Source organism: Esox lucius, chromosome 12 (genome assembly GCF_011004845.1).
Source record: "Esox lucius isolate fEsoLuc1 chromosome 12, fEsoLuc1.pri, whole genome shotgun sequence".
NCBI lineage: Eukaryota > Metazoa > Chordata > Actinopteri > Esociformes > Esocidae > Esox > Esox lucius.
Window position 1 is genome coordinate 9377311 of NC_047580.1, and position 288358 is coordinate 9665668.

Below are 288358 nucleotides of genomic sequence, written 5' to 3' on the forward strand. Positions count from 1 at the left end.
AGCTACAAAATGTGTATAATACACAACACTAAATGAGTGGGGGGGGCATCTGAGTTTCATGAATTCTCATGTCGATTATAGATGTTTGTTGGAACAGTAACCATTTATAAGGCCTGTTATATAATGTTAATATAACCATTTATCGGATAAACTGGTCATTCAAATAGTCCTATATCCCAAGTACCTCCAGACTAGCCCAGACAAAGGGTAAAGTGCTAGAAATGGCAAACACCCGGATCGTGGCTGCGTACGGTTTTGCCAATCTTGCAATGAGAGAAAACCTTTCGGAAAAAGGCCATGAACTCCTGGCGGAACCTGGCCTGGGTGCAGGCGTAAAGGTACATATTGACGGAAGCATTCGTGAGTCTCAGCATGTTGCCGATGTCAGCCGCCACGTTGATCTGTCGACTGTAGTCATTCCGATCCAGGCCAAAGTAGACGATGCGCAGGATGATCTGGGTGATGGCGCGGGTGGCAGAGAGCAGCACAAAGCTCATGGACACGGTCACTAGGAGAACTATGGACTTCCTTTTCCTGGAGCGCACCAGGGGCATCACCCGGTAGGCCTCCGGGCTCAGGGCATTGGCCGCCACAATGTGGACCCGGTTGCTGAGGGAGATCTTCCGCAGGGTCAACCCGTTGAGGGTGAGGATGATTTGGAAAGGCAGGACGAAGGACACAAGCGTCTGTGCCCACACCATGGTGTGCACATAACCGTGGGGGGCGCTACGGTCATAAACACAGACCCATATGCTCTGGTTCTGATTGTAGACTGAGACGTTGAACCAGTAGTAGGGTATGGACAGGAGGTGGGCGACAAATAAGACTATGGCGATAGCCTTCAAGGCGTTGCGCGGCGTGCAGAATTTGGCCTTCATGGTCCACGTCTGGATGGATATGAAGCGCTCCGCGGTGAACACCACAACCAGCCAGGTGGACGTGTTGCAGGCCCCGTAGTTGAAGACGTCTCTCAGCTGGCACCACGGATCACGACTCCAATATGGCTCCTGAAATCAAATCAGTGTATTAACAAAGAAAAGCAACACTCAAATTACCAAAGATATGGCATGTCTATACGATGCTGTTGGCTGAAATGGAATAACGACAGCATTGCTATAAAAATGTCAAAATATTACTGACACAATTTAAAGAGCGATTCTTATTTCCGTAATAAATAATAAATGACCTCCTGGTAAAATTTGACTGTGATCTCTAGCACCACAATGAAGACGAGAACTGAGGTGTCCGCGACAGAGATGGACATCAGGTAGTAGGTGCTGGACTTGGACAGCATGCAGTTTCTCCGCCAGAAGATGAGGAAGGTAGCAACATTGGCTTGAGTGGAAATGTGTTTCATTAGCATTTCTCCATTGGCAATGTAGCAAAGAATAACTTGCACATGCACAGCCTACCTAGCCTTCCTGTGCTACATTAATTACTAAAGCAATAAAGTATACTTAAGTCACAGAAAGAGTCATCATGACCATAATATCTATAACACATCTGATTCATAAAATGCAGCAAGTTTGTGGAGAGAACAGCATATTCTTAAGCTTTCTAAAGAACATCTATGCACACCATTAACACTCTGAGTAAGTGAACTTATCCATCTGTATCCTACAAGCAGCTATAGATAGCTAGCAGTATCTATCAGTATACTCACAGGGGATGCCCACTATAGCCAAGGCTGGGTAGAACACACCCTGCAGAGTGACCATCCAGTGTTCCTCTTTGGGGTTCATGTTTTTCCCCAGCAGGTCGACAGCATTAGAAGACATCCAGAAGACCCTGGTCTCCTCTCACCATCACCAGCAGGCGTCTGCACCATGGTCAAGTCACTCAGCGTTAACACTTGCATGCTTCACACAGTCATGCAAACGTGCACACCCCCGTGACAGTATTTACCAATCATTAATGATTAGTCTGCCAGGTGGCTTGGACAAGATCATTGGAGGAAGGCTACTTGAGAAATAACACTCACCTCGTGTGCATTTAGAATCATCCCACGCTCGTCTGTCTGGTTTTTTTCATGCGAACAAAGTAGCCTTTTAAATTTTTTGGTAGATGTAACCGTTGGTTAAAGACAGTATTTTATTTCCTGCCTGCTCTCATTCAAACTATTGTGGTCCAATACATTGGTCTGTAACATTGAATGAACATCTCTCTGTAATATATGCTTGACTGTTCCATCTCCGCTGTGACAAGGCATTAAACACTATTGACTCTAGAGGCAAGGATAGAATATAGAAGAAACATCGAAAAGATACTGTGCAAGCAACTTTAATGTCACTACTAGATTATGGTAATATACTGTATGTATGCCTAAGCGTCTGTACTCAGTTCTCTGCTGTCTATCATTCAGACTTGTGTTTCATCACTGTTATATGCATCAGTTGACTGGGAGTCCAGAAGGGCCGGACATTGGTTTATGTTTTGACATGAGGCAGTCACGCAAGACCACCCTGACTATCTAACAGAGAACATTTGCTGGAAGGTCTGGAGTTGCAAAACACGCTCTCGATGCTGGATAGCACAGGAGATACAGTGGGCCTATTCAGAACTAAGACTGCTTTCTTATATTTTGCCCCAAACTCATATAATTCCATTCAGAGTGATCTCAGTTTAAATATTTTAAACTGTATAAGGCATTTAAAAATTCCTGATAAATTAGTCTTTTATTTTGAATCTTGATTTTTTTTTATATCCCCTTTTGTATGAGTTTTTCTTGTTGTAATACAAGGTCGATCAGACAAGAGTCCTTGGTCTCAGTAGATTTTTCTGTATAAATAAAAGTAAATAAAGAAATACTATATAGCATGCCATTAGGGCAGTAATTAATTAATGTAAGAGATCTGCCTGAACGGATTTCATATTTCTGCTGCTGAACGCTGTTGAGACTGTCTACACATCACTTGGTCTGAAGAGTTTTCTCTGTTCTCTTCTGAAGTAAAGAAAACACCATGTTCTGAGTAAGGCTTGATAAAGAAAATTGATTCAATGGACCGGTGAATTGTTTTCCAGTCACTCTGCATCTCTCAGACTTATTGTTTGTTTTTGAACACGTTGCCTGAGGCTAGAATATGCAAATCTCACCCTTTCTCTCTCGTCTCATGGCTAACTGAATGGGCACTGGACACATTCATCTGTGAATGTGTCCAGGGGTGCAGAATTAACCACGTTTACTCTGGCATAATAGCAGGGTTAGGGTACCCAAACCCCACATCTCAGGTGTCAAACCGGAGGGAAGAGTTTTTACCTTATACATTACTGATTAATTAGGTCGCCAAATTGATTAGGATCTCCCCTCACCTTGGGCGCCAATTGAAAAAGGAACAACAGAAAAATAAATGAGTATAGTATACATTAGGCCCCCCGTGGAGTTGGTTTGATACCTGTGCCCGATGGACTTCCCCTAGACCAGTCCATCATCTGCCAACGACCCAAGCTGAAGGCTACAATGTCTGTCTTGATGCGTTATAACGTATATCTGTTTTTACTATTTTGGCAGACTCATGAAAAACTGGTTGGCGCCATCTACAGCAGCACTGTGCTGACGTTGGCAGGAAATGACCGTCCAGGAAGTGGAAGATAGAGTGTTGTTTCCTGCTGACACCACAAGCCGTTTGAGATGGGCGGGATGAGGCTGCTGGAACCCACCCGTGACCCTGTTTCATTCAAATGATCAAGGGGTCTGTTAAGTTATCTGACTGATGCAGGCTTAACTTGACGTGAAAGTATAAGCGAAGCGTCTTTTCTATATAGTTATTTATTACATACATGTACAAGGCTCTGTTCATCCGTCCTCATCATTGCATAGAAGTGAACTCAACTGGCATACATTGCATACACACAGGTATGAGAGAACGTAATACCTCAAATATAGCAACCTACACTATTACCGTAATGTATTGATAAGAGCGTCATCCAAAAATTATATTTAACAGGATCAGAGATTAAGAAAAGTGCTTGATGGAAGTTTAACTGGTTTCCCCCTTCAAGAGATAAAGGAATGTTATTACGCTACTGTGAAATCGGTTGTAGGCTTGAGTTACATAACCGAAGTACTGAACATTTGTCCTAAAAATTGATGAGACAAATTCTTCCTGCTCCTATCTAATCGCATCATACACAGATGAACATAAAATCCTCCTGAGGAGTTTAGTGTTCTGCTGAATTCTGCCAACAGATGGCAGTGTGTCGGTATGCTTATTAATGTATTCCTTTCGACAGTTAGATCTTTTTTAAGCTCACATTTTCAATGCCGCAAGCAAAGAATATGTTATTCCGTTCTGCACCGCATTGCACAGCACTGCACAATATTACATGGCAATTATGTGGCCTAAAGAAATAACTGTGCAAAAGGTTCCACAACGAATATAATGTACAGCACCTACTAATGCAATGACTGAACCCTGGTCATGAGGGATGGCATTTTTGGCATTAAAGGAAACACAATGAGCTGAATGACAATTAGTATGACTACAGATAATAGTCCCCAGAGGTTTGATTTTATAACCTGACTCGATTATTTCTTTATTTTGGGATGCTATCCAGTTTGAACATTCTACAACACACAACAGCACACTAGTCGCAGTGACTTAGCGTAGTACACGGAAAGGAATTTCTGCTGGTCATAAAACATGTTGAAAGCAGAGGGGAATTCCTTGGAGGAGGAGTGAACAACACTGGCATGCCACAGATCCAAAAGACAGAATGAGAGTAGGGGTTGGCTGGAATTCGAAGACGAAGAGAAAAACCTGTTCTAACATGCTCTCTGGTTGCTATATAAGAAGAGGAGCCTTGTTGCCAAGGAAACCAGGATTCCACGATCAGTGCTCAGAGCAGTGGAGAGGAATTGCTGCGGAGGATTGGATGCTTCGGCTCACATCTAGGGGTCATCTTGTACTTCACACATCCCTGGGCTCCTCTGCTAAATCTGCCGTCCACCCCCACCACCTCAGCCCCATGGGACAGGGGATCCACCATAGCTCACCTCCCCCTCTATAGGAGATCCACCATACCTCACCTCCCCCTCTACAGGGGATCCACCATACCTCACCTCCCCATCTACAGGAGATCCACCATACCTCACCTCCCCATCTACAGGAGATCCACCATACCTCACCTCCCCCTCTACAGGGGATCCACCATACCTCACCTCCCCATCTACAGGAGATCCACCATACCTCACCTCCCCCTCTACAGGAGATCCACCATACCTCACCTCCCCCTCTACAGGGGATCCACCATACCTCACCTCCCCATCTACAGGAGATCCACCATACCTCACCTCCCCCTCTACAGGGGATCCACCATACCCCACCTCCCCCTCTACAGGAGATCCACCATACATTACCTCCCCCTCTACAGGGGATCCACTATACCTCACCTCCCCCTCTACAGGAGATCCACCATACCTCACCTCCCCATCTACAGGAGATCCACCATACCTCACCTCCCCCTCTACAGGGGATCCACCATACCTCACCTCCCCATCTACAGGAGATCCACCATACCTCACCTCCCCCTCTACAGGGGATCCACCATACCCCACCTCCCCCTCTACAGGAGATCCACCATACATTACCTCCCCCTCTACAGGGGATCCACTATACCTCACCTCCCCCTCTACAGGAGATCCACCATACCTCACCTCCCCATCTACAGGAGATCCACCATACCTCACCTCCCCCTCTACAGGGGATCCATGCTCTGTTGTAGTCTTCACAGAGAGATCAGTAGTGTATAGTTGGTCATTTTATTCAGTATCTATGTTCCATAATGGCAGTACAGCACAATTTGAGCCCAAGCCAGTATGCCTCCTTCCTGGCAAAAAACATAAACATGACCGTGAAAGCTTACCGCCCAAGGATGTTATGTAACCGTTTAAGCTGGGAGCTGGTTATTAAGAAATATGTTGTGAAAAATGTCTGGTTACTGTATTTGGCGTCCAATCAGTCCTGTTGAATAAATGGTGATGATACATTTTGAGGCTACTGTTGAGGAAGGTTTTAATCCCAATAGTCCCAAAGTTAATTTTGGCCCAAATTCCCCTGACCATCCCAGTCCAGAGGCTAGGTCTGCTAACTTGAACTTGTTGTGATCAGACAGGACTGTATAAAAATAAGATACGACAAAACTGGGGAAGGGAGGAAAGGAGTGCACACATTTAGTTTCGCATGCAGCCTTTTGTAAAAAGAAGACATGGCCTAAACTTTATTTATTTGTACTCCAGTCATTGTTGTAGTTTTTTTAGTAACATTTTACTCTCCTCTGAAAATTACAGTTTCAATAAACTGAAATCACACACATGTCTTTTGATATACTAATTCTAGATCGTAATTTTCTTCTAGGTCCTGTAAATCTTTCAGGTGAAGAATAATGCAGAAAAATTGCTGTACCAGTGGGTATGTTTTAAGGCCAGTGTACCAGTGCTACAGTATCTCACAAAAGTGAGTACACCCCTTATATTTTTGAAAATATTTGATATTATCTTTTCATGTGGCAACAATGAAGAAATGACACTTTGCTACAATGTATAACAGTGAGTGTACAGCTTGTATAACAGTGTCCCCTCAAAATAATTAATGTCTAAACCCCTGGCAACAAAAGTGAATACACCCCTAAGTGAACATTTCCAAATTGGGCCCAAAGTGTCAATATTTTGTGTGGCCACTATTATTTTCCAGCACTGGCTTAGCCCTCTTGGGCAAGGAGTTCACCAGAGCTTCACAGGTTGCCACTGGAATGACGACATCACAGAGCTGTTGGATGTTAGACCTTGTGCTCCTCCACCTCCCATTTGAGGATGCCTCACAGACGCTCAATAAGGTTTAGGTCTGGGGACATGCTTGGCCATTCCATCACCTTTACCCTCAGCTTCTTTAGCAAGACAGTGGTCATCTTGGAGGTGTGTTTGGGGTTGTTATCATGTTGGAATACTGCCCTGCAGCCCAGTCTCTGAAGGGAGGGAATCATGCTCTGCTTAAGTTTGGGGGGCCCGTTGCTGTCCCTGTCCTTGTCCACCTGGTCATACATCTGACCTAGTCTAAAATCAAATAGACTCTGGATTTAGCCCGGAGAAATGTATTTATTATTCCAATTGGACTCTTAATATCTCACCCGGCACAGCCAGAAGAGGACTGGTCACCCCTCTGAGCCTGGGTCCTCTCTAGGTTTCTTCCTAAAATTCCTAAAATTCGTTTTTCCTAGCCACTGAAATTCAACACAACTGTTGTTTGCTCCTTGGGGTTTAAGGCCGGGTGTCTCTGTAAAGCACTTTGTGACAACTGCGGTTGTAAAAGGGGCTTTATAAATACATTTGATTGATTGAAGTATGTCACAGTACATGTTGGCTTTCATGGTTCCCTCAATGAACTGTACCTCCCCAGTGCCGGCAGCACTCATGCAGCCCCAGACCATGACACTCCCACCCCCATGTTTGACTGTAGGCAAGACACACTTGTCTTTGTACTCCTCACCTGGTTGCTGCCACACACGCTTGACACCATCTGAACCAAATCATTTTACCTTGGTCTCATCAGACCACAGAACATGGTTCTAGTAATCCATGTCATTAATCTGCTTGTGTTCAGCAAACTGTTTGCGGGCTTTCTTGTGCATCATCTTTAGAAGAGGCTTTCTTCATGCAGACCAATTTGATGCCGTGTGGGGCGTATGGTCTGAGCACTGACAGGCTGACCCCCACCCCTTCAACCCCTGCAGCAATGCTGGCAGCACTCATAAGTCGATTTCCCAAAGACAACCTCTGGATATGATGCTGAGCATGGGCACTCAACTTCTTTGGTTGACCATGGCGAGGCCTGTTCTGAGTGGAACCTGTCCTGTTAAACCGCTGTATGGTCTTGGCCACCATGCTGCAGCACAGTTTCAGGGTCTTGGCAATCTTCTTATAGCCTAGGCCATCTTTAAGTAGAGCAACAATATTTTTTTTCAGATCTTCAGAGAGTTCTTTGCCATGAGAGTGTGAGAGCGATAATACCAAATTTAACACACCTGCTCCCCATTCACACCTGGGACCTTGTAACACTAATGAGTCACATGACAGTCCCCAGACCTAAACCTTATTGAGCATCTGTGAGGCATCCTCAAATGGGAGGTGGAGGAGCACAAGGTCTAACATCCAACAGCTCTGTGATGTCGTCATTCCAGTGGCAACCTGTGAAGCTCTGGTGAACTCCTTGCCCTAGAGGGTTAAGGCAGTGCTGGAAAATAATAGTGGCCACACAAAATATTGACACTTTGGGCCCAATTTGGAAATGTTCACTTAGGGGTGTACTCACTTTTGTTGCCAGCGGTTTAGACATTAATGGCTGTGTGTTGTGTTATTTTGAGGGGACACTGTTATACAAGCTGTACATTCACTACTTTACATTGTAGCAAAGTGTCATTTCTTCAGTGTTGTCACATGAAAAAATATAATCCAATATTTGCAAAAATGTGACGGATGTACTCACTTTTGTGAGATACTGTACAGGGCAGGTATATTTATCCTATACCAGAACCCCATGACGTGCATTATTACTATTATAATCCAGTTACCGATACAATTTGCAAATGAAACTTTCATGTCATACAGCTTCATGTATCAGCATCTAGGTCTCAAACTAAGTACCATTATGTGATATAAACAAGTGGTTGCCAACCAAAGGTACTAGGAACCCTGGGGGTACTTGACCTATTTACACAGGGTTAATGACACTCAGGAGACCATAAGCATACTGGTCAAGTGTGCATAAGGGGGTACATCACTGGAATTCAGGGCTGAGCTTAATTCTGTTATTGGTACGGTGACCAAAATGCTTTGGAACCACTGACTTAAAACCTAATCTTACCTCTTTATTGTGCTAGACGGTTGATTAAAGATGATGTGGATTAATTATAGTGGTCCCCAGAAAACAATAGGAAGTCAGATTTGAAGCTTTTATCGTAATCAGGTTATAACGTGTGAGTCTTTGTCGGTAGAACGTTGCTGCTTCTTCTTAACAAGCTACGCTTAGTAAATCTCATCAAATATCTTCCATGACTCAGACAAGGCTAGACAGGTCTTTACCGACCGCCAAGATAATGCCTTGTTTGAGTGGAACTGTTTAGGCGGAAAGGACTAGATCCATTACAGGCAGCATCGACCGCCAATGTCAGTTCTCATTCACACAACACACAGACCAAAAGGTCCCACTGGACTAAGGGTGGAAAGACACCTGTTAACAGAGACGTGTCTGCCTGTTACTGCCTTGAACACCAGTCTATTACCTTGACAATCAGACAGACAGGTGGCCTAGACATAACAATTTCGGATTGAAAAAGCATTTTGATGCTTTTGATTACAATGAAACCGCTGCAGTTGAATGCCTTCTAGCCAATCTCAACCAATGTCATAAGATTGTGATTGTCTTAGTGCCAAACTATTGACAGACAGATCACTTAAAAACCAACACACCCAGAAATAGATCTCACTGATACAGTCTTAAGCAAGCAACTGGCTTAAAGGGATCACACAACAGACAACCGTGTCTATGCATATGATGAGTCATTTTAGGGCCCCTGGTGTCAGGATAATTGGGTCCCAGGAGAGGTGCCTTGTTTTGGGATGCATGCTAGTGATGGTGGTGGTGGAGGGGGATTATATGGATTCTACCAGCCCTGGCATAGAGTTCTGGAATAATAATAACAATGATGATACTGCTGAAGAAAGCGAGAATACATAAGTGTGGTATATAAGCTGAACAGAACTTTCTGATCTGCAAAGGCAGTTTCTTATTATTTTCACTGACATCAATCTGTTCTCCACCAAGTTACTTTTAACCCCCATCCCCCGTTCTTGCTTTCTCTGTCTTTCTCAATCTCACTTTACATTTATCTCACTCTCTTGTCAAGCCCCTGTTTGTTTCAAAATTCTGGAGACGCTCTTCGTCACTGATCCATTGAACAGATTAGGTTGTCATGCTGAGCGGATTGAGCATCTAAAATGGATTAAAGTGTTTGACTTTTTTCCAACCAAAAACTGCTTAAGCGCTCGGATGAGAGAAAAAAATAAACATCTATGATGACGGAGTCAGATCATATTTTTGGGACCGATCCTGACCTCCTGGGATTGACGTGGTTGAGTTCCAGATAGAAAATGGGCATTTGAGAACAAAATGGACACTCGATAGCAGCATGCCTGCCACGATGCGTAATAAATGTGCGTGCAGTGAACTGACATCAACAACATGCTAGCCTCTCCTGTTCAAGGGCTGAGGAGAAAGTTTAATAGAAACACCCAATACAGGCATGCACACATCTGTTGCATTGTTTTTCTATTGTATTCATGCTTTATTGTTCAAGCTGTATTATTTGTATTCAATAATTGGATTTTAAAGCTGTCTGTAAGTGTTTGGATACTTTCTTCTTTTTGTGGAGTTCAGAAAGAATAACTGGTAAATAATGATAGGGATCTAAGTTCAAACTTTAGCAGGACACAAGTCAATTCCTTCCCTCTTTTCCATTATTTTATCTGTAATAATCTGAAAGCTGGCATTTCAGTTAGGTGTAGTGCATTTTAGTTTCACTTATCCTGTTTCAAGTGAAAAGAGAGAAACACACTCAGAAAAGTAAACAAGAAGAAGAGACCACTGCAGAGCAGTAAAGACAGCTCCTGTAGAGAGTACAGAATGTTTGCGGCGACTGAGAACAAGGCCTGTGCCTAGAATCTAAGCTGGGAGCCTACTACCTCGACAGACAATGGCTTTATGATGCAGCAGAAAAAACTGCCCTGGCCTATTCTCTGGCATCAAAACCCCTTTAAATCTCCTTGTTCCTGCAAGTCTAATTTCAGTTAGTAACCCGGTCCCTAATGGAGGCTTTATTGCTAAAATTGATTTAAAACCCGGATTACTTCATTTGGGTTCAGTTCCAACTTGATAGTGATGTCCTGAAAATACTTCAGTGACACAGAGTGGATAAGGGCAGGAAAACAGGAGGGGGGGGGGCACATGCATAGTGATTTGTGGATACCAGGTTTAAACTCTGTCTGCCCCTTCTTGACAGAGATATATGGCCCTTCATTACACCTAGACCAAACGTTGGTGTTCAAGAGATAACCTGGCTCTCATCGTTGAACACCAGCGATAAAAGCAATCCCAGCTGTCCAAGTCCAGCACTTTCTATCAAATGGTCAACTCCGTAGCTGCCGCAGAGACTCAGGAGACAACTGACTGAGTGAACTGGCCCCTGTCTCCTGCAGTCCACAGTTTGATAACTTCCAGAGTGTTAAGCTGTTGAAATGATTGAATCCATTCGGTAGAAGAACTGCAACATTCAACATCGGATTTACAGTATGGCCTTCAGATTCCATCACAGCATCTCCCTCCGACCTGTCAATGTCAGTTGTACCTATCTGGTGTAACACGCGATCAAGGCAGGCCAAACCAGCACCACCCGCCTGCAAAGTTGCCCACCTGCTGGACAGAAGAATATTGCAGATCAGACGTAGAATACATTACCCTCAGACAACTCCTGGGTTCTACAGGTGGTGTTGTCCAAAAGTAATGATGAGATTTGTGTGAACTAAAAACTTTGCGACTGACATAACCGTCAGGGACTCTACCTGCTCCCTCGTGTGGTTGACTCTTGACCTGATAGCAGAGCCCACATTACATTTTTAATTGGACCATCAAACCAGTTACTGGCAGGTTGCCATGGCTTCAGAGGACAAGAACAAGGCCTTCAAGACCATGTTTTTAAATGCTGGCTGGAAGTTGAGGATCCAGCTGCGCCCTAAAGAGTTTTGCCTGAAGGCCTCAAACATAGATGGACCAAGTCGCTGCAGCATAGTACTGAACAAAACCAAGAGATTGACCAAGTTAAGGTATTGTTGCACCTGGTCACATACTAGAGGTTTGTGGTCAACCTTTCAACAGATGCTGCACTTCTGAACGAGTTCCTAATGAAAGTGAATAACTTCCAGTGGAATCAAGATCAGATTACTGCCTTTATAGCCGTTAAAAGACCCTTTGCAATGCCCCATGTTAATTTCCTCAAACATTCAGAGACAGTACATCCTTGACGCTGTTGATTGAAAAGAAGCTAGTTAGAACCGCCCTTCAGAAGAGGTTTGTTGGCAGTTGGTCATCCCAGAGGTCCTGACAAAAGTTCCCCAGAGGTCCTCAGCCACAGACACTCTTGTGTCGGGTATTTTGATGTTATCTGCTCAACCAGGACAGGCCCTGAATGGTTAATCACATGCAACTCTGCAGCAAGATATATTTGTGAGCACCATTGACAGGGTAATCATGGATGTGCTTGGCACTTAAAAAATTGCTTGGTCATAATGGTGATTTTCTACATCACATGGAATGTGTCAGATACTCAGGACCCATGAAACCATAACCAAGCTTCTTCACCCTCAGAGTGATGAACCTGGTGTAGACATTCATGTACACAAAGGGAATGTACAGTGACAATGTGAGCACAGACCATGATCCCCCAGAGGACAGAGTTCTCTATCCCACAGAGACCATAGCTCATCATCCGCCAAAATGTCTGTTTCACTTCCGCAGTCAATATGCAGAAGGCCGAACCACTGTACCTGTGGTTCCCCAGCGGCATCAGAGCCACTGTGTTGGGGTGGTGACCCCCTAAGGCGCACTGGTACTTCCATCAAGCCCTGCCCGCATGCTTCCGAAACAGCTAGGTAGTTCAGACTAAGTTTTTTGTTTTGATTTAGCTTCTGGTTACTCCATGCGGAGTAACACTGAAAAGCCTTTTGGCATTAATCAAGAGTAATCGAGCTGTGCAAGGGACTTGTGCATGTTCTGCAGGTGCCAGAAGTTGCTTTTGCTGAGGATGATCCGGTACTTAACATGTAAAACGTAAAGAATATCTTTGTTTTTCAAGCCCAAATAGAATAATAACTTGGACTGATCCATGATATGGATGTACAGTCAAATCTAATGATTAGATGCAAGACATAATTAAAGACAATTGAGAGAATGAATAAAAAAAGTTTAAGAAATGAATACAAATTTAGGGAATGTATTATATAAGCTGAGATAATGTTTTTTTTTAAACTGCACTATGAAATTCATAGGCAAGCCTATTCTGATCTGTCACTGAAATTTAAATAATTTACACAAAGGACTTTCATTGTTATCAATCTGATTTTTTGTCCTTTCAGTCACAGTCTTTTAATTGTTGCTCGCAGCTACAGCATATGTTAAATTAGCTCCTGTTGCACAGACAAAATCATATGATACATTTATATCCTTAAATATTATTTGGCATTTTTCCCTGTAGCCTAGTGTGGAAATGCTAACATCTCCATCAGAATTCAGAGCAGCATGTAAAACTTTCCATTCCAGTCACAACAGCTTGCAGCAAACATCCATAATTCACTATTGTCACCATAATCAGGATTTCAAACAGCAGTATATCATGAAAGTGCAATTTGCAACAGCTAGCTCTAGCGTGAAATACATCTGAAAGCACAAAGGCAGAGACATACTTTATATACTGACCAACATTCATTTTAGCACATGCTGAGACAAATAGATGCACACACATGCACGCACACACTCTCTTTCAGTCTTTGTCTCTCCTAAGAATGTTACAATTCCTTATAATTTCCCTTTACAGTATATAGCAGGAATAGTGGTGTTTTTTTCACAGCCAGTTCTAGGTGTCTTTCTAAAGGTGAACCCCATTCATCATCAGCAACTTTACTTGAGTGGGAGCAATTACTTTCTAACGGCACACACTGACAAAAGACAAATGCATGCAACATAATGGCAGCACGTTCTAAACCTGTTAAATATTTTTAGAGGTTGTTCATTGAGAAATGGCTGAGGGATTCTCGGATCAATAAGCACGATCAGGATAGGCTAGCATGGTACAAAGAAGGTATAGACAAGGTTCAGTGCACCCAGAAGAGCTCTGCCCTGGATAGTAGATACTGTGGTGGAGAAAAGGAGAAGCAAGCAAAGCTGTGTCTCTGGCTTGAAAGACAATCACAACTGCCACTCTACTTCTGACGCTAATGTGAAAATTACATATTACATTGCTAGCAGAAATAAAAGGCTGGGGTAATAAAACAGTTAACTTCCACTAAACTAGCTGACCATAACTCCCAGTCCATTGGGGAAAATCTTTCCCCAGAGAGATAATCATCAGAGAGAGAATGAAGCTCTTCCCACCTGTTATTTGCCACAAAACTGATAGTTAGTCTGCTTCCAACCCCTTCTATTGCCGTTAGCCCATTAGCAATGCATCTGACCTGTGCCAGTCTGTGGTAGGGTTAATTCTTTTCCATTCTTTATTTGAATAACAGAAAAACACAATCACACCAACTTGAATTTCTTTTTTGGCATATATATATACTCACCTAAAGGATTATTAGGAACACCTGTTCAATTTCTCATTAATGCAATTATCTAATCAACCAATCACATGGCAGTTGCTTCAATGCATTTAGGGGTGTGGTCCTGGTCAAGACAATCTCCTGAACTCCAAACTGAATGTCAGAATGGGAAAGAAAGGTGATTTAAGCAATTTTGAGCGTGGCATGGTTGTTGGTGCCAGACGGGCCGGTCTGAGTATTTCACAATCTACTCAGTTACTGGGATTTTCATACACAACTATTTCTAGGATTTACAAAGAATGGTGTGAAAAGGGAAAAACATCCAGTATGCGGCAGTCCTGTGGGCGAAAATGCCTTGTTGATGCTAGAGGTCAGAGGAGAATGGGCCGACTGATTCAAGTTGATAGAAGAGCAACTATGACTGAAATAACCACTTGTTACAACCAAGGTATGCAGCAAAGCATTTGTGAAGCCACAAAACGCACAACCTTGAGGCGGATTGGGCATCGTTTAAATGCCACGGCCTACCTGAACATTGTTTCTGACCATGTCCATCCCTTTATGATCACCATGTACCCATCCTCTGATGGCTACTTCCAGCAGGATGATGCACCATGTCACAAAGCTCGAATCATTTCAAATTGGTTTCTTGAACATGATAATGAGTTCACTGTACTGAAATGGCCCCCACAGTCACCAGATCTCCACCCAATAGAGCATCTTTGGGATGTGGTGGAACGGGAGCTTCGTGCCCTGGATGTGCATCCCACAAATCTCCATCAACTGCAAGATGCTATCCTATCAATATGGGCCAACATTTCTAAAGAATGCTTTCAGCACCTTGTTGAATCAATGCCACGTAGAATTAAGGCAGTTCTGAAGGCGAAAGGGGGTCAAACACAGTATTAGTATCGTGTTCCTAATAATCCTTTAGGTGAGTGTATATATATACATTTGATTGTGTAAATAAACACTTTTAAAATATGTGAAGGTTAAAGAACATACTTAACCGGTTCACATGCTTTTGAAATAACAATAAATTTGTGGAACACTAAAACATCTGTATTTTTCCAATCCTTTTTTGTTTCTAGAAAAAAATATTTTCCAGCAGTTGGTTCTGTTACATGAACCAGTTCCAACCCCAGGTCTGTGTTGCATATGTTATTTAGGAAAGACATCTCTTGCACCCCTTTCATTCCCAGTCAAGTGCTGACTACAGTGATGTTCCATACAGGTTGGAATGAGCATGCATTTGTTCATTGTTTATGCAAGGTTTAAAGAAGGGTCAACAGCAGAAATAACAGATGTGTCCTCATAAAAAGAAGGCTAGTTTTCTAAGAAAGTCTGTGTTTCTAGAGGCATGAAAAGTACATTTTAATCTCAACGGGTGGAAATGAGTTATGAAGATATTACAGAGTTATTGTCCATTTCTACTGCCCAGAAAGTATTCCTCTCTCTTAGAAGGGGCAGGAGAAGGTTATTCCATCTTGCAGTGTGTGTAGACTGTCTAATAAAGAATGATATACCTCTCCACCTGACTACTGATTCAACTATGACTCAAGTCCAATATCCAACAGTAAAAACTGTACAAGAATATCTGAAAAACAATCTTCACTTATTAGAGAGTCAGGTAAAATGATGCAGTACTAGTGTGTAAAATAACAGATGAAGTCACTGGTACTGTAGACTTGTGTGTTGACTGTGACCTGGTGTTGTTAGCCCTCTACACTTGTGGCTATTGGCCTATATGAATAGGGTTGTATAGTACAGTGTATACGGTATCTAGTTCCAGTCAAATGTTTGGAAATACATACTCATTCAAATATATCATTAGTTTGACTATTTTCTACATTGTAAAATCATAGTGAAGACATCAAAACTATGAAATAGCACGTTAGATATAGCCAAACATTGTGTTTTGGAAAAGAAACTGCAATCAACCGTTGGTGAGGAGAATGAAATTCACTAGTGGTCTTGGTGCATATAGACACAGATTGTTGGGTCCTCAATCATAACTTAATCTCAACTCCCCATAGACATATTTTATATGCTCAGAGAACATGATTTGTTTTGGACTGTGCTTCACCTAGAGTGCAATACATCTTCCTATCAGTCTTTCACAGTTCTTTATGCCCTGCCCATATCATATAGTTCAAAAGGCTTAAAATTTGTGATCATACAATTCTCATTTGCGTTGTGTTAAATGCGTAATAAATCTAACTGGAAATCAACACACATATGGAATCATGCAGTAACCAAAGATGTTTTAATCAAATCCAAATATATTTTTATTTTACATTCTTCAAAGTAACCACCATTTGCCTTGTTCCTCTTTGCATCCTCATGGCATTCTCTCAACCAGCTTCATGAGGTAATCATGTAACTATTTTCCAACACTCTTTTGTCAGTTCCCATATATGCTGAGCACTTCCTGGCATCTTTTCCTCCACCCTAAGGTCCAACTAATCTCAAAACATCTCCATTAACTTGTGGTTGGGTGATCTTGGAGGCCAGGTCATCTGATGCAGCACTCCATCACTATCCTTCTTTGTTAAGTAGCCCTTACACAGCCTGAAAATGTATTTTGGGTCATTGTTATGAAAAACACATGATCCCACATAGCGCAAAACGGAGCTGATGGCAACGAGATTTTATGCCTTCACTGTTATCCTGCAATGTGGTAAATAGTAAAAACAAAGAGACACTCTTGAATGAGTAGTTTTGTCCAAACCTTTGAGAAGTACACTATATATAGTGTATGTTTAGACATTTGACAAATTAAAGGAAAAACCTACTTAGTGTTTCAGTAAATTAATGGGCCACCATTAGCCTCCAGAACAGCGTCAATGCCCCTTGTTGTGTTTCTAGGTAGAGGAGCCAGTCACAGGTGTGAAGACGAGTTTTATTACTCAAGTTCAAACATGTACTGCGAGTAAACAGGCACTGTGCAAAATACAGTCTTTAGAACACAAAATAATATCAACAGGCAAAGCCTGGGTACAGATCTAGAGCTAACAGCTGGTCTGAAGTCCAATACGTAACACACAAGAAGAGACAATAAAGCACAAGGGAAGCAGAATGGAACAGATATACACAAGCTGATTATGGAATAGGGAACAGGTGTGCGTGATGATGAGACAACAAAAGTCCAGGATGGAAAAAAGGGCGGTGGCTGCGAGTAGGCCGGTAATGGGCCAGAAGGGGGAGCTGGTACAGAGGGAGACCTTACACTTGTCAGATCCAACAAAAAGATGTTCCCTCATTTGATGTTTTGATGGCGGTTGTGGAGAGCACTGAACACTTAAATCCATTCCTCTTACCATCTTGACTCTGTGAAATACTCTGCCCTCATTTCAGGGTGGTTGTGGTTGGTGGGTGTTCTTTTGGTTGATGCTTGGCAATGTGGGTGGATTGACTACCTGCCTGTTGGGCCCTGTCCGGGACCTCCAACATGCTTCTGACCTGGATTAGGTTTATTAGACTCTGGACTCAGCCCACATGCATTATTCATTATTACAACTTGTACTCTTCAAATGTTCAACCAGCACAGCCAGAAGAGGATTGGTCACCCCTCTGAGCCTGGGTCCTCTCTAGGTTTCTTCCTAAATTTCAGCCTTCTTAGGGAGTTTTCCTAGCCACTGAAATTCAACACTGTTGTTGTTTGCTCCTTGGGGTTTCAGTCTGAGTGTTTTATAAATACATTTGATTGATCGATGTGATAGGGTGGTAACTGCTTAATTGTATCATGCAGTACACTTGTATGGTAGCATCATCATTCATTATGCACACTCATTTATTCAGGTATTTCTTTCAATTTGTCACCTGTCTTTGATTGTGCAAATTAACACTTATTTTTTTTATATTTTGGAAGGTTAAAATGTTGTTAATTGGTTCACATATAGAAACATTAGAGATAGAGTTTCTTTTCCAATTTTTGGTTCTGTTACTTGAAACACTTCCACACCCGGTCTGTATAGCATTATGTTAATTGTCTATTTCTTACTTCATTTCCAGTTAAGACCCGACTACAGTAATGAATCATACAGGTATGGACATAAATTATTGTCAGAAAATTCTCAGTTGAGTTTTGAAGCCATAGTGAAATGGAATGCCTATGGCACTACAGTATATGGGAACTTTATTCAGCAGTAGTTGTATCTGGAGGTTATATTAATATACAGTAAATTGTACATTGTTTCAATGACAATTGCACTGCTTTTCAGAATGACTTTTTGTGTAAATCACGGTATCCTTTCTATGTGAAATATATTTTGATTATTTTAGAAAAAAAGATAATCTGTTAAACTTTCATTGCTTGCAAATGTTCTAATTTATTTTTTTATTTTATAAAAATGCAGCAACGTTTCAGTCAAAAACCTTCATCATACATTAAAATGAATATTGACATCAAAATTATATAATTATAAATATGCTAGCATATGTACACAGTTTTATACTTCATCTGTAAACTTTAAGAAGGGCTCTGACATAAACATTACAGCATTTTTATTACATCAATAACACTAACAAGCAATGACAGTGTGCAAGAGTTTTACGTATACAACCTTTTTTTCTATGTACCATTACTTTATACAGGTATGTGATACAAATAATTCTGAAATGTAGATTAGAGTTTAAAGGCTGAAGGTCTGTTGTCCTGAGCATTCCAAAAAGTGTGTTGAAAGTAGTCAAATAATTAGCCCAGGTTAAAATTCAGCCAATAATGCATAACCTGATCTGATATAAAGGTGGCTTACCTATGGGACTCATCAAAAGGACTCAGAATGTCCAAGAGCAGTGCAGAGACAGCTATATACAGATATTCACATAAGTTTCAAGTCTAGGTCAAATGAGGCAGCCGATTTAATCATGATTTATTAACCAAGATTTCTGGTAACAGCGCTACCTGTAGAGTAATGGGTACCATTGTTTTAGATCAACTTACAAATAGTTTTTTGTTCCCAATTGTACAAAACGTACAATCTAAGTGTGGGTTGTTTGACCATGTCCAGGATTTTTTGGGATTACCAAAGAATAGCAATTGGATTCCCTGACTTGCTGCCGTCACTACAATATATAATGTAGCTGCTGGTATGAAGAATACGTGGCTTTTTCATCCCTTTTAAAATAAGTGGAATAGTTATCATCCATGACATGAAATCAATCATTTCAGTGAAGTTTTAGAGGTTTCGCTCAAAGTAGGTAAAAAACGTATTTGAGTACTGAAAGAAATGTATTTATACAAGGAACTCTTCTTCAATATACCTTACCATGGAAGGGGATGAATGCAAAATTAATTTCCAGCAAACCAGAATACATTTTGCTTGTAGCCCATTGCATTTTTCCAGGCTTTGCACTGAAATGTTTAGAAGAAATGTCATAAAGAACAGTGACACACTTTTCTACCTGTGGGCTTGCAGTGGCTCTCAAAAGTATTCAACCCCATTTGACTTTTGCACAATTTATTGCATTAAAATATGACATACAAATCTATTTAATCAGGATGCCAAAGTGTAGTTGGAAGAAACAGGGCAGATGCAGGGAAATAATATTCAATTTTTCCAGAGGAGTAGAGAACGTAGTCCATGAACACAATAGTCATTACAAGACTCTCCTAACAAAGTAGACTATGCAAAGATAGTTTAAGGAGTGGTAGCATAAAGTAGGAATGAGATTCTGTCACCCAACAGGTACAAAGCGCTAAGCGTGGCTATCAATAAACACAATTGATCGTGAAGGAGAGTAAATACAGACACAACTACATGATGACATATTGACAAAACTAGACAACAAACAGGGGAGCTGAGGGAACATATACACACATACTAATGGGGGAATAGGAATCAAGTGAGCGTGGTAGAAAGAGATAGTCCGCTACATTCAAGAGCTCCCTGTTGATAGGGAGCTTTTGAATGTAATTTAATTTAGAAAATCTGCAAATTTCAAAATTCTGTACAACAATACAATAAAACAGATAATAAGGTAGTGTACAAGTATTTACCCCATTTGCTTTGAAAAAGACACACTAATACACTAAGACCTAATGGAGGAAGATTCAGTGGTCAGATGAGTCCAAAATCAAGCTTATGGGAAAAGTTTTAACCTGGGGCCTTTTTACAGATTATCTAGCATGATGCTAGATAATTTACTGACATTTATCAAAATGTACCGGGCATATTGTGTTAATAAAATGAAATGTAGCAAATCTTTGCTGGACCGCGTAAGCGGAGCCGGCTAAGAAGAGCGAATGTCTCTTACTGAGTGAGTGAGTGAGTGACTGGCTGGCTGACCCTTGTTAAAAAACATAATGGTTAGAGAAGCGGACTTGTCAACTATAAGTCCCGAGTTCGTATCTCCTCGCAGGCAATGCGTAGTACACATTATGAATTATTCTGTATAGACAAAAACTTTGCTGGCTAAAACTGTTAGTATTTACATTATGGTAAGCCTGAAATAAAACAGCTTTCAGTTATATTGCAACTGCTTCTGGAGAATTTTCGAAGTACGCATCCGTGCATACGTTTTGGGTCAGGATAGACAAACATATTTGCTGGCTTAACAACGGACTTACGATATCTTAAGCCTTAACTGAAACTGTATAGGGTTATAGTGCGACTGTTTCTGACATGGAATAGCAATAGCTAAATTCTTATGATTATTCCTAGGAAGTTAGTAGATACTAATAAGCTTATTTAACAAAATCCTTAGTGGAGTCTTGTAATTAAACTTGTAATGCTGTGGCGTAGTGGTTAACAACAGTGTCTCTCATATGGAAGTCATTTTAATCTATTGAGAGCAACAACATTTATTTATTATTTCTTGTAGATATCTTTGCCTTTATTGATAGTTATTGTATAAATGTCATTCACAAATGAAAGAAAAAAGTAGGTTGTTTTGCTATGAAAGTAAAAAATACATTCCTATGCCATGAAATGAAATTGCTTTGGCAGACTCGCTAGCCATTGCTCAATTCTTATGACTATTAGTAAGTTAGTAGATACCGGTAAAGCTTATTACTGGCTTGTGGTACAGGTAAACTTAGTAAGAAACGTTAGTTAGTTTAACTGTATCAATTTAATTCACAAATGTCCAATTAACTACTATAACGGCCAATGATAAAAGAGGATCTGTTCAGGATAGAGACAAGAGGCTATACTGACACCCAGCAAAAGTACAGCTCTGTGGTGTAGTGGTTAATGATACAGCCTTTCATGTGGGTGACCAGGGTTCAAATCTAGAGATGCTAACACTTTTTATGTTGGGCTGGCTGCACTAGGCTTGCCTTGTTTAAAAGACAGACCGTCATTCCAGAATGTTATCAGGCAGGGAAAATGACATGGCCTTTCCCAACAGTGCCAATGCTCCGTAGTAGTAATAATTTCAGTACCACCCCATACTATTCATGCAGAACGAGACTTACGACAGAATTAGCCAAATATTGCATGCCTACTTACAGAAGTGAGAGTTGTCCGTTTGGTCCCTCTGGCCTCTGCCTCTTCTTCCAGTTTCTAGGGGAAGGGCAAGGTTTCCAAAACTGCCTGGTTGATAAGAGTTTGAAAGTCACCGCCATCTGTTTTACATGCTGGATCCAATCCAGCCTCATCCACGGACACATCAAGGTTCACTGAGCAGGCTAGATACTGAGCCATGGGAGCAGAAAATACCTACATAACAAGGTAATTGAACTTTATGAAGACGGAAAAGGATATAAAAAGATATCCAAAGCCTTTCAAATGTCTGTCAATACTGTTCAATCACCTGTTAAGAAGAGGACAATGTGGGCATCTCTTCATATCAAGCCAAGGTTAGGTAGACCAAGAAAGATTTCAGCCAAAACTGCCAGAATAATTGTTCGGGAGACAATGAAAAACCCACATTCATCTCCCGGCTATTGCCATCAATGGCCAGCTCCAGGACAGTGAGTGCCGGAAGAGAAAGAACACTGGAGTCGTCAGGGGCTGTGCCTGTTCTGTGGAGAAAAGGGGTGCTCCCATAACCCACGTGACTCGCCCTATCACGCTCACCATGAACGGCTGCCATCGGGAGAGACTGGAGTTGCTGGTGATGTCGTCATTCATATACCTCTGGTGTGGACCTCCGGAGCGCATACCACCTTGTGGTTATCCGGGAAAGTGACGAATGGAAGGCTGCGTTCAGCACGGCGTTGGGCCACTATGAATATCTCGTGATGCCTTACGGTTTGGTCGACGCACCAGCAGTGTTCCAGGGATTTCTAAATGAGGTGTTCTGGGATATGTTGGGGGGTACATAGTGGTTTACATTCCCTCCCCATCTTACCCCGAGCATGTGGCCATGTCCGTGCAGTTCTGCAATGTCTCCAAAAACACCACCTTTACGCAAAAAGGGAGAAATGCGTGTTCCACGCCCCTAACGTCTCCTTCCTAGGATACCACATTGCTCCAGAAGCAGTGTGGATGGAAGAGCTGAAGGTGGAGGAGGTGAGGTTGTGGCCAGACCCAAAGAACATCTAGGAACTCTAGAGCTTCATCGGGTTCGCCTAATTCAGCATCATCACAGCACCACTCACGTCGTTATTGAAAGGCCAACCTCAATATCTCCACTGGACCCCGGACACAGAGAAGGCGTCTCTGGACCTGAGGGAGCAGGTTCACCACAGCTCCTCTCTTCAAACACCCGGACCCCCTAAAGCCCTTCATGATCAAGGTAGATGCATCCGAGGTCAGGGTGGGGGCAGTCCTTTCCCAGCAGCATGGGAACACCCCATGCGCCTATTATTCAAAAAAACTGTCTGCTGCGGAGAGGAAATACAATGTTTGTGACCGGGAATTACTGGCGGTGTAGTTGGCCTTGGATGAGTGGATCCACTGGCTAGAGGGCGCCCGGGAGTGACCAACCACTGGAACCTCCAGTACATCAGGGCAGTGTGGCGCCTCAACCTCCACCAGGCCTGGTGGACCCTCTTCTTCAAGCAATTCCGGTTCACCCTTACGTACCAAGAACGACACGACAGGGGGGCCCAACACCCCAGAGACATGTCTATACTACATCCTACATCCTCTCCCGGTGCCTCAGCGGCCCTGGTCACATCTGGCCGTGGACTTCCTTACTGACTCACCGCCAGGAGAGGGGAAAACGACCATTGCTTGTGGTTGTGGATAGGCTCTCCAAAATGGTTACTGTAACGGCTGCATCGCGTGGGACGGCAGCTCACCTTCCTCTCCGACACTCCACCTCGCCATTGTTCTAACCATCGGCTGGAGACTGATGCCAGCAGCGCTCCCAGGGGACGCACCTGTTCCCCATCACGCATTAGTTGTGTGTATATTTGTGTTTCTCCACTGCACCCCCAATTGTTTCTGCCATTTTTGTTTTCCTTCCTTTTTTGCCTCAGCTTTGCACACTCGCACCATCATAACATTATCTTGGGAAAATCCATGCCTTATCCTGAAATAAACCCTTTTTAAGCCTGCAAGAGACTTGAGAGTTAAGAGAAGATTCATCTTCCAGTAGGACAATGAACCTAAACACACAGTCAAAGTCACACTGGAGTGGCTTAACAGAAAGATATATGTCCTGGAGTGGCCCACTCATTGCTCAGACCTTAATTCAATTGAGAATGTAGAAAGAGTTGAAAATCACTGTTCACATGTCCCCAACAAACTTTACAGCGATTGTGCAATCAGATTCCCATTCTGAACTCTCAGATTTCATAGCACCACATTGAGTTGGTGCTGCTCTTTATCTTTCTCTGTGTCTCTCTTTCAAGTCCAAACCACGTAAAAGCTTCTCTTAGTGCCCCCTCAAACTCCACCAACAGAGTGTTTTCCATTCAAAGGAAGTTTACATTTTTTATGTTGGCAAAAAGAGAATGGAGGGCAATGTGAAAAAGGCAGTAATGGCAACATAAATGTAGTGTGCTGGACAGATCCCCGCCTTTTTCTTCTGTCTCATGGGAGATCACATGTACACTTGAACATCTCTGTCTTTTGACCTCATTCTCTTTACCCCTTTATATTTTTTTCATCTCTCCCCTTTCTCTATTTATTCACACTCCCATTGTTGAATTAAAAAAATATATTCTGAGGAGCTCAAACTATTTCTTCTGCCGTTCAGTATATTTTCTTCTGCAGTTCATTTTTTTATTAAGCTATATTCCTTTTTGTATATGTATAAATAAAACAATAACAGCAAAAAATATTACATGAAAGTATCTATTTTGAGTTAAGAGACAAGTGTGTAGAAAGGGGAAGACAGAGAAAGCACACCAGTGATATACTAATCAATATGAGCTGGGAGCTCTTTAAAAACTTGATAACTATGTTTTCACTGTAAAATGAAGACACAGTTTTTCTTTAGCTACTAGGCTGCACATTTGGATCCATGCAATATTTACATGTAAAGCTGAATTTATCTCAGCTGCTTGATATTCAAATGTTTTTCTATGCTGCAGTGACAAAGAACATTTTGCAGCCTTCATTGAACAGAGCTTGTACATGTGTGTTTCTGTGGGTAGCTAGCTTGCAAGTGTGGTCATCAGCAGTGTCCTTAGAGAGAGATTCCCCGGTAAACGTGTCTTCCTCACATGCTAATGGGCTGATACTGCATAAGTGGGATGTGGACATAATTGTCATCCTGAATATCTCTCACAGTCTTTTGCATAATTTATCAACCAAGACTCATTCCCCCTCCCTTCACTGGGCTATTTTTAGACCTGCCTCACTCTTAATTCATTTACAGACTCATTCCCTCTATATAGGTTCACACAGCAAAACCACCCTTGTTATATTTTCCTCAAAAAGCTCTTTATGTAACACGCTCTCACTATCTCCATTTTTCATTGAGTCTTTCTCTCCATCCATCTTTTTCTCTATCTCCCTTTCCTCTGCGTTCAGTCTCTCCAATCCACATCCTTTAGGCCTAAGAAGAAAAAAGCGGGAATTCTGGTGTTCCTTGAGAGATTGAAGATTCAGATTTTCCTGTGAATGTGGCAGATTGTACCAGAATGTCACTTACAGTATGCTTGTTGATTACACTCATCCAATAGGCACTTGTCTGCAAAGTCTTGAAAATGACAGGATTCATTATTTATATAATTACAAGTATATTTAGGCCCCTTAAAAATGCAATAACATTCATGAGCATCTACTCTGCCACAATGACAAAGTCAAACTTAGCAACTGACATTTCTTCTCCAAACTGTCATGGCTGAGAAGTGTGAGATTTATCTTCAACATTTCTACAATGAAATTGAACAACCAATGACCAATTATGACTTAATTCATAATTAATTAAATGTACTTTTTTGTAAATGAGTACTCATACTCTTTGCCATGACACTAAAATTTGCCATGGGTCCTTTGATCATCCTTGAGATGTCTCTAGAACCTCACTGGAGTGCTCCTTTGGCAAATGTAATTGGTTGAGCATGATGTAGAAAGGCACACACCTGTCTTTATAAGGTCATGCACTTCACTGTGTTGGTGTGAGTGTAACAAGTGTGTAAAAGTGAGGCAAAAAGGGAAAAGAAACAAAACAGATGATGGCAGTCAATTAGTATTTTTGAAGTGCACGGCCACGACAGAGAAACAATAATCTGTGAGGTGCGGTGGTTGAACAACAGAATATAAACACAAATAAACAGTGATGGGGAACAGGTGCGTCCTCGGGGTGTGCTGCTGCCATCAGTCTCCAGCCGGTGGTTAGTACACTGGCGAGGTGGAGTGCCGGAGAGGAAGGGGAGCCATGGTGCCACGTGGAGCAGACGTTACACAATGTGCATGTCTGAGCTACAACCAAGCCAAGACGTCCAAGGAACTTTCTGTAGATCTCAGAGAATTGTGTCGTATAAAACCTCTATAGCATTGAAGTTGGGCACCATCATTGTGAAAGGGAAGAAGTTTGGAACCACTGAGACTTCTAGAGCTGGCCATCTAGCCAAACTAAATAACCAGGCAAGAAGGTCCTTGGTCCAGGAGGTAACCAAGAACCCAATGGCCACTCAAAGAGAGCTTCTCAGTGGCAGGAATTGGGAGACTGGTCAACATTGAGGAAAGGATGAACTGAGTAAACTACAGAGGTCCTTGAAGAAAATCTGATCCAGAATGCACAGGACCTCAAACTGGGGTGAAGATACATTTTTCAGCATGACAACGACCCGAAGCACATGACCAAGTAACTGTGATCGCTGTCAAATCCACTTGAACAAAGCACTGAATAAAGAATCTGAATACTTACTATAAATCAGATATTTGAGGTTTTTATTTTCAATAAATTGGCACACATTTCTAAAATTAGGTTTTTGCTTTGTCATTATGTTACATCATTCTTGTGTGTAGATTGATGTCAATAAATAAAGACATGTAATCAGTTATTAATTCTATGAAACAATTAATCTGGAGGAAGTGAAGGAGTCTGAATATCAGGCTTGATAGATATTGGGCATGAAAAGTAGCTGAATTACACAATGTATGAGAGTATTAATGATCTCTGTACGAAGGACATTTCTGATGCCCCATTTCTGATGGTTTCCACACATCCTGTTCATACCTCCTGATAGGGGTTTTCCATCTGACTGTCATAGACTCTATGAATAGACCCATGGACGGTAGGTTGGCACATACCATTGTGTCTTTACCTGATGATATGCATGTATTTTAGTTCTATTCTCTTGTTAGAAGAAGTGGTTCGTTATCTTGTGCCATATGAGGTACCGTATCACAAGCAGTTGGTATCTACTCTGAGGGGCCCCACACAACCTGATAAGCTGTGGAGCCAAGAAACTTAAGAGGGGACACTATTAGGCCATGTAAGGTTAGGATGTAGAATACACGTATGTGATTGGAAGACAGCCAGATATTGGAGGGGATGTGCTGGGGCATAAATACTGTGTCCACTTTGTAATCATTGGAGAGAGATTGAAATGAGAAATGGAAGGTCAACATCATAGTCTCATGCTGAATAAAGATGGCTCTCCCCTGACTTCCGGTTACATTTATTTGGTTCATGGATCAAACTTGGACAGAATCTAACAGGCTGCATATTTACTGCATATGACTTACCATGTCCAGTTTCAAAAACAGAGCCCCTGACTATTACTCCTCTCCATGTCTTTTTCATTATTCCCACATCAACTCATTACCACAGTCTTAATTTTACACCCTTTAATGGCATCAAGCTACTAATATCATGCTTGAACAAAATGCCTGTGTACTACGTGTGGATTTCCCCCACCCCCTTCTCACTAACTCTCTCTACACAGACCTAACTAATTTGTCTGGAAGGCATTGGAAGAATGTCCTGTCTTTTCTTATTCTCTGCTCATATAAATGCAGACAGCCAATTGAAGATATAAAAGGGCTTTGGAATGAGAGGTAAAATTGTGAAGGTAAAGAAATGTGCTAATGAGAGAGCAAGGCTCCTGTCAGAGATGTTCCTGTTCTTCGAAGGACTCGAATATGACTCAATATGGGGGCTTGGTGCTCCCACTGCTGCCCTCATGGTAGGAACGCAAAATCACACATTTCTATGATAATTAAGAACAATATGTACTGAGATTATTTAGCATTTCATAGTTATAATAAGCTAGTAAGCAACATGTTACATTAATTGTTGAAATCTGATGAGATTCAAGTCGGCCACAACACTAATAATGCAATGTTTTCTCTACCTCAATAGCTAGTTAGCCAGACGCACAGTGTGTACACACAATAAACCAAGTCAATATCACCATGTGAAGTTTTACAATTGTTTAAAATGATTGTCAAAAATCTATTAAACAAACATTATCAATTCAAGATTTAAAATCTTACCATGTTCAACTAATTTCAAGTTCGTACAGATTCTGTTTCTAATTAAAAACTGTCTGGATTAGGTTGTGGAACTCCTTGGCATCATAGAAGTCAGAACAGTCTGTATCTGATTGTGCTGTGTACAGACCTTTGAGTGAATGCTTTGATGATATACATAGATGGACGTATTCTCGAAAAATATGCCCTAACTACTAGCTGATTCTGGGATCTGGAATACTTTTATAAAAATAAAAAAATTGTGGCATTAAAATGATACCTTACTACCCAATTTTGTGAGTTCACAGACCGTCTACATAATATAACTTACGGGCAACATTTGTATTTTACCTACTTACTTTACAAAGGCTTTAACCAAATTAGCAGTAGTATCATGATAAGTGATTCTGTAGGTGATTCATCATCTTTACCCTCCTCTTTCACATTTAAGTAATTTTATAGACTTTTTAATCCAGAGTCTTATGAGTGCTTACATTTTAATACTTTTTCATACCAGCCCAATTCTAGTCAATTTAAAGTAAACCAAATTCCAATTAAAATTCGGATTGTATTTCATTTAAATACATAGCAGATTGTTAGAATTTTAGGAATCTAAATGTACGATCGGAACTGACTATTATTTAAATTGAATTTGAATTTGCCGCAGACAGGTCTCGAATGGTTTTACCCTTTTAAGCTATCTATTAAGTATGATACACAAAACTGACCTTAGATCAGAGAAGTTAATTCTACTAAACAGTCAGAAAAAGTATTATGAGATCACTCCTTTTTTGTTCTTTATTGTCATTTCCATATTTCATCCTTATTGATAGTGGCCATCAATCTTTCATTCAAGCGTAATTGCAGAAATAATGATTTTCCTGTAGGAAATATCCCAGGGCAGTGAGTCCATTGGGTTTCCATGAGATTTATGAGTATGTAGATGAAGGAAGAGTATGATTCATTTGTTGTCATGCATTCGTGAGGATTTATCAAGATAATATCAGCTAGTATAGAAATGTATCCATGTTAGTCTCCTCGGAGATGACATGATTTTATGGATATACAGCATTGGCATTTTAGAGATTAGATCTATTTAAAAGTTTGTTCTTTTTTTCTCTGTGTGCCTGATTTTCATATGTTCTTGCAGAATATGGCATTTTCTGCAGGACCATGAAAACTTCTGCAGGATTGGAACCTGATGGATGTGGCAGTTTGCATGATCTCTTCTACATCTGTGGGCCACTCCACCAGTATTAGTCCTCTGTGATGTATCGCCTAACCCCTACAATACCCCTGCATATTGTTAGCTGCTAAATATATCATATAACCATATAACATAACTTATACTTTGCCCATTGTCAGAGTCTTTTAGCAGGTCTTGTTGCTAGACGGTTTGGCTGGCCTAGAGGTTGAACACAGCAAGATAATCTACTGATTGCATCTTTTTTCTAATCAACTCTGAAAACCTTGGCTAGGCATGCGCTATAGGCAGACAGACTATAGCGCATATTGAAATATTGAATACTTGAATATTGAAAATGTCAGTGCGCTTGTGTCTCAGATTTTGTGGCCGTATATTGAGGAATGTAGTCGCAAGTCTGATGTTCAAATCTTTTATTATATTTTGCAAGCTTGTACATTTAGGTATGTGCTTGCAAACTTATGTTCGCAAGTTTGTACATTTAGTTTGTGCTAGCTATTTTGTCAAGCTTGTACAATAAAATGTATTCTGGGTCTGGTTGGAACCCACAATCTCAAATTTGTTAGGTTCTGTTTGGTTCCTTTTCGTTTTGTACTTCTGTTTTTGTATGTAGCCTGTTTTTTTTTGTTTTACATGCCTCAGTTCCCCCATTAAAATCTTTACAAATCCACGCTTGGGTCCTGCATTTCTGAAATTGTGACACAATTTTGTGTGAGGTCTGGAATGTGCCGTTTCCCTTCGTTGTCCTGAAGGCTATCCATTCCCCATTATCGTTTGCACCTGTGTCTCGTTCAAAAACAGCCTGTTTTGGTATCCTGATCCTCGCCTGCCTGTTGACCGCCTCTCTGGATTACCCCACTTCTGCCTCCTACCTACGTGCTTCGCCTGTTATCGACCCATCGCCTGCCCTTTGACTTCGCTACAGCCTGTTCCTTTTGCACTGCCGTGTTTTCTCCCTAATAAAGGAGTCCTGCGTTCTGCGCTTGGATCCATCCCTCCATCCGTCTGGTCTGTGTGCATTACATTTAGACTCATCAGACACTCTAATGGCCCCTTCCAGTGAGGGTGCAACGATCCATCTCCACATGCACCGTGGAATCCCATCCCATCGAAAAGCATCGCATTATTTTTCACCTTGCAAATGTTCACAGAAAAGCATGTATAGGCAATGCGAAATTATATGACACATGCATTTGCTTATGTCTGATTTTGAGACTTCACACACACAAATAGAAAGAAATAGAAATCCTAAATTAAATGTTCTTCTTAAATGCTAGGAGGGATTTGTAGATTTTATTTGCACATAGTCCACTTTATATTATTAAGTTGGTCCACTTTTTAACCACATTTTAATATTAAAGAGTGGACCATGACGTGCATCATTCAACTCACAAATGATGCGTTCATTAAACCTCTAGTCACTCTGTAGAAGTCACCCTTCGGGTTCCATCAGCAACATGTGACCATGGAGGGCACTCTGAGCAAGTACATTGGGAACAGTGGTTGGACAGTGTTAACTACCATGAGACAAGGCTGAGTATGGCCCACAGTGTTCTATCTCATCGCATGACCCCAGGGTTCACAAAACAGAAAGATCTAGTCATGAGTCAACCCACTGACACTGAGTATGACGAAAAGCCTGGCATGACGTGATGCACCCTCACAGGGTTGGCATGAGAAAGCAGGAGTAAGACAGTGACTCAGCCCCTTCAAAGGATTTCTCAAAGGATTTTTCTCACCTCCTGTTGCCTCTGTCCTGTCTGTCCTCCATTTGAAAAAATCGAAACAATGACATGCACAAAAATGTGCTTGAATAAAAAGAGAAAGTCACTCCCCACTCCTGTGTCAATACAAAATTTATATTTACAGTAGTGGATTTCTAAAGGCGTATCTCACTTTTATGTTAGAATCCTCAAGCTGGTAAAGAAGATGTGTGCTAGCCATGTGTGCTTTTTAAATAATTATATTTAATTGTGCTAGGTGGAATCCCTAAGAAACCAGAAAGAAGTATGGAACTTCCACTGTGGAGTCTTATCTCTAAAAGATACCAAGTTGTCATAGCTGTAGGGAGTTCCTGTAAAATGTTTGTTGAATGAAGCAGAGCTACATGATGAAGTCATTTGAGTAACCAGGTCTCAGGGGTGAATCATTTGCTGCTGTGACAGGCTTTGCTCCTATGATGTGCTGTTTTAATCAGTATATTAAGCATGTTCTTTTTTACTTTACGTCTAGAGAAAAACAAATTACTGTATATGTGCTTCATCAAGCCTAGATAATATGACTCAACCTTTTCTGTATGGTTAGCGCATAACTGTGTGTGTACGTGTGTGTCAGTCGTTTTAAGAGCACACTGGAGCTGGCAAACAGATGGTTTGGAGGTCAGGGCAGCGCAGCCCCAGAGCTCAGAAACCATCACTCCCCTTCCACGTCCTTGAACAGCCCTTGGAATGGATTCAGGACAGCTCAATCTCTCAAGCCTTTTTCACAGTGCTCTCAGAGTCCCATATCAGTCGTAAATCTCAAAACCCTATGGACTGCATTGTCAATAATGACAGAGTCGGCCCCATAGGCTTCAATTAATTCAGCACAATGCACTGAATCACTATACATTTTAGCACCGAACTGCTAGCATTACATTCTCTCTAGTATCCGGAAAAACCTTGAAAAGCAACCCACATAAAAATGCATAGTATTGGAACTTACATGCAGCATGCCATAAAGTTACATTACAGTCTGCCCGAAACTTTCACTGCAGTCCCCTCTGAACATAGACAATATTCTACTACAAACTTACACAGGGTATACGCAAACATACAGCAGTCTACCCTAAACATACACACAGTACAGTATATCCTAATCTTACACTGCGGTCTACCCTAAACATACATACATTATATGCTAAACCTAATTTACAGTTAAGTGCACATTAAACATACATTATGGTCTACACTAAACTTACATGCAATATATTCTAACTGTAAGTACAGTATATCCAAAAGTTACACCACAGTCTACCCTATACTTACAGTAGTCAACTCTCAACATGCAATACAGTCAACCCTAAACATACATACAGTTATGGATGGATTGTCATCTGGCAATTCTGGCAAATGCCAGATGGACCAGACCATTTTTAATGGGTGGGCTGTAAAAAAAAATAACATAACATTTCTATTATTTTCATCTAATTTAATTGTTCACAATATTTTTGTTGTTGTAATAATCTATTTTAGACGCCCATAACTGTTAGCTACGACTGGACCTCTAACTACAATGCGGCGGTCTGATTATCTGATGGCTGAGGATGTCGTTCAAATTCATATTCAAACAAGCATCAGAGTAGAAACAAATCCAAATGTTCGTTAAGCTACTTCTTCAGTGTTAGCATTACATTCTCTCTAGAATCCGGAAAAACCTTGAAAAGCATAAAAAGACAGTGGTGAAAGTGCCATTTTGTTTAAGACAGTGTTGAAAAAGGCCATTGCTATCTCTAGTGACACTGTTCATTTTGCTTAAGCAGCCAATAACCACTGCCACAATGTTTTTTGGGGTTATATTGTTTTAGGCTTAGGGTAATTAGAGAAGAGGATATGCAGGGGAACAAGTAGATGAAGCTTCTTGTAATACAACCTAACATGTCAACAACATAACACCTAAAGCAATAGCCATCTATAAACTAAGCATTTGTACAGTGCATTAAATCAAACATAAATCATTGTGCATTACAATACAATATTGCATGAATGCATACATTCCAAATAAGGTCTGACTGCGCCCAATGACTTTACCAAGCAGGTCACTTGTAGTCAGGGAAGATAAGTTGTTTTAGTCAACATCATCTGCCGCTAGTCTGGAGGAACCCTGATGGTCAGTCCATGTAGCTTTTCATGGTCTGACTTGCCGACCATGTGACCTCAAACCCGACTAGGAGAAACTGATCAGATCAGTCGGAAAGGCGATTAAAACATAACACTATTTGAAAGCACTGGGACATAGCCGTAGCCTGTGCCTGAGCAGGAAAAAGTCACACTGCATCAGCCTAGCCCAAGGCTCTATGGCAGAAATCTGGGATTAGGGCATCAGAAATGCTGCTGTGACTGTGTGAGAGTGTGTGTACGGACAAGCATGTGTGTATATTTGTGCATGTGGGCTTGTGTGTGAGGTTGTTTTGCGGCAGGGAGGTGCCCACGGGTTAAGAACTAAAGCCGCTTGGCCCAGATAAAGATGGCTCTCTGGCCCTCTGCCAATCAGACCGCAGCCAACAACCCACTCTCCCTGAGAGAAAGTGAGTTAGGAAACACCCACTCTGTCATGACTGGCAGACTGATGATAGATACTGAGTTATACACAGATAGTGAGATAGATCAGGGATACAGTAGATGTTTTCATATGTGTGCTCTAAGTAATTAATTTGCAATTTCTACTAAGTTAACAAATGGAATTGTTTTAAGGTTTATTTAATACTATGAGGTTCAAGTATAGATTTACAGTTTTTACAATACTTTTAATAGTCTGCTTTCAAGGCACGAAATATGTTGGGAAAATTGGGTTGATAGGTGTTTCTTGTTAGTCAGATGAGTTCAGTCACGTTATTTGTGCATGCATAAGATAGCATTCAATGTGTAGTCTTGATTCCAGTCATTGCATCTGCCTTTGGAACCTCCTGTTGGAGGCCTTAATTGTCCCTTTTCTTAAAGGACCTTTTTTCATACAATGTCTACTGCAGCTACCTACAGGTATATAAGCAGATAAAATAGCCCAGTAGGCTACGAGGACAGGTTAGGTTGGTTATTACTTAATAACTGCAGGGCAGCTCAAAAGTTACCTGTAAGAGGAAGGCAATATATCTGCACTTGCAACTTCTTTGTATAGTATTATTGATTTACAGTATCATAGCATTCATAACTGTATTGAAACATGGATTGTGGGCCTTGGAGAGGAAGGGCATGGAAAGGAGGGGCATGGAGAGGATAGGTATGGAGAGGAGTGGTATGAGAAGAGGGGCATGGAAAGGAGGGCCATGGAGAGGAGGGGCATGGAGAGGAGGGGTATGGAGAGGGGAGGTATGGAAAGGAGAGGTATGGAAAGGAGGGTCATGGAGAGGAGAGTTATGGAGAGGAGGCGTATGAGAGGAGTGGTATGAGAGGAGGGGCATGTAGAGGAGAGGTATGGAGAGGTGGGGTATGAGAGAAGAGGTAAGGAGAGGAGGGGAATGTAGAGGAGGGCCGTGGAAATGAGGGGCCTTGGAGAGGAGGGGCATGGAGAGGAGGGGTATGGAGAGGAGGGGTATGGAGAGGAGGAGCATGTAGAGGAGGGGCATGGAAAGGAGGAGCATGGAGAGGAGGAGCATGGAGAGGAGGGGTATGAGAGGAGGGCCATGGAGAGGAGGGGCCTTGGAAAGGAGGTGCATGGAGAGGAGGGGTATGAGAGGAGGGGCATGGAGAGGAGGGCCATGGAAAGGAGGGCCATTGAGAGGAGGGGCATGAACAGGAGGGGTATGAGAGGGGGGGAATGGAGAGGAGGGGTATGGCGAGTAGAGGCATGGAGGGGGGTTTGGAGAGGAGGGGCATGCAAATGAGGGTCCTTGGCGTGGAGGGGCATGAAGAGGAGGGCTATGAGAGGAGGGGCATGGAGAGGAGGGCCATGAAAAGGAGGGGCATGGAGAGGAGGGCCGTGGAAAGGAGGGGCATGGAGAGGAGGGGAAGCTATTTGAGAGGAATGTGTAATCTATCCCCAATGGCATTAATCATTAAAAAATCCTTTGTTTGTATTTGAGGATCATTAAAAAACACTTGCAAAACACTTGATTCCATTCCATTAATTACCTATAATTCCTTCCATATTTGGTATTTTTAGTTGTTCACTTTCAACGCATTCAACTATAGGTTTCAGGATACTATTCCTATATTGAACATCATATGAGTTTAGGAAGGGAAATCATCTATGTGGTCTAACATTTTAAGAAAAGTTGAATATAATATAAATAATTAAAATTTAAGAAACAACTGCAACTTTTTCTTTCCTTTCCAAAAACTCAAAAAGGCAGGTTTTGAGTGAGGAACAGAAGGGTTAAAATTAAGAGACCACTCCAAATTGAACACTTCAGTCCCTCACTCAAAACATTCCTTTTCAACTTTTTTGGAAAGGAAAGTAAAAGGTGTAGTGGTCTCTTAATTTTTTCCGGAGCTGTATATATCATAACACTCATCAGTCGACTATGTAAGTAAATGATTACCTGCCCTGCAGGTACTAAATGATAATTAACCTACCTTGCCTAAGTAGCCTATTTAGCAACACTACCTGGTTTAGTTTGTATAGGAAGTTACTTTTAGCATTTATGTAGGACAGTACACACATGTTCCTTGAAGTTCAGCACAACCTTTTGTCTCATATGGTTTGCTGCAAATGATCGATTAAGGAATGTTCTAGTATGGTGTATTTGTATGATAAATTGGTACTGTCCTGTATACAAGTTTTTGTTGCTAACTAGCTATTAACTAGCTACAAACTCACAACAAGCTAGTTCAATGTGCAGCAGACTTCAGGCAGTTACTGCACAGTGTGTAACAGTCAGGGCCTTCTACACCTTCAGAGAAGGCATAAGGATTGATACATTAATATTTTCGACATATATCATTTTCTATTATAAATTTGTAATTTTATCTGTTAATTCATTGTAATGATCTCCTTATTTAATTAATTTGGTTTGTATTGGAAAGAGGCGAGTAAATACAAAAGGAAAAGCAATATCTAAAAATAATATACTTTGGTCTCAAAATATACCTACCTTCAGGATTTGGAGAGAAAGCACTTATCATTCATCGGTAGTAGAGCAGCATTTTGGAATGTATAATCAACCAATCTCCGTTGAAATTGCAGTGGGTGTGGGAAAACTTTGACACGCTATGACTTCTAGAAGGTTGTCACGTCCTGGCCTATGCCCCTAGCCATCTCTGCACTGGGCAGCGGGCTGCAGTCAGGACCTGACAGAAAGAGATGCCTCTAGGCATCCCTACAGTTGTTTTTGTTCTCCCCAATTGGAGGCAGGTGTAAATGGTTGCCTCCAATTGGGGATTCAATGTAAGTTCAGTTCTTGTCCACACCCGGTGTGGAGTATTGTTTGTTTGTTTGTTTGCCTGCTTGCTTGCTTGTTTGTGTGCATGCACGCTGCTCAATGTCATTCGGTTGCTGCTTTAAAAAAAAAAAAAATTCAAACATGGATATTTACAACCAGATCTGTGTGCCTGTGTCCTGCCTCCACAGCCGTGACAAAGGCATACAGACACGTGATTAACTCAGTGCCTTTTGATTTGACAGACATTGGAGGCTTCTCCATATTTGCTCGATAGACACATCTACTGATGTTCACATCAGCTATTGGCACCGTCAGGGCTCAAACAAGGCATGTGGTGGTGGGCTTGGTGCTACTAAAGAAGAGCTTAGGCCGCTGCACAGCCACCTGGGAGGAAGGATCCATTTTTCTATTTAGATTATTCACATTTGGACAGGAAAGACCTGATCTTAGATCAGTAGTCCTATTCTGTGGATATACAGCGCTTAGAAAGGAAAGAATAAGAAGGAGGAAATGAAGCCACAATCAATTGTACTGAACAATATCCCTTGGGGTGTGAATCTATCTTAATGTGCACAGCTTAAAAGAGCAATTTAGCCATATCACGTTCTGTCATGCTGAAAATGATTTAGCATGTCTCCAGTAAGCAAGCTAAAGCTTGAGATAGAGAAAATTGCGTTCCCTTTTCCCTGACTCATTCTCTCCTCTTCCCCTATGAGAGAACACACAGGAAGGCTTGCTCTCAATTGCAGCGCCTAAAAATAGTCAACATTAAACTCTCAAAAACTCTTAGAAAGAAAACCCGTTTTTCTGTTACTGTTGCTGGGTAAACCCCACCGTGACCGTACCTCAGCATCCCCTACGGACAAGTGAAATGCGGTACCATCTTCCTCCATCTGCACCAAGATGAATGTCTCCTTAATTAAATGGTTTGTATCGGATCGGTCTCCCTGACAACATACCTGCTACACAATGTAAGCACAGGATTTTTCAGAGGGTCCAAAGCAATGGGTCACCCTTCCACATAGGATCAAAGAAGACAGAAGCATCTGGAGGTTTTCAAGATGTATGTTTGAAGCTTAATGGTCAGGACATTTCTCTGAGGTTGATTAAAGATGTTCCTCATTAGTGGTGCATTAAATTAGGCTTCCAGTGAATCTTCTGTAGCTCATCAGCACTGCCATTCAATTCACTGTCTGTATGACCCAGATTTCAATTCTTCCTCTGAGATCCTAGCGTTATGGATAGTGTTCAGTGTAAATCTGTCGTTGCTAAGAAGCCGGGTTGTTATTAAAAGGCTTCATGTGGTTTGTGGGTGTCGTATCTAAATCAAGATATCCTTCAATTGTACGTGGTTAGTGATAAAGAAATCCCAGCTGACAGGAAATTCAGAAAAGTATGGACTGTGAAGTTGAAAGTATGGACCGTGATGCTTTATTTCACAGCGGCAAAATGTTTTGCCCTAATTTGCTCTACAATCCCTTACTTTCTACACCCTCACTCAGGCTGTTTTTTTTATCTTTTGCTCTCCTTCACCCCATCAAAAACCCAACTCCACATCTTCCCCAGATATAGCCCTATCAACTCTCCAACCACAGCACCCCCCCAGCCCTCTTCACATGCCAGAAAAACAACAGCCCACAGTTCTCAATCCACCAGCGTCATCGCTTCTGGTGAAAACATTCCCCTCTCCCATCACCAGTATTTCCTTCTCTTTTGGTTGGAGGTCCTGGGAGATTGTCTTTCAGACACGAAGAGAAGTAATTGTATTCTGTTCCTTGCTAGGCCATTGTCCAACATTCACCTTTGTGTTTCTCTGACTGGGAGCTGTGTTGGAACTCAAAAGTAAATTTTTATCTTGCTTGTATTCAGCAATCTGTAATATTATACACATATAATACATGTACAGGTTTTGTAGTAAATATAGTAGAGAATAGTCCTTAACTCCAGAGACAACATTCCTGCCAATTCCCTTTTTAACTCACAGTCACAGTAAGATAATTAGATGCACTCAAGATAGCCACTGTTCTGCTGATTTCACTCCGAAGCGGTGAATGTATTTTTTGCGTAGAATCAACTGACATTCTACAATAATAATGAGCTGTTAAGGTGTGGTTTTGAAGGGACATGGGTTCATGTGCTTTCTGTGAGGATAATACACACCTGAATGCCTGCCAAGAAAAAGCCTTCCTCCTAGAGATGGTCACAAGGCACAGTGGCTACACCTATTGAGTAAGTACTAAAAGAATTGGTTAGTTCTCTCTCTCGATTGTCTCTGTTCCTTTTCCTCCTCCTCCTCCTCTCTCCACTGTTCACTCTCTCTATCTCCTTTTCTCTGCTCTCTCTACCCCCTCATCTCTCTGTGTCTCTGCTCTCTCTTTAACCTCTGTCTTTTACTCCCCCTATAAGTGTATTGTATCTCTCTCTCTCTCGTGCCTGGTCACATGTGTGGGCAGGAGACACAGCAGGGCTGTGGATTGGCTTTTTCTCCTCTCCACTGTACACTCACCATAACGTGGAGCCTATCTGAGAAGGATCTATAATCCATGAACACAGCGATGTTCACTGTCTTCACTTTTCTGCCCCTCTTGTCCTTCTCCTCAGTTTCTTTCCCTCCTCTCTCCTCCTCTCTCCTCTTCCTCTTTCTTTCTTCTCTCTCCTCCTGCTCTCCTCGTCCGGTTCTCAGTCGCTACTGTAAATTGCTCTGGATAAGAGTGTTTACAAAATTCCTCCCACTGAATCTCCTCTTTTGTTATTTCAATACTTACCCACCACTACTACCCCCTCTTAGCTACCTGCCTAATCCCAACCTTTTCTCACAGTCTCTTTTTCCTACTGATCTCCACATTTTTCTCCCCCCCCCCCCACATCTGGGCTGAGTGGCTTTACCTTTAACTGGCACTCAGGCTCTTTTCGGACTCCCATCCTTGCTCATTCAGGAGCACTCTCCATGTTCACCCCATCCCCGTGGTTTAAATTTAGAAGTCTGCTCACTCTCTCATGGGTGTTCTGTCTTAAAGAAATGAGGTCTAAAAGTTAACCCCGGAGTGGACATGATGTTTTAGTAAAAGCTTCAATGAGAGGCCACTGACATGACTTCTTAATGTGGAACTGACATTTCCAAACAAACAGAACCCAGAGACTGAGTTTGATCAAATATGTAGCAGGTGATGCTGAACAGCCAGGAGCTTCCTATCTCACTTCATTCTTTCAGTTCCTTTCCATTCAGGACACCCTGTTCTTCCCACTGAAGAGGTTATTTGGTATTCTGACGGTCAATTCATCATTCTAAAAGCAAATAAAAAATAAATAAGCTGGCAGTGCTTCTTTGGCGCTCATTTGATAATGATTCATTTTTTTCGGACTTTGTCACAACACCCCCAAAGGAAAAGTGGTGAATGTTTGACTGAATCTGTTTGTGAACTGAGGCAGTCCATCAGTCCGACCTTGACACTGCAGTGAATGTCGGTCCATTGTAACCAGTACTTGGAGACGGTGAACGCTTTACGTTTAAAATGATTAGGTTAAGCCTTAAAGCCCTACTGCAGAAAATCTGTATTTAACCATACAGGAGTTACATAAGAGAATGAAAAATGGGAAGAAAAGAGGATGAATAAGCAATAATGACATGGAGTATTGTCTTGCATCTGATAAGAACATCAGAAGAGATGTTTAATCTCAGAAGGCAGTACTCCATACTTCATTTGATGTGCATCCTCTCTCTTATTTCTCTCTCTCTTCCTCTCTCTCTCCTTTCCTTTCTCATAATGAGATGGTGAAGAGTGTGCGGGCGACCAAGCATGTGTGTGTGCGAGAGAGATAATGCCTTCTGAATGCAGGATGAATTCAGTCATCGGGCTCCGGCTGACTGGGGGTCGATCGGAGCGGCGCACGGAGCGGACGAACGAGCGTGCGTGAGAGTACGTAGAAGACCTCATCCTCCACTTTATACCTTGCAGCCTCTCTTGCTTTCCTTACCCCCCCCCATTGAATAGAGAGAGGGAGAGAGAGAAGTGAGGGAAAGAAGATAGACTGTTTCCTTCCTGCACTGCTTTTTGGCTGACCACAAGAGGATCAGGAAGGAGGAGTGAGGTAGCGAGTGGCAGAAATAAAACGGTCCTGCGTGTCGCCCGCGCCGCTTTTTGCCCCCCCCCCCCTCCCCGCCGTGGCTACAGCCCACAGAGAGCTGGTTGTCAGCCAGAGACGAGCGGAGCACCGCAACAGTAGCAGTTCTCCCCGTGGAAAGAGGCGCCGAGGAGGATGCTGAACAACATGACGGACACCGAGGAGGGAGAGGGGGGACCCAACAGCCAGGGTGAGTGATAACACGGGTCTCAGCGGGAGGTAATGCTGGGGGTGGGGGGGGGATGCGCTGGGGGATCAGGGAGGGGGAGTAAAAGTGTGCGTTCTGTGACTTTTTTTTGGGTGCTGGGGGGTACATGTACGCTTGCATGGGTGAGTACGGCGTGTGTCCTTTCAGGGGATTTTTTTATATGTATATAAATGGGAGTGTGCAAACATTTGTGTGTCCCTCATTCCAAGACACGCGCAAAGACACAGACAGACAGAGAGATGGAGGCAGACAGACAGACACAGAGATGGAGGCAGACAGACAGACAGAGGTATGGAGGCAGACAGACAGACAGAGGGACAGAGAAGACAGACAGACACAGAGATGGAGGCAGAAAGACAGACAGAGGGAAAGAGAAGACACAGACAGACACAGAGATGGAGGCAGACAGACAGATAGACATGGAGGCAGACAGACAGACAGACAGAGGGACAGAGAAAGAGACAGACAGAGATACAGACAGGCGGAGAAATAAAAAGAGAGACAGAGAGAGAGAGACATTGACGGAGGAATGTACAGTACACATATCTAGGCCAAAATCTTCCCTGTGTTCTTACATCCATCGTCCGTCGCCGTTACTGCAAGGCTGCTGTGACACGAATAATAATGCTATTCTGAAGGGGAAGGAGCAGCAAGGAGAGGGGAGGAGCGGCGAGGAGAGGGGAGGAGAGACCATACTGAATGTCTGTAGGCAGCGGACCATTCTGCTTCATGGCACTGTCACTTGGCACCTCAGCAGCTTCACATTTGGCCAAGGGGACCGCCTGGGAATGCATATGTCAGCCCCCGTCTGTCTGCCAGGCGGTCAGACCATAGCGTCATTCCTCTTGACTGTAGTCCTTACAAATGGTGGGGGGGGGGTCCCTGGACCCCTGCTGTGACGATGCCGTCCAATCAGAAGTGGGCCTGCGGTCGTTCCGTGTCCCCCGGTTGTGCATTCATGTCCATGTCCTAGCGCGTGGATCAGGCTTAGTGTGATCAGAGCAGAGTTCACCCCCCCCCCGGAGAGCGTCTGGGGGTGTATTGGGGGTGTATCGAAATCATTCATGCTGGTGCTTCGGCCCTTCAGGAGATCACCCTATGTGGGCCGACATGCACCATTCACAATTCAGTCAGTGTCTGTGTGTGTGTGTGTGTGTGTATGGGTCGACAATATACATTTGTGGAAAAACTAAATATCTTGCCATGACAGGAATCTCTTCAATCAGTTTGCGCTCATATGTGCATGCGCATGTGTTTGTGCGCGGACGTGTACGTGCCGCTGTGTGTTTGTGAGCCACATAGATTAATTCATTATGTCCACAAAAGACAAATTAATTTGGAATGACAGGGATTTTCCTAAAATGTTTTTTTATTCCTGCATACTCAAATTCTGCTTTTGAACTCCCCGACAATTCTGTGACGCAGTGCATTCCCAGCCACTGCAGTCTGACAAACTCCAAGCCTTGATGTGAGCATTAACACAGTTGCTGTCCGCGGTGGTGGAACGGGGCTGTTAGAATGCTGCTGTTCTCTGGCAATATGTCCCGTTCACTTCAGAGGTGCTGTGCACACAGCTGGGATTAGACCCTGTCCATGGTGCTGAAACCAGGCAGAGCGGATAGCTCTCTATTTCACCCAATTCATGTTCAATTGAGATAGTGTTTTAGGATCAGTGGTCAACTGGGATTTTAGGATTTAAGGTCAATAGGGGAAAAGTACAGTCACTGCCCTCCAGTCCTTCGTTACCTGTGTGCGTCTCTGTGTGTGCACGTGTTTCTGCTCGGTTGTGAGAGTGCGCTTGTTTTAAACTCAGCCAGAATTCCACAGAGTTTCTCAATGGGGCCGTTTGGATGTAGTGGTGATGGCAGGTGGGTGGCTCGTCATTGGTCACTGGTCATTGGTGGCTCGTCATTGGTCACTGTACCGGAGTTAAATGACCCGTTACTGCATGGAACAGGCAGAGTGTGTAACGTCACGTGGAATGAACAGACAAGGCGAATAAGACGGCTGCAGCAGCATGCCTAGAGCTAGAATAATACCTAGAGCTAAACAGCTGTTCCTCAGTCGGCCTGTCAATCCCAAACACGTTATAAACGTTGTGTGTTTGTCCTGCAGACATCTGGGCTGTACTGGGACAGAATTAGACAGATGAAATAACGGCAGACTGTAATGGGTCCAGGCCAAGCCATGTTTCTCTTCCACAGAAATGCTTCAAGTTTGAGCCGTACATCTGTGTTTAGAATGTATGGAACTAATAGACATCACAGGAAATACCAGGACACTGTGTCTATAATTGTGTCATAAGCTCATGTAGTTGCTGTCGCAAACTCTGAGCTCCACATGTTTGTCACTGACTAGCGAAATGTTTATTTAATTTACCATTCATTTGCTTATCATGATTATGGAAATGTAATTAGCTTTAGGAATTTTTTGGGGCTGACCAAAAAATGACATGCAACTGTTTATGACAAATTCTTCTGTGCCTGGTTGAACAAGGTACAAATCCTTGAATTTGAACCTAAATATATTTATCAAGCTGAAAAACTAAAATATGTCCAATAGCAGTTCATATGAGCTTTCTGCGTTATAAATGGATTATAAGAAGTTATTCATTTCTAAAGATTATTTTAAGTAACCATGCGTTACAGTGAATGTTTGATTGCTCAGCAATGCAGCCTAAAGACTGTTGTGACTTTTTATGACTGATTATTGCAAGTGTTATAATGCCCCATGTGTAATAGATGGTACTATCTATGTATTCATAATGCCTTAACAGGTGGTTGATAGAGACCTTTACTGACCAACACGTCCGTCTCATGTTCTTGTCAATAAAGAGTTGATCTACAATGTTTCAGCCTGACTGCCTGACATGGCATTCATCACAAGGACTGCAGTTTTACAGGATTCCTTTTCAAATTGGATTAACATGGAAGATACGCTGTACGTTTATTGACTTGAAATTCAGTGAGCATTGACTCTGCTGCGGTCTCTGGGAGGTGAGCTGAGAACAAGGGCACATTCACAGCACGGATCCACACACACACACACTGTTACTTCTGTTAAGTTCAGAGGTGATTGTTAAGTGTTAAACAAGTGTTACGTGAGTTATATGATGCAAATAAATGTATGTTCCAAGATAAGGTGCTAATCTGCAATGACGTCACACAAACCTCAAATGACAGATCAAAGTGTCATCATGCAATACTATTATTACATATAGGAAACGGCAATTACTTTATGCAGTAGGCTCTAACGTCTACTTACTGGTAATTGGTTGGAGGCTGTTTAAATTTAGAACTAGTCATTAGTTTGAATCCAACCTGTATTTATTCTATTTGTTGGAAATGGCAGATGCATGTGGGTCCTAGTGGAGGAGGAAATACATACAGTACCAGTCACTGAATGGGTAAGCATGTCCAAAATCTTACTGGTATTGTAGACAGAGGCGTTGCTGGATCACAATACATCACAATACATTCTGGGTTTGTATCTCTGCTAATGGAAGGTGACGGACTGGAAGTAGAGAATTCCAGATTGTATCTCAGTTAGCTTCAAAATGTTTCATATTATCTATGTTTCAAAGACAGATATGGAATGAAAAAGGAAAGAGAGAGAGAGAGAGAGAGAGAGAGAGAAAGAGAGAGCGAGCATAAGCACCAGGTGAAATCAGATGACACAGGGTTTAATTTTACACGATTGTGAAAATTGCTATCCAGTAAGTGGACAGCCAGAGTGGAGTGTGATGGCAAGACAAATGGAAAATGATCTGCTTGATGAATAAGCCTTGGCCTGCTGTCAGACCGGTGGACAGATCATTATCTCTGGGAGTAACAGATTACTCAGTCGTGTCTCCCCATGATTCAGGGTCCTGTGGAGAGACACACAAGGTTTGTTGGGTGACAAGCAGATAGGTTGTGGTAATGTGCTTGAAGAGATTGAAAAACATATAGTCATATCCACTTCAGATCGTTCAGCTAGATTTTAGCTTTTGATATTAGTTTTTATTACACTGAGTCCATGGAGTGAAATGTATTTACTACTACAGGGTTGTGTTGTTCACCTAACTGGAAGTCGCTCTGAATATGATTGTCACAGGACTAAAGTCTGTCAAATGACTAAAATGTAAGGGTAAATAAACTCACCTAAAGGATTATTAGGAACACCATACTAATACTGTGTTTGACCTCCTTTCGCCTTCAGAACTGCCTTAATTCTACGTGACATTGATTCAACAAGGTGCTGAAAGCATTCTTTAGAAATGTTGGCCCATATTGATAGGATAGCATCTTGCAGTTGATGGAGATTTGTGGGATGCACATCCAGGGCACGAAGCTCCAGTTCCACCACATCCCAAAGATGCTCTATTGGATTGAGATCTGGTGACTGTGGGGGCCATTTCAGTACAGTGAACTCATTGTCATGTTCAAGAAACCAATTTGAAATTATTCGAGCATTGTGACATGGTGCATTATCCTGCTGGAAGTAGCCATCAGAGGATGGGTACATGATGGTCATAAAGGGATGGACATGGTCAGAAACAATGCTCAGGTAGGCCATGGCATTTAAATGATGCCCAATTGGCACTAAGGGGCCTTAAGTGTGCCAAGAAAACATCCCCCACACCATTACACCACCACCACCAGCCTGCACAGTGGTAACAAGGCATGATGGATCCATGTTCTTATTCTGTTTACGCCAAATTCTGACTCTACCATCTGAATGTCTCAACAGAAATCGAGACTCATCAGACCAGGCAACATTCTTCCAGTCTTCGACTGTCCAATTTTGGTGAGCTCGTGCAAATTGTAGCCTCTTTTTCCTATTTGTAGTGGAGATGAGTGGTACCCGGTGGGGTCTTCTGCTGTTGTAGCCCATCCGCCTCAAGGTTGTGCGTGTTGTGGCTTCACAAATGCTTTGCTGCATACATCAGTTGTAACGAGTGGTTATTTCAGTCAAAGTTGCTCCTCTATCCGCTTGAATCAGTCGGCCCATTCTCCTCTGACCTCTAGCATCAACAAGGCATTTTTGCCCACAGGACTGCCGCATACTGGATGTTTTTCCCTTTTCACACCATTCTTTGTAAACCCTAGAAATGGTTGTGCGTGAAAATCCCAGTAACTGAGTAGATTGTGAAATACTCAGACCGGCCCGTCTGGCACCAACAACCATGCCACGCTCAAAATTGCTTAAATCACCTTTCTTTCCCATTCTGACATTCAGTTTGGAGTTCAGGAGATTGTCTTGACCAGGACCACACCCCTAAATGCATTGAAGCAACTGCCATGTGATTGGTTGATTAGATAATTGCATTAATGAGAAATTGAACAAGTGTTCCTAATAATCCTTTAGGTGAGTGTACATCTCCTCAAAGTGCAGTGTTTATAGGTGATGTTTATGAAGACAGGGTATGCACATGAGATCGAAAGACATACAGGCAAATGAAAGGGAATCCAGTCAGGAATGGGAGGAGAGGGAGTGTGGGAGATAACTGAGTCACTCCTTCCATCTCCCTCCTTCTCTTCTCTAATGTATTCATTGGTTATTTCTGACTGCCTGATGTTTCATATCTTCCCTGGAATTCCAGATAATGGCTTCTCTATTACTATTCTGTACATGGAGTCAGACACCTGTACTGAGGCAAGCACAGTTTGCAGGCAGATACAATCTAAAAGGGCAACTATGAAATTTAAAATATAAATATATAACAGTTGAGGGCATGTCTTCAAGGTCATAGTTTAATGTCTTAGCCCTCATGTCTTAACATTTGCAGTGCATTTGTCTGACAGTGGAGTGCTGAAGAAATATGAGCATCAGATACATCTGTCATAACAGTTAGTTCAGTACTCGTATCAATGGGATTTCCACCCAATAGGGCTTCACACCAGTATTAGCCAATGTTGACCGAGTACATAGGAGACTGAGAGATTAACTAGATTCGGATCGTATGGGATAAGACACAGCGCACGCATGGACAGTGGTCTTTTTGTTATCAGACTCATTTGAGATGAATCATTATGCATGCGACAACATGAAAATGAGCCAGTCTGAAGTTTTAACATATAAAACACACACACACAAACATCACATACAAACCAAGTAAACATCAGCCCCGTTGGGGCAGACAAAATGGGGCTGTACTAATGAAACAGGTCTCCTAAATCTACCCCCTAGAAAATTACATGCATCTACTCTGAACATGTTCAAAGAGAAACAACATAAAACATAAAAAAAACTGTAGGACTTGAAAAAACATATAATCCAATTAAATGTTGCGAGCCCTGGAGCCCTGGAGCAGATGTCCTGCCAAGCCCAGATGAAAATGGAACATTCAGTGTGAATCATTAGTGCCCAGATGGACACCTTGACGATGTGAGTAGAGAGGATCTCCGGTGAAACGGGCCTGAACATCAGAAACCCTTTAATTCACTCCATTTCTGTGGGGTGCATGTATCGACTGCCCTCATAAATGTTCTTCCCTCTCCCATCCGACACAGCGGAGTTCCAGTGAAGTGAGCTCTACGAGCCAACTGCTACGTCTATACTGTAACAACACTCCACCAACTGCTAATTAGTTAGCATTGTGTTTGAGCCGTGTGATACATGCATGTTACACATTTTAAGCTCTGAACTTAAAAGAGCATGCATAACTGATGAATCTGATGTATTATTTTGTACAGCCACGGCTCACCACAGAGCAAAACATCCAATCAGGATTTAAAGTACCCCCAATGACTTGCTCCAAAGAATAAATAATGAAAGTTCTGGCAAGTTGAAACCACCTGAAAGTGAATGTTTTGTGTTTATCATTCTAACTAGTAACCTCAGAGGTTTAAGTCCTTTACAAATCTATTGTTCACCAATTACGGACAGATGAAAGGTTTGCTCTCCTCCCTGCTGGCTAACATCCTTTCTCCTTCCCTTGTGCTCCACTTTTTGCTTTCGCTGTTATTCTCTCCTCAATATAAAAGGACATATTCATTGTATGTTCTTCACGGTATGCATCCTCATTCCATCTGCAGTGATCTAAATATTACAAACCACTGCATATGTTGCTTGGGGCTGTATTTTACCTTGTTAGCAAACACACACACAAAAACACATACACAGACTCAAACACAAACAGACACACACAGCCAGCCACACACACACACTCATACACAAACCACAGTTGGAGTGGTGTTAGTGCTTTTCTCTTGTTTTCATCTCTAACTGAAAGAGCCCTCATCCATTTATAATAAACACCTCTGCATTTCATTACCAAGAATTCAAGGAGTTGCCTGACCTGAAGATGCATTTCATTACCAAGAATTCAAGGAGTTGCCTGACCTGAAGATGCATTTCATTACCAAGAATTCAAGGAGTTGCCTGACCTGAAGATGCATTTCATCACCAAGAATTCAAGGAGTTGCCTGACCTGAAGATGCATTTCATCACCAAGAATTTAAGGAGTTGCCTGACCTGAAGATGCCGTATTTTAATGCTGCCTAGTTTGCTCTTAGTTTTGTACCAACCATCCTGATCTTGAGAGCTAAATTGCAAGGTAGGTTCGTACAAAGTGAGTTTGCTACTGCATGAAGTAATCCTGCAGCGATAGAAAGTCTGAAGTGTTAGATGGATATTTGTATAGGGATGAAAGAAATTGGTTAGGCACCAAGACATTTTAGAGTTGAAATGATAAAATTGAAATGTCTCTTTAATCCTAGTACCTGTCCTGCAACAACTAAATTTGCAGAGATACAACGTTTCCATGGTATACACTTGGAGATCTTCTTTTTTCCATTTCTATCTCTGACTATTGTGCCTCTGAAATGTCCCTCTATTTGTCAGTTTCTGTTGTGGATCCTCTATTCAGTCATGGGCATCTATTCATGGTAATACATTTTTTAATAAATGGTAATAAATTGGTAATACATTTTTTTTCCACTTAACTTATTTACCTTAAAAACAAGATTCTGATTGTGGTGGATCCAGAAGAACATCTAAGAGGCTTAACATCTAATAGCTGGATCACACGGCATGACACAAAAACGTTTTTCCACTGATTATGTTACAACAGCATGTAGTGACAGGGTGTTGGCACAGAGGTTTTAAACCCAGAGGCACAACATTCTGGGAACTTCCGGGACCACTTGCTAAGCAGCCTTGACAGTCCAGATTGTTGTTTGCATCCTTATGCATCCTTATTTGTTAATTTTCGGAGAATCTAAATATAATTTTTTTATTCAAGCCAATGTCTTTGGTAACTGAATTTGTTATAGCCTTAACTAAGTGACAAACTGATATTTTGTTTGAAATCTACTTCAACAGACGTTATACCCGATGAGGTTTGTCTGTGCAGGAGTTGTGCTAGCTAACATCGCCAACATATTTTCTAGATGTGTGATTGCTCTTTTCTATTGAAGAAGCTGTTTGTTGGCCTCTTTAATATTTGATGCTGGCATGTCCGATCATGACACACGTATAAAAAATATATAAAGATGTAAAAAATCTGCCAAAATTCTGAAAAGAACAGCTCTGCCAAATCAACCAAATATGCCCAAACATTTCTTTAAGCAGGCCATATACTGTATGACGTCAAAAGCTGTTTAAGGAAAATGTTGTTGATATAGGATGAATATTATAATCCAAAAATTATCCAGGAAATACATTGTCTTGGAAATGGAGATTTGATTTTCAAGTTTAGAGTTCAAAGCAGCAGCATTTCTGGTGGCGTATGATCGTTCACATTTTTTAATATGTTTATCTGATAGCGTCATATACCCTGTGTCTGTCTACAAATGTTTTGAGATAGCTCGTTTGAATAAAACCATTTGATCAAGTCCATTTATTAGTTATTGGTACCCCACAGTGGCACAGCAATAGTATTGGTACCTCTTTCGATATCCTTGCCTTGCAGTGTATTAATGCACTTAGAGCTATTCCTTTTGAAGCCTACATATGTCTACATCGTTTCCATTCCTGATGTTCATACATGGACTATGGTTACTTTTGAAAGAGCATATAGGTAACTGGAGACTAACAGACGTTATCTGTCTCCATGGTGTCGTCCAATAGTAACAAGAGGAGCAGAATGAGGACCAGGCAGAAGGTCCAAACCCATTGTTGGGTATATCTGAAGTGACAGAGATTAACCAGAGGCTGGTAGCATGGAACCACATGGAATGTAGAGAACACACTGTGGGCTAGCAGGGGCAGCACATTGCGTAGTTGTTAGAGCGCTGGCCTAAAAACCTGAAGACAGCTGGTTTGAACCCCTGACCTGACAAGTAGATGGAATTTGAAACTAAAAAGAAACAAAAATGTACCACTGTAATGTCAAGCATCTCTTTTGAGCACTGTGGAAATGGCATGTGTGTTGTTTAGCGCATTGATGAATATGTGCAGAACGACAAAATCAGTACTTCAGAATTCCATTAGTGTTTATTTTGCTTATTTACAATGTAGCTCATAACATCCCACAACATTCACATGGTTTTAGTGACCATGTACGATGTGGAGGGATGAGTAACATGGGGGACAAAATAACAGAAACAAGGACTGTTACTTTGAAGTAACTAAATCACAATTACAAATGCAGCTGCAGAGGTTGTATTAGGCTGATTGCCAATTAGCAGTACATACATGTCAGCCATAATATATGTATGACAATTAATACTATAGAAAGATTAGGCACAAAAACTAATAAATTATTCAGTGTGTCAAATGGAACACTCGGACAGGGAAAATTGAATCAGCAAAGAGGAACAGTGTTGGAAGTTGAATTTGACCAACAAGGACAGACGGATAATTAACAGGACAGTTTTTCAATGGCCCAAAAGTACAGCCTCAAGAACCACATAATTGAAGCACCTCTGTGACCCAGTTTTAACAAAAACTTCATATCGCCGACTTCCCAAAGCTGGAATTTATGGCAGTGTGGCCATTAGAAAACTGCATTTATCCAAGGCCTGACGCACAAAGATGAATAAGTTGGTGTAGGGACCACAAAACCTGGACACCAGAGAAATGGAGGAAAGTATTGTGAGCTGATGAGCTTTTTTTCCTATTTCCTATGGCCGGACAGGTTTATGTTTGGAGAAATCCAAAAAACACCTTTAGCCCAGAATGTTTGTTACCAACTGTTAAACATGGTGTGGAATCTGAAATGGTATGGGCGGCCATCTCTTGGGAGATATTGGGTCTGATGAATACTCTGCATGGTTGTACAACAGCCAAGGAATATGAGGCCCAGTTTACAGGTCCAGGTGGACCCTATGGTGCAAACACTTTTCCCCCATGATGGTCCAATATTCCAGGATGATAATGCCCCCATACACACTGCTAAACACATTCAAGAGTGTTTTTATGTATCCCAGGATTACATTAAATGCCTTTCATGGACTCCCAAGTCACTAGATCTGATACTCTTTGAACCTTTATGGGAAGTTCTGGAGGGCCGAGTGAAAGAACCGTAGGCTTTTCTTCTTGATAAATGGTGCAATATCCCACTACTAACTGTTCAGGTCTAGTATGACAGTATTTCAAGAAGGATTGGAGCTTTTCTGAAGGCAAAGGGAGGCTCTACTCCTTAGTAGGTCCTTAATATATTGTTAGGTTTCCCTTATTTTGTCCACCCACTGTACATCAGAAAGAGGCATGAGGTACATATCCTGTCTACAAAAGGCAGGGAGCACAGTTTTGTCCAATCGCTCCTTCAGAAAACACATCTCAATGCCCCTTGTCATTCATTGTGGCTTCATTGAAATTGATTACTTTCAAGAGGATTGCTATAACAAAATGGCTCCCCGACACATCACCTCTGCACACTCTGAGGTAAATGATGAACGGCAGCACCATTAGCTGTTAGAGCCGCATTGGCTAATGGAAATAAATGAAGCATTTCCATCCCAATGTTAGTGGGCCTGACCAGGTCCCTGTCTGTCTGCCTCTCTGTCTGTCTTTCTCTTCCCTCTCTCATCCCTTCTCTCTATGCCTCTTTCTTTCTCTTGTTTTCAGTCTCTTTCCTCCATCCCCACCCCCCACCACCTCTCCCTCTTTCTTTCTCCTTCTGAAATGGCCCAATCTGCTTGCCAGATGTTGCCAGCCCCTCCCACCAGTATTTTGGATCTGAATCAATTTGTGTGATTCCACACGAATACAGAATTACCCCATTGTAATTTAACTAAGAGAGCAGTGAAACTCTCCTTATCCTCATCTGCTCTGGCTGTCACTCTCTGCCGTCTTTGCACCTGTTTGTCTTTGCGAAGCAGCATCTGATTAGCACTCTCTGTCTTACCACTGCAATGCAGGCAGCATGCCATTGGCTATCAAACACTCTCCTTGGTTATCACAGCTTCACATCATTGACTCTCATTGGCCATCAAAGCAATTCATTGTCTATTGCAGTAACTCATTGGCCAGCTGGGAAGGTCATCTGTCAGGTCAGGTGCTCTCTGGATGGTCTACGGTCAACTTACTGCATCAAACCTTCACTTCAAACAGCCTTTATGGTGAAGCTTCATTTACGGCCAATTCCATTACCTTCATTCAGACGCAATGGGTTCTCTTAGTCTCTTCTTTGTGTGTTGTTTCCAAGGTGACCATCCAGAAGGGGTGTGTCGGGATGTCATGGAGAGTGGCATGATGTGATGTCCTTCAGATAACTACTTCTTAGTGGAGTCCAATGAAGAAGCAGAGAGAGGGAGTACAGTGCATGTAGTGGAGTGACATTAGTGAATCCACTGTCTCCACGTCCATTCATTTCCCTATCTATTCAACAGTATGTTCAACCATTCAATCATTTCTGTATTTAACAGCAGGTTGTCACGGTGACAACTGAGTGGTCATTACATAATTGCGGAATGTGATTGTTATGTCATTGGAAAAACATTTTTTTTTGCATTATTTGCATTATATAATGAATTCCACTCCTTAATAATAACATATACATAATTATTTTTTATATTGCTGCTGCTTCCTGGTAATTCCACTGATGTAGTCTCATTTCATTTATGGCTTTGCTAAATTGCAATTGCCAGCTGTTTCTGACTGCAGTGAAAGACTGGCCATTTGTCTGGGTGAAGATGACGGTGGCCGTTGGTGGCTGTTGTGCTATTGGTTTTGGTGGTGGTGGTGGTGGTGGTGTTTCTGTCTGTGTTTAAATATCTGACGACCACTGCATCATCCCAACAGTGGAAGGAGGGCCAATTGATCTGTTCGCTGAACAAATTGATGTGGAATATTGATAGGAAGGCTTGTCAGTAATCATGTGCTGTGCCTACTTAGCTTAGCCTACTCGCATACTCTCCTGTCAGAAGCTGTCGTTAATCTATAGCGAGTAAAAAGGTCAAAATGTCTTATTCGGATTCAACATGTTTCAACATCTTGTATTTATTAATGTGGATGCATTGATCTGATTTAAAAGGGTGATTGATGAAAACCAAAATGCTATTGCAATCTCTGTATTTGTAGTGTCATACTACATTGATTAGTATTCATACAGTATACTGCAGTGTCATATTACATATAGTATATAGCACCAGTGCTTAAAAAGAAGATATTCGCTCTGCGTAAACCACTAAACATCTAAACAAATTGCAGGCCTTATTTTGTACATTGCATTGACTGAAAAGTAACTGTTATCTGTCGATGCAATCAGCAGGCTGGTTGCCTTTTCTGCCACGGACTAGTGTTGCGTTGAGTCCTTGTTCTTTGAATAAGATCACAGGGATCATCGTGATGCCCGAAGTGCAGTGCTCAAGCTTTACGTAGGCTTTCATGTTCTTTGTTGAAAGAAACCTCTAACATGTCTTTTTAAAGCTTGGGCCTGTCTGACTAAATCATGGCTAGGAAAGCTCTGCTTCTGGACTCCAGTAGAAAGACCTGTAATCTTTAATGTTTAGTCCTATCTGTTGTTGACTGTACTTTGAGGGGAGGGAATGAAAGGATGCATGGGGAGAAAGAGAGAAAGTAAAAGAGAGACAGAGAGAAAGAAAGTAAGTGAGAGAAAGAGCCACACACCACACTAATCCTCTGATACTTCTCTCCCACCCTGTCTTCTCAGATTGGACATGATGAAATATAGCTCTCGCTCTAATCCGCTTCTCCTCCTCATTTTCGTCATTCCTTCTCCATCACAGCCGACTCACGCTGTACCAGTGTGTCACACCACGCTATCTATCCTCAGAGCAAGTGTGGAAATAGAGCTAGCTGCTTACCGACTCCCTCACACAAATGTACATCTGATTATTGACAAGGCTCTCACGCCACAGGTCCAATAGCTGCCCTGTTAATCTTGTTGGAGTTAGTCAATATATTCAGTGTAGCATCAGATTATAGAAGAATTCTCAGAACATTATTACCAGTTTCATGTTAGTTATTTCGTATTGGTTGGCACGTAGATCTCGCTTCATAGCCTACCAGTTGTATTCATAAAAAGAAATGCAACCAAGCATTGCAATATTGTTGGCATGCTGTTTAATGGGTAGTTGGCGAAAGTACATACTGTAGATCTGGTACCAGGATAAAGACAGCAGGCTTAATGCAAAAGGCTGAATAGAAGAGAATATAAAATTATTTCACTGCATTGGTAACTGAGAGCTCTGTAGCGAGAATCAAGGCCAAATTATGGTTTCATTGCATTGTGTGTAATGTCTGTTCATTAGCATTTTTGCATATTTTTTAGATATGAATGTTGTCAGATCTTCAAACAAAACCTTACATTAGATTAAAGGGAACCTGAGTGAACAAACAACACAAAATGTTATTTCCTTTATTTATTAATGATATATTTACAACACAAAATGTTATTTCCTTTATTTATAAAATATATATTTATAACACAGATTGTTATTTCCTTTATTTATTAATGATATATTTACAACATACAATGTAATTTCCTTTATTTATAAAATATATATTTACAACACACAATGTCCCCATTTGAAAAAGTATTTCACACCTTAGACTCAAAACCTTGTTACACCGCATCCACATTTTGTCCATTTTTATTGATCACAGTCTTTGACAATGTAATGGAGGAATTCTAAATCACTCCATCAAGAACCCCTTTAACAAAATGTCATTTGTGGGATTTGAACATAAGCATTCCTCCCACTCTGTCAGCTGAAGTGACACCCATTCCGGAGCCGGAACATTTGCATGTGTCCGCCTGTGAGTAAATCGGTCAGTCTCGCAGCTTACGGGAGTCCTAGTTGGACGAGGAACATCAAAGCGGTAGAACCACCCTCTAGTCCGGTCACAGTGGCGTGGCCTTATGGTGGTACTCCCTCCACAGTGGGTACGAGCAACACGAGACGTATCACTGATTAGCAGCGTATGTCAGCGGCACAGGTCGATGATGCACCAGCGTGGCGTGATCAAAGCTTCTGGATAAACATTTTCAGTGGGTAAGGAGTTGGCTGGAGATTTTTTGATCGCTAACATAGAGGGAGAAGTAGGGTGGCGTGAGGCAGCTGTGTAGAGGGGAGATAGCGGGAGTGTTTCGGATGAGTAGACATTGAACAGGAGAGAAGCTTTTTCCATTCTGCCCCCAGGATCACAATGCTGAAGATCCATAAAATGCTGCCTATGTGAAGTTTTAGTACTGGGAGGAAACACGACAGGAGGTGTTCTACATATATGCAGTATCTTCACAATAAAAAAAGTCCCGGTAGACCTAATGTTACTTGTAGATTACAGCATGGGACAGTACCAAATTTGATGACAGTACACAAATGTCCGTCCTGGTTCATGAGCACCATTTTCACAACTGCTGGCTGAAATTAGAATTCTCTGCAGTGCAACAAGAATGTACAAATGGGAAATGCTTACAAATCGGATCCATTTAAAAACATCATACAGAAGATTAGATGACGGCAGTATGTTTGAGTAATGGAAATGTTAGTGGATGTTGTTCCTAATTGAGGATTGTGAGTGAAGCCCCCTGGAGGGTCAGTCTGGGCAAACCAGGGTTGAATGATTGCATCATTGCATCAGGCTGGTGTGCTTATTGTGACTACAGATTTACTTGTTGCGCTCTCTCTCTCTCTCTCTCTCTGCATGTTTCCATCTGCATCTTTTTTTCTCTCTATCAGCATCTGTATATTTCTTACTGCATGTTTCTGTCTCTTTCTATCTCTCAATAAATTTTTTTAAGTTTTTGTTGGAAGGAGAAACATTTGTTTACACTGCCAAAGCAAGTGTAATATTAGCAAAATGTAATGCCCACAGATGTGAAAAGCAACGTCTTTTTAAATCATATAAAATCGTAAATAAACAGTACACACAACCTTTTCAAAAAGACGACGGCATTTCAAATGTTAAACTAGTACATCCACTGAACAAAATTCTGAACGTAGTGTTTCTGTTTGTCCTGAAATAAAAGATCCCATAAATCCCATAAAGCTTATTTCTCAAAAATGCGGTGTAAAAATATGTTTACATCCCTGATAGTAAGCACTTCTTATTCAAGTTAATCCCTCCATGTGTGTATTGATTAAACAGCATGATCATTACAAAAGTGCATTTTGTGGGGACAATAAAAGCCCCCTGTAAAATGAGCAGTTTTGTCAAGCAAAGCAAAGACACAGATCCAATTGGCATGCATGAATGTTCACGAGAGCTGTTGCCAGATAATTTAATATTGATTTCTCTACTATAAGCTCCCTTCAACATTGTTTTAGAGAATTTGGCATTATATCCAACCAGCCTCACATCTCCAGACCATGTTTAACCACACCAACTCAGGACCACAGTATCTCTAGACCAAGATCCCTGATATCTCATGAAACTGGGTTTTCATAACTGAAGAATTTCTGCTGTCGGAAACCTTGTCAGGAAAGTTCATCTGCATTTCCATAATCCTCACCAGATTCTTGACCTCACTGCAGTTTGGCATCATAACCAATTTCCGTGGACAAATGCTCACATTGTTGGCCACTGGTACAATGGAGAAGTGTCCTTTTTGTGGATGAATTCTGGTTTTAACTGTGCCAGCATTAACTTAGTAAAAATATGGAAATTGTTGCATTTGCATTTTTGTTGAGGGTATGCACGATACTGTAACAATGTTAATAATGGTATGGGGAAATTAATGAAGAAGTGAATTTCAGTTATGTTTACAATGTTGTTTGTGCTCCACTAGTTGCCCTTTTCTTATGGCAACATATCACAAATCTTGCTTCTGTAATTGCATTTTACAGAATTCCGTCTGACAGAAAGGGCTGTTTATCAATCTTTGATATGATTTCAAATTCTTTGTGGGTCTGTATGCTCTGGGGGAAATATGTGTCTCTAATGTGGTCTTACGTTTGGCTGGAGTTTGGGAAGTGCAGCTCTTTTTCCACCTTAATTTGTGGGCAGTGTGCAAATTGCCTGTCTTGTCTCGACAGCCAGGTCTGCCGGCAGCTGTCGAGACTCTTTTTCTTTCGCTCTCTCTTTCTGTTGCTATATCTGTATCAGTCTCTCTCTCTCTCTCTCTCTCTCTCTCCCACTCTCACTAATCCATGGCAAATCATTGAACCACACACCACAGGTAAATAGTTCAAACATGTTCTTAGATATGTCACACACCTCGGTAAACCTCAAGCGGTAGATGCACCCGAGCCAAGGTTGACAGGGCTATGGAGCGGAGGTAGTCGGAGTGCCGATGTTGTTTGCTTAATGCATTATGACATGTCTGGCCATGGGGTGCAACTTGTTTTCTTCCAAAAAAAAACAACTGACTCATCATCACACAGGCTTTGTTTGGTGCCTGGTAAAGGTCTCTTTCGTTGCACTCGTGCCAAATCAATCAAGGCACAATAATTGACAGCAGATAGGATGAAGCATTGTTTGTGGCTCTGAGGTCTGCCTTGAGGTTTGGGGTGATTCTGGTGTGCTTGGTATTGCCAACACTTCTCTCAGTGTCTCACCACCTATCTTCTTTCCCCTGTGCTCCCTGATACAGCTCTGGAACTCTTTGTTAGCAGTCAATGCATGGTTTGGGTATACTGCAATCCAACATCGGAGTCAGCCCTCAAGGCTGTAAATAAACACTTTAGAATGACCACTTTTATCTTCAGAATAGAGTAACTAGCTCTCAATTAGAGGTAAACCATAGTCAATTTGTTTCATGCTGAATTCTCTCTCTGCCTGCAGGTGAGCAAGACACTGAGATGTCTCTAAGCTCACTTAGGATGCCAGTTATTTGATGAGGAAAAAATATACTTGATAGCATTATAAAACTGCCTGTCTTGGAAACGGGCCATTTTTAAAAGGTGTGGTTTTGCAAATGATTGCATGCCTGCAAATCCGTCTCTCTTCATTTCACTTTAAATTCATTCATGCAGAAGCCTGGTCAACGCTGCCTCCACTACTTCCCCCTCTGACGATATCCCTCGTGCAGGCAGAAACTGGCCTTTGACCCTTAAGGGATTCAATCAGTAATTTAAGGTCTGCTGGTGTTTGGTGGCCAATTTTACACAGTGCTTCTGTCTCCTTCCTGCCTAGTGGAAAATGAAAATTGCCTCTCTCTGCAGAACAGTCTTGTTTTACAGAACAAACAGGCTGGTTATACCGTATACTGCTTTCCTGTGTAATGATGTTACAGACAGCGATGGCATTTTCACCTTGTGAACTCAGTCCATTGCATTTCATTACAGGGTGGACAAAACAAATATCCTCAAAAAATCAGGCCTGCTTATGAGATGGAATTTGTTACACATTACAAAGAAAAGTACTAGGCCAAGCTTTGTAGAAGTATTTGTCTTTGTTCCTAGTGTGAGCCTGTAAACACTACCTACTAAATGCTCAATAACATAACTTTGGTAGTTTTTTTAAATTACTGTTTAGTCTAATAGTTCCAGAATCACTGTGGAAGCCTCACAGTGGTTCTCCCTGATGCATTGGCCCAACACTGATACAAAAAACCTGACAATACTATAGCATTTCTAAAAGGCAATATACAGCTCCATTAAAAATTAAGAGACCACTGCACCTTTTTCTTTCCTTTAAAAGAAAGTTGAAAATGAAGGTTTTGAGTGAGGAACAGATGGGTTAAAATTGAAAGACCACAGCAAATTGAACGCTTCTGTTCCTCACTCAAAACGTTCCTTTTCAACTTTTTTGTAAAAGGTGCAGTGGTCTCTTAATTTTTCCCGGATTTGTAGATATTCCAATTGTTTAGAAGGTTAGGGGCTTTTCTACTGTGAGGGGATTTTTTTTTGATCCTCTGCTGATTTTATACGTTTGTCCAACTGACAAAGAAAACATCAGTCTATAATTTTAATGGTAGGTTTATTTGAACATTGAGAGAGAGAATAACAACAACAAAAATCCAGAAAAACGCATGTCAAAAATTTTATATTTGATTTGCATTTTAATGAGTGAAATAAGTATTTGACCCCTCTGCAAAACATGACTTAGTACTGGTGCCAAAACCTTTGCTGGCAATCAGAGGTCAGACGTTTCTTGTAGTTGGCCACCAGGTTTGCACACATCTCAGGAGGGATTTTGTCCCACTCCTCTTTGCAGATCTTCTCCTAGTCATTAAGGTTTTGAGGCTGACGTTTGGCAACTTGAACCTTCAGCTCCCTCCACGGAATTTTTATGGGATTAAGGTCTGGAGACTGGCTAGGCCACTCCAGGACCTTAATGTGCTTCTTCTTGAGCCACTACATTGTTGCCTTGGCTGTGTGTTTTGGGTCATTGTCATGCTGGAATACCCATCCACGACCCATTTTCAATGCCCTGGCTGAGGGAAGGAGGTTCTCACCCAAGATTTGACATTATATGGTCCCGTCCATCGTCCCTTTGATGCAGTGAAGTTGTCCTGTCTCCTTAGCAGAAAAACACCCCCAAAGCATAATGTGCTTTATATTTTTCAGGGATTCTGCAGACCCTCAGCTACATGAAGGATGTAGTGAAAACACATTTTTAATAATGTGAAATAGTCAGAAAGATTTAAAAATGCAAGTGCACATATTTTGGTTTATATTGAAAAGGATAAATAAAATATAATAGGTAGCCTGTTTTACATTACATTTGGATTCAGAAAAACTACAAGTTGAATAGTTTTGAATTTATAAAATTATAAAATGGACATGGCATTGGTTTTTACTCTCGTCCACATCCGTTTTTCTCTCAAAACTTTGAAAATCATTGAAAATGCCCATATGGGATCACTGAACTTATTGTCATATTGTACTTCCAAAAGCCACCACTAGATGGCAGTCCCATATTTTTTTTTAACTCAGAGGATAAAAAAAAATGTATGAGGTGTCTTGAATAGGGGGTGTCTTTATTTCCTTTGGAATTCCCTACATGTGCCATATCTGTAAGGGGTGGAGATTGGAACAGGGGTGAGTCCAGTCTTCCTTTTGATGGTTATATCCACAGGTGACCCTCTACACAACACAGCATAGGCGCATATTTGACCACTGGCTAATGTACCATTATTTCAAGTAATCATATAGGCCTAGTAAATCCACTAAAATAATGCAAAATAATAATAAACATTATCATAGAATAGCATTTAGGCTACACTTACCCTATTTTACAAATGGGTCGATTTCGTCCTGATACTTTTCATCGTCTGAATGTTCAGACCCATTTTCACTATCCTCGCTCTCCATAATCATTTATTCCACTTCTTTCACCATGGACATCCATTTGGCCATTTCTTTTTTCTCAAAACAATTGCTTGTAGCAGCTGAATGCGTCTTCAATGCAATCCAAGTGCATAATGACTTTATTGGGAGCACGGTAAATGCGACTGTCTCCCCCTGGCGCACTCGCTCGATCTTTCTCGCTCTTTTGGGGAAGGGGTGACATGGATGGACTTCAAATTGGTTGTTTTACCGCAGTCTGTGATTGGTTTATCCATTGTAGAGTTAAACAACAGATTAAACAACAGAATAAGATCAAGTATAATTAGTTAGGGCTGCTTCTGAAATCCTGAAGGACTATAGGTTTGTGATCACGATTGTGGGGCTTCTGGTTTCCGAAATTACACAAACGAGACGTTGTTATTTGGAGCGGAATGTTGTTGTTTCCCTGGAAAAGAAATTAAGCCTCTAACTTCTACCTTTCTGGAGCAATTAATAAAAATGTGTGAGCAGGACGCGCCGGCGCGTCAACTAGATGTTTTGTGATCACGATTGTGTGGGTTCTGGTTTTTGAAAGTACACAAACGAGACATTTTTATTTGCAGCAGAATAGCCCTTTTCACATGGAAGAAGAATGAAGCATCAAACTTCTATGGTTACGAAGCAGTGAATAAAAGAGAGGGTTTTAAGAGCGTGCTCCTAATCTCAGCTCGTTACCTGTATAAAAGACACCTGGGAGAAAATTTTTGACATGCGTTTTTCTGGATTTTTGTTTTGTTATTCTGTCTCTCACTGTTCAAATAAATGTACTATTAAAATTATAGACTGATCATTTCTTTGTCAGTGAGCAAACGTACAAAATCAGCAAAGGAACAAATACGTTTTTCCCTCCCTATATATCTAAAAGGTACAAAACTTCTCTTGACCCATGTTTGATCAGGAACTCCTTCAAAGCTTGTGTGCATCATAGAGAAATAGCATACAGTCAGAATATTTTTTTGTGGATAGTAATTACCGTTGAAAAGTAAACATACACAGTGTGATTAATGTTGCTAATACAAGCCATTAATCATCAAAGCTTAGGCCTGTCTCATATGGATTCTGAATAAAGTGACTGACTTTTATTTTTTATGATTAATTATGATATTAGACATTTGACTATTGATCATTAAAATATGTATTCTCATATTGGTTATTATGGTCTCTACTATATTAATACCCTGGAGATGATTGATCGGTGCTACCAGTGTGGTTGGCTCAGAATGCCAAACATCCAGAATGTTTAATAGTGCCTTTCTAATAGTTTTTTTTTAATATTAATATTTGTGATATTTTAGGGATAGAATGTTTATGGACTGAAACACAATACTATGGTGCTGGTGTGGGTTTTCTCTTGGTGGAGAACCCTTCATTCACACCAATGGTATAAAATCTTATTATCTTATTAATTAAATAAAAAAATTATATTACATTATTTAATATACTTATAAGGAATAAGGCTGAACTGAAAGCCAGCAATATTCAAAGAAAACTTTGATAATCTGAATTACCCAAAAAGATTGCTTGCTGTGATAGAGTACATTAAATATTTGAAAGACATACAGTAGTTGAATGATAATTTTTTTATGTTTTTGGCAATATTTGCTCCCTTTTAAACAAATGTCTTTCCGTCCTGCTTTGAGGCCAGACTAAGCCCAAACAGGAAGGACACTAATCTTTTTTTAACATAGTGCTTTGGGGTCTGCAGGGCTAGGATTAGGACTGGCAAACAGAGAATTACCATGAGCATAGTTAAAAAATAAATGGTACCCAGACAATTTTTTTGAAGAGCGTAAAGCCTGGACATTTTGTCGAACAACTAAATTGTTTTTTTTTAGATGTAAGTTTTCACCTTCAGTCAGAGGGGGCAGTCGTCCTAGCAGGGAGCGGAGGAGCTCTCTGTAATTTGGCTGACGTGAACACGTCCCATAGGGAAAGTGGAGCAATAACAGGAGGGTTTGAAATGATATTACTTTCGCATGTCTGCCTGTGTGAAGAGAAGGCCCATGTCATGTGGCCGTGTTGCGATGGACTGAGCAATTGGAAACGATCTGGCCAGAAGATTCAGACATATGCCCACCCCAGACCAGGCTGTTCTGGCTCACACAGCTATGGTGGGCATTTGACACAGAGGCCCACAGTAAACTGCAAGTCTGAAGGACTGCTCTCAGCTTAGTTTAGTGTGTGGGTATGTGTACATGCTTGTTAGTCAGGACAACTTTAATGACCTGTATTCTTCCCCTGTATTTCCCAAAGCACCTAACAAGAGACCTCATCGTCTCTCTGTGGAATGTCTTCTGTTTCAATGCAACAGTGCGGTTAAAAAGGATCCCAACACCCGACTGTTCGCCGCAGACCTGGATGTTTATCTTGGAGACAGCACAAAGGCCCATTCTGGAGTGTTTCTGTCCTCTGCAGTGTGAGCTCATTTGATAGTTTGGAGACACTCTGTGGCAGGGCAAACTGTGCAGCTGTCTCAACCATTGGACTCTCTCTCTTCACTCTCATCTATATAGGTCACACTACAGGCATGCAGGCTGAGGAAGAGAGATGAACAAAGAGAGGCAGGGAAATAGTGAGAGAGGACAGGGATTGCAGTGAAAGAGAGAGGGTGAGTGAAAATGTGTGACCGTAAGAGGTAGAGAAACGAGAGGGTTGAGAAACAAACAGAGAGGCACAGAATAAGACAGTGAGAAAGAGATGGTTAGACAGAGAGGGACAGAGGAGACAAGTTGAGAGAGAAAGAGACGCTGCAGTGAGAGGCAGAGAAAGGCAGCAGATACAGATAAACAGAGATAGCGTGTGTCTGTCTCCACAGATCCATTACTGTCGAGGTCTCTTCATCCCCTCATCCTCCCTGTTGGCTGTTAACTCACCGACCATCAGTGGGACAGAGCACTCTCATTATCACCTGTCCTCCACAGGCAAGCCATGTCCCTGAGGTATTGTCACCAGGACCTCAGCGACTCACAGCTACCCTCAGGGGACAGTCGTGTTTGCAAGCTGCAGCACCACAAGCATGCGAAAGTGAGAGGTCTTTTTTTTCACAAGATGATTACATGGCTGTGAAAGATGAGGCTGAGAGTATGCCTTGGCGGTGAGATAACGGTTTTAGGAGTGGAGCAAACCTGGAATTTTTTTATACCGTACAACTATAGACAGATACTTTGTTTCTCCTAAGACGCTGCTTTCAAAGCTCACGCTTGACAGACTCCTCAGACATCTCAGTTTCCTTTCACCGTCGAAGGCTCAGCCACGTGAAGGGCAGGTTAATGAGAACGACCAGTAGCCATGGTGGGTGAATGTACTGCTGATTTCAGGTCACCTGCAGGACGCAGGCGTGTGTTTTCAAACCGTCTGTATCCGGGCCGCATCACAACTCCCTCCGCACACACAAACATGGCAGCTGCTGCCGAGCACCAGTCGCCACTCTAGTCTCTCTCATACCAGGCGCACTTTGAAGACACCCTGCACATTTATTTATAACTCCACAGGCAGACAGCCGATACCTGGGCGGAGTGAGAATACATACACAGTTATATAACCGCCGATCGCCGAAATCATTTTCTCTGTAATTCTCTTGTTCTCTGAATCTCTTTTTCTTTAATTCAGAGGTAAGAGAGACTGCAGGTAGATTCATGAAGCAGCTTGGGCAAGGATGTAGTCACGCAAGACAGGTGAGGACGGATGAGGATGGATGAGGACGGTTGAGAACGGATAAGGTTGGATGAGGAAGGGGGAGGTCAGGTGAGGATGTATGATGAAGGTTGAGGTTGGGTGAGGACAGATAAGGTCGTTTGAGGAAAGATGAGGTCGGTTGAGGACGGATGTGTGACAGATGCGTGAATGGACATTTAAAGTGGTTCACGTGCAGGTTGATTTACGTTGAATGTTTTCAAGAATGGGAAGCAGACATGGAAATGCAGAGACAAAATGAGAGAGGGGATGAAAGAGAGAAATACATTTTAATTAAAGGAGAGAGTGAGTTTGAGAAAAAGAGAAAGAGAGAAAGAAAGGGAGTGAGCAAGTGATAGATATAAACATTATGAAATGTAAAGGAGGGTGAGAGAACTGGTGAGATTGAGAGAGAGGTAGTGATATACACTCACCTAAAGGATTATTAGGAACACCTGTTCAATTTCTCATTAATGCAATTATCTAATCAACCAATCACATGGCAGTTGCATCAATGCATTTAGGTGTGTGGTCCTGGTCAAGACAATCTCCTGAACTCCAAACTGAGTGTCAGAATGGGAAAGAAAGGTGATTTAAGCAATTTTGAGTGTGGCACGGTTGTTGGTGCCAGACGGGCCGGTCTGAGTATTTCACAATCTGTTCAGTTACTGGGATTTTCACGCACAACCATTTCTAGGGTTTACTAAGTATGGTGTGAAAAGGGAAAAACATCCAGTATGCGGCAGTCCTGTGGGCGAAAATGCCTTGTTGATGCTAAAGGTCAGAGGAGAATGGGCCGACTGATTCAAGCTGATAGAGGAGCAACTTTGACTGAAATAACCACTCGTTACAACTGAGGTATGCAGCAAAGCATTTGTGAAGCCACAACACGCACAACCTTGAGGGGGATGGGCTACAACAGCAGAAGACCTCACCAGGTACCACTCATCTCCACTACAAATAGGAAAAAAAGGCTACAATTTGCACGAGCTCACCAAAATTGGACATTTGAATACTGGAAGAATGTTGCCTGGTCTGATGAGTCTCGATTTCTGTTGAGACATTCAGATGGTAGAGTCAGAATTTGGCGTAAACAGAATGAGAACATGGATCCATCATGTCTTGTTACCACTGTGCAGGCTGGTGGTGGTGGTGTAATGGTGTGGGGGATGTTTTCTTGGCACACTTTGGGCCGCTTAGTGCCAATTGGGCATCGTTTAAATGCCACGGCCTACCTGAACATTGTTTCTGACCATGTCCATCCCTTTATGAACACCATGTACCCATCCTCTGATGGCTACTTCCAGCAGGATAATGCACCATATCACAAAGCTTGAATCATTTCAAATTGGTTTCTTAAACATGACAATGAATTCACTGTACTGAAATGGCCCCCACAGTCACCAGATCTCAACCCAATAGAGCATCTTTGGGATGTGGTGGAATGGGAGCTTCGTGCCCTGGATGTGCATCCCACAAATCTCCATCAACTGCAAGATGCTATCCTATCAATATGGGCCAACATTTCTAAAGAATGCTTTCAGCACCTTGTTGAATCAATGCCACATAGAATTAAGGCAGTTCTGAAGGCGAAAGGGGGTCAAACACAGTATTAGTATGGTGTTCCTAATAATCCTTTAGGTGAGTGTAGATACCAGGGAAAAAAGAGAGAGGTAGTGATATAGATACCAGGGAAAACAGAGAGGGAGAGGTAGTGATATAGATACCAGGGAAAACAGAGAGAGGTAGTGATATAGATACCAGGGAAAACAGAGAGAGAGAGGTAGTGATATAGATACCAGGGAAAACAGAGAGAGGTAGTGATATAGATACCAGGGAAAACAGAGAGAGAGAGGTAGTGATATAGATACCAGGGAAAACAGAGAGAGAGAGAGGTAGTGATATAGATACCAGGGAAAACAGAGAGAGGTAGTGATATAGATACCAGGGAAAACAGAGTGAGGTAGTAATATAGATACCAGGGAAAACAGAGAGAGGTAGTAATATAGATACCAGGGAAAACAGAGAAAGAGGTAGTGATATAGATACCAGGGAAAACAGAGAAAGAGGTAGTGATATAGATACCAGGGAAAACAGAGAGAGAGAGGTAGTGATATAGATACCAGGGAAAACAGAGAGAGAGAGGTAGTGATATAGATACCAGGGAAAACAGAGAGAGGTAGTGATATAGATACCAGGGAAAACAGAGAGAGGTAGTAATATAGATACCAGGGAAAACAGAGAGAGGTAGTAATATAGATACCAGGGAAAACAGAGAAAGAGGTAGTGATATAGATACCAGGGAAAACAGAGAGAGAGGTAGTAATATAGATACCAGGGAAAACAGAGAGAGAGGTAGTGATATAGATACCAGGGAAAACAGAGAGAGGTAGTGATATATACCAGGGAAAACAGAGAGAGGTAGTGATATATACCAGGGAAAACAGAGAGAGAGAGGTGGTGATATAGATACCAGGGAAAACAGAGTGAGGTAGTAATATAGATACCAGGGAAAACAGAGAGAGGTAGTAATATAGATACCAGGGAAAACAGAGAGAGAGAGGTAGTGATATAGATACCAGGGAAAACAGAGTGAGGTAGTAATATAGATACCAGGGAAAACAGAGAAAGAGGTAGTGATATAGATACCAGGGAAAACAGAGAGAGAGAGGTAGTGATATAGATACCAGGGAAAACAGAGTGAGGTAGTAATATAGATACCAGGGAAAACAGAGAAAGAGGTAGTGATATAGATACCAGGGAAAACAGAGAGAGAGGTAGTAATATAGATACCAGGGAAAACAGAGAGAGAGGTAGTGATATAGATACCAGGGAAAACAGAGAGAGGTAGTGATATATACCAGGGAAAACAGAGAGAGGTAGTGATATATACCAGGGAAAACAGAGAGAGAGAGGTAGTGATATAGATACCAGGGAAAACAGAGAGAGGTAGTGATATATACCAGGGAAAACAGAGAGAGAGAGGTAGTGATATAGATACCAGGGAAAACAGAGAGAGATCCTTCAATCAATCATATTTATTTTATAATGACCTTTTAACATCAGCAGTTGTCAGAAAGTGCTTTCCCCAAACACCCAGCCTGAAACCCCAAAGAGCAAGCAGATCCTTCCCTGCTCCCATCACAGCCCCGCCAGCCACAGCCAGCCTGCACACCAACCAGCCTCTCATTCCATTAATACCTGCACCCTTGTCAATGGCTGTAACTCAGACAGGAACAGGGATGTCATTTCATTTGGGACAGATTGGGTCGGCCCAACCCCTCCGTAGCTCACTCTCTCTTATCGCCCTTACACCATCTTATCTCTACCGCCCACAGCAGGCATTGCTGCTTCACCGAAGGGGGAGAGAAGAGGAAGGAGAGCAACGAAGGAGAGTAGAGAGAACCTGCCTATATGGCCCAATTCTAAATCAGCACTGAAACCTGGCACTCTAAGCAGTTGAGGAGGGTTTGCTAGGTCTAATCAATCTGGCTGTAGCTCCACCTTGCCCTCTGATTGACTTGGCGGAAGATTCCGGTATTGCTTACGCCAAACAGAGCTTCTTAGAACTCCACAATTCTATAGGGCGCAGAGTTTAGGAGATGATTTGGGATTGATCCAAAAAAATGTAAGTGCAGCTAAGTTGCAGATTCGTTATCTCACACAAACAATCTACTTTGCAATCTAACTTAACATTCTTCCGATGGGTGCTAATGTGGAGAGTACAATGTGTCCCTACAGTGATTCACAACACCTCAGGTGGCAGTTTCACCTGACAACCTCACTAGGCCCAGCAATGTAGCTGTCTGAGAGACAGATGAAAGCAATTACACACAGCACTTCATTAGAATATCAGCAGCTTTTATTGGAAACCCAATGATGCATGCATTTTAATTGCCTCATAGTAAGCAACATTCACCATTAAATGGTACGATTAAGAGTCTACCTCGCAAAGTTGTTCGGTGCTCCAGCTTCAGTGAAGGACACGGCGGAATTCGGCGCATTGTGCTGCCACAAGCAAGGAAGCAATATGGTGCCCTGTTCACTTCATTCAACTTGATCACGCCGTAATTGACCCACACGTTAGCTGTGTCTGCCAAGGGCAAAACTCAAAAAGTGTCCCCCAACCCCCAGCGTGGAAAATGCAGCGTCATTCCTCCATTCGGTATTCCCTCTGCGTCGCCGCCAGCGGTAGTTACTTTTCAAACAGCAATGAATCTATTTTGATGACAACTGGCAATGAGATGCACATTTTGACATTAAAGTGGGACACGTTGTTGGCAGACTGAGCTCCATTTCAGAGGGAACACTGACGGCTGTGGCTGAGAGCAGCACTGCGACATCACTGAGAAATGACAGACAGACTGGCAGTCAGGAGACAGGAAATGCTGTCAGTGCAAGAGGCAAAACAATACAAAAGAACAGCAACAGATGGCCTTAAAAACAAAGCCTTTACCTGCATGTGTGTAGGCCTGTTGGACCTGTGTGTACCGTACGTGTGTTAGACAGACGGGCAGCGCGGGACAGAGGGATCTCTCACATTCAGAGGTTAATTTCTTCCTGCCATCGTGGCCTCCAGCAGCTGTTGGATAATCCCTCCTGAGCTTGCCTTCTATTAAGCTTTTAAAAGCCGGTATAAACTGTTCATTTGGTAATAACCATGTCACATCAAGGGTACAATCTGCACCTCCAGCAGCTCTCACACTCTGCCGCAGCACAGGTTACCTTGGACACAGGCAGTCAGGGTCTCTGGTTGTCCCTGCGGCAGAACTTCATGATATCGGCTTAGAGCCACGTCCCTTGATCGTCTAGGACTGTTTGTTCGGTGGTGTAAAGCGTCACGCCGCTTCAAATCTCGTACTTCTGTAGCGACAATGTTGTCTTTGGCGCTTGGCTGGCCGTTAAGGTTCCTGCCATGAATGGTCGGGAATTTCATAGGGGCATTGGGAGATTTTCTTGATGTGTTGAACAGCATGGAAGACTAATCACATTATGAAATTTCGTCTTCGCGTTATGTAACTGTTAACCCATTTCTAAGCTACTCCAATGCATATGTGTATGCATGTGTATGTGAGGGAGAGAGATGGGAAAAAGGAGAGCAATAAGAGAGGCAGGAGAGTGATAAATGTGTCTGTGTGGAAAAAAAAAAATTGACAGTTTCTGCAACAACAGTAGACCCATACGGAACATAAATATATTTTTTCAATGCAAAATGCTTGTAGAATGTATGATGGATATATGTCATTGGATATAAATATTGGATTAAATATTAGGATATAAATACATTTATTTTTATTCAAAATACATTTCAGGTATGAAAATGTAGTTCACCTTTTATTCATGCATTTATGTATTTCAAAATGTATACATACATTTAACTTTATTCAAATTTAATTTCAGGTATCAAGGTATAAAGGTATTCACCTTTTATTTCCGAAATGTATGTCAAAATTTATAAATACATTTCAATTATGTCCAAATGTATTTCAAAAGAATTAATGTTCACAATCCAAAATGACATTCATGTAAGACTTGTTATATTTTTTTCCCTTCACAGCAGACTTGATAATGATTTTACCGTTATTTCAACAAGGAACACAAACTGATACCAAGATCTCTTTTACAACTAAACACAGGTGTAATTCCCTTAGAGGACTCAGGTTTTAGTGGATATTGGGCCTGGCAAGGACTGTGGGGTCCCTTAGGCGTAACCCTTTTTTTCTTTTTTTTTAAACAAATGCAGCGAACTTGTCTTCACACAGTGAATATACAAACAATACTTTGAAAATGTTCATCATTTGTGATGTATTGATTACATCACTTTTAGGTGTTGAAATACATACATACATCATACTTATATACACATTTACAAAATGCATTTAATCTTACCTTCACCAATATACTCCAATGTACTGTTGCAACCTTGATAAGACCACTTGCCCTCTTGAAACAAATATTTCAGTTTGGAGTAGTGGTTAGCACACTTGACATAAAAGCCAAACACCACTAGTCTGAGACACAGGCTGTGACAAAATGCAAAAATGTATTAATGGATTCCAAAATATATTTCCCAAATATATTGTAAAATGTATTTAGTATGTATTTTCCAATTCATTTTCAAACACATCTACATTTTTTGATACATTTTCTATGAATTTGGTAATATATTTATAAATGTATTGTAAATGTATTAATTACATTTCCTCATATGTTAATTGGCCATTTTTTTATTTTTTTTTAAATGTGTCCCAAATATATTTTACAAATATCTTCTATTTTGGCTTTTTTTTTTTTTTCTTTTGACAAGGCATGGTCACAAGACATAATAAACCTGTCCCCTCCAAAAAGTGGCACCGGCAAGTCAATTAGAAAATCGGGCTGCTGCAATTAGGCAGGATATAGAACAGCAGCTTATCTGCTATGCAGCACTCCTCAAACATAGTGGCTGGACTAAACCACAAAGGCTGGTAGTCTATCCCACCAGTAATGAACTCTGGGAACCGTGGGCCCACTTACCCCCGGGGGTTAACACAGTGCGCTCTGACAGGCCATGTACAATTTTAGATTCCCATTTTAAAAACCCTTTGTCTGCCTTTTTAAGCCCTTAACCTCCAGCCCTGCATAAGGAAATTTAGAAGCTGAGTCATTGAGCTCCTGGATTGGGACTTTTTTAGTCTCCCTCTTTTTTTTCTTTTTTTTTCTACCGCGGGGGATGTGCTAGTGCAGAAGGATTCGGGCTCCGATGGTGCTTGACACATTAAACGAGCATGCAATTCTTTTTTATTTCTGAGCCATAATTTATGTTTTTTTTTTAAATGAGATCGGGATCTAGGCGACATCGCTCGCCTTTGTGCGTAATGCCCTCCCGTCAGCAGCCTTTCGCCATGAGCTGGCCACATTTGGGTCAGATGAGTCGTGCTCCTCGTGATGTCTGACCTACAAAATAAGGGCAGAGTCCACAGGATAGCAGGGATTACGGTAGCTCTGTGTGCTCATACATTTCCAGATTACTCCCACGAACATGGCAGGCTCACTCAGCCAATGAAAGCTAATCCTCAGGTGAGACTTGTCCTACTGCATCGGCTCTGCACTGCCGTCCTTCTCTTTGGATGAGGACCGCTGGTGAATAGATTCAGTTGATTCATCACTATACTATTATGTAACAATTAGACTGTATGAATATACAGTGATTACATAATCAAGTGATTACATTATATTCTAGGGAAGGACAAATTTGGATATTTTTGGATGAAAATGATTAAAGCTGAAACATTTTTCCCTTTTTGGTTGATTTTCTAATTTTGTTTTACGCTTGGCAGTTTGTTTGTTTGTTATGCACATGTATTGCTTACCCAGACACATTTCTACTAGCAGAGGTTGCATTTGCTTTATCTTTGAAAATGACATGTGTTTGAAGATTTTGACAAGAGCTTTGGCGCTACTCATTCTGGAACAGCTCAGTATACAGTGTACAATGATTTTGACAGTTCCTCAATCTCACACAGGGCAAGTTACGCTCACTACTTCAGATCATCTGCCCAGTGAGTCTGTTCAACCAGTCAAGACTCGATGTACTGTACATACTGCAGTCCATGTGAAAATAGGCCCATTCATTCATAACCCCTTTCACCAGAACAAGAGTGAAACACGCAAGTAAAGAAGGTGATCAGACATTTCTCATCAGCGATTATTCAAAAAGCCTTATGATTGGTCAGCAGTAGTCCTATGTCCTCACCTGACATACATTCCACCTTGAGGCTTTGAAGCGAGGACGCGTAGGCTTAATAATTAATAGAATTAATCATTCATAGCCATTCAGCTAAAGTGATCAATTAGTCACTGTTTGCATTGGTGTTGTTGTCTCGGTAACTAATGCAGCCAAGTTAACAGGGGATTTCTTATGCTTCTGATTGGCTGAGTGTGATCCCTGGTCTGTGATTGTTTGCCAGCATTTCTGCACTGACCAAAAGCAGGGTTGGGTAGGTCACCCTCTAAATGTACACTAACATTCAAAAGTTTGAGGTCACTTAGAAATGTCCTTGTTTTGGAAAGAAAATCTAAGTTTTTGTCCATTAAAATAACATCAAATTGATCACAAATACAGTGTAGACATTGTTGATGTTATAAATTACTATTGTAGCTGGAAACGTCTGATTTTCAATGGAATATCCACATTGGCGTATGGTACAGAGGCCCATTATCAGCAACTATCACTCCTGTGTTCCAATGGGACTTTGTGTTTGCTAATCCCAATTAATCATTTTAAAAGGCTAATTGATTAGAAAAAACCTTTGTGCTATTATGTAGCACAGCTGAAAAATGTTGTGCTGATTAAAGAAGCAATAAAACTGGCCTTCTTTAGACCAGTTCAGTATCTTCAGCATCAGTGTTTGTGGGTTTGATTACAGGATCAAAATGGCCAGAAACAAAGGACTTTCTTCTGAAACCTGTCAGTCCATTCTTTTTCTGAGAAATAAAGGCTATTGTGAGAAATTGCCAAGAAACTGAAGATCTCACACAAAATTGCGCACTTCTCCCTTCACAGGACTGTGCAAACTGTCTCTAACCAGAATAGAAAGAGGAGTGGGAGGCCCCGGTACACAACTAAGCAAGAGGACAAATACATTAGAGTGTTTAGTTTGAGAAACAGATGCTTTACAAGTCCTCAACGGGTAGTGTTATTAAATAGTACCCGCAAAACACCAGTCTCAACATCAACAGTGAAGAGGTGACTCTGGGATCCTGGCCTTAGAGGTAATAACATAATTGCAAAAGGGTTTTCATGTGATCAATTAGCCTTTTAAAATTATTGGAATGTAACTCCTGCTTTTAACCCAACACATAATCGAAGTACAGGGGGCTGCCACAATCTAGAAACCTTTTAGTTACTGGTCATTATCTTTAAATGCTAGGCTACCCCTTGGTTGGTCTCTTGATCATCAGGAGGAATGCACCACACGTCATCAGTGGGCATGGCTGGTTGTCAACAGCATGTTCCTTCTGAATCATCGTAATAAATTCCCCACAATACATTGCATCTTAATCCCAGGGCTTTGGTTAATACCATCTGTATCCACCCAAACAAATATAAAAATGTAATATATAAAATAATACAGTATATCTATCAATGAAACCTTGAGGTAGCCTATAGCCAAATGTTACAGCAAACGTGGATTTATAGTAGATTAATATGCTGTACTTTCTAAAGGACAAAATATAAATAGGCATATTCTATTCAGTTTTTAGCACACTAAACTGGACCCATGGTGGATGAACCGTTTGGACTTTACAGCACATTTCACGCATAGTTCATGAATTTATAGGAGCCAAATGTATTTTGGACAGTATGTACAATAAAGTAATCATGGTTAGTTCCTGGTTGTGTGTTCTTTGCATACACATCTGCAACACATATAATGAATAACATGTAATCCGTTATCCCAACTCTGGTGTAAAGAAATTCAAAACACTGTTTCTTGTCTCACAGGCGAGGGAGAGTGAGAGAGTGAGGCTGAGATAGGGCAGCTGTTAGTTAGATACATTGCAGGCGAGAGACAGAAGAAATTACTGCTTTTCACACCGGATCCCCTCCTTAAATGAGCCACAGAGCAACAAGCAGAATTAACCTAAACCCTTTGGCCAGGTAGACCCACTGAGAGAAAAAAGACAGATCAAGTCTAATTGGGAGATACTTACTGGGAGAAATAAAGTTGGACATTGGAGAAGACTCTGAAGCTGACCTTGTAGCACTGAACTGTATGTTACATCACAAGTTCTTGCATTATTTATGGTTGTTCAGGGAGGCTTGCTGATATCGCAGCCTTCTATGTTATGGGGGCAGTTTTAACTGTGAGGCTAGTGCAGCTGTTTGATTAAAGCTTGAGGGAAAGGGAATACAAGCACAAACCTGAGGTAATGGCCCGAACAGCAATAAGCCTACTTGATGTAGAAGTGTCTTGTCCTACTATAGCATCTTGGGCAATTGAATGGATACCTTTTGCTTTAACTCTTTATTATTGTTGTCCTTGCACTTTATTCAAATAATGCACCATTTCTTCTAGAAAACTATTGAAATTCTAAAATATACACCTTCTACAAGTAGTTATGAATAATCAGTTTTCAAGCCGGTGAATTGCCTCAACTTTTGAAACTGGAACCCTAAAGATTCCTGTTTTGTGTCACTGTGCCACACTGAGTATAGAGAAAATAAAATAACATTTTTGGATTGTCTGAGAATGTCAGACAAATGAGGACTTGATGTTCATGTTTCCATAATGTAATAAAAATGTTTAAGGCCCATGTCACTGTAGCCAACTTCCCTGGTGATGGTCATGATGGAAGATCACAGTCAAGGATTGTTGCAATCGTGGAGAAATAACCTTGATGAACTGCTACACAGATACAAGCTGACCTTCAGACACAAGGTACAACAATTTCCACTCGCATCATCCATTGCCAACCAAATGAAAAGGAACGGTATAGTAGAAGATCACTGCTCAGAGAGACATAAGAAAGCCTGACTGCCATTTGCCAGAATACACAAGAGGTCTTTGGTTAAGTAAACCATCTATATGTTTACAAAGAATGAAGCCTTAAAAGAAAATGACACCTTTCCCACAGGCAAAGAGGGAGAAGGTTCATGTTTTGCTTTGCTGGTTGTCGTACCTTGTGGGTGGCTTGTCCATGGCATCATGGAATCTGAAGAATACAAATCAATTTTGGTGTGCAATGATGAACAGCGTCAGAAAACTGGGTTTCAAGCAGGACAATCACCCAAATCAAACTTCAAAAAGCACCCAGCAAAGATTTCAGATCTAAATCATCTTGAAAACCGAGTAGGAATTGAAAAGGAGATTATGGACAGCCCAGTTTACCTGGCACATATCTAAATCAAACATTACACTAAACAAACCAAATGCCAAGCGTTTGAATAAGCGGTGTCAGTGGTATATCCAGGTGATCACACACTTCTCCAAAGCATGCAAAGCTTGAAAGTAATTTAAATACAATTTTATGACTGGTTCAGCTTGGCACCATTTCAGAACATATTATTTAGCTAGCTACTGTTAAGATACTATGTTAGACTTTAGCATGCATTCTGGTGCATATTTGGCAGAATATCTTTTTCACATACCTATTCTTTACAGAAAAGAAATGGTAAGATGCCATCTTCATCTTGTTAATGTTATACACAATGACGATGGTCTTGTGGATATGCTGTGTTTATTATTATCTTCAAAATCACCAAAATACAAAATAAATCACTGAATTAACAGTATTGACCTGTATCATTCTACAAAATATTTACAAAAGTGTCCCAATTAGTGTGTGGGATGGGGTCAACTTTGTGTCACACGCATTGTTCAGAATATCTGTCAGTAAGGTCTCTGACCTTGTCCAGCTGGTCATGCTTCTGACCTGGATTAGGTTTTAAAGACTCTGGACACAGCCCAAATGCATTTATTAATTATTACAACTTGCACTCTTAAAATGTTCACCCGGCACAACCCAAAGAGGACTGGTCACCCCTCCAAGCCTGGTTCCTCACTAGGTTTCTTCTTACATTTTAGCCCCTCTAAGGGAGTTTTTCCACTGTGCTTCAATACTGTTGTTGCTTGCTCCTTGGGGTTTCAGGCTGGGTGTTTGTAAAAGCACTTTGAGTCAACTGCTGATGTAAAAAGGGCTTTATAAATACATTTAACAGACTTGATTGAGTGAAGTGGACAACTGAGGCTCAAATGTTACAAGCTGGGCAATTCAAGCCCTGAATACTGATTGGTTGAAAACAAATGTATAAACGCTTCTAGCTGTGGTATATTGGCAATGTTCCTACCTGCTTATTGTTTAAGTATAACATGTCACTGTACAACTTTCAAATCTGCTTAAGAATAGCATAATACTGTACATGCATATATCAGTGTTCAAATGTATAGATGTTTAACCTGTGCAGGGTTTTATGTGTAAAGGGCTACTTTCACGCTTTTGGTCGGACTTTCAAAAGTATAAGCTGCTGGCTTCAGAATCCATTAAAATCAATCAAAGGGACTGTTCTCATTGGATCATCCCTAACCCTCACCCATAACCCAAACCTCTATAACTTAACTCTTACTCCACCCTTGATCCATATCACAATCATTTTCAAGGACCCTGTTGAGACTTCACTCAGAAAGTGTAGAGAGGGCCAGTAAGAGTGATGTCATCACTAAGTCAAAGGTCAGGATCCATTGATAAAGGTTCTACAGTTATTTGAAAGATAGGATGAAGGCACAGTCTGTGGTATGTGAATGCTGCTAAAGCTCAGTGGATTACGTTGACGATAATACTTAATGCTCGACTCTGGTTTGTGATCGCTTGGCTTTATCCCTATTTAATCTTTATGAAAGAGAGGAGGTGATGGATGGAGCCACCTGCCAGTGGGGTTATTATTGATCATTTTCTGTCCATGAAACCAGTGTTGTTGCTAGGTAGTCTTCTTCATCTGAGGTGATGTGGATCCATCCACTTATGCCGATGTGCAGTGAATCCGCCTTTAAGACAGACCCTGAACCTGACCAAGAAATATGACCTATTTCAGCAGTGTTTACTAGATGTTCTACAGAGGATGGTCACAAGGTAATATACCACAAGTATACGTCACAGTCAATTTATTGATGCCAACAGGCCAGGTTATTAGGTGAGAAACAACAGCGTCAATATGGGTTGGGGGCCTTATATTGCGGAGGGGATGGATAGAAAGATATACAGTATCTCACAAAAGTGAGTACACCCCTCACATTTTTCTAAATATTTGATTATATCTTGCCATGTGACAACACTGAAGAAATGACAATTTGCTACAATGTAAAGTAGTGAGTGTACAGCTTGTATAACAGTGTGAATTTGCTGTCCCCTCAAAATAACACAACACACAGCCATTAACGTCTAAACTGCTGGCAACAAAAGTGAGTACACCCCTAAGTGAAATTGTCCAAATTGGGCCCAATTAGCCATTTTCCCTCCACGGTGTCATTTGACTTGTTAGTGTTACAAGGTCTCAGATGTGAACTGGGAGCAGGTGTGTTAAATTTGGTGTTATCGCTCTCATACTCCCTCATTCTTGTCACTGGAAGATCAACATGGCACCAGGAAAAAGAAATTTTTGCTCTACATAAAGATGGCCTATGCTGTAAGAAGACAGGACAGGCCACGCCATAGTCGACCAAAGAATTTGAGTGCACATGCTCAGCGTCATATCCAGAAGTTGTCTTCGCAAAATAGATAATCAAATATTTACAAAAATGTGAGAGGTGTGAGATACTTCTGTGAGATACTGTAGATGGGTAAGTGGGAGAGTGGAAGGGACAGAGAACAGCAGTTTTGAACTGTGTATTCAGTGTTTGAAAGCATATCGTTAAAAGGGTAAATCAGCTACCAGGCAGTGGGATGTTTGCCTGCCCGACCTCGGTGTTGGCTAATCCCCCTGGCTCTGCCATCCTATCAAAGATTAGACATTTCAGATACATGGCGCTTGAACGACTGGGGCCGAAAGTTCAGCACTGAAAGTGTAGAGGGGAAACCAATGCTTAGGAGAAGATGCAATAGAAAATAACTTACGTCCAACACTGAAACATATGACAGGTGGCAAAATAAAATGTGTATACCACAAGGATGGTAAATGGCTTTCTTTATATACTGTTCTTTTCTCGTCAGCAAAAGAATCAACTCAAATTCAAAGGGAACCGGTCTATACAACAAAACTAAAAACAAGAACAATAATGAATAATACAAGCATGTGGATTAATGAAAAGAAAACTACTCTGGCATCTTTACTCAAAGGCTATCGTTACTTCTTCAATGAGGTCACTGACTGAGACCCTAATATATTCATAGCTCACATAACAGGATGGCTCCAGCATACAGGAGCTTAAGAGTACATGAGAGAACACTGGATCCAGGTGCCTTAACAGTGTCACCATTTTTTATTTCACTTGTTGACTGACCAAAACACTGGTCTGTGGTGATATGGGAAGGCTAACATTAGCATACGGATCGTCCCTATTAGCATGGCCATTCTCCTCCGCAGCATCACCATCCAGCCAGAGCATCAGTTCATCCACTAGGTCATCATCAACCTATGCTATATAGAAGTATAAAAAATTATAGGAATTTGTTTGTTTTAAATGGTTAATTAATTTGAAAAATACAAGAATGTGTTTGTATTGAAGGTCTCATCATATGAAAGAAATAAATGTGAACAGCGCGTATTTGCATGTCTCTCCCGGGGGTTGTAGTGGGGCTATCGAGTTGATTTCTAATCTCCTGGATTATTGGCATATAAGATAGTTCTATAGGTGACATGAATACGTTATCGAAAAACCGAGAGGAGCTATTAGAAAAAGACAAGGTCTGAAATGAATAGGCTGTGTGTGCGATTTAGTTTCTCTTTCCCTACGTAAATAACGTAGATTTACATTTGTAGATTTACATTTGATGAAATAGCCTACACAATAAGCTGAATCTCCTATTTAAAAACAGTAAGCCATGTGATAAGTAGCCTATAAGTTTTGATAATAGCCTAATTACGTTTTCATTCTTCTGGGAGTGTAGCGCATTCATTCATTGATGTCATTCAGTTAGGGGCGATTAGTGCCATGGGTACCATTTTGGTACCAACGCTAAGTGGCGTGGGCTGTTGGCGGATTATGTCGAAAAACAAGGTAAAAAAAACAGGTAAATCGTCTCTAAATAGTTTTCTGTCCGTCAGTTTATAATTCCGACAACGGAACAATGTAATATACACCTATTTAGGAAAAGTCATGGAAGGAGGAGGGTATAGCTTTCAAAATGGCAGTTTTATTTTAATTACAAACTCACACACCAATTGGCATAGGCATTTGGCGGTTCTAGTGTTAATCTCTCCTCGCTGACTATCCAGCATCGCCTGGCTGAGGAACAAGTACTGTACATATCAATTTTACTTACTCAAACATCTTTCAGAAAGAAATGTGATTAGTTCAGAAGAAAGAAATGTGAAAAGAAATGTGATTAGTTCAGGCGAACTCCCAATCAAAATGGAGAGGAGGCGGTGCTCACCTTTCAAGCTGGAGCAAGTTATATAGACCAAAAATTCACCACTGAATGTAAGCTCAATTACATCACATTTGGCACGTAATCAAGTAATGTTCATTATAACTTGCTATTTCACAGACATTAGCAGAATTGCGTGCTTCTTGATGTAATTTTAAAGTGCTCATGTGCACCACCTCCTCTCTATTTTGATTGGGCATTCACCTGTACCAATCACATTTCCTTCTGCCCTCAGAAGATGTTTGAGTAAGTCAAACTGGTATGTGCGAGGAGCACGTGCAATAGCTGAGGACAGGTGTAGTCACTTGCTCTCTGCCATGCTTACCATCCAGGCTGGGTTTGTCCATAGGGTCTTACATTCGTAAGAAAGCACAGAAATGCGGGATAGGGTCTAGCATTCCCTCGGACAAGTCAAGTGAGTAGACATCGGCCTGCTCAAACAAAAGGGTTGTCAGGTGTCCTGCTATACAATGTGTCTCCTAGCAAACAATCAGGGCAGAGGTGGTCCGTACCATTAGTTAAGGTAGGCAGCCACCTATGGCCCCAGAAGACTTTGGGTACTGTGAAAATTCTAAATGAAATACAATTTAAAATATAATAATACATAATGTGTTTAGTAAAAAAAAAAATTCTTAAAATCTGATTGTGTTGCTCAAATCAAATTAATCATGCCTTCTAATACATCATTTGTTTCAGACCAAACCCCTGTCTTACTTAAATGGTCTGTCCCATATTGTTTCTCACCGAAGCAGCCCAAAAAATGTTAGGTGGGTAGCTTACTCAGTCAGCCTGAGCCTTCTACACAACAAGAAATGGACAGAAACTGTTTTTAAATATGAAACGCTTATATGTGAGTGGGGCAGAAAAATAAAGAAAGGAGAAAAATGTTGTGAATGTCCATGAAAGTGGTAGCTTTGTGACTGCAGCTACTACTGTCATAAACATTAATAGCTTAGCGGCTACAACTATTACTTACTGAATAAGACTGTGGCAGTCACATAAGAAAGCGCTGACCTGGACCATCACCAACAGCCACCAGACAGAGGTTAAGAAGACACTGATTCAATTCCATCATGTTGTTCTTCAAACATCACGCATGTTGATTATAATGACACGAATGTTGATTATGATGGTGATAGGGACAGTGCTACTGATCACAAATTAGCGATGTTGACATCTTCTGCAGTAATGCGGTCGATGTATCGGTCTGTCGTGGTGAAGAAAGAGCTGAGCCGCAAGGCGAAGCTCTCAATTTACCGGTCAATCTACGTTCCTACTCTCACCTATGGTCATGAGCTTTGGGTCATGACCGAAAGGACAAGATCCCGGATACAGGCGGCCGAAATGAGCTTTCTCCGCAGGGTGGCTGGGCGTTCCCTTAGAGATAGGGTGAGAAGCTCGGTCACCCGGGAGGAGCTCGGAGTAGAGCCGCTGCTCCTCCACATCGAGAGGGGTCAGCTGAGGTGGCTTGGGCATCTGTTTCGGATGCCTCCGGAACGCCTTCCAGGGAAGGTGTTCCGGTCCCGTCCCACCGGGAGGAGACCCCGGGGAAGACCTAGGACACGCTGGAGGGACTATGTCTCCCGGCTGGCCTGGGAACGCCTCGGTGTCCCCCCGGAAGAGCTGGAGGAAGTGTCTGGGGAGAGGGAAGTCTGGGCATCCCTGCTTAGACTGCTGCCCCCGCGACCCGGCCCCGGATGAAGCGGAAGAAGATGATGATGATGATGATGATGACATCTTGGCTCCCAAGAAAGCTCTGAGAGTGTATTTGTGGCCCTACCAGCTGACAAATAAGGAAAGGTGCAGGATAGTGAGAAAAGGAAGGTATATGAATGCACTATCATGATTAAGAAACTTTAAACTTGAACAAAATGGCTAAATGCTTTGTGCTTCACTGTAATCGTAGCTTATAAGGCAGTATGTACCCTTCAGATAATTTGTTTACTCTGCTTAAAGGGGCACCAATGCAAGTGTCTTTGGAAGTGGCAGATTAAAGGAAGAAAGAAGGTATGTTCAAAATGTTGCCAGTATGGCTTTGCTAAAGACAATAAGGTAAAAATAGATGTTGGGGCCTCAATCATTCTCTGCCTAGGGCCCCAAAATCACTAAAACCACCTCTGAATCAAGGCCCAGGTCACACAGGTCAGAGAATTCAAGAGGCCATTTTATGATTCCCTTTTGACTCTCAGGCTCCCGTTGTTGTAGATGGGGAGATTCAAAAGGTTCTGAAGCACTGATTACAGCCTCCGGCAGGGTTGTTATTTTTTAACAAAGAAGCCGGACAACAACAATGTTTCTGATGATTTAGCTCTCATTACACGGATGTGGAAGAGAGCACTTTATAAGCAGGTAAAGCATTGAGATCAAGGAGCATTGAGTTCAGAAATGGATGGACTGTACTATTGGTTCAACAATGCTGCTAAATGATATAATCCTCTTTGGAACCTCAAACTACATTAAACTGAAATGTTTGCTAATCCAATTTGACAGGTAATGCCTCTTTAGGGTAATGTTCCAAGTTGCAAAGGATTACCGCACTGTGTGAGAGCATTTGGCCACTATTTGACTTTTCCTCCCTACTTTAAGATTAGTGTATTGTAGAGGTTGACTGAAAACACAACTGACAGACTGAAAACACAACTGACAGACTGAAAAAACACCTGACGGGCTGAAAACACAACTGACAGACTGAAAACACACCTGATGGGCTGAAAACACAACTGACAGACTGAAAACACTGCTGACAGACTGAAAACACAGGTGACTGACAGTCAACAGAGCAATTGACGGTCTAAACGGTTACACTCAGCCTGTAGCTAATGCTACATGTTCATCGTCACAGTGCAGTCATGGGACCACCATTTTGGCAGTACCGTCAGTTATTTGGCTCAAGGCCTTTCTCGGCTCATTTCAGGAAGAAGTTAGAGGAAGTGTCAGACTGAAGAGGAAGTGCACATTGTCTCCGAATGTCCCTGCTGAGGGCACTGACTTGGCCTGAAGGACGCTTATTTATTTAGCTTATTTCCTGAATAGGAACTCCACTGCCAGACGTGTGAAGGGAAAAGGGTACAGAATGTTAGTGTTGGAATAAATTTGCATTGATGGGACTATAGCCCTCGGTGGCAGCATATCAACCTGCATCCCACTTGCCTCCGAAGCTGAGCAAGGTTGGTTCCTGGATAAGAGACCAAATGCTTTTGGAAGTGGTGTTGGACAGCCAGAAGGGGGGGTCTTTCTTTCGGGTTAAACATCAAATCGCCCCAGGATGATGAATTGAACATTCCCTTGAGTCGGGTTCTGTCATTTGTATGGGAGGTTAAACTGTGGTCACTAAAGATTGTGTGGCACTTGTGGTAAGATAAGGGGTGTTAACCCCAGTACCCTGGTTAAATGATGACTTTGGTGATCATCATGGTCACATATTAGAATCCCCAGCTTCTAATATGCCTAATTGAGAAGTACAACAGATGTACACAATCAATAAAGTATATATAAGTCACTCAGGGTTAACATCTCATCTAAATTACTAAAGTATAGAGACAAAACAAGATTTACAAGTGTGTTTTTACAAATCACTGATTCACATTAATGCATGCTTTGCACAAATTGTTGTGGTAATCTCTCAGTCTGGGCAGATTTATGCATGCTTCGCACAGCCTCACCTCAACCCAAACGTAGCTCATGGATATGGATGTGCTTCACTTAACCTCTATGGGTTATTCATTCAGCTACATAATGTCTAAGAACAAGCTGAATAAATGCTTCACCTCTTCTGCACATGAAAAATGATTTTGCAGCTGTCTGACCACATCAGTCTTTTCCACTGGTTTGACTGTTAAACAGCAAGGCAGCCTTTGGAAGTAAGAGATATAACCCTATACCGCATGCATTATGATAGATCTATTGAAAACTAATATTTGAATCTTCTCTTAGAATGGCTTAACTTGTGCTGTAAAAATTGTTCTAGAATGTTTTGTAATTGTAAAGTACTTTATGATATGTTGCCATACAGTAACAACATTCAATAGTTAAAATAACTTAGAATAAGTTTAAGTTTACTTATAGTTAATATTTTTCCTAAATTATTTTCTTTGTGCTGATTCAGTTGGTTCAATTATAAGCTATAACACTTTACTTACATACTACACCTTATACATACTTTCCAACAACTTTTATTTATTCCATACATTTTAGGGTATTCAAAACAATACAGTGTTTGTGTTGATAGATAAAATACAGTATGTCCAATACATATTATCACTAGTATTACATTATTATCACTAGTATTATTGTTATTATTTGAACAGCGTAACAGATTTCAGCTCCGATGCTAGCAAGCTAAACTATTGCAGTAATCTCATTCCACTTCTGCACAGTGTTGCCCTTAGCAATCGATTTACCAAAAACTAATTTAAGAAAAACTTTTTTGAGTGGGGAATATGACATCATTTTTTAGAGTTGGTGAAACGCATACCTAGCACCACAAGGGGGCAAGGGGGGGCCCCCTCGCCATTTTTAACTGGTTCCTTTGTCAGTTTGTCCTGGCGCTGGGCCTGGTGAAATGAGCTGGTACTTGTTTGTTACTGACATTTTAGTTAGCCTTCCGCCACTTCAACAAGAGTTGACAGGTGGTCAGAAATAGTGCTACAGAAAAAAACTGCATGTCATCTGACTTAACCAAAACACCTCATGGGCTAAACTAAGTTTTTATAATGTTTTGTTAAAGAGACAGTCGCATGGACATGAACACAAAGAGTATGTTGCCACAACATGCGGTAGAGGGTTAAATTAAGGTACTGAGCAGAATTCGTGATTCACATTTTAATAATTTCAAGGCAATTTTCATCCAGAGCAGTAAGTGGAAAGTGCATTGCTCAAGGGAAAAACAACATTGTTTATTTTACTTGACAGCTCTGAGATTCGAACCGATGTCCTTTTGGTTACTTGCCCTATTCTCTTGACCGCTGACACCCAAACAGTAACAATATGATAAACCCATCCTAGTTCTAAAGGTCTACAGTCAATCCTTCAGTGGCTAATGAATGACAATGATGCTATTTAGTTAACTGAGTTTTAGGTGTTAAAGTATATCACCACAAAGACCACCAGTGTACATTTATGACAGAGATAGATCATTTACAGCAGTTTTCTGGTCAAAGACGTATTCCCCATTTGATCAATTAAAGGGGTTTTCCTACTCTATAGCCTGGCTCTTTGCCCACAAGTGGTTTGGCTCAGCTCTTCAGGTGTCAGTGACTGTGTTTTTATACACCATGGGGACTAGGGCCTTGTGTGTTTTTTCCTGCTTATACTCATACTGATGTGAGGGTCGTCACCAGAGACATTACACAGATGAGAACAAACTGACAATAGCCATGATGCAGTATAACAGTTGTGAGCAGATAAGTGTTTGTTTTTCATTATCTCAAAATGAAAGGGTGTACTGTTCTGTTTTTTCAGTCTGAGTGTGTTTTGTTTAGAGAGTAATTGACCCAGATGTGAGAGAAAATTAGGTAGTGTCAGCAAGCTACTGAAGTAGCCCACAGCCACACTGGAGCCAGAGGCAGAGAGATGTATGAAGAACATGGAGCTTCATGTTTAATGAGCTTTACCCTTAATCACAAATGTATGTGGAACCAAGGACTCAGAGGATGCACTGTATGAGGGAACCTTCATCGGTAGCGCTCACACTGGGGTCTTAATTAAAGGAAATATAGAGATTATTTGTCAAATGCATGTGCACACACACATACAGACACACCCTTTCCATCTGTGTTGTGCCTGTCTCCTTCCCACCAGCATAATAGTGGAGGAAAAAATGTGGCTTCAGGGACAAAGTAAGTTAACAGGGTGCAATTGAGCTGAGGTTAAACCTGCATCTTAAAGGTGTCCTTAATCCTGGTCTTGTCCTGATATTGACCTGATCTTATCTATTTACACTCACAACATTTTTGCCTCCAAAGCCTCTCTACCACCAAGAAAATATTTCAGGACCCCTTTAAATGATGTATGAAATCTTTCTTTGTCTTTTTTTTTTTGCTAAAATGTGACAAAAGTGCATTTCTTTTATTGTGTTTATTCAAATAGCTTGTTGCCTGTGGCATCAATGCTTGATTAAATTATTTTTAACACAAAACATAAATTAATTGTCTTTTATCATTAAAAATCATAAAGGTTCTCACTCACTTAGAGGACAGCTGCTGGCTTCTGGAAATAACATGTAGAGAGATCTGGGATAAGGATGTCATGATATCCTCAAGGGGTTCATTTTCTGAGCTGTCCATTTGCTCAACTCGTCTATCCGAGATTGATAATTTGATTATGTAAAAGTGTTATGTGCTATCTGGATTATACATTTAGTAAATTACTTATGTCAAATTGTTACTTTGAACATGATTTTTCATTGTCATCTCAAGGCCACCCTGAGAGTTCTCTGTGTTGTCCTGGGGGGCCTTGTTCCCCATGTTGAAAACTCTGAGTTCTCCTTGGGGGCCTTGTTCCCCATGTTGAAAACTCTGAGTTCTCCTTGGGGGCCTTGTTCCCCATGTGGAAAACTCTGAGTTCTCCTTGGGGGCCTTGTTCCCCATGTGGAAAACTCTGAGTTCTCCTTGGGGGCCTTGTTCCCCATGTGGAAAACTGCTGATCTACACCATTCCGAAAAGGACAATCAGAATGTGGACTAGATTAGGACAAACGTTATAAACAAATGTAAACGGGGCCAGAGATAATCAATTCACAACTAAATGATGCCAATGTCCTTCCCTGTACAATCGATATGACAGGTAAAGGACGAAGAGTTCTGCATGTAGCTCTAAAACCCCCACCCCAATACAACACACAGACGGCACAGGCAGGCAGACTCTCTTACACCACACTTCTTGATTTCTCAACCAACAATCTATTTAATTTACAAAGTAATTACTAAAGTAACAGCAGTGAGTGAGCAATTTGAATGCCATACAGTGCATGCCTACACTTTAGAAGTGCTCTCACATTCTCAATTTCTCAACTGTTTAATTTACAGAATTATTAATGATTTCAGTAGCATGTTTAGTGAGCAAATCAAATGGAGGACAGAGCATACCTATACTCTACACAATATACTTAGTAAAAGACCATTTATAAATGGGGAGAAGAGCTATGTAGCTACATATATGTAATTCCTTCCATAAATTCCATAAATCCTAGGGGAAAGCATGCAGATGAGGAATAATACCATCTAATGAATCCTGAGCTAAAACATGTAGATGAGGACTAATTGTGTCTTCCAAATCCTGAGATAAAGCACGCAGATGAGGACAAATTCAAGACATGACAGATATGCACTTGCATAGGTCGAAACTTGAATCTCATAAAGCAGAATAAACTTCAGCACAAAAGCAATGGCTGCTGATTAAAACAGCTGGCCTATGGATAATGAGAAGAACCACTCTGTCTGACTCATTGCTCCCTACAGGGCATCTCCCATAGACACTGTCAACCAGCCAACAGTAAATGAAGAATCAATCATGGCTAATGTAATTTTAGATATAGGGCTACAGTACAGTAGGCATGTCTACGAGGAATGAGCTCAAGATGACCGTCAGGTTTGTATATATATATATATATATATATATATATGCTGCATAAAAAGCTGTCATGTTTTCTAATTCAGTGGTTTCCAAACTGTTATAGGGGTCTGCAGGTTTGAGCCTACTTTAGAAGTTTATATTAACGGAATGTCCAAGGAGCAATTTCCAAATTGGGTCGCGCATCAGCAGTTTTTCTCTCATCATGTCACTTATTGCAGACATTAGAGAGTTATTTATAACTTGTTAAATCTTCTAGCTAGCCCATGTCAGCTAATGTTTTCATTTATTTTTTATTTTTGTTAATGTAATGAAGCAGGATCTTTCCCAGCAATTGAAGTGGGGCTCCAGTGAAATCGGTTGGGAACCATAGATTTTGCTAGCAAGGTGCTACTCAGACTCAGTATAGGGTCAAACGTGTTTTACACATTTCCACGTCATGCTCTGTTAGAGATTGCCTTCCGATACTTTGATCTTGTATAATCTACACATAGCTGAATCAGTGAATTTGTTGTTATTCTTATGTAATGCAGCAACAACTGGTGTATGCTTCATGCTGGGAGGGAAGGCTGATTCTAGATCTGTGCCTATGTGCAACATAAAGTCCCTAAGGTGTTGCCATACCAACTGCATACTGTGTGCTGGTGTTGCTGTGCATGGCTGGTCTGTGCTGGTCTGTGCTGGTGTAGCTGTGCAGGGCCGGTCTGTGCTGGTCTGTGCTGCGTGTTCTAGCCTCGGCTGGTACGAACGGTCCTTGAGTGCTGCCTGGCTCTGATGCACTGCGGTTCATCTTTAGTATTCCACTCCTGCCGTCTGAGAAGGGTCCCCTCTGGGACTGGAGCAGAGGGGAAAATAGACGGAGAGTGCCCCTCTCCACCCCCACTCCCTCCCTTTCTTCACTCCCTCCATGCTATTATTACTGTAGGCTCTGTACGCAGCGTTGGTGGCAGGCAGGGGACTCAATCCGACCCCCTCGGTTCGGCTGTAGGGAGCAAGGCAGGCAATCCAAAAAGAATTGATTGGATGAATGGGTTTGTTGATGTGTGTCTCTGTGTGTCAAAAAGTAATAGTTGGATATTGCTGAATGCAGGATACACAGAGGATAACCATGAAGTAATGAAGGCAAGAAGTCTGTAGAGAAACAAACCCTTTCTGTTTGAACTGTTTTTCTATTTGTGTGTGTAAGAGTGCATTCGAGCATCATAGAGGCTCCTGGCCTTCATTTGTGCTGCTTAGAAGATTCTCTATATTTCCCTACAGGGAAATAACACCTGGTTCGTTAATATTAGCTTTTTTATGAGCTTCTCTGTTTTCTATGATAAATAGTTGCTAACATGATAAAGACACACAATTTGGAATATCAGTTCCATTTGTCATTACCAACACGAATCTTCTCCATGCAGAACCTGCGTACAGCCATCTAAATTGCATGCCTGGCTCCATGTGAGCTAACATAATTAAATCCTGAAGGATGGATAATATCTCAGGGCTAGTGTCATTTTTTTTGCAGACATCACTAATATTCATCTGAATCCAACCATTTCAGTCCTCTTGTTGAAACAACCAGTCTGTGGTTTAAAAAGTCTGTTAACAAAGCCCTCTTTCAGTGTGACCAATGCCTGTAAATATTTATATTAGAAGAAAAAGGAATGCGTAATGTTTTACTCCTATTTGAATCAACTTGTGTGTGTGCGTGCGCGTGTGTGTGTGTTTCTCTGTTAACTCTTGATGTGCTGTCTTTGCTGCAGGTGATGGGAACCCCAAGGAGAGCAGCCCCTTCATTAACAGCAGCAGTGCCAGCGACGTAGAGAAGAGCCAGCAGTATGATGGCAAAAACATGGCCCTGTTTGAGGTCTGTAACCCAAGGTCTCCCTCGCGTGCTCAGCTAATAATTACATTAGAATTACCTTGTTACTTTGTTCCATTCATTTCGATGAAACAAGCACTTACTCGCATACCATCTGGCACCAAGTGGGAAGAATTCTTTGAAAGAAATACTGGCTTAATCAAAGTTCCTCGGTTTGTCGATAGCTGCACAGCAGACAGTAAAATGAAATATCACCTCCATGTTCCTTAGTAAATCTCAGTCCTTTGGTAAACATGTGTCCTCCTGTCCCTTTGCCCCGCAGGAGGAGATGGACAACAGCCCCATGGTGTCCTCCATACTAAGCAGTCTGGCCAACTACTCCAACCTGCCGCAGGGCAGCAAAGAGCATGAGGAAGCAGAGAACGAGGAGGGGGCGGCACCATCCAAAAAGAAACCTGCCGTCAAGGTACATATAATCTACGCCGAAGTCCCCTGGACAGACACATCCGCCAGGGTTTGACTCAATCCGAGGCGGGAAAGAGTGTCCCTCCCGAACCTTCGTCTTCCGACTTGCCAGCTCCGACCCGATTAAGAATGGATGGTGGGGGGATTATTGATGACGCTGTCAGACATGTTTAGACCTTAACGGGGACTTTATTGATCGCCGTGCACGCCGACCTTTTCCTTTCCAGCCGTTACACAGCAGTCGGGTAATTTATCTGGCCTGAGCAGGGCCACATTAGGCCCGTTATCTGGCGTGTGTGCAGTGGAGCCTGACCCCCATACAACCAACCACTCTCCAGACCTGTCTTGCACCCTGGCCAGGTTATTGTATCGTTTCACTCCACTCCTTGTCATAAAGAAAACAAGTCCTCATCTTATTTTGACGTCTCCTTCAAGAGGACAAAGCAGGCCTCTGAGATCATTCGAAACGGGTGGTGGATATGAATTTCAGCGGTTGGGGGGATGTCTTAGGTTGAGGAGTAGCATCACAACAGCTTTGCTCTGCTCAACAAGGACAGGGTTTAGCTTCTACTCCTATGGGTGCAAGGCATGTTTGTACCCACAACGCCCCCCCCCCCATGTCAAATATACAGGCAGATAATATCAATATTAATTCTCAGAACAATTAGAGGCAGTTGCATCTACCATGACAATCAGAAGCTTGCTACAACAAGTTGTACCTACAAGGCCTCACTGCTGTTGTATCTGGTTCCTCATTGTCCCCCCTTCTCTCATGAAGCTGCAATGCTGCTATTACTGCTGACCTTGTAGCGTTGGGTCTATCAGTCTTCTCATGCTGCTGACCTTGTAGCGATGGGTGTATCAGTCTTCTCATGCTACTGACATTGTAGCGTTGGGTCTATCAGTCTTCTCATGCTGCTGACCTTGTAGCGTTGGGTCTATCAGTCTTCTCATGCTACTGACGTTGTAGCGTTGGATCTATCAGTCTTCTCATGCTGCTGACCTTGTAGCATTGGGTCTATCAGACTTCTCATGCTGCTGACCTTGTAGCGTTAGGTCTATCAGTCTTCTCATGCTGCTGACCTTATAGCGTTGGGTCTATCAGTCTTCTCATGCTACTGACATTGTAGCGTTGGGTCAATCAGTCTTCTCATGCTGCTGACATTGTAGGGTTGGGTCAATCAGTCTTCTCATGCTGCTGACATTGTAGCATTGGGTCTATCAGTCTTCTCATGCTGCTGACATTGTAGCGTTGGGTCTATCAGTCTTCTCATCCTGCTGACATTGTAGCGTTGGGGCTATCAGTCTTCTCATGCTACTGACATTGTAGAGTTAGGTCTATCAGTCTTTTCATCCTGCTGACATTGTAGCGTTGGGTCTATCAGTCTTCTCATGCTGCTGACCTTGTAGCGTTGGGTCTATCAGTCTTCTCATCCTGCTGACATTGTAGCGTTGGGTCTATCAGTCTTCTCATGCTGCTGACCTTGTAGAGTTGGGTCTATCAGTCTTCTCATGCTGCTGACCTTGTAGCATTGGGTCTATCAGACTTCTCATGCTGCTGACCTTGTAGCGTTAGGTCTATCAGTCTTCTCATGCTGCTGACCTTATAGAGTTGGGTCTATCAGTCTTCTCATGCTACTGACGTTGTAGCGTTGGATCTATCAGTCTTCTCATGCTGCTGACCTTGTAGCATTGGGTCTATCAGACTTCTCATGCTGCTGACCTTGTAGCGTTAGGTCTATCAGTCTTCTCATGCTGCTGACCTTATAGCGTTGGGTCTATCAGTCTTCTCATGCTACTGACATTGTAGCGTTGGGTCAATCAGTCTTCTCATGCTGCTGACATTGTAGGGTTGGGTCAATCAGTCTTCTCATGCTGCTGACATTGTAGCATTGGGTCTATCAGTCTTCTCATGCTACTGACATTGTAGCGTTGGGTCAATCAGTCTTCTCATGCTGCTGACATTGTAGGGTTGGGTCAATCAGTCTTCTCATGCTGCTGACATTGTAGCATTGGGTCTATCAGTCTTCTCATGCTGCTGACATTGTAGCGTTGGGTCTATCAGTCTTCTCATCCTGCTGACATTGTAGCGTTGGGGCTATCAGTCTTCTCATGCTACTGACATTGTAGAGTTAGGTCTATCAGTCTTTTCATCCTGCTGACATTGTAGCGTTGGGTCTATCAGTCTTCTCATGCTGCTGACCTTGTAGCGTTGGGTCTATCAGTCTTCTCATCCTGCTGACATTGTAGCGTTGGGTCTATCAGTCTTCTCATGCTGCTGACCTTGTAGAGTTGGGTCTATCAGTCTTCTCATGCTACTGACATTGTAGCGTTGGGTCTATCAGTCTTCTCATGCTGCTGACTTTGTAGAGTTGGGTCTATCAGTCTTCTCATGCTACTGACATTGTAGCGTTGGGTCTATCAGTCTTCTAATGCTGCTTCTGTTCAACCATGTTACTAAAGATGTTTATCAAGGGCACGTATCACATTACTGTAAGTTGTATCATTTAGTGTGTTTCTTTCCTCTTCTGAGTGGCAGACATATCTATCTTCCTTTTATATGTTTTGTTACTTTAGCTAGCCATCTTCCAATTCTCAGGGGCCGTATTCACAAAATATTTTATCTTACCTCTAGGAGGACTCCTAAACAGCACTAAAAGTTCATAGTTAACAGTTCCCTCTTAAAACCTATTCACAAAGCTGCTAAGACCAACTTTTTCTAGGGACTTTTTCTTAGTCTTAAGCTTAAAGAAAGGGCAGGGTTGACCCCACTGCTTTGGATGATGTCATTTTCTACTCCTAACTTTTGATGGTGCAATTATGTGCCCCACCACCAACTACACTTGGTGGTCAAGCTGTGGCCGTGAAGTCGGCTTTGTTTCTTTGTAGTTGGTGAACATCATGAGTAAACTGAATAATTTGTTGCACGATATGGGGTCTGGGGAGGACAATTATTGTTTGATGTAATGTTCTACTGACTGAGATATATGTTCGTCTGTGCTGCATAGCTGCATTTTCCTTGTGGCCAAGTAGCGTAGAGTTGTCACAACCTTGATGTTCGATGTTTTTAGGTTGTTTCTGTTTGATGAAGTGACTGCATCCCTGACTAGCTCTACTATGATTGCAATACCCTTGTGATTAAGGCGATACCTTGTTAAAAGCTCAGTATCATTAAATGTTTCTAAAACGTTGACCTGATTACGAGGTGGATTGCCAGCAGCAGCCCTTTTAGGATTGTTTGTGACTTAGTGACTTAGGAGTCTTCTTGATTTACCCCTACATTTTCCCAGATTTAGCGACTGGTTTGTGAAATGCTTTGTGAAATATTCTCAGACCAAAAATGCAGGAGTCCTAGAGTTAGGGCTGACACGCCCATATTTTTAAGAGTTAATCCTAAATATGCAAATTAGGAGCTACTTTTACTTTTAAGATGTTTTGTGAACACGGCCCCTGATCTTTTGCTAAAGAACCGCTGAGACCTGATTTTACGCCCCCACGGTCACAGATTGGTCGAGTTAAGAAGGCCCTATGAAATGATAAAACATACGCAGATGTCTTTCACTTTAGTGCCAAAATAAGTATTCAGTTAAATTAATTATAGCAAATCAACAAGAAACTTATTTTTTTTGTTTCTCAACCATAAGACAAGCATTCTTGTGGGCCCCTCTGATTGAGTCCCATTGTACCCAATAAAGCCCTGCCTCTGCAACTCACATAATGTGCTTTGATTTGGCCATTTCACGTCCTGTGTTCTCTACGGCAGTGGGAGGTTTTTGGCATTGTAGCATTTGGGTTTCACCCTAGAATTTATTTCAAGTAATTCATTGCGAATTATTGTTGTCAGTTGTGTAGTCTGGGACTAAAACGTGAACTCCCTAAAACCATGATAGAGGAACTTTGTTCTACAGTGAAAGAAACAGAAAACATGGAGCCATTCACTAAATGCTGAGTAATTGCTCCATTGTGTGGCAATCTCCCTATTGTAATAAAGTCACCTGAAGGACCTGTCATCCAAGGGCAAAACCTGAGCCAGAAGGCCTGTCAAGAATGGCCTTGCAGTCCTTCCTTGCTACCCTGCTGAATGCTCAGGGCTAGAACAACCCTCTCTCTATGTCCAGATTTTAATTTCCTGCTCATGTCTCATCTCCTCCCTGGAGGCCACAGAATTTAAACAAGGAGCTTCAAAGCACTTAATTGAAGTGTCAGGGAGACATGCTAACAGGACACATGATTGCTTGTTTCTATGGCTATTATTAGACCCCAGTGACGTTGCTGCTGGATGTGAAAAAAACTGGAATTAGAACTGATGTCTTATCCTGGAATTAGTTTCATTTAAAAGTAATTAATGTAGTCAAAGAAATGGTAAATCATACACTAACACAATGTGATATTCAGGTGACAGTATTTGCTACCAGAGGGCCGGAATGTAAGGTTAAACACTCTGGAAGATGGCAGACAGGTCTGTTCCAGAGGGAGATCCAATCCCGTAAAACTCAATTGTTACAAGTCACATCTAATCAAGGATGGAGTTTCAAAAGTTTACTCTTGGCTGACATTGTGTGGATAATTACATTTTCCCCTCCGTGCATAGCTAGACAAGGCAGGTCCACGTGAAGAAATTAATGAGAGGTTGGTTCTCCCTGGCAACAGGACAACTGTGCGAGTCATTAGCTAAATGAGCTGGTATAGACAGAGGACATTTGGTTTGGGTAGCCTCAGCCAACATACCAGTGCCACCCCCTCCTGCACCAACACAAGTGTGAAACTTTGTTTCTACTAAGAAACGATTATATATTGCAGATCTGGATTGTTTTTCTGAGACACAGAGGAATGCACGCAGCCCTAATTTCACCTTAATCGCCTCCAAAGTAAAACAGCTTTCCATAATAGACAACCACAAACGTATCGCCATCGCTAAATAATGAGAAAAACTGAGGATAAAGAGTTATCTCTCTACTGCCATTCAAATAGGTTAATGAGGGACATGATGTCCACGTTTTTGCAGAACAAAGAGCTTGTCATTCTCTCTTCATGTGATTACAGGGTCTTTGTGGTGGGGTGGAGAAGGTGCGATGAGTTTCTTGTGTGTCTGGACTGTATTCATCAAACTCAGAATTTTGGCAACAGAAGGATACGTTTTGTTTCCACTAACAATGTTGGTACACTACTGTACTTCTTAAAAGTTTGTAATGCAACAGCACACTTTAAAGACATTGATGAAGCTCATGAGTGGCGTGACGGTCTAAGTAATTAATTGCAGCCAGATTCCTGGTCACGGCAAACAGATGATGCCCGGCGTTGTAACAGAGAGCGACACGATAGTGTTTCAGCACTGCCGAAGGGTAGACTGGTGGAGGTCCTGTCACATCACGCTCCAGCTAATTCTTGTGGTAAACTCAGCGATCGTGAGCCCAATCATGGTTGTTGGCCGGAAAATGCATTCACCTCTGGCACACCTGTGTGGTAAAAAAAAACTCTTGGTTGAGTGCAGTGTGATAAGGTGCGTAATGGCTCCAGCTGTAGAGCTGTGGGCACAAGGCAAGGCCATAATCGCAAATTGGAAGGGGAGAAAAATGGGGCAAAATATAATATCCTTGGACACATACACACACACACCTGGGGTTCAATTACCAGTAGTGAATTGTGTTTGTTCTCCAGGCCCCATCACTGGGCACACTGATGGGGGTGTACCTGCCCTGCATCCAGAATATCTTTGGTGTGATCCTGTTTCTACGGATGACCTGGATGGTGGGCATCGGAGGGGTCTTTGGCTCCTTCTTCATCGTCTTCATGTGCTGCTCCACGGTGAGTCGCAGCACTGCACCACATCCTCACACACTCTTCCTCCTGATTTTCTCCCTCCTTTTCTTTTCCTTCATCTTCCCTGTTTTAGATTGCCGTATCTTTTCCCCCTCTACCTGTGTTTGCACTTCTATCTGCTATATTGCCACCGTTGCCCTTTTTCTCCCACTCGCATCCATGTCAGAATATGCACGGTGATAGCTAGAGAAGAAAGAGAATCCAGTTCACAGCTCATATGAGGATATAGTCAATTCAACTTCCTTTTGAATTCTGTTTGATGTCCAAAGCTCACCCAGTTGAGTAAATCCTAGATTAATCCTATTTTGACCTGAGGTAGCCCTAAAAGCTTTACAGAATGCATCCACTACTCAATCGTTCACTTGCAGACATAGCTAGTATCTTACAGTGTTGTATGCTCAAGTACAGTATATATTCTATCATACAACAGTTCACAGTAATTTTATCCTTCTCTAATGAAAATAATTCTAACTCAGAAGAATGCCATATTGCATTTACAACGTTCTTCCTTTTGATGAACTCATCAGGCTTTGCTCCACAAGGAACTTAAAGCTAGACATAGGTTTTCCAACCCCTTACCACCACCACAAGCCTATTCCAAAATGCTGGTTAACAGCCCCTTAACCTTATCCTGTCACTGATCCAGTGACAAAATGAAGGCTTGCTAGCACTCTAAGCATCTATCAGCTCAATCACTGCCAGTTGTCAGCAGCAGTAACTGACCCTAACGGTAGATCAAAGACACGTCAGATCCCAACAGCTCTGATTTAGCAGTGAGTTACGATGGACCAGCTACCTGGGGCAGTACACAGAAGTGGCTAGGACCTCTGTTCCGGTGCGTCCCCGGGAGAGGAAAGAGTTGTGTGTTATCTCACTAATGGACTACTTGGGCCTTGGAGCAGCAGTGTCCCCTTTGTTCTGCAGTCTGCCCACATTCACGTGGAGACCTTTCAGATGTGTTAGATACAAAAGACAGTGGGGGGTTTCACAGGAAAGGAATGGAAAATGGTGCCCGAGATGTTTCAGGATCCCAACCTGGCGCTGATTTCCTACTTGATGTGTTTCCTGTCTTCTTTGGCTTTGTACATGGGGATTAGTTCACATTGCTGTCAAATACACCTACAAACGTATTCACATATGACCTGTCTTCACTCGATGAAGGGTAAGTTGATCTCAGATCTGTGCTGAATGACAACTTCTTCCAGGAGCATGATTCCCAGTAGTGAAGCCCCAATATCCCTGGCAAGCAGTATCAGATAACATTAAACCAATTTGGGACTTATCTGTGCTCTTCAGAGAGCAGGGTCACTTTATTACCACTTGATTAGTAGTCACTTAGCAGCACTGGACACGCATACATACAGAGTATCAGGCCCCATGTGTGGAAACACAGAGTATCAGGCCCCCGTGTGTGGAAAGACAGAGTGTCAGGCTCCCATGTGGAAACAGAGTATCAGGCCCCCCTGTGTGGAAACACAGTATCAGGCCCCCATGAGTGGAAACAGAGTATCAAGCCCCCATGTCTGGAAACAGAGTATCAGGCCCCCATATTTGGAAACAGAGTATCAGGCCCCCATGTGTGGAAACAGAGTATCAGGCCCCCATATTTGGAAACAGAGTATCAGGCACCCATGTGTGGAAACACAGCATCAGGCACGCCAGTGTGTAGAAACACACAGAACATCAGGCACGTCTGTGTGTGGAAACAGAGTATCAGGCGCCCATGTGTGGAAACAGAGTATCAGGCGCCCATGTGTGGAAACAGAGTATCAGGCGCCCATGTGTGGAAACAGAGTATCAGGCGCCCATGTGTGGAAACACAGAGCATTAGGCACCCGTGTGTAGAAACACAAACGGAGGATGTATTGATTCAGGTCAATCATCGTTCTCTCACTCTCTATTTGGTTTCTTTATCTCACTGTGACTCTCCCCCTCTGTCCTAAGATTTAGACTTCCTGTTTCCTCTTTTCCAGATATAGTGTTCTTTTCTATCTAACCATCTCTAATTTCATGTACAGCACACTATCTCTCTCTGGCTCACTACCCATCTCTCAGAAACACCATCCCTAAATCGCTCCCTCCTTTATTTTCACTCTTCGCTCACCCTCTCCCAGATACGGCACAACTTTATCTCTCCTGTCCCTTTCATTTACTGTAACTATTCCTCTCTCATGGGCACCTGTCTTTCCCTCTCATTCTCTATCTCTCACACAACCATTATTACTGACTTTCACCATTCCATTTCCACCAACTCTATCCTCTCACGCTGTTTCAGTTCCTTATATTCTCTCTCCACTCATCACTGCCCCTCTCACCCCCCCTCTTGCCCTCTCCCTTCCCATCTCTTCCACCACTTTTACCCCCATTGCCATACTGCCTTGTGGTTTTGTGAAACGTCCTACATCACTGAGCTTTAGTGAAGTCTGCTTGCAAAGATGTATTCCCTATTAAACTTTTATTATGCCTCTCCTCTGGGACACAAAGCTTTCTGTGAGACAAAGGACGAACAAGTTTTTCGAACCACGGATCCAAAGTCAGTTAAATTTGTTTACCTGTTGAATGGCTAATGTTATTTGGACCTACATTGGCTGATCCTAGATCTGTGGCCCAGACAAAGTTTTTCCAGCCCAAGTCTGCAGAATCTTCTCGCCTTGGAGATTATAGATCATGTCAGTATTTATGCGTGGATGTTTTAGATGGAGGTGTCAGTTGAGTTTTTTCGTACGCCATCTTGACCGACCATCGGCAGGGTGAACTGAAGGAACTGTTTTGAACTGTCGTCACATCTGAAGTTCATATGGGAGTTCACATTTAAATAGGGCATAAGGATGGAGTATCATCAACAATGTAGCATTAAACATTGAGTCAGCGCTCTGCAGCTAATGGCCAATTAGGTAACTGTTTGGTAACTGTTCCATTTAAGTGTTCTCCCCTCTCTTTCTCAATTCAGACAATGCTGACAGCTATCTCTATGAGTGCCATCGCAACAAATGGTGTGGTGCCAGGTGAGTATATCACGGGTTGTTCCTTGGCGGGTGTGGAAGGCCTGGGAATCGAGGGTTAATCCTGTTTGTTCTTTTCAATCAATTAGGTTTTCTTGTCTTCCGCTGTTGCTAATGCTAGTGTGAATACATCAGAACAAGTGCCAAAACATCAGAAACATTTCCAAAATGAGAAGAATTTTAGTTTTTTTTTAACCTAAACACCTGCCCAGTACAGAACCTTTATGTGTGATGTTCTGGGGTCATATAAAGGTTATTGTCTTAATCTTCCCAATTCAACATTCATTCTGAATACAGGTTGTGGGTGGATTAGAGATTCCAAATGGTGGATATTCCTACTTTAGCTGGATTCCAGTAGCATTTACGCTTCACTTTGCAAACCAACAAAATGTGACTTGAAATATATGAGTTTCAGGCTTCTGTATAATTTATAGCATTGTCTTACAGAATGTAATTTTAATGACAACACATTTTAGAATGTAACTTATTTATGTACAACCACACAGGACAGAAAAAGAAAAAATGCGACAATCATGTCTCTGTCACTACCAGATTCAGTCATGCGTGGTACTGGTAACTCAAATTCACTAGAAATTAGGATTAAACCCCTACAGCAGCCCATTCTGTGTAGAGTTTTTGCATGGTTCTTTAAATAACAGTTCTATTTATGGCTCTTCAGAAAACCGAAAATGATTCCCATTGGCATTACTTTGAAGATTTGGTTCCAACCTTCTATTTCTGAGTGTGTCTCAGAAACATTCTTGTTAGAAGCAAATGTTGTGTGTCTATCGAGTGTCATGATATTACAAACATTTCTAAACCTTGTTGGTTCCAAGTTTATATTTGTGAGTATTTTTCTCGTTAGAAACTTAAGCCTTAGAAACAAATATTCTGTGTCCAACTAAATTCATAATAATGAGAAAGGTCTGTGGTCGGGAACACTTTTGACGACAATGTTTGTGTTGTGTGTCTCAGCCGGGGGTTCATACTACATGATCTCCCGTTCCCTTGGGCCCGAGTTCGGTGGAGCGGTCGGAATCTGCTTCTATCTGGGGACTACCTTTGCGGGTGCCATGTACATCTTGGGTGCCATTGAATTACTGCTGGTAAAGATACAGGCGATTGTTTTTATCTGTTCTGTACCCTTTAGTGCATTTTTGTTTCCGAGACCTTGTAAAACGTGTGTTCACATTATACCTGTTTTATTTGTGGTGAGATTGTGGCGCAAGAGATGATGTTGATGAAAGTTACCGATCCACAGCTATGGAAAAAATTAAGAGACCACTGCACCTTTTTCTTTTCTTTTCAAAAAAGTTGAAAAGGAAGGTTTTGAGTGAGGAACAGAAGGGTTAAAATTAAGAGACCACTGCAAATTGAATGCTTCTGTTCCTCACTCAAAACCTCTCTTTTCGACTTTTTTTAGAAAGGAAAGAAAAAGGTGCAGTGGTCTTTTAATTTCTTCCGGAGCTGTATTTTGCGTAGGTAGGTAGATATCTTTTGATTGCAGACACATATACATGTCCTTAATGACATACCAGCAAACAAAGAATGGTATGAGGGTGAATGGGAATTCATGACATGTTAATTGATAATAAAAATATTCATTCAACAATATGTGCATTAGAGTCATAATAAACAAATAATGAATAACTTGTATCCAATTTCAGGGATAAAGTCCAAGGTAATGTCTGAGATAATAAATGAGGTAATGTAGAAGGTAAAGTCCACGATAATGTCAAAGATAATATCGAAGATAATCTCTGAGATAGTCCTGTAAATGACAGATAAAGTCTGAGGTAATATCTGACTAAAAGTTCAAGGTAATGCGTAAAATAATGCCTAAGATAATGTCAGAGGTAATGCCTGTGATAATGTCTGAGGAAAAAGTCCAAGGTAATGTCTGAGGTAATGCCATAAATAATGTTTGAACTGTTCCCACACACTTGCAGATTTTCGCTTTTTTTTTTTAAGGCAAGCGTAAAGAGGCTGTGTCTCTACATGTAAGCTAGGTGAGAAGAGAGAGGGTATAGCATTTCCATTGATGAACAGAAGCTGGACTGAAATCGGAAATCTGCAGTTTATAATGCACTTTTTTACACACCCCCAATCATTTCTGTGTGAAAGGAATACTTTGAAACACTTTGCTCCACAATTACAGCAGATATATTATGGGCAATTTCAAATTACACATATGCCCCTTTAAATCTATCTACCCCTTCTACAGGTTTATATCCTGCCCCAGGCAGCCATTTTCAAAATGGAAGGTCTGGAAGGCGCTGAAATGGAGGCAGCGATGCTGAACAACATGCGGGTTTATGGCACCATTGTGCTCAGTTTCATGGCCACAGTGGTGTTTGTGGGGGTCAAGTACGTCAACAAGCTGGCTCTGGTCTTCCTGGCCTGCGTAATCCTGTCCATCTTGGCTGTCTATGCTGGGGTTATAAAGACAGCCATTGAACCCCCTGTTTTCCCGTAAGTTTGACCTGATTGAGCCTTACTCTCTTCATGTGTTGGTGTCCTTCATATGATCTTCTATTCCCATCCTTAACCGATTAAGGATTCCAGCTGTAAGTGTCAAAGCTTAAAGGGAAAAAAACGTGTCAGATTTTTTGGCTTCTTCAGCAATGAGCCCCAATTGACCAGTGGATTCTCATTTGTTCATTCAATGTTTATTACTTCATTCACTCAATCAAGCCGTGAGCCTTGCACATTTATGTCAATTTCTCGAATGCCTACTCTGAATAAACAAGAGGTGTCAGGTTGAGTCTCGTCTGTGTTCCCCCTGCAGAGTGTGTATCCTGGGGAACCGCACTCTGATCTCCAAGGGATTTGATGTGTGTGCCAAGGTCATTGAGCAGGACAACGGCACCATCACCACCAAGCTGTGGAGGATTTTCTGCGACTCAGAGTTCCTCAACGCCACCTGCGATGAATACTTTGCCAACAACAATGTTTCAGAGATCCAGGGTATCCCGGGGGTAACCAGCGGCATTCTGGCTGGTAAGAGAACATATCAAAATCAAAAGTATGCTCTGCTAGAGGGATGAACTAATACTTCACACCATGTATGTACAGTTAATGGTTGGATGTGTGCCTAACATGCATAATGTGTCTCCCTTTCACTCTCTTGTTTCTCTCTCTTGGTTTCTCTCTCCGTCTTTCTTGCTCTCTTTCTGTTTCCCACAGAGAACCTGTTTGGTTACTACCTGGAGAAGGGAGATTTCTTGGAGAAGAGGGGGCTCTCTGCTGTTCAGGACCAGGAGGTTCCCATCACCAACTCCAACCGATATGTCTTGGCTGACATCACCAGCTTTTTTACCCTGCTAGTGGGGATCTACTTCCCCTCTGTCACTGGTGAGTCACTTTTTGGGTCCCAGGTAATTCACTGGGTCAAGGGTAAGGGGTCAGTGCTGGGTACAGACCAGTACAAAGTAGGCCTGCGGGTTAATTTATTTAAATGTAAGCATTTTACCCTAAAAAGCACCACTTCTATAATTAACACTTTGCTTAAGAAAGGGCACCAGACCCCAGTAAACCAGGAGAAAATGCGCATAAAGATTTCTCACATGAGAAACATTCCTGTTGTTATATTTATTTCTTGGTGACGTGTTATGAGGCATGAGTCTCCCAGTCCCAAATGCAAAGGGCAGGAGAAATATATTCCAGATCTCATGAATCTACAGAGTTCTATTTGGGAAATGAGAGTGAGTGGAATTTCTGCCAAAGACCACGTCAGCAGAAATTCCGGGGAGTACATGAGTCATGTGTCATCCTCCAGGCATAATGGCTGAATAAAATGTCCATTATGTAAAAGACTTCAGTTTTTCTCTGTGACATGAAGTATTATTACAAGAATTATTAACAATATGTTACAGAATTTTGTTTAAGCCTCTTATCATCAAAATACTGTTCGTTTTTTGTTGGGTCTTCACTTTCTCTGCTAAAAATGTGTACCATTTTGTGTCAGAAAGCACCTGATAACACAGTATAATACAAGAAAAAAATATTGTAACGTGTAAAACAGAGGCTTTTACAAATCAGGTGTGAAAGAGGTGAAGTGATCCTGTTGAATATGTGCGTCTCCCTTTTCCTCCCAGGCATCATGGCCGGCTCCAACCGCTCTGGGGACCTGCGCAATGCCCAGAGGTCCATTCCCATAGGCACCATAGCTGCCATCACCACTACTTCCACCGTGTGTATCCTTTACAGTACTATCTGCCCCTGCCTTAATAGAGCAGAGTATTTTTCTAGTTACTCTCTTTAGGCTAAGTAGTTGGGACAAAAAAGTTGGGACACTGTGTAAAATGTAAATAATAACAGAATGCAATGATGCGTAATTTATTTAAACCCTATATTCAATAGAAAATAGTACAAAGACAACATATTAAATGTTGAAACTGAGAAATGTCATTGTTTTTGGAAAAAAATTATAGACTCAGTTTCTTACTGAGTGAGTGAGTGAGTGATCAACTGACACTTGTTAAATAGTGTAGTGGTTAGAGACGCAGACTTTCAAACAAGAGGGTCTTTGTTCGAATCTCAACATAGTCAAAACTAATTATGCATTAGGATTTGTTCTGGGTAGACAAAAACTTTCCTGGCTACAACCTTCAGTAGCTATGTCATAAACAAATGAAAGAAAAACAAATGTTGTTGTGCCATGAAATTAAATACATTTGGCAGTCATCTTCAGTCTCTCTAGCAATTGCTAAATTCTTATGACTATTCCAATTAGTAAGTAGATACTAGTAGGCCTATTACTGGCTAATAAGTTGTTAAAACGGCCAGTGGCAAAAGCCATAGAGTTCATATTTGTGGTGGATGTAACAATCTTAAGAAACGTTAGTCAGTTTAACACAATGCTCAATGGTGTCTAGCGAAATATTCAAACTTGGTGTGATGTTAATGCATGACAAAATGATCTAATGGCGAGAAGCTATAACAACGCTGTGTAGCGTAGTGGTTAAAGATACAGCCTTTCACACAGGAGACTTGGGTTTGAGCCCAGTGAGGGCAACAACCTTCGTTACTTCTAATTGCAGGCTGGCTGAACTAGGCTTGCCTGTGTTAGAAATCGTCTGTTTCATATAGTGGTTGAAATAATTATCGCAAACCTGTTTGTCAAGGGAGAGAGTAATTCAATTATTTATGGCAGCATTAGATAGTCTTGTTCATGAGGTTAAAGGCCTAGTCTTCCTTACACAACCTCAATCTCTTCTCACTGTAATGTTGGTTACAAGCTGATATATACATTGAAGGGTGTGTCTACTTAGCAAAGATCAGGTTTTCCAAACTGTCAATGTAAACATTCCTGTGGTTATCAGAGCGCAACCTACAGAGACAATCTAAACAGAGAGGTTTCTGTTGTTCTCATTATCTAGGCACATTCACTTCCAATGAAACATATTGTAATTGTTTATGCTCAGATTCCACACCTGGTTCCTTTTTCTGGTTTTTGCATTAGTTTATATTAAGCAATATACACTCACCTAAAGGATTATTAGGAACACCTGTTCAATTTCTCATTAATGCAATTATGTAATCAACCAATCACATGGCAGTTGCTTCAATGCATTTAGGGGTGCGGTCCTGGTCAAGACGATCTCCTGAACTCCAAACTGAATGTCAGAATGGGAAAGAAAGGTGATTTAAGCAATTTTGAGCGTGGCATGGTTGTTGGTGCCAGACGGGCCGGTCTGAGTATTTCACAATCTGTTCAGTTACTGAGATTTTCACGCACAACTATTTCTAGGGTTTACAAAGAATGGTGTGAAAAGGGAAAAACATCCAGTATGCGGCAGTCCTGTGGGCGAAAATGCCTTGTTGATGCCGGAGGTCAGGGGAGAATGGGCCAACTGATTCAAGCTGATAGAAGAGCAACTTTGAGTGAAATAACCACTCGTTACAACCGAGGTATGCAGCAAAGCATTTGTGAAGCCACAACACGCACAACCTTGAGGCGGATGGGCTACAACAGCAGAAGACCCCACCGGATACCACTCATCTCCACTACAAATGGGAAAAATATACTACAATTTGCACGAGCTCACCAAAATTGGACAGTTGAAGACTGGAAGAATGTTGCCTGGTCTGATGAGTCTCGATTTCTGTTGAGACATTCAGATGGTAGAGTCAGAATTTGGCGTAAACAGAATAAGAACATGGATCCATCATGCCTTGTTACCACTGTGCAGGCTGGTGGTGGTGGTGTAATGGTGTGGGGATGTTTTCTTGGCACACTTTAGGCCCCTTAGTGCCAATTGGGCATCGTTTAAATGCTTCGTGCCCTGGATGTGCATCCCACAAATCTCCATCAACTGCAAGATGCTATCCTATAAATATGGGCCAACATTTCTAAAGAATGCTTTCAGCACCTTGTTGAATCAATGCCACGTAGAATTAAGGCAGTTCTGAAGGCGAAAGGGGGTCAAACACAGTATTAGTATGGTGTTCCTAGTAATCCTTTAGGTGAGTGTAGGTCCAGTATGGTGTGTGGGAATTCTTTAACTACGGTTCTCAGACATGTCTGCTGTGGTCCTGTTTGGGGCCTGTATCGAAGGGGTAGTGTTGAGAGACAAGTGAGTCATTTCTGTTTCACTCCATCCACTGGCTTCAACCTAATTACTACTAGCTTTGCTGCTTCGTGAGTCGTGCCCATTTCAAAGTAAATGCTCTCCCACTAATTACCTTTGGAATAAGATACAACACACAGAATAAAAATATGACAGAGAAGACTCAAAAATTGCAAACAAAATTGGATAAAAACAAGTGTGTACAGAGACGTGGTGCATAATGAGTGGTGGACATGGCAAAATAGGCTCGGAAATGTGTCTCTCTAACCTCAGGTTCGGCGAAGGGGTGAACGGTAACCTAGTAATTGGTACGTTGGCTTGGCCATCCCCATGGGTCATCGTGATTGGCTCCTTCTTCTCCACCTGTGGGGCAGGACTTCAGAGTTTGACTGGAGCACCGCGTCTGCTGCAGGCTATTTCTCGTGACAGTGTCATACCTTTCCTTAAAGTAAGCAAAATGACGAGTGCACATAAAACACTTTGGCACACATACTTAGCAAATATACTTCTTGAAGCTGTCCACCTACTGACACAGTTGATATTTAGGTTGTGAAGACACTGAACAACATCGCTGTTACATTAGTTCCTCAAAGTAACGTAGGCCCACTCTTCTAAGGTATCTCTCCAGTGGGTAAAAGCTAGCAGTGATTACTGATGCGTGGCTGTACTGTAGTTTAGAATCAGGTTGGCTTCCCGTGACGGGGGCTGTCTTGCCCCTCCGATGATTAAACGGGGAATAGTGGCCCAGGCTGAACCGCAGACCTGTCTGCAATGTGTGGGACGATGATGATTAATCATCCAGGACCAGTGAGGCCTGAATGAGAGGAAGAGACTCTTGCAGTCTCCGCGGCGATACACAGCAATGTGCTGCGATTCAGGCTGAGGTAAATGCGCCCCTGCTGTATCTTACTTGTGGTGTTTTCTGTAGGTGTTCGGGCAAGGCAAGGCCAATGGGGAGCCTACGTGGGCCCTGCTCCTCACAGCCAGCATCTGCGAGATCGGCATCATCATTGCCTCTCTGGACGCTGTCGCCCCCATCCTCTCTATGTAAGACTGACCACACATCTAATGTGAAAACCGCTCCGCCGCAGACTTGTTGTGTAAGTTGGTCACATCTCGGTGGCAAGTTCACGTCTTCTCTCCCTCTGGGTAGGTTCTTCCTGATGTGCTACATGTTCGTCAACCTGGCCTGTGCCCTGCAGACACTACTGAGAACGCCCAACTGGAGGCCTCGCTTCAAGTTCTACCACTGGTGAGATGGACACCCGCACGCGGAAGATATGGATGTTAGCACTCGTATCACTGCCGAAGGGTGTCATTTAGCCGCTATTCTGAGGTGTTAAACCGTCTACTATAGTGTTTGTGTCTGGCACGGGATTGTTGGCCAGACCAGGTAGGTTTGTGTTAGCAAGCTGTTATTTACCTGAAATGTCTGCCAGTTTCACTGTGGGAATCTTGAGCCTGCCTTAGCCTATATTTATCTTCTGTTGGCACTAAAACAACATCAGCAGACAGTAAGACAGGATATCCTGTATCCAATATGTGGCCATTATTATGATTGGGGAGTGGTGTTACAATAGAAATAATAAGCACCATGGTTTTAACTTCCTGTCCCTCTCTCCCATAGGGCTCTCTCCTTTCTGGGCATGAGCTTGTGTCTTTCGCTCATGTTCATCTGTTCCTGGTACTATGCCATCGTTGCCATGGTGATCGCTACCTGCATCTACAAATACATTGAGTTTGCTGGGTGAGTGAGCTTCCAACCCTCAGAGAATAACCTTGGACCGCAAAGTATAAAAAGAATCGCAACTGAGAAATAATACAACTCTTGAAACAGTGGGTTTTCACAAAGCCAAGACCCGTGAATCATTAAGCTAATTCTCTAGGAAAATAAGTAATAGTTTTCCATTTTCTTTGCAATGTATCCTGATTCTCTTGGCAGAGTGTTATCAAGTTATATTAACTCGCTGGAATTGATCTACTGCCTGCTATTAGGGAAAAAATGATGGAATTGATGTTCCAGAACTATTCTTCACAGACCCGAGTTACAAAATCTTCTAATGAAATATAAATGGAACTTCCGATTTTCTTAAACAATGGTTAAACCCTTGCTGGGATCATATTCATTAGTTGCATTCACAGACTATTACACCCACAAGTATGACTGAACATTTCAGTTAATACCATAGATGCTTGATTGAATCTACGTCTGTGCTCGGTGGTGTGTGATAGGGCTGAGAAGGAGTGGGGAGATGGGATACGTGGCATCTCGCTCAGCGCAGCTCGTTACGCCCTCATGAGGCTTGAGGAAGGACCACCTCACACCAAGAACTGGAGGTCAGTGATTCGTAGAGAGGATAAATGCCTTGTGCTCACATCTATAAAATACACAACCTTAAGTCATGACCTGTACCATGCTGACCCATATTCAAGGTTCTGAAACAAATTGTATCAAGCCGTGTCTATGCCAGGTTTTCTTCCGGTTTCTAGCTTTAGCTGCTCTCTCTGTAAGTTTGAATGTGACTGAATGTTGATTTTCCCACTGATCAGGCCTCAGATCCTGGTCCTGTTGAGTATGGATGCAGAACAGAATGTGGAGCAGCCCCGTCTGCTGTCCCTGACCAATCAGCTGAAAGCAGGAAAAGGCCTAACCATCGTTGGCACCTCAGTGGTGGGCACATTCCTCAACAACCATGCAGAGGCCCAGAAAGCAGAGCAGGTCTGTAATGTCTGGCAAACTCTCTCTCTCACACACACACACACATAAAGTACACACACACACTCACACACTGACAAACAGAATCCTAACGTGTAGCCCCCCGGTCTCTCCCCACTGTGCGCTCCAGTCTCTCAGGAAGCTGATGGAGACAGAAAAGGTCAAAGGTTTCTCTCAGGTGGTGATCTCCTCCAACCTGAGGGACGGAACCTCCCACCTGATCCAGGTCGGGGGCCTGGGTGGCTTGAAGCACAACACGGTGCTGGTCAGCTGGCCACGCACCTGGAAACAGCCCGAGGACAACCTACGCTTCCGGAACTTCATCGGTGAGTTACAGAGACGGTCACAGACATTTTTCGATTTAGCTAAGTATGAAGCATCAAGCAGGTTTCTTGATTTCATCCCTAAGTGTTAGCTCTTGTTTGACCCCTTTATAGAGGTGGTTAGGGAGACGACTGCCGCCAATATGGCCCTGCTAGTCCCTAAGAACATTGCAGCTTACCCGTCCAACGGTGAACGCTTCACTGAAGGCCACATTGACGTGTGGTGGATTGTCCATGACGGAGGCATGCTGATGCTGCTCCCCTTCCTTCTGCGCCAGCACAAGGTGGGAAACAGCAACCCTGTGAAGGATAACACGTTTCAGTGTTTGTTACTAGATAACCGACTGTAGACATCCTTGTGTTGAGAAAGTGTAGATGTACAGATTATTGATGAACAAGCTACAAGGGTCTTCTTTTTCAACAGGTGTGGAGGAATGCAGATTACCTCATTACAAGTTAGAGATGAGCACGTTACAATGGCCTTTACCACAGGTTTTGAGGAGATGCAGATTCCAGTAATACAGGTTACAGATGAGCAGGTTACCATTGTCTTTTGTACTAACAGGTATGGAGGAAGTGCAAGATGCGCATCTTCACTGTAGCCCAGATGGACGACAACAGCATCCAGATGAAAAAAGACTTGATCACCTTTCTGTATCACCTGCGTATCGATGCCGAGGTTGAGGTGGTGGAAATGGTGAGGGACAGAAATCAGATAAAGAACGTATTCACAAGTATTTGCTCAGAGCAGTAATCAGTACAATAAAATATAGTGCCTTGATGCGTTTTTTTAAATATATGTCCATTTCTAGCACGACAGTGACATCTCAGCCTATACCTATGAGAAGACTCTGGTGATGGAACAACGCTCACAGATCCTGAAACAAATGCACCTCACCAAAAACGAAATGGAGAGAGAGGTAAGCCCTAGCGGATCCCATTTCTAATGCAGAACTCATGCAAAGATAACTAACTATGGTTGTGTATGTCACATTCTGAATAAGGATAGTTCACTTCAGCTTTTTTGACTGCAATATATCTAATTGCTTACAGTTACTGTAAACACTGTAGACATATTCTAACACTTGCAGTTCAAAGTGTTAGAAAAAGTGTTAGAAACCGTTCATACAGTGTTGAAATAATGATTGCGTACCCAGTCGTCAAGGGAGAGAGTAATTCAATTATTTGTTTCAGCATTAGAGTCTATTGTTCATGATATTACAGACTTGATCTTACAAACTCGATCTCAAAGAAACTTCTGGTCGTCTCTACTTTATAGACATCACTATCCAGAATAAACAACACAGTACTGTAAGCCCATTGATTACTGTTGCGCTTTGACTGAACGTGACTTCCTGTGTAAAGATAATTGTATGTTCTGTTGTAATCTAAACATAACAAACATACATTCATACAATTTTACAAAAGTGACTAAAGAAGTGTTGATTGACAAAGTATAAGCAAAGCCTTTCAAGTTATTAATTATCTGTCCACAATTTTTATGTATTTTAACTATTTGATTATTTTGATGTTAACTAATGACTTTAGATTGCTTTGCCATTAAGAGGCATAAATGGATCTGAAGGGATCTATTATAGACATTTGGTGTGTCATCGTAGTAGTCTTCTCTGACTTATGGTCAGTTTCACCAGAGTGGAACAAAAAATATGTTCAAATTAAAAGGTAGTTTTGAATTTAAGGCAATCAATTCAGAAAGTATGCTGACATTAATTAAAACATATTCCAAATAAACAAAATAGTTTAAATTATTTCTGAAGCGAGTGGCATGATTCCCAACCCTGGATTGAACAAACTTTTAATTTGAAGCATGCATGTGCTTTATGTGACAGAGACACTGGGGAGAGGTAGAAATACTTTTAGTTGAAACATCAGTGGGCCTGAATGGAACTGTTACAGCAAAATACAGTATATATGTGTACTGGATGTTGAGGCTAAGACCACTGGACCAATCAAGGCCACAACTTGTACAACTTTTCAATGCTGAATTGAATGTCACTGACAAAACGGAAAGGTGACAATATATTATTTATTGCATTCTTGCTGAATTTCAAGTAATCCTGGAAGTAATCATCTAGTGTCTGTAGTTGGATTACATCTACATTATTATATACAGACATTGTCATCCTTTAACCAACTATGCTTTCATATCGTTTGTAAGGTTGTGAATAATCATCAGCAACAAATGCATTGTTCAAAAGAATGCTCTTATGGTTTCTCCAACACCTTTATTACCACTTAAGTCGACTGAAAAAATGCCCTCATAGAAAATCTGAAAATGTTTCCCTTACTGCTTCCTTTAAACAAATTGCTGTTTGTGAATCAAGCCATTATCACTTGCTCAATTTGAAATGCCAGCAACAGGGAGGGCAAGGCAGCAGGGCAATGATTATAATTACTGAGCTAGTAATAAAAATGATATCTCTGGCTTTGCTCTTGCCTGCTTTGATGTCTCATTAATCAAGAAAACACATTGTACGACCTCAACGTTTATGGAAATCTACGATCAAGTGCGAAGATTTACATAACAGAATGTGGGATCTTACAATGACCTTCCTGTTTTTCCACAAACTTCGCATTACTCAAAAACAGTGTATTATTTAAAGTGTTCGCACAGTGTTTTACAGTGTGATCTTTTGTGCTCTGTTAAAACCCCTTGTTGCTTTGACCACCACAGATCCAGAGCATCACTGATTCATCCCGTGGGTCTATCCGGCGCAATAACCCATCTAACCTGTGTTCTCAGAAGAGCACTGACGAGCCTGCTGGAGTCAGTGTGGAGGAGAAACCAGAGGAGGAGGTACAGTAGTGTTCTCTTTCTGTACCTGTCTAATCAACCTGAGCATCCCACTTGGTCCATTCCGCTGGGTTCTACTATCATTCTGCTTGTTTCTACTTTAATTCTGTTGGATTCTACTGTGCTATCCTCTTTCTCACCTAGAAAACAGAATTACCTAATCCTTTTAAAATAAAGGTAAGATATGACACAGCACATAGAAGTGACATACAATAGCAATGTAAAACAGAACTACAATACCTAATTATACATAAAACAGGTTTGGGAGGCAATCAGAGCAAGCCAGAGGTCAAAACATTTTACAGCACCCAATTTCATTAATTACTGTAGATTTTATCAGCTTTTTTCTATGTTTTTTTAATGTAAATTATCTTGCTTTGACATTGCCCTTTGGTGTCTAGAATTGTAAGGGATCTGAAAAAGTAAAACAAAAACTAATGGTGGTCTCAAAAGAAGAGCCAGGACTTATTGCATGTTCTACTGTAGTTGGAAACATCCCAGAGTCTCAAAGGACATCCAAAGTCCTGGAGCAGAAAGGGAACCCATTTCATGACCACACATGAAATGGGAATAACAGACAGTGGAAGTGTTGATATCGATGTACATTGAAATAAGTTAGCCAACACTCTTATCCAGGGTACCTTACAGTAGTATTGACATTAATTTACATTCATTTTCTTAGTTACAGGATAAGGATAGTTGCTGACTTTCAAGTGAGGAAAAGTGTTTACAGAGATCAACACAAACTCGTCTCTTGGGGACTATCAAATGTTCTGGCTTTCTCAGAATGTTGGCTCAGATAATCTGTCTCAAACGCGGAGGTTTTCCTTTGGATTCATACTAGGATTCATGTGAGGACAATCTGCAATGCTCCGTCATCTGATCAATATCTCTGCATAAACAATTGGAGCTGTTTGAGTTGGTAAAAATCTAACTCACAAGATACAATTCTCACTGTTGCCCCTCAGGGACTGTGTTACAGTACAATGCAACCTCAAATGGGATAGGTTCAATCCACCGACATCTTTTCAGCACCAATCAGGCACACTCAATTTCTCTTGAACTGTTTAGGCACCCATCTTATTCAACCACATGTCTTTGAACAAAGCAAATAATTTATATATCATTTATCAATCACCTACTACAATTTTAGCCATTACTGTAGTATTGCGTTTGTCCACAATGGTATCTTTGTTAAACACCCTTTTATTTGTATCAAATTTCGTTATTTAACTCCAATAAGAGCTGGCCTATTTATGCAAACTGGCAGCTATACACTGGCTCAGAATTGAACTTAACACATCTGTTCACAATGCCTAGTCTTACTCTAAATACTCTTTCCTTAAAGTTCTTAACGAACATGACCTAATCAAGTCAGCCTTAAATCCCACTAAAGCCCCCTGGTGAATAGTCAGACCTAGTCTTCCGTAAACACCTGGTCCGGCACAAATCATTGGCCTTTAAAAGTCACTGTGATAGGCAGCTCTTCAGGGAAGAAAGGAATCAGTGCACTCAAGCAGTTAGGAAAGCAAAGGCAGGATTGCACAAACATCAATTTGCAATTTGTGACTTTGATCCTAAGAAGGGGACATTCTGGGACATTAAAATACATGGAAAATAAAAAAGAATCATCTCTGCCACGTACAGTACTCCAATACGAGTATGTCTACTGACAAAGCTATAATTGTTGAGAGCTTCAACAATCACAAGCTCTTGCACCCTGTTGAGTTCTTAAAGGTTCAAGTGTTTCTTTTTCCTTCAGCACAGGCGTGAAAGAAGTTGCTTAAACTAGACCTTACAAATCCCCTGGGGACGATGACTGGGCTACCTCTCTTTACAAACATCTGTAATCCCACAGGATTGGAAAGCTGCTGCCATCATTCCTCTTCTCAAGGAGGGTGGATAAGCTTGACCCTGATCTCAATCCTGCCCTGCCTGTGTAAAGTGTTTATGCCTGGTCCACTGCTAATCCACCGTCCCACTGTGTTCTCCCTGATGTTCAGCCAAGTTAGAACCTGGCCATGAGTGGATCTCAAGGTGCTAAATGACACCTACATTTTTCAAAAAGCAGTTTTTTGCTGCTGTTTATTGATTTGACTAAATACTTTTAATCTGTCAACCATCCCATATTTGTCAATTGATGACCCTGTTCTCTGAATAAATTTATTTGGACCTTGCTACTGGTGATCCCTTAATCTATCAGCTATCCCGTCACTGAATACTGTTTTGTCCACAGTACAATCATCCTGAATGGGTCAGAGTATGTCAACACTAATGTGTTTGTATATGGCTTGACTACTCATACTCATTCTATAGTAGTATAAAACACATTCAGTCTAAATTTAGACATGTTTTTTTGTTCTGAAAACTACACGCTGTCAAATATACCCTTTGTCACAGAAAGAACACAGGGAACAGACACAGCAGTATGTGTTAGGGCCCTGGAAGTCAAAACTTAAATGCCAAACCCACTGAGAAGACAAGGCTGCTCAGTCTTGGCCTTCTAACTTGAGGCGGGAGGTATTGCCGCAGGCAGTCATGGAATCGGCAGCCTCAGCACTCCTCTTCCTCTATTTCTGGTGTACCTGGGATTTAGAAGAAGCATCACAACATAGGCTTGTCACGACTCCTGGGACTCAGGACAGAGGTAGGATCCAGAAGCAGATACAGACACCGGGGTAAAAGCACAATGATGATGATTATTGTAGTAGTCTGAGATGATAGTGGAGATACGCAAGAAGTACGTAGGCGGGTATGAATGTATTGTTGGAGGGTGGATAGTGGGTAGCATTGGTACGAAGTCCGGGAGGCAAGAATGGTCAGAAGGTCAGGCAGGATTCGATCAACAGAGCGGGGAGTCAGTCCAGGCGAAGTTCGATAACGGGAAAGCAGGAAGGTGGTTGGGAGGGAGGTACAGGACGGGTCTCTGAACAAGGGTCTGGAAACGAACAGGGGGAAAAACACGGTGAGCAGAAGATAACAAAAATAGGATACTCGGGAAATAGGATAGCTTGCTTAATTAGGTAGAGAACACTGTAATAATTACGTGGCTGTACAATAATCCGGCAGGGACTGAAAGCAGAACTCTCCTATTTATAGGGAGAGTGGCAATCAGCCCCCCAGGTGTGTAGACTGGTGCAGGTGCTCAGGATCAGTGGTGATTATGGGTGCCTTCGTGGAGTTCTGGGAACAAGGAGACTGGTACTTGGGGAGATGTAATGACAGACACAGCTCAGGAGGGCTGAGTCCTGACAAGGCTGGCTTCAAAATCTCACTTCTCCTTTTTTTCTGCCCTGTTCTGTGCCTTTGGGGCACATTTTGCATGCCCTGATAGGACAGGAGTGGTTGCTGGTGTGCTTTTTCAGGGTTTGCCCAGTCACATCACACCTTGTGTATTATGGCAACATAATACAGTGGGGAGAACAAGTATTTGATACACTGCCGATTTTGTAGGTTTTCCCACTTCCCAGTCTGTAATTTTTATCATAGGTACTCTTCAACTCTGAGTGACGGAATCTAAAACAAAAATCCAGAAAATCACATTGTATGATTTTTAAGTAATTAATTTGCATTTTATTTCATGACATAAGTATTTGATCAGAAAAGCAGAACTTAATATTTGGTACAGAAACCTGTGTTTGCAATTACAGAGATCATACGTTTCCTGTAGTTCTTGACCAGGTTTGCACACACTGCAGCAGGGATTTTGGCCCACTCCTCCATACAGACTTTCTCCAGATATTTCAGGTTTAGGGGCTGTCGCTGGGCAATACGGACTTTCAACTCCCTCCAAAGATTTCCTATTGGGTTCAGGTATGGAGACTGGCTAGGCCACTCCAGGACCTTGAAATGCTTCTTACGGAGCCACTCCTTGGTTGCCCTGGCTGTGTGTTTCGGGTCGTTCGGATCATGCTGGAAGACCCAGCCACGACCCATCTTCAATGCTCTTACTGAGGGAAGGAGGTTGCCAAGATCTCGCAATACATGGCCCCATCCATCCTATCACTCAATACGGTGCAGTCGTCCTGTCCCCTTTGCAGAAAAGCATCCCCAAAGAATGATGTTTCCACCTCCATGCTTTACGGTTGGGATGGTGTTCTTGGGGTTGTACTCATCCTTCTTCCTCCTCCAAACACGGCAAGTGGAGTTTAGACCAAAAAGCTCTATTTTTGTCTCATTAGACCACATAACCTTCTCCCATTCCTCCTCTGGATCATCCAGATGGTCACTGGCAAACTTCAGACGGGCCTGGACATGTGCTGGCTTGAGCAGGGGGACCTTGCATGCGCTGCAGGATTTTAATCCATGACGGCGTAGTGTGTTACTAATGGTTTTCTTTGAGACTGTGGTCCCAGCTCTCTTCAGGTCATTGACCAGGTCCTGCCGTGTAGTTCTGGGCTGATCCCTCACCTTCCTCATGATCATTGATGCCCCACGAGGTGAGATCTTGCATGGAGCCTCAGACCGAGGGAGATTGACCGTCATCTTGAACTTCTTCCATTTTCTAATAATGGCGCCAACAGTTGTTGCCTTCTCACCAAGCTGCTTGCCTATTGTCCTGTAGCCCATCCCCGCCTTGTGCAGGTCTACAATTTTATCCCTGATGTCCTTACACAGCTCTCTGGTCTTGGCCATTGTGGAGAGGTTGGAGTATGTTTGAGTGTGTGGACAGGTGTCTTTTATACAGGTAATAAGTTCAAACAGGTGCAGTTAATACAGGTAATGAGTGGAGAACAGGAGGGCTTCTTAAAGAAAAACTAACAGGTCAGTGAGAGCCGGAATTCTTACTGGTTGGTAGGTGATCAAATACTTATGTCATGCAATAAAATGCAAATTAATTATTTAAAAATCAATGTTATTTTCTGGATTTTTGTTTTAGATTCCATCTCTCACAGTTGAAGTGTACCTTTGATAAGAATTACAGACCTCTACATGCTTTGTAAGTAGGAAAACCTGTAAAATCGGCAGTGTATCAAATACTTGTTCTCCCCACTGTTTATTGACTGCCCTACCAACCTATTGGTATGTGTCTCACTGCATTTGATGTAAATCTATTTGATTTTGTCTACATTTGTCTAAGTTGTCATAAAAGAAAATGATATTCATTATCATTCAACTAACTTGGTTCAAACAAATGGTACAGTCTGTGACTGGCCAACCTTTTCAATTCAATCTGTTCCCTGGCAACATGGGCTCTTACCAAAAAAGTTTTGAGAGGCCTTCTTAAAATGTATGAGCATCAACTACAATATTTATAATTAATATCAATATTTCGGAGGAGGCCAGGAAGGTAATCTCTGCTGTGCTGAACAGATTACCTCAAAGGTTTGTCCCTCTGTCTCCCAGGGCTAGAGAGAGGTTTAATCAAGCAGATTTTAAACAGGCGTTCAGGGGCTTCTGGAGAATGAATGTGACATGACAGCCTCTAACCTATTTGCTTTACACACAGTTCCCCAGTTGTGCTTTCAACTGACTGTCCAGTGGTGGTCTGGTTTTGTTTAATGCATCACCTCCAAACTGACAGGTGTCTTTCTCTTCCCTTCACCCTCTCACATTGTTGTGCGGTGCCCCTCTTTTAGTCTGTGGCTGTCTCCCGCCCTAAACAGGTTCAGCTGATCCAAAATAAGAACGCCACCCCCACCAGCCCCACATCCCCCACCACGCCTGCAGGGGGCGCTGCCACACCAGGACAGGAGATGCAGATGACCTGGACAGACAAGGCTGAGAACCAGGCGGCAGCAGCACACCCGGAGCAGGGCGGAGTCAAGGACATCTTCAACATGAAGCCGTGAGTCTGCCGTCACTTTCCCTTTCCATCAGATTGTGTCCAAAGGTCGGCGTGGATTTTTGCCCCTTCCAAAGTAAACAAGAACAATAAGGGCAGTGTATTCGTAGGCCATGGCTGTTGGAGGGTGCCAGTGGTTTTATAAGCTCGTTTCAGGAGTAAACCTGATCTCCTGAAAATAAAAGGCTTTAAGAATTGAATCCAAGGGACACAATTCCTCAATGTAAATTCTGTATTGTGACAAGTCATTTCTGTATTCTCTTCTTGCCATGCTGCAGAGAATGGGAGAGCTTGTAAGTATTACCTTTTTATTTCCTGGGATGTGGTTAAAAACAGTGATGACACAACGTCCTGACTACAGTGTAACCACTACCAACGTCTCTTTTGTCCTGTCAGGAACCAGTCCAACGTGAGGCGCATGCACACGGCGCTGCGGCTTAACGAGGTCATAATGAAGAAGTCCAAGGAAGCCAAGCTGGTTCTGCTGAACATGCCCGGACCACCCAAGAACCGAATGGGAGAGGACAACTGTATCCATCACTTCTTCAGGATTTGTTACAGTATATTATAGCCTGTCATATTTTAGGATATTTTTTAAAATATGATAATGATTATTATTAATATGACAATATGTGGCTTCCATGGGGCCCAATAGATTGACTAACACAAAAGGCTACAAAAGCCTTTGCATGTTCCTTGACTCTAACCCCCTGTCAGATATGGAGTTCCTTGAGGTCCTCACAGAGGGTCTCAACCGGGTGCTCCTGGTGCGTGGGGGTGGACGTGAGGTCATCACCATCTACTCCTGAGAAACCAAGCTCCAATCAGATCCACACCGCCTGCTCATCTTCACTCTTACTGGTCCCTGCTCCCACTATACCCCAGATACATCTCTCACATGCCCCTGACAACCCTCTAAATGCACACACACTCCAACAACATATCATCCCACTGTGCCCTGCGTTGTATGTAACCCCATGGCCCCAAAAGGCACCAACTAAATTCACCCCAGTCTCGGTCACCATTACCTACCAGCATTATGTCTGCTCCTCTCTTAATCTAGCAAGCTGTGGCACCACCCTATTTAGGTTCTTTAGTGGATGTCAGATCACTAGATATCAAATGGCACACAAGTTGCTTCTTGAACCGAGGAGTGGACCTATCCCAAAGACAAATTATTCACCCAACTAAAGTAATTCTTGTTTGGTAGACCAGTCATTTTTGTTTCGACTTGTTCCTGTGCTTTATTTGACTATTGCTTTTCTTCATTTTAAAAGGATCTGGGTTACTTGAGGGAGAGGGATGTAATATATTTTCATTGCTGGTCTATATTAATTTTGTTCTTTTATTTATTTATTTATTTGAAGAATATAGTATCTTCTCTTTTTGTTATGCATGTTATGTAAGATGTGATGCGATGAAGGCATTGGTGGAAAGGAATGGGTTGAGAATTCATCAGTCGTCATTAAAATGTCTTCCATGGATTGTCATCTTGGGGTCAAGGTCAATTTAGGACTCCTGAGAAGGAAGGAAACAGCAGTGATCCTGCACACAGAGATACGTGTCTAGGAAAGAATCTGTTATGAGGATGTTGTGATCAGGATTGTGGGTCAACTTCATTACCACTCAGTTTAAAGGTGAGGTTGAAATTCAATTAACCACTTCTATCTAAATAGGAATACCCAAGAGTAATATTTTTTTATTAGATGGCCATGAACAATAAATAGTAAGGATAGTTCTATATTGATCTTGGACACACCTTTCTGTTAAAAATAGAAAATGGTTAGAAATTGCAGGGGTGTACTCCTGTACATGGTGCAAATGTTATGAAAGTTTAGAAAAAATAAAAAATGTAATGTCATATATATAACAGAAGTGCAAAGTACAAAAAAGGCACAATTTCATATGAACCAAGGGAGATAATTCCTCACCTTTCTGCTTAACTTCCTGTCAGCAACTCACCTTATCTGGGTATCATATTTTAATTAATTGAATAAAAGTAATTCTCATTAATCAAAGTAATTATAATTGAGTTGGTGTTGACCTCAACCCTGAATATTATGCTGGGAAACAGTGCAATTAGATTTAGAAGTTGCAGAGGGACACATTATGACTTCAACCTTTGACCTCCCCACAGCTAATAACTGTAAATAGTGTGCTTTGTCCAATTATTTAATACAGTACATATTATTACCAGCCGTACCTGATTGTCCTATTGATAGGGACCTAGTGCTGACAAGACTTTTAGGTGAAATAAACTAGTGTTAATACAGTAATATAACTGTAAGGAGAAACCACGTAAAATGCATTGATATAAAGTAAACATCAATCACAAGACATTAAAGTGTTATAAACTAAAACAAAATTATTTGATACTATTGTACCAAATGTCAACAATTTCAATATAACCACAAGCCTACATTAGAATTGTCAATTGTCAATTGCTAAATTAGAGACAGACAGATATATATAATGTTTGTGATACACTGATATATTTTAGTAAATACATTTGTTTTTCTTAATCACCATTTGGTTTATACTAATTCCAGTCTAGGAATGTTCATTATATAATTCTTGCCAAATACAAAAATACAAATTGTGCCATATGACAAGAAAAAAAAGCTTTTTGATACAACCCTCTTTTTAGTACAAAGGCATTACTGTGCAGTATATTAATTATGTATTAGGTGGAAATAAGCTGTGAAATTACAGTTGGTTTGAATGAATAGTTTTACATCCAGCATCACTGCAAATCCTGAATACCTTGTACTAGGAAAGAAGCATAGTTTATTTTCAACATGGCACAGCTAAACATAATATGACTGTCAGTCCCTAAGGGCATGTCTAAAACATTAACCCTGGACTAATACATAATTCACATTATTTTTGTAATACAAATATAATATAGATACATATATGTACATACAGGTAGACCTCATATTTCAAAGTATTCCACATATTATTTTCCGTGCAATGGAGGGCACTCTTAAACATGTAGTAGAAACACGAAAAAAAGATTATATCTATATAAAGAAGTAAATTATTTTTTGTATTATATTGTTTTCAAAAGAAAATTATAGAATTTAGGTTATTGAAAAGTTTACGTAAAAACTGGATAATTTGTGTGTGATGTGCACTGTATTTCTGTGAAAGATATTGTTTATCAAACGTATTATCACATTATAGATGTTCTAGAATTTCATCAGCTGCTATACTGACTATGTAAATATTGAACCAAAAAGAAAAATGTAAAGAAATATATATATATATATATATATATATATATATATATATATATATATATATCAGACGTGGGCGTAGAGAGGGTGTACAGGGTTGGGGTTACTTGAATAGAAGAGCAGGGTTGTCCTTGAGGTTCATTAGTCAGCTACATTTTGCTGCAACAGATCACATGACTAATAGAGTTGTTGACTAACTATTGACGTGGACTTGGCATGACACAGTTGTCTTTGTGAAAATGTTATTCAAATGTGAATTTAGTTGGAGCAAATGCAGCCCACTTGAGGATCAACATTGACATATGATGCTCAATATGAGATTTATGCCCTGAATGAATGTGCTGAATTTATCAGAGAAAAGGTCTTAGAACAGATGAAAATGGATTCAATCATTCATTGAGTTTATATGAGATATTATACAATGTTTCGGTTTTCCCAAATAGATTTAAAAAAAATGCTGAAATATGACTTTTGAATTGACTGATCCAGACCCCAATAAGTCCAGCTTCTAGTTTAGTAAGAGGTGATAGGGTCTGGGGTCAACCTATTAGATAATGGTAAGTGTATTGCACAATCTGCACAGTTTTAAATGTCACCCAAATACTACCTACAATCAAAACAATATAATCCTAAAAATATTTAATTATATAGGTTATATATATATAGGTTATATATATATATATATATATATATATATATATATATATATATATATATATATATATATATATATAAGGAAAATATAAAACTGCTATAATGTATATACAGTAACTGGAAACATAAATATGACATAACTTGTCTAAAAGTTGATGTTGAAAACAATGTATTTATATTCCTGTTTGCATGGTGTTTGTAACAGTAGTTTCATATGGTATCCTTCTAGACAGGACTTGGTTAGTTGTGATGTAGGACAAGTTGTCATGAAGGACAAGGCATTTGGCACTTGCATAAAGTAAATGTGTCCCAAGTTCATCTTTTGAGCTGAAAACAGATAATTATTTAGTGTCAGAAAGTCAAGACCAAGGGCAACAGCTGGAACATTGTTTACATTGTGGGCGTCAGCCAGTCTGCCTGGGGAGAATGGTTTTTATTCAAATATGAGTTTGGCCTAAGTCATTATTTAACTAAAGTAAAATCATATGGCGATTTTGAATTGAGTGTTTAAACTTGGGGATCTATGCAACAAACCTACTGTAAACCTAAAACATAAGAAAATTCTTGGACATATATAAATATTCTGTGTAGACATATACAGTAATCAGAATATCAGATCAGCTGTTCATCCCTATATGAAAAGTGACAGGGATGAACAATGTTATCAGAGCTTGGGAGTGCACTGCTGAGCCTACTGCATGAGGTTAAAGTTTATTGCTGCAATCTTCTGAATCAAGTAGATCCGTAGATTTCTGTGTGTGGTGTTATTGGGTACATGAGATGGAGAGTGTTGGAGCCATAGAATCATACAGATACGTATATACCTATGGTCGGAGAATGGCTGTGTTGTATGGTGTGCCGAATAATGTGTATGTTTGGCTTACAGTATGAGTCTTAGATATGGTTTCTATAAACACATACGATCCCCCCTACCATAACCTACCATCTTACTGATTCACCAGCAGTATGATTGTGGTAGATTTTAATATGATCAAAAACGACAAAACCAGGGCTTCCACCATTGGCAGAGGTCAGAGAGACCTTTACAGTGTTATATTTACACATTCGATGACTTCGTCTACAGAAGTAAGAGGGAGGTCAGACAGAAAGGCTGCAGTTAGACTGCCATACTCTGGATGTTTTATAATGTCTCATTACACATAAGAATCCTTCTCTACAGCAAAAAAAAAAAAAAAAAAGATGTCAGATTATATACATTTATGAACAGGGTGCGAAAAGGGCTCTCGAATCCACAAATCATTACCCTGTGACATTGGACTTTGCCTTGCGCTGAAATGTTGAAGCTATCAAGTTTGAAAGTGCTCATCAGGAATGCACTTCTGTTTACAACCCTGTAAAATAACTTGAAAAAACTCGGCCAATTTGACAAGACCACCACTTAATTAATGTAGAATCCAACACGATATATTGCTGAGAGGCTATTTGTGTAAGTCCAAAGCAGGTAAACAGGCTTTTCACTGTGATAGTTCTAGCGCATATGTGCACAAGTGTGAATCATTTAGATTTGTTTAATGCATGCAAGTAATGTATAGCACAGTTTGTTTCTGCAATCACAATTGTTTTTCAACTTGCTTTATTAAAGTCATTAATTGATTATTTTACAATTTAGGTAAATAATTAGTCGAGAAACAAATCAAAATCGACAAATAACATACCTACTTTAAATACCGACAATTATGCATATTTTCTCCAAATACTAACTTATACATGTGGATTTTGATTTCAAATGTACATATTATTATGCTTTTTATAACCACAAACACTGGGTATTTGCCGCAAAAAAATATTATTTTATGTTGTATATATCCACCGCGTCCAGAAAAGACAACAGTCGCGAGGGGAAGAAACTCCAAACCTTTACACACTAAACCCTGGTAAATTGCTACTCAGTCCAAATAGATCAGGACTTCCTTCATATCTGTGTGTCAAATTACACCAATGATTTACAATGTTGTGAACTTATGGATTGGGTCAAAAGAAATCCCAAATATTGGGGTGTTATTTTAAATAAAACACACGCTCCCATTACGTGCTAGCTCCCACTGCCGTTCTGCACTTGCTATCATTCTATCACCCCATAGTCAACTAAATTAGCTCAGTTTTTTTCATACAGACTAATTTTTAACTAAGCCAGGAATTTATTTCTTCTTTTTTCCACTGAGGACAATGCATAGTGAGAAGGATTTTGTAGCTTTTACTAAGAATGGACAGTTTATTTACTGTTCTGGTTCCCACAGACTTTAGAACCTAGTATATGCATGTAAGTGTGTCATTTTCATTACAGAAAAGTCAAACTCATCACATTGTGTTAGCTAATGTTAAGCCTTCTTTTTTAGGAGGTCAGATTTTTTGTGCAACCCTCATGACTCCTTCATCTACTCGAGAAGTGTGAGCACAATGCCAGCAAGAAAAAAATATCAAGAGCTAGTGTTTCTAAATCTTCACTTATGATATTGTATTTATACTTGGTCCATAGGAGCATTGTAATGCATTTTTAAAGGTAGAAATTGATGTAGATCTGAGAGGATAGCTATCTTGATTAGTAGGTGTTTTATGTTCACAATTTTATGTTCTTTAGGAACAAGAGTGATGATGTAGAATGAACAAAGTAGTGGCATGTTCAGATATGTCTGTATGTGTGTGTGTGTGTGTGTGTGTGTGTGTGTGAGTGTGGGTGTTTGTGTGTATGCCTGTCCAAGTGTGTGCATGCCTGTGAGTGTTTACTGTGCGCATCTGTATGTGTTTGTTTGAGAGTATGTACCGGTAAAGAAAGGGTAAAGATGGGACATTTGTAAATACATCAATAATTATCAAAGTAGAGCTTAGATATTTCATTTGTGTGTCAATGCAAGTTTAATATTTTACAGATATAGAAATATGTATTCTCTATTGTGTTCAATAATGATATATAAACTGTTGTTTTACCAAGATGTTTAACCATGTCAAAGGCTTATACATCAATGGCTAATGGTTTTCTCAAACCATTTTATAGATTTGTCTGCACAAAATGCAATAAACGGAAGTCATTTTATTACAACTTTGCTTGATGCCGAGTTTTTTTGTTTAATATCAAAGTATAAAACTGTCAGACAGTTGAAAGTAGTCTAAGGTGTTTAATGACCACTGGACATGTCAGTAATGCATGCTGTACAGCAGTCCCCTCTCCCTTAATTGGTTTATTGAGCTTGTTTCAATTAAAATGTACTGTTTATTTATGCATGATAATAGAGCTTGAAAACCCGTTAGGTTGATTAGAGAAAGACTTGAAGCAGGGGCTACACTGCTGTATGGTACCCCCACATCAACCATTTGGCCTGTGAGAATACATATCAATTTATAATAACATTGTGTAGCAGTATTTTTTTTTGCACGTGCCTATAATTAGATGATTAATAATTATTTCCGCCCTTTTTCTGTTTCTTTCTGTTTGCCTGGAATGTTGTGATACAACCCCTCAGATATCCTTTAAGGGTTTTTCACAGAAAAGAAGGACAAGCATCAGCATTGGTATTGTTTCTATGAATATTTGGATTTTAGCTTTCAAGTATTCACATAATCCTGGTTCTGTGAAGATCTGAGGACTGAGCCTCCACATCCTCTTATTTGCTGTGATGTCACCCAATTTTAAGGAGGAGCTAAGAGGGCTGTAGACAGAGATGTTGTGGTAGACACCAATCTCCAAAATCAAGTGTTGCAATTTCATTTTTGTAATATTTTCTATGACTGCCACTAGACTCAACAAACAATTTGTTTCATCAGCATATTGAAAGCAAATTCTATCAAATTTGATTTTGTGGTCATTTGAGTAATTTGTCATTTGTTATTTAGAAAATGAAGATAGTTGAAAATAATCCAGAAAAGCATTTAAATAATTCATCTACACCAGTTTTAAGGTCAACAGTAATGAGGCAATTCCAGCATGCTGGTCTTCTAGCCACAGTTCTTTCTCAATTGGATGATTCAGCTGTCAGTAAAACAGGTGGGAGTGCTCATTGAGCCTGCGGCTACGATTGGATTCTCAAGAGAAGCTCTCCCACACACACACACATACGCACACACTCAAACACACACTAAGGGGACCTGCATTCACCTTAACCCATTTGTCACTCAGTGCTTAATTTTCTCAAAATATTTTTTGTGTCAATCAACATTATATCTACAACATACCCATCAAGCTAGTTATATTTTCCATTGACTTAGGTCGGTGCATGTTCTATGGACCAGTAGAAATTCTCCATTTTAGGATGTGCTTTTGTATGCATAAAAAATATTTCTGATGTGAGTGCAATTTAATTTGACATGCAAGAATTATAATGCGTAATAACTAGTAAATTATAAAGCCATGTATCAAAATGGTCTTAAAGATCATTATTAATTACAGAACAAAATGTATTTGCTAATTAGTGCCTGTGGGAGTAATGATTAATTAGAGATTAATAACTTTTTTATAAATGCTGTATTATGTGGAGTTATATCACTAGTTCAGCTCTTCTGTTGTGGCATGTTTTTCAGGTTACTATAACACTGTTTTGATATGACACTTGTGTCAACCTTAAAGTGTACCACAGTTTTTAGAGAATTTTAGAGCAGTTTCACTGTCAAGGATTTGTCATAGACATTTGTGACTTCTCCCAGAAAATTGAGCTCATCCACTTCCCCTTCCATGTCAGGTGCAGTAACCTCATTGACCACACGGGTGTGACAAACAACAACAGAATGTCCGGGCTTCCTGCCCCATTCAGCATTAGTAAATGCATATCTCCACTCTAGCATGTTCTTTACCACTTGCATGTCATGTTCACTTTGTGTCCTTTTTTGCCTCTTTGCTCTGTCCCTACAACTGTGTCTTTGTTTCTCATTGTGTAACACATTTCTTTTTTAATTTCTACATGTTCAGGGAACTGTGTACTGGTAGCATGTGCCTCTTTTCGCTAATGCTGCTTTGCTTGCTCTGACTTCCTTACAAGTGTTACAGCGTTGAGTGTCATAGTCAGTCCCTAATTTGCTCAACTTTTCAGCTTTCTACCATACTGAATACATTCTTGTACTTTTTGTTTAGCCTGTGGATATTCTTCTTATAAATTCTTATTATTACTTGAAACGCAATGCCCTTCTTATATTGCAATGCTATTATATAAAGCCCACAGATAATGAACACAATCCCCTGACACAGCATCCCCAACCCCTAACCCATAACCCCCCAAGCATCATGTTTTTGATATGACATTCAGTGGATGGCTGTGTCCATGGTCAGATCAATTTGGTTTGGTTTGGTTAAAAGTGAAAGTTGAAAAGGCATCTTTCCCAGGTCATTGTGAACCTGTTCATTTAGTTTTGGAATTGAAATTGAATTGAGATAAAGAGAGGTCCAAATAATTTGGAAGATTGAATGAACAAAATTAAAATAAGGGAAGTAAACTGTTATCACTTCGCACCCAACAAAACCTAAACATGAGCATGGGTAAATACACACAGACTAACTTCACACAACACTTTAGTCTTCAAGCCCATTTCCCCCCCAGACACTGTGTAATGCTCTGCAAGGCCTATATTGCAGCCATTTTCATTTTGTTTTTTCTTAAGATGCCTTAACACTCATCTTAAGAAACTAAGATTAACTTGGCTGGTCAAGATGTTTCTGTAGGAATACATTTTGCCAACATCATCAATAAAGTGAACCAATTTCACCTGCAGCAATATATGACCTGGCCATAAAATCTATTTCAGCATATTTCACAGACAAGGTGGTGTGTTGAGAAACTTTTGTCTCAACCGTCCACAATAGTTTTTCCTATTGTGGACAGAAGAGAAACTCTCTAGGCTCTTTTAGATTCTGACACCTGCCATCTTTTGTTTACCAACTGAAGTAGTGGATTGCACTTGGTAGTCCAGCATGTAGTTCTGGTGGTCCTTGATGGATGGCTAACACATCTACACCTACCCCATGAAGACGGTTCCTTATCTGTCATAAACCACATTTCCACCGCAGGAACGTCTCCCAGGAACAAGGAACCTTTCGAGGAACTCACTGCTTTTCCACCGCAGGAACGTCTCCCAGGAATAAGGAACCTTTTGAGGAATGCACTGCTTTTCCACCACCAGGGTCTAAATTAAGTTACAGTTGCTGTTGTTTCATTTCCAGTATGGTACACGTTCTTCGGTGATCCACTATGGACGTTTTTTTAGTTTACGATTACTACGCTGACCAGTGCTTTCTAAAGACGTTCCAATCTGTTGTTTTTGGTAAGCCTAAGGTCATGGATATTTTGGGAATAAGCCAAATGCCAAGCTTAGAATCAAGACTAGACATTGACAGTTCTCTTATGCCTGCAAAACTGATATGTAAAAAATCTCCTGACAAACCCATGCCAAGCCATTTATCCCATTTATAACTTTGGAGATCTGAAGTAGTGGAATGATCTATAGAAACTGTCCTTTCTGAATGGTGAAACCATCAGGTAAATAAGTACCCAGAAATACACCACATAAAAGAACATTTTGATTTTCCTCACTGTATCTAGAACAATAGTTTGTGCTTATTAGAATGCCTTCTTCTCTCCTCTTTGTACACAGTAGAAGGGAAAGGGAGTAGTGAACAGAGACACAAACCTCCTTAAGGTAAATTTTTTATCAATTTAAACAACAGAATAAATCATAAAAACAAGCCCAATGTGAATCGCAAACATTTTCATGAAAGAAATAATTTTAGCATCAAAAGGACACTAACTGTTTTAGTCGCAGTCGGCACCCTGTTCTAGATTAAACTTGCTTAAATAATGGTTAAATTATATTAATTTAACCATTATTTATCCATCAGGGTCAAAGCTAAGCCCCACCCCATTTTGGGTTGATTACAATAAATTGTGGCAGTTTTATCAGATTGTTTTTTTAATAAAGATAAGTGTTTTATAAAGCTAAGCTCAAAAGATTGTCACTGTATGCATTTTGTTTTTATGAAGAAAGTCCTTTTTTCTCCATAATTACATTTCAATTGTAGTAATTAAGCAGATGGTCTTAGTGCTCACCGTTTTCTTTTTTTTCTTTTCAATTGCATCATATGGGGACTTTCATTTTGCTCCCAGTAATGTCTGCACAGTACTCTAAATCTTTTTTCTTAACAAATTGATTATGATTATAAGAATTTTGATTATTAGTGGAGTCCTTCTGTGGAGTTTAAATTTTTGTAATTTAGCAAATGCCCTTATCCTGAGGGTTAATTTGGGTTAAATGCCTTGCTCAACAGCAGGAAAACGTACTTGCAGGCTGTGATTTGAACCACCAAACATTCGGTAACCAAACACCCTCACACCATTAGGCTATCTCCTAACAACCTTCTCGAACTGAGGTCTTTGTTCTCAGGTTACATCATTTTATTGGCACTTGCTTTGTGTTGTAAATTTGTAACAAAGATGCTGACTGTAAAGCAGTAAGTAATTCCATTACAATTTTGCAAGCAAGCCACTGCACAATCAAGGTTACTGATATAAAGTGACTAGTTAAATTATTATTAGAATTATGGGTAACACTCCATGCAATGCAACAAGTAATTTTAAAGTACACTACATTTTACAGTAATTCTAACAATAATTTAAATATCTATACATAAGGCATTTTGTAGATATTGGACAAGAAGGTCAAGAAAGGTAGAAAGTTTTCGCCAACATTCAAGTACATGTGTTTCGGAGGCATGGCTTAGACCTCTTTTCCAGTTATTAACATGCATTGAAGTAATTCATCAGTCTTTCGTATCCAGAGCCAATTACAGTAATAAGTGCATACTTCAAGTGGGAATTGAAGCAATAACTCTGAGACTGTAAGCAATATGCTCCACCGACATAGAACAAGGCAGGACTACTTTGAAGACTCTGGGTGGTAGTTCAACTAAGTTCAAAACTAAGTGATCATAATGCTGCATGTGTTCCCATGTGTTAATTTAATGTGGCATGAGATTAACTACAACCAGTTAATTAGCAAGTTGGAAAATACTAGTTTCCCAATTACAGCTAGTAATGTGAATATAACAAATGCTAACATACCACCTCTTTAGCTGTCACATTGATCTTCCTACATTGTTAACCCAAAACTCCTTGTTTGTTCTATCAGTCATCCTTCTTAACTTTGTATGACATAATCTTCAAGATATAGATATGATCATGTCTCATCAGTTAGTTGTGTTAAAGTGAACTACCTTTTCAGTGTATCTTCAGTGAAACTAACTATATGTCCCTTTACTAGGTCTAATTGTCAACTTAGTACTACTATACTCTACTACTCAGCCACTTTATAAAATAAAGCATAGTTCAGGGTCCCCAGACATTACCAGTGACAAGGCTTATTGTCAAGGCCAAAGTGCATTGGAAGCGCTTCTAGACATTTATTATCTAGTGGCAGATAATATAAAGTCAAGGAAAGGCAATGCTGGTCATTGGTCGGAAAGGGCTGTCAGCATGAAGAATCATTCCACTGGTCTGAGGGTGAGACTGCCTGTCCTGGTGCTGGTCCTGGAGGTGCTCCTCATAGCCCTCTACGCTGCCTATGTCACCTATGGCGACGATGCTAACGCTAACCTGCAGAACAATGAGACCAAACCCATGGACAACTCGCTTTACAAAAACTACCCGTTCTTTGCTGACATTCAGGTGATGATATTCATCGGTTTTGGGTGCCTGCTGGCCTTCTTCCGTCTCTACGGCTTTAGCGGTATGGTCTTTAACTTTCTGACGGCCACATTCGCCATCCAGTGGGCAATCTTGGTCCAAGGTTACTTCCAGTTCAGTAATGATGGGAAGATCCACCTCGGGGTCATCAATCTGATCAATGCTGAGTTTGCTTGCGCTGTGGTGCTGATCTCCTTTGGGGCTGTCTTGGGGAAGACCAGCCCTGTGCAGCTCTTAGTCATGGCCCTGCTGGAAGTCCCTGTGTTTGCAGTCACTGAATGGGCCGTGCTTAAGTACCTGAGGATCAACGATGCAGGGGGATCCATCCTCATCCATCTGTTCGCCTGCTACTTCGGCCTGGGGGTAACGTTTATCCTGTACAGGCCAGGTCTGAATGATGGCCATGCCAAGGAGAACACAAGCTACCAGTCAGACATCCTGTCAGTTATGGGCACCCTGTTCCTCTGGGTGTTTTGGCCCTCCTTCAACTCTGCTCTGACCCTGAAGGGAGACGACCAGCACAGGGCTGTCCTGCACACGTTCATCGGTCTCAGCTCCTCCACCCTAACCGCCTTCGCCCTCTCCGCCATGCTCAACAAGAACGGCAAGATCACCATGGCTGACATCCAGAACGTCACCCTGGCGGGCGGGGTGACTGTGGGGGCGTCCGTGGACATGATGATCACCCCTGCAGTGGCGTACGCTCTGGGAGTTATAGGCTGCACTGCCTGCATGCTGGGATACAAGTACCTCAGTCCCTTTCTGGCCCGCCGCCTCTGGATCCAGGACCAGTGTGGGATCCATAACCTGCATGGCCTCACAGGACTCATATCCTGCACTGCGGGTATATGTGCCATCCTGACAGCCTCTGAGGAGGTGTATGGACCAAGTATGTATGAGATATTTAGTCACAGGGCACCTGTGGATGGAGACCCCAGGCTCCTGGAGCTTCAGCAGTTGATCCCTGGACTGCAGCCAGGTCTGGGACGTAGCGCCAAGCAACAGGCCCTCTACCAGCTGGCAGCTGTGTTCTCCACCATCATAATTGCAGCACTAGGGGGCCTCTTGACAGGCTGTGTGTTGAAGCTCCCATTTCTCGCGTCACCTCCAGATGAACTCTGTTTCGACGATGAGCTATTTTTCAATGTTCCGCCCGATTGTCAGATGGGCCTAAATGGCCAAATCAGATCTGAAGATTTGGAGTCAAAGGCGACACAGCAGTCTAAGGAACCTTTTATTAATACAAACCTGACAACAACAGTCTAGGTTTGAGCTTTGACTGTGCTGCTAGCTGACGGGGGACTGGGAATCCCTATGGGAGATGCAAATTGGTCCCGGGGTCACAAAAATATAATACAAACTTTAACTGCCTAATAAGGTACTTAATATAACTTTTATTGTATAAATACATCTCATGTTCAATGACTATAAATAGTAAATTGAGTAAATAATCATTTTATATTTTTACAGAAGAAAACAATAGAAAGAAAACTCATGGATAATATAGTATGTGGCAAATATGGAGAGCGAACATATAGTAGATGTAGAGTGTATATCAAGTTGTTCTACTCTGATGGTATCTGTTTAAATGCATATAAATGCAGAGAGATTAACAGAATGCAAAAGCAAATTATTGCAATTATTTTGTGTACATTTCAGGATTGATGTGGTGTGTAGCATAGTGCACAGTGTTTTAGTCTCTATGGGCTTGATGGTAAGTTGCTGAGGGCTACAGTATGGGGGGGTGGGGTCATTTTATGAATCATGACACATGACTGTCATGTACATTTGTTGGTGCATTATAAGACTGTTTAATTTAAAAACATAATGAATTAAAGTAAATGACTGTTAAATGGTATGTCATTTTATGCAATACTAAATACAACTCAACGGTTAGCAAACAGTTTGAAGAAGCGGTCACTAAAACCACAGGAATGTAACATTCATACAATGCACCTTTACATAATGGCAAATATCGACTGCAATTTGGTGCATGACCATCAATAAAGTTTTTTTCATATAATTGTTCTCAGTCCTGATTTATTAGGGTGCATGCATACTCAGTAGATAAGGTTGTGGAGTGGTTAAAGGTACTTTACAGCCCCATAGAGTCACAAGTCTGATGGCCAACAAGCAGTTAGCTATTAGGAAACAACTAAGGTCTCAGCTCCTCTCAAATTACAAAATGACATTTTGGTTACCTTACCATGTCAGCAGTTTATGGACAAGGCATGATAGCTACAGGCAGCAGTTTCAAACTCAAAGTACAATTTTGGCATAAATCCAATTATAAGTAAATAATACATTATAGTACCTAATAGCAGACAATATTATCCATAATGACTTTACAGTAGTGAGCAATTTTTTTTTTTATATTGGCCCTCTTTGGGAACCCATAACACTACTGTTGCAAGCACCACTCTCTTATCAAATGAGCTACACTCTACGGCTCACAAATTATTGAATTAAATATTCACTGTGTCGTAATCCCCATAAAACCTTGTGACAAAACATGATATTGGTTCTTTTTGTTATTACATCACTCATTTGTTCTATATATATTTTTTTTAATCCACTTGAAGGTTTGTGTTTTTTTTAGGCTTACCCCAGATTGGGACTTTGATAACCGTGTAAATCTCTTCAGGACAAGGTGACGCTTGTCAACATATTTGCATCAATTTTACTACACCATCAAAAAGAACATAAAATACAACAACCATTTAACTTACAGTAACTGATGCATTCATTCTAAAAAATACAGTAGCCCCATTTGGGTATCCAAGCCAAGATCATATTCTTGTAAGCAGCTTGTTCTACCAAAGGTATAAACACATATGTGCAAACAGCACCTCATAGAATGCTGTGCTGACCAGCCTTCATTATAGCTTCGACTACCTAAAACATGCGTTTCTTGATTGAAAAGCATTCCTTTCTTTTTGAAACATGTGTGTAATGTTTACTTGAAATGTCATGTTTTTTTAATTAAATTTTCCCACAGATGATACAACCCAGACAGAATTTGAAAACAAATCAATCAATGATAACTGCCATATCGAAATATGGTAATTATGCTATCATAGCAGTACTACTTCAGAACATAAGGCAACAAACAATATTGTAAATATAACCAATGTTTTGTATCATTAATCATTTGTCATATACACGTTTCCCCAGTCAATAAAGCCCTTCAAATTTCAGTCAGACAGCAAGATCCGAGGAGCGCCTTCTTTTACCCTGTAATAAATTAATTCCGCAAAACGAAACGATTCAATGGTGAAACGTTTCAGCAAACATGAGTTTCTATTTGACACATTCAGGTAAGTCCCTCCCGATTTCCTTCGGTTTGACAAATTGACAAACCATTTGTCCAATAGAAACTGGCAAATTAAACGTTTTGTTTTGCAGAATGAATATACCCATAGACACCCCCCTCCTCTCGTGATGATAAGAGAGCGCCATTTTAGAGAAGCAAAGGAAGTTGTTTTGTGAAAGATAACTTCAGACGCTGAAAGGGGATAAAGATTATAGCTAATATAAAGCTAAATATATTACGACCTGCTACTAATCATTTATTTCGGTCAGAGTCCGGAAAGCGAGCATTCTGGAGATCAAACTCTTCACGCATTTGGAGAAGAACTGCAGCAGGCGAATCTGAGGTCAAATAGCTAGCTAGGGCCTATTTTAGCATAAGGTAGCTAGCTGACTAGCTAACGTTAGCTCCGAAGCTGTTTGGTTAGATTATTACTGAGCATTCTGTTCTGTGCATAGAAGAATAAACTATCTGAACCATCGCTGAGGTAAGTTATGATTGAACACCTACCCATATACTATACTTTTGCCCCTATATTTGTCGTTTACTTGGTTTGCTCGGTTACTTGTTACGTAAACACAGCCATGACTAAACCAGTCCTGTTGTTGCTAGCTATTATTAGCATACATGCCATATGTGATATTTAAACTAGCAAGTCAGGCCGGGAAGCAGTTGCTGGTCGAGGGGATAGGAATGTACCAGATAATCAGCGAGGAACGATTATCCTTTCCCCCTTCTTCGTTAATGTTAGTAACCTTGTTAGCTGGCCGTGGCGTAGGTAAAAAAAAAAAAAAACAGCTTCGTTACCTATTAACACGAGACAACGTTAAATTTGCTGGCTGAGGTTACCATTTGATTTCTACATCGAGGTTACCAACGATGTGGAAATCGTGGTCATTTCCTGGTTGCCAAAAATCTAGTTAGCTCCAACATGCACGTAATGTTGTAGGCTGCAGTTTTAGCGTGTATGTAGCTGTGAAATGTTTAGTAATACATTTAGTTGTGACACCTTTTTAAAACTAGTGTACAAAAACTAGAGGGGGAAAAAATCTTTTTTTGCATTAAGCGTACAGTATTGGTCTTACCTGGGCTAGAATTAAGAATTATACAAGAGTTAGGACGAGCTGGCCTTCTGTGCATTTTGTCTGCCTATCTTTTATTCTGCATAAGGTTTTGCTTTTCACTAATAGTCCGACATTCTTTTTTCAGGACCGGAGGCTCAACATGGCAGACGATTTTGACATTGAGGCAATGCTGGAGGCGCCATACAGAAAGGTGGGTAGGAGAATTGCCAGGTTTCTATGTTTGTTATTGTTTGCTGAGCTTGTATTATCTTGCTGCTCAGATGTGTAGCTGTTAATAATGGTTAAATGATTTTGTATGAATGTGGTGTGATGCATTCAGACATAATCTAAAATTCTGAATAAACGCCCATTTATCTCTCTTTGTAGACTTGCCTAATGATATCTCACCTCTACTCCCATGAATTCACCTATGATTCCAGTGTGAACTATGAAAAAAAGTAAGGTAGTAATTGCGCAATGTATTGATGTACTGTAATCCCCCTAGGACAAAAAGAGGCTCATCTTAGAACATCCTATCACCTGTTCGGTTGCAACAAGGTGAATGCCAATGGATGATAATCAGCGCATTTTACCTCACATACAAAGGAGACAGTATTCACATTTTCTGTTGACATGGCATTGTTCTGCCATGTTTACACCTAACGCTACAGGGGGATTGACTGTAGCAGAATAATAAATGTGATACCAGGTTTGGTACATATTTTATTTTATGCATTGTCCTTATGTTAAGCATCTGTATCAAGAGTGACCTGAAAAATACCTCACATACTGCTGCATATTTTACACTTGGATTTGAATTTTAAGTACTTTGCTTTTACGGATCTTATGACAAAATGAGTAATTTGGATTTTTGTCAATTTCAATCTAATCAAACTATCGATACCTTGATTAGGTATGCTCACATGACTCACTTTGGATAATGGAATCCGATAAATGGGATGATTTTAATAGTTTTTTTTGTTTGTTTTTTAAATATGAATACTGTCTCCCTGACCAGGCCTATTGTGATGGTTTCCGATTCGTAAATCAACATTCTGACTTTGCATGCCTTTTAACACCAGTAATATAAAAAATATATTTTAGTACTACTTGTAAGATTTTAATTTCAAGACTTAATTTCCATTATACGTTTCGTTAATGAATTTACCAGTAAGAATAGTTTTCCCCTCATGAAATACAAGCCAAAATGGATCACCTCCATTCAACTGGCACAAAAACATAGGGACATTTAACATGAGCCTGAACTAGTGGATTTTTTTCTTTTCAGTTTTTCTTGGGAGTTCATATTACTAAGCAGTGTGAATCCCTGTTTGCTTCAGGGCGAGATGTGTGACAGAGGTGGCATCGAACTCTTACAGTCCAAGAAGGAAAATGGGTGAAGATCACTGGACTGACACCAACCACAGGATCTCTTTTAGTGGCTGTGGGCCAAGCATGGCCTCAGTGGGCTTAGGAACAGATAGTGGTATTGGTACGACAAAGCAGGAGGGGTGGGGTTGAGCAAACCAAAGTGTTCCCATGGCTTACTGTAGCATGCCAAAAAAAATGTTAGCTACTTTTCCCATACACCTTGACTTTCTGGTTGGCTTGAGTTCAACATGTAGTTATAACGCCGGGGGGGTGGGGGCTGGGGGTGGAACTCTACAGGGCCTGTAGAAGGACCCCCTTAGATACCTGGCCAAACATCACAGTAATGTTAATGGAATTTTTACTAAATGAATATATTCTGTATTTTCTTGTTCCCTCCCCCCCCTTCCCCCTGACGACTTGCAATGTTTCCTCTACGTCCTCATGATGTTCTTCTATCGACCCTGCTTAGGATGAGATCAAGTCCTCTAGTGCTAATGGACATGAGGAGCGCAGTAGTAAGAAGTAAGTACTGATTTGAAATGTCTGCTCAGTGAGCTATTAGTGGTTATCGTTTTAGTCACACAACCTGTAGGAATCTACGTCAGTAATGGATATAGGGTGTTGTCTTGCGTATCCGACTGCACTCTGACAACATAACTCTGCATTCCAGGAAAAAGAGGAGCCACAGTCGGAGTAGTCGGAGCCCGAGCTCTGACAAGCGCCGAAGCAAGAGCAAAGACAGGAAGAAGAGCCGGGATCGGAAGAGGAGCAAGAGCCGGGAGAAGAAGCGCAGTCGCAGTAAAGAACGCCGTCGTAGCGGCTCCCGCAGCAGAGAACGTGCCGGGCGCTACAGAGGACACCGCAGCCCCTTGTATGTATAGACTTCTGTCCTCTGTCCCTGTGTTTGGCTTCCTTTTCCGTTTTCCACAATTAAGCAATGTGTGCTTTCCACTGTGGGGGGCGTACTGGCTGTACTTTTCACTCGTTCTTTGGATGAGTGATACTGACTTGTGGCTGGCGAAGTTGCATGAAGGAGTCTCCTCACTGGCGTATGCAAGGCTTATAAATCCAGTCAGGCGAGGTCGTTGAAAGCACAGTTGAACTGAATGCAACTTCATTACTATAAAAAAAAAGAGAATACAACCCCGTCTGGTTTATATCTATTATTAGGCATACATACTGAGCTGAACTTTGTTTTGAACCCTAGTTTGGGTCCGAAATTTAACGGTGGTCCGGGAGGGAAGATTGGCCCACCACATGCCAACAAACTAAGGTTTTTATGATTCAATTCTTTGTGATGTTGGTGATCGGATGTCTTGCCAATAAAGTCAGTCAATAGTATTAGAGGTCTGGGTAAGGAATAACCTAAGACTTAACTTTTTCAGTCGGCGCCGCTCAAGAAGTCGAAGCCCCTTCAAGAAAGAGAAGAGTCCAATAAGGTGAGAGACAGTTGGATGGTCAAGTTAGATTTCAGATAAGTTTTGTGAACTGTCCATGAGAAAATGCTTATCCCTTTTTTTTTTCTCTCTTCAAGGCAACCAATAGACAACCTAACGCCAGAAGAAAGGGATGCCCGTACGGTTTTCTGCATGCAGCTGGCAGCCAGAATTAGACCACGAGACTTGGAGGACTTCTTCTCCGCTGTGGGGAAGGTCAGTTTTCCCAGTTTACTGAGCATTTGAAAGTAAACTGTGTCATCTCTGAACGAATTGATTCCACATTACTTTGATGCAACCTTCATCTAATGATCTTCAGGAAGGCACCCACCCTCTTGACATTTTGTCATTTTTTGGTCCTCTACAGGTGAGAGATGTGCGGATGATCTCTGACCGAAACTCCAGGAGGTCGAAGGGCATTGCTTACATTGAGTTTCTGGAGGCAAATTCAGTCCCGCTGGCTATTGGGTTGACTGGACAGAGACTTCTAGGTGTTCCCATCATTGTCCAGGCCTCTCAGGTAGTTCATTTAACAACTGGCATTGATGGAATGAGTGACTTGGCAGGCGGTATAGACTCACCATTGTCTGCACTGTGCAGGCTGAGAAGAACCGAGCCGCAGCGATGGCCAACAACCTTCAGAAGGGGAACGCTGGCCCCATGCGGCTCTACGTGGGCTCCCTCCACTTCAACATCACAGAGGACATGCTGCGAGGCATCTTCGAACCTTTCGGAAGGGTAGGAAGGAATCCCTACTTCTCCTCAGTTACATGTTCACTTAGTTTGTCGTTGACCATGTGTAACTGGATTTTGTTTTCCTGGACAGATTGAGAGCATTCAACTAATGATGGACAGCGAAACCGGAAGATCGAAAGGATACGGCTTCATTTCAGTAAGTGGCATGGACATTTAAAATCATATGAAAGGCTGGTGGGTAAGCCGTTGTAGTGACTTACCACTGTCTTGAATGCATGTTATTGTAGTTTGCCGACGCAGAGTGTGCTAAGAAGGCCCTGGAGCAACTGAACGGCTTTGAGCTCGCCGGGCGACCCATGAAGGTGGGTCACGTGACGGAACGTACCGACTCCTCCACCGCCAGCTCCTTTCTGGACAACGACGAGCTAGAGAGGACGGGCATTGACCTGGGCACCACTGGGCGTCTCCAGCTCATGGCCAGGCTGGCAGAGGGTGAGAGATTAGTGTTTATTTTACTGGATCTGCAGTAAGTGAGGTTAGCATCCCTTGTTCTGCTGAAACGTCAACCTATTTAGTCTTCTATGGTGTTGTGGAACCCAGTTGACTTCTGTAATCGCTCTAGTATGCTTGCATGTTGCTATTGGTCGCATTGGACCAGCTGGCTGCTAATAAAGGTTTTGTTTCCCTTAGGCACTGGTCTTCAGATCCCTCCGGCTGCTCAGCAGGCTCTACAGCTGAGTGGTTCAATTCACTCCAATCAGATCCACTTTGGCAACATGACAACAGGTACAGGTTAGGGTTGTTATGCATGTGTAACTTCATACTGCACACTGGAATGAACTACTCACTTGCCTTATCGAAGAATACTGCAGCCTTGTACCATCAAAGGAGAAACTTCATGAGAGATTGTTGCATTTAATGTTCTGAGTTTATTAATACATTTCCTTCGTCATGTAGCTGACCCTCTTATCCTCAGGGTCTCACACTTAATACCTCATGCAAATGTGAAAGTACCCACAATTTGACTTACAATCATAACTCATTTCAAAGACTGACCTGCTTTGGCTGGATTTCACTTGGTCTGACATGTCATAACAATACAAAGAGGGTGACAATTATCTGCATCCATGACCGTGGTTGTTGGCCACTGAAGATGTCATGTGTTCTCGCTGTCATTGATTTGGTATTTGTTTATCTTATGGTTGAACTTTTAATGACTAAACGCCAATCTGGCATTGTCAACAACACGTGTCGATCTCTTCTGGCCACTTGGCAACAACCTGCAATGGCGTCATCAGCCTCTGGTCAAAGGGTTGGTCTGATGTGAAAGCAGTCTCTTTCACTCACCACAGCCAATGCTCGAAAAGAGCTCATTGAATACCATACTAGTGGGGATATTCAGAATGAGATTACACCTAGTTTGTCTAGGTGAAGGCCCACTTTCAAACATGCCACGTAACGCACTAAAACATGGCATTACCATGGTAAATGTGCACGTGAATGCTGGTGTTGAACTAACATGCAGAAACTGGTAGAATCTTTGCTCCAGTTGTGTTTTTGCCTTATGCGGTGGAGGTTTAACCGTCTAGCAGCTAGATCTTCTGGTTTAAAGTGCACTGCAGTACTGCCAGGCTATGCACCCATTGCTCATCGTTTCATCCTCAAAACCAAAATGGTTTCCCTTTTACGACTGAAGTGCAAGTCTTTAATCTCTCTTCTTCTAATCCTTTAGACATACAAGCCGAGGTGAACCCACCCACTGAAGGTGAATGTGAAAGATTGAAGTGCACAGCTTTTCAATTCTGCACATGGATCGAATTCATTTATAATAAGTCATTTTTCTTTTCAATTTCATGTTTCAAACCAGAGTTCTCCCATGGTCCGTGTTCGAATCATTGCTGTCACGCGTACCGAACTCCGTGTGCACATACATGCTTTTTTGTTTGTTTAAGCCAAGTTAGAGCATGTAAGCTCTTCATTTCTCTGGTTTTCTTGTGAATGCATTTTTGCCAAAGTGCACTGAGGAAGCCCCAAGGGAAGACCCGGTGACCTGTGGGTGTGGGCAGCTTGATGTTCTCAGATGCCGGGTTGGGTCGATTTTGTTTTGATTCCATCAAAATTTCAGTCAGCTCAGGATCTGCTGGTCAGTTCAACAGGCGGGAATGAAACTGCACTTGATCTCCCCATGTCCTGATGAGAAGACTGTTAATAACGCTGTCATCTGTTTTCACAGCTGCTTCCACCCCTGCACTGAACCAGGCCATGGTCCTCCCCACGCAACCCCTGGCCACACACTGCCTACAGCTCTCCAACATGTTCAACCCACAGTCGTAAGTCGCCTCTTTCTCCTCATTTAATTTTCCTGAATACCGGTCTTGTTTTACACTTCTTTTATCCATGCTCGGGCCTAAATTTGCAAATCATTCACCAAATGTGAGATTAGGATAGAAGGGGACAACAACCGTCAACTAGCTAAAATGTTGTTTTTAATGTACATGTAACTGGTCATTTCCTGTAATGACCTGGCTGTTTTATTACTTGATGATTTTTTTTGCAGGGAAAATGAACCCGGCTGGGACATTGAGATTCAGGATGACGTCATTGAGGAGTGCAACAAACATGGTGGCATTGTACACATATACGTGGACAAGAACTCACCTCAGGTAAAGTGCTTTTGAAAGGGTCTTTATAGAAGTGGGTTGTTCTTTGCACTTTTGAAGGTTGGGCTGTAACAGTACACATTTGTAACTATACAGTACAGAGGGCCTCTTCATGGGTTGCAAACCTCCAGCTTCATTTAAATTTCCAGTTTAGCAGCCTTTTGGCTTTCCAGTAGAATACGTCAGTGATGGACAGACTTGTTGATAAAACGTTGTCGCCACTGCTTGATGAACGTAGCCTATGCAACTGCTAACAAATCAATCATGTTGACACATCTATGCCGACATGACCCTGTATCAATATCACCAGAGCAACAAGGAGACGTGAAGGAACATGGGTCTCCCCTCAGCGTTCAAGCTGCCCATAGCAGTCTGTGCTCATTTATTTTTTTACAAGAGAGAGGGGTGTCTTAATAGCCATGGCCCTTTACTTTTTGGTTGAGAATTGAGGAGTACTGAACCTTCTAAAGGTGCTCGAGCCATGTTAAGAATGTCCCTCCCACCCATTTCAACAAACTGTAAGCCAATTGCTCATATAGCATGTGTACTACTTGAAGAGCCACACAGGATTTGCTTTTTATTTTGGATTATTTCAATTGTTTCATTAAGAAAATACACTGCTTGAGAAAATTATGGGAACACTTAAATCACACATCTAGTCTCAAATTAAGTATATTAAAGATCTAAATCTTTACTGTACATGGTTTGAATCGTTGAGCAAAATCACTTAACAATGGTCAATGGAAACCAAAATCACCAACAGATTGAGATTTCAAAGTAAACAATTGAAATCACAGGCTGTTCCAAGTTTTGTGAATTTCATCATGGCAGCTTATGACTCAGTATTGTTTATGGCCCCCTGTGCCTGTATGCACACCCGACAACGTCTGGCCATGCTCCTGATGAGATGGCGGATGGTGTCCTGGGGTATCTCCTCCCAGACTGGATCAGGGCATTGGTGATCTCCTGGGCAGTCTGTGGCGCTACTTGGTGGCATGGGATGCCCCAATACATAATGTCTCAGAGGTTCTCAATTGGATTCAGGTCTGGGGAAGATGAGGGCCAATCAGTGGCATCAACAACAGTCAGCTAGCACATGGAGATCTATGCGACCATCCAAAGATATGCCTCCCCTGATCACCACTGACCCAGTCATTCTGGATGATGTTGTAGGCAGCATAACGTTCACCATGGCGTCTCCAGACACTCAAGTCGGGCACGTGCTCTGTGTGAACCTGCTCTTATCTGTGAAGAGAACAGGGCGCCAAGGGCGGACCTGCCAATTCTGGTGTTCTCTGGCCAATGCCAATCGAGCTGCATGGTCCTGGGCTGTGAGCACAGGTCCCACACTAGAGGACGTCAGGCCCTCATGGAGTCCGTTTCTGACAGTTTGGTTAAACATGCACACCAGTAGCCTGCTAGAGGTAACAAAGGATCTGGTACCGGGGGAGGGGGGGCGGGGCTACGCCTTGTTTTGGGGGGTCTGGGCATACTCCCCTAAATATCTTCATGTATTTTTAGAGTAACAATGGATGTAAAATCTAGCAAAATAAGGTTATTTTTGGTCAAGGTTGGGTAAAAGTAAATCTGTCTGTCCTTTAGACACTGATCTAATATGACTTAAATTCTATCTAAATAAAGAAATTAAAGTCCACGCTGTCTTCATCCATCCAACACCAACAAAAGTCACAAACGGCTGTACTACAGTATTTAGCCAAAATAATTTTGTCAAACCCAAACAAACATGAATCTGTGAAACACGCACAGTTTTGCAACTGTTCCTGATGATTATTAGTGACATACAAATGTTAGCTAGCATGTCATTATTGGGACGTTTATTTTTTCAGTAGTTTGTCAGTGTTGTCGGTAAGAAATATGACCCCCTATTATGAGCCACAGTTTCCAATTATTGGCCAACTTATAATTTAATTGAACAAAATAGTAATTTATTTGAATTACAAATGACAGATCTTCGTCTTCTCCTGAAGTGTCTACTAGCTTTCTTGCCTTCCGGTAAAGAAAAAAGACTGAACCCTTTGATATTACATGGTCTGGTCTGTCATGCAAGTCGAATTTCCCAAACTGCAGCTTGTCTAAACAATTTCCATACATTACTTTTTTACTATCTCAAAATTATATTTTTTTTAACCTCTATACAATTCTATCAAAAATGGTGGTGGGCTAGCTAAAAGGTTATATTGATTAGCAAAACGTACCGTAACTTTCCAGTGCTGTTACATTTTGAACTTGAGGAATTACTACTTCGACCACTAGGAACGTTAGCTACTGTTTACAGAAAACGGCTCACTTTCAGATGAGCGAGTTACGTTCAAAGCATCAAACTCAACCAAACATGCTGCCAAATGAACACGATTCTATACAATTTGTTAGAAGTTTAGATGTGATGAAAATGTTGATGAAAAAAACCGTTACACCCCTATTTGCAAACTATGAATGGAGTCACTATTTGTTTTATTTTATGGTGTAACACATCTTTTATTTCCCTTTTCACATCTGTTTGTTGCGTCTTGCAAGTTGTATAATTTAATGGATTTGCTGCATTCTTTTCGCAGGGAAACGTGTATGTTAAATGCCCTACAATCCCAACAGCGATGGCTGCTGTGAATGCGCTACATGGACGGTGGTTTGCTGGTGTGTATATTTGTTTTAATAGATTTTATAGACCTACTTACCTGCCATTTAGATGACATTCCCGTGGGATAATGGGAAACAACTTTATTACAATTGTTCCATGGCGATTTAAAATCCACAGCTAGCATGTACCTTTTAGAATTAATCTTTCTATGTTTTTATACTCTTTTTGTATTAAACAGGATGATTTTTATTTTTCCTACCCTCATAGGTAAAATGATCACGGCAGCGTATGTACCCCTCCCAACGTACCACAACCTTTTCCCTGATTCGGTGACAGCCACCCAGCTATTGATGCCAGTGCGGCGATGAGTCTGCCAAGCTTGGAGTAGATCAGGGTTTCCGCATTCTCTTTGGGACCACCAGTTGTTTCACTTGTTTGTTGTGTAATTGAACTTGCACACTTGATTAAGTAAGTCAGTGGCTTGGTAATAATTAACTAATCAGTGTCAGTTCAAGGCTAATATGAAACTTCTTCTGGGCTCTGAGAAGTTTGGGAATTGGTGGAGCAGATGTCAGAATGCCTGTTGGCTTCCAGAATGTATATACTGTTTGCTAATATGTTGGATTTTGTTGAGGAGTAGCAAATTACACCACTCATCCACTAGCTTCATCCAGAATAAAGACAGAAATTGTTTTTTTGTTTGTTTTTTCACTCAGACAACTATCAGATACTAAGCTTGATCTGTAACTGCATATTTCTGTAGTGGCTTATATTGAAATTAGTTTCAGCCTGCAAAAAGACTACAGTTGGTGGTTTGTGCAGGGGTGGGGTTGTCACAAAAAACTGGGAAGTGGAAACACAGTGGGGGGGGTTTGGGACCACTCAACCTCCTTAATCCCAAATATGTAGTTCTGATTGCCATTTTCCTTATGTTGTCCTCATCCCATTAACACTTATTGTATATTTTCGGCTCTGTTCAATCATACCCGCACTGTCGTATTTGGTCAGACTGGTCTTGGATACTACGCTAAAACATACAACTGCTACCGGGCTGTGTTTACAAAGGGAGCTCAATTTTGATTATTTTTGTCTTTCATTTGACAAAGCGGCTTAACTCTGAACAAGATCACAATTGGTCTGGCTATGTAAACACAAACGGAGCAACACGGTGGGCAGTGTCGGCAGGTTTTCACCTTGTACTTGATTAATTTGGTCACTAATTGGTTAGTTTCTACCCTCACCTGGTTGTTTAGGTTTGAACTGGGAACCAATTTATAGGATAAGCCAAAAACCTGCACACAAGGCCCTCCGTGGAACCGATTTGACACCCTTGGTGTAGAGACTCAAAAATTTGACACGAATATTGTAAATAAAGACACGATGTAAACATAGCTATTGCCGGTTTGAATGAATCCCAGCCTTAGTCATTAAGTTGTGCTTTAGAGATTTCATTTGGCAAGTCTGTTTTTGTCAGTTAATGTGTTAAATTAAAGGAACAAACACCAAAAAAGCAGAATTTGATCCTTTTTTGTCAACTTCAAAGTATGTTGTGTTTGAGACTACGTTTTTAACTTTTTGTAATCAAGACTTGATTTTGTAAACTCTTGATTTTAAATAAAGTGATTTGGGTGAGTCAATGTGATGCATTTTTGTCTAAAGGACTATGGGTTGTTTCAGCTGAAATGGATGGCAATGTCATGTATTTGTAATAAAAGCCAGGTTTCCACCCGCTGGTCTTGTTGGTTTTTGTTTACAAACCGTATGTTATGATTCACCTTTTCATGTTTGTAGATAAAACGTCTCTAGCCACCTTGCCTACATTTTGCCTTTGCCAGTTATTCAGTTATACTGCGCCTTGTGTGTTTTTGAATTTGGAAATAATTTAGTAAAGACAGTTATTTGGTTGTGGCCAGTCATCTATCAGGAAAGCTACTGTTTGCATAAATGTAGGGGTTGTGACACCCTGCTCAAATTGGATGTTTGAAAAACACTCCCAAGTCCAGCACTGTCTATAGTTGGCAGTAAATTATATTGGGTTGGTCAAATCCTTAATGCTTGTTGGCTGATAGTCGTGATATATGACATCACTTTTAACTGCGGCATCTTCGTTTGCATCGCATATTCGTTTCTGGAGACAAAACCTGGAGAACCTCAAAACACTTTTGTTAGGTTACTTTTTCCTCAACTGCAGCTTGTCAAGCATACCTACCTACATAAAAAAAAAAAGCATTTTGGAATATTTCAAAATAAAAGTGGCCTACTCTGTGCTTTATCCAGGTAAACCATATTTTCCAGACCCCTCTATAGCCCCTAATGTGATACACTAACATAATGTACTTAACCTCATAGCTCAAAAACTATTTAATGTGGGGCAGTAAACAATGTAGGAAATACTTAGGAGAGTGTACCGTCATCATGAGGCACTGTTATTGCAAGTGTTGCTGGCTTTTTATGACTCCCTAGAATTGCCCACAATAGAAATGACTGCATATTCTGGAGGACCAAACCTACCAAAATTTGAAATTTGTAAATGTTTCAATAAATATATACATAAAAATATAAATGTATTGATTAATATTATTCCCCTATTTATTTCCTTGATCATTCATTTCTGTATTCATTTTCTTTCCGTATTCTTTCTTATTTCTGTATTTCCTTGTCCTTAAGCTAATGAGGGGGCGGGACTTTAACAGTCAGACGTAGCAATCAAGCCAAGGGAGGCAGATAGAATCAGACCGTGAAGATGGTGAGTGCTGTTTTAGATCCTTGGCGCGTCTCCACGTTGCGAATTACTATTCCTAGTTTAAGCACATGCATTATTTGTGAATAGGTGACATGTATAAGGCATTGAAAAGCCAAGAGGAGTTTTCGGAAAAACACAACATAATTTTCACCAAGTCTATGGCACATCCTTGCGGATCTGTCCCAAGAATTCTGGCATTGAAATGGGTTAATTTCAGTGCCAGTGCATAGGACCAGACTCATAATTTAAGCAATCATATTTTCCCATAGCTCCTCTCAGTTTGGGCCTATGCACTGGCATTGAAATCAACTTGTTATCCCCATCATAACCCCTGTGAGAGACCCTCAAAGATTATTTTTTTTCCTATTCACTTCGAGAAAGGGACCTTGTTATTTTCCAAAAACTGCTTTTGGTTTTTCTATAGGCTAACCGGCATACATTTGCACTGGTCAAGGTTGTACTTTGTCAAGGTAGTACAATCTGAGATTGTTATTTAATATTTTAATTGTAAATACAATGTAATATCTATCCATCAGTCTAGTGTAAGACGCAATCTGCATTTATCTCGAGAACAAGATTTAATCCAGTTAAGTATTTTAATTATAAATGTGACAGTTTATGGAGGAACGGCATCAGCTTTTGCTGAACCGTATAAGCAGAGCCGGCCATGAAGAGCGAATGTCTCTTATCCAGTGAGTGAGTGAGTAGGTGAGTGACTGACCGACTACTCATGGTTAAATAGTGTAGTGGTTAAAGACATGGACTGCCATGTGGGTGACTGGTGTTCAGTCCTCACCACAGACCAAACATATTATGCTTTAGGATTTGTTCAGGAAAGACAAAAACGTTGCAGGGTAAAAGCTTCCGTAGCTACGTTATAGTAAACTTAAAACAAAACTTTTGATGGTTATATTGTGACTATTTCTGGTGGATGCTTTTTGGGGTAATATAGACCACAACCCCTTGCACAGGAGAAGAGAAGGGGTTTCCACGATCCTCTTGTCTTTTAACTTAACGAAAAAGTCAGTTATCACCTATATTGATAGGTATTGTATCAATGGCATTCACGAATGAAAGAAAAATGTACATTGTGCCATGAAATGAATTAGCTTTGGCAGTGTAAAGTTCATCTTCAGTCTCACTAGCAATTGTTCAATTCTTGTGACTATTCCAAGTAGTAAGCAGATACTAGTAGGCCTATTAGACTTAAGGTGTCTAGCTAACTGTTCAAACATTGCATGATGTTAATGCGTAACAAAATGATCTAATGTCGAGACGCAACTTTATGACGTGGTAGTATGCAGTCAGTCCCAATACTGGCATACCAGCTTACATATACAAAATAGTACGTACTTCACCATCATCCGCTGAGTACATAATTATTGTATGTATGTAGTATGCGAAGTATGATTTAGACATGCTTTCGATTTACATAGTAGTTCATGTAGCGTAGTGCCTATTCAACTGTCATTGTTTTCTAAAGAAACAAACCAGCCATAGAGTGATTAGAGTCATTGTTTCATTAATGTATAGCTATCCATCAATAGTAATCTCTTTTTAATTTAACACGTTGAATGTAGTGTAGCAACACTGTTAAACCTGTTGTTGGTTTGGATTTGAATGTTGGGAACTATAGTTTCCGTGGAGTTTCACCAAATTGGTTTTTACAATGTAGAAGTAAACAAAAACCACATCAAATTGCTGCTATCCCAAGAAGCAATGATGTGTTGGCATTGGTTGTAAGAGTCGCGGTTGGAAATCCACTGTCTTTCCATCGTTGGCAATGATCGGTTGGCAGTATAAGTGTACCCAAGGCAAAGCCAACGGTGGAAGTGGTGTTGACTTTAATATAGGTAAACAAACATTGGTTAATTAATTGCATTATTATATTCTCATTGAAGTAATGGTGATCTTTAACATTTAACATTTCATTAAGTTTTATGCTTTTCAACAATCAATGGGCAAATATATATTTTGTCTTATAGCCATTTCCAAATGAAGTTACAATTAAATAAAATGTAGCACATTCCAGCTACATTAAAGCCTTGGTGCCACCATTGTCATATATTCAGTTTGGTTGAAAGCCACTGCTGAACCATCGTGGGCCCAACCAAGATGGTTGGTGACCTACGCATTTGACACAGTTAAAAAAAAAGAATTATAGAATCAGATGGAAAAGGTTTAGCATTATGTAATTATGTAAATTGCTTAGCAATGAGCACCCAGACATCATGGAATTATACAAAGACCACAAGTGTGCGTTCATATAATAATGGATACAGATCAAAAGGTCAGTTTAATTAGCTGAGGCTAGACGGCGCTGGCCCAGTGGGTGACGCCTTGTTACACCCTCCACCTGCAATTGGCAGTGGCATGACCTTACTCGAACCCAGTGGGACTCAGTGGCAGATGCTTTAAACCAGTGGCTCAGACTGTAAAATGTACGTCTACACTGGTGCTCCACTACTTGGAGCACCCATGGTCGTACACCATTTGACTAGAAAACCTAAAAGGGATTTCATATTTTGTATTGTAAAGTACAATAAAGCTGTAGAGCAGGGGTATTCAAATCTTACCCTACGAGGGCCGGAGGCTGCTGGTTTTCTGTTCTAACTCATCATTAATTGGACCTACCTGGTGTCTTAAGTCTGAATAGGTCCCTGATTAGAGGGTTGCAATGAAAAATGTTAGTGGAACAGGCTTCAAGGGCCAGCTTTGAATACCCCTGCTGTAGAGTAATACCTATACAGTGATTCTAAAGCAGACCTGGGCAAGAAAAGGCCCCCGGGCCGGATCCAGCCCTTTGAGTCATTCTATCCGGCCCGCGATTCATCCAAAACCTTTACAATAATACAAAATGGACAAGGTTCGCAGATTACGTTACTTTATTTACTGTTGCGTCTTTATTTATTTTTCAAATTAAAAGTCCCGTGGCACCACCAGTAATAAGTACAGCAGTATAATACTGTCTGTTTAAAATACCTTTAAGTTGAAACAATGTATTTGTGTTGCTATGATACGTAGGGACCAGCACAACAATCCACGCGCGGAAGTTATCATTTGTACGTACTATACGCAATTGATGGCTAGCGATCTCTGGAAATCTTCATTTAAAAAACGATTGAAAGGAAAATATTTATTTGCAGATGTCGCAGGTATAGCAACTTGCTTAATATGTTAAGCTAACGTCACAGTTTTTAAAGAGTACAATTTGCAGAGGCACTTACAGAGCAAGCATGCAGCGAAATACTAAAACTGTCACCCGATGCTACAATTCAACAAGTCGAAGGGCAGATGGAGCCTCACTGATGAACATCTTGCAACAGTACCGCACACTGCTTCAATAGAACCGCACACTTCTTCAGCAGAACCGCACTCTGCTTCAACAGAAATTACTCCCGACTTCACCTCACTTGTCAACGCCCATACGAGGCTCTCCTGTTCATATTGAGTGAGTAGTCCTAAGGTAGATTTCTTGGGTCTGGGCTGCTGGAATCGCTGTCGTTAAAAGCACGTAGTACCAACAAATATAGTGTATGAAGTTAGATGACGGCAATTATACCAACATTTGCTTTGAGTGAAAATCTTCAGAAGTGATTTCATTATGTCTGCCCTAATAACTGTTATACCTATATAACTGTTATACACTATACCTTATGTAATGTAGCTTACTCTGTTGAGTTGAAAGTTAAGTGTTAAGGCATTTCTGTTGAATAATAACCCTAATAAGGGATTTTTTTAGGCCTTTTGCTGCCATAATAACAGTTGTTAACAGAAAATAATAATAAAAAAACATTGTTAAAGTAAATAAAGTTAAATAATGAAAATGGTGTTGCATGGAAAATAATTATGCATAAATATAATATCCAATTTAACAGAGTTAGCTATGTTGTCTGTTTTTTAGGCATGTTGGTTAAAAAAGTTATCTGGCCCACGATGCTCACTGGCATTTTCCACCCCTGTTCTAAAGTCCATGTATTCACGGTGGCAAGGTGAGAATCAGCATCTTGAGGGCTCATATTGCTTTTGAGATTTCATAAACAATGTTATAATTGATCATTCAATTTGCAAAATAGGTTGTGTTTGCAACACAAAATTCCTAAATTAAATTAAATGCGTAAATAGACAGCATTAACAGCCTAACATACTATATACATGGTGATATACATGGTAATTCGATGCTCATAGATTATTTTTTTTGTTTCTCTGTCATGGTGGCTTTTAGATATCTTGATATTTTTGCTTGATCCGAGGTGGTACTTGGTCTGTAAAGTTTGAGAACTACTGCTTTAGACCACTGAGTGACGGGGGTTCCAGCGTTTTTCCCTTTTCACAGTCAATTGGACAGGAGATAATGAACTAGTTTAAAAGAGATAATCAACACTTAAGACAAAAATATATGAATACAATAGGTCTATACAGACTAGCTCAATTTAGGTTGATAATCTAAGATTGAGCACTAATGTCCAAAGCTTGGTCAATTTAAACAAATATTTGCATTTTAGCTGAGGTTTGGGGGTCAAAGAAGGAATTGTTGGATTAGGCCAAGCAGTTCATTATCCTGAGGTCTTTTTAGAACCAGCCCCTGGGAGGGTAAGGGGAGAGGCAGAAACATCAGCATTCACATTTCCTCTTGACTGACAATTGAGGAGAAAAAAGTGACTTTATGTTGTCTTAATCCCTCACTGTCCTCTCTGCCGTACCTTCACCCTTCAAGGAGAGGTGAGTGGGAGGACATTCTGTCATTCAGCAATAGACATTTTGTTTTCTGTATCTTGAAGTTTTCTGTTTTGTGAAGGGCTGTATTTTATTAATGAATGGGTTTGGGCCAAACATTTATTACAGATATTATCTACATACACTCACCTAAAGGATTATTAGGAACACCTGTTCAATTTCTCATTAATGCAATTATCTAATCAACCAATCACATGGCAGTTGCTTCAATCCATTTAGGGGTGTGGTCCTGGTCAAGACAATCTCCTGAACTCCAAACTGAATGTCAGAATGGGAAAGAAAGGTGCAATTTTGAGTGTGGCATGGTTGTTGGTGCCAGACGGGCCGGTCTGAGTATTTCACAATCTGCTCAGTTACTGGGATTTTCACACACAACTATTTCTAGGATTTACAAAGAATGGTGTGAAAAGGGAAAAACATCCAGTATGCGGCAGTCCTGTGGGCGAAAATGCCTTGTTGATGCTAGAGGTCAGAGGAGAATGGGCCGACTGATTCAAGCTGATAGAAGTACAACTATGACTGAAATAACCACTTGTTACAACCGAGGTATGCAGCAAAGCATTTGTGAAGCCACAACACGCACAACCTTGAGGCGGATGGGCTACAACAGCAGAAGACCCCACCTTGAACCACTCATTTCCACTACAAATAGGAAAAAAGAGGTTACAATTTGCACGAGCTCACCAAAATTGGACAGTTGAAGACTGGAAGAATGTTGCCTGGTCTGATGAGTCTCAATTTCTGTTGAGACATTCAGATGGTATAGTCAGAATTTGGCGTAAACAGAATGAGAACATGGATCTATCATGCCTTGTTACCACTGTGCAGGCTGGTGGTGGTGGTGTAATGGTGTGGGGGATGGTTTCTTGGCACACTTTAGGCCCCTTAGTGCCAATTGGGCATGGTTTAAATGCCACAGCCTACCTGAGCATTGTTTCTGACCATGTCCATCCCTTTATGACCACCATGTACCCATCCTCTGATGGCTACTTCCAGCAGCATAATGCACCATGTCACAAAGCTCGAATAATTTCAAATTGGTTTCTTGAACATGACAATGAGTTCACTGTACTGAAATGGCCCCCACAGTCACCAGATCTCAACCTAATAGAGCATCTTTGGGATGTGGTGGAACGGGAGCTTCGTGCCCTGGATGTGCATCCCACAAATCTCCATCAACTGCAAGATGCTATCCTATTAATATGGGCCAACATTTCTAAAGAATGCTTTCAGCACCTTGTTGAATCAATGCCACGTAGAATTAAGGCAGTTCTGAAGGCGAAAGGGGGTCAAACACAGTATTAGTATGGTGTTCCTAATAATCCATTAGGTGAGTGTATAAGGTTTATGGAAAGGAGTTTACCACTTCAGGTAGGTATTTTATAAATAAATATATGTGTAAGCATGATTAAATATATGTGTAAAATGCTTAACAGATGCCATGATCGGAATGCAACACAAACAATTGTTATCTGAAAGTAAGGGAAAAGATGAGTGTCCAGTTTTTTGCGCCAAAATCTTAGTTGGACTGGTTCAAAATAATATCTGAGGTTGAGATTATTTTAGTCAAATATTAATATGATTTTCTACAATATATTTTAACACAAATGCCAACTTGGCTGGTTTATATTCAATGCTACAATATAATAAAATGATCATATATTATAACACGTCATGCTTTTAACATTCCGTAACTGGATGTAAATTTTTTGTAAATTATTACCAGAGCATAAAATGTGCCAAATGCGGTATTACTCAGTATGCGCTTCTAGCCAGAGTAGATAGACAGGGTATTATACAGTGCACGTGTTTAACTCTATTGTTTGATGTTTAACGTTAGTTTAAAGGTGGTTTAAAGCCTAGTTTAGCTGGGCCGCAATAAAAAGTTTGATGCCCACCCTGGATGTCTTTAATCACTAAACCACAAAGCTACTTCAGAGTTGGTATAGCATTTTAACATTAGGTCATTAACATCACGCCAAGTTTCAATATGTCGCTATACACCATTGTGTTAAACTGACTAACGTTTCTTATTAGGTTTACCACCACAAATATCATGTATGAACAGTATGGTTTTTGCCACTGCCTATTTTAACAGCTTATTAGCCATTCGTGAATGACATTGATACAATAAATATCAATATAGGCGACAATAACTGACCTTTTCGTCAAGTGAAAAGACGAAAGATGTAGCCAATTAAGGTTTTTGTCTGTCCTGAACAAATCCTAATGCATAATTCAAAAATCCACCAGAAATAGTTGCAATATAACAGTAAACAGTTTTATTTTAGGCTTCCTATAATGTAGTTACTGAAGGCTGTAGCCAGATACGTTTTTGTCTATCCTGAACAGATACTCTTATGTCACTGGCCGTTTTAACAGCTAATTACCCATTAGTGAATGACATTGATACAGTATCTATCAATGTAGGTGACGATAAATTACTTTTTCGTCAAGTGAAAAGACGAGAGAATCGTGTAGCCAGCAAAGTGTTTGTCTATCCTGAAGAAATTCAAACATCCACCAGAACTGTTTTATTTTAGGCTTCCTATAAAATAGGTTGTACCCAGCAAAGAATTGTGTCTGTCCTGAACAAACCCTAAGGCATAATGTGTTTTGACTGTGGTGGTAGTCGAGTCACTCACTCAGTCCCTCGCTCAGTCAGTTAGAGACATTCTCTCTTCTAGACTGGCTCCGCTTACGCGGTCCGACAAAAAGAGACTTTGCTCTAGAAGGGACTAAATTCTAATTAAATGCCTTTGGATTTGTGTTGCAGTATATGTGCAATGTTAAGTATATCCTGTAATGTATTTCTCCCTTTCAGACGAACCAGCTGTCATCTATCGGAGGGATGAATAATAGTGACATGGTAAGGAGAATTCTTCATCATGTCATCTCTGATGAGCGCTCTGGGCTTCAACTGGGCTGGAAGAGGAAGAGTCCATTCTCTACCTTAAAAATCACTGCCGTGATGAAAGGTGAGACATATAATATTTAAGCAATAAAGCCAGAGAGGCCATGCTTTATAAGGCTTTTACATAATTTAAGCATTTCAAGTTATTTAGAAAACACTTGGATTTGACACTATTTAATAGGGTTGTGACTGTTTTTACATTTAAACGAATTTGGCACGCGGTCATTTATTCGTAGAGACAAAAATCACAAGTGTGTGTGCAACGTTAGACCTTTGGATATAAGGGAATCTAAATTTGTGGTAGCCTTTTTTGTAAAACTGTTTGTTGGGGATTCTCAGGGAATGTATGTAAACAAGTATTTTGCGTCCTCATTGCAGAAATGTTAAATAGTTTGGAGATTGGCTAGGGAAATAAGCATTCAAGTGAGACTGAGGGGTGGGCATAGACTAACCCAATGTCACCTCATGTCGCTCAGTCTTTCTTAAGGTGGTGAATGTAAACAAAAGTCACATGATCCCCTTATCATTTTAAGGTTAAACCAATAAGAAAATGGCTGTTTAAACATTAAAGAAAATTGTCTGTTTGTCAAATACCTACCATTTAGTTAGCAAAGTGGTCAGATAGTTTCTGTCATTGCTTATCTAGTTATTATGAATTTACAAACTACTTCTTTTGATTTTCACTGTCAGCTGCAGCCAGGAGACATAACATTACAGAATCAGAGGCAGAGACTTTAATCGAACAGTGGCTGAAATACAGTGCTGACAGAGGAGGAGGGAGAAGATGGAGGGAAAAGAAAAAGAGAGGTTGTGTATTTAAATGCAGTTCTTTTTTGGGGAGGTGGGGATTCCCCTTTGCCCTTTCCGACCATTAGAAATAGAAAGAAATCTCAAAATGGTGCCGCAGCCAGCTGGCGCCATTAATAGCACAAATATTATTGGCAACATTTGCTCGTTGTGTTAAATGTCCTAAAACAAATGACATAACCTAGAAGTAACCTAGAAGAAAACCTTTTATTCAATTGCTTTAAATAATGTGTACAACTCTGCTCAGTTGTGCCTACATTTGGTGTTTAAAACGCTTTGCGGCCTTGACTGCATGCATTGCGTAATATAGGCCTTACGCCCGATGTCCACCAGAATGCATACATAAATGCCTATAGTAAAGGTATTTTAAAAATAGATATAAAGTACTCTGCAAGCTTGCTGATATGCTGTTTATTCAAAGCGCGACAGTAAATAACCAATGGGCTAATGTGTATTCAGTTTGGGATGTCTATAAAGGTGAGGACAACCGGAAGTTTCTTTGATATTGAGTGAGATGAGATTGAGGTTGTGTAAGGAAGACCGGGTCCGTAACCTCATGAACAAGACTATCTAATGCTGCAATAAATAATTGAATTACATCTGTGAAAAAGGCATTGCCCTCCATATTCCATCAATCAAGAATGGATTAGGATGGAATGGATTATAGCCTCCTCCCTTTTCTCTCTCCAGCAGCAGCCAGTTGCAGGTGGTGATAACACAATTTTAGTTTCAATTGACTGAAAGGTTTATGATTAAACTGTTAACAGCTGCCTTTACATTAGAAATGTGTTATTTATATTTACTGCATAATGGATGGATCCAATCGTTCCAGTCAGTATATACAATATTACTGCAGATACCTCAAACCCGTCGCAATTACATCAGACCCAACCCAGATCCAAGGAAAAATTAAAAATGTTGGACCCAGACCCACACGAGTGGACTCGTCAAGACCTCTACTTTAGACCACTGAGCCACGGCCTGTCAAATAAAGTACTGATGTAGCTTTAATGGCCATGGTAATGTACTTGTCTTTGTAATGTAATTGTATCTGCTTTTACATAACTTCTGTATCCAGCCACACAGAAGCCAGCAGCAGCAGCCCTGGTGATGGAATCTGACTCTGATACAGGTATGTGGCGAAATCTGTCTCATACTCACTGCCTTTACTGTTGAGGGCTCTAGCTGAATGCATTTTATGGTATAACAAAACTGTGTCTATAAAAATACTCTTAGTAACAAGCAGGTAACTTTTACAGTATATTTCAACATTAAAACTTTATTGAGAATGACTTTGAAAGAATTTGAAAGTATGTCCTGTTATTTAGTAATAACATACGATTAGATCCAGAAATATTTTGACACAAACTTCATAATTTTGGCTCTGTACGCCACCACAATGGATTTGAAATGAAACAACTAAGATGCAATTGAAGTGCTGACCTTCAGCTTTAATTCAAGGGGTTGAACAAAAATATTGTTTGAAACGTATTGCAACCATTTTCATACACAGTCTGCATATTTCAGGGGTTCAGATGTAATTGGATAAATTAACATAGTCATAAATTAAATGTTCATTTTAAATTCTTTGTCAAGAATCCCTTTGCAGGCAATTACTGCTTGAACTCTGGAACGCATGGATATCACCAAACGCTGGGTTTTGTCCTTTGTGATGCTTTGCCAAAGCCTTCACTGCAGCTGTCTTCAGTTGTTGTTTGTTCATGGGTCTTTCTGCCTTAAGTTTTGTCTTCAGCAAGTAAAATGCATGCTCGATTGGGTTGAGATCAGGTGATTGACTCGGCCATTGCTGAATATTCCACTTCTCCTGGGGTTGTTTTCTCAGTATGTTTTGGGTCATTGTAAATCTGTAAAGTGAAGCGCCGTCCAATCAACTGCGCTGTATTTGGCTAAACCTGGGAACACAATATATTCCTATACACTTCAGAATTAATTTGTCTGCTTCTGTCTTCTGTCACATCATCAGCAAAAACTAGTGACCCTGTGCCATTGGAAGCCATGCTTGCCCATTCCATCACACTGCCTCCATCATATTTTACAGATGATTTGGTGTGCTTTGGATCATGAGCCGTTCCAAGCCTTCTCCATACTTTTTTCTTCCCATAATTCTGGTACAGGTTGATCTGAGTTTCATCCCCAGAACTGGGCTGTCTTTTTTTTTGAATTTTTTTGGTAAAGTCTAATCTGGCCTTTCTATTCTTGAGGTTTATGACGTGAACCGTGTATTTGCTCTCGGGAAGTCTTCTCTTTATGGTAGACTTGGATAATGATATGCCTACCTCCTGGAGAGTGTTTTTCACTTGGCTGGATGTGGTGAAGGGGTTTTCTTTACTGTTGTCTTCTGTGGACATCCAGGCCTTTTTGTGTTGCAGAGCTCACCAGGGCGTTCTTTTTTTCTCAGAATGTAACAAACCTGCTATCTCTTGTGATGGTAATTCCATTGATTGAGTAAGGACAGAGACAAAATTCTCTTGGCACAATTCAACAGTTTATTTGCAAATAGAGAGACGCGTCAAACGATTACAGGATAATCATCTGAGGAGTCTGAAGTAGATACATGAATAGTCCGTATTTATTACCAAAAACAACAAATGTGCCACACAGTCGCTTGAGGGAAGCATCGACAAATGTGTCATAACCCTCAAATTTGCATATGAACCGTAACCAAAATTAGCATTGTCACAGGCAAAGGCCAAACTACATTGTGACAACACAAACATCATGACTGAATTAACCTCCAAAAGTTTAAGGAACTTTTCCAACTGTGATGCATGTCTATGTTATTCCAAATAGTGGCGGTAAGCCAAAATCGCAACTTTCATGCTAATTTCATGCATCGACAGTGAGATTGTTCTAGTTATTAACAATGGGGGATGACTTCGGGTCTCTACCTTCACTACAAATTGGGTTAAAAACCAGAAATTTCAACATGAACGCTATTGAGAGGAAAATATATTTAGCTTGCACTTAACGTTCGATTAACCCAAAAGTGAATATACTCATGATGGGGAATTAACCACAGGTGAGACCAGTCAGAACTAAAATTTAACTCGTAGTAAAAGGCTACCTTTGTTTTAATGGGAAAGGTTGGTAGAGGCCATCTCAGGGGGTCTGCCCCCCTTCCGAAGCCCAGGACTTTTCCCACTTTTGGTAGACCATAAATGCCAAAACTTCCAGGTTAACGACAATCTCGATCAAATATACAAATATTCCACCAGGGAATACAAAATGCAGCCAATCGGAACCCTCGTGCACAGGGAATACCAAAAAGGAGAAATGAATTTACTAGGTCGACTACAACAAGATATTGACAAATGCCCGGGACTCTGTGTTATAACAGGTGAGAAAGGATCCAAAAGCGAAATGCAATAATGCAATGTCTTTAATAATGAAAGAGTAACAGTCCAGGTGAACAGAAATCCTCTTCTATAAATAACAAAAGGAACTGCCGTCGATACGGGCGTTAGACAAACTACAGAAATATTCCAGTAACAGAGGCAGGGTACAGCAAAAGGACCAGGTCTTGCGGCGTATAGTCTCGGGTCTCACAGGATACAGCAGATCCAGACAGGACTCAGGCAGGAAGGGAAACAAACAGGTGAAAGAGAGTGCCTCTTGCATGGAAAACTCATGGAATAATCTGGCAAAGAAGCAGGGAAAAGGAGAGCTAGAAGTAGCAAACACAATCAGGGGGGGAGAGAGAACAGGTGTGGGAGAATTAGCGCGATCGCTGGTTGCAACTAGGAACAGCTGAGGGTGAGTGAAGGTGTGTGTGGTTGTGTGTGTGCGCCATGGGGAGTGTGCGTGTGTGCGCGTGTGTGTGTGTGTGTAAGTGCGAGTGTGGCCAGAAGAGGGAGAAAGAAGGATACCAGAACCATGACACTCGGGCCACAATCTCATACAGAACAAGCACAATCGGCCCACGCTCATATACAACTTCATTAATTCTACTATTTGCCAAACCACAAGCTGACCAACAACTTTGCCGTTTTACAGGAGTAATCCCTACTCCATCCTAAAATCTCTTAAATTGGTGGACATAGAGCTTGACAAAATCTGCGAGGTCCTCTGAGAATAGCATGTGGTTGTACCCCACCACATAGATGCGCAACAGATATAGCCCCTAAGCCATCAGTGAGCATAGCATGTGGTTATACCCCACCAAATAGATGCCCAACAGATATAGCCCCTAAGCCATCAGTGCTCTTTCTACGTGGTTGGAAATCATCCAGAGGTCTGCACACCGCTAGCCCACAGGACCGAGTCTTCCCTACCTATAATACAGGTTGCACAAGGAGACATAGGGGCACAATTCCCCTACTGTCAAAAAACAAACGAGACATCTTTCTTGCATTTCGCACAGACAGCTGCACAGAAACCAATTCCACCAACAAAGAGCTGCTTAAAATCCTGCACGAATCGCCCTGGAAAACAGCATGGGAGCGTTACCAGTGCTAACAGGACATGGAACAACAATGGCCTTTTCTTCACTACATTTACAATAACTGAAATACTATTAAAAAAGTACTCCTACAAACTGAAATTTCTCAAAACCACCTATCAACTTCCACTAATCCATCAAACCTGACATACTAAACCCAACCACAAAATTTACTAAATCCTATGAAAGCTGTAACTCCTGTATCCTTAAAATATGTTAGAGAAAAACCAGGGTTGTGTTAAGAAAAGATTTCCCCCGGTTGATGCTCTCTGGTCTGTCTCCCCTGACCGTCAGCACCCTTCCCTCAGGCGGTTTAGCATTCCTGCGTGCTCCTGTTGGGTCGCTCGCGGCGAGGCCAGGGAGACAGCCGGAACTGTCTCTATTCTTGCAGGAACACTACATAAACCGCCATCGTCTTGATTCCCACGGGTATCTTCCCAAATCCAATGTCCAGTCGAATGTCTAGCGGCAGCTTCATGAATTAAAACGTAGCGGTTAGCGTAGTCTCTTCCTCAACCCGGGGTCTGTAGTCTTCTTTGGTCTTAGCCGCTGTAAACATCGGCTGGGCCAACAGAGTTTACATAACTGGCGAGGGTGGGGGCGGTCAGAGGGACGATCCATCCAACCTGAGCGAAAAGAACTACGACACAAAGATCAATAAACCCCACACAAACTTTCCTAAAGCTTCAAGCAGTCACCAATTTCTACATACTGTAGCCTACACCTTCCAAAAAAACTTCCCATCATGCTTTCTGCAACTCCCATACGTTACCTCGTCCATATTCCTCCAATCCGTCCGGTAGGCCATGCATCCATCACTGAATGAAAACGCCAATAACCAGAAAACCTAATAACTCCCAAAGATACATTTGTTCACATGACCAAACACCATAAACATCAACTTCCCCGCAAAATATTTACCACAACGCTTACCCATCATCAAATGCAGTAAAAACTTGCGTGGCAAGTTTTATCTCAATTCATGTGAGTGTGCCCCACACATCAGAACCATTTTAACTTAATGTGCCCTAACACATATACCCAGGCCCTAACGCATAGAAGAGCCCTTACACTCTCATCTCAATTAACGTGCCCTAACATCGTTAATAGACCCATCGGCCCGTAAGTGAGATGTTGAAGGTCCTAACCTTGTCTGCATATTTTAAATGTGCCCTAACACATATTACCAGAATGTGCCCTAACACATATACACGTGCCCAAACGCATATACCAGAACTTAATGTGCCCTAACACATATTACCAGAACCATATTAACTGCATTGTGCTCTTACCTACTGAGTTCAAAATTTCAGCCTGGGTACCTGTACTGATGAATCCCAAAAATCCCAAAAAGCCCTGACTCTCACCCCTTACGTAGCTAGCCCACAAGCGGGAAAGGATTTAGGCTCCAGAGACCCAGTCTCCGGCTGTGCACGGTTGACCCGCTAGGATATGATTTCGAGACACCAGGTTAAGTAACCAAGGACAAGCTCCCAAATTGTGATGGTAAAGGACAGAGACAAAATTCTCTTGGCACAATTCAACAGTTTATTTGAAAATAGAGAGACGCTTTAAACGCTTACAGGATAATCATCTGAGGAGTCTGAAGTAGATACATGAACAGTCCGTATTTATTACAGTTAAAAGGGGTGTGGTAAGTTGCTGCACAGCTGACCTAACTCAATAGAACACATTCCCTTTGTTCTATTATTACCTAGGGTTCACACAAGGGGCAGGCTAACCTCCCCCTCATAGGTAACCTTTATATAGACATGTGTGTCACAACCAAAGATCAGAGTTACATACAGAAAGACAGACATTTCTCAAATGTACCGTAATTCAAAAATTTCCACAACACTGATTTTTTTTTGCAGCATAAGCATGGCCTGTTTCACTTGCATTGAGCGCTCATTTGACTGCATGTTGGGGGTTCACAGCAACAACTCCAATTCTAGACCTTTCACCAGCTAAACTGATGAAAAAATAACAAAGGAATAGCCCACACCTGGGGCCTGTTGCACAAAAGTAGAATGAAGAAATCCAGGATAACTGAAAAAGCGCAACTTGACTTAGTGTGGTCTGCTCATCGCGGCTTAATCGGTTGCACGTTTGCCGAGCCAGGATGAGAAGGTGAAGATATGTCAAGCCAGGCGTAGATAGTTGGGATAAGTGCACGTCCACTGCTTTCTTAAATAGATCACGGTATCGATCACAGATTTACTGATGCAGAGATGGAGAAGATGTGTGCTGCATATTCTTCACCGCTGAGCAGCAACTAATTATGGAAAGTTATGAGGAGGTAAAGCATTTAATATGCAGAAAAGGAAATACGGCTGCTGTTATTAAACTGAATGCGTAAGGATTTAAAAAGATGTACTTACTAGCAAAGTTGTACACTCTGTTTTAATTGCTTTTAATATGCTTGTTTTATGTGTTGGTTTCAGTGCTGTATCTCGTTGTGTGCTAAATGTGATGATTGTACTGTAAGTGTCTTTGAGTAGCCTAACATGTAAAGCACAATATAAATAACATTTTATTATTTAGCCTACTTTGCCATAAAAGTGGCTTAATTTCAAACCCTTATTCACAATGCGAGAATATGTTTTACAACCATGTGCACAAACCTCTAGAAGCTATGTCTAATTCTAAATATCTTCCTACAATTAATGTTCATACAGAACAAATGTGACTGGGCAAAAAAGAACCTGGCAACAAGTCATGATCAAATATAAAAACGTTTTGCAGGCTGGTAAGTGCCTTAATTCTTAAGATTGCCTGCTCACATATTTTATCTAAACGGATTTTAGCTGTTAAGAAGAAGACTCATTTGTCTGGCACTGGGGGGGGGGGCGCTAGCTCCAGACTTCACCCCAGCTGAGGAAATGGCCCTTAATTTAAACCAAGGAAGGCCTGTGATGGAAGGGATTCAGGGTGGGACAGCTACAGGCTCTGTTCTATCTGCAGAAACTGCCCCCTTCATACAAGGTATATTTTCCAGGACTGCACATCAAACACAATCAACCAGTTATGGGCATATGTGGACTGTCTGACCTTGTTGTGTCTTGCAGTGTTCGGCGACACTCTCCTGCCACCAGATGATGATCCAGTTAGTATTATTTATTAAAAACATGGCTTGGCACATCCTGTCAATACACATTCTATTTTATATGGCAGGGGGAAGGGGCTGCTGCAGCTGATGATGAGGAGACTGTGTCAGTGGACTCCAGAAGGCCTGAGGTATCATGTCAATCTTATGGAAATGCATATTTAGCCCATAAAGGATGGGAAGTCAGTGATGTAGCACTCAGAATTGTATGTATGTAACAGGATCCAGACCCAGTACAGTATGACAGTCAGCCTGGCAACATAGTAAGTATGGGCTAATGGAAATTTTAATTATGCACAATTCCTGCTGTGCTAATCAATGGGTGGTTTACAGAATTCACAAACTGTAAGATGTCTGTATACACGACAACTGAACAAGCAAATAGAGCTGGCAGATGCACAGATTGCTGTAAGTAAAAGGACTCTCCAGGATCTGGACCTTGGTATAGAAATCTAGAAGAAAACACTGAGGAAACTGGATCTGGAGATACAGAAACTAGAAAAAGAAGTAAGTGACTTCAATCCACACTGTAAGCACATCTGTAAAAAAAAAAATATTAATCATGTTTTTCTTTCTCTCTCCCAAGCTCCAAACTGACAAGTGACAGCACTAAAATAAAAAGCTTAAGAAGCATTGTGGTGTTCCCTGTGTGATGAATCTACACTACACTATGCAAAGTTATTGGTTCAGTGAGTCAGTGGTTCAGTGAGTCAGATGAGACAAAAATTGAGGTTATGAAACCAAAGTAAGCTACTATAATATCGAATAAAACATTAGGCCTAATTAAGGAGTAACATAAACTATCCTTTATTAGAGAAGGACAAGACAATGAAATCACTCATCTGAGATAATGAATGGTCTCTGACCAGCCTGCCATTAATGTCATCTGGGAATATAGCTGCATTGTCCCACTCAATCTCCGGTGCCGCTGCTGGACCCCTTTCCTTCCTCAGACAGGCAATATTATGTAGGACCGTGCAGGCTACAGTCATGTCACAGGCCCTGTCTGGGGTGACCCTCAGGTGGTGGAGACACTGAAATGCCATGTCTGAGGGTATGCAAGGGGAGTGAGAAGGTATGTCTCACAGGCATAACCCTTGTCTCCCAGCAGAACACCAGAGAATTCACCTGAGAATACAAAATGTAATCATTACAACTACACAAGTAAAACCTTTGACGCAATTGTGTTTATCAGTGAAATGTGTGTGGCCTACCTTGTGATAGTTGCTGGGAAATGGTACTGGACCTAAAAACTCGGTCATGGACGGACCCAGGCCACTTTGCCTCCACATTGTTAATGATGCAGGCAGCATCACATATCATCTGAAACAATGCAATGTTTCCTATTCAGTATACATTTCATGCACAGAATACATTTGGGCTAGTTGACATTAACTAAATAATTTTTACCTGGACATTGATACTATGGAAGGATTTTCTGTTGACATGATCTCCCTCGTGGGCCCCTGAGGGGCGTTTAATGCGGATCTGTGTGCAGTCCAGCGCACCAATGACATTAGGGAAAGCTGTAACACAAAGTAGTCAGAGTATATCCTGTGACTGTTGTAATGTAACACGTTTTAGTAATCTGTAATTTTGTTACCTGCAATCTTTTAGAAATCCTCTTTTATGAAGCACATTCTTCTGTGGCCAGGGAAGGTAATAAAGATGTGTGCCAAGGATTTCAGTGCCAAACACACTTCTGACACAACGGCAAATAGTGCCTTTATTTAGAATTGTGGCAAAAAAACACAGTGCCACACAGACCATCTGTGGGATGGTGAGAGCATGGCTTCGCGCTGTGCGGTGCTGAATTTTGGGACCCAGCAGTCTGCACAAATAATGGGTTCCACCTCCAGTAAATCGATGCCTCTCATGCAGGTACTCGTCGGGAAAACCTAAAGGGTCTGATCTGTCCCGAAACACCCTCTCATGTCTGAAAGCACGTCTCAATATCAGCACTTCTTTATCCAAAACGTCATTCAGAAATGGGCATGCCATGGTGCAGGGAGAAACACAGGTGAATGGGACTTCATATATTGCCCTCATCACTGACTTCATTGAAATCCCCATTGCAAATTCATCAACCATTTCAAACCATCTAATCTGCAATAGTAGGATTTAAATCAAACTCGTCACAGCAATAGTGACAAGTAATGCGTGTTAATAACAATAAAGCAGAACACATTCAGAGGACAACGGAACGACTGTTAAACACTTTTATTTCGGATCAGAGCGGCAGATGATTTAACACATGAGACTCCAGGATTAATCTTAGTCTGGCTGTTAGCCTGCTCTGGAGCAGGCTAGCTGCAAAGAATAAATCTCCATGATTACTTTGCTGGGTTTAATTCAACCTGCTTTTGTGCAACCAAGTCAAAGCTAAATTCATCCAGGATAACTTGAATATCCCGGCTTAATCCCTTATCCTGGTTTTGTGTAACAGGCCAAGTAAATTGTCCAATTACTTTTGGTCCTTTGAAAAAGAGGGGGCTACATATTAAAGAGCTGTAATTCCTAAACCCTTATTCCACTTTGGATGTGAATACCCTTCAATTAAAGCTGAGAGCACTTTAAGCCCATATTCACAATTTAAATAATTTGAATATATCTTGGTACACCAGGCCAAAATAACAAAACTTGTGTCAGTGTCCAATAATTTCTGGACCGAACTGTATAGGTAAACTATCTAAAAAGTGTACCGTTAAGATAAAGAATTTATTGATTTTATTATTGAATTATTTTGTTCAATAATTTAATCATTTGTTTCCTTAAAGGATTAGAAGAAGAACCCGAAAGGCACTAGAAGTTAGGATAAATAAAGATTGACATGGATTTCAATATACAGTAGGTATAGAAAAGAATCACCCCCCTTTAAAATAATCACATTTTGTTTCTTTGCAGCCTGAAATGAAAACGGACAAAAACTATTTTTGTTTTATTCAGCTGTATTTACAACTTATAACATCAAAGTGAAAGATATAATACCAACTTTTTATTTATTTATTTAAAAACAGAATCACCCCCCTCTTAAAAATGACTTGTAAACCCAACCAGGTGTAGTTAATCACCTTCTCAATAGCACACAAAGCCAATTGACTTGACTGTGATCAGCTGTGGTCATTTTGATTAGCTCAGCATGAAACAAGCTTTTCTTGAAGCATTTCAGTCCTTGGTAGTGCAACTGAAGAAAACAATCAACTATGTGTGGAAAGGCATTGTCAAAAGATCTCTGGGATAAAGTTGTGGACAAGCACAAGTCAGGAGATGGATAAAAAAAAAATTCAAAGGCTTTATCAGTGCCTAGAAGCACAGTGAAATTTATTATTAAGAAGTGGAAGGTATTTGGTACAACACAGACCCTCCCTGGGTCAGGACGTTGCTCCAAACTGGATGAAAGAGCCAGGAGGAAACTGGTCAGAGAGGCTACCAAGACGCCTACAGCAACTCTGAAGCAGTTGCAAGTATTCATGACAAACAGTGGTCATTGTGTGCATGTGACAACAATATCACTAATTCTCCACAAATGTGGCTTGTATGGGAAGGTTGCAAGAAAAAAGACCCTCCTCAAGAAAGGCCACATGCAGTCACGACTGAGCTTTGCCAAAACGCACCTTGAAGATTCTAAGGCCACGTGGAAAAAGGTGTTATGATCAGATGAGACTAAAATTTAATTATTTGGCCTCAACGCCAAACGATATGTCTGGCGAAAATCCAATACAGCTCACCATCCAAATAACACCACTCCTACAGTAAAGCATGGAGGTGGTAATATCATGTTATGGGGTTGTTTCTCTGCAACAGGGACTGGAGGAAAAATGGATGGGGCATAATACTGTCAAATTCTTGAGGAAAATCTGCTGTTCTCTGCCAGAAAGTTGTCAATGGGAAGAAGATTTACCTTCCAACATGACAAAAGCACACCGCAAAACCGACCACACAGTGGTTGAAGGAGAAAAAGGTGAATGTCCTTGCATGGCCTAGTCAGAGCCCAGACTCAAACTCTGTTGAAAATCTGTGGAATGACTTGAAGACAGCAGTCCACAAACAGTCACCATCAAATGTAACTGAACTTGAGCAGTTCTGCAAAGAAGAGTGGTTCAAATATTGCAACGTCTAGATGTGCAAAGTTAGCAGAGACATATCCCAACAGACTAAAGGCTGTAATTAAAGCAAAAGGTGGTTCAACAAAATACTGACACAAGGGGGTGATCCTTTTTTTTTTTTTTTTTTTTTTTATGACATGTTGGTGTTAGATCTTTCTCTTGGATGTTATAAGTTGCACTGAGTAAATACAGTTGAATGAAACAAAAACTGTGTCTGTCTTCATTTCAGGCTGCAAAGCAACAACATGTGATTATTATAAAGGGGGGTGATTCTGTTCTAGAATTTTATCTTTATTTTCAATAAATACATTTTTTGGATTGTCAGTGAATACTGATCCCTGCAGTTATGTGCCAACGGTAAATTGGTTGGTTGGTAAAAGAGCACAATGCAAGTGCATTTTAATGTTGGCAGTCCATATTAGCCAACGTATAACCCACTGTGAATTGTTTGATAAAAGGGCACCAATACAACGCTATGCCAACGCCGACGAAACGCCTACATTGGGCAGCTAGACAAAACTTGATTGCCCCAACGTTGTTTGCCAACGTCACGCCAACTTATCGCAAGATGAAAGCCCAACGTTGGGCCAACAGATCATTGCTACCTGGAGAATTATGTATAATATTCAATACTGCTACCAACTTTGTTCATATTCCCCATTCTATTATTTTTTTAATTGCTGCTAGTTTACATTGTTATGTGTATTATTGCTATATTTTTATTAATTCTTACTACGTAGATGTCGTGTGCCATGTCACAAGAATTTTGTGCGGGATGACACTGTGTTATTTGGTGGACTTGATTAATAGACATTTGAACTTAAACTTGTAACACCACCCAGGTTACAGGGCTGATCGTTGTTGGCATCTGATAAGCCCTGAATGTATTGTGATCCTAGCAACACCACTGGTAACATAACTAAGCCGCTGAAAAACATTTGAAATCGCTTTCAAAAGTCGGTTAAGCCCAATGTGGTTATATATTATCCGCGGACACCAAGGATTACAGTGAATAGAAAAATATATTGAATGACCTCCAACAATTTTCTTGTAAATTGACAAGCTTTGAACTCAAAGTGGCAAATCAAAATAAACTAAATCTGGATGAACATGGTCACAGACCCTGTTTGAAAGACTGCAAAAAGTGTAAGAATAGAATTCTCACCCTGCTGTATAGAAGCAGACATAGCATAACTGGGCAATGTTCTGTTAGATTTAAGTGCATGCACTTTAGAACTCAACACCAACACATTTAAAACAGCCGACATAACCCCTCCATCCCAATTAAATGGTATAAATAATTGCATTATTAAATGCTGGCTATAATACCACGTGGACGGACTCAAGAGTACTGTACATAAGTACTGAACAGTTAAGCCTGAACAGTAACTTTTGTCTTACATTGTAGACTGCAAAAATGGTTAGAAAGCTTGGTAGGCTGCTGCTGTTTGACTTGACATTAGAAATAACTTTAATTTTGGTGCTGAACTAGTGTCTAACAGCTTAATTCATGTAGGTGTTTTAATGAAGCCACGTAGAAGGCATGAATAAAGTTCTAAACTATGAAAAGACCTCAGCCAAACTGCAGAAAATCAAAGGTTAAATCACTGAGCTGTGAAACAGGCATGAAGTTAGGGCAAACTCCGAATATAGATCTATATTTGTTGGAACATCCAAATCATACCATTGAAATGGAACACTCTTTTAGGCCTCCCCTTTAAAATAAGATCATCCTCAAGGTTGTGTGATGGATGGTTGATATTTGAGTCTGGATACAACTTTGACCAGTGCAAATGTATGCCAGTTAGCCTCTAGAAAAACTGAGTTTTTGGGAAATGAAGAGGTCCTTTTCTCCAAGTGAGTTGATTTTAATGCCAGTGCATAGGTTCAAACCATAGACTGCATATATAATGGACGACGCCCTTTCGCTCTTTTCCATTGGTGAAAAATTAAGCCACCAGTGTCCTGATACGGCGCTGACATCTTGGACTTGCGTCTGCGCAGATAGCGATCTTGGGACCAGTTCTGCGCAGTAGTTATGCGCAGTAGCGAGAAGGAAGTAAAGCCCTAAAGCCGCGAAATCAACGGCCCCACCCCTGTGCCCCGCCCTCACTCTCCCTCGCAGAATGCGCATACCGTAATCAATCGCAAGTCCAAGTACAGTACAACCTTTGCTTGTTAAACCTAGACGATATGTTATAGCCTAACTTACATCATGTTTAACCTTAATTTAGAATAGGCATAATACAAAAATAATTGGTAACTTCTAGCTAACGATCACCTGCTAGCTATTAACATGGCTATTAACGAGGCTTGTTGTCTTTTAGCTAACGTTAGCTAGCCCATTACATTTATTTACTAATTAAATAGCTTATAAATTTAACTTACCGAAAAAAATTCAAAGATCGATTGGAAATGCCAGATCGGTTAGCACAATGTACTGCAGAACAACCCATTATGTCCGTGTGAAATTATAGAAATTTAGAGATTAAATGTAAAGTTCCAATCTCCTCAGTCCTCCGAAGATTCAGTGGCTCCTTGGCTCAGATAGCTGTCAATCACAGCTGTGAATCACGACGTCACACCACCGTTTTTAGAGCATTAAATAACTAACTAAAAACAAACTTATTTTAAAAACAAACTCTTGAATTTACATTAGGGTGATACAAACTACAGTAAATGACAGAAACCAGCTTCGGAAAAAATATATTTGAAGGGTAATTTAATTGTTTAGTTGGTCTCGCATCCCATTGAATAACATGGGGAGGGCGGGATTTATGACCTATACTGGGACCACTCACCAGGGGGCGATCGAGACTTTTTGGCTTCACTTTTCAGGGCTTGTGCGGCACGCTTGGTTCAAACTCTGTTTTTCTAGAGGAGTTTTCGGGAAAATACAATCGCTTTAATTACGAGTCTGGTCCAGAAACTGGCACTGAAATTAACCCATTAACCCATATGGTTGTTGCAATACCATACCATACCATCTTCTTCCGCTTATCCGGGGCCGGGTCGCGGGGGCAGCAGTCTAAGCAGGGATGCCCGACTTCCCTCTTCCCAGACACTTCCTCCAGCTCTTCCGGGGGGACACAGAGGCGTTCCCAGGCCAGCCGGGAGACATAGTCCCTCCAGCGTGTCCTAGGTCTTCCCCAAGGGTTTCCTCCCAGGGTCTCGCGACCCGGCCCCCGGATAAGCGGAAGAAGATGGTATGGTATGGTATTGCAACAACCATTTCTACAATGGCAAGCTCTTGATCATTATTGAGGAGCTTTCCTCTTCCCCCAGAGGGTGGAAGACGTTGCATTCTGTAGAGAAAAATAAAAATATCAACATATGCATTACTGTATGACCTTATTGACATGTCAAATGAGAATAGAAACAAACCATGTAAAATGCAATACTTACCTGTTGGTTTGTTGAAAGATGCGAATAATGGAGGCAACCGTTGACCGACTCAAATTGGGTTGGACTCTTTCACCAGCCTCTCTTAGTGAGAGACCGTGGTTGATTACATGGTCAATGATAGTGGCACGAATTTCATCACTGACTACTGTTCTTGCAGCCCTTGGAATGCCACCACCACGCATTCTTACACCTCTACCTTGCCCTCTCCTTGGGCCTGCACCTGCACCTCTCACTGCTCCTCTCACTGCTCCTCTCACTGCACCTCTTACTGCTCCTCTCACTGCACCTCCACCTCTCACTGCACCTCTTACTGCTCCTCTCACTGCACCTCCACCTCTTACTGCTCCTCTCACTGCACCTCTTACTGCTCCTCTCACTGCACCTCTTACTGCACCTCCACCTCTCACTGCACCTCCTTCTGCATCTCTCACTGGACCTGGTCTTCTCCCTGGGCCCCTTGCTCTTCCTCTTCCTCGTCCAGACATTACAATGCTTGTCTTTTTCTGTTACTGTTTCCAAAAACATCACTCCTTAAAGTCCTCCTTTTATAGTAATAGAAAAAATAAGCCCCTGCCACTGAGTCTAAGCCAGACTGGAATCAGCTGTGGTTGGCCCAATTCACCAAACATAAATCAGCTGTGTCAATTATTCAATTGTTTGTTTATTATCAGCTGAGATATATTTTTTATATTTTGTTTTTGAACTGATATCATTTCAGAAGCAGAGGTTTTTATACTGTATTTAAGGTTTGGAATATGTCATGTCATCTGTCATGTCATGTCATGTCATCTTCTTCCGCTTATCCGGGGCCGGGTCGCGGGGGCAGCAGTCTAAGCAGGGATGCCCAGACTTCCCTCTCCCCAGACACTTCCTCTAGCTCTTCCGGGGGGACACCGAGGCGTTCCCAGGCCAGCCGGGAGACATAGTCCCTCCAGCGAGTCCTAGGTCTTCCCCGGGGTCTCCTCCCGGTGGGACGGGACCGGAACACCTTCCCAGGAAGGCGTTCCGGAGGCATCCGAAAAAGATGCCCAAGCCACCTCAGCTGACCCCTCTCGATGTGGAGGAGCAGCGGCTCTACTCTGAGCTCCTCCCGGGTGACCGAGCTTCTCACCCTATCTCTAAGGGATCGCCCGGCCACCCTGCGGAGAAAGCTAATTTCGGCCGCCTGTATCCGGGATCTTGTCCTTTCGGTCATGACCCAAAGCTCATGACCATAGGTGAGAGTAGGAACGTAGATTGACTGGTAAATCGAGAGCTTCGCCTTGCGGCTCAGCTCTTTCTTCACCACGACAGACCGATACATCGACTGCATTACTGCAGAAGCTGCAAATAATGCAATTAAACTGCATGAAATCTAAACTAGAATTGTGGAGGACCATGAGATATTTGCCAATATAGAAAGCATCAGCCTCACAACCATTACGCGGACATTGTCCAAACACCGAGTGCGGATGAAGCAGCTCTACACTGTTCCCTTTGAAAGGAACAGTGAGAGAGTCAAGGAGCTACGACGACAATATGTCCAGGTATAGTGTATATTCAATTCAATGTCCAGTTATATAACCTTTGCACTTTGCAAGTAGGTTACCTACACAGTAATAGGTTACAGTACAGTATGGTAGACACAGTAATGACATGACTTAAACTTTGTTTCAGAGAGTTATGGAATTGGAAGCCAACCAGGCCCCTCATGAATTCATTTACATCGATGAGGCAGGATTCAATCTGTCCAAAAGGCGTCGACGTGGACGAAATATAATTGGAAAAAGGGCCACAGTTGATGTGCCTGGACAGAGAGGGGCAAACATTACTATGTGTGCAGCAATGGCAAATACAGGATTACTGTCACGGTCGTGGGATGGAAAGGACACAGGCGCAGAGTAGAGGTAGGGAAGGTAATCCATTTTTAATCAAACAAAAGAAAGAAGGACTCCAACAAACAAAAAGGCAGCAACCAGTGACGTGGGTCTTCCTTACACAGGATACACAAAACCAAAATGAACCACGCCTTGGGGCCTAACAAACTAAACTTAAATAGGGTCCCCAATTGGAGGCAATAACTAACACCTGCCTCCAATTGGGGAAACCAAAAAAAGGAGTAGAGGTGGCTAAAGGCCACCTCCTGTCCTGTCCCGGCTATGCCCCGAGCCCAGCGCAGAGATGGCTAGGGGCACAGCCGGGACGTGACAGTACCCCCCCCCAAAGGCGCGGGCTCCCGACCGCAAGACCGGGACGACCACACCCGGACCGGCGGAGGCTCAGCGCCCGGAGCCGCCGGCACAGGCCGGGGAGGCGGAGCCGCAGGGACAGGCCGGGGAGGCAGAGGGTCAGTAGACGGGAGAGCCGGCGGAGGGACAGGAGCCGGCAGGAGAGCCGGCGGCGGGTCGACAGCCGGCGGAGGAGCAGGAGCCGGGGGAGCCGGCATAGGGTCGACAGCCGGCGGAGGAGCAGGAGCCGGGGGAGCCGGTGGAGGAATAGGAGACGGGGAAACCGGCGGAGGGTCAGGAGCCGGCGGAAGAGCCGGCGGAGGAGCAGGAGACGGGGGAGCCGGCGGGGGAATAGGAGCCGGCAGAGGAGCAGGAGCCGGCGGAAGAGCCGGCGGAGGAGCAGGAGACGGGGAAATCGGCGGAGGGTCAGGAGCCGGCGGAAGAGCCGGCGGAGGAGTAGGAGCCGGCGGAGGAGCAGGAGATGGGGGAGCCGGCGGGGGAATAGGAGCCGGTGGAGGAGCAGGAGCCGGGGGAGCCGGCGGAGGGTCTGGAGCCGGCGGAAGAGCCGGCGGAGGAGTAGGAGCCGGGGGAGCCGGCGGAGGAATAGGAGACGGGGGAGCCGGCGGAGGGTCAGGAGCCTGCGGAAGAGCCGGCGGAGGAGTAGGAGACGGGGGAGCCGGCGGAGGGTCCGGAGCCGGCGGAAGGGCCGGCGGTGGGTCCGGAGCCGGCGGAAGAGACGGCGGAGGAGCAGGAGCCGGGGGAGCCGGCGGAGGGTCCGGAGCCGGCGGAAGGGCCGGCAGTGGGTCCGGAGCCGGCGGAAGAGACGGCGGAGGAGCAGGAGCCGGGGGAGCCGGCGGAGGGTCCAGAGCCGGCGGAAGGGCCGGCGGTGGGTCCGGAGCCGGCGGAAGAGCCGGCGGAGGAGTAGGAGCCGGGGGAGCCGGCGGAGGAATAGGAGCCGGCAGAGGAATAGGAGACGGGGGAGCCGGCGGGGGAATAGGAGCCGGTGGAGGAGCAGGAGCCGGGGGAGCCGGCGGAGGGTCCGGAGCCGGCGGGAGAGCCGGCGGAGGAGCAGGAGCCGGTGGAGCCGGCGGAGGAATAGGAGACAGGGGAGCCGGTGGAGGAACAGGAGCCGGCAGAGGAATAGGAGACGGGGGAGCCGGCGGGGGAATAGGAGCCGGCGGCAGGTCGGCAGCCGGCGGAGGAACAGGAGCCGGGGGAGCCGGCGGAGGGTTGACGGCCGGCGGGGGAGCAGGAGACGGGGGAGCCGGGACAGGCGAGGGCGCCGCTGAGGCCGGGACAGGCGAGGGCGCCGCTGAGGCCGGGACAGGCGAGGGCGCCGCTGAGGCCGGGACAGGCGAGGGCGCCGCTGAGGCCGGGACAGGCGAGGGCGCCGCTGAGGCCGGGACAGGCGAGGGCTCCTGGGCAGGTGAAGGCGCTGCGGGACAAGGCGGCCAGTCATCCGCGGCCTCGGGCCGCAGCGGCCAGTCATCCGCGGCCTTGGGCGGCCAGTCATCCGCGGCCTTGGGCGGCCAGTCATCCGCGGGCCCGGGTGGCGGCGGCCAGTCATCCGCGGACCCGGGCGGCGGCGGCCAGTCATCCGCGGGCCCGGGCGGCGGCCAGTCCACGGCGGGTCCTGGCGGCGGCGAAAACAGGGCAGCGGGAGGAGCTGGCGGCTGAGGCCACTGGGCAGCGGGTGGAGCTGGCGGCTGAGGCCACTGGGCAGCGGGAGGAGCTGGCGGCTGAGGCCACTGGGCAGCGGGAGGAGCTGGCGGCTGCGGCCACTGGGCAGCGGGAGGAGCTGGCGGCTGCGGCCACTGGGCAGCGGGAGGAGCTGGCGGCTGCGGCCACTGGGCAGCGGGAGGAGCTGGCGGCTGAGGCCACTGGGCAGCGGGAGGAGCTGGCGGCTGAGGCCACTGGGCAGCGGGAGGAGCTGGCGGCTGCGGCCACTGGGCAGCGGGGGGCGCTGGCGGCTGCGGCCACTGGGCAGCGGGGGGCGCTGGCGGCTGCGGCCACTGGGCAGCGGGGGGCGCTGGTTGCGGCTCCCGGGCAGCAGGGGGCGCTGGCGGCGGCTCCCAGGCAGCGGGGGGCGCTGGCTGCGGCTCCCAAGCAGCAGGGGGTGCTGGTGGCGCTGGCTGCGGCTCCCAGGCAGCGGGGGGCGCTGGCTGCGGCTCCCCGGCAGCAGGGGGAGCTGGCTGCGGATCCCAAGCAGCAGGGGGTGCTGGTGGCGCTGGCTGCAGCTCCCAGGCAGCGGGGGGCGCTGGCTGCGGCTCCCAGGCAGCGTTGGGGCGCTGGCTGCGGCTCCCAGGCAGCGGGGGGCGCTGGCGGCGCTGGCTGCAGCGCTGGCGGCGGCTCCCAGGCAGCGGGGGGCGCTGGCTGCGGTTCCCAAGCAGCAGGGGGTGCTGGTGGCGCTGGCTGCGGCTCCCAGACAGCGGGGGGCGCTGGCGGCGCTGGCTGCAGCGCTGGCGGCGGCTCCCAGGCAGCGGGGGGCACTGGCTGCGGTTGCCAAGCAGCAGGGGGTGCTAGCGGCGCTGGCTGCGGCTCCCAGGCAGCAGGGGGCGCTGGCTGCGGCTCCCAGGCAGCAGGGGGCGCTGGCTGCGGCTCCCAGGCAGCAGGGGGCGCTGGCTGCGGCTCCCAGGCAGCAGGGGGCGCTGGCTGCGGCTCCCAGACTGCGGGGGGCGCTGGCGGCGCTGGCTGCAGCGCTGGCGGCGGCTCCCAGGCAGCGGGGGGCACTGGCTGCGGTTGCCAAGCAGCAGGGGGTGCTAGCGGCGCTGGCTGCGGCTCCCAGGCAGCAGGGGGCGCTGGCTGCGGCTCCCAGGCAGCAGGGGGCGCTGGCTGCGGCTCCCAGGCAGCAGGGGGCGCTGGCTGTGGCTCCCAGGCAGCAAGGGGCGCTGGCTGCGGCTCCCAGGCAGCAGGGGGCGCTGGCTGCGGCTCCCAGGCAGCAGGGGGCGCTGGCTGCGGCTCCCAGGCAGCAGGGGGCGCTGGCGACGCTGGCTGCGGCTCCCAGGCAGCGGGGGGCGCTGGCTGCGGCTCCTGGGCAGCGGGGGGCGCTGGCGGCGCTGGCTGCGGCTCCCAGGCAGCGAGGAGCGCTGGCTGCGGCTCCCGGGCAGCGTGGGGCGCTGGCGGCGCTGGCTGCGGCTCCCGGGCAGCGGGGGGCGCTGGCTGCGGCTCCTGGGCAGCGGGGGGCGCTGGCGGCGCTGGCTGCGGCTCCCAGGCAGCGAGGAGCGCTGGCTGCGGCTCCCGGGTACGGCGGGTCCCGATAGCCCCACCAGTCCTCACATCTCTCTACATCAGGGAAAGCCCTCATAGGCCCCCCCGGCGCTGTTGCCCGACGCCTAGGAGCTGGCACCGGGCAGGGCTGGGGCACCTGGACTACCCCACACGTGAGCACGGGTGGCACGGCCGCGTCCTTCCATTCCGCCTGCCCCCACAGCACCCCGCCAAGAAATTCTTGGGGCGGACACACGGAGGTTTGCTTACGTCGCCTCCGTCGACGTCTCCTCCGGGGTGGATGCTGTGGAGGTCCGGTGTGCCGCAGAGGACAGTAGGGGTTCTCCTCCTCCTCGGTGTCGCTGTCCGGCCAACCGAGGAGTTCCCCTACCGTCCATTTCTGCTGTGTCTCTTGGTGGTGGTTCATTCTGTCCTGGTCGTGGGATGGAAAGGACACAGGCGCAGAGTAGAGGTAGGGAAGGTAATCCATTTTTAATCAAACAAAAGAAAGAAGGACTCCAACAAACAAAAAGGCAGCAACCAGTGACGTGGGTCTTCCTTACACAGGATACACAAAACCAAAATGAACCACGCCTTGGGGCCTAACAAACTAAACTTAAATAGGGTCCCCAATTGGAGGCAATAACTAACACCTGCCTCCAATTGGGGAAACCAAAAAAAGGAGTAGAGGTGGCTAAAGGCCACCTCCTGTCCTGTCCCGGCTATGCCCCGAGCCCAGCGCAGAGATGGCTAGGGGCACAGCCGGGACGTGACAATTACTCCTTCACAGATGCCAGGTTGGACCTTATAATACTGAGCGCCTCCTTGCGTTTCTTAATGATCTCCACCAGCGCCTGGTACCAGAGCAGGGTCAGGAGGGTGAAAACATGAGGACCTTTGTAATTACCTGGGACAATGTTGCTTTCCATCATTCACAAGCAATAACAGCATGGTTTGAAGTCCACCCAGTACTGGTGAGTCTCTTCCTTCCACCCTATTCACCTTTCCTCAACCCCATAGAGGAGTTCTTTTCTGCATGGAGGTGGAAGGTTTATGACCATCAGCCACATGACCAGATGTCCCTTCTTGAAGCCATGGATGCTGGATGCAGGGATATCACAGTTCAAGATTGCCAAGGGTGGATCCGACATACCAAGCGGTTTTATCCCAGGTGCATCGCCTTAGATGATATCAGATGTGATGTTGACGAAAACATGTGGCCTAACCCTGAAGATCGCAGGGATTAGATACATACATTTTGTGCCATTTTTAGTTCCCCCCCTTTTTATTTGGGCTTTTTGCTGTTTTTTTTTGGTCAGAATGCTCTTGTGTTTCATGGATATTTTGTAAATAAACCTTGAAAATAAAATAAACCTTGTCTGTTCTACTGTACCTTCTTTGGTAAACAGTTACTGTAAGAAATAACTGATTTGCTTTTTACTGGAATGCGTTTGAATGTGAACATTACTGTACATGTGCACATACAGTTCCAAACCAATAAATTTAGTGTAAACGGTGGATTGCATGTTACCTGAAACATAAAAATCTATGCAGTTTTTATAATTTTAACAATAGCCAGAATTTTGAAACCTGGTGTACTTTGTTTGACTGCATGTACCTTGTGAAGTGAAAACAAATGTTACTCTTTGACAGAATTATTTCATTTTGAGTCAGATTTCCAGTGTTTTGGTAAAGTTAGTGTGTGTAGAGAAAAACATGTTCTGTTTTGAAATTAAGAGTTAGTATATATTTAACAAAATGTGTTTTTGAGAAGAAAATGAACAATTTGGCCAATTGTGTTTTGTAGGTGTGAGTCTGTGTTAAGAGTTTAGAAAAATTATCTAAAGTATGGGCAAACGCTTGTTAGCGATTGAAAAAAACTGTAATATATGTTATTCATGTCACCTATGCACCAACAATACATTGCAAAAATTAGGAATACTGATTTGGCAACATGGAGACGCTCCAGGGATCTAGGAAATACATAAATAAATAAATAGAAATAAAATAAATAAAATAATACATTAATAAATAAATACCGAAATAAAAGAATACGGAAATAAATAAATACAGAAATAAATATATACAGGAATTTAAGATTATGGAAATGAATATAAAAATGAATAAATACAGAAATGAATGATCAAGGAATTAAATAAGTAAATAATATTGATTAATACTTTTATTATTATATTTCTATGTATAAATATATTTATTGATACATTTATTTATGTAATAATTTATTTCTAATTTTGGCAGGTTTGGTCCTTCAGAGTATAAGGAAAATACACATCCAGCAATTTTAAGGGGCAGCAGTTTGTGGAACAACAAATTACTTACGCAAAAGTCACAATGTAAAACTTTAAGACACCCAAAATCCCACAAAGAGGGGGTAGAATGAATGATTGCTGTGCTGTGCCTACCTAACTAAAGTAATGTAATGTCCGAACGAAATAATCTAGCTAGCTAGCTTGTTAATCATTTATTTCTTGACTGGTTAGCAAGCTACGAAGCTATCGTGCCATTTTGAGCTGTTTAGGAAACCAGTCTCTGTATGTTTTCGTGTTTTGAACGCACTCTATTACGTGCTCTTTTATCAGTAAAGATCTGTTTGTTTCGCATTTACCATGACAATAATTGAACTTCTTCCAATTTTCTTATTAAAGTTACTAGAGGCGAGGTCTGTACACTTTTTTGGTCATCCACTTCACCATCATCCCAGGGAAACCACATGGCAGTTAAAAGCTCAAACCTTTTAATGATCTAACTTGAATTATCCGTATTTATGGTGATTTTAGTTTTTAATACAAATTCTTCTAAAATGTCAATGTCTTTTATGCATGAATAAGGACTGATTGCAAATTGTACAACTGTGCAAAGTTTTGTATGTATCAGCCAAAAGTTTGGTGTGTCCAAAGCAGAAGATTTTCACATTGAAGGGAGTAGTCTGAATTTGTATGTAATCAGTAAAATGTTTTCATTTTTGACACGATATACTCAATGGATTTTGGGGTCTTTTATAGACAGTTTTGTTTACTGTTTGGCAAATACATTCTAAGAATTGGCATTTTGAGTAGAAGAAATGAGAATTAAAATTTTTTAATTCTGATGTGCTCATTATGTTATAATGGAGATCCAGTTTTAGTGTCTTAGAAATTCTTAAAAACTGTTGTTAGGTAGACCCGCTTCATTGCACAAGTATGTGCAAACATGATATTCCTAATATTATGATTTCTGAAACCCCATCTTTTCACAGAGTAAGGCGTTCTTTCGGGGTTATTGTCCAGACAAGTTATTTTAAGATGAATAAACAGTGCATAGCTGTAGTCCAGTGCTAACACTCCGACTTCCATGGACATATGCAGCAGAGGCCACGTTTAAGTATCCTTCTCTGCATTTCACCTCTGTCTCCATTTCACCTGTCTCCCTGATTCCTTCTATTAATCAAAGCCTTCCAAACGGCCAGTTTTAATGAATGCAATAACTGGAAGGTACAATTACTAAATGACCAAAGAACTGGTCAAAAGTTTGAGAAGTTTTATTTTTGGAAACCTTCCTCCAACTCCCAGGGGGGCACGAGTAGGCTACAGGATGGGAGAAAAAAAAATAATAAGATTTTTTTTTTTTCACAAACATTCCCCCCATGTTGAAATGCAAGTGGTTGGACTATTATAACACACAAATCATCCTCCTGGTGACTTTTGTGTCAAAAGCGAATAGCGACAAATCTAGTGACATGTATATAGCATATTTGTCATAATTTAAACAAGTCTCCCGAAGAGAAACGGTATCTCTCTCTCCCTCACCTCTGCCTGCTGCGCTGTGGACGTGTGTGTGTGTGTATGTGTGAGAGACAGCCCGGTCAGCGAGGCTGTCAAGCCCGCAGGGCACTCTTTTGGAGTTTAACTCCGAAAAGACCAGTTAACCAAAGTTAACCACAGGTTCCTGTTGATCTTATGATGGACATGTGTTGTGATATAAACAAACGAACAGTCAACGTCAAAATAAAAGCCTCTTATTAACGAGAGCGGTCTGAGAGACCTCCAGCTTACAGTGAGGTCTCTGCGCAGGACTGTCCGACCGACGAGCTAGCGGCCAGGGCAGCACCTCACTTCATGGAGCTTCTCAACTCCGAAAACTTTGAAACAAATTGTCAATTCCTAAAACGTTGTCAGAAGTGAATTTAGTGATTAATAAGATGGCAAAAAATGTTTTGTGGTGTTTGGAGACTCGAAAGCACGTATCACTCTGCAGTTACTGTGCTCAACGAGCAGCGGGTGCTGCCGTTAGCCCCTCCCCCGTCCAAAAGCACTCACAGGCGATCAGTCTCTCAGTAGCCTCGCGCAGCAGTGAGGACACTCACACCACTCCGCGTCCAGGCTGCAAATGAATCGCGCATGTGCATGGTTTATAGAGCGGGGTGTAAATGTAAATGTTTCTTCACTCACTCTCACACAAAAATAAATCACTGCATTTGACCCACATAGTTGCATTCACTCCAGTCTAGTCTCTTGCCAAGTTTGCTTGTGCCATCTCTCGCTAGTCTAGTAATCCATCGATATAAATTTACTTCAAAACCCAAACAGACTTTTTAAAGACTAATCCCACAAACAGTCTTTTCAAAGATTATCCCCATCTCGGCCATAGCCAGTAATTGTTTCTTAGCTCTTAGCTATCTACCCCTCTGCCTTTTTCACCGTGTTGCAACACCCACGCGAGACACACACACACACACCCACCCACTCACTCACTCACTCACTCACTCACTGACTCACTGACAAAGAACTACAATCGTTAAGTCTTAAAATAAAATTTGCATTGCCCATAAAATCATTATTTTGTTCGTTGTATTAAAGATCTCAACATAGCCACACACGCACACATCTTTACATCATAGCCTAAACTTTATTGAAAACACAACCAATCCACATCCAAATTATTTCAAAACCAAACAAAAATGGAGAGATTTCTAGTGAGGACCAACAAGGCAACCGACGCAACACCAGCTGCAAAAAAGCTTCGAAGGTACGATGAAGCATACCTGCAGTTTGGGTTTACAGTCACGGCTGATCTGAGACCTCAGTGTGTTGTGTGTGCCGAGGTGCTGGCAAACAACAGCATGAAGCCCTGCAAACTAAAAAGGCACCTCGAAACAAAGCATGCTGGCATTAAGGATAAACCAGCTGAATATTTTAAAAGAATTCTTGATGGCCTCCATCAGCAACAGGCAACAATTTCAGTTCACAGCACTGTGTCTAAACAGTGTTTGGAGGCATCGTATGTAGTGGCCAAAAGAATAGCTAAACTGGGTAAACCGCATACAATTGCAGAGACTCTCATTTTGCCGGCCATGCAAAACATGTGCAGAATAATGATAGGGACAAGGCGATTGAGGAGGATGTCCTGTTTTGCCGGCCTCTTCATTTGCACACTACAGGAGAAGCCATCTTCAATGTCCTTGATATTTTTCTTTGTGAAAATGGTTTGACTTGCGTTGGCTTATGCGTTGGCTTATGCACGGATGGTGCGCGGGCAATGATGGGCCATGAGCGTGGCCTAGCTGCTCGCGTTCAGCATGTAGCTCCACTTGTGAAATTGACACATTGCATGGTCCATCGCGAAGCACTAGCTGCGAAAAAAATTCCAGTTCTCTTTGACTCTGTGCTGAACCAATCCGTGAAAATTATAAATCTCATCAAATCACGGCCGCTAAACTCTCGCTTGTTTGGGGTCCTCTGCCAGGAGATGGGGTCAGGGCACGAACAGCTGCTTCTGCACACTGAAGTTCGCTGGCTCTCCTGGGGGCGGGTGTTACAGCGGTTGTATGAGCTGCGAGAGGAGGTGAAGTATTTTTTGACAGAAATCAAATCAGATCTGGCGAAGTATCTGGATGATACTATGTGGCTTGCGTCTCTGTTCTACTTGGTTGATATACACTCACCTAAAGGATTATTAAGAACACCATACTAATACTGTGTTTGACCCCCTTTCGCCTTCAGAACTGCCTTAATTCTACGTGGCATTGATTTAACAAGGTGCTGAAAGCATTCTTTAGAAATGTTGGCCCATATTGATAGGATAGCATCTTGCAGTTGATGGAGATTTGTGGGATGCACATCCAGGGCACGAAGCTCCCGTTCCACCACATCCCAAAGATGCTCGATTGGGTTGAGATCTGGTAACTGTGGGGGCCATTTCAGTACAGTGAACTCATTGTCATGTTCAAGAAACCAATTTGAAATTATTCGAGCTTTGTGACATGGTTCATTATCCTGCTGGAAGTAGCCATCAAAGGATGGGTACACGGTGGTCATAAAGGGATGGACATGGTCAGAAACAATGCTCAGGTAGGCCGTGGCATTTAAACAATGCACAATTGGCACTAAGGGCCCTAAAGTGTGCCAAGAAAACATCCCCCACACCATTACACCGCCACCACCAGCCTGCACAGTGGTAACAAGGCAAGATGGATCCATGTTCTTATTCTGGTTACGCCAAATTCTGACTCTACCATCTGAATGTCTCAACAGAAATCAAGACTCATCAGACCAGGCAACATTCTTCCAGTCTTCAACTGTCCAATTTTGGTGAGCTCGTGCAAATTCTAGCCTCTTTTTCCTATTTGTAGTGGAGATGAGTGGTACCCTGTGGGGTCTTCTGCTGTTGTAGCCCATCCGCCTCAAGGTTGTGCGTGTTGTGGCTTCACAAATGCTTTGCTGCATACCTCGGTTGTAACGAGTGGTTATTTCAGTCAAAGTTGCTCTTCTATCAGCTTGAATCAGTCGGCCCATTCTCCTCTGACCTCACACCATTCTTTGTAAACCCTAGAAATGGTTGTGCGTGAAAATCCCAGTAACTGAGCAGATTGTTAAATACTCAGACCGGCCCGTCTGGCACCAACAACCATGCCACGCTCAAAATTGCTTAAATCACCTTTTTTTCCCATTCTGACATTCAGTTTGGAGTTCAGGAGATTGTCTTGACCAGGACCACACCCCTAAATGCATTGAAGCAACTGCCATGTGATTGGTTGATTAGATAATTGCATTAATGAGAAATTGAACAGGTGTTCCTAATAATCCTTTAGGGGAATATATTTGACCGCTTGAATGGCCTCAACCTGTCTTTGCAAGGCCGGGAAACTCATATTTTGCTCCTTGCAGACAGAGTGGACGCCTTCACATAAAAACCTGACCTCTGGCATGGCCGCATCATTCGAGGGAACTGCGACATGTTCCCCAGCCTTGCAGACTTTATCACTGATGCAGGCACGTCACACGATTTCTCCTCTCTATTTCAGTCAGCATCTGAGCACCTGTCAGCAATGAGAGAACAATTTGCGACGTACTTTAAAGAGGGTTATCGCTCTTTTGCGTGGGTTCGAGATCCATTTGTGTGCACAGCAAACGAGCTGTCAATTGATATGCAGGAACAGCTTATTGAGCTGAAGAGTGACAGTAGGCTGAAGGAACTCTTTACCTCCTGTCCTCTTTTGTCATTCTGGGCAACATTGATGCAGGAATACCCTCAACTCTGTGACGTCGCCTTGAAGATTCTCCTCCCTTTCACGTCGACATATTTGTGTGAGGCAGGATTCTCAAAAACTACTGCACTCAAAACGAAATACCGCAATTGGGCACAAATCAAGGATGATTTGAGGCTATGTTTATCAGACATTGCGCCAAGAATTGAGGATCTTTGCAAGGCAAAGCAGGCTCAGGTCTCACATTAACATTGCCTACCTGCAAGCTTCTGTAAAAAATGCAGATGATATGCCTACTATTAAGTCTAGTAATAATAACAATAATAGAGCATACATTCATATCAGAGGTCTGGTGCCAATTCCCAATTATAGCAATAGCCTAGTCATGATAATAGGCCTACTGATGATGATGATAATAATAATAATAATAATAATACCAACAATAAAGCATGTAACCTCTTAATTATATAGCAATAGCCTAGAAATGATAATAGGCCTACCTACCGCTACTGATGATAATAATAATAATAATAATGTGTGGGCCTAAAAATAATAGCCTAGGGGGCTATTTATCTATCTATCTATGCAAGGTGGTATAGTGGGGGTGGCGCCGGGAAGGGGGGCCCCAATTGCGATGAACCAGCTTTGGGGGAGCCCAGCTTGCAAAAGGTTGAGAACCCCTGCTCTAGACAGTACTAACTGCCTCAAATGCCACATATATATTCTGAAATTTGAATCAAATAATTCCTGACCATTGTCAACAACTTCTAATTAGATTTTCTTTATGACAACAATGTTTTCTGGTAATAACCTGTTTGAAGTCTTTTGGGGCTCAGTCCAAGGAGACTTGAAATGTCATCACATCCCCTAAGCGACCAGGATCAGATGTTTATCTCAAACTCTCCAAGTCCCATGTGAGCAATCTGCAAAAAGCAGATCATTGCAATAAACAAACACCTCTTACGGCAACATTGGTCCACTTCAAATACCCTGGGTCATGACATTAGGCTGGGACCCTTGAGTACTGTGTCATTGTTTGTGTCCCATGTTTTTCACCAGTGGGCAACTTTTTTTCACACCAATGACTATAATAAAGCCTTCTAGCACCTGCAAAGTGTAGAAAGACATATCATCCATTCAGTGGGACATTGAGTTCTATGTATACATTTTCAATGAACAGCAAATCATTCAAATTAGTCATGAGTCCTTTATCCTTTTCCTGATGAATTTAACTGCTGATCTTTGTATTTAATGCATCTTTTTTCTTTGATATTGTGTTTTGAAGAAAAAGTGCTATTGTTAGTGCCTCTCACTCCCTGATACGTAGCATTCCAGTCAGATTTATTGTCAGCAACAGGGATGAACAGCAACTTCTCCACACTCAACATGCGCCGAGACGTTTTTGAAGAGGCGTTGCTCAAAAACCTCACAGTCGTTCTTTTTGGCCTCATTATTAACTACATTAATGGAACCCTTTTATACACCTTCTTCACCAACGTGAATTTCCACAGTGACTCCAGGTACATCCTTTATATGCAGCTGATCATCAATGACAATGTCATGGTGTCTATTATGGTGAACTTGCATGTATTGTCCTATGTTTGCCCTAACTTAAATGTGTCTCTGTGTATAGTTCTGCTTCTGATTTGTGAGAACACTCATAAAAACACTCCTTTAAACTTGGCAGCCATGTCAATTGAACGCTTTATAGCCATCTGTCACCCTTTACAGCATCCTTTAATCTGTACAGTGAGTAGGACCTACATGCTCATCGCCTGTATTTGGGTTGTGGGGGCCATTCCCGGATTCATCAAAGTCATTATCACCTTTGTCTTCAAGCCTTTGTCATTTTTCTCTTCTGGTAGAATGTGCTATCCTATAAATATCTTTCAGTCAATTCACAACTATAACACAGACTATGCCACCAATATCCTTTATTTGTGCTTTGTGTGGATCACACTGATCTATACATACTTTAGAGTGGTGTTTTCAGCTAAAGCTGCCACCTCAGATCCAGTTTCATCCAGAAAGGCCCAGATGACTATACGTTTGCATGTTGTGCAGCTATTGTTCTCTATGCTGTCCTACATCACCCCTCTCATGGATGCTGTCCTTACTTCCCTCTTCCCAGACTTCCGCTCAGTAATAATGTTCTGCAATAACATTATAACTAATATTTTACCACGGCTGCTCAGCCCTCTCATCTACGGCCTTAGAGATCAGAAGTTTAAAAAGCACATGAAAAGGTCCCTTCTTTGCAGGAAAACAGTCAGAGGGATAAAACCAGTTAAAAGTGGCCACTTTTAAGCAATGCAATGGTGACCTGTCTTCACAGGTACTGTTTGATGTTTTTTAGAAGTGTTTGGGCACAGGATTAATATTGTAAATTATAAAACTGCATGAACATTGATGTGCTGGGTTGGAATGAATCACAGCTTTAACTCATAGTGTTGTTCTCCAGAAATGTTATAAAGGAAAAGTTTTTTTTTGTTGTTACATTTTTGTAATCATGACTTGAACTCCTGATTTAAGTGATGCGTTTGTTTCTTTAATTAATTTAGTCTGGTAAAAACATGTACAGACCTTCATGAATGTTTTTAGGTGCAGTGTTAAACTTTGTAGGTAATGAACACCTAAAAATGATAGAGGCAATATTGAAATAATCTATCTGACTTAGGAGTGTATAAGAGCTCTAGCTCTGCAACGTGGTATTGTACTTTACTCAAGCAAATAAGGTCCTGGTTATTGCTTGTATAAAGAGCATTGAAATTAATTATGTAACTTGCCAGTAATATACTATATTAATTTAATATTCATCATGAGCCTAGACATTTGATTGTCTTTTCCTTAGCCTGGTGGGCTTGCAGCACAGCCACCGCCTCCTCCACCTAGAGAACAGTGAAGATAGTGGAGAGAAAGACCACGGGGTTAAAACCAGTGTTTACTACAGGATTCTGTCTCAGCAGCTGCAACATTCATTGTCCTAGGAGGGGTCTGGGTGCAATTATTTTTGTAGAACTGCTGTCAGAGCGTTGCTTCTGGTGACATTTTTGACACATGCAAGATTGTTCAGCTTTTTTGACTTTACTGTGACAACAAATAAAGAATCTTCAAGGTTGGATTTTTTGTTAATGTGTGATTATGAATGTGGTTTCTATCTTATCCACATGATCTAAATGTTGATAGTGCAATCCAGGCAACAAATAGAAATGCATGTGAATTACAGTAAAGATGCTCTTAATAAGTATAGAAAACACCAAAACAATTGCTTAATTTGTCAAGTTTATAATTTTAAATCATTTTGTGTTGATTTAAGGTTGATTGAAATGTGATTGGTTTTCACTGCAAGGTTGTTTTTCCCATGACATCTTAAACTTGATTAAGATGAGCTTTTATAAGGTTGCAAACGTTTGTTCTGCTCAACCTGCCACTTTCCTGCAAAATTTCAAATTGCAAATTACAGATTTGTTTTGCTAAAGGGGCAAACTACTTAGCTTCTCTGCTGTTTATCTGTTGTTTGTTGCATCTCAAATGTACTGCACAAACAACGTAAAATCAAAATATCTACAGAAGCGAGTCACAGGTTGGGGCAGTGCACTACTAAACAGGGAAACCCATTTACTGAGGGGAGTACATCAAGGAGGGTTTACTCAGGTTTGGAGGCTTAACAGATTGTAGCATTAAAAATGCTCCTGTATGTGTGGCTCTTAATTAGAATGTGGATATAAATGACATTCCATGTCCATTTGTTGCAAGATCTCAATAAATCCAACTGATCAAGCGAATAACATCCATCACTCAAGACCAACATAGACCATTTCTACGCAACAAATTTAGGTATGCCTATTAAAGCTACTAAAACAGTGACTAAATGAAAGCTGGCAATGAGTGCATTAAATGCATTATTGTCCGATCTACACATATAGGGGCATGAAATAAAATACATGACAAAAAAGGTACAAATAATGAAGTAGCCTAAAGAAGAAACCATTTTTAAAAGTCTGTGCTGGATCCAAAATTTCAGAAGTTCCTTCATGAGCCTTTCTTCGTGCAGTGTAGATACATACTGGTCAAAAGTTTTAGACCACCCCCATTAAGCCTTGAAAGTTGATGCTAACAATTGCTACAAGTGTCCCAACTCTTGTAGATGTACTAACAAAGCCTCTGTATAAAAGCAGTGTTGGAACAGACTGTGTAACAGCACCCATTTCAGCATTATTTGGACAGTATTGTACTGCAGTAAGTAGTATCTTGCTATCATAAAATGGTGAGAAAAAGGCATTAACAAAGGCAGACAGATAAATACAACCCTTAAAAGTATTGATCTTTCCTTTTGAGCAATTGCAAAGAAAGGTGTCAATGAGAAAAGTTCCTACACCATCAAAAGGCACTTAGAAACTGGAGGAAACTCTGACAGGAAGAGGTCTGGCAGACCCAAAACCACAACAGAATCAGAAGATTTTTTTTGTCAACAGCTTGCATGATAGGTGGCTCACAGGATGGTTCCTCAGAGTGTGACACCAACTATCAAACATTGAGGAGGAAGCGTGATTGGCTGTTTTGCTGGATTCAGAGTTGCCGACTTGCACATAGTGAGTGGCACCCTGAACTAAAACGGATAGCATAGCATTTTGCAGCGCAATGCAATACCCTCTGGTGTATGCCTAGTTGGTCTGTGATTCTCCCTACAGCAAGTTAATGACCCAATATACACCTCCAAACTATGTCAGACCTACCATAGAAGAAAAGAACAAGACGGTAGGCTTCAAATAAAGGAATGGCCTGCACAGTCTCCTTACTTAAACCCCCCTGAGCTAGTTTGGAATTTACTGGGCACAAGGTGAAAGCAAAGCAACCTACAAGTAAAATATGTTTGTGAGAACGTCTGCAACAGTGTTGGGAAGAACATTCCAAACAATATGATTTCCAATGTAGAAAGAATGCCATGAGTGTGGTCGGCTGTTATATCTGCAAGGTAGATACTTTGTTGAGTCAAAGATGTAGAACTAAACAATTCCATGATTTATTTTTTGTCTCCAACTGTTCCTTTGTTCTATGTTTTAATTTCAGAGTACATTTCAGAGACATGTAGCTGTGTGAATTTCAATAAAAACTGGAACAATTGAGGTGTTCTTAAGCTTTTGACCGGAGGTGTATCACCCGTGGCCCAAACTAGACCCAGAAATCCATGCTTCCCCCATTCCAGTTCCACACCCAAATCTAACCCTGACCTATAACCTTTTACTCAAACCCAATCTAATGCAGGAACACCTAAACCAGGGCTGCCCAACCCTGTGCCTGGAAATCTAATGTTCTGTAGGTTTTCTACTCTCCTGTAGGTTGGGCAGCCCTGACTTAAACCCTAAAGTGACCCCAATGGGAACCTGCCGTCCCGTGTGGATTTGGATTTCCAGGTTTGATGTGGCTCTACACCCCACCTACACATAGCAAAATAATCTATTAAAACATAAGGTTATGAGTTATCTATTTAAACATAAAGTTGTAAACAAAGGTTATGCAACTAAATATTAGATGAGTACTGTTCAGTGAAGTTGGATCTTGAAGAATTTATTCAGTTTATACATTAATACATTTTTGGGTTTGAAGTAAACAATGTCCACACTGCAATTTTTTTTGAATAGCTTAAATTCCCTTCTTTTTGCTTCCTGTGAAAGAATAACGCTGATGTAATAAAATCTGTTAGTGCTTTGATTTGGGATTGGATGTGTAATGTTTCCACTACATTTAAAATATGGAACTGCTGCTACAAAATATTTGCACTTTGTCCACTGTTTTTCGCGCACTGCTATTTTTTTGAACATTATAGTATATCTCTGTCTTGCTGCGATGCTATATTAAATACCTGAACCTTTCCAGTCATAATATCTATTCTGATATACACTCACCTAAAGGATTATTAGGAACACCATACTAATACTGTGTTTGACCCCCTTTCGCCTTCAGAACTGCCTTAATTCTACGTGGCATTGATTCAACAAGGTGCTGAAAGCATTCTTTAGAAATGTTGGCCCATATTGATAGGATAGCATCTTGCAGTTGATGGAGATTTGTGGGATGCACATCCAGGGCACGTTGCTCCCGTTCCACCACATCCCAAAGATGCTCTATTGGGTTGAGATCTGGTAACTGTGGGGGCCATTTCAGTACAGTGAACTCATTGTCATGTTCAAGAAACCAATTTGAAATTATTCGAGGTTTGAGACATGGTTCATTATCCTGCTGGAAGTAGCCATCAGAGGATGGGTACATGGTGGTCATAAAGGGATGGACATGGTCAGAAACAATGCTCAGGTAGGCTGTGGCATTTAAACGATGCCCAATTGGCACTAAGGGCCCTAAAGTGTGCCAAGAAAACATCCCCCACACCATTACACCGCCACCACCAGCCTGCACAGTGGTAACAAGGCAAGATGGATCCCTGTTCTTATTCTGGTTACGCCAAATTCTGACTCTACCATCTGAATGTCTCCACAGAAATCAAGACTCATCAGACCAGGCAACATTCTTCCAGTCTTCAACTGTCCAATTTTGGTGAGCTCGTGCAAATTGTAGCCTCTTTTTCCTATTTGTAGTGGAGATGAGTGGTACCCGGTGGGGTCTTCTGCTGTTGTAGCCCATCCGCCTCAAGGTTGTGCGTGTTGTGGCTTCACAAATGCTTTGCTGCATACCTCGGTTGTAACGAGTGGTTATTTCAGTCAAAGTTGCTCTTCTATCAGCTTGAATCAGTCGGCCCATTCTCCACTGACCTCTAGCATTAACAAGGCATTTTCGCCTGCAGGACTGCCGCATACTGGATGTTTTTCCCTTTTCACACCATTCTTTGTAAACCCTAGAAATGGTTGTGCGTGAAAATCCCAGTAACTGAGCAGATTGTGAAATACTCAGACCGGCCCGTCTGGCACCAACAACCATGCCACACTCAAAATTGCACCTTTCTTTCCCATTCTGACATTCAGTTTGGAGTTCAGGAGATTGTCTTGACCAGGACCACACCCCTAAATTCATTGAAGCAACTGCATGGTCGTATCCCAAAAAACTGTAAAAAACCTTGGCGTTACCCTTGACCCTGACCTCTCCTTTGAAGAACATATAAAATATGTCTCAAGAGTTGCTTATTTTCATCTTCGAAACATCGCAAAAATTTGAAACTTTCTATCAAAAACTGATGCAGAAAAATTCATCCATGCTTTCGTTACTTCTAGATTAGATTACTGCAATGCTCTTCTCTCTGGTTATCCAGACAAATTAATAAATAAACTTCAATTAGTGCTGCACACAGCTGCTAGAATCCTAACTAGAACAAAAAAATTTGAACACATTACTCCTGTCCTGGCAACCTTACATTGGCTGCCTGTTAGGGTTAGGGCTGATTTTAAGGTTTTACTCTTAACCTATAAATCAATACATGGACTTGCTCCTACTTACCTTGCTGAAATGATCCAGCCATACATACCTACACGTAACCTTAGATCGCAAGACGCAGGCCTTTTAATTGTACCTAGAATTTCTAAACAAACAGTTGGCGGCAGGGCCTTTTCTCATAGAGCTCCACTCCTGTGGAATGATCTGCCAATTAAGGTTAGAAATGCAAACTCAGTGCAAACTTTCAAGTGTCTACTAAAAACTCATCTCTACAGCACGGTTTATAATTAGGTGTAGCCTGGCCCGGGGGCGTGAAGGTGACCAGTAGGCTTGATACTGTCCACCCTTGCTGTCTTGCCAGGTGGGCTCTCGTCGCCACTGGGATGCCCTCCCTCCAATGCCCTTCGGGGGAAGAGTCACTGGCTTGTTGTTGACTCTCTATTGCGCACTTGTGCAGTTGGGCTGTACACTGCTAGCAATACTGGGCCCTCATTCAGGGGGGTTGCGGTTGGTGGGTGTCCCTTTGGTTGATGCCTGGCAATGTGGTTGGATTGATTTCCTGCCTGTTGGGCCCTGTCCGGGGGCCTCCCCCGGGTAGGGCCACAGTGTCACCGGACCCCCCCGTCTCAGTTTCCAAGGTGTTACGCTGCTATATTATTGTGCTGGGGGACACGAGGGATGTACTACTAACTTTTCTCAGTTTCCTCCAATTTTAAATTTTAGAAGGAGATGAGGTCCTGGTCCACACCTGCGGATTACCTGGTTTGGGGGGACCGTTGCTGTTCCTGTCCTTGTCCACCTGGTCATACTTCTGACCTAGTCTAAAATCAAATATACTCTGGATTTAGCCAAGAGAAATGTATTTATTATTCCAATTGGACTCTTAATATCTCACCCGGCACAGCCAGAAGAGGACTGGTCACCCCTCTGAGCCTGGGTCCTCTCTAGGTTTCTTCCTAAAATTCAACCTTCTTAGGGAGTTTTTCCTAGCCACTGAAATTCAACACTACTGTTGTTTGCTCCTTGGGGTTTAAGGCCGGGTGTCTCTGTAAAGCACTTTGTGACAACTGCTGTTGTAAAAAGCGCTTTATAAATAAATTTTGATTTGATTTTGATTTGATTTGATTTGATTGGTTGATTAGATAATTGCATTAATGAGAAATTGAACAGGTGTTGCTAATAATCCTTTAGGTGAGTGTATCCATTAAAGATAAATGTTTATGCCAACAGAATCACCATATTTTTCATTCATTTACCGTGAATGTTTCAGATCACCAATCAATATTGTATGTATGTTCATCTCAGTAGAGATACCTAGACCCAAAAACCAACCCTGAATGATTAACCTGGTCAATGACCTGAAGAGAGCTGGGACCACAGTCTCAAAAAAAAACATTAGTAACACACTACACCGTCATGGATTAAAATCCTGCAGCACACGCAAGCCAGCGCATGTCCAGGCCCATAGGCACCGATACCGTGGGTGCTCCGGGGCTCGAGCACCCACAGAAAATAGCGAGCACCCACGAAAAAATATATATATATAAATGGCGTGCGCCTATGAGCACCCACGGAGGAAAACATAAATCGGCGCCTATGTCCAGGCCCATCTGAAGTTTGCCAATCACCATCTGGATGATCCAGAGGAGGAATGGGAGAAGGTCATGTGGTCTGATGAGACATAAATCGAGCTTTTTGGTCTAATCTCCTCTCGCCGTGTTTGGAGGAAGAAGAAGGATAAGTACAACCCCAAGAACACCATCCCAACTGTGAAGCATGGAGGTGGAAACATCATACTTTGGGAATGCTTTTTTGCAAAGGGGACAGGTCGACTGCACCGTATTGAGGGGAGGGTGGATGGGGCCATGTTTCGCAAGATCTTACTGGTTGGTAGGTGATCAAATACTTATGTCATGTCAATTTTATGTCAATAAAATGCTAATTAATTATTTTAGATTCCATCTCTCACAGTTGAAGTGTACCTATGATAAAAATGACAGACTTCTACATGCTTTGTAAGTAGAAAAACCTCCAAAATCGGCAGTATGTCAAATACTTGTTCTCCCCACTGTACTTGTTCTCCCCACTGTAATTCCATAGACCAGATGTCATGAAAGTGGGACATCAAGAATTTGTTCCCAACTATCCTGAATTCCACATGGTGTTGCAGTCGAACCTTTTAACCTAAATTGGAAAAGATACATGCTACGGTATATACTGGTCATTTTTAGCCAAGAATAGTTTTTAATAAGTGTCAGGCATTTTAAAATCTGTACTAGTTATGACTTTGACAAATATGCTACATTTGCTATAAATTTTTTCTATGAAAAATCGTAACATTAAGACGCGGAAGTATAGACTACTGTGCGATCGGAAAAACAGATGAATAGATCAGGTGCTATTATACTTTTTTGGTCCATTTGAAATCCGGGGCTATTCGTAAAAGATCAGGGGCTATAGCCCAAGATGCCCAGGGCTAACAATGCCAATGTGGTTATATATTATCAGAGGATACCAAGGATTACAGTGAATAGCCCAAAAATATATTGAATGACCTCCATCAATTTTCTTGTAATTAGACAAGCTTTGAACTCAAAGTGGCAAATCAAAATAAACTAAATCTGGATGAACATGGTCACAGACCCTGTTTGAAAGACTGCGAAAAGTATAAGAATAGAGTTATCGCCCTGCTGTAAAAGCTGACATAGCCTAACTGTGCAATGTTCTGTTTGTTTTAAGTGCAAACACTTAACAACTCAAAACTAACACATTTAAAACAGCCGACATAACCCCTCAATCCCGATTAAAAGGTATAAATAATTGCATTATTAAATGCTGGCTATAATACCACGTGGACTGACTCAAAAGTACTGTACACAAGGCAGTGTTCACCAGTAGTAGGGAGGACGCACTCCTGAACGGTAACCTTTGTCTTACATTGTAGACTGCAAAAATGGTTAGAAGGCTTGGTAGGCTGCTGCTGTTTGACTTGACATTAAAATAACTTTAATCTTGGTGTTGAACTAGTGTCTAACAGCTTAATTCATGTAGGTGTTTTAATGAAGCCATGTAGAAGGCATGACTAAAGTTCAAAACTATGAAAAGACTTCAGCCAAATTGCAGAAAATCACTGAGCTGTGAGACAGGCATGAAGTTAGGGCAAACTCCGAATATAGATCTATATTTGTTGGAACATCCAAATCACACCATTGAAATGGAACACTCTCTTAGGCCTCCACTTTAAAATAAGATCATCCTCAAGGTTCTGTGATGGATGGTTGATATTTGAGTCTGGATACAACTTTGACCAGTGCAAATGTATGCCAGTTAGCCTCTAGAAAATTTGTTTTGGGGAAATGAAGAGGTCCTTTTCTCCAAGTGAGTTGATTTCAATGCCAGTGAATAGGTTCAAACCAAGAGGATTTTTGGGAAAATACGATCAATTTAAATATAAGTCTGGTCTAATAAACTGGCACAGAAATTAACCCATTTTAATGCCAGGATTTCAAAAAGCACCTTGCTCGTAGGTAAAATAATACATTAATAAATAAATACGGAAATAAAAGAATAGCAAGCAAGCAAGGAATTAATTTATATAGCACAATTCATACATCGAAGCAATTCAATTTGCTTTACAAAAAATATATATTTGAAAACAATTACATAAAACAAATACTCAAATTAAAACATCAAAGCGGAAATATAGGGAAATAAATACCAAAATAAAAGAATACGGAAATCAATAAATACAGAAATAAATATATACAGGAATATAAGATTAAGGAAATTAATATAAAAATGAATAAATACAGAAATGAATAGAATAAAATAAATAAGGAAATAATGTTGATTAATATATGTATTCTTATATTTGTATGTATAAATATATTTATTGATACATTTATTTCTATGATTATTATTTTGGCAGGTTTGGTCTGGATGTGGAAAATCCAGAAATTATAAAGGGTGGGGTAGGGTGTAAGTGGTGAATAAAAGGGCTGCAGTTGGTGGAACATGTGGGTCAGAAATTACTTACGCGAAAGTCACAACGAAAAACTTAAAGACACCCATAATCCAGACAATGGGTTGTCCAGACAAGTTATTTTAAGATGAATGAACTGTGCATAGCTTTAGTCCGGTGCTAACACTCCGACTTCCATGGACATATGCAGCAGAGACCATGTTTAAATATCCGTCTCTACTTCACCTGTCTCCCTGATTTCTTCTATTAATCAAAGCCTTCCAAATGGCCAGTTTTAATGAATGCAATAACTGGGAGGTACAATTACTAAATGACCAAAGAACTGGTCAAATGTTTGAGAAGTTCTATGTTTGGAAATATTCCTCCAACTTGGCATTCCAATCCTTCTAGACAGTACTAACTGCCTCAAATGCCACATATATATTCAGAAATTTGAATCAAATAATTCCTGACCTTTGTTTACAACTTCTAATTAGAATTGCTTTATGACAACAATGTGTTCTAGTAATAACCTGTTAGGAGTCTTTTGGGCCTCAGTCCAAGGAGACATGAAATGTCATCATATTCCCTAAGATACCAGGATCAGATGTTTATCTCAAACTCTCCAAGTCCCATGTGAGCAATCTGCAAAAAGCAGATCAATGTAATAAATAAACACCTCTTATGGTCACATTGGTCCACTTCAAATACCCTGGGTCATGACATTAGGCTGGGACCCTTGAGTACTTGGTCATTGTTTGTGTCACATGTTTTTCACCAGTGGGCAACCTTTTTTCACACCAGTGACTATAATAAAGACTTCTAGCACCTGCAAAGTGTAGAAAGACATATCATCCATTCAGTGGGACACTGAGTTCTATGTATACATTTTCAATGAGCAGCAAATCATTCAAATTAGTCACGAGTCCTTTATCCTTTTCCTGATGAATTTAACTGCTGATCTTTGTATTTAATGCATCTTTTTTCTTTGATATTGTGTTTTGAAGAAAAAGTGCTATTGTTAGTGCCTCTCACTCCCTGATACGTAGCATTCCAGTAAGATTTATTGTCAGCAACAGGGATGAACAGCAACTTCTCCACACTCAACATGCGCCGAGACGTTTTTGAAGAGGCGTTGCTCAAAAACCTCACAGTCGTTCTTTTTGGCCTCATTATTAACTACATTAATGGAACCCTTTTGTATACCTTCTTCACCAACGTGAACTTCCAAAGTGACTCCAGGTACATCCTTTATATGCAGCTGATCATCAATGACAATGTCATGGTGTCTATGATGGTGAACTTGCACGTATTGTCCTATGTTTGCCCTAACTTAAATGTGTCTCTGTGTATAGTTCTGCTTCTGATTTGTGAGAACACTCATAAAAACACTCCTTTAAACTTGGCAGCCATGTCAATTGAACGCTTTATAGCCATCTGTCACCCTTTACAGCATCCTTTAATCTGTACAGTGAGTTGGACCTACATGCTCATTGCCTGTATTTGGGTTGTGGGGGCCATTCCCGGATTCATCAAAGTCATTATCACCTTTGTCTTCAAGCCTTTGTCATTTTTCTCTTCTGGTAGAATGTGCTATCCTATAAATATCTTTCAGTCAGTATACAACTATAACACATACTATGCCACCAATATCCTTTATTTGTGCTTTGTGTGGATCACACTGATCTACACATACTTTAGAGTGGTGTTTTCAGCTAAAGCTGCCACCTCAGATCCAGTTTCATCCAGAAAGGCCCAGATGACTATACGTTTGCATGTTGTGCAGCTATTGTTATCCATGCTGTCCTACATCGCCCCTGTCTTGGACACTGCCCTTACTGTCCTCTTCCCAGACTTTCGCTCGGCCGTTATGTTCTGCAATAACATTATAACTAATATTTTACCACGGCTGCTCAGCCCTCTCATCTACGGCCTTAGAGATCAGAAGTTTAAAAAGCACATGAAAAGGTCCCTTCTTTGCAGGAAAACAGTTATGAACGTGAAATCTGAGACCAAAACCACCTTGGGGCTAATTCAGAGGGATAAAACCAGTTAAAAGTGGCCACTTTTAAGCAATACAATGGTGACCTGTCTTCACAGGTACTGTTTGATGTTTTTTAGAAGTGTTTGGGCACAGGATTAATATTGTAAATAATAAAACTGCATAAATATTGAATTGCTGGGTTGGAATGAATCACAGCTTTAACTCATGGTGTTGTTCTTCAGAAATATTATATGGAAAGTAGTTTTTTGTTGTTACATTTTTGTAATCATGACTTGAACTCCTGATTTAAGTGATGCGTTTTTTTCTTTAATTAATTTAGTCTGGTAAAAACATAAAGTCCTTCATGAATGTTTTTAGGTGAATTGTTAAACTTTGTAGGTAATTAACACCTGAAAATGATAGAGGCAATATTGAAATAATCTATCTGACTTAGGAGTGTATATGAGCACTAGCTCTGCAATGTGGTATTGCACTTTACTCAAGCAAATAACGTCCTGGTTATTGCTTGTATAAAGAGCATTGAAATGAATTATGTAACTTGCCAGCATTATACTATATTAATTTAATATTAATTAGGAGCCTAGACATTTGATTGTCTTTTCGTTAGCCTGGTGGGCTTGCAGCACAGCCACCATCTCCTCAACCTAGAGAATAGTGAAGATAGTGGAGAGAAAGAACACGGGGTTAAAACCAGTGTTTACTACAGGATTCTGTCTTAGCAGCTGCAGCATTCATTGTCCTAGGAGGGGTCTGGGTGCAATTCTTTTTGTAGAACTGCTGTCAGAGCGTTGCTTCTGGTGACATTTTTGACACATGCAAGATTGTCCAGCTTTTTTGTATTTACTGTGAAAACAAATAAAGAATCTTCAAGGTTGGATTTTTTGTTAATGTGTGATTATGAATGTGTTTTCTAGCTCATCCACATGATCTAAATGTTGATAAAGCAATCCAGGCAACAAACAGAAATGCATGTGAATTTCAGTAAAGATGCTCTTAATAAGTATAGAGAACACCAAAACAATTGCTTAATTTGTCAAGTTTATTATTTTAAATCATTTTGTGTTTGTTTCATTTTGAATTATTTTTAAAGGTTGATTGAAATGTAATTGCTTTTCACTGCAAGGTTGTTTTTCCCATGACATTTTAAACTTGATTAAGATGAGCTTTTATAAGGTTGCAAACATTTGTTCTGCTCAACATGCCACATTCCTCCAAAATATAAAATTGCAAAATACAGATTTGTTTTACTAAAGGGGCAAACTACTTAGCTTCTCTGCTGTTTATCTGTTGTTTGTTGCATCTCAAATGTACTGCACAAACAACTTAAAATCAAAACATCCACAGAAGCGAGTCACAGGTTGGGGCAGTGCACTACTAAACAGGGAAACCCATTTACTGAGGGGAGTACATCAAGGAGGGTTTACTCAGGTTTGGAGGCTTAACAGATTGTAGCATTAAAAATGCTCCTGTATGTGTGGCTCTTAATTAGAATGTGGATATAAATGACATTCCATGTCCATTTGTTGCAAGATCTCAATAAATCCAACTGATCAAGTGAAAAACATCCATAACTCAAAACCAACATCGAGCATTTCTACGCAACAAATTCCGGTATGCCTATGAAAGCGACTAAAACAGTGACTAAATGAAAGCTGGCAATGTGTGCATTAAATGCATTATTGTCCGATCTACACATATAGGGGAATTAAATAAAATACATGACAACAAATGTAAAAATAAGGAAGTAGCATGAAGAAGAAACAATCTACACAATTTTTAAAAGTCTGTGCTGGATTCAAAATCTCAGAAATTCCTTCATGAGCCTTTCTTCATGCAGTGTAGATACCTACTGGTCAAAAGTTTTAGACCACCCCCATTAAGCCTTGAAAGTTGATGCTAACAATTCCCAACTTTTGTAGATTACTAACAAAGACTCTTTATAAAACCAGTGTTGGAACAGACTGTGTAACAGCACCCATTTCAGCATTATTTGGACAGTATTGTACTACAGTAAGTAGTACTTGCTATCATAATGGTGAGAAATAGGCATTAACAAAGGCAGACAGACAAATACAACCCATAAAAATGTTGATCTTTCCTTTTGAGCAATTGCAAAGAAAGGTGTCAATGAGAAAAGTTCCTACACCATCAAAAAGCATTTGGAAACTGGAGGAAACTCTGACAGGAAGAGGTCTGGCAGACCTGGCCGGCACAGTCTCCTTACTTAAACCCCCCTGAGCTGGTTTGGAATTAACTGAGCACAAGGGCGAAAGCAAAGCAACTTACAAGTGCAACGTTTGTGAGAACTTTTGCAACAGGGTTGGGAAGAACATTCCAAACAATATGATTTCCAATGTAGAAAGAATGCCATGAGTGTGGTGGGCTGTTATATCTGCAAGGTGGATACTTTGTTGAGTCAAAAATTTAGATTACATTTTGTTAAACAAAACAATTCCATGATTTATTTTTTGTCTCCCATTGTTCATTTGTCCTATGCTTTACATTTCAGAGACCTTCAGCTGTGTGAATTTCAATAAAAACTGGAACAATTGAGGTGTTCTTAAGGTTTTGACCTTACAACAACTAAACTAGACCCAGAAATCCATGCTTCCCACATTCCAGTTCAACACCCAAATCTAACCCTGACCTATAACCTTTTACTCAAACCCAATCTAATGCAGGAACACCTAAACCAGGACTGCCCAACCCTGTGCCTGGAGATCAACTGTCCTGTAGGTTTTCTACTCTCCTGTAGGTTGGGCAGCCCTGACTTAAACCCTAAAGTGACCCCAATGGGAACCTGCCGTCCCGTGTGGATTTGGATTTCCAGGTTTGATGTGGCTCTATACCCCACCTACAGATAGCAAAATAATCTATTTAAACATAAAGTTATGAGTTATCTATTTAAACAATAAGTTGTAAACAAAGGTTATGCAACTAAATATTAGATGAGTACTGTTCAGTGAAGTTGGATATTGAAGAATTTATTCAGTTTATTCATTAATACATTTTTGGGTTTGAAGTAAACAATGTCCACACTTCAATTTTTTTGAATAGCTTAAATTCCCTTTTCTTAGCTTCCTGTGAAAGAATAACGCAGATGTAATCAAATCTGTTAGTGCTTTGATTTGGGATTGGATGGGTAATGTTTTCATTTACATTTGACATATGGAACTGCTGTTACAAAATATTTGCACTTTGTCCACTGTTTTTCATGCACTGCAATTTTTTTGAACATAATGGTATATCTCTGTCTTGCTGGGATGCTATATTAAATACCTGAACATTTCCAGTCATAAAATCTATTCTGCTATATTCATTAAAGGAAAGTGTTGAAGCCAACAGAATCACCATATTTTTCATTCATTGACCGTTAATTTTTCAGATCACCAATCAATATACCAAGACCCAAAAACCAACCCTGAATTATTGACTCCAGAAGTCAATGGACAGTACCAGAACACATGATCCACAGATTTGATTACTTTGCGACACTGCACAGTTCAATTCCCCATATGAGTATTTCTTTGTAGCAATAATTTAATAGTTTAAACTGGAAGTAAAAGCTTGATGCATCAAAAGTTCTGTATATAATTCCATACACCAGATGTCATGAAAGTGGGACATCAAGAATTTCTTCCCAACTATCCTGAATTCCACATGGTGTTGGAGTCGAACCGTTTACCCTAAATTGGAAAAGATACATGCTACGGTTTAGCATAGTTTTTAATAAATGTCAGGGATTTTAAGATCTGTACTAGTTATGACTGACAAATATGCTACATTTGCTATAAATTTTTTCTATGAAAAATCCTAAAATTAAGACGCGGAAGTATAGACTACTGTGCGATTGGAAATACAGATGAATAGATCAGGTGCTATTATACTTTTTTGGTCCATTTGAGATCCGGGGCTATTCGTAAAAGATCAGGGGCTATAGCCCAAGATGCCCAGGGCTAACAATGCCAATGTGGTTATATATTATCAGAGGATACCAAGGATTACAGTGAATAGCCCAAAAATATATTGAATGACCTCCATCAATTTTCTTGTAATTAGACAAGCTTTGAACTCAAAGTGGCAAATCAAAATAAACTAAATCTGGATGAACGTGGTCACAGACCCTGTTTGAAAGACTGCGAAAAGTATAAGAATAGAGTTATCGCCCTGCTGTAAAAGCTGACATAGCCTAACTGTGCAATGTTCTGTTTGTTTTAAGTGCAAACACTTAACAACTCAAAACTAACACATTTAAAACAGCCGACATAACCCCTCAATCCCGATTAAAAGGTATAAATAATTGCATTATTAAATGCTGGCTATAATACCACGTGGACTGACTCAAAAGTACTGTACACAAGGCAGTGTTCACCAGTAGTAGGGAGGACGCACTCCTGAACAGTAACCTTTGTCTTACATTGTAGACTGCAAAAGTGGTTAGAAAGCTTGGTAGGCTGCTGCTGTTTGACTTGACATTAAAATAACTTTAATCTTGGTGTTGAACTAGTGTCTAACAGCTTAATTCATGTAGGTGTTTTAATGAAGCCATGTAGAAGGCATGACTAAAGTTCAAAACTATGAAAAGACCTCAGCCAAATTGCAGAAAATCACTGAATTGTGAGACAGGCATGAAGTTAGTGTCACGGTCGTGGGATGAAAAGGACACAGGCGCAGTGTAAAGGTAGGGAAGGTAATCCATATTTAATGAAAAAATAAAGAAGGACTCCAATAAAACAAAAGGCAGCAACCAGTGACGTGGGTATTCCTTACACAGGATAAACAAAACCAAAATGAACCACGCCTTGGGGCCTAACAAACTAAACTTAAATAGGGTCCCCAATTGGAGGCAATAACTAACACCTGCCTCCAATTGGGGAAACCAAAAAAAGGAGTAGAGGTGGCTAAAGGCCACCTCCTGTCCTGTCCTGGCTATGCCCCGAACCCAGCGCAGAGATGGCTAGGGGCACAGCCGGGACGTGACAGTACCCCCCCCCAAAGGCGCGGGCTCCCGACCGCAAGACCGGGACGACCACACCCGGACCGGCGGAGGCTCAGCGCCCGGAGCCGCCGGCACAGGCCGGGGAGGCGGAGCCGCAGGGACAGGCCGGGGAGGCAGAGGGTCAGGAGACGGGAGAGCCGGCGGAGGGACTGGAGCCGGCAGGAGAGCCGGCGGCGGGTCGACAGCCGGCGGAGGAGCAGGAGCCGGGGGAGCCGGCGGAGGGTCGACAGCCGGCGGAGGAGCAGGAGCCGGGGGAGCCGGCGGAGGGTCGACAGCCGGCGGAGGAGCAGGAGCCGGAGGAGCCGGCGGAGGGTCGACAGCCGGCGGAGGAGCAGGAGCCGGGGGAGCCGGCGGAGGGTCGACAGCCGGCGGAGGAGCAGGAGCCGGGGGAGCCGGTGGAGGAATAGGAGACGGGGAAACCGGCGGAGGGTCAGGAGCCGGCGGAAGAGCCGGCGGAGGAGCAGGAGACGGGGGAGCCGGCGGGGGAATAGGAGCCGGCGGAGGAGCAGGAGCCGGGGGAGCCGGCGGAGGAATAGGAGCCGGCAGAGGAATAGGAGACGATGGAGCCGGCGGGGGAATAGGAGCCGGTGGAGGAGTAGGAGCCGGGGGAGCCGGCGGAGGATTAGGAGACAGGGGAGCCGGTGGAGGAACAGGAGCCGGCGGAGGAGTAGGAGACGGGGAAACCGGTGGAGGGTCAGGAGCCGGCGGAAGAGCCGGCGGAGGAGTAGGAGCCGGCGGAGGGGCAGGAGCCGGTGGAGGAGCAGGAGCCGGGGGAGCCGGCGGAGGGTCCGGAGCCGGCGGAAGAGCCGGCGGAGGAGTAGGAGCCGGGGGAGCCGGCGGAAGAATAGGAGCCGGCAGAGGAATAGGAGACGGGGGAGCCGGCGGGGGAATAGGAGCCGGTGGAGGAGCAGGAGCCGGGGGAGCCGGCGGAGGGTCCGGAGCCGGCGGGAGAGCCGGCGGAGGAGTAGGAGCCGGGGGAGCCGGCAGAGGAATAGGAGACGGGGGAGCCGGCGGTCATCCGCGGGCCCGGGCGGCGGCGGCCAGTCATCCGCGGGCCCGGGCGGCGGCGGCCAGTCATCCGCGGACCCGGGCAGCGGCGGCCAGTCATCCGCGGGCCCGGGCGGCGGCCAGTCCACGGCGGGTCCTGGCGGCGGCGAAAACAGGGCAGCGGGAGGAGCTGGCGGCTGAGGCCACTGGGCAGCGGGTGGAGCTGGCGGCTGAGGCCACTGGGCAGCGGGAGGATCTGGCGGCTGAGGCCACTGGGCAGCGGGAGGATCTGGCGGCTGAGGCCACTGGGCAGCGGGAGGAGCTGGCGGCTGAGGCCACTGGGCAGCGGGTGGAGCTGGCGGCTGAGGCCACTGGGCAGCGGGAGGAGCTGGCGGCTGAGGCCACTGGGCAGCGGGAGGAGCTGGCGGCTGAGGCCACTGGGCAGCGGGAGGAGCTGGCGGCTGCGGCCACTGGGCAGCGGGAGGAGCTGGCGGCTGCGGCCACTGGGCAGCGGGAGGAGCTGGCGGCTGCGGCCACTGGGCAGCGGGGGGCGCTGGCGGCTGCGGCCACTGGGCAGCGGGGGGCGCTGGCGGCTGCGGCCACTGGGCAGCGGGAGGAGCTGGCGGCTATTACGTGCTCTTTTATCAGTAAATATCTGTTTGCTTTGCATTTACCATGAAAATAATTGAACTCCTCCCAACTTGTATTTGTTATAGAAATGTGCCTGTTTTACATTGTCTGGTAAACCATTTCAAATTCAAATATTTTTTTTACTTGACTTCCTGTAAAAAGTGCCCTGAATAAATAAGTGAACTGTGACATCACCAGAGAATTGACCAAGGCAACTTCACCATAAATAGATAAAGGTAGTAATTTGCCAATTTTCTTATTAAAGTTACTAGAGGCGAGGTCTGTACACTTCTTTGGACATCACTTCACCATCATCCCATTTGGCAGGGAAACCACATGGCAGTTTAATGTTCTAACTTGAATTATCTGTATTTATGGTGATTTTTGTTTTTAGCCCGTGGATTTCAAAAAATATTTCATTTCCTATAATATGTCAATGCCTTTAATGCATTAATAGGGACTGATTGTGGATTGTACAAGTGTGCAAAGTTTTCTATGTATCAGCCAAAAGTTTGGTGTGTCCAAACAGAAGACTTTCACATTCAAGGGAGTAGTCTGTATGTGTATATAATCAGTAAAATGTTACAATTACTATATGACCAAAGAACTGGTCAAATGTTTGAGAAGTTCTGTGTTTGGAAATATTCCTCCAACTTCGCATTCCAATCCCTCTGGACAGTACTAACCACCTCAAATGCCACATATATATTCAGAAATTTGAATCAAATAATTCCTGACCCTTGTTTACAACTTCTAATTAGAATTGTTTTATGACAACATTGTATTCTGGTAATAACCTGTTAGGAGTCTTTTGGGCCTCAGTCCAAGGAGACATGAAATGTCATCACATCCCCTAAGCTACCGGGATCAGATGTTTATCTCAAACTCTCCAAGTCCCATGTGAGCAATCTGCAAAAAGCAGATCATTGCAATAAACAAACACCTCTTACGGCAACATTGGTCCACTTCAAATACCCTGGGTCATGACATTAGGTTGGGACCCTTGAGTACTGTGTCATTGTTTGTGTCCCATGTTTTTCACCAGTGGGCAACTTTTTTTCACACCAATGACTATAATAAAGCCTTCTAGCACCTGCAAAGTGTAGAAAGACATATCATCCATTCAGTGGGACATTGAGTTCTATGTATACATTTTCAATGAACAGCAAATCATTCAAATTAGTCATGAGTCCTTTATCCTTTTCCTGATGAATTTAACTGCTGATCTTTGTATTTAATGCATCTTTTTTCTTTGATATTGTGTTTTGAAGAAAAAGTGCTATTGTTAGTGCCTCTCACTCCCTGATACGTAGCATTCCAGTCAGATTTATTGTCAGCAACAGGGATGAACAGCAACTTCTCCACACTCAACATGCGCCGAGACGTTTTTGAAGAGGCGTTGCTCAAAAACCTCACAGTCGTTCTTTTTGGCCTCATTATTAACTACATTAATGGAACCCTTTTGTACACCTTCTTCACCAATGTGAACTTCCAAAGTGACTCCAGGTACATCCTTTATATGCAGCTGATCATCAATGACAATGTCATGGTGTCTATGATGGTGAACTTGCATGTATTGTCCTATGTTTGCCCTAACTTAAATGTGTCTCTGTGTATAGTTCTGCTTCTGATTTGTGAGAACGCTCATAAAAACACTCCTTTAAACTTGGCAGCCATGTCAATTGAACGCTTTATAGCCATCTGTCACCCTTTACAGCATCCTTTAATCTGTACAGTGAGTAGGACCTACATGCTCATTGCCTGTATTTGGGTTGTGGGGGCCATTCCCGGATTCATCAAAGTCATTATTACCTTTGTCTTCAAGCCTTTGTCATTTTTCTCTTCTAGTTTAATGTGCTATTCTATAAATATCTTTCAGTCAGTATACAACTATAACACATACTATGCCACCAATATCCTTTATTTGTGCTTTGTGTGGATCACACTGATCTACACATACTTTAGAGTGGTGTTTTCAGCTAAAGCTGCCACCTCAGATCCAGTTTCATCCAGAAAGGCCCAGATGACTATACGTTTGCATGTTGTGCAGCTATTGTTATCCATGCTGTCCTACATCGCCCCTGTCTTGGACACTGCCCTTACTGTCCTCTTCCCAGACTTTCGCTCGGCCGTTATGTTCTGCAATAACATTATAACTAATATTTTACCACGGCTGCTCAGCCCTCTCATCTACGGCCTTAGAGATCAGAAGTTTAAAAAGCACATGAAAAGGTCCCTTCTTTGCAGGAAAACAGTTATGAAAGTGAAATCTGAGACCTAAAGCACCTGGGGGCTAATTCAGAGGGATAAAAGCAATACAATGGTGACCTGTCTTCACAGGTATTGTCTGATGTTTTTTAGAAGTGTTTGGGCACAGGATTAATATTGTAAATTATAAAACTGCATAAACATTGATGTGCTTGGTTGGAATGAATCACAGCTTTAACTCATGGTGTTGTTCTTCAGAAATATTATTTGGAAAGTAGTTTTTTGTTGTTACATTTTTGTAATCATGACTTGAACTCCTGATTTAAGTGATGCGTTTTTTTCTTTAATTAATTTAGTCTGGTAAAAACGTACAGTCTTTCATGAATGTTTTTAGGTGCAGTGTTAAAATTTGTAGGTAATGAACACCTGAAAAAGATAGAGGCAATATGGAAATAATCTATCTGACTTAGGAGTGTATAAGAGCACTAGCTCAGCAACGTGGTATTGTACTTTACTCAAGCAAATAAGGTCCTGGTTATTGCTTGTATAAAGAGCATTTAAATTAATTATGTAACTAGCCAGTAATATACTATATTAATTTAATATTAATTAGGGGCCTAGACATTTAATTGTCTTTTCCTTAGCCTGTTGGGCTTGCAGCATAACCACCGCCTCTTCCACCTAGAGAACAGTGAAGATCTTGGAGAGAAAGAACACGGGGTTAAAACCAGTGTTTACTACAGGATTCTGTCTCAGCAGCTGCAGCATTCATTGTCCTAGGAGGGGTCTGGGTGCAATTATTTTTGTAGAACTGCTGTCAGAGCGTTGCTTCTGGTGACATTTTTGACACATGCAAGATTGTTAAGCTTTTTTGACTTTACTGTGAAAACAAATAAAGAATCTTCAAGGTTGGATATTTTGTTAATGTGTGATTATGAATGTGTTTTCTAGCATTTTCACATGATCTAAATGTTGATAAAGCAATCCAGGCAACAAACAGAAATGCATGTGAATTACAGTAAATATGCTCTTGATAAGTATAGAAAACACCAAAACAATTGCTTAATATGTCAGGTTTATTATTTTAAATCATTTTGTGTTTGTTTTATTTTGAATTATTTTTAAAGGGTGATTGAAATGTAATTGGTTTTCACTGCAAGGTTGTTTTTCCCATGACATTTTAAACTTGATTAAGATGAGCTTTTATAAGGTTGCAAACATTTGTTCTGCTCAACCTGCCACTTTCCTGCCAAATTTAAAATTGCAAAATACAGATTTGTTTTACTAAAGGGGCAAACTACTTAGATTCTCTGCTGTTTATCTGTTGTTTGTTGCATCTCAAGTGTACTGCACAAACAACTTAAAATCAAAATATCTACAGAAGCGAGTCACAGGTTGGGGCAGTGCACTACTAAACAGGGAAACCCATTTACTGAGGGGAGTACATCAAGGAGGGTTTACTCAGGTTTGGAGGCTTAACAGATTGTAGCATTAAAAATGCTCCTGTATGTGTGGCTCTTAATTAGAATGTGGATATAAATGACATTCCATGTCCATTTGTTGCAAGATCTCAATAAAACCAACTGATCAAGCGAATAACATCCATAACTCAAAACCTACATCGAGCATTTCTACGCAACAAATTCAGGTATGCCTATTAAAGCTACTAAAACAGTGACTAAATGAAAGCTGGCAATGTGTGCATTAAATGCATTATTGTCCGATCTACACATATAGGGAAATTAAATACTGGTCAAAAGTTTTAGACCACCCCCATTAAGCCTTGAAAGTTGATGCTAACAATTCCTACAAGTGTCCCAACTTTTGTAGATAACTAACAAAGCCTCTTTATAAAACCAGTGTTGGAACAGACTGTGTAACAGCACCCATTTCAGCATTTTTTGGACAGTATTGTACTGCAGTAAGTAGTATCTTGCTATCATAAAATGGTGAGAAAAAGGCATTAACAAAGGCAGACAGACAAATACAACACTTAAAAATTTTGATCTTTCCTTTTGAGCAATTGCAAAGAAAGGTGTCAATGAGAAAAGTTCCTACACCATCAAAAGGCACTTGGAAACTGGAGGAAACTCTGACAGGAAAAGGTCTGGCAGACCTGGCCGGCACAGTCTCTTTATTTAAACCCCCCTGAGCTGGTTTGGAATTAACTGAGCACAAGGGTGAAAGCAAAGCAACTTACAAGTGCAACGTTTGTGAGAACTTTTGCAACAGTGTTGGGAAGAACATTCCAAACAATATGATTTCCAATGTAGAAAGAATGCCATGAGTGTGGTCGGCTGTTATATCTGCAAGGTAGATACTTTGTTGAGTCAAAAATGTAGATTACATTTTGTTAAACAAAACAATTCCATGATTTATTTTTTGTCTCCAACTGTTCATTTGTTCTATGCTTTAATTTCAGAGTACATTTCAAAGACATGTAGCTGTGTGATTTTCAATAAAAACTGGAACAATTGCGGTGTTCTTAAGCTTTTGACCGGAGGTGTATCACCCATGGCCCAAACTAGACCCAGAAATCCATGCTTCCCCCATTCCAGTTCCACACCCAAATCTAACCCTGACCTATAACCTTTTACTCGAACCCAATCTAATGCAGGAACACCTAAACCAGGGCTGCCCAACCCTGTGCCTGGAGATCTACTGTCCTGTAGGTTTTCTACTCTCCTGTAGGTTGGGCAGCCCTGACTTAAACCCTAAAGTGACCCCAATGGGAACTTGTCGTCCCGTGTGGATTTGGATTTCCATGTTTGACTTGGTTCTATACCCCACCTACACATAGCAAAATAATCTATTTAAACATAAAGTTATGAGTTATCTATTTAAACAATAAGTTGTAAACAAAGGTTATCCAACTAAATATTAGATGAGTACTGTTCAGTGAAGTTTGATCTTAAAGAATTTATTCAGTTTATACAATACATTTTTGGGTTTGAAGTAAACAATGTTCAAACTGCAATTTTTTTGAATAGCTTAAATTCCCTTCTCTTTGCTTCCTGTGAAAGAATAACGCAGATGTAATAAAATCTGTTAGTGCTTTGATTTGGGATTGGATGGGTAATGTTTTCATTTACATTTGACATATGGAACTGCTGTTACAAAATATTTGCACTTTGTCCACTGTTTTTTCATCCAACAGAATCACCATATTTTCCATTCATTGACCGTGAATGTCGTGACGTGGAATGTCACCTCGCTGGCGGGGAAGGAGCCTGAGTTAGTGCGTGAGGTTGAGAGGTTCCGATTAGAGGTAGTCGGGATCACCTCTACGCACGGCTTGGGCTCTGGAACCAAACTCCTTGAGAGAGGATGGACTCTTCACCACTCTGGAGTTGCCCATGGTGAGAGGCGGCGGGCTGGTGTGGGTTTGCTTATAGCTCCCCAGCTCTGCCGCCATGTGTTGGAGTTTACCCCGGTGAACGAGAGGGTCGTTTCCCTGCGCCTACGGGTCGGGGATAGGTCTCTCACTGTTGTTTGTGCCTACGGGCCGAACGGCAGTGCAGAGTACCCGACCTTCTTGGAGTCTCTGGGAGGGGTGCTGGAAAGTGCTCCGACTGGGGACTCTATTGTTCTACTGGGGGACTTCAACGCCCACGTGGGCAACGACAGTGACACCTGGAGGGGCGTGATTGGGAGGAACGGCCCCCCTGATCTGAACCCAAGTGGTGTTCAGTTATTGGACTTCTGTGCTAGTCACAGTTTGTCCATAACGAACACCATGTTCAAGCATAAGGGTGTCCATCAGTGCACGTGGCACCAGGACACCCTAGGCCGCAGGTCGATGATGGACTTTGTTGTCGTTTCATCTGACCTGCGGCCGTATGTCTTGGACACTCGGGTGAAGAGAGGGGCGGAGCTGTCAACTGATCACCACCTGGTTGTGAGTTGGATCCAATGGCGGGGGAGGAAGCTGGACAGACTCGGCAGGCCCAAGCGTGCTGTAAGGGTCTGCTGGGAACGTCTGGCCGAGTCTCCTGTCAGAGAGATCTTTAACCCCCAACCCCGGCAGAGCTTCGACTGGATCCCGAGGGAGGCTGGAGATATTGAGTCCGAGTGGACCATGTTCTCCACCGCCATTGTCGAAGCGGCCGCTCGGAGCTGTGGCCGTAAGGTCTCCGGTGCCTGTCGAGGCGGCAATCCCCGAACCCGGTGGTGGACACCGGAAGTAAGGGATGCCGTCAAGCTGAAGAAGGAGTCCTATCAGGCCTGGTTGGCTTGTGGGACTCCTGACGCAGCTGACGGGTACCGACAGGCCAAGCGGGCTGCAGCCCGGGTGGTTGTGGAGGCAAAAACTCGGGCCTGGGAGGAGTTCGGTGAGGCCATGGAGAAGGACTATCGGCTGGCCTCGAAGAGATTCTGGCAAACCATCCGGCGCCTCAGGAGAGGGAAACAGTGCCCTACCAACGCTGTTTACAGTAGAGGTGGGCAGCTGTTGACCTCAACTGAGGATGTCGTCGGGCGGTGGAAGGAATACTTCGAGGATCTCCTCAATCCCGCTGTCACTTCTTCCATTGAGGAAGCAGAGGATGAGGGCTCAGAGGTGGACTCGTCCATCACCCGGGCTGAAGTCACTGAGGTGGTCAAGAAACTCCTCGGTGGCAAGGCACCGGGGGTGGATGAGATCCGCCCTGAGTACCTCAAGTCTCTGGATGTTGTGGGGCTGTCTTGGTTGACACGCCTGTGCAACATCGCGTGGCGGTCGGGGACAGTGCCTCTGGGATGGCAGACCGGTGTGGTGGTCCCTCTTTTTAAGAAGGGGGACCGGAGGGTGTGTTCCAACTATAGGGGGATCACACTTCTCAGCCTCCCCGGGAAAGTCTATGCCAGGGTACTGGAGAGGAGAATACGGCCGATAGTAGAACCTCGGATTCAGGAGGAACAGTGTGGTTTTCGTCCGGGCCGTGGAACACTGGACCAGCTCTATACCCTCTACGGGGTGTTGGAGGGTTCATGGGAGTTTGCCCAACCAATCCACATGTGTTTTGTGGATTTGGAAAAGGCATTCGACTGTGTACCTCGCGGCATCTTGTGGAGGGTGCTTGGGGAATATGGGGTCCTGGGTCCTTTGCTAAGGGCTGTCAGGTCCCTGTACAACCGAAGCAGGAGCTTGGTCCGCATTGCCGGCAGTAAGTCAGACTTTTTCCCAGTGCATGTTGGACTCCGGCAGGGCTGCCCTTTGTCACCGGTTCTGTTCGTAATTTTTATGGACAGAATTTCTAGGCGCAGCCAGGGGCCGGAGGGTGTCAGGTTTGGGGACCACACAATTTCGTCTCTGCTTTTTGCAGATGATGTTGTCGTGTTGGCCCCTTCTAACCAGGACCTTCAGCATGCGCTGGGACGGTTTGCAGCCGAGTGTGAAGCGGTGGGGATGAGAATCAGTACCTCCAAATCAGAGGCCATGGTCCTCAGTCGGAAAAGGGTGGCTTGCCCGCTTCAGGTTGGTGGAGAGTGCCTGCCTCAAGTGGAGGAGTTTAAGTATCTAGGGGTCTTGTTCACGAGTGAGGGAAGGATGGAACGGGAGATTGACAGACGGATCGGTGCAGCTTCTGCAGTAATGCGGTCGATGTATCGGTCTGTCGTGGTGAAGACAGAGCTGAGCCGCAAGGCGAAGCTCTCGATTTACCAGTCAATCTACGTTCCTACTCTCACCTATGGTCATGAGCTTTGGGTCATTACCGAAAGGACAAGATCCCGGATACAGGCGGCCGAAATGAGCTTTCTCCGCAGGGTGGCCCGGGCGATCCCTTAGAGATAGGGTGAGAAGCTCGGTCACCCGGGAGGAGCTCAGAGTAGAGCCGCTGCTCCTCCACATCGAGAGGGGTCAGCTGAGGTGGCTTGGGCATCTTTTTCGGATGCCTCCGGAACGCCTTCCTGGGAAGGTGTTCCGGTCCCGTCCCACCGGGAGGAGACCCCGGGGAAGACCTAGGACTCGCTGGAGGGACTATGTCTCCCGGCTGGCCTGGGAACGCCTCGGTGTCCCCCCGGAAGAGCTAGAGGAAGTGTCTGGGGAGAGGGAAGTCTGGGCATCCCTGCTTAGACTGCTGCCCCCGCGACCCGGCCCCGGATAAGCGGAAGAAGATGACATGACAGTATTTCTTTGTAGCAATAAGTTAATAGTTTAAACTGAAAGGAACCGCTTGATGCATCAAAAGTTCTGAATATAATTCCATACACCAGATGTCATGAAAGTGCGACATCAAGACTTTCTTCCCAACTATCCTGAATTCCACATGGTGTTGCAGTCGAACCTTTTACCCTAAATTGGAAAAGATACATTGTGATGGTAATTTTTTCGATCAGAACTCTTTTAGAAAGAAATACAGAGACGAAATTCTGCCATCTGTCTCATGTCAATAAAACACATTCCCTTTGTTCTATCACACAAGTCAAATGCTATCCTCCCCCACCTTATCCTTCCTGCCATAATGTTTACTGTTGTGTTTACCTAAGCTTCACACAGAACAGCTCTCCTTCCTGTCATAAGTAACTTCTTCAATTCTAAGAGTTCCTACAGCATCTGGACAGACAATAGATGCCCCGATGAGTCATACAGATGCACAGATGAATGAGTACCTTTATAACCAGCCGACACCATTCAATGATGCCCCCTATGCAAATACCAGCTCCCCCTCTTCCACAGTCCTCAACTTATCTAAACAATGGGACTCAGTCCTTTAATCGGTGAGAATACAACAGGTCTCGGAAATTTCCCCAACATACATGCTACGGTTTATACTGGTCATTTTTAACCAAGCAGGGTTTTTAACAAGTGTCAGGCATTTTACCATCTGTACTAGTTATGACTTTGACAAATATGCTAAATTTGCTATACATTTAAGCCCAATGTGGTTATATATTATCAGCGGATACCAAGGATAACAGTGAATAGAAAAATATATTCAATGACCTCCATTACTTTTCTTGTAAACTGACAAGCTTTGAACTCACAGTGGCAAATCAAAATGAACTAAATCGAGATGAACATGGTCACAGACCCTGTTTGAAAAACTGCAAAAAGTATAAGAATAGAATTATCGCCCTGCTGTAAAAAAGCTGACATAGCCTAACTGTGCAATGTTCTGTTAGATTTAAGTGCATACACTTAACAACTCAAAACTAACACATTTAAAACAGCCTACATAACCCCTCCATCCCAATTGAAAGGTATAAATAATTGCATTATTAAATGCTTGCTATAATACCACATGGACTGACTCAAGAGTACTGTACACAAGGCAGTGTTTACCAGTAGTAGGGAGGAAGCACGCCTGAACAGTAACTTATGTCTTACATTGTAGACTGCAAAAATGGTTAGAAAGCTTGGTAGGCTGCTGCTGTTTGACTTGACATTAGAAATAACTTTAATCTTGGTGCTGAACTAGTGTCTAACAGCTTAATTCATGTAGGTGTTTTAATGAAGCCACGTAGAAGGCATGACTAAAGGTCAAAACTATGAAAAGACCTCAGCCAAATTGCAGAAAATCTCTGAGCTGTGAGACAGGCATGAAGTTAGGGCAAACTCCAAATATAGATCTATATTTGTTGGAACATCCAAATCACACCATTGAAATGGTGTGATTTGGCCACTTAGGCCTCCCCTTTAAAATAAGATGTAGGTGCTTGTCAGGACACAGCCCTCCGGAGCACTTCGGGCCATATTTTTCCCTTTCCTTTTGTGTCTCTCCCTGCCTCTGGTTCCTTATGTGTGCGTTTTGTTTGTTTATATGTTTGTCTGTCATTACATCTCCACGAGTACCAGTCTCCTTGTTCCCGGCACTCCATGAAGGCACCCCTGCACCAGAGCACCTGTAATCACCACTGATCCTGAGCACCAGTCTACACATCTGGGGGCTGATTGCTACTCTCCCTATAAATGGGAGAGGTCTGCTTTCAGTCCCTGCCGCATTATTGTACAGCCACACCCTTGTTCCGAGACCCTTTCTGCAAAAACTGCCACAGAAATTAACCCATTTCAATGCCAGGATTTCTGAGACAGACCCGCAAAAATGCACCATCCTCATAGCCTATTCACTTGGTGAAAACTCCTCTTGAAATACCTTATTCATATCACCTATGCACCAACGATGCATTGCATAAACTAGGAATAGGGATTTGGCAACATGGAGATGTGCCAAGGATCTAGGAAATACATAAATACATAAACAGAAAAAAATAAAAAATAATAATACATTAATGAATAAATAAATCTCATCTCTCTCATCTTCATCCGCTTATCCGGTATCGGGTCGCGGGGGTAGCAGCTTTAATAAATAAATACAAGAATAGGGAAATAAATACAGAAATAAATATATACAGGAATATAAGATTATGGAAATGAATATAAAAATGAATAAATACAGAAATGAATGATCAAGGAATTAAATAAATAAGGAAATAATATAATATTATTATTATATTATTATTATATTTTTATGTATATTTTTATGTACGAATATATTTATTGATACATTTATTTATTTTATTTTGGCAGGTTTCGTCCTCCAGAGTATAAGGAAAATCCACATCCAGCAATTACAAGGGGTGGGTCTAGGTGGTGAATAAAAGGGCAGCAGTTTGCAGAACATACATACATATATACATCTTCTTCCGCTTCATCCGGGGCCGGGTCGAGGGGGCAGCAGTCTAAGCAGAGATGCCCAGACTTCCCTCTCCCCAGACACTTCCTCCAGCTCTTCCGGGGGGACACCGAGGCGTTCCCAGGCCAGCCGGGAGACATAGTCCCTCCCGCGTGTCGTAGGTCGCCTGTATCCGGGATCTTGTCCTTTCGGTCATGAGAGTAGGAATGTAGATTGACCGGTAAATTGAGAGCTTCGCCTTGCGGCTCAGCTCTTTCTTCACCACGACAGACCAATACATCAATACAAGCTGCACCGATCCGTCTGTCAATCTCCCGTTCCATCCTTCCCTCACTCGGGAACAAGATCCCTAGATACTTAAACTCCTCCACTTGAGGCAGGCACTCTCCACCAACCTGAAGTTGGCAAGCCACCCTTTTCCGACTGAGGACCATGGCATCGGATTTGGAGGTACTGATTCTCATCCCCACCGCTTCACACTCGGCTGCAAACCGTCCCAGTGCATGCTGAAGGTCCTGGTTTGAAGGGGCCAACACGACAACATCATCTGCAAAGAGCAGAGACGAAATTGTGTGGTCCCCAAACCTGACACCCTCCGGCCCCTGGCTGCGCCTAGAAATTCTGTCCATAAAAATTACAAACAGAACCGGCGACAAAGGGCAGCCCTGCCGGAGTCCAACATGCACTGGGAACAAGTCTGACTTACTGCCGGCAATGCGGACCATAAGGGGTCCGCATTCAGTCAACTCACAACCATAACACAGACTATGCCACCAATATCCTTTATTTGTGCTTTGTGTGGATAACACTGATCTACACATATTTTAGAGTGGTGTTTTCAGCTAAAGCTGCCACCTCAGATCCAGTTTCATCCAGAAATGCCCAGATGACTATACTTTTGCATGTTGTGCAGCTATTGTTATCCATGCTGTCCTACATCACCCCTCTCATGGACACTGCCCTTACTGTCCTCTTCCCAGACTTCCACTCAGTCATAATGTTTTGCAATACCATTATAACTAATATTTAACCACGGCTGCTCAGCCCTCTCATCTACGGCCTTAGAGATCAGAAGTTTAAAAAGCACATGAAAAGGTCCCTTCTTTGCAGGAAAACAGTTATGAAAGTGAAATCTGAGACCAAAACCACCTTGGGGCTAATTCAGAGGGATAAAACCAGTTAAAAGTGGCCACTTTTAAGCAAGTGTTTGGGCACAGGATTAATATTGTAAATTATAAAACTGCGTAAACATTGATGTGGTGGGTTGGAATCAATCACAGCTTTAACTCATGGTGTTGTTTTTCAGAAATGTTATTTGGAAAGTTATTTTTTTACGTTTTTGTAATCATGACTTGAATTCCTGATTTAAGTGATTCTAAGTGATGTGTTGTTTCTTTAATGAATTTAGTCTGGTAAAAACATGTACAGTCCTCCATCAATGTTTTTAGGTGCTGTGTTAAACTTTATAGGTAATTAACACCTGAAAATGATAGAGGCAATATTGAAATAATCTATCTGACTTAGGAGTGTATAAGAGCACTAGCTCTGCAATGTGGTATTGCACTTTACTCAAGCAAATAACGTCCTGGTTATTGCTTGTATAAAGAGCATTGAAATGAATTATGTAACTTGCCAGCATTATACTATATTAATTTAATATTAATTAGGAGCCTAGACATTTGATTGTCTTTTCGTTAGCCTGGTGGGCTTGCAGCACAGCCACCATCTCCTCAACCTAGAGAATAGTGAAGATAGTGGAGAGAAAGAACACGGGGTTAAAACCAGTGTTTACAACAGGATTCTATCTTAGCAGCTGCAGCATTCAATGTCCTTGGAGGGATCTGGGTGCAATTTTTTTTTAACATGTGATTATGAATGTGGTTTCTAGCTTATCCACATGGCAAAAATTGGTTCTGCTCAACCTGCCACCTTACAGCAAAATTCAAAACTAAAAAATACAGATTTTACTAAAGGGGCAGGCTACTTACAGTGGGGATAACAGTGATACACTGCCGATTTTGCAGGTTTTCCCAATTACAAACCATGTAGAAGTCTGTAATTTTTATCATAGGTACTGTTGTGGAAATTCTTGAACTGATGTATTCTTGGTCTTCCTATACATGTATGAATGAGTTGCTAGTTAAGGATGCCGAGAGGGGTCTGGTGTTTGCCTGGGGAGGCATCCTTGACCAGCATCCTGGACCCGCACCATTGGATTAGATGGTAAATCAGTAAATCTGTATAACCCTTTAGTGTCTCTGTTGATTATCCAGACATTGTGTCTCCTCGGGAGTTGAGAAGGATAAGGTGGGGGGACAGCACACCTTTTGGGTAAATGTTACACAAGACAGATGGGCAACAACTTACCACACCCCTTTCTGTATGTGATATATACTGTTGAATGAGCTGTATTGAGTTAGAGACTCCTCAGACGATTATGTTTGTAAGCGGTTGACGCGTCTCTCTTATTTGCAAATTAATAATTAATAAACTGTTAATTGTGCCGAGAGTATTTCGTCTCTGTACTTCCTTCTTAAAGATTTCTGATCGATAAAATTACCATCACAGTACTCTTCTACTGTGAGTGACGGAATCTAAAACAGAAATCCAGAAAATCTCATTATATGATTTTTAAGTAATTAATTTGCATTTTATTGCATGACATAAGTATTTGATCAGAAAAGCAGAAATTAATATTTGGTACAGAAACCTTTGTTTGCAATTACAGAGATCATTTGTTTCCTGTAGTTCTTGACCAAGTTTGCACACACTGCAGCAGGTATTATGGCCCACTCCTCCATACAGACCTTCTCCAGATCCTTCAGGTTTCGGGGCTGTCTCTCGCCGTGTTTTGAGGAAAAAGAAGGATGAGTACAACCCCAAGAACACCATCCCAACCGTCAAGCATGGAGGTGGAAACATCATTCTTTGGGGATGCTTTTCTGCAAAGGAGACAGGATGACTGCACCGTATTGAGGGGAGGATGGATGGGGCCATGTATCGCGAGATCTTGGCCAACAACATCCTACCCTCAGTAAGAGCATTGAAGATGGGTCGTGTCTGGGTCTTCCAGCATGACAACGACCCGAAACACACAGCCAGGGCAACTAATGTAGTGGCTCTGTAAGAAGCTTCTCAAGGTCCTGGAGTGGCCTAGCCAGTCAAGAACTACAGGAAACGTATGATCTCTGTAAGTGCAAACAAAGGTTTCTGTACCAAATATTAAGTTCTGCTTTTCCGATGTATCAAATACTTATTTCATGCAATAAAATGCAATTGAATTACTTAAAAATCATACAATGAGATTTTCTGGATTTTTGTTTTAGATTCCGTCACTCACAGTTGAAGAGTACCTGTGATAAAATATTACAGACTTCTACATGCTTTGTAAGTAGGAAAACCTGCAAAATTGGCAGTGTATCAAATACTTGTTCTCCCCACTGTATTCAGCTGTTCAGAACTGTTTTTTTTGTTTGGAAATATTCCTCCAACTTTGCATTCCAATGCCTCTAGACAGTACAAACTGCCTCAAATGCCATATATATATATATATTCTGAAACAACGCTTTCTGGTAATAACCTGTTAGGAGTCTTTTGGGGCTCAGTCCAAGGAGACATAAAATGTCACCACATCCCCTAAGCTACCTAGATCAGATGTTTATCTCAAACTCTCCAAGTCCCAGATGAGCAATGATCTGCAAAAAGCAGATCAATGCAATAAACAAACACCTCTTATGGTAACATTGGTCCACTTCAAATACCCTGGGTCATGACATTAGGCTGGGACCCTTGAGTACTTGATCATTGTTTGTGTTCCATGTTTTTTACCAGTGGACTACTTGTTTTTCACACCAATAACTGTAATAAAGGCTTCTAGCCCCTGCAAAGAAGAGTAAGACATTTCATCCATTCAGTGCGACATTGCATTCTATGTATCAATTTTCAATGAACAGCAATGATTCACAGTATTCATGAGACTTTATCCTTTATATTTTTCCTGACAATTGTATAGCTTATCTTTGTATTTAATGCATCTTCTTTTATCTTTGATATTGTGTTTTAATAAAAAGTGCAATTTTTAGTGCTTCTTACTCACTGATACATAGCATTCCAGTCAGTTTTATTGTCAGCAACTGGGATGAACAGCAACTTCTCCATACTCAACATGCGCAGAGATGTTTTTGAAGAGGCGTTGTTCAAGAACCTCACAATCGTTCTTTTTGGTCTCATTATTAACTACATTAATGGAACCCTTTTATACACCTTCTTCACCAACGTGAACTTCCACAGTGACTCCAGGTACATCCTTTACATGCAGCTGATCATCAATGACAATGTCATGGTGTCTATTATGGTGATCTTACATGTCTTGGTCTATGTTTGTCCTACCCTAAATGTGTCGATGTGTATAGTTCTGCTTCTGATAGGTGAGAACACTCATAAAAACACTCCTTTAAACTTGGCAGCCATGTCAACTGAACGCTTTGTAGCCATCTGTCACCCTTTACAGCATCCTTTAATCTGTACAGTGAGTAGGACCTACATGCTCATCGCCTGTATTTGGGTTGTGGGGGCCATTCCCGGATTCATCAATGTCATTATTACCATTGTCTTTAAGCCTTTGTCATTTTTCTCTTCTGGTAGAATGTGCTTTCATATAAATATCTTTCAGTCAGTTCACCACTATTACACAGACTATGCCACCAATATTCTTTACATGTTCTTTGTGTGGATCACACTGATCTACACATAATTTAGAGTGGTGTTTTCGGCTAAAGCTGCTACCTCAGATCCAGTTTTGTCAAGGAAGGCTCAGATGACTATACGTTTGCATGTGGTACAGTTATTGCTCTGTATGTTGTCCTACATCACCCCTGTCATGGACACAACCCTTACCATGCTCTTCCCAGACTTTCGCTCGGTCATACTGTTCTGCAATGCCATTATAACTAATATTTTACCCCGGCTACTCAGCCCTCTCATCTACGGCCTTAGAGATCAGAAGTTTAAAAAGCACATGAAAAGATCCCTTCTTTGCAGGAAAAAGGTTTTGACAGTGTAAGAAATCGGTGGTTTCGTTTAGTGGTCAAATAATATAGAACCTGTATCAAATCGAGTGAGAAGTTCGCTCAAGTTTATTGAAAAATTGCAGCACAGATGTCATGCGGTGAACGTTTCATTATCTTCTCACTGTAATGTTAGTTGCTAGCTAGCCTATACATTAAGGGCGTTTCTACATAGCAAAGATCCGGTTTCCAAGACAGTAACCCCCATGCCAAATGGTAAATGTGAACAATCCTGGGGTTATCAGAGCGCAACCTACAGAGAGATAATCTAAACAGAGATGTTTCTGTTGTTCTCATTATCTAGTCACATTCACTTCCAATGAAATGTACATATTGTAATTGTTAATGCTCAGATTCCACAACAGTGAAACCTGAGACCTAAAGCACCAGGAGGCTAATTCAGAGAGGTAAAACCTGTGAAAAAGAAATACTTTAAAACCATGCCATGGTGAACCATCTTCACAGGTACAAGTTGACCTGTTTTAAAAGTGTGTCGACACATGAATAATACTGTAAATAATGGAACCATGGTAACGTTGATATGGTGGGTTGGATTTTATCACTCAATACACAATTCTGTTGTTCTTTAGAATTTTATGTAATTTTTTGTCTAAACTAATAAAACCATGTCAAAAACACCAAAAGAACTATCTCTTTTGTTCAAATTTACCAGTTCCTATTGCTTTTTTGTAATCAATAAATTTGTGAATCAAAGTGATTCTTTGTTTATGTAATGATTTCGGGTTGTAAAAATATTCTACTGCTAAATTAATGTTTTCAGGTGCCATGTTATGAAAATCTAAAAGAATATGGTGAAATAATTTATTTAGCTTAGAAGTGTACAGCAGGTTTTGTTACACCCTTATGTAATATATTGCTGCAACGTGGTTTTGCCCTTTACTCTACAAAACATTAAAGAATCATGCTATATTTCTTTTAAAATCATCATGACCCAAGATGTTTTAATTGTTTTCTTACTGGTGTCTTATATAATAAAAGATCAAAACACTACTTCCAACTCACTCGCTGCTAAATATGTTTGCAAATGAGAAATATCCCAATAGGACATTGGTCTATTATCAATATTGCCTGCAGTAAAAGTAAAAGAAAAATCTGTCCTTTCCGCAATTTCAATGTAACTCGAATGGATTTATTATGAAAACGTATGGAAATTAATGAACTGGCTGGATAAGAGCTGATCTGTAGCAACACAACAAAAAGGGATTTAATTATACATCCAGATCATTAACAAGGAATAAGAAACGTACATGTTTAATGCACAAAACTACCAATACTACCTCTTTATTTAAACAAAAGTACAATGATCATGACTCACTGCAAACAACATGGTGGTTTTATGTTTACATATACATCAATCAGAACAACAGAAAAACTGAGAAATAATAGCCAGGCTAGTAGATTATATTTTGCAAGGCAAAATGTGGCGTTCAGGAGTCTTGATGAAAGTAGCACATCTTTAAACAAAGGAAACTTTCATTAACTTGTTCAGGTTCTACCCAAATATGATTCCACCATCAAAATGCATTTTGATAATATCAATCACATTGATAATATCAGTCCCAACAGAAAATAAGACACATAATCAAGGTCCTTGCCACTTATGTCATTCCTCCAGAAGATTTGAGCAAAAGCTTTTTGTGACAACTGCTGATGTACAAAGGATTTTAAAGTTGGATATATTCAGGCTAGCCTGGATAGACAGTACACTACAATACCGAAAAACACAGAAAAACATCTGCTCAATTATTTCTCCAACCTGATTGAGATGAACAAAAACAATCCAAAATTTCTCTTTGATACAGGTGCAAAGTAAACCAAAAAGCAATGTTCAACAAGTGAAGTGGTTCTTCACTTTAGCTGTAATGAATACATTAACTTTTTGGATGAAAAGATCATCACCATTGGAAAACAAATAACTGACTCCTTAAATAGTTATAGTCCCCAAAATCTCAGTTGTCCTGAGAATGTTCTGAACCTCCCTGACCTGGGGTCAATGGCGACACTTGAATTTTTGTATCATGTATCGCTCGACATGTTCACTGAATTTGTAATGAGTTCTAAACCCACAAATTGTCAACTAGACCCGATTCCAACAAAATTACTTAAGGAGCTATTTCCGGTGCTAGGTCAGACAATGTTGAACATAATAAATTGCTCCCTTTCCTCCGGATATGTACCAAACTCACAAAAAAATTCGGAAATTTAAGCCTCTTCTAAAAAATCTAATCTGGATGCAGACATATTAAACAATTATAGGCCAATATCAAACACCCTGTTCCTCTCAAAAATCTTAGAAACATTTGTTTCCCAACAACTGAATGCCTTTCTGAAGACAAAGTAAGTTTATGAATTGCTCCAGTCTGGTTTCAGACCGCATCATAGCACTGAGACTGCACTCGTGAAGGTAACAAATGACCTTCTAATGGCCTCAGACAAAGGTTCCTCATCCGTCTTGTTGCTTCTTGATCTTAGTGCTGCCTTTGACACTACTGATCACTCCCTTCTCTTAGAGACTGGAAACCCATATTGGGCTATGTGACCATGTTCTAGCCTGGTTTAAATCTTATTTATCTGAAAGATATCAGTCCGTATGTGTTGGTGGAATATCCTATGACAAATCAAATGTTTTGGTGTTCTTCAAGGCTCAGTTTTGGGCCCATTATTGTTCTCACTATAAATGCTGTTCTCACTATATATGGGTGATGTAATCCAGAATCACAATGTCAAATTTCACTGTTATGCTGATGTATATTTCGATGGAGAAGCCCCAAAATTAGCTACTTTGGAAGCATGCGTTTTAGATATTAGGAAGTGGATGTCAGAGAACTTCTAGATTTTTAAACTCAAGAAAAATAGAAATGCTTGTTTTAGGTCCCAAGAAACTAAGAGCTTTGTTGGCAGAGCTCACTGTGAACCTCGACGGCTGCATGGTCGTATCCCAAAAAACTGTAAGCAACCTTGGTGTTAACCTCAATCCTGACCTCTCCTTTGATTAACATATAAAATATATCTCACAAGTTGCTTATTTTCATCTTCGAAACATGGCTAAAATCTGAAACTTTCTATCAAAAACTGATGCAGGAAAACAAATCCAAGCTTTTGTTACTTCTAGATTAAATTACTGCAATGCTCTTCTTTCCGGTTATCCTGATAAATCAATAAATAAACTTTAAATAGTGCTGCACACAGCTTCTAGAATCCTAACTAGAACTATCTCATAGAGCTCCACTACTGTGGAATGATTTGCCAATCAAGGTTAGAAATGCAGACTCAGTGCAAACTTTCAAGTGTCTACTAAAGACTAATCTCTTTAGCATGGTCTATGATTAAGTGTAGTCTGGCCCAGGGGTGTGTAGGTGACCAGTAAGGATTGATACTGTCCACCCTTGCTGTCTTGCCAGGTGGGCTCTCATCGCCACTGGGATGCCATCCCTCCAATGCCATTTGGGGGTGGAGTCACTGGCTTGTTTTTGTCTACCTGTTGTACACAATTGTGCTGAACTCTGCTGGCAATACTCAGCCCTCATTTCAGGGTGGTTGCGGTTGGTGGGTGTCCCTTTGGTTGATGCTTGGCAATGTGGGTGGATTGATTTTGAACTTGGTCTTGGTAGAGAGTGCCAATTCAATTTAGTTAAGATGCTATACTTTTTCATAGCCTCATCTACAAAGCATTTGTGAAAATGCAACAATATGTGTACCCTAGCCAGAGAGTCCATGAGCTGAAAAGGCTGTCCAACACACAATGGGCTTGCAGAGAAGATGCCCTCAGAATGCTGAAGAAGGTCCTTTCTGCCCTGCATCTTCAGGACATGGCTGAGAGTGATCCATCAGACTCTGCAGCAGGTGATGCCTGGATGCTGTTGTGGAAATTTCTTAATACAATGTATTCTCACTGATTAAAGGACTAAGTCCCACTGTTAAGATAGGTACAGGAATGTGTGGGATCTGGTATTTGCATAGGGGACATCTATTGTCTGTCCAGATGGAGATCAATGGGTTTTAGGACAGGATAGGAGAAGATACAACAGGGGGCAGTAAGGTCAGTTGGCCCCTTTGGGTAAACACTACAGTAAACATTATGGCAGGAAGGATAAGGTGGGGGAAGATAGCATTTGACTTGTGTGATAGAACAAAGGGAAAGGTGTTTAGACAGATGGCAGCATCTTACCACACCCCTTTTTCCTATGTGATATATACGGTTGAATGAGCTACATTAGTTAGAGGCTCCTCAGACGATTATGTTTGTGTAAGCGGTTGACGCGTCTCTCATAATAGTCTCTGTGCATAATAATTAATAAAATAATGTACAAAGAGAACTTTGTTTCTGTGTCCCTTACTCCGAGTGTCGATACATGGAATTACCATCACAATGCTCTTGCGTAGCATAGATTTTGAATTTATTCTGCGCATGGAGATCGCCACACCAGTCTTCACTGAGAATGCGATTGCTTCCTCTGTACTCCTGAGAAAGGACCTTAATATGTCAGTGTCACACACCACTGTGGAAGGGGTCATGGGAAGGGTAAAAGCAATGAGGAAAGATGAGGAATTCAAAGTTCTCTTTTCAAAAGCCAAAGAACATGCAGGGGCAGCTGGCATTGAGGTCCCTGATGAAATACCTGGACAAGCCAGACACAGAAAGGTACCTCAGAGGTACAAGTACAGCAACCAATCTTCTACAGAGGACCATCTAACCCAGAGCTTGGAGGAGCACTATTGGGGAAAGGTGTTCTTTAATTTCATTGACATCCTCTCCAAGGAGCCAGACTGGAGATTCAACGGGAAAGATGACACCCCAACTGGAGCAGTCTTATTGGGTCTTTACTGACTTACCATCTCAAGTCACTGGAAAGGCATAACAGATGACAGAGCTGTTTTACACATTAGAGATGTTTTATGACATGGAAGAAGGATATCTTGTCACTGAACTTTGTTATGGAAATTTTGAACTAAGGTGCATTTGAGAAATGTCTGTCTTTCCATTGGCTGGTATGTAAATCTTTACCTTGATTGCGACACACGTCTGTACAATATCAGAGGATTATTAGGTACTTTTGACCATGTTCTCCTGCCTAGACAAAGAAGGGTGTCAGTCCTTTTGTTCCTCAGGAATGTGGTCTTTGGGGGGAAGTAAGGTCAGTTGGCCCCTTTAGGTAAACACAACAGTAAACTTTATGGCAGGATGGATAAGGTGGGGGGACAGCCTGCCTTTTGGGTAAAATCCTATGTGACACGAGACAGATGGGTGATAGGAAATGGGCATGAGAAACTTAACACAACACAGATGTGCTGACTAACTCTGAAAGAAGGACCATAAACAGGACGTGTTGCCTGTTACTGATGGGCCCCACACATCCTGTCCATACATTCTGTCCATTCCTCCTGCTAGGAGTTGCCCATGTGACTGACAGGCTATATGGATAGGTCCATTGACCATAGGTTGGAACATACCATACAAGGGTCTGTTGTAGGATTAACCTTTCTTATTGGAGGGCATTGGAATGTGTAATGGTTGGTTATGACCACTGGCCACCTCCTATGTATTCTGGCATAAAGACAGTGTTGCCTCTGTAATTATGGAAGAGATTGAAATGAGAAATGGATTGACAACATCATAGACTCATGCTGAATAAAGATGGCTCTCCCCTGACTTCTGGTTGCATTTATTTTGTTCATGGATCAAACTTGGACAGAATCTAACATGGGCAACAACTTACCACACCCCTTTTTCCTCTGATAAATACAAACTATTCATGTGTTAAGTCAGAGACTCCTCGGACGATTATGTTTGTAAGCGTTTGACATGTCTCTCTTATTTGCAAATAATTAATAAACTGTTAAATTGTGCCAAGAGAATTTTGTCTCTGTTTCTGACTCCTTAAAGAGTGTCGATCGATGGAATTGCCATCACAACTCAAGGTGTTCTACTCATCCTATGCTCTTCCAACCAACAATGTGAAAGCTATGCTCAGGTGCCTTAAAGGTAACGATGTGGACACAGTATTCCCAACCCTGACTAAGCTTCTCAAAATATATGCCACATTGCCAGTGACAACCGCTTCATTTGAGCCGTTTTTCTCTAAATTGAAGCTGATCAAGACCCAGCTCAGGAACAGATGTGTGGAAGGCTATGGAGGACTAATGTGCCATAATATGAAATGAATAAATGTATATACAAATAAATATATAAATAATTGAATTTATTAATAAATATATAAAAATTATTATTAAATACTTAAATATATAAATAATAAATAAAATAAATTGTGTACACTTATGCATCATCCAAATTAAATAGAAATTTAATTTGGATGGTGTGAAGTTGTGCTTCATCCAAATGCAATGGGGCAGGACCTCACCCATTTGATAGAGCTGTCCACATTGGACTGTGTATTTTATGCTTGGAACACTGTGATTGGACACTTGAGAAAAAAACATCAGATGAGGGCTTTCAATCATGTACCACACAAACGAGTTTCAGTGCTCCCTTGTCCGTTATGGATACAAAATTGGGTCTGCTTGAGAACTATTTAGCCAGAGAATGTATGTTGTTAGCATGTGGCCTGTTTTCAGTTAGGCTACTTTCTTTGTGGCAAGTGCATAATCAGGTGGAGGACTGGAGAAGTGGGTGTGTTTTGTTTGTGACATGCTGCCAGCACCGATCTATTGCTTAATAGTAGGCATAAGCCTTTACAAGGTTTGAAAAATACAGATTTCACAATAGCAATGTTATTTAGTTGCCGATAGAATAAATAGACGCAAGGTGTTAAACAGAGGGAGCTGGTCCAGGTCGCGGCAGGCTGGACAAAACAGACAGAACTCAAGTCATTTCCACTTCCCTGTTATAATCGGATTTAACAATCATAACAAAACGTTACTCTCAACACCCATTCAAAAAATGTATCGGCCTGAATATATCAGGCAGACTAGGCATAGACATAAGCAGTCTGACATGTCTTATCCAGAGCGACCCTAATGAGATACTGAAATCGCGTTTTCATTTCTATTCTCTGTGAGTTGGGCTACTGGTATGTTGTTTGTTTCACAATTTTTGCAGGGAACAAAAGCCTGCAGGGTTGCCAAAATAAGTGCGGTGTGCAACTGAAAGATCGATAACATCTATTGCTAGGTTGCTACTGTTGGTCAATGGTCAATGTTGTCTCAATATCTTTCTCTAATTGTGTAGCCTCCTAGAAACTATACATTTGAATGGATTTACCAAAACTAGCCCAATTTACAACATTAATTTGTTTAGAAAAAGAGCATGATGTGCTTTGTGATTTACTGAGAATTTAATATCAATCAAATGTATCATGGCATAATATTGAGTAGGATGTAATTGAACAGCATTTAATATATTTCCATTCAAGTTTATGGTGCCTACAAATTGTACCTGTATCTGTTAACCAGCCAATACTTGCCAGATTCTTCTGGGTTAATACATGGTGTTCAAGGAGTGTAGTGTCAAGTTTCCAGTAACAGTGTTTTCAATGGAATGGGAACACCTCAATCATACTGAATGTCCCACTTGTATATTTCATTTGGATTGCGCAGACAAGCAAACAATATAATTTTTTAAAATTATAATTACATTATTATAAATATAAATAAATATATACACATTTCATTTGGATGGTGTGAAGGTTTTGCGTAGTCCAAATGCAATTAACCTTTATTTTAGAAGCTGTAAAATTGTGTTGTTCAAATGCAATAGTAATTTCATTTGGATGGTGTAACCTTGTGCGTTATCCAAATGCAATAGACATTTCATTTAAATGGTGTGAAGTTATGCGTCGTCCAAATGCAATAGACTTTACATTTGGATGGTGTGAAGTTGTACATTGTTCAAATGCAATGGGGCAGTACCTAACCCATTTGATAGAAGTGTCTTCATTGGACTGCAGTGTTTTATGCTTGGAACATTGTGGTTGGACACTTGAGTGCAAACTATCCGATGAACGCTGTCATTCGAGTAGCACAAGTTCCATTGTTTCCTTATCCGTTATGGATACAAAATAGGCTCTGTGCACCAGCGTAATGACGAACTTCCGCTTTTGTCTAGAAGTCGGCATTGCAGTTTCCGGTTTACTTACTAATACTCATCCGCATTAGTAAACACCTAAACTCACAACAAGATGAGTGTTGCTATTTTACGGGAAAAAAAATAAATATAATGTACGTGACTCATTTAAGTTTCAAGGTACAAGTGGGGCATCATTTAAATCAGGAGAATGTCCTCTTTTTAATAAAATATGCCTTGCGCCATTCAATGACTTCAAACGCTAGACTAGAAATAGTCAGAAAAGGGGATTTTTTATATACTTCCACGTAACGCAGGTTTAAGTGCAATTAATACCATATAGGACCAGATGTTTACTTCCTATGCCAGTTGTTATTTTTCAGTTTTGTTGTGAAATGAGGTTACAGTAGTAAAATAAAAGAGGAGGCCTGTTTTGGTGCTTTTTTGAGGCTATGGAATTTTAAGCTTCATTCAGGTTAGAAGAGGCTGAACGAAGGTTTGTTTCAATTCACTTGCTATGGGGACGCGCTAGCGTTCCAGCTCAGCCAGCGTTCCATCTCAGCCAGCGTTCTTTTGCCGTTTTTGAGGCTAGGTTGAATTTTTATGCGTTCTATTGTCCTGCCTAATACTACACTAAAAAGGAACACTTCGCTAACTAGCTTAGCCGATAGCCGGCCGGCACACCACAGTAAACTACTTACCCTTGTAGTTGTGCAGATAACTCCATACGTAGAGTTTGAATCCCTTGTTCCGCTTGCTTGTTGGAGTATGGGACCAGGGATCACCCGACGCCGGTGATCGCCTTAAGTAAACCGGAAACTGATATGCCGACATCTGGCTAAAGCGGAAGTTCATCTATACGCTTGTGCACAGAGCCTATTGGGTCGCTTTGAGAACTCTTTAACCAGAGAATTTATTTCATTTGCATATTGCCTGTTTTCAGTTACTTTCATCGTGGCAACTGCACGATCAAGTGGAGGACCAGAGAAGTGTCTGTGTCTTGGTTGTGCCATGCTGCCAGCACCGTTCTATAGCTCAATAGTTGGCGTAAGCCTTGACAAGTTATGTCTTAGAGTCGTTTAAACCTCCAGATAAGATAAAGATTTCACCGTAGCAATGTTTTTTAGTTGCCAATAAAATACAGATGCAAAAAAAAAGAAAAAAAAGATATAATCATAATTAAATAGGCCTTAATGTAGCAGGCAGACTACAAGTAGACATTGGCTTACGCAATCTGACATGCTGTATCCAGAGCAGCCGCTGACGAGATAGCCTACTGAAATCCCTTTTTGCCTTCTATTCTCCGCAAGCTGGGCTACGGGATTACTGCGTTTTAGTCACCATTTATGCAAGCAAAACAAGCACGCAGGGTGGCCAAAACTAATGCGTTGTGCAACTGAAATATCGTTATTATCTATTGACTGGTTGCTACTGTTGGTCAGTGGTCAATGTTGGAGGACAAGGCAAGATGCCTAACTGAACAGGCATGCTTGAACCTACAGTATTAGGTCCATATGCACACCTTCTCTAACTGTGGTGCCTCCTAGAAACTACACTTTTTAATGGGCTTAATATACCAAATATTCTCTTTCAACTCCAAAAACTAGCCCAATATATTAAGCTAATTTGTTGAGAACGAGAGCAAGATGTGCTTTGTGACTTTGGAAAAATGCCTTACATGTTTTCCGGAGAAAAGTCATATTCTTCATGGCATCATATCGAGTAATTTGAAACTGACCAGTATTTCATATCTTGTCATCTAAGTTTATTGTCCCTGCAAATGTTGTCTAGAACATCATCAATATCTGTATCTGTTAACATGGCAATCTCGCCAATACTACTAGTCAGATATTCCTCTCGGGCATTACAAGTTTTTCTAGTTCAAGTTCAAAGTTTATTTATCAAATGCACCGAACAACACAGCGTCCTCCTGCACAATGAAATTCTTGTGAATTCTGGGTATCCATTAACGTCATGCATTCAGCGAGGGGTGATTAGCGCCTGGCTACCATTTGGGTACCAACGCTGAGTGGTGTGGGCTGATGGCTGATGGCGGATTAAGTCGGAAAACAGGGTAAAAAAACTGGTAAATAGTCTCTAAATTGTTTTTTGTTCGTCAGTTTAGACGGAACTGAACAATGTAAGCTTATTTAGGAAAAGTCATGGACAGAGGAGGGTGTAGCTTTCAAAATGGCTGTTCTATCTAATGTGTTAGGTCCCGCCCCATTGCATTTGGACGATGTACAACTTCACACCATCCATATGAAATGTCTATTGCATTTGGATGAGGCATGAGTCAATACAATGCAATGTGTATACATTTATTTACATATTTAATTATACATTTTATTTTATTTATATATTTAATACTTTTTTGCTTATCTGCACAATCCAAATGCAATATGAGGGTGGGACTTTCAGGTTGAGGTGTTCCCATTAAATTACATTGGTGCACACTGAGAACAATGTGACTAGACACTTGTTGAACAACCTGTATAAACCCACAGGAATATCTGGCTTGTATTGGTGAGATTGCCAGGATAACAAATATAGATATTGATGATGTTTTAGATATAATTTGCAGGGACCATACACTTGAATGACAATATATGAAATACTAATCAATTTCATCCTACTAAATATTATGCCATGCATAATATTATGCCTTGAGTTGTGTGGGTTTTGTCCAACCTGCGAAACTTGGCCCAACTCCCTCTGTTTAACACCTTCCATCTATTTAATTTATCACCAACAAAAAAAAAATGCTACAGTAAATTCTATCGATCAATATTAGCTTAGTAAAACTATTGAGCTAATAGATCGGTGCTGACAGTCTGGCACAAACAAGACATACTCACTTCTCCAGTCCACCACCTGATCATGCACTTGCCCACAATGAAAGTAACCTTACTAAAAACAGGCCACATGCTAACGACATAAATTCTCTGGTTAAATAGTTCTCAAAGCGACCCAATTCTGTATCCATAACGATAAGGAAACACTGGAACTCCTTTGTGTGCTACATAGGGGTGTAACAATCCATCTACTACATCGATGTATCGATATATATTCTTATGATCCTACTACATGGATCTGTGCTCAGCAATTTGGCCTTCCGGACGACATATATCGATCTAACATCGTTTTAAAATGTAATCAATCGATTGTATCGATACTAGGAAATAACCCATTGGATTTAAGCACGTCAGACTTTATAGGAATGTTTTTTCTTAGCACTTTTAATGATAAAGGCAATAAACGTTACTCGATTCAGTCTGCCCATCCGTGACGTCATCGCCCCGGGCCAGCAGCAGCGCAAAGACAACAAAACATAGCATGGCAGATGGCAGAGGAGAAGCTGACGAGCGAGAAATTATCAAGGCACCATTGCGGTCCAGTGTGTGGAAAGTGTTGGTTGCACTTCATTTTTTACTCTATTTGTATTATTTCTATGTTGAAAAACAAAAGCAAAAGTAGCAGGTGAACCTACTGTTAATTCAACCTGAAGAGATGTTGGTTGCACTATATTTTTGATAGTAATATAGTAGTATTTTTATGTTGAAAAACAAAAGCACAAGTAGCAGGTAAACCTACTGTTGAAATGTTGGTTGCACTTACTGTACTTTTATTGAAAATGTATTGAATATTGAAAATGAGAGCAGAACATTTTAACTTCCTGTTAATTCAACCTAACCTAAAGCATTGGTTGCACTTTATTCAAATAAAATGTGAATGCATTTGCCATTAATTGTTATTTACTTGTTTGTTTATATCCATAATGAATTGATACCTGATTCCCTTACAAGAAACAACAGGAATCTAGGAAACTTCACCTGCACTGTCCAGTATCCAGGTATTTATTTCAGTCAAACGGGTTGAATTTTTGGCTGAAAAGATACTGAATCGATTTCAAGTCACTGAATCGTTTCGGATCGTATCGTTCTAAATGAACCATTATTGGCCTTGAATCGTATCGACAACCACGAATCGTGATACGAATCGAATCGTGGTTAAAATGAATCGTTACACCCCTAGTGCTACATGATTGACAGCCCTCATCTGTTGGTTTCTTCTCAAGTGTCCAATCACATTGTTCCAAGCATAAAACACAGTCCAATGTGGACAGCTCTATCAAATGGGTGAGGTCCCACCTCATTACATTTGGATGACGAACAACTTCTCACCAACAAAATTAAATGTCTATTTCATTTGGACGATGCATAAGTGTACACAATGCAATTGTGTATTTATTTATTTATATGTTTAATGATTTATATATTTACTTACATATATTTATTTATTTCATATTATGGCACATTTAGTCCTCCATAGAAGGCAGGCTCTCAGATCTTCTGCTGTTATCCATTGAGAAGGACATTCCAGTTTTCACAAACAAGGTCATTTATACAAACACAAGAATTCTACTCTGATTGCACCAGACTGACTATCTCCCTACCCTGACTAAGCTCCTCAATGTACAGCTCATTTTCAGTGATATCACTTGTGTGTGTTACTGTGGGTGAAATTAATGGTTAAATAGTTAATGTTTCCCTGTGTGTTTTTATAACAGAGGTCTAGTAGTTGTACTTAAAATCTGAGTCACATAATTAGACAATTTTAATCTTAACCAGGGTTTGGAACTGTTTCACCATAAATTCATCACAAATTTCTGCGCACTGGTGCCCCACCATATGCTGCTGGTGCCCTCTTTATTTTTTCACCCCTGCCCTCATACAACCTGAGTCAACCACTGCATACACCGATCAGCCATAATGACCACCTGCCTAATATTGTGTAGGTCCCCCTTTTGCTGCCAAAACAGCCCTGACCCATCGAGGCATGGACTCCACTAGACATCTAAAGTTGTGCTGAGTTATCTGGCACCAAGACGTTAGCATCAGATCCTTTTAAGTCCTGTAAGTTGCGAGTTGGGGCCTCCAAGGATCAGACTTGTTTGTCCAGCACATCTCACAGATGTCCCATTGTAGGCGCTTTCGGCAGTGGACAGGGGTCAGCATGGGCACCCCTCACTGGTCTGTGGCTACGCAGCTCCATACACAATATACTGCGATGGACAGTGTGCTGACACCTTTCTATCAGTACCAACATTAACTTTTTCAGTAATTTGAGCTACAGTAGCTTGTCTGTTGGATTGGACCACATAGGCCAGCCTTCACTCCTCACGTGCATCAATGAGCCTTGGCCACCCATGACCCTGTCACCGGTTCACTGCTATTCCTTCCTTGGACCACTTTTGATAGGGCTGCAGTTTTGGAGATGCTCTGACACAGTTGTTTCACCATCAAAATTTGGTCCTTGTCAAAGTTGCTCAGATCCTTACGCTTGCCCATGTTTCCTGCTTCTAACACATCAACTTTGAGGACATAATGTTCACTTGCTGCCTAATACATTTAACAAAGTTATAAATGCAACACATTTGTTTTTGCCCCTATTTATCATGAACTCAAAGATCTAAGACTTCCTTTATGTACACAAAAGGCCTACTTCTCCCAAATATTGTTCACAAATCTGTCTAAATCTGTGTTAGTGAGAACTTCTCCTTTGCCGAGATAATCCATCCACCTCACAGGTGTAGCATAACAAGATGCTGATTAGATAGCATGATTATTCCGCAGGTGTGCCTTATGCTGGCCACAATAAAAGGCCAGCAGGGCTTGTTTGGGATTCACAAGAGTACGCTTTCAATCCGTTAATTAACATTATGTAGCCCAAATTATATTTGTTTATAGGAGGTGTTAATAGTGGTCATCAATATAAGCAGAGAAACATTTTCTTTTGTCAACTATAGTTTAGTTACATGTTCTGTTTTTAATGCGATTTGTCGGAATCATTTCAAAAACAGATTTAGTAATTATTCACCTCTGAATAAAGTCATGAAACATTAATGGATTATGCACATTATTGCAAAGAGATCTAAAATGTCTTTTAGAGATGGTTTGTTTATCAGTGTACGACGCTACAGCTGTTTCTTAATGTTCACCACAATGGATCTATCCAATATTGAAGTCTGCACATATAATAACCCTTGCCTGAAAATGTGGAGGCATTTGTAATACAAACATAATTTATTGATTTAAGAGATTCTTGATTAAAGAACTAAATGCAAATATTTGGGATCATGGTATCTGATTACTTGAGATAATAGGATTGGTCACTCTTGCTGTATAATGATTGATAAGCTAATGTTATATGATGTTGAGTGACACGTAATTATACAAAGTCCCATTAAATCTGTGCCTTTTGGACATAAGTGGCCAACACATGCATATAGAATCAAAGGACTTATCTTAAAGTAACTATGTAACTTAATGCCTTACTTTCAACAGCAGGTAATGTAACTATTTACTTTATAGGAACTGTAACTAATAACTGTAATTAGTTACTTTGAAAAGTAACATTCCCCAACACTGGCGTGATAATGAGATTATCAGTGTTATTCACTTCACCTGTCAGTGGTTACAATGTTTTTTTCCTATTTCCTACATCCAGATGGGTATACCTTTTGAGAAACCCGAAGGGTGCTTTAGCTCACATCTGCTGCCATCTGTTAAACATGGTTGGGAGAACAGTAATGGTATAGGCAGCCATCTCGTGGGAGTCATGGAGTTTGATTTCTCTGCATGGTCATATAATTGCCAAAGAATATGAGGCCCTTTTACAGGACCAAACAACCTCTACGGGGCAAATACTGTTCCCTCATGATGTTCCAAAATTCCAGGATGATAATGCCCCCACACACACTGCCAAACAAATTCAAGTTTTATGAACACCAGGATGATGTCAATCGCCTTCCATGGCCATCTGAACATCACTGAATCTTTATGGGAAGTTATAAAACACAGACTGCAAAGTAGATTTCCACCTCCATCCCTCAAACAACTGGATGCTTTTCTTCTTGAAGAATGGTGCAATAATGCACTACATACAGTACAGGACTTGAATGACAACATTCCAAGAAGAATTGAAACTGTTCTGAAAGCAAAGGTTGGCCCTACTCCTTATTAGATCCTTGATATTGATATGTTTGCAGTTCCTGTTCCTGTTGTCCATCCCCTGTAAGTAATTACACCCTTTCCTAGAACATTCCAAATTGAGCTCAGATGCATCTTGTGTCATTTGGTCATCCTTGACATGTCACTAGAACTTGATTGGAGTCTGCTTGTGGCGCTTTAAATTGTTTGGAGATGATTAAATACATTATTTTTAAAAACAAACTTTTTGCTGTCTGCCCAAACTATGTAACCAGGCAAAAAGGGCCTTGTTCTGGAAGGCACCAACAACCTCCTGGACACTCAAACAGAACTTCAGGACTTTCCTGCAGAGTTGGGAGATCCTGCCAACAATCCAATCTGATAGAGTTCAAGAAGATCTGAAACAAGGAATTGAAGAAACTGTCCAAATCCTGGTGGTAGAGAAACACAAAAAGATGTGATCGCAGCCGAATGCACAGTGCTACAGTTCTACACAGTGCTGAATAAAGGGTGTGAATTTTTATTTGAGATTTGTATTTTCAATGAAGTAGCAGAATGGGGTAGTTCGGACTGATGGCAAAATGTTTTAAATGTTATCCATAATAAATCAATTATGAAGTCCCTAATCCCAAATGTGGAGGAGTCTGAAAACTTTCCTAAGGCACAGTGTAATAGGTTAGGATGAAAGATTTTTGTTTTGAAATCTATTGAGGCTCAAGTCAACTACTAAAAGAAATGCAACATCTCAGCATATACTGGTTGGTTAGGTACATTTATACACCAGTTTGTAAGTAGAGTCCTGTGAAAAAGTACACCACCTGCACTTTGCAATTCACTTCAACACTATTGACAGATAAAGGTACCCTACTGTAAATCAGCTAATACTGAAAGAGTTTCATATTGAACAGAATAGTTTGTGTCAACTGTGACCAAGAGTTTAATTTAACTGACTTAGTGTCTTCTGTAGACAAATATGTTCACAGTTTAGCAAAAATATGCTTAGCAATGGCATTGTGTGAAAGCAATGAACATTTTCAAAAACAAAATATGTCAATGTAAATGTCAACTTTAGTTTTCTAACAAATTTAAAACAACCATGGTTGACCAAAGTGCTGAACAGGATTTGTCTGTTTTCATTCCCTATGTTAATTAAAACCTCACAAAAAACAACCCTTGAGAAGATGATTGCACTAACTGGAAGGTCCTGAAGAACAACTAAATAACCAATATCACTTAATACATATTTAGATGTTCAGAACTGGTCAATAGTTTGAAAAGTTGTGTGTTTGGAAACATTCCTCCAACTTTGCATTCCAATCCCTCTAGACAGAACTAACTGCCTCAAATGCCACATATATATTCTGAAACTTGAATCAAATAATTCCTGACCATTGTCAACAACTTCTAATTAGATTTTCTTTATGACAACAATGTATTCTGGTAATAACCTGATAGGAGTCTTTTGGGGCTCAGTCCAAGGAGACATGAAATGTCATCACGTCCCCTAAGCTACCAGGATCAGATGTTTATCTCAAACTCTCCAAGTCCCAGGTGAGCAATGATCTGCAAAAAGCAGATCAATGCAATAAACAAACACCTCTTATGGTCACATTGGTCCACATCAAATACCCTGGGTCATGACATTAGGCTGGGACCCTTGAGTACTGGGTCATTGTTTGTGTCCCATGTTTTTTCACCAGTGGGCAACTTTTTTTCTTCTAACACCTGCAAAATGGAGAAAGACATCTCATTCATTCAGTGGGACATTGAGTTCTATGTATCAATTTTCAATGAACAGCAATCATTGAGATTAGTCATGAGTCCTTTATCATTTTCCTGATGAATTTTACAGCTGATCTTTGTATTTAATGCATCTTTTATCTTTGATATTGTGTTTTGAAGAAAAAGTGCTATTGTTAGTGCTTGTCACTCCCTGATAGGCAGCATTCCAGTCAGATTTATTGTCAGCAACTGGGATGAACAGCAACTTCTCCACACTCAACATGCGCAGAGACATTTCTGAAGAGGCGTTGTTCAAGAACCTCACAGTCGTTCTTTTTGGCCTCATTATTAACTACATTAATGGAACCCTTTTATACACTTTCTTCACCAACGTGAACTTCCACAGTGACTCCAGGTACATCCTTTACATGCAGCTGATCATCAATGACAATGTCATGGTGTCTATTATGGTGATCTTACATGTCTTGGTCTATGTTTGTCCTACGCTAAATGTGTCGGTGTGTATAGTTCAGCTTCTGATATGTGAGAACAATCAAAAACATTTCTTTAAACTTGGCAGCCATGTCAACTGAACGCTTTGTAGCCATCTGTCACCCTTTACAGCATCCTTTAATCTGTACAGTGAGTAGGACCTACATGCTCATTGCCTGTATTTGGGTTGTGGGGGCCATTCCCGGATTCATCAAAGTCATTATCACCTTTGTCTTCAAGCCTTTGTCATTTTTCTCTTCTGGTAGAATGTGCTATCCTATAAATATCTTTCAGTCAGTATACAACTATAACACATACTATGCCACCAATATCCTTTATTTGTGCTTTGTGTGGATCACACTGATCTATACATACTTTAGAGTGGTGTTTTCAGCTAAAGCTGCCACCTCAGATCCAGTTTCATCCAGAAAGGCCCAGATGACTATACGTTTGCATGTTGTGCAGCTATTGTTCTCTATGCTGTCCTACATCACCGCTGTCATGGACACTGTCCTTACTTCCCTCTTCCCAGACTTCCGCTCAGTAATAATGTTCTGCAATAACATTATAACTAATATTTTACCACGGCTGCTCAGCCCTCTCATCTACGGCCTTAGAGATCAGAAAAGCACATGAAAAGGTCCCTTCTTTGCAGGAAAACTGTTATGAACATGAAATCTGAGACCAAAACCACCTGGGGGCTAATTCAGACGGATATAAACCAGGTAAAAGTGGCCACTTTTAAGCAATGCAATGGTGACCTGTCTTCACAGGTACTATTTGATGTTTTTTAGAAGTGTTTGGGCACAGGATTAATATTGTAATTTATAAAACTGCATGAACATTGATGTGCTGGGTTGGAATGAATCACAGCTTTAACTCATAGTGTTTTTCTCCAGAAATTTTGTAAAGTGTTCCATTTTTGTAATCATGACTTGAACTCCTGATTTAAGTGATGCGTTTGATTCTTCAATGAATTTAGTCTGGTAAAAACATGTACAGACCTTCATGAATGTTTTTAGGTGCAGTGTTAAACTTTGTAGGTAATTAACACCTGAAAATGATAGAAGCAATCTTTAAATAATCTATCTGACTTAGGAGTGTATAAGAGCACTAGCTCTGCAACGTGGTATTGTACTTTACTCAAGCAAATAAGGTCCTGGTTATTGCTTGTATAAAGAGCATTGAAATTAATTATGTAACTTGCCAGTAATATACTATATTAATTTAATATTCATCATGAGCCTAGACATTTGATTGTCTTTTCCTTAGCCTGGTGGGCTTGCAGCACAGCCACCGCCTACTCCACCTAGAGAATAGTGAAGATAGTGGAGAGAAAGAACACAGGGTTAAAACCGGTTTCTGTCTTAGCAGCTGCAGCATTCATTGTCCTAGGAGGGGTCTGGGTGCAATTATTTTTGTTGAGCTGCTGTCAGAGCGTTGCTTCTGGTGACATTTTTGACACATGCAAGATTGTTCAGCTTTTTTGACTTTACTGTGACAACAAATAAAGATTTTTTGTTAATGTGTGATTATGAATGTGGTTTCTAGCTTATCCACATGATCTAAATGTTGATAGAGCAATCCAGGCAACAAATAGAAATGCATGTGAATTACAGTAAAGATGCTCTTAATAAGTATAGAAAACACCAAAACAATTGCTAAATTTTTCAAGTTTATAATTTTAAATAATTTTGTGTTGATTTAAGGTTGATTGAAATGTAATTGGTTTTCACTGCAAGGTTGTTTTTCCCATGACATTTTAAACTAGATTAAGATGAGCTTTTATAAGGTTGCAAACATTTGTTCTGCTCAACGTGCCACTTTCCTGCAAAATTTAAAATTGCAAAATACAGATTTGTTTTACTCAGGTTTGGAGGCTTAACAGATTGTAGCATTAAAACTGCTCCTGTATGTGTGGCTCTTAATTAGAATGTGGATATAAATGACATTCCATGTCCATTTGTTGCAAGATCTCAATAAATCCAACTGATCAAGCGAATAACATCCATAACTCAAAACCCACATCGAGCATTTCTACGCAACAAATTCAGGTATGCCTATTAAAGCTACTAAAACAGTGACTAAATGAAAGCTGGCAATGTGTGCATTAAATGCATTATTGTCCGATCTACACATATAGGGAAATTAAATAAAATACATGACAACAAATGTAAAAATAAGGAAGTAGCATGAAGAAGAAACAATCTACACAATTTTTAAAAGTCTGTGCTGGATTCAAAATCTCAGAAGTTCCTTCATGAGCCTTTCTTCGTGCAGTGTAGATACATACTGGTCAAAAGTTTTAGACCACCCCCATTAAGCCTTGAAAGTTGATGCTAACAATTCCTACAAGTGTCCCAACTTTTGTAGATAACTAACAAAGCCTCTTTATAAAACCAGTGTTGGAACAGACTGTGTAACAGCACCCATTTCAGCATTATTTGGACAGTATTGTACTGCAGTAAGTAGTATCTTGCTATCATAAAATGGTGAGAAAAAGGCATTAACAAAGGCAGACAGACAAATACAACCCTTATGAGCAATTGCAAAGAAAGGTGTCAATGAGAAAAGTTCCTACACCATCAAAAGGCACTTAGAAACTGGAGGAAACTCTGACAGGAAGAGGTCTGGCAGACCCAAAACCACAACAGAATCAGAAGATTTTTTTGTCAACAGCTTGCATGATAGGTGGCTCACAGGATGGTTCCTCAGAGTGTGACACCAACTATCAAACATTGAGGAGGAAGCGTGATTGTCTGGGGCTGGTTTGCTGGATTCAGAGTTGCCGACTTGCACATAGTGAGTGGCACCCTGAACTAAAACGGATAGCATAGCATTTTGCAGCGCCATGCAATACCCTCTGGTGTATGCCTAGTTGGTCTGTGATTCACCCTAAGGCAAGTTAATGACCCAATATACACTTCCAAACTATGTCAGACCTACCATAGAAGAAAAGAACAAGACGGTAGGCTTCAAATCAAGGAATGGCCGGCACAGTCTCCTTACTTAAACCCCCCTGAGCTAGTTTGGAATTTACTGGGCACAAGGGTGAAAGCAAAGCAACCTACAAGTGCAACATGTTTGTGAGAACGTCTGCAACAGTGTTGGGAACAACATTCCAAACAATAAGATTTCCAATGTAGAAAGAATGCCATGAGTGTGGTCGGCTGTTATATCTGCAAGGTAGATACTTTGTTGAGTCAAAGATGTAGATTACATTTTGTTAAACAAAACAACATGATTTATTTTTGTCTCCAACTGTTCATTTGTTCTATGCTTTAATTTCAGAGTACATTTCAGAGACATGTAGCTGTGTGAATATCAATAAAAACTGGGACAACTGAGGTGTTCTTAAGTTTTTGACCGGAGGTGTATCACCCGTGGCCCAAACTAGACCCAGAAATCCATGCTTCCCACATTCCAGTTCCACACCCAAATCTAACCCTGACCTATAACCTTTTACTCGAACACAATCTAATGCAGGAACAACTAAACCAGGACTGCCCAACCCTGTGCCTGGAGATCAACTGTCCTGTAGGTTTTCTACTCTCCTGTAGGTTGGGCAGCCCTGACTTAAACCCTAAAGTGACCCCAATGGGAACCTGCCGTCCCGTGTGGATTTGGATTTCCAGGTTTGATGTGGCTCTATACCCCACCTACACATAGCAAAATAATCTATTTAAACATAAGGTTATGAGTTATCTATTTAAACATAAAGTTGTAAACAAAGGTTATGCAACTAAATATTAGATGAGTACTGTTCAGTGAAGTTGGATCTTGAAGAATTTATTCAGTTTATACATTAATACATTTTTGGGTTTGAAGTAAATGATGTCCACACTACAATTTTTGAATAGCTTAAATTCCCTTCTCTTTGCTTCCTGTGAAAGAATAACGCTGATGTTATAATATCTGTTAGTGCTTTGATTTGGGATTGGATGTGTAATGTTTCCACTACATTTGACATATGGAACTGCTGCTACAAAATAATTGCACTTTGTCCACTGTTTTTCACGCACTGCTATTTTTTTGAACATAATGGTATATCTCTGTCTTGCTGTGATACTATATTAAATACCTGAACCTTTCCAGTCATAATATCTATTCTCATATACACTCACCTAAAGGATTATTAGGAACACCATACTAATACTGTGTTTGACCCCCTTTCGCCTTCAGAACTGCCTTAATTCTACGTGGCATTGATTCAACAAGGTGCTGAAAGCATTCTTTAGAAATGTTGGCCCATATTGATAGGATAGCATCTTGCAGTTGATGGAGATTTGTGGGATGCACATCCAGGGCACGAAGCTCCTGTTCCACCACATCCCAAAGATGCTCTATTGGGTTGAGATCTGGTGACTGTGGGGGCCATTTCAGTACAGTGAACTCATTGTCATGTTCAAGAAACCAATTTGAAATGATTCGAGCTTTGTGACATGGTGCATTATCCTGCTGGAAGTAGACATCAGAGGATGGGTACATGGTGGTCATAAAGGGATGGACATGGTCAGAAACAATGCTCAGGTAGGCCGTGGCATTTAAATGACGCCCAATTGGCACTAAGGGGCCTTAAGTGTGCCAAGAAAACATCCCCCACACCATTACACCACCACCAGCCTGCACAGTGGTAACAAGGCATGATGGATCCATGTTCTCATTCTGTTTACGCCAAATTCTGACTCTACCATCTGAATGTCTCAACAGAAATCGAGACTCATCAGACCAGGCAACATTCTTCCAGTCTTCAACTGTCCAATTTTGGTGAGCTCGTGCAAATTGTAACCTCTTTTTTCCTATTTGTAGTGGAAATGAGTGGTTCAAGGTGGGGTCTTCTGCTGTTGTAGCCCATCCGCCTCAAGGTTGTGCGTGTTGTGGCTTCACAAATGCTTTGCTGCATACCTCGGTTGTAACAAGTGGTTATTTCAGTCAAAGTTGCTCTTCTATCAGCTTGAATCAGTCGGCCCATTCTCCACTGACCTCTAGCATTAACAAGGCATTTTCGCCCACAGGACTGCCGCATACTGGATGTTTTTCCCTTTTCACACCATTCTTTGTAAACCCTAGAAATTTTTGTGCGTGAAAATCCCAGTAACTGAGCAGATTGTGAAATATTCAGACCGGCCCGTCTGGCACCAACAACCATGCCACGCTCAAAATTGCTTAATTCACCATACCATACCATCTTCTTCCGCTTATCCGGGGCCGGGTCGCGGGGGCAGCAGTCTAAGCAGGGATGCCCAGACTTCCCTCTCCCCAGACACTTCCTCCAGCTCTTCCGGGGGGACACCGAGGCGTTCCCAGGCCAGCCGGGAGACATAGTCCCTCCAGCGTGTCCTAGGTCTTCCCCAGGGTCTCCTACCGGTGGGACGGGACCTTAACACCTTCCCAGGAAGGCGTTCCGGAGGCATCCGAAACAGATGCCCAAGCCACCTCAGCTGACCCCTCTCGATGTGGAGGAGCAGCGGCTCTACTCTGAGCTCCTCCCGGGTGACCGAGCTTCTCACCCTATCTCTAAGGGATCGCCCAGCCACCCTGCGGAGAAAGCTCATTTCGGCCGCCTGTATCCGGGATCTTGTCCTTTCGGTCATGACCCAAAGCTCATGACCATAGGTGAGAGTAGGAACGTAGATTGACTGGTAAATCGAGAGCTTTGCCTTGCGGCTCAGCTCTTTCTTCACCACGACAGACAGATACATCGACTGCATTACTGCAGAAGCTGCACCGATCCGTCTGTCAATCTCCCGTTCCATCCTTCCCTCACTCGTGAACAAGACCCCTAGATACTTAAACTCCTCCACTTGAGGCAGGCACTCGCTTAATTCACCTTTCTTTCCCATTCTGACATTCAGTTTGGAGTTCAGGAGATTGTCTTGACCAGGACCACACTCCTAAATGCATTGAAGCAACTGCCATTTGATTGGTTGATTAGATAATTGCATTCATGAGAAATTGAACAGGTGTTGCTAATAATCCTTTAGGTGAGTGTATGCATTAAAGATAAATGTTTAAGCCAACAGAATCACCATATTTTTCATTCATTTACCATGATTAATGTTTCAGATCATCAATCAATATTGTATGTATGTTCATCTCAGTAGAGATACCTAGACCCAAAAACCAACCCTGAATGATTGACCTGGTCAATGAACTGAAGAGAGCTGGGACCACAGTCTCAAAGAAAACCATTAGTAACACACTACACCGTTATGGATTAAAATCCTGCAGCACACGTAAGCCAGCGCATGTCCAGGCCCGTCTGAAGTTTGCCAATCACCATCTGGATGATCCAGAGGAGGAATGGGAGAAGGTCACTCCACTCGCCGTGTTTGGAGGAAGAAGAAGGATAAGTACAACCCCAAGAACACCATCCCAACTGTGAAGCATGGAGGTGGAAACATCATTCTTTGGAGATGCTTTTTTGCAAAGGGGACAGGTCGACTGCACCGTATTGAGGGGAGGGTGGATGGGGCCATGTTTCGCAAGATCTTACTGGTTGGTAGGTGATCAAATACTTATGTCATGTCAATTTTATGTCAATAAAATGCTAATTAATTATTTTAGATTCCATCTCTCACAGTTGAAGTGTATCTATGATAAAAATTACAGACCTCTACATGCTTTGTAAGTAGAAAAACCTCCAAAATCGGCAGTATGTCAAATACTTGTTCTCCCCACTGTACTTGTTCTCCCCACTGTAATTCCATACACCAGATGTCATGAAAGTGGGACATCAAGAAATTGTTCCCAACTATCCTGAATTCCACATGGTGTTGCAGTCAAACCTTTTACCCTAAATTGGAAAAGATACATGCTACGGTTTATACTGGTCATTTTTAGCCAAGCATAGTTTTTAATAAGTGTCAGGCATTTTAAGATCTGTACTAGTTATGACTTTGACAAATATGCTACATTTGCTATACATTTTTTCTATGAAAAATCGTAACATTAAGACGCGGAAGTATAGACTACTGTGCGATCGGAAATACAGATGAATAGATCAGGTGCTATTATAATTTTTTGGTCCATTTGAGATCCGGGGCTATTCGTAAAAGATCAGGGGCGATAGCCCAGGACGCCCAGGGCTAACAATGCCAATGTGGTTATATATTATCAGAGGATACCAAGGATTACAGTGAATATCCCAAAAATATATTTAATGACCTCCATCAATTTTCTTGTATATTGACATTGAATTTTGTGCGGGATGACACTGTGTTATTTGGTGGACTTGATTAATAGACATTTGAACTTAAACTTGTAACACCACCCAGGTTACAGGGCTGATCGTTGTTGGCATCTGATAAGCCCTGAATGTATTGTGATCCTAGCAACACCACTGGTAACATAACTAAGCCGCTGAAAAACATTTGAAATCGCTTTCAAAAGTCGGTTAAGCCCAATGTGGTGTTAGATTCTGTCCAAGTTTGATCCATGAACAAAATAAATGCAACCAGAAGTCAGGGGAGAGCCATCTTTATTCAGCATGAGTCTATGATGTTTTCCTTCCATTTCTCATTTCTCTCTCTCCAAAATTACAGAGGCAACACTGTTTTTATGCCAGAATACATAGGACGTGACCAGTGGTCATTACCAACCATTACACATTCCAATACCCTCCAATAAGAAAGGTTTATCCTACAACAGACCCTTGTATGATATGTTCCAACCTATGGTCAATGGACCTATCCATATAGCCTATGTCAGTCACATGGGCAACTCCTAGCAGGAGGAATGGACAGAATGTATGGACAGGATGTGTGGGGCCCATCAGTAACAGGCAACACGTCCTGTCTATGGTCCTTCTTTCAGAGTTAGTCAGCACATCTGTGTTGTGTTAAGTTTCTCATGCCAATTTCCCATCAGTCCCCCCTTCAAACATGTGATAACTAATCATTACATGTTGATTAAATTAACAAAATAAAGGTACAATCCAATTCCTAATGAACTGAAAAGGTCCAAACACTTCTGTTAAAAAAACAATAAAGAAAAATAATAAAAAGGATTATCTGGCCTATAAGGCTTTATTATTCCTTAAATGAAATGAAAATAAGATGCAATGGACACAGCTTGCCCTGACACATAGCACTGTATGGTACTGCAATCGTACTGACCATCATGATCAATCTTTACCATACATATCAAGTCCCAGGCTACTATCAGTCTAACCAGTGTCCAACAGAAACAGACCTAACCTGACATATTAATGAAATGCATAATTAATTCCCAATGAACCCTTTAAACAATCAAAGTCCCCCCTTGTCCATATCATGAGTCATGCATCAACATCATAGCAACAACCCAACATATCCTGAACGTAACACAACACTCAACTCCAATGAATGTACTAGTGACAGTTTCTACCTTTGAAACGGAATATGGCACTATTAAACATATCAGGATAGTTGTTGTAATTATGACTATTAAGCAACTTCACAAAAAAACAAGTATCAATGACAAATGTTTGGGTATTGATCATATGTAGTCCTCTACCTGCCTTGTGAGGAATGAACATTCATAAAAGATCAAAATACCAGTTACTTTAGGAAAACTATTGATTGTTAGGAATGACCCTAGATTCTCATCAAATGTCCTTTAGATCTTGTCTTCAGTCTTCTCTGTCTTGCATCAGTGATATAAAGTTCCAATATCAGTTATTGCAGTCAGTGTGATGTGGACCCAGCAAATTGCCTGGTTGTCCTAACAAGTCAGTGTAGGTGTATAATGGAACAGTGAGTCTCCAAAACTTCACTAATTCAAGATAAACACCACAACAGTGTCTTCCACTGTGTTGGGACCATGTGACCTTTCCAGTCAACTAGCCCGTGGTACTCTGACCTGTAGTATGTGGAGTCCCTCAGGACTCTCCTCTCATCTTGCTGTCGACAATTCATCTGGAAATGCAATGTGAAGCCAAGTGATCTGACCCTGGCATCGTTCTGACATTCAGTTGTCTGTGTCCAGTCAGTGACATGATGTATCATCAGAAAAGGGTTTGTGATGTCCTGATCTGTTGAAAGTATAACTACAAAACAACGATTAGTGTGGTTCAACAGTCCATCAGACTTTCATCCACTGGTTATGGTTCTGTCAACTCCCAACAAAGTTCCATCATCAGAGTGAAGCATACACCCTATTCAGACAAGTTTCCATAAAAGTCTATGTCAAATTTCCTTTTCCATCCAGAACTGGCTTGGTTGATGTTTCATTCAATGTGCTATATTTATGCTCGAATAGCACCTGGCAGTGGAATGAGATTCCGTTGTCTGATCAGACTTGACTTTGCTTAGCCAAATCAAAAATGGTTACATCTATGCCATTCCACCATTAAAATGTTAGACCTTACGTCAAACAAACAGTTTCCAAATAAACAATTAAAACAAATGCTTAGAATAGAATATGTTAAACATAGCAGATTCCAATGCACCATTATAACTATGCAAACAGAAAAAAAGCAAATGTTCATGTAACTCCTTTTAAGTACCAATTTGATTTGCTTTGAGCCCTAAGCTCAACTCTTTCCAATCATAATCAATTATCAGATCATACATCCCCCCTGCTTTCACTTCATTAAGCCAACGGAAAGCGACACCATGAGTGAAAGCAGAATCACGGCGAATATGGCCACAGGAGGCGCCATCCTGAGCCCACACTGGCCATCATTTTGGGATGGACATGTAAAAATAGAGAACTGGTAACAGGGATGGTTCTAGAATCCATTCAATATGGAGTTGCATACTGTATATTCATAATAAACAACAAAGTGAAAATGTTAAAAACACAAACATTCACTAACATAATCAAAGACATCAATGTGCATCAGTCTTGTGCAAAGGAATTATTAACCATATAACCCAGTGATACATTTGTCTTACAGAGCTAAACAGCTCTCACATTCTTTAAATGGCTATCATGAATTGAGAATACCCTGAAGTTTCTTTGCACATGCCTAACTAAATTGGTTTGCCCACTAGGGGATAAGCTGCGCACCTAAGTTGTAGGACAAAAAACTCCAGCACATGTTCCAGTGGTATACCTACTGCAACCACCAGGGCGATTGTATTAGTGTATCTACAGCACCCTAATTTAGCCTTTTCAAAGGCAACGACCAAACTACCTTGTGACAAACAATGTCTTGATTAACCTTCTGCATTTAAGTAAAATTCTCCACCTTTGATTCATTTTTTATTCCAAATAGTTGCATTCAGCCAAACACTAAATCACAACTTATATTTTGACCATGTCTGTGGTTCTATTGACATCAAAATTACTCTGTCATCAACAATGGAGGATGACTTTTGGTCAAAAGTCATGCATTTCAATGTTAAAGCTATTGAGTAGAAAATTTCTCTAACCTCTACTCAATGTTTGATCATCCCAAAACTGAATTTGCTTACATTGAGGAAATTACCACAGTTGAGACCAGTCTGAACATTCAACTTTAACCCCTAGAAATAGGCTACCTTGATTTAATGGGAGAGGTCGTTTGGGGTCATCCTAGGGGTCTGCCCCCCTTCCTGGAGCCCTTGGCTTCACCCACTCATGGCTAGCCATAAATAAAGGCCAAATGGATTATTTAAAATGTATATAAAATTTAGGTTTCCACATATTAAAAATCCGTACATGGTCCTCAGACTGTCTGTAGCAACATATGTTATTCTTTCAACTTAGCCGATATCCTTTGTTAAGTGAAGGTTCAAATTGACTGTCCTACCCATCTCTAGTTTTGTGTGCAGTTTGTAAAAATATGCTTGTCATATCTATACAATAGCTTAACATTCTGGTGGACATTCCAAACATTGGTGAAAATTATGACTAAACCAAAAACAGACATGACCAACCAAGTGAGCCTATGTTACTCTCGCTATCCCAGGGTGTGGGAGTTTGTGGGGGTGTTGGCTCAAGCACTCCTCCCCCCTGTGCTGCTCTCTGAACCAAGGGACCATTTTAGTCAGTCAACTCTTTAGTATCTAACTTGTTCTATAAAACACAAATGTCATCTTAGTTGTAAGAGAAACACAAAAACTGACAAATTAAAATGTTCCTAATTAACCAAAGCCAATTCAACATTCAAAATAAAATATAAAATGTTATTGTAGGGGATAAACTCCCTTTTGGCAGTTTTCACCCATTTTGTCATAATTTGAGACTTTAATCTCAATCTTTTGTCTAAAACCAATGTATAACATATATTAGAATCAAATTCAGTGCACATGGAAATCCATGTGTCTACTTAAAAAATGATTACCCTATGTGTATTGTTTCCCTCTCACCAGTTGTCCTGTGACAAGGCACAGAGAGAGAGAGAACACACACACATTCCAACTTGGGGGAAACCCTCTGTAAAGGCTTATGGCTGTTTTGGATTCACATTCAGTCCTCATGGGACACAGCGTGTCTTCTTAACGTTAAAGATTATCACCATGTGGATTCTTCATTCTATCACTGATATAATATATAAGGAAAGAGAACACACAATATTTTAACCTTTTTTAAGAAAACCATGAGACTATTTTACCAGATTACAAAATCATCATTGTACCAATTTCTAATTTATCACTAGCGTTAGATGTACCCACGTGTTAAAGCCTGTAGTGAGACCCTCCTTGAGGCCTTACGGTTTTAAACATTATCATCAATGCAATAAATACGTTTGATTTAAATTTACATAGTGAACATGACAAAGCACAACAAATCAGGCTATTCCTTGAATACCTATTAAAACATGTTCAAGCATGACAGAACAAAACAGGCTATTTCAAATGCTTTTTAAAACATGCTATATAACATCAAAGTGCTATCGAATTAATATTCACTTGAATAAGCATGGTCATTATCAAGGGAAGTGATCAGGTTTCCTTGATAAGTTCCAGCTCTACTCAATATTTAGGTTCAATACATTTTTGTAAACATATTTAAAACTCTTAATCAATGATTATAAGCTCACGTCAGTTCCCGGTATCACCAGGAAATCCTCTGTCTTTGATTCCTGAATTCCATACATGGGAGATCTTTCCTTGCTGCTTATCGGAATGTGGGTAGAATGTCCCATGTTCCAACTGTCTGTGCATCCTGTCCTTTTCCTTTGGTTCTTCTTCTTCTTCTTGTGACACTCATCCTGCCAATGTCCAATGATTTCACAATAGTGACATGATCCTGGTTTCTTTTTCAATGGGCTTTGAGTGTCTTTAGATGTTGTTCCTGCTTTCAACGTTTCCAGTTCCTTTTTCCATCTTATCCATTTCAGCCATTTGTTCAGCCGACGCCCGAACACATTCTTTCTCATTCTATCTTTGAGGAATTTATCATTTCATTTTTCAATTTCTAAAAACACAATCAACGACCAATGTGTTTTTTGTAATTCATCAGGCATTCTTTGAATTTCTTCCCATATTTTCTGTACATAAAAAAAACTCCAAAAATCTTCTTCTGGAACAATGGCTTATTCTTGAATTATCTCTTGGTGACAGTCATCTATTTTCAAACTCTTTTTGATCTCATAGGCCAAGGATTTCACCATTTTCTAAATTACAACGGGAGGGCTGCAGTCCCTGTATTTACCACGTTGTTTAAAGACGTATTTTTCTTCCCCTTACTTGTACAAGATTTAAATTATTACTACATACGCGTCAACCTGCTATCCAAATAACAAGGACTTCTAGATGAAGACCGAAGCTTTGCACTAAACAGTGGCCAATATTAGGACTTTACACGTGTCACTTACTACTCAGTCTAGTAAGTACTTCCCATCACAACAAGGAAGATTTAGCAAGGACTTCTAGATGACTTAACAAAGATTTATCTTCTTCTGTGGAATCTCTGGACTAAGACTAAGAACACATCTTTCAGTGTCAACGTAAGTCTTGTATGTCCTCACCACAGGTTTCCATTGCCTAAAAAATGACATTTCTAGGTCTTCTTATTGTTCCAGATGTGTTCATCTGGATACTCATGCTGATTGAACTGACTTGTTCTTTTAGAGTGGTTTGACTCACCATTCAGAGTGCAAATCCATCTATCCGGGTCACGGCACCATGCTGTTAGATTCTGTCCAAGTTTGATCCATGAACAAAATAAATGCAACCAGAAGTCAGGGGAGAGCCATCTTTATTCAGCATGAGTCTATGATGTTTTCCTTCCATTTCTCATTTCTCTCTCTCCAAAATTACAGAGGCAACACTGTTTTTATGCCAGAATACATAGGAGGTGACCAGTGGTCATTACCAACCATTACACATTCCAATACCCTCCAATAAGAAAGGTTTATCCTACAACAGACCCTTGTATGATATGTTCCAACCTATGGTCAATGGACCTATCCATATAGCCTATGTCAGTCACATGGGCAACTCCTAGCAGGAGGAATGGACAGAATGTATGGACAGGATGTGTGGGGCCCATCAGTAGCAGGCAACACGTCCTGTCTATGGTCCTTCTTTCAGAGTTAGTCAGCACATCTGTGTTGTGTTAAGTTTCTCATGCCAATTTCCCATCAGTGGTTATATATTATCCGCGGATACCAAGGATTACAGTGAATAGAAAAATATATTGAATGACCTCCAACAATTTTCTTGTAAATTGACAAGCTTTGAACTCAAAGTGGCAAATCAAAATAAACTTAATCTGGATGAACATGGTCACAGACCCTGTTTGAAAGAGTGCGAAAAGTATAAGAATAGAATTATCGCCCTGCTGTATAAAAGCTGACATAGCCTAACTGTGCAATGTTCTTATAGATTTAAGTGCATACACTTAACAACTCAACACCAACACATTTAAATCAGCTGACATAACCCCTCCATCCCGATTAAAAGGTATAAATAATTGCATTATTAAATGCTGGCTATAATACCACGTGGACTGACTCAAGTGTACTGTACACAAGGCAGTGTTTACCAGTAGTAGGGAGGAAGCACACCTGAACAGTAACTTATGTCTTACATTGTAGACTGTTAGGAGTCTTTTGGACCTCAGTCCAAGGAGACATGAAATGTCATCACGTCCCCTAAGCTACCAGGATCAGATGTTTATCTCAAACTCTCCAAGTCCCAGGTGAGCAATGATCTGCAAAAAGCAGATCAATGCAATAAACAAACACCTCTTATGGTAACATTGGTCGACTTCAAATACCCTGGGTCATGACATTAGGCTGGGACCCTTGAGTACTTGGTCATTGTTTGTGTTCCATGTTTTTTACCAGTGGACTACTTTTTTCACACCAATGACTATAATAAAGGCTTCTAGCCCCTGCAAAGAAGAGTAAGACATCTTATCCATTCAGTGCGACTTTGCATTCTGTGTATCAATTTTCAATATGCAGCAATCGTTCAAATCAGTCATGAGTCCTTTATCCTTTTCCTGATGAATTTTACAGCTGATCTTTTTATTTAATGCATCTTTTTTCTTCGATATTGTTTTTGAAGAAAAAGTGCTATTGTTAGTGCTTCTCACTCCTTGATACATAGCATTCCAGTCAGATTTATTGTCAGCAACAGGGATGAACAGCAACTTCTCCACACTCAACATGCGCAAAGATGTTTTAGAAGAAGCGTTGTTCAAGAACCTCACAATCGTTCTTTTTGGCCTCATTATTAACTACATTAATGGAACCCTTTTGTACACTTTCTTAACCAACGTGAACTTCCACAGTGACTCCAGGTACATCCTTTATATGCAGTTGATCATCAATGACAATGTCATGGTGTCTATGTTGGTGAACTTGCATGTATTGTCCTATGTTTGCCCTAACTTAAATGTGTCTCTGTGTATAGTTCTGCTTCTGATTTGTGAGAACACTCATAAAAACACTCCTTTAAACTTGGCAGCCATGTCAATTGAACGCTTTGTAGCCATCTGTCACCCTTTACAGCATCCTTTAATCTGTACAGTGAGTAGGACCTACATGCTCATTGCCTGTATTTGGGTTGTGGGGGCCATTCCCGGATTCATCAAAGTCATTATTACCTTAGTCTTCAAGCCTTTGTCATTTTTCTCTTCTGGTAGAATGTGCTATCCTATAAATATCTTTCAGTCAGTATACAACTATAACACATACTATGCCACCAATATACTTTATTTGTGCTTTGTGTGGATCACACTGATCTATACATACTTTAGAGTGGTGTTTTCAGCTAAAGCTGCCACCTCAGATCCAGTTTCATCCAGAAAGGCCCAGATGACTATACGTTTGCATGTTGTGCAGCTATTGTTCTCTATGTTGTCCTACATCACCCCTGTCATGGACACTGTCCTTACTTCCCTCTTCCCAGACTTCCGCTCAGTAATAATGTTCTGCAATAACATTATAACTAATATTTTACCACGGCTGCTCAGCCCTCTCATCTACGGCCTTAGAGATCAGAAAAGCACATGAAAAGGTCCCTTCTTTGCAGGAAAACAGTTATGAACGTGAAACCTGAGACCTAAAGCACCTGGGGGCTAATTCAGAGGGATAAAACCAGTTAAAAATGTCCACTTTTAAGCAATGCAATGGTGACCTGTCTTCACAGGTACTATTTGATGTTTTTTTTAGAAGTGTTTGGGCACAGGATTAATATTGTAAATTATAAAACTGCGTAAAAATTCATGTGCTGGGTTTAACTCATGGTGTTGTTTTTCAGAAATGTTATTTGGAAAGTTGTGTTTTGTTGTTACATTTTTGTAATCATGAACTCCTGATTTAAGTGATTCAAAGTGGTGCCTTTTTTCTTTAATGAATTTAGTCTGGTAAAAACGTACAGTCCTTCATGAATGGGTGCTGTGTTAAACTTTATAGGTAATTAACACCTGAAAATGATAGAGGCGACAGTGAAATAATCTATGACTTGTATAAGAGCGTATAAGAGCACTAGCTCTGCAACGTGGTATTGTACTTTACTCAAGCAAATAAGGTCCTGGTTATTGCTTGTATAAAGAGCATTAAAATGAATTATGTAACTTGCCAGCAATATACTATATTAATTTAATATTAATTAGGAGCCTAGACATTTAATTGTCTTTTCCTTAGCCTGGTGGGCTTGCAGCACAGCCACCGCCTCCTCCACCTAGAGAACAGTGAAGATAGTGGAGAGAAAGAACACGGGGTTAAAACCAGTGTTTACTACAGGATTCTGTCTCAGCAGCTGCAGCATTCATTGTCCTAGGAGGGGTCTGGGTGCAATTCTTTTTGTTGAGCTGCTGTCAGAGCGTTGCTTCTGGTGATATTTTTGACACATGCAAGATTGTTCAGCTTTTTTGACTTTACTGTGACAACAAATAAAGATTTTTTGTTAATGTGTGATTATGAATGTGGTTTCTAGCTTATCCACATGGTCTAAATGTTGATAGAGCAATCCAGGCAACAAACAGAAATGCATGTGAATTACAGTAAAGATGCACTTAATAAAACAAACAAAAAAAATTATAATAATAAAATAAAATAAAGTTTATTATTTGAAATAATTTTGTGTGTTTGTTTTATTTTGAATTATTTTTACAGGTTGATAGAAATGTAATTGATTTTCACTGCAAGGTTGTAGTTCCCATGATATTTTAAACTTGATTAAGATTAGCTTTCTATAATGTTGCAAAAATGTGTTCTGCTCAACCTGCCACACTCCTGCAAAATTCAAAACTGCAAAATACAGATTTGTTTTACTAAAGTGGCAGACTACTTAGCTTCTCTGCTGTTTATCTGTTGTTTGTTGCATCTCAAGTGTACTGCACAAACAAAACTTAAAATCAAAACATCTACAGAAGGGAGTCAGGTTGGGGCAGTGATCTACTAAACAGAGTACATCAAGGATTTGGAGGCTTAACAGGTTATCTGAAACACAATCATCTCAAACAAATTGTAGCATTAAAAATGCTCCTCTATGTATGGCTCTTGATTAGAATGAGGATATACAGTGGGGACAAGCTTTGAAGTATTTGAAGTACCGTATTTTCCGCACTATACGGCGCACCAGATTATAAGGCGCACCTTCATTGAATGGCCTATTTTAGAACTGTTTTCATATAAAGGGCGCACCGGATTATAAGGCACATAGAAGCACCAAGAAGGACCTCCTCGACATTCATCGATGTTCATGTCCCCTGCTAGCGCTGTTGCCATCATTCGAATAGTGACTGTAGAGACGCTTCTACTTGCTGCTCTCTGTTCAACAACCCACTGTTCGAGTTTGTCCTCTAACTGTGGCCATCTCGCTTTGTTCCCTCGGAAACTCTGTTTACTTGGCGCAGGTCATCTTCTTGCTTCCTGCACTTCCGTACCATTGATTCATTCATGTTGAATTCGCTCGCTGCTGCTCTATTCCTTTATTCTACTGCTTGACCGACAGCCTTGAGCTTGAACTCTGCGTCGCAAGCGTGTCTCTTGAAAGGTGCCATTTTGGGGTCTTTATACACACATGTTTTCATACTGAAACATTTTGACAGAGCGCCTTGAGCGCCGTGTACAACCAGTATGGATCAACCAATTAACCAATTCATCCATATATATGGCGGTCCGGATTATAAGGCGCACAGTCGTTTTTTGAGAAAATTAAAGGCTTTTAAGTGCGCCTTATAGTGCGGAAAAAAAGGTATTTGATACATTGTCGATTTTGCAGGTTTTCCTACTTACAAAGCATGTAGAAGCCTGTAATTTTTATCATAGGTACTCTTCAACTGTGAATGACGGAATCTAAAACAAAAATCCAGAAAATTACATTGTAGGATTTTTAAGTAATTAATTTGCATTATATTTGATACATCAAAAAAGCAGAAATTAATATTTGGTACAGAAACCTTTGTTTGCCAAATATTAATTTCTGCTTTTTTGATGTATCAAATAAAATGGTGGTGAGTTGGATTTGGTAGAGAAACCTTTGTTTGCCCCCTCCAAGAACTGCCACCTTAACGTGGTGGAGGGGTTTGAGTACCCGAGTGACCCTAGGAGCTATGTTGTCTGGGGCTATATGCCCCTGGTAGGGTCTCCCAAGGCAAACAGGTCTTAGGCGACGGGTCAGACTAAGAGCGGTTCAAACCCCCCTTAATGAAGAACAACATTATGAGTACCGTGACGTCGCCCGGTATGGCGCAGCCGGGGCCCCACCCTGGAGCCAGGCCCGGGGTTGGGGCTCGTATGCGAGCGCCTGGTGGCCGGGCCTTCCCCCATGGGGCCCGGCCGGGCTCAGCCCGAACGGGTGACGTGGGGCCGCCCTCCCGTGGGCTCACCACCCACAGGAGGGACCATAAGGGGCCGGTGCGAAGAGGATCGGGTGGCAGTCGAAGGCAGGGGCCTAGACAACCCGATCTCTGGACACAGAAACTAGCTCTAGGGACGTGGAATGTCACCTCGCTGGCGGGGAAGGAGCCTGAGCTAGTGCGTGAGGTTGAGAGGTTCCGATTAGAGGTAGTCGGGATCACCTCTACGCACGGCTTGGGCTCTGGAACCAAACTCCTTGAGAGAGGATGGACTCTTCACCACTCTGGAGTTGCCCATGGTGAGAGGCGGCGGGCTGGTGTGGGTTTGCTTATAGCTCCCCAGCTCTGCCGCCATGTGTTGGAGTTTACCCCGGTGAACGAGAGGGTCGTTTCCCTGCGCCTACGGGTCGGGGATAGGTCTCTCACTGTTGTTTGTGCCTACGGGCCGAACGGCAGTGCAGAGTACCCGACCTTCTTGGAGTCTCTGGGAGGGGTGCTGGAAAGTGCTCCGACTGGGGACTCTATTGTTCTACTGGGGGACTTCAACGCCCACGTGGGCAACGACAGTGACACCTGGAGGGGCGTGATTGGGAGGAACGGCCCCCCTGATCTGAACCCGAGTGGTGTTCAGTTATTGGACTTCTGTGCTAGTCACAGTTTGTCCATAACGAACACCATGTTCAAGCATAAGGGTGTCCATCAGTGCACGTGGCACCAGGACACCCTAGGCCGCAGGTCGATGATCGACTTTGTTGTCGTCTCATCTGACCTGCGGCCGTATGTCTTGGACACTCGGGTGAAGAGAGGGGCGGAGCTGTCAACTGATCACCACCTGGTGGTGAGTTGGATCCGATGGCGGGGGAGAAAGCTGGACAGACTCGGCAGGCCCAAGCGAACTGTAAGGGTCTGCTGGGAACGTCTGGCCGAGTCTCCTGTCAGAGAGATCTTTAACTCCCACCTCCGGCAGAGCTTCGACTGGATCCCAAGGGAGGTTGGAGATATTGAGTCCGAGTGGACCATGTTCTCCACCGCCATTGTCGAAGCGGCCGCTCGGAGCTGTGGCCGTAAGGTCTCCGGTGCCTGTCGAGGCGGCAATCCCCGAACCCGGTGGTGGACACCGGAAGTAAGGGATGCCGTCAAGCTGAAGAAGGAGTCCTATCAGGCCTGGTTGGCTTGTGGGACTCCTGACGCAGCTGACGGGTACCGACAGGCCAAGCGGGCTGCAGCCCGGGTGGTTGTGGAGGCAAAAACTCGGGCCTGGGAGGAGTTCGGTGAGGCCATGGAGAAGGACTATCGGCTAGCCTCGAATAGATTCTGGCAAACCATCCGGCGCCTCAGGAGAGGGAAACAGTGCCCTACCAACGCTGTTTACAGTAGAGGTGGGCAGCTGTTGACCTCAACTGAGGATGTCGTCGGGCGGTGGAAGGAGTACTTCGAGGATCTCCTCAATCCCGCTGTCACTTCTTCCATTGAGGAAGCAGAGGATGAGGGCTCAGAGGTGGACTCGTCCATCACCCGGGCTGAAGTCACTGAGGTGGTCAAGAAACTCCTCGGTGGCAAGGCACCGGGGGTGGATGAGATCCGCCCTGAGTACCTCAAGTCTCTGGATGTTGTGGGGCTGTCTTGGTTGACACGCCTGTGCAACATCGCGTGGCGGTCGGGGACAGTGCCTCTGGGATGGCAGACCGGTGTGGTGGTCCCTCTTTTTAAGAAGGGGGACCGGAGGGTGTGTTCCAACTATAGGGGGATCACACTTCTCAGCCTCCCCGGGAAAGTCTATGCCAGGGTACTGGAGAGGAGAATACGGCCGATAGTAGAACCTCGGATTCAGGAGGAACAGTGTGGTTTTCGTCCGGGCCGTGGAACACTGGACCAGCTCTATACCCTCTACGGGGTGTTGGAGGGTTCATGGGAGTTTGCCCAACCAATCCACATGTGTTTTGTGGATTTGGAGAAGGCATTCGACTGTGTCCCTCGCGGCATCTTGTGGAGGGTGCTTGGGGAATATGGGGTCCTGGGTCCTTTGCTAAGGGCTGTCAGGTCCCTGTACAACCGAAGCAGGAGCTTGGTCCGCATTGCCGGCAGTAAGTCAGACTTGTTCCCAGTGCATGTTGGACTCCGGCAGGGCTGCCCTTTGTCACCGGTTCTGTTCGTAATTTTTATGGACAGAATTTCTAGGCGCAGCCAGGGGCCGGAGGGTGTCAGGTTTGGGGACCACACAATTTCGTCTCTGCTTTTTGCAGATGATGTTGTCGTGTTGGCCCCTTCTAACCAGGACCTTCAGCATGCGCTGGGACGGTTTGCAGCCGAGTGTGAAGCGGTGGGGATGAAAATCAGTACCTCCAAATCCGAGGCCATGGTCCTCAGTCGGAAAAGGGTGGCTTGCCCGCTTCAGGTTGGTGGAGAGTGCCTGCCTCAAGTGGAGGAGTTTAAGTATCTAGGGGTCTTGTTCACGAGTGAGGGAAGGATGGAACGGGAGATTGACAGACGGATCGGTGCAGCTTCTGCAGTAATGCAGTCGATGTATCGGTCTGTCGTGGTGAAGAAAGAGCTGAGCCGCAAGGCGAAGCTCTCGATTTACCAGTCAATCTACGTTCCTACTCTCACCTATGGTCATGAGCTTTGGGTCATGACCGAAAGGACAAGATCCCGGATACAGGCGGCCGAAATGAGCTTTCTCCGCAGGGTGGCCGGGCGATCCCTTAGAGATAGGGTGAGAAGCTCGGTCACCCGGGAGGAGCTCAGAGTAGAGCCGCTGCTCCTCCACATCGAGAGGGGTCAGCTAAGGTGGCTTGGGCATCTTTTTCGGATGCCTCCGGAACGCCTTCCTGGGAAGACTCGCTGGAGGGACTATGTCTCCCGGCTGGCCTGGGAACGCCTCGGTGTCCCCCCGGAAGAGCTAGAGGAAGTGTCTGGGGAGAGGGAAGTCTGGGCATCCCTGCTTAGACTGCTGCCCCCGCGACCCGGCCCCGGATAAGCGGAAGAAGATGATGATGATGACCTTTGTTTGCAATAACAGAGATCATATGTTTCCTGTAGTTCTTGACCAGGTTTGCACACATTTTTTTGGCCCACTCCTCCATACAGACCTTCTCCAGATCCTTCAGGTTTCAGGGCTGTCGTTGGGCCATACAGACTGTCAGCTCCCTCCAAAGATTTTCTATTGGGTTCAGGTCTGGAGACTGGCTACACCACTCCAGGACCTTGAGATGCTTCTTACGGAGCCACTCCTTAGTTGCCTTGGCTGTGTGTCTTGGCTGTGTGACCCAGCCATGACCCATCTTCAATGCTCTTACTGAGGGAAGGAGGTTGTTGGCCAAGATCTCGCAATGCATGGCCCCATCCATCCTCCCCTCAATACGGTGCAGTCGTCCTGTCCCCTTTGCAGAAAAGCATCCCTAAATAATGATTTTTCCACCTCCATGCTTCACAGTAGGGATAGTGTTCTTGGGGTTGTCGTCATCCTTCTTCTTCCTCCAAACACGACCAGTGGAGTTGAGACCAAAAAGCTCTATTTTTGTCTCATCAGACCACATGACCTTCTCCCATTTCTTCTCTGGATCATCCAGATGGCCATTGGCAAACTTCAGACGGGCCTGGACATGCGCTGGCTTGAGCAGGGTGACCCTGCGTGTGCTGCAGGATTTTAATCCATGATGGCTTAGTGTGTTACTAATGGTTTTCTTTGAGACTGTGGTCACAGCTCTCTTCAGGTCATTTACCAGGTCCTGCTGTGTAGTTCTGGGCTGATCCCTCACCTTCCTCATGATCATTGACCTCTACATGCTTTGTAAGTGGGAAAACCTGCAAAATCGGCAGTATATCAAATACTTGATCTGCCCACTGTAAATGACATTCCATGTCCAGTTGTTGCAAGATCTCAATAAATCCAACTGATCAAGCGAATAACATCCATCACTCAAAACCAACCAAGCACCATGCAATACCCTCTGGTGTATGCCTAGTTGGTCTGTGGTTCACCCTACAGCAGGTTAATGAGCCAAAATACCTCCAGACTATGCCAGATCTACCATAGAAGAAAATAATAAGACAGTAGGCTTCAAATTAAGGAATGGCCTGCACAGTCTACTTATTTAAACCCCTCTGAGCTGGTTTGGAATTAACTGGGCACAAGGGTGAAATTAAGCAACCTAAAAAGTGCAACACGTTTGTGAGAACATCTGCAACAGTGTTGGAAAGAACTTTCCAAACAATATGATTTCCAATGTAGAAAGAATGCCATGAGTGTGGTCGGCTGTTATATCTGCAAGGTGGATAATTTGTTGAGTCAAAATTGTAGATTACATTTTGTTAAACAAAACAATTCCATGATTTATTTTTGTCTCCAATTGTTCTTTTGTTCTATGCTTTATATTTCAGAGACATGTAGCTGTGTGAATTTCAATAAAAACTGAGGTGTTCTTAAGGTTTTGACCAGAAGTGTATCACCCGTGGCCCAAACTAGACCCAGAAATCCATGCTTCCCACATTCCAGTTCCACACCCTAATCTAACCCTGACCTATAACCTTTTACTCGAACCCAATCTAATACAGGAACACCTGAACCAGGGCTGCCCAACCCTGTGCCTGGAGATCTACTGTTCTGTAGGTTTTCTAGTCTCCTGTAGGTTGGGCAGCCCTGACTTAAACCCTAAAGTGACCCCAATGGGAACCTGCCGTCCCGTGTGGATTTGGATTTCCAGGTTTGACGTGGCTCTACACCCCACCTACACATAGCAAAATAATCTATTAAAACATAAGGTTATGAGTTATCTATTTAAACAATAAGTTGTAAACAAAGGTTATGCAACTAAATATTAGATGAGTACTGTTCAGTGAAGTTGGATCTTGAATAATTTATTCAGTTTATACAATACATTTCTGGGTTTGAAGTAAACAATGTACCCACTGCAATTTTTTTGAATAGCTTAAATTCCCTTCGCTTTGCTTCCTGTGAAAGAATAGCGCAGATGTAATAAAATCTGTTAGTGCTTTGATTTGGGATTGGATGGGTAACGTTTTCATTTACATTTGACATATGGAACTGCTGTTACAAAATATTTGCACTTTGTCCACTGTTTTTCATGCATTGCAATTTTTTTGAACATAATGGTATATCTCTGTCTTGCTGTGATGCTATATTAAATACCTGAACCTTTCCAGTCAGAATATCTATTCTGATATATGCATCAAAGTTAAATGTTTTAGCCAACAGAATCCCCATATTAACATACCGTGAATTTTTCAGATCACCAATCAATATTGTTTTATGTATGTTCATCTCAGTAGAGATACCAAGATCCAAATACAAACCCTGAATTTTTGAATCCAGAAGTCAATGGACAGTACCAGAATACATGATCCACTGATTTGATTACTTTGCAACAGTGTGCACAGTTCAATTCCACATATGAGTATTTCTTTGTAGCAATAAGTTAATAGTTTATACTGAAAGGAACCGCTTGTGTAGGGATATTTTCATTAAATGTTATTTCACATTAACCTGATGAAGAGTAGACAGAACGTCTCATGTGATCACCTGTTTATTAATTGAGTGTTAATTGATAAAACATTTAACCAGCGCTCATATTATTTTCCCAAACAGTTTAATTGTTAAGAGAGAGTGATGAACTATTGTTTCCATGGTCAGTGCAATGAGTGGTTGTTGTTATCTCATATTGAGGACAGAAGGACCTGTAGCTTGTCCTTGACTGTCTTGGCAAAATCTTGGGAGGATGAGTGAGCCCATAGATAAGGAAATCTTTCCATTTCAGAAAATATGCTGAGTCATGATGAGTAGTGGCTGGGGGAGCGAATCCCAGAGGGTTGTGAAAAACATGATGGAAAATTCGAGAAGGATCCATCCAGAAATTAGCATAATGGGAGGACCTAATATCATTGTATAACCATACTGTATAAAAAGGTGTGTTTAATGTTTGGAAGTTGGTTGTTTTGCAGACCAACATGGCTTGGTTGCTCTGCAGATCAGCACGGCTTTATGACGTCAATAAAGTCTACTTTTAGATTCGAAGGCTCCTGAGTCTTTGCATCTTTTTTTGTCTGGAAATCTGAAGTGTTTTCCACGACACTTGATGCATCAAAAGTTCTGAACATAATTCCATACACCAGATGTCATGAAAGTGCAACTATCCTGAATTCCACATGGTGTTGCAGTCGAACCTTTTACCCTAAATTGGAAAAGATACATTGTGATGGTAATTTTATCGATCAGAACTCTTTTAGAAGGAAGTACAGAGAGGAAATTCCCTGGGCACAATTAACTGTTTTATTCATATTTGCAAATATGAGAGACGCGTCAAACGATTACATACATAATCATCCGAGGAGTCTCTGACTCGATACATGTTACTTCAACAGTAGATAAGGGAGGAAAAGGGGTGTGGTAAGATGCTGCTATCTGTCTCATGTCAATAAAACACATTCCCTTTGTTCTGTCACACAAGTCAAATGCTATCCTCCCCCACCTTATCCTTCCTGCCATAATGTTTACTGTTGTGTTTACCTAAGCTTCACACAGAACAGCTCTCCTTCCTGTCATATGTAACTTCTTCAATTCTAAGAGTTCTTACAGCATCTGGACAGACAATAGATGCCCCGATGAGGCATACAGATGCGCAGATGAATTAGTACCTTTATAACCAGCCAACACCAGTCAATGATGCCCCCTATGCAAATACCAGCACCCCCTCTTCCACAGTCCTCAACTTATCTAAACAAAGGGATAATGGGAAATTTCCCCCAACATACATGCTATGGTTTATACTGGTCATTTTTAACCAAGCAGGGTTTTTAACAAGTGTCAGGCATTTTACCATCTGTACTAGTTACGACTTTGACAAATATGCTACTTTTGCTATTGTCACGGCTTCGGGGTTTGGGAACAAGGAGGAGCAGGAGAAGGCGTGGTAGAAGGATATTTAATGGTATCCAGGAGAAATATACAATATATATGGTACGAAGCGTCGCACAGCTCTTTGACACAGTCGGAGACAATCACACACAAAGACAGGGGGAGCAGAGGGAACATATATACCGGGGGGAAACAGCGATGATGAGGAACAGGTGCACTAAACGGGACACAGGTGAAATGTATGATGAGACGGTGGTGTCAGAAAGCCGGTGACGTCGACCGCTGGGGCCCGCCCACTGCAGGGGGAGGTGAACCAGCAGAGGTCGCAGTTGTCACAGTACCCCCCCCCTGACGCGCGGCCCCAGCCGCGCGACGACGCCGGCCTCGGGGCCGACCCGGGGGGCGCGGAGCAGGGCGGTCCGGCCGACGCCGATGGAAGTCGCGGACAAGGACGGGAGCCAGGACGTCCTTCACCGGAACCCAGCTCCGCTCCTCCGGGCCGTACCCCTCCCACTCCACGAGGTACTGGAGGCCCCCCGCCCGGCGCCTCGAGTCAATGATGGAGCGGACAGAGTACGCCGGGGCCCCCTCGATGTCCAGAGGGGGAGGGGGCACCTCCCGCACCTCACACCCCTGGAGGGGACCATCCACCACCGGCCTGAGGAGAGACACATGAAACGAGGGGTTAATACGGTAGTCGGGGGGAAGGCGTAACCGATATGTTACCTCGTTGACTCTCCTCAGGACTTTAAAAGGCCCCACAAACCGCGGGGCCAGCTTCCGGCAGGGCAGGCGGAGGGGCAGGTCCCTGGACGAGAGCCAGACCCGGTCGCCCGGCCGATACACCGGGGCCTCCCCGCGGTGGCGGTCTGCATTGGTCTTTTGACGGCGGACAGCGAGCCGGAGGCGGGATTGTACTGCCTCCCATGTGCCCGCTGCCCGCCGGAACCAGTCGTCCACCGCAGGGGTACCGGTCTGGCTCGGCGTCCACGGCGCCAGGACCGGCTGGTAGCCCAGGACGCACTGGAAAGGCGTCACGCCCGTGGAGGAGTGGTGCAGAGAATTCAGTGCGTATTCTGCCCACGGCAGAAACTCTGCCCACTCCCCCGGCCGGTCCTGGCAGTAGGACCGGAGGAACCTACCCACTTCTTGATTGACCCGTTCCACCTGCCCGTTGGACTGGGGATGGTAGCCCGAGGTCAGGCTGACCGAGATCCCCAGGTGCTGCATAAATGCCTTCCACACCCTAGACGTGAATTGGGGACCCCGGTCAGACACGATGTCCTCGGGCACCCCATAGTGCCGGAAGACGTGTGTGAACAGGGCCTCCGCGGTCTGTAGGGCAGTAGGAAGGCCGGGCAGAGGCAAGAGGCGGCAGGACTTCGAAAACCGATCCACAACGACCAGGATGGTGGTATGGCCCTGGGAAGGGGGGAGATCTGTCAAGAAATCAACAGAAATGTGGGACCATGGCCGTTGTGGAATGGGCAAGGGGTGCAACTTGCCCACAGGTAGGTGCCGGGGTGCCTTACTCTGGGCACACACCGAGCAGGAAGAGACGTATACCCTGACGTCCTTAGCTAAAGTGGGCCACCAGTACTTACCGGCCAGGGCGCGCACTGTTGGCCCGATGCCAGGATGACCGGAGGAGGGAGATGTATGCGCCCAGTAGATGAGGCGGTCGCGGACAGACGCCGGCACATACGTACGGCCCTCAGGGCATGTGGGCGGAGAGGGCTCGTCGCGCTGCGCTCCGGCGATGTCCGCGTCCAGTTCCCATACCACCGGTGCCACAATGCATGACTCCGGGAGCACGGGAGCATCATCCACTGGCCTCTCCTCCGTGTCATGCTGGCGGGACAGCGCGTCAGCCCCGACGTTCTTACTCCCCGGCCTGTAGGTGAGAGTAAACACAAACCGGGTGAAGAACATAGCCCACCTTGCCTGGCGAGGGGTCAGCCTCCTCGCTGCCCGCATGTACTCCAGGTTCCGGTGGTCAGTCCAGACGAGGAAAGGGTGTTTAGCCCCCTCTAACCAGTGCCTCCACGCCGACAGAGCTCGAACCACGGCCAGCAGCTCACGATCACCAATGTCGTAGTTCCGCTCCGCCGCACTGAGCTTCTGGGAGAAGAAGGCACAGGGACGGAGCGTGTTACGACACCCCGTCCGTTGGGAGAGGATGGCACCGAGCCCACAATCGGACGCGTCCACCTCCACGATGAACTGGAGCGACGGGTCGGGATGGGCCAGGACCGGAGCGGTGGTGAAACGGTGTTTCAGTTCCACAAACGCCCGCTCCGCGTCCACGGTCCACCGCAACCGGGTCGCCCCCCCCTTCAGAAGGGAGGTGATCGGAGCCGCTACCTGGCTAAAGCCCCGGATAAACCTCCTATAGTAATTGGAGAAGCCTAAGAAACGTTGCACGTCCTTAACCGTGGTTGGGGTCGGCCAATTACGCACGGCGTCAATGTGAGGCTCCTCCATAGCCACACCTGTGCTGGAAAAGCGATAACCCAGGAAGGACACAGACGACTGGAAAAACAGACACTTCTCGGCTTTCACGTACAGGTCATGCTCCAGCAGTCGAGCCAGCACTCTGCGCACTAACGAGACATGTTTGGCGCGGGTGGCAGTGAATATCAAGATGTCATCAATATACACTACCACTCCTTCGCACAACAAGTCTCGGAATACGTCGTTGACGAAGGACTGGAAGACTGAAGGAGCATTCATCAACCCGTACGGCATCACTAAATACTCGTAATGGCCAGACGTGGTACTAAAAGCGGTTTTCCATTCGTCTCCTTCCCGGATACGCACCAGGTTATAGGCACTCCTGAGGTCTAATTTAGTGAAAAAGCGGGCCCCGTGCATCCTCTCCACCTCCGCAGAGATCAAAGGGAGGGGGTAGCGGAACGGAATGGTGATCTTGTTCAGCGCCCGGTAATCGATGCACGGGCGCAAACCACCGTCCTTTTTTTTTCACAAAAAAGAAACTCGAGGAGACCTGTGACTTGGAGGGCCTGATGTAGCCCTGTTCCAACGCTTCCGCAACGTAGGCGTTCATAGTCTCCGTTTCGGTGCGGGACAGTGGATACACGTGACCCTTCGGGAGTGCGGCTCCGTCAACGAGGTCTATCGCACAATCCCCCAGCCGGTGTGGTGGCAACACAGCAGCCTTGGCTTTGGAGAAAACCGTAGCCAAGTCCCTGTATTCGGGGGGAATGGGCACGGCAGGCGCACTGTCTGGACTTTCCACCGAGGTCGAGCCAACGGAAACACCCAAACACCTACCCTGGCACTTCCGCGACCACCCCGACAGACGTCGACTAGACCAGGAGATGAAGGGGTCGTGTAGGGACAACCAGGGGAAACCTAAAACGACTGGGAACGTGGGAGAGTCGATGATGTGGAATGTAATGGTTTCGCTGTGTCGGCTGTCGGTAATCAGGAGGAGGGGAACAGTGCAACTCGTGACCAGACCGGACCCTAGTGGCCGGCTGTCTAAAGCTCTCACGGGCAGGGGGGTGTCGAGGTCCTGGAGGGGTATGTGCGACCGTAGGGCGAAAGACCTATCCATGAAATTCCCGGCTGCGCCTGAGTCTACCAGCGCCTTACACCGGGCAAGCAGCGGAAATCCGGGGAACCTAACAGGGACAGTGCACATAGAGAGGGAAGAGGTTAGTGGCGAATGTGCATGTGCTACCTGGGGTGATGCGGAAGTGCCCTGCCTGTCGCCTCTTGACTCAGGGAGGGAGGTGCGGCGTGGTGCAGTATTACGGCCTCGTTGCCCCCTGGAGGCACTCCGCACCTGCCCTCCCCGACGTCTGCCCGGCAGTGCAGCCGCCCCCAATTCCACGGGGACGGCGGTGACGGGTTGGCAGGGTGGAACGGGCGGGCCTCTACCGGGACGTCCTCGGGCAGCTAGCAGGTTGTCGAGACGGATGGAGATGTCCGCCAGTTGGTCAAAGGAGAGGGACACGTCTCGACAAGCCAGCTCCCTCCGGACGTCCTCGCGTAGGCTACACCGGTAGTGGTCGATCAGAGCCCGCTCGTTCCACCCCGATCCCGCTGCCAGGGTCCGGAACTCCAGAGCGAACTCCTGCGCCGATCTCGTCTCCTGCCGTAGGTGGAACAGTCGTTCACCCGCCTCTCTCCCTTCGTGCGGATGGTCAAACACGACTCGGAAGCGGCGGGTGAACTCAGCGTAGCTGCCCTGGGTGGGCTGCTCGAAGTTCCAAACGGCGGTGGCCCACTCCAGGGCTCTCCCGGACAGGCAGGAGACGAGTGAAGAGATCTTCTGGGCTTCGGTCGGCGCAGGATACAATGCCTGGAGCGCGATGTCCAGTTGCAGCAGGAAACCCTGGCAGCGGTCCGCCGCCCCGTCGTAGGCCCTGGGTAGCGGAATGGCCATCGCTCCCGTGCTGGGCGGCGTGGCTTGGGGAGGCGTAGAGACGGCCGGTGCTGCGGGGTTCCGCTGGCTCAGCTCTAAGCGCTGCACCGCTTTCAGTACGCTGTCCATTGCAGCGCCTAGGCTGGCCAGCATTGTCGAGTGTACTTGAACTGCCTCCGCAACACCGACCTCGCCTGTGGCTCCTTCAGGCTCCATATCCTTGTTGTAGTCTTGGTGTGTGATTCTGTCACGGCTTCGGGGTTTGGGAACAAGGAGGAGCAGGAGAAGGCGTGGTAGAAGGATATTTAATGGTATCCAGGAGAAATATACAATATATATGGTACGAAGCGTCGCACAGCTCTTTGACACAGTCGGAGACAATCACACACAAAGACAGGGGGAGCAGAGGGAACATATATACCGGGGGGAAACAGCGATGATGAGGAACAGGTGCACTAAACGGGACACAGGTGAAATGTATGATGAGACGGTGGTGTCAGAAAGCCGGTGACGTCGACCGCTGGGGCCCGCCCACTGCAGGGGGAGGTGAACCAGCAGAGGTCGCAGTTGTCACAGTTATAAATTTTTTCTTTGAAAAATGGTAACATAACTAAGCCGCGGAAGTATAGACTACTTAAAAAACATTTGAAATCGCTTTCAAAAGTCGGTTAAGCCCAATGTGGTTATATATTATCAGCGGATACCAAGGATAACAATGAATAGAAAAATATATTCAATGACCTCCATTACTTTTCTTGTAAACTGACAAGCTTTGAACTCACAGTGGCAAATCAAAATGAACTAAATCGGGATGAACATGGTCACAGACCCTGTTTGAAAGACTGCAAAAAGTATAAGAATAGAATTATCGCCCTGCTGTATAAAAGCTGACATAGCCTAATTGTGCAATGTTCTGTTAGATTTAAGTGCATACACTTAACAACTCAACACCAACACATTTAAAACAGCCTACATAACCCCTCCATCCCAATTTAAAGGTATAAATAATTGCATTATTAAATGCTGGCTATAATACGACGTGGACTGACTCAAGAGTACTGTACACAAGGCAGTGTTTACCAGTAGTAGGGAGGAAGCACGCCTGAACAGTAACTTATGTCTTACATTGCAGACTGCAAAAATGGTTAGAAAGCTTGGTAGGCTGCTGCTGTTTGACTTGACATTAGAAATAACTTTAATCTTGGTGCTTAACTAGTGTTTAACAGCTTAATTCATGTAGGTGTTTTAATGAAGCCATGTAGAAGGCATGACTAAAGTTCAAAACTAAGAAAAGACCTCAGCCAAATTGCAGAAAATCTCTGAGCTGTGAGACAGGCATGAAGTTAGGGGAAACTCCAAATATAGATCTATATTTGTTGGAACATCCAAATCACACCATTGAAATGGTGTGATTTGGCCACTTAGGCCTCCCCTTTAAAATAAGATGTAGGTGTTTGTCCGGACTCAGCCCTCCTGAGCTCTTCGGGGCGTGCTTTTCCCTTTCCTTTTGTGTCTCTCCCTGCCTCTGGTTCCTTATGTGTGTGTTTTGTTTGTTTATATGTTTGTCTGTCATTACATCTCCACGAGTACCAGTCTCCTTGTTCCCGGCTCTCCATGAAGGCACCCCTGCACCAGAGCACCAGTCTACACACCTGGGGGCTGATTGCCACTCTCCCTATAAATGGGAGAGGTCTGCTTTCAGTCCCTGCCGCATTATTGTACAGCCACACCTTTGTTCCGAGACCCTTCCTGCACCTCCCTCCCAACTACCTGGATCACCTATCTACCTTCCCGTTATCGACCTTCGCCTGGACTGACTCCCCGCTCTGTTGACCGAACCCTGCCTGACCTTCTGACCATTCTTGCCTCCCGGACTTCGTACCACTGCTACCCAATATCCACCCTCCAACAATATATTCATACCCGCCTACGTAAAAGACCTCAGCCAAACTGCAGAAAATCACTGAGCTGTGAGACAGGCATGAAGTTAGGGCAAACTCCGAATATAGATCTATATTTGTTGGAACATCCAAATCACACCATTGAAATGGAACACTCTCTTAGGCCTCCCCTTTAAAATAAGATCATCCTCAAGGTTGTGTGATGGATGGTTGATATTTGAGTCTGGATACAACTTTGACCAGTGCAAATGTATGCCAGTTAGCCTCTAGAAAAACTGAATTTTTGGGAAATTAAATTAATGCCAGTGCATAGGTTCAAACCAAGAGGAGTTTTCGGGAAAATACGATCGCTTTAATTACGTGTCTGGTCCAAAAACTGCAACAGAAATTAACCCATTTCAATGCCAGGATTTCTGAGACAGACCCGCAAAAATGCACCATCCTCATAGCCTATTCACTTGGTGAAAACTCCTCTTGAAATACCTTATTCATATCACCTATGCACCAACGATGCATTGCATAAACTAGGAATAGGGATTTGGCAACATGGAGACGTGCCAAGGATCTAGGAAATACATAAATAAATAAACAGAAATAAAATAAATAAAATAATACATTAATAAATAAATAAATCTTATCTCTCTCATCTTCATCCGCTTATCCGGTATCGGGTCACGGGGCCGGAGCTTTAATAAATAAATACAAGCATAGGGAAATAAATACATAGAATTATGGAAATGAATATAAAAATGAATAAATACAGAAATGAATGATCAAGGAATTAAATAAATAAGGAAATAATATTGAATAATACTATTATTATTATATTTTTATGTACGAATATATTTATTGATACATTTATTTATTTTATTTTGGCAGGTTTGGTCCTCCAGAGCATAAGGAAAATCCACATCCAGCAATTACAAGGGGTGGGGTCTAGGTGGTGAATAAAAGGGCAGCAGTTTGCAGAACATGTGGGTCAAAAATTACTTACGCGAAAGTCACAACGTAAAACTTTAAGACACCCAAAATCCCACAAAGAGGGGTAAGAATGAATGATTGCTGTGCTGTGCCAACCTAACTAAAGTCATGTAATGTCAGAATGAAATAATCTAGCTATCTTGCTAATCATTTATTTATTGACTGGTTTGCAAGCTACGATGCTTTCCTGCCATTTTGAGCTGCTTAGGAAACCAGTCTCTGTATGTTTTCGTGTTTTGAATGCACTCCATTACGTGCTCTTTTATCAGTAAACATCTGTTTGCTTCGCATTTACCATGACAATAATTGAACTCCTCGAACTTGTATTTGTTATAGAAATATGCCTGTTTTATATTGTCTGGTAAACCATTCCAAATTCAAATATGTAAAAAGTGCCATGAAAAAATAAGTGAACTGTGACATCACCAGAGAATTGACCAAGGCAACTTCACCATAAATAGATAGAGGTAGTCATTTGTCAATTTTCTTATTAAAGTTACTAGAAGCGAGGTCTGTACACTTTTTTAGTCATCCACTTCACCATCATCCCATTTAACAGGGAAACCACATGGCAGTTAAAAGCTTGAACATTTGAATGGGCTAACTCGAATTATCCATATTTATGGTGATTTTTGTTTTTATATTTTATTTCCTCTAAAATGTCAATGCCTTTTATGCATGAATAAGGACTGATTGCGGATTGTACAACTGTGCAAAGTTTTCTATGTATCAGCCAAAAGTTTGGTGTGTGCAAAGCAGAAGACTTTCACATTCAAGGGGGTAGTCTGTATGTGTATGTAATCAGTAAAATGTTTTCATTTTTGACACGATATACTCAACTGATTTTGGGGTCTTTTATAGACAGTTTTGTTTACTGTTCTATGAATTGGCATTGTGATAGAAGCAATTAGAATAAAAAATGATGATGTGCTCATTCGGTTATAATGGAGATCAACTGCACTCCAGTTTTAGTATCTTAGAAATTGTTAAAAACTGTATTGTTAAGTAGACCCGCTTCATTGAGGTTTGAGGTTATTGTCCAGACAAGCGATTTTAAGATGAATGAACTGTGCATAGCTGTAGTCCGATGCTAATACTCCGACTTCAATGGACATATGCAGCAGAAACCTGGTTTAAATATCCGTCTCTACCTTTCACCTCTGTCTCCACTTCACCTGTCTCCCTGATTCCTTCTATTAATCAAAGCCTGCCAAATGGCCAGTTTTAATGAATGCAATAACTGGAAGGAACAATGACTAAATGACCAAAGAACTGGTCAAAAGTTTGAGAAGTTCTGTGTTTGGAAATATTCCTCCAACTTTGCATTCCAATCCCTCTAGACAGTACTAACTGCCTCAAATGCTATATATATATATTCTGAAACTTGAATCAAATTATTCCTGACCTTTGTCAACAACTTCTAATTAGAATTGCTTTATGACAACAATGTTTTCTGGTAATAACCTGTTAGGAGGCTTTTGGGCCTCAGTCCATGGAGACATGAAATGTCACCACGTCCCCTAAGCTACCAGGATCAGATGTTTATCTCAAACTCTCCAAGTCCCAGGTGAGCAATGATCTGCGAAAAGCAGATCAATGCAATAAAAAAACACCTCTTACGGTAACATTGGTCCACTTCAAATACCCTGGGTCATGACATTAGGCTGGGACCCTTGAGTACTTGGTCATTGTTTGTGTTCCATGTTTTTTATCAGTGGACTACTTGTTTTTCACACCAATGACTATAATAAAGGTTTCTAGCCCCTGCAAAGAAGAGTAACACATCTCATCCATTCAGTGCAACATTGCATTCTATGTATCAATTTTCAATGAACAGCAATGATTCACAGTATTCATGAGACTTTATCCTTTATAATTTTCCTGACTATTGTATAGCTTGTCTGTGACAACTGCGACCTCTGCTGGTTCACCTCCCCCTGCAGTGGGCGGGCCCCAGCGGTCGACGTCACCGGCGTCTACGCTGAGTTCACCCGCCGCTTCCGAGTCGTGTTTGACCATCCGCACGAAGGGAGAGAGGCGGGTGAACGACTGTTCCACCTACGGCAGGAGACGAGATCGGCGCAGGAGTTCGCTCTGGAGTTCCGGACCCTGGCAGCGGGATCGGGGTGGAACGAGCGGGCTCTGATCGACCACTACCGGTGTAGCCTACGCGAGGACGTCCGGAGGGAGCTGGCTTGTCGAGACGTGTCCCTCTCCTTTGACCAACTGGCGGACATCTCCATCCGTCTCGACAACCTGCTAGCTGCCCGAGGACGTCCCGGTAGAGGCCCGCCCGTTCCACCCTGCCAACCCGTCACCGCCGTCCCCGTGGAATTGGGGGCGGCTGCACTGCCGGGCAGACGTCGGGGAGGGCAGGTGCGGAGTGCCTCCAGGGGGCAACGAGGCCGTAATACTGCACCACACCGCACCTCCCTCCCTGAGTCAAGAGGTGACAGGCAGGGCACTTCCGCATCACCCCAGGTAGCACATGCACATTCGCCACTAACCTCTTCCCTCTCTATGTGCACTGTCCCTGTTAGGTTCCCCGGATTTCCGCTGCTTGCCCGGTGTAAGGCGCTGGTAGACTCAGGCGCAGCCGGGAATTTCATGGATAGGTCTTTTGCCCTACGGTCGCACATACCCCTCCAGGACCTCGACACCCCCCTGCCCGTGAGAGCTTTAGACAGCCGGCCACTAGGGTCAGGTCTGGTCACGAGTTGCACTGTTCCCCTCCTCCTGATTACCGACAGCCGACACAGCGAAACCATTACATTCCACATCATCGACTCTCCCACGTTCCCAGTCGTTTTAGGTTTCCCCTGGTTGTCCCTACACGACCCCTTCATCTCCTGGTCTAGTCGACGTCTGTCGGGGTGGTCGCGGAAGTGCCAGGGTAGGTGTTTGGGTGTTTCCGTTGGCTCGACCTCGGTGGAAAGTCCAGACAGTGCGCCCGCCGTGCCCATTCCCCCCGAATACAGGGACTTGGCTACGGTTTTCTCCAAAGCCAAGGCTGCTGTGTTGCCACCACACCGGCTGGGGGATTGTGCGATAGACCTCGTTGACGGAGCCGCACTCCCGAAGGGTCACGTGTATCCACTGTCCCGCACCGAAACGGAGACTATGAACGCCTACGTTACGGAAGCGTTGGAACAGGGCTACATCAGGCCCTCCAAGTCACAGGTCTCCTCGAGTTTCTTTTTTGTGAAAAAGAAGGACGGTGGTTTGCGCCCGTGCATCGATTACCGGGCGCTGAACAAGATCACCATTCCGTTCCGCTACCCTCTCCCTTTGATCTCTGCGGAGGTGGAGAGGATGCACGGGGCCCGCTTTTTCACTAAGTTAGACCTCAGGAGTGCCTATAACCTGGTGCGTATCCGGGAAGGGGACGAGTGGAAAACCGCTTTTAGTACCACGTCTGGCCATTACGAGTATTTAGTGATGCCGTACGGGTTGATGAATGCTCCTTCAGTCTTCCAGTCCTTCGTCAACGACGTATTCCGGGACTTGTTGTGCGAAGGAGTGGTAGTGTATATTGATGACATCTTGATATTCACTGCCACCCGCGCCAAACATGTCTCGTTAGTGCGCAGAGTGCTGGCTCGACTGCTGGAGCATGAACTGTACGTGAAAGCCGAGAAGTGTCTGTTTTTCCAGTCGTCTGTGTCCTTCCTGGGTTATCGCTTTTCCAGCACAGGTGTGGCTATGGAGGAGCCTCACATTGACGCCGTGCGTAATTGGCCGACCCCAACCACGGTTAAGGACGTGCAACGTTTCTTAGGCTTCTCTAATTACTATAGGAGGTTTATCCGGGGCTTTAGCCAGGTAGCGGCTCCGATCACCTCCCTTCTGAAGGGGGGGGCGACCCGGTTGCGGTGGACCGTGGACGCGGAGCGGGCGTTTGTGGAACTGAAACACCGTTTCACCACCGCTCCGGTCCTGGCCCATCCCGACCCGTCGCTCCAGTTCATCGTGGAGGTGGACGCGTCCGATTGTGGGCTCGGTGCCATCCTCTCCCAACGGACGGGGTGTCGTAACACGCTCCGTCCCTGTGCCTTCTTCTCCCAGAAGCTCAGTGCGGCGGAGCGGAACTACGACATTGGTGATCGTGAGCTGCTGGCCGTGGTTCGAGCTCTGTCGGCGTGGAGGCACTGGTTAGAGGGGGCTAAACACCCTTTCCTCGTCTGGACTGACCACCGGAACCTGGAGTACATGCGGGCAGCGAGGAGGCTGACCCCTCGCCAGGCAAGGTGGGCTATGTTCTTCACCCGGTTTGTGTTTACTCTCACCTACAGGCCGGGGAGTAAGAACGTCGGGGCTGACGCGCTGTCCCGCCAGCATGACACGGAGGAGAGGCCAGTGGATGATGCTCCCGTGCTCCCGGAGTCATGCATCGTGGCACCGGTGGTATGGGAACTGGACGCGGACATCGCCGGAGCGCAGCGCGACGAGCCCTCTCCGCCCACATGCCCTGAGGGCCGTACGTATGTGCCGGCGTCTGTCCGCGACCGCCTCATCTACTGGGCGCATACATCTCCCTCCTCCGGTCATCCTGGCATCGGGCCAACAGTGCGTGCCCTGGCCGGTAAGTACTGGTGGCCCACTTTAGCCAAGGACGTGAGGGTATACGTCTCTTCCTGCTCGGTGTGTGCCCAGAGTAAGGCACCCTGGCACCTACCTGTGGGCAAGTTGCACCCCTTGCCCATTCCACAACGACCATGGTCCCACATTTCTGTTGATTTCTTGACAGATCTCCCCCCTTCCCAGGGCCATACCACCATCCTGATCGTTGTGGATCGGTTCTCGAAGTCCTGCCGCCTCTTGCCTCTGCCCGGCCTTCCTACTGCCCTGCAGACCGCGGAGGCCCTGTTCACACACGTCTTCCGGCACTATGGGGTGCCCGAGGACATCGTGTCTGACCGGGGTCCCCAATTCACGTCTAGGGTGTGGAAGGCATTTATGCAGCACCTGGGGATCTCGGTCAGCCTGACCTCGGGCTACCATCCCCAGTCCAACGGGCAGGTGGAACGGGTCAATCAAGAAGTGGGTAGGTTCCTCTGGTCCTACTGCCAGGACCGGCCGGGGGAGTGGGCAGAGTTTCTGCCGTGGGCAGAATACGCACTGAATTCTCTGCACCACTCCTCCACGGGCGTGACGCCTTTCCAGTGCGTCCTGGGCTACCAGCCGGTCCTGGCGCCGTGGACGCCGAGCCAGACCGGTACCCCTGCGGTGGACGACTGGTTCCGGCGGGCAGCGGGCACATGGGAGGCAGTGCAGTCCCGCCTCCGGCTCGCTGTCCGCCGTCAAAAGACCAATGCAGACCGCCACCGCGGGGAGGCCCCGGTGTATCGGCCGGGCGACCGGGTCTGGCTCTCGTCCAGGGACCTGCCCTTCCGCCTGCCCTGCCGGAAGCTGGCCCCGCGGTTTGTGGGGCCTTTTAAAGTCCTGAGGAGAGTCAACGAGGTAACATATCGGTTACGCCTTCCCCCCGACTACCGTATTAACCCCTCGTTTCATGTGTCTCTCCTCAGGCCGGTGGTGGATGGTCCCCTCCAGGGGTGTGAGGTGCGGGAGGTGCCCCCTCCCCCTCTGGACATCGAGGGGGCCCCGGCGTACTCTGTCCGCTCCATCATTGACTCGAGGCGCCGGGCGGGGGGCCTCCAGTACCTCGTGGAGTGGGAGGGGTACGGCCCGGAGGAGCGGAGCTGGGTTCCGGTGAAGGACGTCCTGGCTCCCGTCCTTGTCCGCGACTTCCATCGGCGTCGGCCGGACCGCCCTGCTCCGCGCCCCCCGGGTCGGCCCCGAGGCCGGCGTCGTCGCGCGGCTAGGGCCGCGCGTCAGGGGGGGGGTACTGTGACAACTGCGACCTCTGCTGGTTCACCTCCCCCTGCAGTGGGCGGGCCCCAGCGGTCGACGTCACCGGCCTTCTGACACCACCGTCTCATCATACATTTCACCTGTGTCCCGTTTAGTGCACCTGTTCCTCATCATCGCTGTTTCCCCCCGGTATATATGTTCCCTCTGCTCCCCCTGTCTTTGTGTGTGATTGTCTCTGTCTATGTAGAAAGAGCTGTGCGACGCTTCGTGTAATTAGATACATATATACGTGTTTACACTGGATAGAAATAAATATCCTTCTACCACGCCATTCTCCTGCTCCTCCTTGTTCCACCCACCGAAGCCGTGACATTGTCTTTGTATTTAAGGCATCTTTTTTTTTTTTATATTGTGTTTTAATAAAAAGTGCAATATTTTATGTCTCTTACACACTGTTACGTAGCATTCCAGTCAGTTTTATTGTCAGCAACTGGGATGAACAGCAACTACTCCACACTCAAAATGCGCCGAGACGTTTTTGAAGAGGCGTTGTTCAAGAACCTCACAATCGTTCTTTTTGGTCTCATTATTAACTACATTAATGGAACCCTTTTTTACACCTTCGTTACCAACGTGAACTTCCACAGTGACTCCAGGTACATCCTTTACATGCAGCTGATCATCAATGACAACGTCATGGTGTCTATTATGGTGATCTTACATGTCTTGGTCTATGTTTGTCCTACCCTAAATGTGTCGATGTGTATAGTTCTGCTTCTGATAGGTGAGAACACTCATAAAAACACTCCTTTAAACTTGGCAGCCATGTCAACTGAACGCTTTGTAGCCATCTGTCACCCTTTACAGCATCCTTTAATCTGTACAGTGAGTAGGACCTACATGCTCATCGCCTGTATTTGGGTTGTGGGGGCCATTCCCGGATTCATCAATGTCATTATTACCATTGTCTTTAAGCCTTTGTCATTTTTCTCTTCTGGTAGAATGTGCTTTCATATAAATATCTTTCAGTCAGTTCACCACTATTACACAGACTATGCCACCAAAATTCTTTACATGTTCTTTGTGTGGATCACACTGATCTACACATATTTTAGAGTGGTGTTTTCGGCTAAAGCTGCTACCTCAGATCCAGTTTTGTCAAGGAAGGCTCAGATGACTATACGTTTGCATGTGGTACAGTTATTGCTCTGTATGTTGTCCTACATCACCCCTGTCATGGACACAACCCTTACCATGCTCTTCCCAGACTTTCGCTCGGTCATACTGTTCTGCAATGCCATTATAACTAATATTTTACCCCGGCTACTCAGCCCTCTCATCTACGGCCTTAGAGATCAGAAGTTTAAAAAGCACATGAAAAGATCCCTTCTTTGCAGGAAAAAGGTTTTGACAGTGTAAGAAATCGGTGGTTTCGTTTAGTGGTCAAATAATATAGAACCTGTATCAAATCGAGTGAGAAGTTCGCTCAAGTTTATTGAAAAATTGCAGCACAGATGTCATGCGGTGAACGTTTCATTATCTTCTCACTGTAATGTTAGTTGCTAGCTAGCCTATACATTAAGGGCGTTTCTACATAGCAAAGATCCGGTTTCCAAGACAGTAACCCCCATGCCAAATGGTAAATGTGAACAATCCTGGGGTTATCAGAGTGCAACCTACAGAGAGATAATCTAAACAGAGATGTTTCTGTTGTTCTCATTATCTAGTCACATTCACTTCCAATGAAATGTACATATTGTAATTGTTAATGCTCAGATTCCACAACAGTGAAACCTGAGACCTAAAGCACCAGGAGGCTAATTCAGAGAGGTAAAACCTGTGAAAAATAAATACTTTAAAACCATGCCATGGTGAACCATCTTCACAGGTACAAGTTGACCTGTTTTAAAAGTGTGTCGACACATGAATAATACTGTAAATAATGGAACCATGGTAACGTTGATATGGTGGGTTGGATTTTATCACTCAATACACAATTCTGTTGTTCTTTAGAATTTTATGTAATTTTTTGTCTAAACTAATAAAACCATGTCAAAAACACCAAAAGAACTATCTCTTTTGTTCAAATTTACCAGTTCCTATTGCTTTTTTGTAATCAATAAATTTGTGAATCAAAGTGATTCTTTGTTTATGTAATGATTTCGGGTTGTAAAAATATTCTACTGCTAAATTAATGTTTTCAGGTGCCATGTTATGAAAATCTAAAAGAATATGGTGAAATAATTTATTTCGCTTAGAAGTGTACAGCAGGTTTTGTTACACCCTTAAGTAATATATTGCTGCAACGTGGTTTTGCCCTTTACTCTACAAAACATTAAAGAATCATGCTATATTTCTTTTAAAATCATCATGACCCAAGATGTTTTAATTGTTTTCTTACTGGTGAATTTGTCTTATATAATAAAAGATCAAAACACTACTTCCAACTCACTCGCTGCTAATATGTTTGCAAATGAGAAATATCCCAATAGGACATTGGTCTATTATCAATATTGCCTACAGTAAAAGTAAAAGAAAAATCTGTCCTTTCCGCAATTTCAATGTAACTCGAATGGATGTATTATGAAAACGTATGGAAATTAATTAACTGGCTGGATAAGAGCTGATCTGTAGCAGCACAACAAAAAGGGATTTAATTATACATCCAGATCATTAACAAGGAATAAGAAACGTACATGTTTAATGCACAAAACTACCAATACTACCTCTTTATTTAAACAAAAGTACAATGATCATGACTCACTGCAAACAACATGGTGGTTTTATGTTTACATATACATCAATCAGCACAACAGAAAAACAGAGAAATAATAGCCAGGCTAGTAGATTATATTTTGCAAGGCAAAATGTGGCGTTCAGGAGTCTTGATGAAAGTAGCACATCTTTAAACAAAGGAAACTTTCATTAACTTGTTCAGGTTCTACCCAAATATGATTCCACCATCAAAATGCATTTTGATAATATCAATCACATTGATAATATCAGTCCCAACAGAAAAAGCCACAGATGTCTCTGTTGTCCTATAAGACACATAATCAAGGTCCTTGCCACTTATGTCATTCCTCCAGAAGATTTGAGCAAAAGCTTTTTGGGACAACTGCTGATGTACAAAGGACTTTAAAGTTGGATGTATTCAGACTAGCCTGGATAGACAGTACACTACAATACCGAAAAACACTGAAAAACATCTGCTCAATTATTTCTCCAACCTGATTGAGGTGAACAAAAACAATCCAAAATTTCTCTTTGATACAGGTGCAAAGTAAACCAAAAAGCAATGTTCAACAAGTGAAGTGGTTCTTCACTTTAGCTGTAATGAATAAATTATATATATTATTTTTGGATGAAAAGATCATCACCATTGGAAAACAAACAACTGACTCCTTAAATAGTTATAGTCCCCAAAATCTCAGTTGTCCTGAGAATGTTCTGAACCTCCCTGACCTGGGGTCAATGGCGACACTTGAATTTTTGTATCATGTATCGCTCGACATGTTCACTGAATTTGTAATGAGTTCTAAACCCACAAATTGTCAACTAGACCCGATTCCAACAAAATTACTGCCTTTGACACTACTGATCACTCCCTTCTCTTAGAGACTGGAAACCCATATTGGGCTATGTGACCATGTTCTAGCCTGGTTTAAATCTTATTTATCTGAAAGATATCAGTCCGTATGTGTTGGTGGAATATCCTATGACAAATCAAATGTTTTGGTGTTCTTCAAGGCTCAGTTTTGGGCCCATTATTGTTCTCACTATATATGCTGTTCTCACTATATATGGGTGATGTAATCCGGAATCACAATGTCAAATTTCACTGTTATGTTGATGTATATTTCAATGAAGCATGGAGAAGCCCCAAAATTAGCTACTTTGGAAGCATGCGTTTTAGATATTAGGAAGTGGATGTCAGAGAACTTCTAGATTTTTAAACTCAAGTAAAATAGAAATGCTCGTTTTAGGTCCCAAGAAACTAAGAGCTTTGTTGGCAGATCTCACTGTGAACCTCGACGGCTGCATGGTCGTATCCCAAAATACTGTAAGCAACCTCGGTGTTAACCTCAACCCTGACCTCTCCTTTGATTAACATATAAAATATATCTCACAAGTTGCTTATTTTCATCTTCGAAACATGGCTAAAATCTGAAACTTCCCCATCTTCTTCCGCTTCAACCGGGGCCGGGTCGCGGGGGCAGCAGTCTAAGCAGGGATGCCCAGACTTCCCTCTCCCCAGACACTTCCTCTAGGTCTTCCGGGGGGACACCGAGGCGTTCCCAGGCCAGCCGGGAGACATAAAATCTGAAACTTTCTATCAAAACCGATGCAGGAAAACAAATCCAAGCTTTTGTTACTTCTAGATTAAATTACTGCAATGCTCTTCTTTCCGGTTATCCTGATAAATCAATAAATAAACTTCAATTAGTGCTGCACATGGCTTCTAGAATCCTAACTAGAACTCTCTCATAGAGCTCCACTACTGTGGAATGATTTGCCAATCAAGGTTAGAAATGTATACTCAGTGCAAACTTTCAAGTGTCTACTAAAGACTAATCTCTTTAGCATGGTCTATGATTAAGTGTAGTCTGGCCCAGGGGTGTGTAGGTGACCAGTAAGGATTGATACTGTCCACCCTTGCTGTCTTGCCAGGTGGGCTCTCGTCGCCACTGGGATGCCATCCCTCCAATGCCATTTGGGGGTGGAGTCACTGGCTTGTTTTTGTCTACCTGTTGTACACAATTGTGCTGAACTCTTCTGGCAATACTCTGCCCTCATTTCAGGGTGGTTGCGGTTGGTGGGTGTCCCTTTGGTTGATGCTTGGCAATGTGGGTGGATTGATTTTGAACTTGGTCTTGGTAGAGAGTGCCAATTCAATTCAATTTAGTTAAGATGCTATACTTTTTCATAGCCTCATCTACAAAGCGCCATGCAGCATTTGTGAAAATGCAACAATATGTGTACCCTAGCCAGAGAGTCCATGAGCTGAAAAGGCTGTCCAACACACAATGGGCTTGCAGAGAAGATGCCCCTCAGAATGCTGAAGAAGGTCCTTTCTGCCCTGCATCTTCAGGACATGGCTGAGAGTGATCCATCAGACTCTGCAGCAGGTGATGCCCGGATGCTCTTGCGTAGCATAGATTTTGTATTTATTCTGCGCATGGAGATCGCCACACCAGTCTTCACAGAGAATGCGATTGCTTCCTCTGTACTCCTGAGAAAGGACCTTAATATGTCAGTGTCACACCACTGTGGAAGGGGTCATGGGAAGGGTAAAAGCAATGAGGAAAGATGAGGAATTCAAAGTCCTCTTTTCAAAAGCCAAAGAACATGCAGGGGCAGCTGGCATTGAGGTCCACACCTGAACAAGCCAGACACAGAAAGGTACCTCAGAGGTACAAGTACAGCAACCAATCTTCTACAGAGGACCATCTAACCCAGAGCTTGGAGGAGCACTATTGGGGAAAGGTGTTCTTTAATTTCATTGACATCCTCTCCAAGGAGCCAGACTGGAGATTCAACGGGAAAGATGACACCCCAACTGGAGCAGTCTTATTGGGTCTTTACTGACTTACCATCTCAAGTCTCTGGAAAGGCATAACAGATGACTGAGCTGTTTTACACATTAGAGATGTTTTATGTCATGGAGGAAGGATATCTTGTCACTGAACTCTGTTATGGAAATTTTGAACTAAGGTGCATTTGAGAAATGTCTGTTTCCATTGGCTGGTATGTAAATCTTTACCTTGATTGCGACACACGTCTGTACAATATCAGAGGATTATTAGGTACTTTTGACCATGTTCTCCTGCCTAGACAAAGAAGGGTGTCAGTCCTTTTGTTCCTCAGGAATGTGGTCTTTGGGGGGAAGTAAGGTCAGTTGGCACCTTTAGGTAAACACAACAGTAAACATTATGGCAGGATGGATAAGGTGGGGGGACAGCCTGCCTTTTGGGTAAAATCCAATGTGACACGAGACAGATGGGTGATAGGAAATGGACATGAGAAACTTAACACAACACAAATGTGCTGACTAACTCTGAAAGAAGGACCATAGACAGGACGTGTTGCCTGTTACTGATGGGCCCCACACATCCTGTCCATACATTCTGTCCATACCTCCTATTAGGAGTTGCCCATGTGACTGACAGGCTATATGGATAGGTCCATTGACCATAGGTTGGAACATACCATACAAGGGTCTGTTGTAGGATTAACCTTTCTTATTGGAGGGCATTGGAATGTGTAATGGTTGGTTATGACCACTGGCCACCTCCTATGTATTCTGGCATAAAGACAGTGTTGCCTCTGTAATTATGGAAGAGATTGAAATGAGAAATGGAAGGACAACATCATAGACTCATGCTGAATAAAGATGGCTCTCCCCTGACTTCTGGTTGCATTTATTTTGTTCATGGATCAAACTTGGACAGAATCTAACATGGGCAACAACTTACCACGCCCCTTTCTCGTCTGATAAATACAAACTATTCATGTGTTAAGTCAGAGACTCCTCGGACGATTATGTTTGTAAGCGTTTGACTCGTCTCTCTCTTATTTGCAAATAATTAATAAACTGTTAAATTGTGCCAAGAGAATTTTGTCTCTGTTTCTGACTCCTTAAAGAGTGTCGATCGATGGAATTGCCATCACAACTCAAGGTGTTCTACTCATCCTATGCTCTTCCAACCAACAATGTGAAAGCTATGCTCAGGTGCCTTAAAGGTAACGATGTGAACACAGTATTCCCAACCCTGACTAAGCTTCTCAAAATATATGCCACATTGCCAGTGACAACCGCTTCAGTTGAGCCATTTTTCTCTAAATTGAAGCTGATCAAGACCCAGCTCAGGAACAAATGTGTGGAAGGCTATGGAGGACTAATGTGCCATAATATGAAATAAATAAATGTATATACAAATAAATATATTAATAATTGAATTTATAAATAAATATATAAACAATTAAATACTTAAATATATAAATAATAAATAAAATTAATTGTGTACACAAATTTCATTTGGATGGTGTGAAGTTGTGCTTCATCCAAATGCAATGGGGCGGGACCTCACCCATTTGATAGAGCTGTCCACATTGGACTGTGTATTTTATGCTTGGAACACTGTGATTGGACACTTGAGAAAAAACCATCAGATGAGGGCTTTCAATCATGTACCACACAAACGAGTTTCAGTGCTCCCTTGTCCGTTATGGATACAAAATTGGGTCTGTTTGAGAACTATTTAGCCAGAGAATGTATGTTGTTAGCATGTGGCCTGTTTTCAGTTAGGCTACTTTCCTTGTGGCAAGTGCATAATCAGGTGGAGGACTGGAGAAGTGGGTGTGTTTTGTTTGTGACATGCTGCCAGCACCGATCTATAGCTCAATAGTAGGCATAAGCGTTTACAAGGTTTGAAAAATACAGATTTCACAATAGCAATGTTATTTAGTTGCCGATAGAATAAATAGACGCAAGGTGTTAAACAAAGGGAGCTGGTCCAGGTCGCAGCAAGCTGGACAAAACAGACACAACTCAAGTCATTTCCACTTCCCTGTTATAATCGGATTTAACAATCATAACAAAATGTTACTCTCAACACCCATTCAAAAAATGTATAGGCCTGAATATATCAGGCAGACTAGGCATAGACATAAGCAGTCTGACATGTCTTATCCAGAGCGACCCTAATGAGATACTGAAATCGCGTTTTCATTTCTATTCTCTGTGAGTTGGGCACAATTTTTGCAGGGAACAAAAGCCTGCAGGGTTGCCAAAACAAGTGCGGTGTGCAACTGAAAGATCAATAACATCTATTGCTAGGTTGCTACTGTTGGTCAATGGTCAATGTTATCTCAATATCTTTCTCTAATTGTGTAGCCTCCTAGAAACTATACATATGAATAGATTTACCAAAACTAGCCCAATTTACAACATTAATTTGTTTAGAAAAAGAGCATGATGTGCTTTGTGATTTACTGAGAATTGAATATCAATCAAATGTATCATGGCATAATATTGAGTAGGATGTAATTGAACAGCATTTATTATATTTCCATTCAAGTTTATGGTGCCTACAAATTGTACCTGTATCTGTTAACCAGCCAATACTTGCCAGATTCTTCTGGGTTAATACATGTTGTTCAAGGAGTGTGGTGTCAAGTTTCCAGTAACAGCGTTTTCAATGGAATGGGAACACCTCAATCATACTGAATGTCCCACTTGTATATTTCATTTGGATTGCGCAGACAAGCAAACAATATAATTTTTTAAAATTATAATTACATTATTATAAATATAAATAAATATATACACATTTCATTTGGATGGTGTGAAGGTTTTGCGTAGTCCAAATGCAATTAACCTTTATTTTAGAAGCTGTAAAATTGTGTTGTTCAAATGCAATAGTAATTTCATTTGGATGGTGTAACCTTGTGCGTTATCCAAATACAATAGACATTTCATTTAAATGGTGTGAAGTTATGCGTCGTCCAAATGCAATAGACTTTACATTTGGATGGTGTGAAGTTGTACATTGTTCAAATGCAATGGGGCAGTACCTAACCCATTTGATAGAAGTGTCTTCATTGGACTGCAGTGTTTTATGCTTGGAACATTGTGATTGGACACTTGAGTGCAAACTATCCGATGAGCGCTGTCAATCGAGTAGCACAAGTTCCATTGTTTCCTTTTTTTTGTGATCAACATTTTTATTATTTTCAGGGGGGGGGGGGGGGGGGGGGGGGGGGTTACAGACATATCCAAAATCACATATGACCATATAAGAGAGACAAAAACAAAATAAACATTGAGAAGAAAAGACAAGACATCAATGATAAGACATCAAAAACATGATCGACAGGTGTTTCACAGCAATGATTTTCTAGCTATTGTCCCTGGCCCAAGAGATTATCTTAGATGAGAAAGAATTCCAAGCTTGTACAGTCACTGGTCGTGCTTTGTTGAGTCTTGCAGTTGTAAGCTCAAGGTTGACAATATTGACAAGGCTATGGATCCAGAATGACTTCATACACATATCCGGAAAGAACCAGTTTTTCAGAATAGTTTTCTTTGCTGAGGTAAACCCTGCAAACACCATTTTTAACTGAATTTGCTTAAGATTTATATCAGAATTATCATTAAGGAGACAGAAACCAGGACTGGGAACATAAAAAATGTCAAGTATATCTGCTAAAACTGAATTTACATGCAACCAAAACTTAGAGATAACTGGACACTCCCAAAACATGTGTAAAAACGTTCCAGGTGAAGCAGTATTACATATATGACAGTTGTGAGTAGGTTGTAATTTCATCTGGAATCTCTTATAAGGTGTAATGTAGGCTCTATGTATAGTCTTGAAATGAATTAGTTGGTGAGCTAGATTCTTAGAAGTCATACTTAGATTGCACCATATTCTTTCCCAATGTAGATTTATATTTAAGCTCCCCAATTCCTTGTTCCATATAGATTCAATTGGTAGAGCCGTAGCACTATGCTGAATTAGTGCACTATATATTAAGGAGACAGAAGCTCTACCCAGTAATGGTGCAATCCATTGTAACATGGGATGAGAAGGGAGAGGAGAATTCCAGGGAACTCCATACGTTTTTAAGGCAGATCTTAGCTGAAAATAAACAAAATAAGCGGAAGCAGGAAGAGAAAAGCGTGTTCTTAAATCTTGAATGGAACAGAGACCTTGAGTATCATAAATATCACCCAATGAATTCAGCCCAAGGGAAGACCAAGATGGTTGATTAAATGGTTTGTTGCCGCATAAAAATTTCTGATTATGCCATAATGGCGTGCTCTGACAGAATTTAGGTGGGCCGCCTAACCACCGTTCTGCTTTCTTCCACACTTGAATAGAGTTGGCAATGATGGGCCCAAAATTATTTTTTATCAATTTGTTTGCCACGCTAGAGAATAGTATGTCTTGCAGTTTGTGTGGAAATATCTTAGCAGATTCAATCAATCGCCATGCAGTGGTAGACTGAGGATCCACCCATGTGCTGAGTGCTCTGATCTGAAATGACCAATAATAAAGTTCAACATTTGGTACTGCCAGACCACCAAGCAGTTTGGGTCGTTGCAATGTCTTCAGACGAACCCTAGGCCGTCTACCATCCCAAATAAAACTGGAGATCATGGAGCGGATTTCTTTAAAGTAATTTGGAGGGGGGCAGAGTGGTAACATAAAAAAGAGGAAATTGAGACGGGGCAATATGTTCATTTTGACTGTATTAATTCTACCTTGAAGAGATGTTTTAAGATTCCTCCATCTATGAATGTCTAATTTTATTTTGCTTAGTATGGTGTTAAAGTTGTCTTTGGTAATTGTATGTATGTTTTTATAGATCGTAATACCCAGATATGTGAAAGAGCTTTTGGACTGGATATAGAAGGGAATAGGTAAATTTGGGTGTATATTATTTAGAGGCATAAGTGCCGATTTTGTCCAGTTAATTTTGTAGCCTGATAGGCTGCTAAACTTGTCAAATTCCTTACTAACCGGATCAATAGAGGAATCAAAATTATCCAAGAACAGAATTATATCATCCGCATACAGAGATATAATATGATTATGATGACCAATTACCATAGGGGAAGCTGCAGATTGTCTAATGGCTTGTGCTAGGGGTTCCAGAGACAGACAAAATAAAAGCGGCAATAGTGGACACCCCTGTCTGGTACCACGCTGTAGTGTAAAAGGAGAGGAGATCAAGTCCCCTGTTAAAACACTCGCCAAAGGTGAGTGGTAGAGTGTCTTGATCATTGAAACAAAACCCTGCCCGAAACCAAAACGTTGTAACACTGCCCACATATATTCCCACTCTATCCTATCAAAGGCTTTCTCCGCGTCGAGTGAAAATACGGCAAAAGGATTTGGGTGCGAACTCTATAATTTGTAGCAGCCTTCTCATATTATCAGATGCATAGCGTCCCTTGATAAATCCTGTTTGATCCTCATTGACTAGCGATTGAATAACTTTTTCCAGGCGGAGAGCAAGTGCTTTGGCATATATCTTAAGATCACTTGTAAGTAAAGATATTGGTCTAAAACTAGCGCACTCTAAAGGATCTTTACCTTTTTTCAAAAGCAAGGTGATGAGTGCCGTTTCTTGGTCCCTATGGAAGGTCCCAATTTTGATTGCAAAATTAAATGAATTCAGCATGAGTGTGCCCACCATGTCCCATAGTTCTAATGCAGCTTCCAGATCATCTTGATCAGTTTGCTTAAGGCAGGGAAGGTCTAATTTATCAAGAAAATGTTTGTTGGTAGACTCTTCAAAAGAAATCTCTGATTTGTATAAATTTTCATAGAACGTTAAGAATGTATTATTAATGGCCTGCGGATTAGAAGCAATTTTACCCTCAGGAGTGTTTATTGCTGGAATCTGCGCTTTTGTTTCACATTCCTTCAGCATTAAAGCCAGTAGGTGACTAGGCCTCTCTGCTTCAAAATAGTACTTTTGTCTAGTTCTATGCCAGATGAATTCCGCCTTTGATATGGCCAGTGTATTGTATTCATTTTTTAAAGAAGCCAGCAACTTAGACTGTTCTTCTGAAAAACTATGTTTTTGTAGATTTTCTAACGAATCTATTTTATTTTCAAGATTTGTGATCTGGGAAGCTTTTGTTTTAGCTAAAGTTGAGGAGAATGAAATACAGAAACCACGGATAAAGCACTTTGTGGTCTCCCATAGAACTTGCGGATTGGAACAATCCTTTGTGTTAATATCTAGAAAATATCTTAGTTGTACTTTAAGTGAACTAAGAAATCCAGAGTTAGTTAATAACGATGTATTAAAACGCCATCTAGGGGCCTTTGCTTTAATGCTGGGCAGATCAATGTTACATAAAAGTGCAGAGTGGTCAGATATTAGAATTGGTAGTATTGTAATGGACGTATGTCCTGCAATAAGGGTTGGGCTGAGAAAGATATAATCTATTCGGGAAAATGTTTTATGTCTATTGGAAAAAAATGTGTAATCTCTAGCAGTAGTATTCTGTATACGCCAAATATCTACAAGATTTAAATCTTTGAGGAGAGACTTCAATAAGGTAGACGAAGGATTGCCTGTTGCATCATTATTAGATTTATCAAGAGACTGATTAATCACTGCATTGAAGTCACCTCCCACCACTAAAGAACAGTCATTTTGTTCTAACAATGTATTTCCAATGTAAGAAAAAAATTCTCTGTCAGGCAAATTTGGGCAGTATATGGATGTGAAAGCTAATTTATGATTAAATATACAAACACGGGCAAAAGCAATTCTTCCATTCTCATCATTTCCAGTACCATTTACATTGCATGATAGTTTTCGGTTAAGAAGGATGCATACTCCCTTGGTCTTATTTAGGGCGCACGATGATACAATTAATTTGTAATGTCTGTTCTGAAATCGTGCCACATCGCATTGTTTTAGGTGTGTTTCTTGAATCAGTGCAATGTCTGCCTTTTTACGATATATATACTCAAGCACACGAGTGCGTTTGATAGCGGAATTTAGGCCATTCACATTAAGTGACAATATATTCAATGATTGCATCGACATATACCGCTAAGATCTGTCTTAGTATATAAATGTGTTAGTATAAGATATAATAGAAGTATGTAAACATCCTGCCAATTACCATACTGGTGTCCCAAAACTGATGTTCTATCAAAGAGTATGAATATGTCCGTCAAGGGGAGGGGATGGAAAAAACTATATACAAAAACAAAAACAGACCGCACAGGTAAAAATCCGTAGGTCTGCAAGAACATAAACAGTGTCAGATACGTGACCAAACCACCCCAAAACATAGCAACAGAATCAGATAAACACACACAATCTCAACACCTAAAATGAATACATTCGACACATCTCAAACAGAGTAAGCAAGGCTATTTAGCATAAGTTAGTGCTACTAGTTTTAGAACCCAACAGGTAAATATTAACTGATGATCATACCTTGTGGTGAGGACCCTGAAAATAAACAATCACACCAAATGTTAGGTGCTGATCATTCCCCCATGTCCACTAAATTGCCTTCTCTGGCGTGAGGAGGATCCCCATGGTTGTTTTCTTTGATCGGGTTTGAAGCTACGTCAGTGACATCACCTTCGCGCCGTACCGGTGTTAAGGTGGACCTCCGCGGAAGAGAGTTGAGAAAATCTTCGGCGGCCTGAGGGGAGTCGAACATCTTTTTTTCGCCGTAGAATTGCAGTTTCAGCCGTGCCGGATAGATGAGGAACGGCTCCAAGCCCATATCCCTAGCTTTCTTCATGGTAGAACTGAAGCTCTTTCTCTTTGCTGTTGTCGCGGGGCTATAGTCTGGAAAGAACAGGATAGTGCCGGCTGTTGGCGCCGCAGCATGAGCGTGAGGCGTACTCGGGCGGGCGGATGCGCGTACGCTGATGGCAGTATGCTTCACTGGATAAACTTGACGTGCCCCGTTAAGGATAGCCGATCTATCTTGCCAACGCAGTAATCTGAAGTAATCTGAATTTTTATGCGTTCTGTTGTCCTGCCTAATACTACACTAAAAAGGAACACTTCGCTAACTAGCTTAGCCGATAGCCGGCCGGCACACCACAGTAAACTACTTACCCTTGTAGTTGTGCAGATAACTCCATACGTAGAGTTTGAATATAACGTTGAACAGAAACAAGAACAGGAAAGACCATACAAGGACAAGACAAGGAAACACAGAAAACACGAAGCGAAATGGCCCCTTCAGGAAGGGACCATTACACATACAAGGACAAGACAAGGAAACACAGAAGACACGAAGCGGAATTTATTTCATTTGCATATGGCCTGTTTTCAGCTACTTTCATCGCGGCAACCGCACGATCAGGTGGAGGACCAGAGATGTGTCTGTGTCTTGGTTGTTGTGATGGTCCCTTCCTGAAGGGGCCATTCCGCTTAGTGTCTTCTGTGTTTCCTTGTCTTGTCCTTGTATGTGTAATGGTCCCTTCCTGAAGGGGCCATTCCGCTTCGTGTTTTCTGTGTTTCCTTGTCTTGTCCTTGTATGGTCTTTCCTGTTCTTGTTTCTGTTCAACGTTATATTCAGTTCACCTGTGTTTTAGCCCCCACCTGTTTCTGTTTTCCTCGTTTTCTCAGTGTATTTAGTTCAGCCCTTTTCTCCTTGTCCTTGTGGGTCATTGTGTGTGTACATGTTGTGTACATGTTGTGTACATGTTGTGTACATGTTGTGTACATGTTGTGTACATGTTGTGTACATGTTGTGTACATGTTGTGTACATGTTGTGTACACCTGTTGTGCTCCTGTGCTCCTGTGCTCCTGTGCTCCTGCCCCATTGGACTTTTCGTAGTGCCCGGCACTCAGTTTAAGTTATTCATTCTTTTTGTTTAATAAAAGGGGGAAACCCTTTGGACTTCTGCATTTGCCTCCGTCTCCTTATCAACTAACGTGACAGTTGTGCCATGCTGCCAGCACCGTTCTATAGCTCAATAGTAGGCGTAAGCCTTGACAAGTTATGTCTTAGAGTCGTTTGTAAACCTCCAGATAAGATAAAGATTTCACCGTAGCAATGTTTTTAGTTGCCAATAAAATACAGATGCAAAAAAAAAGAAAAAAAGATATAATCATAATTAAATAGGCCTTAATGTAGCAGGCAGACTACAAGTAGACATTGGCTTACGCAATCTGACATGCTGTACCCAGAGCAGCCACTGACGAGATAGCCTACTGAAATCGCTTTTTGCCTTCTATTCTCCGCGAGTTGGGCTACGGGATTACCGCGTTTTAGTCGCCATTTATGCAAGCAAAACAAGCACGCAGGGTGGCCAAAACAAATGCATTGTGCAACTGAAATATCCTTATTATCTATTGACTGGTTGCTACTGTTGGTCAGTGGTCAATGTTGGAGGACACGGCAAGATGCCTAACTGAACAGGCATGCTTGAACCTACAGTATTAGGTTCATATGCACACCTTCTCTAACTGTGGTGCCTCCTAGAAACTACACATATTAATGGGCTTAATATACCAAATATTCTCTTTCAACTCCCAAAACTAGCCCAATATATTAAGCTAATTTGTTGAGAATGAGAGCAAGATGTGCTTTGTGACTTTGGAAAATTAGGCCTACATGTTTTACGGAGAAAATATGAAGAATATAGGTAAGAGTATTGAATATTAGATACAATATGAGTGTAGTATGCATATGAATGCTTCTGTCACGATGGGTGTGTGTGGAGTGTTTCAAAAAAGGCGAGCCAAATGCAGGGAGGTGATGAACGTTTCTTGTATTGTCCACAACGCGAAAATGGCACGCAAAACAAAAGCGCAACAGCGCATACAAGCGTGCACCAGTACACTCCGATACAGTCAAATGACATAGAACAATTCCACACAAAGACACCCAGAAACACAGGAACTTACATATGCAATCTAATAAAGGAATGGACACCAGGTCCGTGCAATAACAAAACATGACAGTGCCGTGGGAGGAGGAGCGGCGTGGCTAGAAGGCTGGCGATGATGTGCGCCGAACACCGCGTCCTCGTTATTACAGCTACAGACAAAGGAATATTCTGATGAACATTTAATGTACATGAAAAGAGATAATCTGGAATGTTCAAGTGTGATCAGTATGATCATAGATTAGTATTGCTGGTTGCAGAGTAGTGTAGAGTGTCAACTGCCTAATGTTTTCAGAGGGCACAGACATAATGGAATGGGAACACCTCAATCTTACTGAAAGTCCCACCCCTACATTGCATTTGAATTGCGCAGACAAGCAAACATTAATTACATTATTAAATGTATAATTACATTATTAAATATATACACATTGCATTTGCATTGTGGCCTGTTTTCAGTTACTGTCATATAATATTTTTCTATAGGTGAATAAGTTATCGAAAAACCGAGAGGAGTTAGTAGAAAAAGAGGAGATATCGTTGGAATTTCATTTTGTGAATAATTATTTAGCCTAATACATTTGTAGAATATTAATCTTCAGTAAAATAAGCAGAGAAAATTCTTAACGAGGCAATAGGATTTGTGTGGGCTAGGATTTGTCTCATAAAATACTGTAGATTTAAATTTCCGATGTACATTTGATGAATTAGCCTACAAAAAAAAGCTGAATCTCCTAACCCATGTGATAAGCAGCCTATATAATTTCTAATGAGTTTCAATAATAGCCTAATTAAGTTTTCATTCATCTGGGTATCGAGCATTTATCCATTGATGTCATGCATTCAGCGAGGGGTGATTAGCCTGGCTACCATTTGGGAACCAACGCTGAGTGGTGTGGGCTG

At 42.2% G+C, this 288358-nt stretch overlaps 9 protein-coding genes and 2 pseudogenes across 15 annotated transcripts; 9 read left to right on the forward strand and 2 right to left on the reverse strand.

Annotated features, from left to right (window-relative positions):
* Nucleotides 1–215: 215 nt before the first annotated feature.
* Nucleotides 216–1223, reverse strand: LOC105007027 (probable G-protein coupled receptor 139). The gene is made up of 2 exons (XM_020051541.2): nt 1187–1223; nt 216–1007 (listed from the first exon to the last, which is right to left on the reverse strand). Exon 2 carries the CDS (start codon nt 876–878, stop codon nt 216–218), a length of 663 nt encoding a protein of 220 aa, XP_019907100.1. The 5' UTR covers nt 879–1007; nt 1187–1223.
* Nucleotides 1224–40161: 38938 nt separating this feature from the next.
* Nucleotides 40162–130719, forward strand: slc12a5b (solute carrier family 12 member 5b). 4 transcript variants are annotated; one of them, XM_013132423.3, is made up of 26 exons: nt 40162–40713; nt 88393–88496; nt 88774–88917; nt 94575–94721; nt 97687–97741; nt 98714–98844; nt 99963–100210; nt 100527–100738; nt 100925–101092; nt 101836–101934; nt 104259–104316; nt 104584–104758; nt 105239–105357; nt 105464–105562; nt 105938–106057; nt 106543–106647; nt 106861–107029; nt 107157–107352; nt 107464–107633; nt 107915–108046; nt 108162–108269; nt 110045–110167; nt 115744–115952; nt 116228–116242; nt 116346–116462; nt 128436–130719. In XM_013132423.3, the coding sequence occupies exons 1-26, from the start codon at nt 40659–40661 to the stop codon at nt 129784–129786; spliced, it is 4629 nt and encodes a 1542-aa protein (XP_012987877.2). In that variant the 5' UTR covers nt 40162–40658; the 3' UTR covers nt 129787–130719. The 4 variants fall into 4 exon arrangements, with proteins under 4 accessions (XP_012987877.2, XP_019907516.2, XP_012987874.2 ...); XM_013132420.3 differs by lacking the exon at nt 128436–130719 and adding an exon at nt 116667–119028 and having other exon boundaries at nt 40171–40713; nt 116346–116479; XM_013132422.3 differs by lacking the exon at nt 128436–130719 and adding an exon at nt 116667–119028 and having other exon boundaries at nt 40172–40713; nt 115771–115952; nt 116346–116479.
* A 1230-nt stretch (nt 130720–131949) lies between these two features.
* LOC105007609 (RNA-binding protein 39) lies at nt 131950–143382 on the forward strand. 4 transcript variants are annotated; one of them, XM_010866604.4, is made up of 17 exons: nt 131950–132317; nt 133040–133105; nt 134735–134787; nt 134936–135136; nt 135473–135538; nt 135651–135704; nt 135800–135917; nt 136069–136221; nt 136311–136439; nt 136528–136593; nt 136685–136889; nt 137088–137183; nt 138130–138162; nt 138631–138727; nt 138955–139060; nt 141631–141709; nt 141921–143382. In XM_010866604.4, the coding sequence occupies exons 2-17, from the start codon at nt 133055–133057 to the stop codon at nt 142019–142021; spliced, it is 1608 nt and encodes a 535-aa protein (XP_010864906.2). In that variant the 5' UTR covers nt 131950–132317; nt 133040–133054; the 3' UTR covers nt 142022–143382. The 4 variants fall into 4 exon arrangements, with proteins under 4 accessions (XP_010864906.2, XP_019907477.2, XP_010864905.2 ...); XM_010866603.4 differs by having other exon boundaries at nt 131951–132317; nt 136302–136439; XM_010866605.4 differs by lacking the exon at nt 138130–138162 and having other exon boundaries at nt 131951–132317; nt 136302–136439.
* A 26943-nt stretch (nt 143383–170325) lies between these two features.
* LOC114840464 (vegetative cell wall protein gp1-like) lies at nt 170326–171399 on the reverse strand (the record flags this gene model as incomplete). The annotated part of the gene is made up of 1 exon (XM_029123895.2): nt 170326–171399. A coding segment is annotated over one exon (1074 nt), but the record flags the coding sequence as incomplete, so codon positions are not given.
* A 10787-nt stretch (nt 171400–182186) lies between these two features.
* LOC105009554 (odorant receptor 131-2-like) lies at nt 182187–183134 on the forward strand. Its single transcript, XM_010868977.4, has one exon. The coding sequence runs from the start codon at nt 182187–182189 to the stop codon at nt 183132–183134; it is 948 nt and encodes a 315-aa protein (XP_010867279.4).
* Nucleotides 183135–193252: 10118 nt separating this feature from the next.
* On the forward strand, nt 193253–194295 carry LOC117595364 (odorant receptor 131-2-like). The gene has a single exon (XM_034295717.1). It carries the CDS (start codon nt 193253–193255, stop codon nt 194225–194227), a length of 975 nt encoding a protein of 324 aa, XP_034151608.1. The 3' UTR covers nt 194228–194295.
* Nucleotides 194296–202137: 7842 nt separating this feature from the next.
* On the forward strand, nt 202138–203073 carry LOC105009555 (odorant receptor 131-2-like). The gene has a single exon (XM_010868978.4). The coding sequence runs from the start codon at nt 202138–202140 to the stop codon at nt 203071–203073; it is 936 nt and encodes a 311-aa protein (XP_010867280.3).
* Nucleotides 203074–215753: 12680 nt separating this feature from the next.
* LOC105009556 lies at nt 215754–216677 on the forward strand (annotated as a pseudogene).
* A 17013-nt stretch (nt 216678–233690) lies between these two features.
* Nucleotides 233691–234722, forward strand: LOC106024214 (annotated as a pseudogene).
* A 13706-nt stretch (nt 234723–248428) lies between these two features.
* LOC105009535 (odorant receptor 131-2-like) lies at nt 248429–249304 on the forward strand. The gene has a single exon (XM_010868952.4). The coding sequence runs from the start codon at nt 248429–248431 to the stop codon at nt 249302–249304; it is 876 nt and encodes a 291-aa protein (XP_010867254.4).
* A 23247-nt stretch (nt 249305–272551) lies between these two features.
* LOC105009534 (odorant receptor 131-2-like) lies at nt 272552–273475 on the forward strand. Its single transcript, XM_010868951.4, has one exon. It carries the CDS (start codon nt 272552–272554, stop codon nt 273473–273475), a length of 924 nt encoding a protein of 307 aa, XP_010867253.4.
* Nucleotides 273476–288358: the final 14883 nt, after the last annotated feature.

Excerpts from the sequence above, each read along its gene's own strand:
- LOC105009555 (XM_010868978.4), top strand. The coding sequence starts at position 202,138 with ATGAACAGCAACTTCTCCACACTCAACATGCGCCGAGACGTTTTTGAA.
- slc12a5b (XM_013132423.3), top strand. The coding sequence starts at position 40,659 with ATGCTGAACAACATGACGGACACCGAGGAGGGAGAGGGGGGACCCAAC. Across the intron at positions 105,563-105,937 it reads CGCTTCAAGTTCTACCACTG|GGCTCTCTCCTTTCTGGGCA; the intron begins GTGAGATGGACA and ends TCTCTCCCATAG. Across the intron at positions 107,030-107,156 it reads AGGCCCAGAAAGCAGAGCAG|TCTCTCAGGAAGCTGATGGA; the intron begins GTCTGTAATGTC and ends TGTGCGCTCCAG.
- LOC117595364 (XM_034295717.1), top strand. The coding sequence starts at position 193,253 with ATGAACAGCAACTTCTCCACACTCAACATGCGCCGAGACGTTTTTGAA.
- LOC105007027 (XM_020051541.2), bottom strand. The coding sequence starts at position 878 with ATGAAGGCCAAATTCTGCACGCCGCGCAACGCCTTGAAGGCTATCGCC.
- LOC105009554 (XM_010868977.4), top strand. The coding sequence starts at position 182,187 with ATGAACAGCAACTTCTCCACACTCAACATGCGCCGAGACGTTTTTGAA.
- LOC105009535 (XM_010868952.4), top strand. The coding sequence starts at position 248,429 with ATGAACAGCAACTTCTCCACACTCAACATGCGCAAAGATGTTTTAGAA.
- LOC105009534 (XM_010868951.4), top strand. The coding sequence starts at position 272,552 with ATGAACAGCAACTACTCCACACTCAAAATGCGCCGAGACGTTTTTGAA.
- LOC105007609 (XM_010866603.4), top strand. The coding sequence starts at position 133,055 with ATGGCAGACGATTTTGACATTGAGGCAATGCTGGAGGCGCCATACAGA. Across the intron at positions 133,106-134,734 it reads TGGAGGCGCCATACAGAAAG|GATGAGATCAAGTCCTCTAG; the intron begins GTGGGTAGGAGA and ends GACCCTGCTTAG. Across the intron at positions 136,440-136,527 it reads TCTTCGAACCTTTCGGAAGG|ATTGAGAGCATTCAACTAAT; the intron begins GTAGGAAGGAAT and ends TTTCCTGGACAG.